Below are 288358 nucleotides of genomic sequence, written 5' to 3' on the forward strand. Positions count from 1 at the left end.
AAACAATAGTACGCAAGTATAAACACCATGGGACCACGCAGCCGTCATACTGCTCAGGAAGGAGACGCATTCTGTCTCCTAGACTTTGGTGCGAAAAGTGCAAATCAATCCCAGAACAACAGCAAAGGACCTTGTGAAGATGCTGGAGGAAACAGGTACAAAAGTATCTATATCCACAGTAAAACAAGTCCTATATCAACATAACCTGAAAGGCCGGTCAGCAAGGAAAAAGCCACTGCTCCAAAACCGCCATAAAAAAGCCAGACTACAGTTTGCAACTGCACATGGGGACAAAGATCGTACTTTCTGGAGAAATGTCCTCTGGTCTGATGAAACAAAAATAGAACTGTTTGGCCAGTTCTATATTATAGGAAAAGGGGGAGGCTTGCAAGCCGAAGAACACCATCCCAACCGTGAAGCACGGGGGTGGCAGCATCATGTTGTGGGGGTGCTTTGATGCCGGAGGGACTGGTGCACTTCACAAAATAGATGGCATGATGAGGCAGGAAAGTTATGTGGATATGTTGAAGCAACATCTCAAGACATCAGTCAGGAAGTTAAAGCTTGGTCGCAAATGGGTCTTCGAAATGGACAATGACCCCAAGCATACTTCCATAGTTGTTGCAAAATGGCTTAAGGACAACAAAGTCAAGGTATTGGAGTGGCCATCACAAAGCCCTGACCTCAATCCTATAGATATTTGTGGACAGAACTGAAAAAGCGTATGCGAGCAAGGAGGCCTAGAAATCTGACTCAGTTACACCAGCTCTGTCAGGAGGAATGGGCCAAAATTCACCCAACTTATTGTGAGAAGCTTGTGGAAGGCCACCCGATACATTTGACCCAAGTTCAACAATTTAAAGGCAATGCTACCAAATACTAATTGAGTGTATGTAAACTTCTGACCCACTGGGAATGTGATGAAAGTAATAATAGCTGAAATAAATCATTCTCTCTACTATTATTCTGACATTTCCCATTCTTAAAATGAAGTGGTGATCCTAACTGACCTAAAACAGGGAATTTTTACTAGGATTAAATGGCAGGAATTGTGAAAAACTGAGTTTACATTTATTTGACTAAGGTGTATGTAAACTTCCGACTTTAACTGTATAGCCCCGCTATTGTTATTTACTGCTGCTCTTTAATTATTTGTTATTCTTATGTCTTACTTTTTTGGGGGTATTTTCTTAAAATTACATTGTTGGTTAAGGGCTTGTAAGTAAGCATTTCACTGTAAGGTCTACATGTGACAAATACAATTTGATTTGATTTGAATGTGCCTCGGAGCCCCAAATGCCGTAGTCCGGCCCTTCCTTGCCCTTTGCTCTCTGTTCTTGTCTATTCCTTTTGACAGTTGGAGTTGGAGTGCCACAACCTCAAACACCCAGCAGTCTTCAGTGGTATCCAGTCTCTGCTCCCTCATCAGAACTGCAGCAGAAAGCCATGTAAATATTTGTCCGCTGTCTCCCCCCCTCTCACTTTTCATTTCTGTGTCACAGTCCCCATCTCCCTCTTTTCCTCTATTCCCTCTCAGCTCTTTCTGTCTTTCTTCGCTCTCCCACACACTCTCTGAATCCCTCTTCCCCCTCTCCCTTTCCCTCCCTCTTTCTCTCACTATCTCTCTCTGTCCCTCTTCCCATCCTGTTCTCTCTGCCCGCTCTCTCTCTCTCTCTCGCTCTCCCTCTCCCGCTTTTTGTATCCCTCTCCCTATCATGTTCTCTCTGCCCCCCTTTCTCTTCCCTTTGATCTCTCTCTCCCTCGCCTCTCTCCCCCTCCTCTCCCTTACTTTCTCCCATCCTCCCTCTCTGTCAATTCCCTTCTCCCCCTCCCCCCCGCTCTCTCTCTCTCGCTCTCTCTCTCTCTCTCTCTCTCTCTCGCTCTCTCGCTCTCTCTCTCTCTCTCCTTCTCTCCTCTGTCTCAGGACAGATCTCCTCTCATTACGTTGATGGTGGTGATGATTCAGTTCACTGGCGCTCTGCTCTCTCTCTCTCTCTCTCTCTCATCAGTACCTCTCCAAGGCCTTTTTCAGCAGTCTGCTCATGCAGCCCTTTTCACTTCAAGGGCATAGGGGCAGCATTGCGCCTGGTCCTCTGCCCCTCTGTCCTGTGGATCCAACATAGGCACCACATAGCACTTGACCATTAACCATGGTAAGCAATGCTCCCTAACCACTTAGAACCACATTCAATCCATTTAAATGAAATGCTTTTTACTTTATTCTCTGTGAACTATAACAAATGCAATATGTGCTGTGTCTTACCTGTGATCCTCATGGCTGCTCATTACCAATGTTCCCTTGATCTAACGGCTCTGTACGGCTGATCCTTATGTGAGCGTTATTATGGTCCCTTGTTTCTGATCTTTACTGAGTAGGGTACTGCCTCTCTGCCTCTGGCTGGCTGCTGTCCCTCTCTCTCTCTGTTGTTCTTAAGCACTGCCTTGTAAAGATGCTCTGCGGCTCTTCGTTGTCAGTCCTTCACCAGCGTCGTCCCCTAACATGAAACATTAAAGGCTTTTTCTCACCTCCAAGCAGAATTGCTCCTCCTGTTCTTTTTGACTCGTTTGCTGCTTTCATCTGTTTATCTGTTTACTGCAATCACAACGACCCTTACTACTCCCACAACGACCCTTAGACACAGACACTATGCACACAGACCTTCATCCTCTTTCACTGTGTGTGTGTCGCTTACTCACACACACACACACACACACACACACACACACACACACACACACACACACACACACACACACACACACACACACACACACACACACACACACACACACACACACACACACACACACGTCTGGTTGATTGTTGGGATTCATTTGTTTGTTTGTTTCACCTGAGTCTTGTAATGCCTGGCTCTGATCCGGCTGATGCAGCCTTGGCTTTTATCTCACTAATTGGCAGATCTGAGCTCAGCTGGGATCCCACCAGAGGGCTGTGTGAGGCAGGCAGGGCTCAGCCAGCGAGGGGTTAAACACTGAGTGGGTTTAATGAAGGGTTAAAACAGGAGATGAGAGGACGGGGCTGGAGGTCCTCGGCTCTACGCTGCTCCTCGTCCGTCTGCTCTGAAACAGGGCGCCCATGGCGATTTGGGCAAGGTGGTGTGTGGGGTGTGACAGGCTGCTCTTGGTTGCAAGGATATTGTTTTATTTGATTAAGTCACAGACACACAGGGTTTTGGATGGTTTTGTTTATTCCACATGAATACAGCCGACCCTGTACACACGTTGACCCCTCCATCCTTCCTCTGGAAACAGCTTTAGTCACACCTGAGATCTCAGGTCACACACTGCTCTGTCCAGGTGTGTCCCTGGTAGCAGCTGTGACACATGGACACACGCGAATGGACACACGGACACACATACGCTTACACGCACGCACGCACACACAGACACAGACACACACACCGTCAGTGTATTTTATTTTTCTGCAGAAGCAGTACACCGCCTTTCTCTTTGTTCAATGTTTCAAGAACAACCGTGGCATCGGAGAAGCATTCCTGTCAGAGATTTCAATTTTCTCCGTCTCTCCTTGTAATTCTCTTCTCAAGAGTAGGCTGCACTTCTGCAAAACTTCTCAATCCTTTCAAATCTCTCTCACTGAGGCTATGCTATTAACTGGTGTGAGAGTGTGTGGGTGTGTGTGCTGAGTGGTTTTATAATTATGTGTCTGTCTGGTTGTGTATTGATGTCTGTGTTTGGGAGTATTTATATGTTCTCTGCGTGCCTGTCTGTCTGTCTGTCTGTCTGTCTGTCTGTCTGTCTGTCTGTCTGTCTGTCTGTCTGTCTGTCTGTCTGTCTGTCTGTCTGTCTGTCTGTCTGTCTGTCTGTCTGTCTGTCTGTCTGTCTGTCTGTGTCCTCGTTGACTCTCACTGCGTGTGTCGGAATTGATCAGTATCCTGTACCTCCCTTCACCTCGGGCTAATTGTGTGTGTATGTCTGTATCTGAGTGTCTCTCTCTCTCTCTCTCTCTCTCTCTCTCTGTGTGTGTGTACTTGCTCATCTCTGTAAGTGTATCTGGTGTCGTCTTCTCACCTGTCAGTCAGAAGCCTCTCTCAGCAGGGCTTTAGCTATCTATAAAAGGAAGGTCACAGAGCCTCAAAGACAGAGACGAGCTAGGACTCCACTGCCTTATGATTACAGCACAATACCCCTGCACTCGCTCTGGGAAACATCTGAGCACATGGCAAGGATGAAGAGATGGGGTGAACCAGGGGATAGCCGGACACAGGCGCGCACACACACAAACACATGCGCACACACACTGGTTTAAGCTAAGCCAAGGTGATGCTAGGTTTGATAGTAAGAAGAGTAAATTACTCCCCACATACAGCGATGGAGGATCTTGTGTACAGGAGAGCTTGGATTTCTACCATATGAAACATGGAGTTATGGGAAAAAGAGATTGAGGTGGAGAGAGAGGGAAAGAGAGAGGGAGCAGATGGGTCAGCCATCTGGTGGATGGCGAAAAAGCGAGGGAGATGAAAAGAAGAGGGAGGGAGCACTGGAGAGAGGGAGATAAGGGAGAGATGCATGGGAAATATCCATGTGTACAAGTTTGAGTGTGTCGGTGTGCGCGTGTGTGTGTGTCTGTATTTATTTAGTCAGAGGAGATTCAGGTGTGAGCATGCAGCTGAGTTCATAGCGCACACTGTTGAGCGCACTAACATACACATATTAACTACAACACTCTACAGCAGGGTTTCCCAAACTCGGTCCTCGGGACCCCAAGGGCTGTACGTTTTGGTTTTGATCTGATTCAAATGATCAAAGCTTGATGATTAGTTGATTATTTGAATCAGCTGTGCAGTGACAGGGCAAAAACCAAAACGTGCGCCCCTTTGGGTCCCTAAGGACCGAGTTTGGGAAACCCTGCGCTGAAGGCAGGAGGACACACCCCACACACATGGGCACACATACAGGTAACTGCCAAAATAATGGAGTAAATGAGGGATACAAAGTATATTGAAAGCAGGTGCTGCCACACAGGTGTGGTTCCTGAGTTAATTAAGCAATTAACATCCCATCATGCAAATTCTGGGCAGGCCATTATTTTGGCTACCATGGCTACGTCCCGATAGGATGAAAATGCCCCCATCCACAGTGCACGAGTGGTCCCTGAATGGTTTGATGAGCATGAAAATTATGTTAACCATATGCCACGGCCATCTCAGTCACCAAATCTCAACCCAATTGAACACTTATGGGAGATTCTGGAGTGGCGCCTGAGACAGCGTTCTCCCACCACCATCAACAAAACACCAGATGATGGAATTTCTTGTGGAAGAATGGTGTTACATCCATCCAATGGAGTTTGAGGCACTTGTAGAATCAATGCCAGGATGCATTGAAGCTGTTCTGGCTCGTGGTGGCCCAATGCCCAATTTCTTTTACTTTGGCAGCTACCTGTGCGTCCACACTAAAACAGACATGGGCAAACCACACAGTCAGAAACCGTACATGCACAGCAACAAGGACAGCCATGTTAGCCATGCTTTATGCACTGTCTATATGGAACTCAGAGACTTAGCCCAGGGCTGAGACAAGCTACGTTACAGAAAAGCACAGCTAATTCACTGAGACAAGGAAAGAGAGGGGGAGAGGGAAAGAGAAGAGACCAGCAGATAAAAATAAAAGAAAGGGGGACAGGCAGAGAAAGAGAGATGATGAAAGAGTAAGAGAGGGGGAGAGACGGGGAAGAAAATGGGGAGAGATACGAAGATGAGGATGGATGAGCAGACAGACTAAAATAGCTAAGTAATGGTAAACCTGAAACAGATCAAAGAAATTATCTTTGTAAAAAAACAGATGTCAGGAAAACAGATATCAATGTATTTGCGGTGGCAGGAGCCTTGAATACCCCTTAAATTGCACCATCCCTGTGGTGATGTGAGAGAGCATTAGTGAACTGATGCCACTGACAGGAGAATGCAGCTCTGGGAGATACAAATCGCTTACATGGTGGCAAAATAAAGGGATGGGGACATGAAGGTTATAAATGTTCTTTCACACCACACTTACTGTAAATACATTACGCCATGACTTAATTATCTATAATATAGTACAACAGAGTGACGATAATATGTGAACAGCCATGTTAGTCATAAAATGGTGAACGTAGATCATGAAATTCACATTCACTGCAAATATAATGATACAATTATTTTGAATTCAATTACAGGTACAAAACATTTTATCGGTGTAAATACACGCACAGCATCGCCAACTCAGTGCTCTGCAATGTGGCGGACACAAAAAAGCCACCATATAATTTGCAAAACTTTGTTATTTTCTCTCTGCTTGGATGATAATGATGATTATCGTCATTACTGTCCTGGTAATAATCATCAATTTGGCTGTTGTTTCTGTCGTCAGCACTTTGTTTTTCGCTTGGCACACATCTGCGTCCCAAGTGACCTACATTGTGTGAATTTTCCTGTACATATTATTTATTTGTGCAAAGGATAATGTGCCTGCGTATATATTTATCCTTTTGTTGTCTAAGCAATTCCGCTGCAGTGGAGTACCTTTGGGGCAAAGCAGCGCAGTCTCTTTACCAGAGGGAAGTGGGCTAAAAACCGTACACTTTAAAGTCACATAAGATCTGGTCGCAGGTGAGTGAGGCAAAACCAGGTATATCTGTGTTTTCTGAGTGACATGAGTGGTTGAGGAGTAATTTCATGCCTAAAGAGACATGAGGCAGGTCGGGGCTCAGCAATAGCTTAGCTGAGCTGTGCAGGATGCAGGCAGCTTTCTCATCCGCTCCTATCATCTTCCTCCCTCCATCCATTCTCTGACCACGCAGGAGCAAAAGGCTGAAAGAGATTAGCAAAAGGAGCTATGACATTGGAATGACTGTCGGAGTGAGGGATGCAGAAAAGGAAAAACAAAAGGAAGGACCCATATATGGATATATTTAAATCCAGACAATCGCACACACTCATGCTAACACACCACACACATTGTCCTTGTCACATTTTTCCCACTTTTGCCAAAATGCACATACACACACACATATACACACACACACCCTGTCACATTTCCCCCACTCTCCATCACATACTCTTGATCTCACACATATGCAGACACACACAAACCCCGCTCTCCTCCCTCTCTCCCCCCTCGACGGCATGCGCATACAACACACACCTACTGTACTCTCCTGTACACACGTCCAAGTATTTGTGCTGCTGTCTGCCATCCTGTGAAAGGGAAGTCCGAACAGGACTGCAAATGAGCAGACAGGTGGAGAGGGGGAGACACACCCACCAGGTGGAAGAGAGGACATCGGTCCGTCTGTCTGTCTGAGTGTTTGTCTCTGTGTATCATACATCACAAGTCTATGTCTGTCTGTTTCTGCCTGAGTCAGTACTGTACTGTATGTCTGTCTGTGTATCATATTACCTGTTTATGCCTGACTGTCTGTGTCTTGCTGTTTCTTTGTCTGCCCCCTGTTGCTCCTTGTCCTTGCTATTTAGGAGAGGAAGAGATACAGTTGAAGTCGGAAGTTTACATACACCTTAGCCAAATACATTTAAACTCAGTTTTTCACAATTCCTGACATTTAATCCTAGTAAAAATTCACTGTCTTAGGTCAGTTAGGATCACCACTTTATTTTAAGAATGTGAAATGTCAGAATAATGGTAGAGAGAATGATTTATTTCAGCTATTATTTCTTTCACCACATTCCCAGTGGGTCAGAGGTTTACATACACTCAATTAGTATTTGGTAGCATTGCCTTTAAATTGTTGAACTTGGGTCAAACGTTTCGGGTGGCCTTCCACAAGCTTCCCACAATAAGTTGGGTGAATTTTGGTCCATTCCTCCTGACAGAGCTGGTGTAACTGAGTCAGGTTTGTAGGCCTCTTTGCTCGCATACGCTTTTTCAGTTCTGTCCACACATTTTCTATAGGATTGAGGTCAGGGCTTTGTGATGGCCACTCCAATACCTTGACTTTGTTGTCCTTAAGCCATTTTGACACAACTTTGGAAGTATGTCCATTTCGAAGACCCATTTGCGACCAAGCTTTAACTTCCTGACTGATGTCTTGAGATGTTGCTTCAATATATCCACATAATTTTCCATCCTCATGATGCCATCTATTTTGTGAAGTGCACCAGTCCCTCCTGCATCAAAGCACCCCCACAACATAATGCTGCCACCCCCATGCTTCACGGTTGGGATGGTGTTCTTCGGCTTGCAAGTCTCCCCCCCTTTTCCTCCAAACATAATGATGGTCATTATGGCCAAATAGTTTTATTTTTGTTTCATCAGAACAGAGGACATTTCTCCAAAAAGTACAATGTGCAGTTGCAAACCGTAGTCTGCCTTTCTAATGGTGGTTTTGGAGCAGTGGCTTCTTCCTTGCTGAGCGGCCTTTCAGGTTATGTCAATATAGGACTCGTTTTTCTGTGGATATAAATACTTTTGTACCTGTTTCCTCCAGCATCTTCACAAGGTCCTTTACTGTTGTTCTGGGATTGATTTGTACTTTTCGCACCAAAGTACGTTCATTTCTAGGAGACAGAACTCGTCTCCTTCCTGAGCGGTATGATGGCTGTGTGGTCCCATGGTGTTTACTTGCGTACTATTGTTTGTACAGATGAATGTGGTACCTTCAGGCATTTGGAAATTGCTCCCAAGGATGAACCAGACTTGTGGAGGTCTACAATTTTTTTCTGAGGTCTTGGCTGATTTCTTTAGATTTTCCCATGATGTCAAGCAAAGAGGCACTGAGTTTGAAGGTAGGCCTTGAAATACATCCACAGGTACACCTCCAATTGACTCAAATTATGTTAATTAGCCTATCAGAATCTTCTAAAGCCATGACATCATTTTCTGGAATTTTCCAAGCTGTTTATAGGCACAGTCAACTTAGTGTATGTATTCCTCTGACCCACTGGAATTGTGATACAGTGAATTATAAGTGAAATAATCTGTCTGTAAACAATTGTTGGAAAAATTAATTGTGTCATGCACAAAGTAGATGTCCTAACCGAGTTGCCAAGACTATAGTTAACAAGACATTTGTGGAGTGGTTGAAAAACAAGTTTTAATGATTCCAACCTAAGTGTATGTAAACTTCCGACTTCAACTGTATATGAGAGCCACACCCTCACTGGAGGAAAGACTCCTCCCACATCCATCTCGCTCGCTGATGCTGTCCTTCAAACACAGACACACACACACACACGGTCTGGAAGGATTGAGATTAGCTAGTGGATAAATCATTTGAAGGTGTTTCAGTGATAAGGAGGTGCATGGGGTGGGTGTGTCTGTATGCGTGTGTCCTTCTGTGTGTGTGTGTGTGCGTGCGTGTGAGCGTGATGTTACACCTCATAAATCCTAGGGCGATAGAAGTGACCTGGGTTATTGGGGAGGAAGGGTAGTAGGGAGGCATTCAATGCCACACTATACCCCTTAGTGCCGGAGGGACTCACACTCTCACACGTCTATAAAGAGAGCAGAGTGAGTACACACACACACACACACACACACACACACACCAGTGGATAAATCAGTCTTTTCATCCTCTGTCATCTGGCTGGCCCTGTTCTGACCGTGTTTATGTAATGGAGGAGGAACAGTCTCTCTTACAATTCTAATGGACATGCAGAACCAGGGCTCTCTCTTCCTTCAACACGAACTGTGGGCTAGTTATTCGATATGAACATTAAAAAAAAGACAACAATGATGAAAATGAAAATAAGTTGATTACGTTTTTATTTGACGATGTCTAGTTGATGGACAGGCTACCACGGTGATGATGATGACCTGAGAAATGGGGGTGAACTGTTAGTAGGCTAAAACGGAGGAGATGGGAAGAGAGAGAGAGCGAGTGTACATGATGAGAGATTAAGACAGTGGTCCTGTTATTGGAGCGCGCGAGAGAGATGCGACAACAGCGTTTGCCCTGTTCACATTTGACTCAGTGTGACTCTTGTCACTAGAGAAGGGCAGATACGACGAGAGGCAAGAAACTTCAGACAATATTCAAAGATCGACCTCAGAAGGTAAATTAATTCTTAATCACCAAAAGGTAATCAAGCATGGCGCGTGGTGAGTCGGAAGAATATGTTTTAACCGCGATGTTTTAGAAGCAAATTAAGATAAATATCGTATTTTTATTTGGTTGACAGTCTATCAAATGCATTATTTCTTTGTCAGGCTGAATGCATTAGACTAAATAGCCTAAACATTGATATTTTTTCTTGAAAACGTTCTTCGAGATGAATTGCATGGTGGTTTTATAGTGAACCTTGTTTGTGCATAATTGCGGTGCTGAAAGAGAGAACAGATTTTCTTACATTTTATGTTGAAATGTCAAAAAGTGTTGGCTACTCCACTAGATTTTGGTCGATTTCATGCTCCAACAGCCAATGTCTACAACGTCTCTTAAACAGACTTGACAAACCCACAAATGTCATCATTGTGACTATGGGATAGGCTACGAGTGCAATGAATTTAGACTTTGAAGCACATATTTGTAGGTATTTTGTACTAATCTATTACAACCGCATAACTCAGTTAAGTGAACAGGGCACGCGCACGTCTCGGGGGTCACTTGGGAGAGATGGACCAGTGCAGATTTCACGTGACTGAACCGAGTCCAAGCAGATGGTGCGCGCACTTCTGTCTGCCACGGTTAAAAGATCCGCGGGGTAGCGGCAGACCAGACACGTAGCCTACCAAAAACCAACAGTGACACCCGAGTGTGTGCGAGGCAAATATTTTACCTGCCGCATGCGCAATGTCTACGAGGATCAGCGCGTCCCTAATGAAGGTGATCTTGTCAGTATCGCTTCATAATACCAGCTTAATTGTATCCATTTATTATTTGTACCAAATCGCTTATAACAAGTGTTTGGCTTGATATTGAGGGGTGTCGGTGTGAGCGCGCGGTGACAAGACTGGGCTGTGTTCGGGGCTGTCTCTCCGATATGGTAATGTGATGAGTGTTCAATCAGCTGTGTGTGTGTGTGTGTGTGTGTGTGTGTGTGTGTGTGTGTGTGTGTGTGTGTTTGAGTGCGCGTTTCACTGTCCTCTGACAAACATTTTCTGAGATTTATGATTGCCCTTTAGCAGTAGGCTGCTATCAACAATTCTGTCCATGTTTGAATGTGAATGTGTTTTATTTGCGGTGTTTTACCATTGTGTGTACAGTAGCCTAAAGTGGGTTGTATACATAATAGTATGCTATGTATTTGATGTTGTAAAGCCATGCCAGCTTTTAATATAAGCCTCTGTAGCTGGCATTTTTCTCTGTGGGAAAATGATACATGTCCCCTGGATTTGTGCACTACCCCCCCCCACCCCCTTTCCAACACACAAACACACACACACGCGTATTTAGAAATCTTTCAATCACTTTTCAGTACCTTTGTGTGGGTTTTAGTGCATCGTTGCGAGCCTCTGGCTCATCCACAATCACTGCAGTATGTATCACACCATGTATTTTACTGATGAATCAGTGTGCTTTATATGGAACACAGATAGGCTATGTTTAATATTTGTAGATAAAGCATATAGGTTTGGCTGATGATCAATGACTATGCATGTGTGGATCTTTTTTTTCTTCTGTGTGTTTCTGTGTTTGTCTGTGTGCACAGTTTTTCCTGTGCTTGCACATTCAATTTCGACCTGGCTTTGCCTTGGCAGCGAAAGGTCTTGTGAGAATACGTCAAGGGAGATCGGACATTAGACAAATGCTCTCCGCTAATTTGGTTAAAACAGAGCAAAACAATCTGTGTCAGCATTAAGCTCATAATTGTTTACACCGAATAGATTTTGTATTTACCCTGAGTGAGACGCGAGAGGGAGAGAGAGAACTGAGAGGAATGGTAGATGTGTGTGTGTGTGTGTGTATAGACAAGACATTGACTCAGTGACTTATGTCAGTTATAAAGCGGCTAGGAGAAGGGAGGCTGAGAAAGAGGTGGTGCTGTTGTGACAGGGAGGACTCACCACTTCCCATTACCGGACATTACTGTTTATTACAACAGACATCGAATGGAGGGAGGAGAGAGAGAGATGGAAGGACACCAATAGTGAGATAGAAGGGCCAAGGCCAGAAAAAGAAGACGAGTGAGGGAAAGAGACAGAGAGAGCAAGTGTTCGAGAGCGGTGATATCATGCAGGCAAATCGGAAACCTCCCTGGCTGTCATTCCAGAGCTTTGCTCTTACGTAACAACACTGCAACCCTTATCTCAAGTGTGGCTAAAGTGTTTTGCTGTCCAGATAAACAAAGTTATTCTCTCTAAGAGAGCCACATCGCCAGTGGCAGCCATAGTAGACAATGGAGGGGCCGGGGACTCTCTCGAATGACGCATCCTCTCCTTGGGCTACTCTCTGTAGACGTTTAAGAGAGCGTTTAAGACACACAGCACCCCCAAGGCTCTTATTCAGCAAGATTACGGTTAGACATGCAGCCGAGTTGGGAATGCACCGTTAACAGGGGGGATGATCAATGGCTTGTTCTCCCTTTCTGATAGCAAACTAATGAGTATTGAAGACCTACAGTCTACCACCCTTGGATTTTGTAGTTCAGGGAAGGGAATTGACTGCTGTTATATAGACATCTACCAATTCAGTAGCGTTCAATTCAGCTAAAGGAATTAGACGCCGAGCCGTTCCGGGGCCCACCGTCAGAATAGCGACTGTTGAAGACTCGGGAGTGTTCCCTGGAGTCATCTCAGAGAGAGAGAGAGAGAGAGAGATTATTTAATTCTCGCATTCCCACTCCAATTGTTGTGGGGGGGAAATGGGGTTTCTGAGTCCCACGTTGCCAGGGATACCCACACTCATGTACTCATGCTGTTCAGTCAGAAAATGTAATCAGCTCCTCCACATTTTACCTCCCTGGTGGCACCTTATAGAACGCTTACTGATAAAGAAACATGGCAGCCTTTGACTCTTCTGCCTTCACAAATGCGATTCAACCAGACAGAGATCTTCCCAATGTCTCTACCTATAGAGGTGATGGTTAAAGACATGCAGTATAACACCCGGGTGACTCCCCTCTCAATCAGACTGGTTAAATCAGGAAGACATATTTCTTCCCTGGGGTCCCCATTTAGAGAAATGGTTATGGAGGAGCCGTGTTCTCCTCATGGATGGATGCTGCTGCTACAGCTTGTCACGGTCTGATTGTACACAGGCGACTGTGGCTGTTCTGCCTTCTCCTGAACACAGTGTGGGAGGATGCAGCTGGCCCACTGTGCCAAGCCCAGGGAGGAGGTCTCTTTTGTGGCTGGAGCGTGTAGGGATGTGGGGCTGGAGTGTGGCAGGCACGTGAGGCGCCAAGCCTCTTCCTGCCTTCAGAGATTGACGTGAACCAACTCTCTCGCTGGCCGCTCGGATGATGGAGGATTTCCTCATGAGAATGTACAGCAGTCCGCTCTGCTGGAGACATTATTGTAAAGGGAGAGAGGGAGCTTTCATTTAAGGAATAGAGGGCACATTCATCGCAGTGGGGGCTCACCCAGGAGTGTGTATGATGCAAGTGTGGGAGTGTGTGTGTGTTCGTATTGGGTAGGCTTGCGGCGGTGTGTGTGGCCGTTCGAAAGCAACTCCAAGCTCTGACATGGGAGTCCAGAAGGAATTTGGGGGAAATCCTATTGTAAATTTGTCTACTCCACAAAGATAATTGGCTTATTCCTGTGTTAAATTGGCCTGTCCTATAGGACATTGAGTGGGCTTAACATGCTCGGTGCAGACACTGCCTGCTCCTCTGCTTCGCAGGGACTTAGACGGGTATTACACACTGAATTACTGTATGACAATGATGAACCGATAGCTGCAGTGCAGAGCCCGAGCCTTTTAAAGTATCGTTCACACACACGTAGACTGACAGGTTTGCTTACACAGAGCTTCTTTCGTGATAATGTAGGCTAACTAACTATCGAAATGAGCCCTTTGACACGTGCGAACACACAGGAGTGCTCATTCTACAGTGGTCCCTGCAGCGTACACTCAAACCGGTGGGATTAGAACGCTTACTGTATTTAGAACGTCCAGTTACGACAGATGCAACAGTCAGCATTTGAGCTGGCCACACTGTTTTTTTCACATAAACATTTTGCACAAACACAGTCCTTTCAACATTATGTCCTCAATGTGAGCAGTTTATTTTCGGATGCAATGTTCAGACATGCACAGAAGTAGCGACACAATAACACAATTCTCATCCAAACCGGAAAATCCAGGCTACATTAGTCCTAGCGCTAACTGAGGAAAGGATGACCTAACACAAGCGGTCATATTTAGCTAACTCTCAGCTGCCAGAAACCATAATATGAATTAGCTAATAGCAATTACTATTTACATTTTATCACGTCACGGGTGTGTCATCTACCATCATTCACTTTCATCATTCACTTTCGGAAGTTTATTCGAAAGACGATTGAACCATCCCTTCATCTCGTTTTTGTTATAACATCTTTGGTCTGACAGACATTTACGTGACAACCATAATGCATTGTATGATGTCAAGAAACATGGCGTCACATTGAGCTGGCAATTAGCTTAGCTCATCATAATCAGTACAACCTTCAAAAAAGTATTTTACACACATATGTGTCCATTACAGTCTATGCAAGATTCGGAATGCATGATTTGTCACCAGAACTTGAAAACATGTGAATTAAACAGTAAATACATACAGCACCATACATACAATACCAGTCAAAAGTTTGGACACACCTACTCATTCAAGCGTTTTTATTTATTTTTTACTATTTTCTTCATTGTAGATTAATAGTGAAAACACCAAAACGATGAAATAACACATATGGAATCATGTAGTAACCAAAAAAGTGCAAAGAAAATCCAAATATATTTTATATTTGAGATTCTTCAAAGTAGCCACCCTTTGCCTTGATGACAGCTTTGCACACTCTTGGCATTCTCTCAACCAGCTTCACCTGGAATGCTTTTCCTACAGTCTTGAAGGAGTTCCCACATATGCTGAGCACTTGTTGGCTGCTTTTCCTTTACTCTGCAGTCTAACTCATCCCAAACCATCTCAATTGGGTTGAGGTCGGTTGATTGTTGAGGCCAGGTCATCTGATGCATCACTCCATCACTCTCCTTCTTGGCCAAATAGCCCTTATACAGCCTGGAGGTGTGTTGGGTCATTGTCCTGTTGAAAAACAAATGATAGTTCCACTAAGCACAAGCCAGATGGGATGGCGTATCGCTGCAGAATGCTGTGGTAGCCATGCTGGTTAAGTGTACCTTGAATTAAAAAAAATTTGAGACAGTGTCACCAGCAAAGCACCCCCACACCATCACACCTCCTCCATGCTTCACGGTGGGAACCACACATGCAGAGAATATCCGCTTTGCATCTCACAAAGACACAGCGGTTAGAACCAAAAAGCTCAGATTTAAACTCATCAGACCAAAGGGCAAATTTTCACGTCTAATGTCCATTGCTCGTGTTTCTTGGCCCGAGCAAGTCTTCTTATTGGTGTCCTTTGCAGCAGTTCGACCACGAAGGCCTGATTCACTCAGTCCCCTCTGAACAGTTGATGTTGAGATGTCTGTTGAACTCTGAAGCATTTATTTGGGCTGCAATTTCTGAGGCTGGTAACTCGAATGAACGTATCCTCTGCAGCAGAGGTAACTCTGGGTCTTCCTTTCCTGTGGCGGTCCTCATGAGAGCCAGTTTCATCACAGCGCTTGATGGTTTTTGAGACTGCACTTGAAGAAACGTTCAAATTCTTGACATTTTCCGGATTGACTGACCTTCATGTCTTAACAGGATTGGTGGGTCCCCCTCGGGAGGGTTGAGCTAACATAGGCTAATGCGATTAGCACGGGGTTGTAAGTAACAAGAACATTTACAGGGACATAGACATATCTGATATTGGCAGAAAGCTTAAATTCATGTTAATCTAACTGCACTGTCCAATTTACAGTAGCTATTACAGTTTAAAGTAATGATGGATTGTCATTTCTCTTTTCTTATTTGAGCTGTTATTACCAAATAGGGCTATCTTCTGTATATCACCCCTACCTTGTCACAACACAACTGATTGGCTCAAATGCATTAAGAAGGAACGAAAGTCCACAAATTAACTTTTAACAAGGCACACCTGTTAATTGAAATGCATTCCAAGTGACTACCTCATGAAGCTGGTTGAGAGAATGCCAACAGTGTGCAAAGCTGTCATCAAGGCAAAGGGTGGCTACTTTGAAGAATCTCAAATACAAAATATATTTGGATTTGTTTAACACCTCTTTGGTTACTACATGATTCCACGTGTGTTATTTCATCGTTTTGATGTCTTCACTATTATTCTACAATGTAGAACATTTTAAAAATAAAGAAAAACCCTGGAATGAGTAGGTGTGTCCAAACTTTTGACTGGTACTGTACATACAGTGTGCTACAGTAGAAATGTTAACAACTAGATATACAGAAACTATAATGATCACGTAATAAGGCACTTACTTTGATAGGAACGCATACATGTCCAAAGTTATTATTAGTAGTGAAGGTAATGCGGGAGCCAGCCGGAAAATATACCGGGGAGGAAAACGTTTGTGTTTGGACTCTTGTAGAAGAAAGAAGTTTTGTCCGGCTCAGTAATGCCTCAAACGTAAATAGGCCGAAACAGTATCATTGGCTACTACTATGTGAATTAATGAGGAGACGGAACACACCTCAATAAAATTTTTGATTTTTTATTGACAAGTTGAAACAGCCTATAGTTAATTAGCAGGCAGCGTGCCTTGGTTTAAGGGCAGCATAGGTTAATTGTCCTGTTGCATAACAACCACATTTTGGAACAGTGAGAGCATTCTGACATCATGCGCATCAAAAATTCTTGCCCTGGGGCGACCGTTAGAGATGTTTGGAACTCACGCGTGAAAAGGTTAAATACCAATCAGTGTTACAAAACTAATAACTAACCTACTGATTTTGCTGCACTCGTTATGTCTAGCGGTCTTAGATCTAGTTAACTGGTCTGTAACCTGATTTAAGATGTGGATCTATGTGAGAAATCAGCGTGGTGTTAAATGTACATGTGTCCAGGCAGAGAGCAACCTTACTATGGTCCAGGGACAGCTTTGTCTCTCTCGACCTCTTGGTTGGCCAGTCCTAGCGGATTATTATGTTAAGATGGTGACGAAAACAAATATATACAAAAAGGAAAACTATATAGAGGCATAAAGATGAAAAAAACAAACAAAAAACAATGAAGGCGTCACGGCCACCAAACAAACCAACAGCCTCACGGCTTGCAAGCTGGGACACTGACTGAAGATCACCTTAATTGGCAGCACCTGTCCTTATCAATGCTTGGCAGCACAGCACTTGGACATGGTTGCTGCTGCCCCCTGGAGGAATGGCGTGTGAAAGTGGTAGTGAGCTGTAGTGTGCTGTCTTAACTACCTAACCTACATACATCAAAACACCAACCAAATGCCATCAGACTTCTCTTTCAGAACTTCCTTGTTCAGACCTTCGAGCAGCAAAACCCATGCTTGTAATATTCATCAGACCCTCCAAATTTCTGGTTTCCAACTCACAGCCCTAAATGAGGGTTTCCAGGCCCCATTCAGGTTGGCATGGAAATGTCTCTTTCTCAGGCAGCAGCATACCTAAATCATTATCCTCACATCAAACACCAGCCTGGCTTCGCTTTGCCACTTTGAAGATTTTTCTCATCAATCCATCCTCTGAAGGAGACACAAGATAAGTGTGTGTGTGAGTGCGTCTGTATGTGTCTTCAAGCTTATTTTAACCCATTAAATGCCTTTAGTGTAACCCTTGATAACAGCTCCAGCCAAGTCCTGGCCCAGGGCAGCTGCTTAGCAGCTAACACAGCTGATCCGGAGGCGCAAGGTTCAGTGGAAATGCTAAAACCAGAAAATGAGAGCAGAAGAGACGGATGAATTGTCAGTGGATGCAGCCGCTCGTGTGGGAAAAACTAGGCAGGCAGCACTCATAATTCTTGGGAAGTGACCGAAAACTGTTTCGTTAGAGTGCATGCATCGGTAAAACGGATAAAAGCAAGAATTCCCAAAACATGACAAATACGCTCAAATGCCTTTAAGTGTCTTGAAGCCTGGTAATGGAACCAAAGAGAACAAAATGAATGAACCAGTTTAACTCCTGTTTCAAACCAGCGTTGTTCTTCATGTGGCATGCTCTGCAGGGAATTGGCTGAAAACATCCTTAGAGGCCGTGCATTTTAAGCTTATATAAAATGGCTGGAATGAGATGGTAAGATTTAGGGTTTCTTGATGCTACTAGACAGTATACAGAGACTGTGTTTATTCATGATTGTTTAAGCATGGCATAGATTTGATTACTACAGTATATTATGATGTATGGCATTGTACTCTATGATAAAGTACTGGATGTTTTGTAATACAGTGCCTCCACTTGTTGTATTTGACAGCATCATGTTCTTTTAAGTGATTGTCCTTGTAAAAATGTGTATAAATTATGTATATATTTGTTTGTTGGAGGTGTGTGTGTGTGTGTGTGTGTGTGTGTGTGTGAGAGAGGTGTGTCAGTGTGTGAAAAACAATTTGTCCACTCCTGTGTGTGTAAAATTAGTTTAATAGTGAGCCAGCTGGAGAGTTTGTGTATGCGAGGTTCATCAGTGCTGTTGTTAATGTAGTGGAGTTCAGTTGGTTCATGGATGATATTTCAGTGCTGGATCTACTTGAGGAACCCTTTTGATGAATGGGCAATTAAAGCCAGCCTCCTCCTGCCTGGTAGTTGACTGATCACTTTTTAATAGTACTCCTGTTTCTTTGATAAAACACAAAATGAATCGTCAATACTTTCGTCCAAGGAGCGCTGAGCTTGTGATTTTAAGTGTATTAGAGTGTAGCTTACAGTACGCACGTGTGTGTGTGTGTGTGTGTGTGTGTGTGTGTGTGTGTGTGTGTGTGTGTGTGTGTGTGTGTGTGTGTGTGTGTGTGTGTGTGTGTGTGTGACTCCTGTTGCTATAGTGGTCAGTCTTTTTCCCCAGCTCCGGTGCACATTACTGTTTTTGCAATTCATCATATAAAAGTGGCTCCTCATTCAAAATGTTTTATCCGTGCCTTAATCCATTCAATGCACCCCATGCAATGGTCCAAAATACGTGGAGTACGTGTGAGTGAATGTGTGTGTTTGTTTCTATTTGTGTTTGTGTTTGGCCGTTTTAAATGTATGTGTGTATGTTTGTGTGTGTGCATGTGTGCGTTTTTTTGTTTTTGTGTGACTGTTTAGCTGTTATCATTAATCGTGCCAAGTGACGAGTCAAAGTATCAGTAACATGAATTGAAAAACTTTTTGTTTCCTTTTTAATCCTATCTCGTCATCTCTCATTTCTTTGTTTGATTTTTATTAAAAGCGTATCGTCTCTCACTTCAATTAGCGAGAAAAGTGTTGCCTCCAGAAGCATGCTCGAATCATGTTGTTGCGTTTTGGATTCTTAAATCAAAAAGTCTAATTTTATACATAATTAATGATACAGCTCAGAAATTGAAAAATATAAAAACATCCTAAACGTTCAAAGAAACAGAAATCTGTTTTGCTTTCCACATTTCCTGTTCCATGGGAGATTGCTGATGTGCTCACTGATTCTTAGAGGGAAAACAAAAGATGCGTTTGAACTGAAATGGTGGAACGAACACGGGATAGCAATCGAACAAGCTGGTACCACCTCGAACTTAAACCGCCCACCAGGAGACATGGACCTCCTGATGTGCATTCCTTAGTCAGAAGTCAGTCCATGTGTCTCTCTTTCATGGTGTCATGTGCTTAACGCCAGATAGGTACTGCATCTAACTAAATGGAACATTTGGAATTAGATGATCCATGTTTTCAAATGCCAATGGAATACCTGCTGGTTGTTTGAATGGATGGTTGATGGCATTTTTTGAATTCCACAGTAACAGCCATAGAGCTTCTGCCATGGAGGTGGTCTGTTGAACTATACGCCCGCGTGGTGAGTGTATGTAACCTTTCGTGAGTCCTGGGTCTTGTGTTAGCGCCTGGAGATGGGCTATCATACTCTTCAGATGCTCCAAATGAACTGGATTGGATTCTTGGTGGGTCTGCCCTGTAAATAATTACAGAGTGGGCTGCTTCGTTGTGTGGATTTGGGGTTTTCATCCTCATTGACCTTGAGATTAGAGCTGCTCAGTTGTGACCACAATCTATCAAGGAGTCTTCGGGGTTTGAAGTAACGTCACGTCTCTCTGTGGCAACGGGCAAATCTGCCCAGCGTTTCTGAATTAATGTGTGCATGGCGGAAGTGTGTTTGTCTGAGTGTGTGTTTGTTGGCATGTTTGTGTGTGTGTGTGTGTTCGAGTGTGTGGGTCTGTCTCAGTATTAGGGGCTTGCTGACTCAGTAATTTTAGCAGCCTGTTAGAAAAGTCAGCATCTTTCTCAAATAAAGTTTCTTGACTGTGCCACTGCCAGAATGAAACTGTGTCAAACATCAATGTAACAGCCCAGGCTGTTAGAATACAGATTGGCTGTTGAATCCGGGCCAAATGGACTGTATGAGACTTTCCCACCACTCACTGCATTCTCTTTAGACTAATTATCTTTGTCACACTTTACACAGTGGCTCATTTATTATGCCATCATGATCGGACATTTGTATTGGCTTCGTGGACATGACAATAGCTTGAGGGTCCCACTAAGTAAATGTCCTACTCAATAGAGGGAAATAGTGGACAAGTATTAAATATTCAATAGCATAGTACACCATCTTCCTGGGCAAAAAAGGTTATATGTTTTGTCCAGTAATCAACGAATCATGATCTTCAGTTTAGAATGCAATTAGTTTAATCAGCTGAGTTCACTAGGGATAGGGGGAAAAGTGTAACAGCTCTCTGGCCCCGAGGACTGTAGTTGCCCATCCCTGTTCTAGAGTAACTGTGGTCATGATTTCATTTCTAGTCTTCTTAGTTTTGGTTTTCTTACTCTAAGTCCGGTTCCTATCTTCTAGACCAGGGTTATTCAACTCTTACCCTACGAGGTCCGGAGCCTGCTGCTTTTCTGTTCCACCTGATCATTTATTGCGCACACACCTGGTGTCCCAGGTCTAAATCAGTCCCTGATTAGAGGGTAACAATGAAAAAAAAATCAGTGGAACTGGCTTCCAGGTCTAGAGTTGAGTTGGAGGGTTTTAGACTGACCCTTGTTCTGGTGTCGTCTCAACACAGACGCTGTTTAGATTCATTTGATATGTTTTCCTATTCCACGACTCACACATACATGGCTGTTTCACAGACAGCACACCATTCACATGCACAGATAGAGCTTGTATACACATAAGGGAATCCGAAGCACACACGCACGCGCACACAAACAATACCCAGGATTGCTGGAGATAAAAGGGGAGGTGTTGGTGACACATCTGGGTAAAGACAGAGGTGTTCCTGACAGATCTGGGTAAAGAGAGAGCTGTTCCTGTCGTGTTCTGTCACTGAGGTTCTTCCACATGCCTGCTGCTACATTTACAGCTGCACTGTTAAAAGCACTAGTGACATATAGCCACGGCTGTCATCACCACGAGATGAGCATGAATCTCAGCCAGAGTCTCCGTAGGGAGAGGGTAAGACATGGAGGGAGAGCAGAGGAGAGGAAGAAGAGAAATGGAGAGTGAGAGAAGGCAAGAGATAGCATACGGTGGGAATGCTGATGAACGGTTTGTGGTTTGTGTGATTTGAGGAGAAAGGGCTGTTGATGAGAGCGTACATGTGTTTGCGTGTTTAGTCTAGAATCTATGGTCATGACACTGAGTGACTGTGTGCTCCTGGGCTTTGCGGTAATGTGTATATGCGGTTTATGACAGTGTGTAGTATGTGTGTATTTCTGTGTGTCGTGCCAAGTGTGTGTGTATGAGTGTATGAGGGATCCCTGTGGGGATTGTATTTCGGTCGGTCAGGCACGTCTGATAACAGCCCACCAGACTCGTCACATCTATTATTGAGGGAGGGGAAATTGATCGGTACTAACAGTGCCTGTTACCCTGTCTCTCATATACCGCTGGGCTTCTCCTGCTCTCTATTCCTCCTCTCACCGCTTCACTCCTTCTCTCATTTGTCCTCCATCCCTCCTTTCTCACTGCCTGTCTCCCCCACTCATTTGTTCCTTCATGCCTCCTGTTTCTTTTGTCTCTGTCTCTTCTTTTCACACGTATGGCAATACTCTCTAATCCCCTTCCCTCACTCTCTCTCCTCCCTCCTGCTGTCATTTACTCTCTAGCTTTCTCTGAGTCTTTTTTCCCCCCACTCTGTTTCTGTCCCTCTCGCGCCCGTACATTGCCGGGTCCTCTGTCCTCGTAATCCTCCCTTTGTATCTCCCCTCATACTGCATTTCTCATCCTAAAACGTATTCTACTTCCATACTGATACGTATTGTGCATTTCTGAGCACGGCCATTTCTATGCTGATGTCTTGTTGTGTGTTTCCTAGTTGTAGTTTGCCATTTGACAATGTTCACATTTTCTAGTCCCCTCAATTCCCTCACTTTTTTTCTCCCTTGTCTTTTAGCACTGCCTCAACCCCCCCCCAATCAATCAGTTAGAGAACCTCTCACTCACTCTGTTCCCCGTGACTTTATTCACCAGTTTAATACTCCCTTCTCTCCCTTCATCAGTCATCGTCAGTGCTCTAGCTCACCTTTGATATCTCATCACATTGAGCGTCTGTTTCATCGTTCGCTGTGGAGTGTTTTATTTTGCGTTGCGTGACGTCTCTGCGCGACAACTCACTCCGACACTGTGCTGCCAACACGTCTTTAGAAGGAGGGGAGAATGAGAAGAAAAGCTCATTTGAGCTCGATTCATCGTGCAAAGATTGCCCTGCATTTATTGAAAATGGCTTTTTCCGTTTTAAAGAGACGCTGTTCAAATGCCAATCGTGTAAAGTCAGAGAAATGCAGCTGTCGTCGCAATTAACTTCTCGCTTTCCCTAATGAAAGACTTAATCCACCAGCAAATCTCCCCGGTCTTTACGCAGATCGATTCAATGTGCTTTCAGTAGAATAAAAGCAACCCGTGTCGGGAAAAATACAACTATCTAAAACCTGAGCCAAAAGTCACATTCATCCGCGCCGCTTGGCACCCCATCAGCCTCGGCCTGCATCATTGTAACGAGAGACCCTTGAACTCTGCTGTTTGATCCCAGCTTCCTTAGAGCTGCTGAGAGGAGAGCTCATCTAAGTGTGTTTTCAACCCGCTTTTCAAAACATCCTTGTCTTGCCTTCCTGCTCGCCTTTTGTCCCTCGCTGTGGTGGCATCTTATTTTGGGGATAAGAAATAAATAAACGGTGCAAATCTCAAATACCACTCTATTCCCTGTGGTGCGCTACTTTAGGCCAAAGCTGCAGCGTCATTGTTCTGGCCAAATGTACTGCACTATACAGGGTAGGGCTGCACGATTAATCGAATTCAGATCGAAATTGTGATACTGACGTGCAATGTCAATATCGCAAGAGGCTGCAATTTTCCCCTTTTCTTTGACACTCTGTTAATCAAACAAAAAAAAGACTTACGGTACCTCCTCCAATGAGACGCCCTAGATTCAGTTCATTCACTCTCTACATGCACAGAGGATGCCTACCAATCACCAGTGGATCTTATGGCGTATGGCAGTATTTCAGCTACGGGGAAACAGATGTCAGTCAACCAGATGCAAGTGTTGTCTAAAAAGTGCCTCAGAGTTGTGGCGACAACACAACAAATACATTCAACTATTTGAAGAAGAACCATCCCCTACTTCATGACGATTGCACGGTGCAGAAAGCGCCCGGAAGCAGCAAAGCCCCCCCAGGCACTAATGTTAAACAGGGATTGGTTGCCGAAGCCTTTTCAAATGTAACGCCCTATAAAAAAAACAAAAAACGTCTGCAGACAGGACAGGAGATACCACACGCCATCTCGCATATATTTCTCCCCAAGTCACCATAACAACACTGTGTAACATAATTCTGGGAGAAGTTGAAACGGAGCTCACACGTGTGGATTGTTACACGGCTGCAACATACCGTTGTTCTAGTAGATTCTGTTAGCACGGCATGTGTTCAGTCATATGATCTCGTTTAGAAGTGATGTTCTCTACCCTGACACTTGTTTTAACCATGTCTGATGGAAACCAAGTGTTTCAAAAATCCCAATTCATCATCCCAATTGCAATATCTAGCCCCTGAAATTCACAATGAGATATTTTGTCAAAATCTTGCAGCCCTAATACATGGAATAGGGTATCAAAGGGTAGACAAATCCATTCTCTCTCTCATCCTTCAAAATGGCTGCCCAGTCAGACCACTGACAGACAGTTCTTCTCATGGTGAATGTTTTGGCCCGTGTGTGGAGAGTGAATGGCTGTCTTCTGTCCTGAGTAAGATGTGCTCTCTTGGCCTATCATGAATGTTACACCACTGAGAGGTGAAGAGAGCTTACTCTAAATCACTAGTGGCCTCGATCCCGGTATTGATTGGCAGGTTTTTACCATGAGGAGATGGAAGGAGAAAGACAGAGGGGGGTTGACCAGATAGATTAGACAGTTGGAAAAATGCCAATCCATTTATGGTTTTCACTCTACCCATCAATCAGCAGTATGGGGACTGACTGCACTTGTAAGACAGGTACATAGTGTTGCTCTAGTTCAACTTGGCTTTAGTGTTGGGTAGGCTTTGTGGGTCAGTCAAGACTAATACTGTAGAGGCTCTACCTTGATTGGGGTTTTCTTTTTGGGGCGCTGGGTCTGGAGGAGATTAGACAGATGAGGACCAAAATACCTAGGTTGGTTTTTAAAGAGTTTGGTCGGTCATTGCCTTGTCATTTAGAATTGGATATAGGCCTATGTTGAGATCAGTGTGTTCCTGACTCTATGAAACAGGATGCAGGATATGTTCTAAGTCCACCCTTGTTTTCTAGGTCTTCTCCTCCCGGACCATTATAATTCCCTTTATCTCACTGTCGTCTTTCCAATCTCTCTGTCCCTGCTCCCATCACACACCCAGACCCTAACCCCCACCTCGGCAGTGACCATCTCATCTAGAGCCCAGATTATATAACTGTTCCTCTCTATATATTTTATTCTTCTTCATCTCTATCTCTCTTTTTCTCTCTTGTAATCCCTACGTCTCTTATCTTTCACCCTTGACTGTCTCCTGTCTACCAAATTCTCTATCTGTCTCTCTTGATCTCTCTCCCTCTCTGCCTTTGCTGTTGTGGTAGCGGCTCTCCTGTCTTCGTTCAGATTTGTGTTAAGATTGACTTTATTGGCATGACAGGAAATGATCAATGTTAGCTACAAAGTGTGACGGGCACACATACACACACACACGCTGAGAGAGAGAGAGAGAGAGAGAGAGAGAGAGAGAGAGAGAGAGAGAGAGAGATTCAGAACCTTTCTCACAGTTGAATGAACATTTTGCTTCTCCGTAGTATGTGCCTTTAGTAGAAACCCAGACCTCCTTAGCAGTAGATATAAACGAATGACTGGTTGATTCATTTATCAGCCCAACACTTTCATCCCTGGTGGAGTCACAAGTGTTTACTTTTTTATGTGGGCAAACCCACTTACCCGTTTCTGCTTTCTATAAGCAAGTTCTCTGGAGAAAAAAACTTTGTCCGGTGTTCAGAAGCATATGATATCGAGGCGAGAAGGGTCCTGGACTGTTCTTCGCGCCGTTGTTTCCTGATTTGATCTCTCATTTTGAAAGAATCCTATTTGCTGACAACTGCAGGTCTCTGCAGACCTGTTATGAGGAGACTCATTGGGATTTCATGTGTTATTTATTTTGTCTGAGCGCTGAGAGTTAGGCGGGCTGCTGGGTGGTCTTTTCAACTTCATTCTTCTATTCTGCTGCATGCAGTGTCTTTCCCAAAAACTCCCTCAATGCAATCAGATTGATCAGCCTGCTGATTGGGGATTATAGCTGCTCCTCTACTTATTTATTGGTTAGACCAGTGAGGCAGTTCTCTTCCTCTACTCCCATAGGCTGAGGGGTTGCAGAGGAAGATGAAAGAGCGCAGACCTGTCACTCAGACTTTTCTACACATGGTTAACTTTTTGAACATCATTTGATGAGACCTTAGCACATGCCTTTGAGGACAGAGACCCGAGAGAAAGAGGGAGGGAGGGATGCACAGAGAGAGAGAAGGGAGTGCGTTAGATAAAGAGAGATGGAGAGAAAGCCAGAGAACCAGAGCAGAGCAGCCCCTAAATGAGAACACTAACCTGTAGGGGGAGATAAGAACAGGCGGATGGGGTAGATAGATCGAGAGACCGATGGGTAGTCAGATAGAGCAGGGGGCTGACTGAGAGATGGAGGAAGAGGAAGGTAAGAGAGGTAGATGGATGTGGAGATAGAGAGGAATGCTTCTTCCGGGTAGGGTAGAGTCTATGACTTGGAGTTGTTTAGTCTTAGGGGCTGCTTCCCTGCATGTTTCTTCCTCCGCCTGACTGACTGTGCCTTTGTCTCTGCCACCACTGCACTTACAGGCTATTTTTAATAGAATTAGGCTGGTCTCGTTATCAGTGGAGCGGGCAACCAGAGAGTGAGGCGAGATTGAAACAGCGATTTCCAATTTGAGATTGTGTCACACACACCTCCCTGCACTGAGATAACATCAGCAAATCACCACCACCACCACCATCTCTCTCTCTCCTTCTGTCTTTTACCCCCCTTCCTTCTCATCTTCTACTCTCCTCTCTCTCCCTCTCTCTTTGGACACCCTCAAACACCCTTACATGTTCTCATTCCCTCTTGTTGGACTGTCTTCTGACAATATGGTGCTTCGATATTTCTCTCTCGCTCATCTTGGCTCTTTCTCTTGCCAACTCTGCTCATAGTGTTGCGAAGTATCTCTAAATGCTTGCTTTCCCATCTATCCCTCCATCCATCCTCTCTCCTTCTTCTGTCTTTGCGATGTTTCTCTCCCACTCCTCCTCCCACTCTTGTTTGTTACTCTTTGCTCCATCTCCAACCCATGTTTCTCTCCTATCACTCCTCGGTTATTTCACATATCTTTCTTCCCACATCCCTTTTCCCCATCTCACCTTCCTCCTTCCCCACTTTTTTTTCTAATCTTATCATCCTTTACTCTCTCTGTTATTTCCATCCCCTTCTTCCCCTCCTCATCCTCTCCTCTCCATCTCTGCTACCTCTAGGCAGTGGTTCCTTTCACTTTTCTTGACAGCCCTTCTCTCTGCTTCTTGATGTTTTCCACCTTTGTTTGTGCGTACATAGCCTAGTGTGTGGGGGAGTGTTTGTCAGGGCCTTGCTGGTTTTCCTTCACCCTTATGCTCCAGAGCTTTATTCTTGAGCACAATGCCATGCCTCCGCATTGAGGTGCTTTGAAAGACTTCAGAGAAGCATAGCCTTGCCACGACGGCCTTTCTAATAGCCACCATTAGCCTAGCGCCAAAGTGCCTTGAAGCCTTGTAGTCCTGCAACCTTGAAGCCTTGTCGCCTTGAATCTCAGCACACACTCCTTTATTGGACATTCCCTTTGCATGGCTGAGATTTCTCCTGTTTCATAATATGCAATGAATGCCTTTCTTGTCATGGGCTCTTCTATTCCAGAGTGTCTCTAAGTGTTTATTTTTATTTATTTTATTTCACCTTTATTTAACTAGGCAAGTCAGTTAAGGACAAATTCTTATTTACAGTGACGGCCTACACCAGCCAAACCTGGATGACGCTGGGCCGGTTGTGCACCGCCATATGGGACTCCCAATCACGGCCAGTTGTGATACAGCCTGGATTTGAACCAGGGTGTCTGTAGTGATGCTTACAACACTGAGATGCAGTGCCTTAGACCGCTGCGCCACTCGGGAGCCCAGGGCTCTCAGGTAAAAAACACACATCTGCACATCTATCACTCCAGTGTTTAATTGCTAAATTGTAATTATTTCGCAACTATGGCCTATTTATAGCCTTACCTCCCTTATCTTACCTCATTTGCACACACTGTATATAGACTTTTTTTTCTCTCTCTCTATTGTGTTATTGACTGTATGTTTGTTTATTCCATGTGTAACTCTGTGTTGCTGTTTGTGTCGCACTGCTTTGCTTTATCTTGGCCAGGTCGCAGTTGTAAATAAGAACTTGTTCTCAACTGGCCTACCTGGTTAAATAAAGGTGAAATAAATAAAAAATATCCCACCTCTTCAGGATGACATCCTTTGTCTGAGAGCAGAACTTCCTCCTTTTCTTCAACCTCAGTTTCCTTCTCGTGGTGTATGAATGGAGGCGGCCATAGAGTCGTGTAGATTACATCTTTATTGTCTCCGACATACACCTGAAGACAATGGGGTTTGTTGTGATGCAACGCTGGATGGAAGGATCTCTAACCAACTCATGTACAGTATATAGCATAAGGACTTGGAAGGATGATGAGGCTATGAATACTTACAGCTTTCACGTTTCTAGTGTGACGTAGCTGTTCAAATGCATATCCACATTCCATCACATGCACATTTGCATGCACACACACACACACACACACACGCGCGCACCCGCACACGCACACGCACACCCACACACACACACACGCACGCACGCACGCACACACGTGTAAGATTTGATTCTGATATAACTGATTTGATTACATTGACAGAGCCAGAGGGTGGAAGGATATAGTACCTCTCTCACATTGGCAATCTATTCCCCAAGTGAAAGTGCATTGTGAGCAGGTTTATGTCTGGGTAGCATGGCTTGGATCGATGGATACCAGAATGGCGGAAAACGATAATTTACATCGTGATGTAAGATGAACACTCCAAGTGAACACGCTGCTTGATTTATTGCCACGGTATGAGACCCAGTCACTTTAGGTGTGGAGCTGAAACCTTTTTTTCAGTTTTTCACTTGGTGATCCTTAACTTATTGCCAATGCCGTTTGGAGAGTGAAGTTGGAATAAAAACTGGGGAATTCAATACACACTGTGGGGGGAAAAAAGCACAGTGAAAATGTTTGCGGTAATCTTCGATAATTAGTTGTACAATGTTTACGGATGAAACAGAGCGAAACCTCATTTAGATTTGAAGTGAAAAAACATGAATTGTTCTGGCCCACTTTTTTTCCCATCATCTTTTATGGCTTTCTTATGGTTTGATTGAATTCTTCCCAGAGCCATTACTGTACAGTCAGCTCACTCAGGCTTTTAGAATTAGTCTCCACCCATATTCAGTCTGCTGCCCCTGAACATAGTGAACAGCAAACGAAGCATGTTCTTTTCTTTGACAATGGTGGAGGTGTATGGAGGCGCTGAAACAGAAGAACCACCATGGGGCTGTGGCTGTGCTCAGTGAGCAGCCCTGACCCTCTATCTCTGTGCCTGCGGTGCTCAGTGATCTATCCACACCAGCTGGCACCCGCTCAGCAGAGCTCCAGCAGAACCCAAGTGGAGGCCTATCCCAGCCCGCAGCCACCCTCCCGCCCCAGAGCAGCCCTGATCTGGCCACTGAGCCAGCCCACCAAGGGGGATAGCCGTGGAGGATGGATTATCTTCCGGGGAGGGGCTCAAATCGGCCCTGGAGGTGTGGAGGAGTAGAGCCAGCATTGGCGAGTCAAGCCCATTTCCTCCCAGCAATGCTCTGTCACACAATCACACCACAGGATCAGGAACACACACATTTCACCTAACACACCTGAGAACATCCACACGCAGCGCGCACACAGAGACACACAAACCTCAGTCAGAAAAACCCACCACGCACTCATGCAAACAGACACCGAATTTGCACATCTCCTCTCTCGCACACGCTCACACATACTGTAACACAAACAATGTAATGTGACATCCCGGGGACTGGGATGTGTGCGAGTGTGGATATCATGAATATGCCACAGTCAGAGGGAAGTGTTAGAAACAGTGGAGAATTGTTGTGAGCAGTGGGATAGAAATGTTATCAGAGCCGTCACCCGCAACTGTAGGTGAGGGCTTCTCCCTCTCTCTTGTCGCTGTGGTGTTAGAGCCAAAATGTCAGCTCAAATGAGCAGATCCAATGACTTTTTGAGCCCTCTGTGTGTCCAGTTTCATATAGGCCCTCAGGCTTAACATAGACCTTCAATCTCCCCATGCTCTGCCAACAACCCCCCACCCCCCCACCCTCACCCCAACCCCTCAGGCTCTGTGTCTAACCAGCATGCACCCCTCTGGCCCTCCTCTCTACCTCCGAGAACGCTTTACTCTATCTCTTCATCTCCTTCCATCTCTCCAACTCTTTATCTCTCACCACAGCACAGTGCATTTTAATCATGCCCCCGAATGGAAGACACTTTTCCAATTAAGAAACCACTGCAAGGGCTGCACCATGACTTTAAAGAGGGTTAGAATTACCGGGGCTTTGTGAACAGGGGAAAGGAGGTGAGCGCTAAATGAAAATGTTTCGATTCTATAACTCCTCTGTATCTTTATTTTGGGAATCTGTGTGCCTGTGTGTATTTTTAACTTTGGTTTCTTTCCAGCTTAGACAAGGAGCTATCACTTTCCCAGAAACTAGCTCGGCAAAACGACGGCAATTTGAGAACCCTGTCGCGTGTGTGTCTTTGTGTGTGTGTTTGTTTGTGTGTGTTTGCATGTGTGTGTGTGTGTGTGTGTGTGTGTGTGTGTGTGTGTGTGTGTGTGTGTGTGTGTGTGTGTGTGTGTGTGTGTGTGTGTGTGTGTGTGTGAGGAAGCACATTATGATAAGGTGTGGATTTGTGACCGACCGTGTGCAATATATTTTTGGGATGTAATCAGATGTGTCTGTTTCCGATGTGAGGAAGCTTATATTCGAATTTCCTCAGGAGAATATGAATGAGTAATGAGGGAATTGGTCATTTCAGGAGCGTTCATTTCAATAAAATGAGGTGTGTGTGCTTCCGATGACGTGTATGTCTTTCTATGAGTCCATGAGTGTGTGTTTGTGTGTGTGTTTGCATGTGTGTGTGTGTGTGTGTGTGAGAGAGAGTTAGAAACCCCACTGTTGTGTGCTCTGCCGTTATTTGGCCTGTTTGTGGCCCCGCCTGTTAGCTTGCACGATTCTTGCCATTATCCTTCGACATCTCTCATGAGCAGTTTTTGCCCACAGGACTGGAGCTGACTGGATGTTTGTCGTACCATTCTCGTTAAACCCTAGTACATGTTATATAAACTGAATATATGAATTGCTATTAATATTGTACCTGTAAAACCCCCCCATCCCCCATTCCCCCCGAATAGAAATTTGGCACCAAAAAAGAACTAATAAATAGTAGGCTGCTGAGGTGTGCCCCACGTCCCTATATGGATCTTTGTGTTGAAGGCTCCCCACATAGATGTGGTAAAGGAGTCAATGGAATGCAGACGTGCCATTGACCAGATTGGCGCACATTCGACAAATCTGATCTAATAATGTGGATACTCGTCAAATCCGGCATGATTTATGTATTGCAACAGGCCCACAATGTGGTTACTTAAGTCCGATTTGGATACATCTGGCTGATTTCGCTGCATAACATGTAGAAGCTGGTTAGCATAGCTAGCATACAGAAATCGGCGGTGGTAGTCAAAGTCGTTTTTAACTGTAATACAGTTGATTGGTGACGATGACATGAACATGTGTTGGGGTTGACATCCATACAAGCATTATACACAGATGTTTACCTCAACATAGTGTGAAATACACAAATAAACAATAGCCTAAATGTAGGCACATTTTGCTGGGGGGCCAATGAGGCGACTGGGGATCTTTCCCCCACGGTCCATTCCCCCACGTGTTTCCATGGCAATTCCACTGTTTTGGTCGAGTTCCATTGACCTTTTTACTGCATCCATACAATATTCTTATTGAGGGATTTGCTTTGCTTTCCTATGCAGGGATTTTCTTAGTTGTTTTATAAAGAAATCACATGTCCCTTGTGATTTCCTGTACTACATTGCCCTTCCACCAATCAACATGAGCCTCTGTACGTGACATGCACGCTGTTTGAAAATAACTCGACAGATAGATGGCTTCCCCTTTATATATTGTAACAATCGCAGCTATACATTCTGTACTTTATCCTTCCTCTTTTGTGTCAAGACATACTCTTTCTAGCAGTATTAGTGGGGAGATCTGTGCGGTTGGAGAGGTTGGTGGGGGGTATTAGGCAGAGGTAATTGAATGTAAAAGTGACAGTGCTGCACAGTTTAACACTTTAATTAACCCTCTCACCTCTGTGCTTTGAGCCATGCGTTTCTAGAGAAATACAATAAGGCCTTGGTGGAATGAGACTTGAGCTCTGCCTGTGTTCCAATTCTCTCCCCTTCTCCCGAAGTGTGCACTCGATCACTCCCGTCATGCACTTAGTCTTTTCCTGCGGTGGCCTAAAATGGAGTGATTGCATTCGTTTTTTTCTCCTCACATACATCTGAAAAGGAATTGTACTGGTGTCAGAAATATAGTGCAAACTCCTTCCAGCCCTAACACTCATCCAATACGTTCAAGTCTATGAGGAGGAGTGATCAAGTGCATACACCATGGAGAAGGGTTTAGGGAATCATAGCATAGCCATGGTACATGTAGAAGGTTAGAACATTGGAACACACAGCCTTGGTAGTGTGGGTCCATTGGGATCAGTGTGGTTCAACTCAGCCTGTTCCCACCAGTCACTGGCTGTGCTGAGCCAACTACCAGGCTTTGATCCGCAGCACTCCCTGTCTCTGCAGAGAGATATGTTTGGCTTTTCCCCAAGGAGACGTCAGAGAGCACTATCCATCCTGCAGATAACTGGTTTTAAAGAATAATGAACAAGAGGCCAAGACTATGTTATAACAGGTTAACACAGAGAGGGAGGGAGAGGGGAAAAGAGAGAGGACTAACTGTCAAGCAAGGAATAGAGAGGGAAGAGAGAGAGAGAGAGAGAGACAGAAACCAAGAGAAGGTTGAGGAATAGAGAAGAACAGAGATGAGATGGGAAAGGAGAACGAAGGGTGAGGAGTGTCAGAATAGGGAAAGAAAGAAATGCTGAGAGAATGACCCTGTTTTCTCCATTACACCGAACTGGTCATTTCCTCCTCACAAGCTAGTTTTCCACCAATTACGTTCATCAGTGTGCATGGTCCTGAATTCAAAATGCAACAACAGCCTTCAGGGGTCTGCAGCAGTCTACCCTTACCCATTCTCGGCTCTGTCTCTCTCCCTGCCGCTCTCATTCTCCTGACACACACACACACACACACACACACACACACACACACACACACACACACACACACACACACACACACACACACACACACACACACACACACACACACACACACACACACACACACACACACACACACACACAAACACCACGCAGGCATGCTCACAAATCCACCTCCTCTATCTATCCCTCTCCTCCAACGACTTCCTCTCCATCTCTCTCCCTGTCTTTACCTCAGGCACTCCATCCATCCACCCACCCCCACTCCAACCATCTCCCTGTATCTTTGGGCCTGCGTGCATCCTCCTCTTCCCTCCTAGTGATGATAGTAATAAAAGGGCTGATTGCAGAGATGGAGATAAGGGACAGTGGCTGCGATGAGTGAAGAGGTGACAGGCCACCATGTAAAACGGAGGGGCTCTATTATTAGCCATAACAATAACAACACTGGGCCTAATTGAATGGAAGGCGCCGGCAGCCTGTCAACCTGATGGCGAGAGAAAGATCAGAGACGTGTGAAAGCTACTGGCCCCAGACCAGACTACTCTTCTAGCTACTGACTGTGTGGGAGACTGCTGGGGTGAGAGGTAGACCCGCATGGACAATTACGGGGGGAAAAAATGATTGAGTTGGGAGAATAATAAATAATTTAGAAATGTTGCTGGTGAGGAAGCAAGGTTATGAAGGAGAAAAATGCTCTGGGGGTAAGAGGAAAGGAGAATCCTCTGTGGATGTTTTTCTTAGTGGAGAGCTTTTATGGGAGAAAATGGAGGACCCTGTACTGCCACTATAGCTCAATTTCCACCTTACAAAGTTTGCATGTATTTAACCACCTTCTCATCTAACTTCTCAAAGTATTGCCGTACAGGATTTCGCTGCTGTCACTTACCCGCTTCATTCCCTGCCATTTTTCCAACTGTTTAACAACGGTGACGTGCGGAGTGCTTTATATCCAAGGCAAATCATTTGAAAGATGCTCATTTCCTCCTACTAACGTTACACCATTGTTGCATTAGGTATATGTAAAACAAATATTTTTCCCTTTATGATCATGATTGGGAGCTGTTAGTGGTAGTTTTGCGATAACTACACTGTGATTTCTCATTTTCGAAACGTTAACGATCCCAATGTCATTTAAACATTCACACCCCTACTGGAAATCCGATAAAACAATCCGCTCTACAAACTACCTGGCTCTAGAGTGCGAGTAGAGGTGGATTCTCACAGCCCATCGTTTAGTGTGTGTATGTACGTGGCTTTGTGTGTGTGTTTGTACTTCTTTTTGTCGGTCAATAAATCCATGGCTTTCCCATTTTGACAGACCTGATTTAACAGGGGAAGGGCTGCATGTGCAAAGCCGCTAATCAGATTGTTACAGCACGGCACAGAACATGCTAACGACGTCCTCAAACTCGCTAAGGGCCATGCTAACCACATCATCAGTCACATTTGCGCCACGCTTGGCTTCAGATGCCCTTTCTCAGCAAAAAAAAATGCATTTATTTTTTGTTGTTGCATCTACGGCTCCTTGTGTGAAGAGAGAAGCCAGGCATACAGATACCAATCCCCCTTGATCAAAAGAGAGGAGCCGGAGCGATGAAGGGGAGAAGAGAGACGGTGGGGGGGGGGCAGAGGATAAAGGGTAAAGGGCACCAGGGAAATGGAAAGCTTTAAAGGGAAGGGAGAAATGGGGAGAAATTATGGATACACAATTAGGAATGTTTATCTTTCCCTTTCAAGACGATTCGATATATATCTGTACTGCACAAACGTATAAATGCAACAGTTTCAATGATTTTACTGAGTTACTATTGTTACAGTATGAGGAAATCAGTCAATTGAAATAAATGTATTAGGTCCTAAAAGGGCTTTATTACAGACAGAAATACTCCTCAGTTTCATCAGATGTCCGGGTGGCTGGTCTCAGACGATCCCGCAGGTGAAGGAGCCAGATGTGGAGGTTCCTGGGCTGGCATGGTTACACCTGGTCTACAGTTGTGAGGCTAGTTGGATGTACTGCCAAATTCTCTAAAACGACGTTGGAGGCAGCTTATGGTAGAGAAATTAACATTAAAATCTCTGGCAACAGCTCTGGTGGACATTCCTACAGTCGGCATGCCAATTGCACGCTCCCTCAAAACTTGAGACATCTGTGGCGTTGTGTGACAAAACTGCACATTTTAGAATGCCCTTTTATTGTCCCCAGCACAAGGTGCACCTGTGTAATGACCATGCTGTGCACCTGTGTAATGAAAACCTTTTCACGTGTGATGTCAGAATGCGCTCACTGTTCCAAAATGTGATCGTTACGCAACAGGACAGTTAACCCATGCTGCCCTCAAACCAAGGCACGCTGCCTGCTAACTATCTATAGGCTATGTTTCAAGTTGTCAATTTCAAATTATTTTCAAACAAGTTTTTTTCTTCTAACAACAGTTTGAATTGAGGTGTGTTCCGCCTCCTCATTAATTCACATAGAGGTAGCCCATTTCTCTTTTGAGGACAATTTACGTTTGAGGCTTTACTGAACCGGACAAAACTTCTCTCTTCGATGAGAGCCCAAGCACAAACTTTTTCCTCCTTGGCGCATTTTCTGGCTGGCTCCCGCATTACCTTCACTACTAATAATAACTTTGGACATGTATGCGTTCCTATCAAAGTAAGTGCCTTAATACGTTATCATTATAGTTTCTGTATATCTAGTTGTTAACATTTCTACTGTAGCACATGTTTTCAAGTACAAATAATGCATTCCGATTCTTGCATAGATTGTAATGGACACATATTTGTAAAATACTTTTTTGAAGGTTGTACTGATTATGATGAGATAATGCTAAGCTAATTGCCCGCTATGTGTGGCGCCATGTTTGTTGACATCATCAAATGCATTCTGGTTGTCACATAAACGTCTGTCAGATCAAACATGTTATAACAAAACGAGGTGAAGGAAGCGAATAATGGAAGTGAATGATGGTAGACAACACACACCCTTTGTAACGGATTGGCAGTCGTGGTGAAGGAATGAGGCACAGGAAGCAGCGAGCACAGGGTAGTGGCGTATTTAATGTACACTCACTCATTAAACAAAATATTCCCACACACAGGGGAGAAAATACACACGGCGTAAAATAGCGCCGACACGAACATGAACCATCACTTTAGAAATAATCCCGCACAACACGGAAGCGGACCAGCTAACATAAATAGCTCCGCTAATTAACCAAACTAAACACAGGTGCACAAAACCAAAAGGAAGGGAAAACCAAAAAAGGGAATCAGTGGCAGTTAATAGGCCGGTGACGACGACCGCCGAGCGCCACCCGAGCAGGAGGGGGCGCCACCGTCGGTGGGAATCGTGACAGTACCCCCCTCCTGACGCGTGGCTCCCGCAGCGCGCCGACACCGGCCTCGAGGACGACCCGGAGGGCGAGGCGCAGGGCGATCCGGACGGAGGCGATGGAAATCCTTCAACATGGATGGGTCCAAGACGTCCTCCGCCGGCACCCAGCACCTCTCCTCCAGGTCGTACCCCTCCCAGTCCACGAGGTACTGCAGGCCCCTCGCCTCGAGTCCAGAATGGCCCGTATGCTGTACGCCGGGGACCCCCCGATGTCCAGAGGGGTGGAGGGACCTCCGGTACCTCACCTTCCTGCAGGGGACCAGCTACCACCGGCCTGAGGAGAGACACATGAAACGAGGGGTTAATACGGTAATAGGAAGGGAGTTGTAACCGATAACACACCTCGTTTATCCTCCTCAGGACTTTAAAGGGCCCCACACACTGCGGCCCCAGCTTCCGGCAGGGCACGCGGAGGGGCAGGTTCCGGGTCGAGAGCCAGACCCTGTCTCCTGGTACGAACACGGGTGCCTCACTGCGGTGGCGGTCAGCACTCCTCTTCTGCCGTCCACTGGCCTCCTTCAGGGAGTCCTGGACGGCTCTCCAGGTCTCCTTGGAGTGCTGTACCCAGTCCTCCACCGCAGGAGCCTCGGTCTGGCTCCGGTGCCATGGTGCCAGGACCGGCTGGTAACCCAAAACACACTGAAAGGGTGACATGTTAGTAGAGGAGTGGCGAAGTGAGTTCTGGGCTAACTCAGCCCAGGGAATGTACCTCGCCCACTCCCCTGGCCGGTCCTGGCAATACGACCTCAGAAACCTGCCCAGCTCCTGGTTCACCCTCTCCGCCTGCCCATTGCTCTCGGGGTGAAAACCGGAGGTCAAACTGACCGAGACCCCCAGCTGCTCCATAAACGCCCTCCAGACCCTGGATGTGAACTGGGAACCTCGATCAGAGACAATGTCCTCCGGCACCCCGTAGTGCCGGAAGACGTGGGTAAATAGGGCCTCCGCAGTCTGCAGGGCCGTAGGGAGACCGGGCAATGGGAGGAGACGGCAGGACTTAGAGAACCGATCCACAACCACCAGAATCGCAGTGTTCCCCTGAGAGGGGGGAAGATCTGTCAAGAAATCTATAGACAGGTGCGACCATGGCCGTTGTGGAACGGGGAGGGGCTGTAACTTCCCTCTCGGTAGATGCCTAGGAGCCTTACTCTGAGCGCACACCGAACAGGAAGAGACATAGGACCTCACGTCCTTAGCCAAGGTGGGCCACCAGTACTTCCCCCTGAGACTCCGCACTGTCCTCGCCACACCAGGATGACCCGCAGTAGGTAGCGTGTGCGCCCATCGAATCAAACGATCACGAACACCGAGCGGCATATACATGCGACCCACGGGAACCTGCGCAGGCGCAGGTTCCAACACTAATGCCCGCTCGATGTCCGCGTCCACCTCCCATACCACCGGTGCCACCAGCCTAGACGCTGGAATGATGGGAGTTGGATCGATGGGCCGGTCCTCCGTGTCATAGAGACGGGACAGCGCGTCGGCTCTAGTGTTAAGGGAACCCGGTCTATAGGAGATAGTGAACCTAAACCGGGCGAAGAACATGGCCCACCTTGCCTGACGCGGATTCAGTCTCCTCGCTGCCCGGATGTACTCCAGGTTTCGGTGGTCGGTCCAGATGAGAAAGGGGTGTTTAGCCCCCTCAAGCCAGTGCCGCCACACCCTCAAAGCTTTTACCACCGCTAGCAACTCCCTGTTCCCCACATCATAGTTACGCTCCGGCGAACTGAGCTTCTTCGAAAAGAAAGCGCAGGGGCGGAGTTTCGATGGCGTACCCGAGCGCTGTGATAGCACGGCACCCACCCCAGCCTCGGATGCGTCCACCTCCACTATGAATGCTAGAGACGGGTCCGGGTGCGCCAACACGGGTGCGTCGGTGAACAGGGTCTTCAACTTCTTGAAGGCTCCGTCCGCCTCCGTCGACCATCGCAAACGCACCGGCCCCCCCTTCTGCAGTGAGGTAATGGGAGCCGCTACCTGGCCAAAACCCCGGATAAACCTCCGGTAGTAATTGGCAAAGCCTAAGAACCGCTGCACTTCCTTCACCGTGGTTGGAGTCGGCCAATTACGCACGGCCTTAACGCGGTCACACTCCATCACCACCCCCGTGGTGGAAATGCGATAACCCAGAAAGGAAACGGCTCGTTTGGAAAACACACATTTCTCAGCCTTAACGTATAGGTCATGCTCCAGCAGTCTACCAAGTACCTTGCGCACCAGGGACACATGCGCGGAGCGGGTGGCGGAATATATCAGAATGTCATCGATATAGACAATCGCCCTGCCCGTGCAGGTCCCTGAGAATCTCGTCAACAAAGGATTGAAAGACGGCTGGAGCATTTTTAAACCCATACGGCATGACGAGGTACTCATAATGGCCCGATGTGGTACTAAAGGCGGTTTTCCACTCGTCTCCCTTCTTGATACGCACCAGGTTATACGCGCTCCTGAGATCCAGTTTCGTGAAGAACTTTGCTCCGTGAAATGATTCCACCGCCGTAGCGATGAGAGGTAGTGGGTAACTAAACCCCACCGTGATAGCGTTTAGACCTCTGTAATCAATGCACGGACGCAGACCTCCCTCCTTTTTCTTCACAAAAAAGAAACTCGAGGAGGCGGGTGAGATGGAGGGCCGAATGTACCCCTGTCCCAGGGATTCAGTGACATATGTCTCCATAGCCGCTGTCTCCTCCTGTGACAAGGGGTACACGTGACTCTTGGGAAGCGCAGCGTTAGCCTGGAGGTCTATCACACAATCCCCCTGTCGATGGGGTGGTAATTTAGTCGCCCTCTTTTTACAGAAGGCGATCGCCAAATCGGCGTACTCAGGGGGAATGCGCACGGGGGGACACCTGGTCTGGACTCTCCACCGACGTGGCACCTATGGAAACTCCTAGACACCTCCCTGAACACTCCTCTGACCACCCCTGGAGAACCCCCTGTTTCCACGAAATACGGGGATTGTGACCAGCCAGCCAGGGGACCCCCAGCACCACCGGAAACGCAGGCGAATCAATAAGGAAAAAACTAATGCGTTCCTTATGATTCCCCTGCGTTACCATGTCCAGTGGCACCGTAGACTCCCTGACTAGCCCTTACCCTTATGGTCGTCTATCTAGGGAGTGCACGGGGAAGGGGGGGTCTATCGGCACCCGCGGAATGCCCAGCTTAATGGCAAGTCCACGATCCATAAAGTTCCCAGCTGCGCCTGAATCGACTAGCGCCCTATGCTGGGAAGAGGGAAACAATTTAGAAAACAAAACAGGTAAGAACACGTGACCAACAGGGGGTTCTGGGTGAATCTGGTGCTGACTCACCTGGGGTGACCGAGAAGTTTTCTGCCTGCCCTCTCGACTCCCAGACTGGCTCCTCCAGCACCGGTCGGCCGTGTGTCCTCTCCGACCACAGCTGGTGCAGGAGGAGCCAGCTCCTCCGGTGCCCCTTGGCACGGCCCCCCCTACCTCCATAGGGGTAGGGGCGGGGGTGCACGGAGGTGGAATGGGCAGGACCCTCTCCGAACGCCCGCGGGCAGCCAGCAGATTGTCCAAACTAATGGACATGTCGATGAGCTCGTCCAGGGATAGAGCGGCATCTCGACAGGCCAGCTCCCTGCGGACGTCCGCCCGGAGACTGCATCTATAGTGGTCTATGAGGGCCCTGTCGTTCCACCCCGCCCCAGCAGCCAAGGTCCTGAACTCCAACGCGAAGTCCTGAGCGCTCCTCGTCTCCTGCCTGAGGTGGAACAGCTGTTCACCCGCCGCTCTTCCTTCCGGAGGGTGGTCGAACACGGCCCGAAAGCGGCGGGTGAACTCTGGATAATGGTCCCTCGCCGAGTCTGGGCCATTCCAGACCGCATTAGCCCACTCCAGAGCTCGGCCCGTCAGGCAGGAAACGAGGGCACTCACGCTCTCCTCTCCTGAGGGAGCAGGTCTGACGGTGGCCAGGTACAGCTCGAGCTGGAGCAGAACTCCCTGGCACCCAGCCGCCGTCCCATCATACTCCCTTGGGAGCGCCAAACGAAGCGCGCCTGAGCCAGACGTAGTGGGAGGAGGAGGTGGCTGCATCGGAGGAGCCGGAGGTGGAGAGAGGAGACCACTTCTCTCCCATCGGTCCATCCTCTCCATCATCTGGTCCATCGCGGATCCTATGCGGTGGAGGACCGTAGTGTGGTGGAGGACGCGTTCCTCCATCGAGGGGACAGGGGTGGCCGCTGCTCCTGCTGATTCCATGCCTTTTCGTGGTGCGGGATTCTGTAACGGATTGGCAGTCGTGGTGAAGGAATGAGGCACAGGAAGCAGCGAGCACAGGGTAGTGGCGTATTTAATGTACACTCACTCATTAAACAAAATACTCCCACACACAGGGGAGAAAATACACACGGCGTAAAATAGCACCGACACGAACATGAACCGTCACTTTAGAAATAATCCCGCACAACACGGAAGCGGACCAGCTAACATAAATATCTCCGCTAATTAACCAAACTAAACACAGGTGCACAAAACCAAAAGGAAGGGAAAACCAAAAAAGGGAATCAGTGGCAGCTAATAGGCCGGTGACGACGACCGCCGAGCGCCACCCGAGCAGGAGGGGGCGCCACCGTCGGTGGGAATCGTGACACCCTTCAACATGCATACTGCAAACAGACGCAACTCATCTTGTAACATCTTATCTTTGGTTGAAGCCAAAAAACAATCATGGCAGCACGCACAAACTACCCATCGTTGGATTACTTTAGATTTTTTTAAACTGTATTACTCCATTATCTTGATCACTGGTCACCAGTTATGTGATGAATTGTAATTAGTAATTGCTATTAGATAATTAATATTAGGATTTCTGTCAGCTAAGAGTTAGCTAAATATGACCGCTTGTGTTAGGTCATCCTTAGCGCTACGACTAATGTAGCCTACATTTTCCAGTTTGGATGAGAATTGTTTCATGCGGTCGCTACTTCTGTGAATGTCTGTTGCGCCAGTCGTAACTGGACGTTCTAAATAAGTGTTCTAATTCCACCGGTTTGAGTGTACGCTGCAGGGACCACTGTAGAATGAGCACTCCTGTGTGTTCGTACTTGTCAAAGGTCTAACCAGCTTCTTGATACACCACACCAGTCAGGTGGAGGAATTATCTTGGCAAAGGAGAAATGCTCATTAACAGGGGTGTACACAAATGTGTGCACAACCTTTGAGAGAAATAAGCTCTTTGTGTGTGTGGAACATTTCCGGGATCGTTTATTTCAGCTCACAAAACATGGGACCAACACTTTACATGTTGCGTTTATAGTTTTGTTCAGTATAGATACTGAATACCGATCCGATCCGATACAGGAATGATACATTTGAGTTTGAAACGATTCGGTGCGATTCAGTTTGATCAGAGGAATTAATCAATGCGATGTGATAAGATTTGTTGCATTAACACATTCATTTTCCATTCTAAATTCAAATATGCTGGTATTGGACCTCATGAGTTTGGCCTCTGTGCTGGATTTGTCTGAGTTGACTTCTCTCTGTTTGCGTGTGTGTGTGTGTGTTTGTGTGTGTGTGTGTGTGTGTAAATGATGTGCATGTACACTCAGTAGCCAGTTTATTAGGTACCCCACCCGTTCACGGAAATGGATCGCTTCAACAGACAGTGAGTCACGTGGCCATGGCTTGCTATATAAAGCAGGCAGACAGGCATCTAGGCATTCAGTTACTGTTCGATTGAACATTAGAATGGGCAAAACAACCTAAGCGACTTTTAGCGTGGTATGATTGTCGGTTCCAGTATCTCAGAAATGGCTTTTCACGCACGACAGTGTCTAGGGTTTACCAAGAATGGTGTGACAAAAAAAAAACATCCAGTCAGTGGGTCCTTTGGGCAAAAACAAAAACAGTTTGTTGATGAGAGAGGTTGAAGAAGGATGGAAAGAATCGGGCAGGCTAACAGGCGGTGTCACGCGGAGCGGAACAGGTGAACCCAAGAGCAGACTCAGATGAGGAGACTGGGATGAGGTAAACAAGGTATTTATTGAAACACAGGGGAAGATTGAGTGCAGGCCAGGGGAAGCTCGGGCGGGTTGCCGGCAACCAGGTGTGGAGGCTGAGGCTGGAGCGAGAGGTGTTGGGACAGGGTAAGCAGGTCCGGAGGGGAATCCAAGGGAGCGTAGAGTGGGGAATCCAGGACAGAGTAGCAGGACTGATGAGAAGTCGGACTGGAGACAGGGACCAGAGTCAGAGCGGGCAGATCTGTAGGAAAACAGTGTCAGGAAAGGGAAAACAGGCACAACAGGAACAAATGGCTAGAAACATGGACTGACTGAGCAGAGATTACGATCTGGCAGCGTGGAAGAGGCAGGACTGAGTATATGTAGAGGTCATGATTATGGAACAGGTTGCAGCTGGTGGGGATCTGCTCTGACTCCAGCACACCTGTTTCCGCCCACACACACACACACACACACACACACACACACACACACACACACACACACATACACAGACGGAGAGGAAGAGAGCACTGGGGGAGTGGCGGCAGGTCAAGGAGACACAGGATGAGCACTAGAGGACGTGGAAGGAGCAGATGTGACAGGGCGGGTCACAAACAGACAAATAACGGCGCAGTACAACTGGTGTGCAGAACGGCATCTTGGAATGCAGAATTTGTTGATCCTTATCATGGATGAGCTATTGCAGCAGACGACCACACCGGTCTCCACTCCTATCAGCTAAAAAATAAAAAGAAGCGGCTCCAGTGGGCACACCATCACCAACACTGACAAATAAGGAGTGGAAAAACATTGCCTGGTCCGACTAATCACGGTTCCTTTTGCGTCATGCTAATGGCAGAGTCAGGATTTGGCGTAAGCAGCATCAGTCCATAGATCCATCCTGCTTGGTGTCAACGGTACAGGCTGGTGGCAGTGGTGTACTGGTGTGGGGAATGTTTTCCTGGCACACGTTAGGTCCTTTGATACCAATTGAGCAACAATTCAACGCTACAGTGTCTCTGAACATTGTTGCTGACCAGGTGCATCCATTCATGGCAAAGGGGGGTCCGACCTGATACTAGATGGGTGTACCTAATAAACGGGCCTTTGAGTGTATGTGTGTATGTAGGCACCTGAACCATAAGGGAAACTGGCATCTACCACCCCACTATCAGATAAGGGGGGGCAATGTTTGCTTTTTGTTCCCACACTTTTGATCTGAAATCAACATCACCCACTAATTAATTTGACATTTTTGCAGATTCAAAGTGTTTGAGCTAGTAATGTATCAATATGTATCTTAAAAAATGTGCTATAACATAGCTAATGAATATGTATTAAAAAAAAGTGGGGGAACAAAAAGCAAACATTTTGGATGTTTTCTTTTTCTTCTGCTTTGAGTGCTTTGACTGTACAGTGCGGGTAGAAAAAGCAATTGTTGTCCTCGTTAAGAAATGATCAACTTTACCCTCTAAAAATGACCACATACAGTGCATTCGGAAAGTATTCAGACCCCTTGACTTTTTCCACATTGTTACGTTACAGCCTTATTCTAAAATGGATTAAATATTTTTTCCCCCCTCATCAATCTACACACAATACCCCATAATGACAAAGCAAAAACTGTTTTTTTGTTGTTGAAAATATATATATATATAAAAATAAATTGAAATATTACATTTTACATAAGTATTCAGACCCTTTAGTCAGTACGTTGTTGAAGCACCTTTGGCAACGATAACATTCTCGAGTCTTCTTGGGCATGACGCTACAAGCTTGGCACACCTGTATTTGGGGAACTTCTCCCATTCTTCTCTGCAAATTCTATAAAGCTCTGTTCAGGTTGGATGGGGAGCATTGCTGCACAGCTATTTTCAGGTCTCTCTGGAGATGTTCGATCGGGTTGAAGTCCATGCACGTGCTGGGCCACTCAAGGACATTCAGAGACTTGTCTGGAAGCCACTCCAGTGTTGTCTTGGCTGTGTGCTTAGGTTCGTTGTCCTGTTGGAAGGTGAACCTTCACCCCAGTCCTCCAGATGTGACGCTTGGCATTCAGGCCAAATAGTTCAATCTTGGTTTCATCACACCAGAGAATTTTGTTTCTCATGGTCTGAGAGTCCTTTAGGTGCCTTTAGGAAAACTCCAAGTGGGCTGTCGTGCCTTTTACTGAGGAGTGGCTTCTATCTGGCCATTCTACTATAAAGACCTGATTAGTGGAGTGCCGCGGAGATGGTTGTCCTTCAGGAAGGTTCTCCCATCTCCACAGAGGAACTCTGGATCTCTGTCGGGATCTTGGTCACCTCCCTGACCAAGGCCCTTCTCCCCCGATTGCTCAGCTTGGTCTAGGAAGAGTCTTGGTGGTTCCAAACTTCTTCCATTTAAGAATTATGGAGGCCACTGTGTTCTTGGGGACCTTGAATGCTGCAGAAATGTTTTGGTATCCTTCCCCAGATCTGTGCCTCTACACAATCCTGTCTCTGACAATTCCTTCAACCTCATGGCTTGGTTTTTGCTCTGACATGCACTGTCAACTGTGGGACCTTATGTAGAAAGGTGTGTGCCTTTCCAAATCATGTCCAATCAGTTGAATTTACCACAGGTGGACTCCAATTAAGTTGTAGAAACATCTCAAGGATGATCAATGGAAACAGGATACACCTGAGCTCAATTTCAAGTCTCATATCAAAGGTTCTGAATACATATGTAAATAAGGTAATTCTGTTTTTTATTTTTATAAATTTACATTTGCAAAAATGTCTAAAAACCTGTTTTCGCTTTGTCATTCTGGGGCATAGTGTGTAGATTGATTAGTGGAATAAAACAAGGCTGTAACGTAACAACATGTGGAAAAGGTGAAGGGGTCTGAATACTTTCCAAATGCACTGATTGTTGATGTTGATATTGCCTGGTTTGTTCGGCATGCAAAATAACTTGTTGATCAATGACTGGATGATCAACACAGTTGCAGGCTTCGTTTGATACTGAAGGAGAGGACGCATCAGTTGTCAGAAAACATGAGGTATTTTCGGAAGGTAGAAAGAAGGTAATATGAGTAAAAACATGTAATGAACCTGCGACTCATAAGGTCTAAATCAATTTAATTTAATCAATTTTATGACTGATGCATGCTACTTTTGGATCTGTTTGGGGTCCCGTAGACTGATGCACTCGCATCTTAACGCTAGAATGGCTGGGCCTCGATGGACCTCCCTTCAAATCAAATGTTATTGGTCACATACACATGGTTAGAGAATGTTATTGCGAATGTAGCGAAATGCTTATGCTTCTAGATACGACAGTGCAGCAGTATCTAACAGGTAATATCTAACAATTCCACAACAAAATCTAATATCTAACAAATTCCACAACAAAACCTAATACACACAATCTAGTAAAGGAATGGAATAAGAATATATAACTATAAAATATATGGATGAGCAGTGACAGAGCGGCTAAGATGCAATAGATAGTATAGAATAGATAGTGTAGGATACAGTATATACATATGAAATAAGTAATGCGAGATATGTAAACATTCTTAAAGTGGCATTATTAAAGTGACTAGTGTTCCATTTATTAAGTGGCCAATGATGTCAAGTCTGTAGGTAGGCAGCAGCCTCTCTGTGTTAGTGATGGCTGTTTAACAGTCTGATGGCCTTGAGATAGAAGCTGTTTTTCAATCTCTCTGTCCCAGCTTTGATGCACCTGTACTGACCTCACCTTCTGGATGGAAGCGGGGTGAACTGGCAGTGGCTCGGGTGGTTATTGTCCTTGATGATATTTTTTGCTTTCCTGTGTCATCGGGTGTTGTAGGTGTCCTGGAGGGCAGGTAGTTTGCCCCCGGTGATGTGTTGTTTAGACCACACGACCCTCTGGAGAGCCCTGCGGTTGTGGGCGGTGCAGTTTCCGTACCAGGCAGTGATACCCTCCGACAGGATGCTCTCGTTTGTGTACCTGTAAAAGTCTGTGAGGGTTTTTGGTGACAAGCCACATTTCTTCAGCCTCCTGAGGTTTCTTCACTACACTGTCTGTGTGCGTTTTGTTTTGTTTTGCTGACATTGAGTGAGAGGTTATTTTCCTGACACCACACTCCGATGGCCCTCACCTCCTCCCTGTAGGCTGTCTCATCGTTATTGGTAATCAAGCCTACCACTGTTGTGTCGTCTGCAAACTTGATGATTGAGTTGGAGGCGTGCATGGCCATGCAGTTGTGGGTGAACAGGGATTACAGGAGGAGACTGAGAACGCACCTTTGTGGGGCCCCAGTGATGAGGATCAGCGGAGTGGAGATGTTGTTTCCTACTTTCACCACCTGGGCGCGGCCCGTCAGGAAGTCCAGGACCCAGTTGCACAGGGCGGGGTCAAGACCCAGGGACTCAAACTTAATGATTAGTTTGGAGGGTACTATGGTGTTGAATGCTGAGCTGTAGTCAATGAACTACGTAGGTATTCCTCTTGTCCAGACGGGATAGGGCATTGCGCAGTGTGATGGCGATGGCATCATCTGTGGACCTATTGGGGCGGTAAGCAAATTGAAGTGGGTCTAGCTTGTCAGGTAGGGTAGAGGTGATATGATCCTTAACTAGCCTCTCAAAGCACTTCATGATGACAGAAGTGAGTGCTACAGGGCGATAGTCATTTAGTTCAGTTACCTTGGCTTTATTGGGAACAGGAACATTGGTGGCCATCTTGAAGCATGTGGGGACAGCAGACTGGGATAGGGAGAGATTGAACATGTCTGTAAACACACAGCAGGCTGGTCTGCGCATGCTCTGAGGACACGGCTACGGATGCCGTCTGGGCCGGCAGCCTTGCGAGGGTTAACACGTTTAAATGTTTTACTCAAGTCGGCCACGGAGAAGGAGAGCCCGGTGGGACTGTATTGTCCTCAAAGCGCGCAAAGAAGTTGTTTAATTTGTAATCACGGCCGGTTGTGATACAGCCCAGGATCACTTTTTTCATGGTGCCGGCCAGACTCGTTTTTTTTGCAAACAACTTGCTCGCCACTAACCCCGTTTCCATCCAGTTTCTTTATACGGATTCTAGAATATTCGCATGAAAATCTGTCGCCAATTGGATGGAAACCTAACTAATGACAGTGAAGTGAAGAAATTGTCCATGGTGATGTTTCTCCTCTTGCCAACGTAAGGTTCCACGATGTTGGGCGTGGCATGACTTGAAAAAGTAAAAAAATTGTCAAAAATGTAATATAATCACAAGCAGTCAAAATGACCGCTTTAACGGTTCTAGTGTTAAACATTTGAACCAGGAAACGATGCGTTTTGGTGAATTGTTACATTCCTATAGGTAATATAATAATATGTGCCATTTAGCAGACGCTTTTATCCAAAGCGACAGTCATGCGTGCAAACATTTTACTTGTGTGTGGTCCTGGGAATCAAACCCACTACCCTGGTGTTACAAGCACCATGCTTTACCAACTGAGCAACAAAGGACCATAAATACATACACGTGAGCAGACCTGGAGAAGAGGGGCCAGGATGAATATTGATGAGAGATGTGATAATGTGTGTTGTTGAAGGGCTGCAGAGAAAGGAAGAAAAGACAGGCTGGGCTACTTTGGTCTGGACCTGTGGGCATGGTGAGTGACAGCATAGGCAGGAGTTCTCTGCTGGCTGCAACACCGGCCCTGAATTTTTCATAGGGACTCTATGGCGAGATCTCCCAGGGACGTTGCGCTTGTTAAACAATTTAAAGGCAATGCTACCCAACACTAATTCAGTGTATGTAAACTTATGACCCACTGGGAATGTGATGAAAGAAATAAAAGCTGAAATAAACTTACACCTTAGCCAAATACATTTAAACTCAGTTTTTCACAAGTCCTGACATTTAATCCTAGTAAAAATTCCCTGTTTTAGGTCAGTTAGGATCACAGCTTTCTTTTAAGATTGAAATGTCAGAATAATAGTAGAGATAATGATTTATTTAAGCTTTTATTTCTTTCATCACATTCCCAGTGGTTCAGAAGTTTACATACACTCAATTAGTATTTGGTAGCATTGCCTTTAAATTGTTTAACTTGGGTCAAACGATTTGGGTAGCCTTCCACAAGCTTCCCACAATAAGATGGGTGAATTTTGGCCCATTCCTCCTGACAGAGCTGGTGTAACCGAGTCAGGTTTGTAGGCCTCCTTGCTCGTACACACTTTTGCCCACAAATTTTCTATGAGATTAAGGTCAGGGCTTTGTGATGGCCACTCCAATACCTTGACTGTGTTGTCCTTAAGCCATTTTGCCACAACTTTGGAAGTATGCTTCAGTCATTGTCCATTTGGAAGACCCATTTGCGACCAAGCTTTAACTTCCTGACTGATATCTTGAGATGTTGCTTCAATATATCCACATAATTTTCCATCCTCATCACGCCATCTATTTTGTGAAGTGCCCTCCTGCAGCAAAGCACCCCCACAACATGATGCTGCCACCCCTGTGCTTCACGGTTGGGATGGTGTTCTTCGGCTTGCAAGCTTCCCACTTTTTCCTCCAAACATAACGATGGTCATTATGGCCAAAGAGTTCTATTTTTGTTTCATCAGAACAGAGGACATTTCTCCAAAAAGTACGATCTTTGTCCCCATGTGCAGTTGCAAACCGTAGTTTTTATTTTTTATGGCGGTTTTGAAGCATTGACTTCTTCCTTTCTGAGCGGCCTTTCAGGTTATGTCAATATAGGACTCGTTTTACTGTGGATACAGATACTTTTGTACCTATTTTCCTCCAGCATCTTCACAAGGTCCTTTGCTGTTGATCTGGGATTGATTTGCACTTTTCGCACCAAAGTACGTTCATCTCTAGGAGACAGAACGTATCTCCTTCCTGAGCGGTATGACGGCTGTGTGGTCCCATGGTGTTTATACTTGCGTACTATTGTTTGTACAGATGAATGTGGTACCTTCAGGCATTTGGAAATTGTTCCCAAGGATGAACCAGACTTGTGGAGGTCTACAATTATTTTCTGAGGTCTTGGCTGATTTATTTTTATTTTCCCATGATGTCAAGCAAAGAGGCACTGAGTTTGAAGGTAGGCCTTGAAATACATCCACAGGTACACCTCCAATTGACTCAAATTATGTAAATTAGCCTATCAGAAGCTTCTAAAGCTATGACATAATTTTCTGGAATTTTACAAGCTGTTTAAAGGCACAGTCAATTTAGTGTATGTAAACTTACGACCCACTGGAATTGTGATACAGTGAATTATAATTGAAATAATGTGTCTGTAATCAATTGTTGGAAAAATTACTTGTGTCATGCACAAAGTAGATGTCATAACCGACTTGCCAAAACAATAGTTTGTTTGAAAAATGACTTTTAATGACTCCAACCTAAGTGTTTGTAAACTGCCGACGTCAATTGTATATATATATTTGACTTGTATTCATCCACAATCTGCATTCAGAATAACTCCCAGGGTTAGAAAGATTAATACGTGAGACTACCTAAACCATCTAAACTGGAACAACCATTTCAATAAAAGGATGCAATAATTCCAACTAACAGATTGGATTATTTCAGAAAAATGTATGCTATTTATCTTTGTTTAGCATGAAAGGTGGAATAAATACAATTGTGTAAATACAATTGTCAATAGAATGAGGAAGGGAGGTCACGATCACCAGTGTAAAGGCCACTAACCAACAGATCTGCTGGCTTCACCTAGTTGTACCAATACCTTTCAGGGCATATTAATGCACAAACCTGAAGGACTCCAATAATAAAATCAAAGTAATACAATTTATGCCTCACAAATAATAAAACCATAACAACAAAAAAATACAAAACACATCAAATAAACACAAAACTGTGACCATACATTTGGTAAGCGTCACATATTCATATGGTATCTGGGGGACCTGACCTCCGGGGGGACCACAACCCCTTTTTTGGGGCGAGGTTGGGGGGAGGCCTTGATGGAGGGTGTGCTACGCCAGTAACCGAGAGGTTGTGAGTTGAAATCCTATGTGAGGTTAACTCCCAAATAATCAGAATTTTGCTGGTCTGCAAAACCATGCCCCAAATTATCATATTTCCCAGCATGCTCTATTGCAGTTAGAGTTCTTTCTTTCAATATCTGTGTTTTTGCATGTTCATCGATTGACAGTGGTGTACCGCAGGTCTGAGTAAGGTATAGCTTGCAAGGTATAGATAGACCTGAGCAAGGTATAGAGTACCACAGTATGAGTCATAATACCCATAAAACCTAGCGGTCAAACAGGGAAATGGTTCCAGATGTTTTTCTACCATTCATTAAAATCAAATCAAATGTATTTATATAGCCCTTCTTACATCAGCTGATATCTCAAAGTGCTGTACAGAAACCCAGCCTAAAACCCCAAACAGCAAGTAATGCAGGTGTAGAGGGATTTCATTTTTCATTTTTGTGTTTTGTAAAGGCTTACCCTGGCGTGACATTCTGTGACAATACCTGCTAGCAAAGGTGTCCACTAGAGATGACGTGCAGGAGCTTGCAGGGATTTGTAGATGTCTACTTTGTTGCTAATTAGAATTTAAAAATCTGAGAATAAATAGAGACAAATATATTGATAAAAGTCACCTTGTCCAAAAGAGATTTACATGATCATCAAAACGTCTTGCCAGGCTTAGCCTACATGAAACACAGCCCATATTTTAAGTGTTTCTAAAATCCCCTATGCGAAAAATGAATGGTGGAAAAACAATTGGAACCGTTTCCCTGTTTGACCGCTAGGTTTTAAGGGTGTTATGACACCTCCACTGTGGTGTCATAATAGCTAATCTTATACTATTCAACACATTTTGCCATGAGGCTGAGAGAAAATGTTGCTGTTTTAAAGCAAAATTCCTGCATTTCTACACATTCCTTTGGGGCGGAGAGAAAAATGTGCAGTTTTATAGCTAATCTCATGCTATTCTACACATTTTGCTATGAGGCTGAGAAAATGTAACATTTTTTAAGCTAATTTCCTGCTATTTTACACATTTTGCCATGAGGATGAGAGAAAAAAAACCATGGGCCCCTCTGCCTTGCGGGGGCTGCGGGTGTGTGTGGTATGACAGTGTTGATTGATTAATTAAGCAATTAATGTATCTTACGCTACAGAAAGATAAATAACACATATTTTTCTAAACTAATACAATCTAGTTAGTTGGATTTACTGCACCTGTTACTGAAATGGTTGTTCCAGTTTAGGTAGTCTTATTTATTCATCTTTCTAACCCTGGCAGTCATTCTGAATGCAGATTGTGGGACTATAAAACATCATAAAGCTATAAAACATCATAGCTTATACTGGTCATCAGTGTCCAAAACACAGTGAAGGCTAGTCACCAGCAAAAACACAGAAAATGCTGATCACCAGCAAAAACGCAACGAAGTCTGGTCACCTTCGAAAACACAACGAGACTGGTATGCCAGCAGAACCAATTAGACTATGCTGGTCGGACCAGCTTGACCAGCATCAGACCAGCACTGACCAGCAAGGATCGCTATAGACCAGCTTGAAATGTATTCTGGTCTATGCTGTTTTCAGGATGGGAGGAATAAAAAGAAGTGAAATGTTTGGGAAAATACAGAGTACGTTGAGAGTGGTTTAGCTCTAGTACCAGACAAGTTAGCAGTGTGCTGATGCTGCAGTGATGGATTATGGGTTATGGAGTTATGATGGATGAGCCATGTCTGGCCTATGCTGTGGAATGGAGGGCAAGCATGAGTTCTTGACTGGATGACATTGACACTTGACCATCAGCAATTTCAGCACAGTCTCTGACATAAACAGTACCATTCAAAAGTTTGGACACACCTACTCATTCAAGGGTTTGTCACCTAAAACCCTCACAAACTTCTACAGATGCACAATTGAGAGCATCCTGTCGGGCTGTATCACCGCCTGGTATGGCAACTGCACCGCCCTCAACTGCAGGGCTCTCCGGAGGGTGGTGCGGTCTGCACAACGCATCACCGGGGGCAAACTACCTGCCCTCCAGGACACCTACAGCACTCAGGAAGGCCAAAAAGATAATCAAGGACAACAACCACCCGAGCCACTGCCTGTTCACCCCACTAACATCCAGAAGGCGAGGTCAGTACAGTTGCATCAAAGCTAGGTCCGAGGGACTGAAAAACAACTTCAGACTGTTAAATAGCCATCACTAGCACAGAGAGGCTGCTGCCTACATACAGACTTGAAATCATTGGCCACTTTAATAAATGGAACACTAGTCACTTTAATAATGTTTACATGTCTTGCATTACTCATCTCATATGTTTATACTGTACTCTATTCTATGCTATCTATTGCATCTTAGCCTATGCCGCTCTAAATAGCATATATCCATATATGTATATATTCTTATTCTATTCCTTTACTTAGATTTGTGTGTATTAGGTATTTGTTATGAAGATATGTTGTTAGATATTACTTGTTAGATATTATTGGACTGTCGGAACTAGAAGCACAAGCATTTTTCTACACTCGCAATAACATTGCTAAACACGTCTATGTGACCAATAAAATTCGATTTCGATTTGATAATAGCGAAGACACCAAAACTATGAAATAACACATATGAAATCATGTAATAACCAAAAAAGTGATAAACAAATCGAAATATAATTTATATTTGAGATCCTTCAAAGTAGCCACCCTTTGCCTTGATGACAGCTTTGCACACTGTTGGCATTCTCTCAACCAGCTTCACCTGGAATACTTTACCAACAGTCTTGAAGGAGTTCCCATATATGCTGAGCACTTGTTGGCTGCGTTTCCTTCACTCTGTGTTCCAACTCATCCCAAACCTTCTCAATTGGGTTGTCAGGTGATTGTGGAGGCCAGGTCATCTGAAGCAGCACTCCATAACTCTCTTCTTGGTCAAATAGACTTTACACAGGCTGGAGGTGTGTTTTGTGTCATTGTCCTGTTGAAAAACAAATGCTAGTCCCACTAAGCGCAAACCAGATGGGATGGCGTGTCACTGCAGAATGCTGTGGTAGCTATGCTGGTTAAGTGTGCCTTGAATTCTAAATAATTCACTGACAGTGTCACCAGCAAAGCAAACTCACACCATCACACCTCCTCCTCCATGCTTCATGGTGGGAACTACACATGCGGAGATCATCCGTTCACCTACTCTGCGTCTCACAACGACACGGCGGTTAGAACCAAAAATCTCAGACCAAAGGAAACATTTTCACCAGTCTAATGTCCATTGCTAGTGTTTCTTGGCCCAAGCAAGTCTTCTTATTGGTGTCCTTTAGTAGTGGTTTCTTTGCAGCAATTAGACTGTGAAGGCCTGATTCCTGCAGTCTCCTCTGAACAGTTGATGTTGGGATGTGTCTGTTCCTAGCATTATGTGAAGCATTTATTTGGGATACATTTTCTGAGGCTGGTAACTCGAATGAACTTATCCTCTGCAGCAGAGATAACTCTGGGTCTTCCTTTCCTGTGGCAGTTCTCATAAGAGCCAGTTTCATCAAAGCGCTTAATGGTTTTTGCGACTGCACTTGAAGAGACTTTCAAAGTTCTTGAAATGTTCCGGATTGCCTGACCTTCATGTCTTAAAGTAAGGATGGACTTTCATTTCTCTTTGCTTATTTGAGCTGTTCTTGCCATAGTATGGATTGGTCTTTTACCAAATAGGGCTATCTTCTGTATACCACCCCTACCTTGTCACAACACAACAGATTGGCTCAAACGCATTAAGAAGGAAAGAAATTCCACAAAGTAACTTTTAACAAGGCACACCTGTTAATGAAATGCATTCCAGGTGACTACCTCATGAAGCCGGTTGAGAGAAGGCCAACAGTGTGCAAAGCTGTCATCAAGGAAAAGAGTAACTACTTTAAAGAATCTCAGATATAAAATATATTTTGATTTGTTTAATACTTTTTTGGCTACTACATGATTCCATATGTGTTATTTCATCGTTTTGATGTCTTCACTATAATTCTACAATGTAGAAAATAGTAAAAAATACAGAAAATCCCTGGAATGAGTATGTGTGTCCAAACTTTTGGCTGGTACTGTATATATATATTTTTATATATATTTTTATATATTGAGTTGCTTCCAGAAGGGATACCTCAAAAAACGGTTCACCAGTCCACCATTACAATGAGAGCGCAAGTAGTACAGTTCCTGTATTGATGTTTATGGCAGAAACACATGGGTTATTGGTGGTTGGATCCTATGGTCTCCTAATGATCACTTCTAAAAGACTGTAATTCTATACAGTGAAAAGAGAGACCCAGAGAGAATGTATAAGCTTTAAAAAACCACGTTCCTATGATCTTGAAAGTCAAACCATTCCCTTTCGTCCACAATCTTTAAAGAGGTGCAATTAAGGAGGTAAAATTTTGATATTTTTGTCTTTAGTGTCCCTCTGGTAAACATAGCAGTTTGGAGCAATTAACCAACAGCTAATGAGCAAAGTGGGGGTCTGCCTCAATATCACACCATTGTTCATTTGCGTTTTTTAATTAATGGGGTTTGAAGTAAAAATCGCAAAAGTTTTTAATTGTTTTTCTTTAGGGGGGGGGGGGGATCAGAGCGTTAATTATAAGAAGGGCTTTAAAGTGTGGAGGATTTAGGGTTTTAATTAAAGAAGAATTTGTCAGGACTGATGAGACCAATAGACTTGAGTTCAAATACGACACAGTCCTCTGTTATTCCCCCCTTTCCCACCCATCTTTCTTTTACTCCACCTCTCTCTCTCTGTTTCCCTTGTCACCTTTCTTCCCCCTCTCCTTCTCTCCCATACTTGTATCTTTCCACCATCTCCTGACATCTCTCTCTCTCTCTCTCTCTCTCTCTCTCTCTCTCTCTCTCTCTGGTGTTGTTGTATCTCTCTGTGCTTTGCAGGGTGTGGGTATCAGAAGGAGGATTAGGAGTTTCTCTGAGCTCTATTCTGAAATGGGAACGATGAGGGGTGGATGGGGGGGGATCAGTCACTCAACTGGATTCCCCCAGATTGAATTAGTGAGGTTTTAGAAAAGTAAGAGTTTTTGGAGATGTACACAATGTTCCTCCATTTTTCCTTTTCTCATTTATTTCCTTCCCCTGCTGCTGTTTTCTCTCTCACTCTTGCTCTCTCTCTCTCAAGTCATTACTTTCCTGCTCTCCCTTGCATTCACTCTTCTCGTCCCTATTTTGTTTTCCTCTCCCTCCCTCCCTCTCCGTTAATAGAGTATAAGATTGTTTTCATACCAATGATACATTAAGCTGAAGTGATTAACACAGTGTGAAACGTGATTACATTGCGTTGCTGATTGGCTGAGCAGATGCCCTTTACCAGAGAGACATTGCTGGGTTACATCTTTACACGTAGCTAACCACACAGCTGGGATCTCACCAGAGGAATCCAGGTTAATTGCCTTGATTGCTTGATTGGGGATATAGACGAGTTATTCCAGAGGGAATTGAACCTTGAATCGCCTTATTATAGCTGACACCATCTCTCTCTCTCTCTCTCTCTCTCTCTCTCTCTCTCTCTCTGCCTGCAGCCTGCTTGCAAAGTCAATTTCAGACATAAACAAAACAAGTTGCTGCTGGGAAGGTGTCTAGGATGGTCTGTCTAGGTTTCCGTGGCGACAGAGGACAGGGTCGTCCCTTTACAATGTTTGCCAATCATTGGGATTAATGGGCCGATATTACCGCACCCATCAGCGTCAGGAACAGTGGCACCGCACCTCTCCCTTTCTCACTCTGGCTTATCAGCAGGGGAGGAATAATATTAAAGGATAATAACAAGAAAAATTGCTGACCTCCTGTTGTTTTCGTGCCCATGCCAGTGTTATTACTCCAATCAATGTCATTACACATTCCAGTAGATGAATGTGGTTTCCTAAGGTTTGTTGTATGCATGATAATGTTGCCTATGCCAGTTCATTCCAGCACAATCTAATCTAGCAGCCATTTAAAACACACACAACCACATTGGAGAGACATGCCCCCTTCAAGATATACTGTATTTCTACTGAAAACAAACTGCAGAGCAAATCCAATCATGATTAAACAACCTGACCCAGCATTCATCCACTACCTAATCAGCAGCAATAGGTTAAGCTCTACGTTGATCCCCCCCCTCTCTCCCTCTCCTCCTAGCCATCTCCCTCCTTCTCATTTGCTGTCCCTCCTTTTTCCCGGGAATGGTAGGGAATGGGGAGGATTAACCCATGTCAACCTCTTCCCTCATCCCTCTATCGTTTTAACTTTGTCGCCCATCACGTACTAGCGCTCCTTATCTGTTTATCCCCCTCCCTCCATTCTTCATTTATTTCACTACATCTTTTGCTCTCTGCGTTAATGTGTTTTCTTGCCTTCATCGGGATCTTTCTCTCTCATGTCTCTTTATGACTCTCTTCAAGGGGCCTATTTTAACAAACCTAACGCAGGCGGTAGCTCTATAGGTTCAGGGGCGTGTCAAATATTTGAGCTATTTTCACTGTCGCAGTTATCATCGCACTTGCTGGCGGCAGCACGAAAGGGCTGGGTTTTGATGAATGAACACGTTGTGGGCGTGTCGAGTCTCGGGCCCCTCACCGGCCAATCAGAACGTGCTCCATGGAGAAATATGTAGTTGCTTCAGGTTGTGTATTTACTGTCTTTTATGTGTTACCTTGGAATCAAATCCAATTCCAATGTTGGTCCGTTATAGTTTGGCTTACAGAACATAAATAACAAAAATGTAGACCTATCCCATCTTTGCTAAATAGGTTAACTTGAAACCATTTGCAGTCCTCATTGTTCTAAGTAATTGCATGCCAAACATTGTCAATAAGCAAGATTCAATTCATTATTGAAAAGGCCTAAAAAGAGAACGAATAATTCGAATCAAATTCTAAACTAAACAAAATAACAACTTATTTTAAATAGGCTATGTCACACTTACAGGCACCTTACTTTCTCCCCGTGGGCATATAATATTACAACAATGAAGACTATGGAGGGTTTTTACACACATCCAAACTTTTAACAGGAGCTGGACAAAGATCCATTATAAGAGAAGGGAGAATGTCGACCCACCGTCTGTATACTGCTCCTAAATAGGCCTATGTTTTATGAACATAATCGGAACCATTTACAGATCAGATGGTAGTCACACATCTCCATCAGTTGCACTGCAAGCGTGCCACGGACGGACGTTGTCAACGTAAAACCAGGAAGGTGAATCATTCTATTAAGTTTGGTTGTAATACAATGTTACGAAAAACAAGCAATCAGTTTAGCAAAAAACAACAACAATAAATAAATGTCAAATGTAATGATATCATCAAATCCCCAGGATAAAAAAAGACACGCATTTCTGTCGAACTAGCCTTCGTTATAGTAGACCTAAAGGAGGGCTTGGGTTTTGAACATATGAAACAGAAAAAAAGCCATTTTTACAGATTACAAATAACTTCTTAATATAAGGTTTCATCGGTATTCACTGAGGTTCTCATCTCTCCTTTCATGATGGGCATGGACACATAGCCTACATAATGGTGGGGTTTTACGCAAGTCCAATACGGGACCTGCGTGGCAAAAATAATGTGGGCCTGCCTACAATGCATCGATCAAAAGGGAACGTCAGCTCGCTGTTTTACTAGATGTTTTAATAAAGCTTTGGTGATTAAGATTTATTTCCAATCGGTCTTAGGAGCCAAACCCTTCATCGAAGGTCTTGACTACTTTGCGATTTCATTGGGCAGACAAAAAAAAAGCCTTAATTGAGAGGAAGGGAGGCTATGCTTGGTTTTTAATCAAATAAAACAAAGTGGATTAAAAAAAATATATATATATGTTTGTAAATACGTATACAGGCACCAAAAGCACATTGGCCTACTCTTGTTCCATGCTCATATCGGCAGTGTGTGTCCCGGGTGTATAGGCTGTGTTTCCACTGTCAAAATTCATGTTGCCATAACCAACTGTGTTACCGCTTTTGGTTGGCCTTAAATATCTCTATCAGCGCTAACTAAAATTAGCACTTTGGATCATGTTTTTAAGGACACACTGATATAAGACAGTAAATTGCCCGAGCCTGGTGTTAGGGCCGGGTAAATGCCAGTGCGCCAGTTTTTACACGGCGCAATTGCTAACTAATGTGCGTTTGACGTTAGCGCCGCCTTAACGCCAGCCTAAAATAGAGCCCCAAGGCTGCTAGTACAGCAGATACTGTACATTCCTTACAGTAGCTATATATTCTACAACAATAGCAGATGTGATTGAGGCCTCACTTCGGTCAATCTCAGGAACAGGAAAACCATGTTATAGGAGTATTTATGCTGTATAGGATGTGTTAACGGTGTTAAAACTGACACCCGCAAGCTGTTCCTCCTTGGAGACATTGTTAGTGGATAATGACTCAAAAGTACACCTGTCCTTGACATACAGCGTAAACATTCCCAATGTACCTGCAGTGAGGGTGTTTTCTTTTTTGCGCAATTAATTGGGACCAGAATCTTGAAAAACACAGTGCCATGTTACAATTGCCCTATACTGTGACAGGTTTTAGTTGGACAGTCTGTCATATTGTAAACAACAGGAAGTACAGGGTGTATTTCCTGTGTGTGTCTGTGGTCTGAAGGCCTTCTGTAGGGGACATTATCTAATTATGACCTAGTAGCCTGACAACAGAGGTTTTGTTTTGAGGGCAGGATAGCCCTTCCCTGTGCTTTTCTTTCTGTGGAGTGATTCACAATGGTGGATGGATGGAAGTCATCGTGTCTTTACCCTCTGACTGGCTGGGGCCATGCGGCGCATGTGGCAGGGTGACAGAGAAGGACACACTGCAGGGTTAATCGACTCACACTGGTCGACTTTGCAGGGAGGAGAGCGGAAGAGGGATGGAGGGAGATGGGATAGGGAGAGCGAGGTGTTCAGTTAGAATAGCAAAGGAGGAATGAGAAATGGAGACACGGAGAGAGGAATGAAGCAGGAAGAGTGGAGTCCGGGAATGAGTGAGAAAGACGAGGAGAGAGGTGAAAGAATGGGAGAGAGTGAATGAGGGAGGGAGACAAGGAGAGAAAGAGAGAGATGGTGAAAGGGAGGGGGGAAGGTGCAAGAGATTGATGAGAGAGAGTGAGAAACTAATTCTCACTTCACTCTGGGCTGGAAGATTAACGAAGATTAGAGAGATAGAGAAAAGGAAGGGAGAGATGGACTGATAACTTCTACCGCATGCCAGCCAGAGAGAGATCTTTGAATGCCTAATACCCTGAGAGGGAGCGGGAAAGAGAGAGAGGGAAAGAGAGAGGGAGGGAGGGAACGAGAAAGGGAGGGAGAGAGAAAAGGAGGTAGCGGGAGGGAATGAAATGGAAGAGATATATTGTGTGTGTGTGTGAGAGAGAGAGACAGAGAATTGGAGCGATACAGGGATGGATGGATCAGAAGAAAGAGCAAAATGCTGGCTCAGAGGACTCTTAATGGTAGTGGTCCGTGAGAGTGATGTCCTTGTATTAGTGGCCATTTACATGAGTGTGTAGTAATCCTGGCTGGTCTGTGGGGTGGAGATAATAACAGAGGTACAGTATCCAAGTCCTTTATAGCTGCAGAACTCTCTGCCCTCTCAGTCTAATACTATCCTCCAGTCTAGAGGATGCACACTTGTCCGGTCAGTTAGTGGAAATGTCAGCACCTTTGTCCATCTGTTTTTTTTCTACTCCAAGAACCGACCCTTCTCGTCTCTTGTCCCGTTCTCATCCCCTTTTCGCCATGCCCAAACACAGACACCCACTAATGTGTTCCCTCTTATTCTATCGTATGTTCTCCAGCTCCAGGTCCATCCCCAAACATAGGCCTTTGCCCAATATTAGGGAGAATGTTATACTGCATGCACACATCCACACTTGAACTTACACACACACACTCTAACCCTCAACTTAGTCTCAGAGGCCGCCATAGCAGACTCAATCCTTCATGGAGGATTACAGCTTAAGCTTCTCCACGGCTATAGATGCAGTTTTATGGAAAAGCACAGGGCTTTTTAGAAGAGTGGCCCTGTGATCTGTACATTAGCAGAAAGGGGATTCTCCTCATTATCGTCAATACACCCCCCCAGAGCTGACCGTGGTCTACGGTTGGTCTTTGACAGTCTCCCTCTGGGCCCCAGCCACCTGTCCCTTGCCCTCTGCCCTTGCAGAGTGGGATGATTTCAACCGTGCTGAGGAATTGACCTTGTGGTAGGGACGGGATTGGTGGGGTATGTGTGTGTCTGTCTCAGTGTGTGTGTGTGTCTCGACATCTTGAGCTGCTTGTTGGAAGCGAGCCGGAGAACCTGCGCACCATCACCCAGCGCGACAACGCTCAACACAGAAAACGGCCCTGAAATACAACACCCAACCAACTTTGATCTCATGCACCACCGCATGCCACGAGGCTGAGCTGACCAAACTCGGAAACTCGCAGCTCGGAAATCCCTAAGGTTCATCCTCCAACCCAACCGACAACTCTGAACTAAAAACATATATAAAATAAAATAAACTGAACAAAGGTCATTCATCATTGTCGCTTTAGCTACCGCTCCTCGGTCGCCTATCTGTTAGCGCACAGCGCACACGATGCTACCTGGCTAGCTGAGAGCACACAAGAAGACACTTAACCGCTCCCTACGATACAAAAGATAAGAGAAAAATAAACAAACAAACTGACCCAAATAGAAAAAGACAAAAACAAAATGCATTTGAGATTGGGGCAAAGTCATTAGCATTACAAAAATATCTGTCACCGGTGAAATAAAGCTGAAGAGGACCGAGGGAGCATGAAAGTCAGACAGAAGGGGAGATATATGCTAATAAGGCTGGGACTTTGTGACTCCGACGAGGGGGATTAAAAAGTGTGGCAGCAGAGAGAGAGAGAGAGAGAGAGAGAGAGAGAGAGAGGCTCCGAGGCCCAGAGCACAACACATAACTAGCTCAGCTCAACAGTACCATGCAAATATAATAATATAGTGCTACAGTAATATGGCATGACAACATAGCAACTCTCCGGGCTATAGCCTACTGACCAACGCCAAGCTAGTGCAATGGCGCACAACTAAGGTAAATGATTCATCAGTTGTTACGCCGTTAAAACAAGTACCGACATAGGCCCGACACAGACCTCAAAGCTTACTACATGATATAACATTTGTGGCATCATGCTAGTCATGCTCTAGTCTAGATTGATGTAACATCACACAAGACAAGTACAGCGTGGCATCAAACACTACCACTGATCACAAGACTCGTTTGACTCCATTTAAGTATAGCAAAACATTAGTATGTTACTAGGCAACAACCCCCACCACTATTAACAATCAAAAAGAGACATAGCTGAGGGAGTTCTGGAAGAAACGTTCTATTGAACAGCACATGGGGCGGAAGACAATCGATCTGGATCAGGCGTAAGAAAACGGTGCCATTGTGCTCCTTTCGCTGTGCTGCCCCGTGGAGATAGTATTGAAGGGTTTTAATGAAAGTGAGTTCTACTGTAAATGGATTTGAGCGTACTTAAAAATATCAAGTGTCATTATTCGGTCTCTTCTTCACAGCTGTGGCCTTGTCGTCTCTCTTTTTATAGTGTCGTCTCCTATCCATTGGTCTGCGATGTATTCGAATTCCAACCTTGGGCACTTTGGTGTTTATTAATCTCTGAAAAGTTCCCCCCTCGACCAGCTGGGCAGGCAGGCTCCCCGGTAACGCCCTTGAAACGTAAACAGGCGAGAAGGAAGTAGAGACTTTGTCTTTTTAACAATCAACGTACAATATATCGTACCTCCGTTTTCTATGAGGAAGGACAAACTTTAATTTGTTGATGTACGAGGGTTTCAATGTCAACACTTGTGTGTATGTGTGTGTGTGTGTGTGTGTGTGTGTGTGTGTGTGTGTGTGTGTGTGTGTGTGTGTGTGTGTGTGTGTGTGTGTATATGTGTGTGGGTGTGTGTTGTGGATGGTACCGAGTGGGTTGGGAATGCATCAAGGATATTGTTAGACAAAATTTCCTGTGCATTAGCAACATCCTGTTCACACACGCACGCACGCACGCACACACGCACACACACACACACACACTTTGCCTGCAGGGAGAGTGTTCATAGATTACGCAGGATGTTCTCTAAAATGTCAGGCAGTTTTGAGAAGATCAGATAGCTGTTTGATGTGCGAAAACAGCCAGGCAGAAGAGGAAGAAAGGCAGTCTTGATGGGCATCAGGTGTAATTTCTGTAAATGCCTCTGCTGCCCGAGTGACTCACCACTCCTCTGTGTCCATGTGGTGAATTTCTACCCAGGAGACCTTGACACAGACCAACAGAGCTGTCTGCTACAAAAACACCCCTGTGACCTTAGGTTATCATTGTGCGGGTAGACCACTGAAGCTTTGACTTTTGTTATTGAAATGCAGGAGAGGTACGGTGCCCAGGTGTAATGCTTGTTAGTCGGCTTGGTAGCACGTTCCACCGTCCAAATACAGACCTTTCTCTCCTTGTTAAAAACCTAGATCTCTGGTGGTTTCCCATGAGAATGAACTCAGGCAGTGCAGGGAGGGAATCTGTTTATTCATTATCTAACACTTGAATGGATGTGAACGCTGATCATGAGAATTTGCTAAATCACATGGTTAGAGGGGTCATGGTATATCCCTGTACTCAAACACTTAGCGCTAAACGTGTTCAATTCAAAGTAATCCGATTGGTAATGATTTTAGATTATGCCAGTGGGCTGTAGTAGTGTAGGAATGGATTCTGAGTGAATGATCTTTTCCCTGGAGGTTCTTAAAGCAATGTGAGGATGTTGTGAATACTCTGATAATCCTGGTACTGTATACAGTCTCCCGTGAACAGTTTCACTTGATCCAATTGTTAGCTGGAAATGTTCTTTTGCTATAACCTTTAACCCAGCTATAGAACACTTTGACCAATCTGGGACCCTGTGGACCATAAGCCCTTCTTTCCCTTTGTATTACGGAGATGAGTTTGTATTCTAAGCTCAGAGCCGGCCCAGAAGTGGACTTATCTGCACTTATCAAAACGAGGACTTCGTCTGGATGACTGGATTACACTCTTCCGTTCTACTCTCCATTGGTTCCTTTGTTATTTTCCCTCCTTTTCTTTCTTCTCTCTCTGTCCTGACGAACCCACATCTCAGGGGATTTGCCTCTTCAGGCCTGGCAGGGAATGGCCGGTGACCCGTTCCCAATGCCCGTGCAGCTGTGTTGCTCGCCGCTCACGTTTACCGTCTTGTGACAGATTTCACCTGCAGCCCAGACACAATCAGGGCATGGATAGATGAATTCCATCTGCACAGATTTATCCTCAACTTCTTTGTTGAGGAGGAGCGAGGAGGAATGACTCCTCATCCTCCAGATTCACTGTGCTGCTTAATAAAGCTCAACACGTTTTGACAGGTCTGCTTTTATCTGCTGAGGTTCAAGACAAGGCCTGGGCTATGTGTGTTCAATGGCTTTATGCTCTTAAAACGTAGTGCTGGTCTCCCAAGACGGGCCTGTTTTGCTCGTGGCTGCCTCTTCTATCTCCTCTTCTCTCTGTTGTTTGTTTCTCCATGCATAATTCTAAGGGTGACTGTTCTTGGACTACCTTTCTTAGAAAGGCGAGTTCTCCCTTTCTTCTCTGACTTTTGTGGGTCCAGAGGCGGTCCCCTGAGCTTTCTACCCGGAACAGAACAACACACATATTTGTTGTTGTTTGTGTGTGGCCGTGTCTTTCTTGCAGTCTAGCAGTGTGTGTGTTGAGAAGAGACTGTGTTTGTGTTTTATGTATTTGTATGAATATTTGTGTCTGGAATTAGGGGAGAATGGCTATGTTTTATATATATGTGTGCATTTGTGTGAGAGATGGGGCTCCAGAGAGGAAAGGAGTGCTAGACAGCACGGACGGAGGTGAATCGTAATTAAAATGTTCAGTCTCGTTAAGTTGGTGACAGCCTTCACTGCAACTCGGCTTCCTGCGATCGATGGTGGAGATCTGCCTCTAATACTAACGAACCAAACGATCGTTTGAGTTTGGGGCCCAAGGAAGGGAAAAATTAATTAAGATATTTATGGCCCCAATTAATCAGTTCAGCAAGAAACTCTGTGCACCCGAGGGGGTAAATGGAACACGGCAGGAAGCAGCGGAAAGTTAAAAGACAAGAGGGTGTTCCACCGTCTACATACCGCATGCCCCCTACTCACCTTTAACCCACTGTGAGGAGCCGTTAACTCTGGGGTAGCTGCTCTCATCCCAGGGACACAATAGCTCATCAGCGTCTGGATGAGGAAGTAAGGGAGCCAGGGCCTGGTGATCACACAGGTTGGTTGTCACAGTGATTATAACCTGGACAGTGGTCTGAATTGTGTTAAATGTAGAAATGTGTCTATTAGAGATTAGTCTATTGGAGAGCAATGTCGTTCACACATGTCGATATCCCACAACTTTGAAATGAGGAAAATACCCTCCGGAGGCTCCAGATTTGTAGTTATGAGCACAGGGACAACCAGCCTGTGTCTCCCCTGCTGATACCGTGGGGGATATCAAGCGCATCACCTGGAGCAGAATGAGGGTGTATATTGATGGGTATATCGCCATGAGACACGGCATGAGTAACACATTCGACCTATTATCATGAGTAGCACATGCCGTGTTTTCCACCAGTGTATGGTACTGCATGTTACATCATCCACTCGTTAGAACAATGAGTCACGCTCTATAGTCTACCTCTGAGCCACTCTGAGCGGCAGCAGAATACAGTCCAGGTACGTACGTGGATCAGTTGAAGGACTGCACTGACCCCATAAAGTCACTGGGAAAGCACAGTCTGACACAACATCCCAGATAGACACCAGTAATGAACCCTTCTCCCAACCACTAACAACCACGCATCGATATTCTGACCTGCTACCTGCCCTCAGCCCGTTAACAAGGTGCCCATGGCAACGACCGCCTGGCCGACAAGTTCCCTGACAATATGTTCCTCCTGGACAGAGCGGGTGTCATTGAGCCTGGGTGAGAGGTCGTTCTGATTGGATCTTCGAACTGCACTAGCCTACACGTGTAGTAGCGCTCCCGGAAAATACACACAGACGTATTCAATGAATGATACCCTGTTAACTTGTGTCACGGTACTTATAGTCAGTAAATACTGTGATTGTGAATATGAAATGTTCCAGTTGATATATGAGTACTGTATAGGTTTTATAATGGTAAGTTGTGTCATCGGTATGGATGCCAGACACCTGTCAATTCCAATGTCACTGGGCCGTCAAAGGGAGAGGGTTGGCTGATTGATTGAAGTTAGAGAGAGAGAGCACGGAGGGTGAGGGACGCTACGACAGCATCATGATTGACAGGGAATGAGGAAAGGACAGGAAAGACGAGCAGAGGAAGGGATAGCATACTAAAACAAACCTGGGGCAGAGAAAGATGGAGAGACGGCGATGGATAGATAGGCAGAGCTGGAGAGACGGGTGGTGAGTGGGAGAGGTGGTAATAGAAATAGACGAGGTGGAGGAGGAGGAGGATGAGGGAGTGTAAGGTTTTTTCTTAAGAAAAAACGATTTGTTTAAATGGGGAAGGAGGGCAGGAGAGGAAGGGAGAAAGGGTGAAGGAGCAGTCTTTTGGGATTATTTGGACTTCATTCATGCCCCAGTGGATGTACTGACAGGGTCTGTCTGCACAACACTGCACAAGACAGCACATAGTTAAACAAAAACACTACAAAACTCACAAAGCTCCAAACAACAAGAGTGCACAAAATCAAGAGCACAAATCAGTATTGCGCATGGCAACACAGTGCGACCTACCGAACACTTTCCTCACTCAGTGTAACAACAACTATCTGACTATGCCGTGTGACGCACCGCTGCTTGTGTAAATGTGATTTCTGCCCCGTTAGTTGATCTGTCCTGCTTGTTCATCTGTGAGTTATCCTACCTACCTTGCTGTGTCGCTCCACTTTTAATTAACACAGTGGGATGATTAAAGTTTTAACTTAATTATCTTTATCCTTTCTCTTAGGGTGTTCAACCCTCCGTGGGAAACTGAATGAGACATTCTGCAAGAAGGGGAAAAAAACCAGCAGAGAGGAGCTGTGAATAGATCGAGAAAGATATTCAACGCGGCACCTGTCCTCCATCTCAGTGTGAAGGGCACGTAATGGAAGAGTGAAAGGGAGGATACAAGGGAAGAGAAATAGAGGAGAGAATGAAGACAACCGGAAAACAAGTATTTCCTTACATCAAGCATCACTCAAACTAGGACATCTCACCACAGGACAAGATGATTACCAGGAATCTGCTCCTATTGGTCTCACTGTGTCTGTGGGAGGAGATTATGGGAGAAGGTTCAGCCACTAAGATTGTCAGGAGAAGAGGGGTGGGCGGGACTCACATGCTGAAGCTAGGGGAGAACAGAGTAGCGGACCAATGGGATTCAAGCGTGAATTCAAACGTGATGCCCATGGTGACTCTTAGAAACTCAATTGGTCATGACCTGGGGGGTGATAGTGGCTCTATCTCTCACCCCAAAATACCCCAGAATCATGCAGCCATGCCATCTAATAAGGAGAGGCAGGGTTTTAAACCTAATCCAGTTCTGGACTTGGAAGAAAACCCTATCAAAAAAGGAGAATCAACTCTGTCTGTGTCACCCAATAACAGGGAATCCGTCCAGGAGACAGAACTTAAAAAGATCAAGAACGGTACCAATAATGTTGGGACTCCCACCAAAACAGGGAGGATGGAGAAAGTATTCCTAGTTCACCATAGACCAGACCTACACTCCAATAGAACCAGATTCAAACCCATTTCCCGATCCAGAGTGAGACCAGATCTGAGCGTTCACACCACAGGGCTGCAAGGCAAAGGACTCACTATGGATTCAACCAGAAAATTAAATGTGACCGGCAGCTACAGTGTCCTAAAACTGCTGTCAAAAGAGAACCTGGTGATGATTGTGAACTCACAGATGCAGAGTGTTCCGAGTTTGAATCATTTTCAGAGCAAGAGCAGCCGAAGCAGAAAGAGAGATTTGATTGATGTGGATCACAGCCCAATGGAGGCCCTAAAATTACAGAAGCAAGATTTGGCTGTTACTCAAAACCACTTCGCATTGGATAATCCAACTGCACTGCCGCATATAAACCCTGTCACAAATCCTGATCCAAGTCTAGAAAAGGCTGTTCACACTTTAAGTGAAGTCACTCTAGATTCTGGTGTGGGAAAAGACAACTCTGAGACGAGGGGTGTAGGTAGTACAGTCACTTGGAAGAGCAAACACACCTCTCACCCTCTGTCAACACCGATGAATGAGGTCAGTCTCGACACTGACAGGGAGGTGACCATCAGTAAGATCAGTAAGACTGACCCTCCGGCCACGGCCAAGCATCTCCCCTCAAGCATCTCTTCTCAGACAAATGCTGGCCCTCCCTCAGTGTTCACCTCACAGCCCCAGGGAGAGGGGACTGGGAGTGTGGCAGGGGATTCCCATAAGGAGAGTTTTCTTCACACAGCCGCACCAGGACTCAAAATCCTCAGCCCGATTGCCACTCAAGACCCTGAAGGTGGCGCCACAGAGCCAATCGATAGCAGCCATGTCCTCAAACTCCACCCAGACACACACTGGGGCTTCAGCCAGGACAAGGCAGCCGGTGGGGGGATGACAGTCGAGTCCCATCCCGGGAATGGGCGGGGCCTGGTGTTCCAAGAGGCGGATGAGGAGGAGGGCCGTGGTCAAATGGATGGGGAGGGGACTCGGTCACGCAGCAGGAGGAGCTGGATCTGGAACCAGTTCTTTGTGATTGAAGAGTACAGCGGGCCTGAACCGGTGCTCATCGGACGGGTAAGGAACCTTTATTAACTATTCATTAGAGTTATGAATCACTTTGTGTAACTTATTCCAGCCAAGGGTCTCCAACTCTGGCTCAACTAATCGTGGTCCTGACTGAAGACCGTGATTAGTTGAATCAGCTGTGTTCATGCTGGGCAAGTACAAAAGCCTGCACACCAACTCCAGGACCAGAGTTGAAGAGGCCCAAGTTCTGAACTGTCCTAATTCAACCGGTGGTACTATCTCATTGTCCTCAGCAGCTGCAGGGTTCGTTTTGTATGTGTGGTAAACCTTCAATTGGAATTGATTTACAGCAGACCAGTCTATTGTGGTGCCCTCCAATCCTCATGAAGAGTTAGATTAATCAATGAGGCACTGAGGCTCAACAAAACCCCTTCAACCATACGGGCCCCTGGGACCAGTCATGACTAGCACCAATCTACACACACCAATGGGAATTGACATCTTCTTGAGAATTAATGGGCTCAGTTTCTCATGACATAATTGATCCCGAAGGCAGTAGTAAAAGTTTTCTCTCATTACAGTCCAGGTCAGGACCTGTCAATTCTTCTCCCTCGTGGCCAGCAGTCCAGTCGGTCCGGTGGAATGATATTTCAATCAGATTGATTTACATTTACATTTTAGTCATTTAGCAGACACTTTTATCCAGAGCGATTTACAGGAGCAATTCGGGTTAAGTGCCTTGCTCAAGGGCACATCGATAGATTTTTCACCTAGTCGGGTCGGGGATTCGAACCAGTGATCTTTCGGGTTACCGGCCCGACACTCTGAACTGCTAGGCTACTTGCTGCCCTTGATACACCTTACAAACATAGATTTATCACTACTATATGAACCACCTCAAAATACCTACCAGGGGCTGTATTTCTCCCCCTTCGCTCTGGTAATTCATTATAGCAATCGTGTAGCCGACTCATCCTGCTCCATTGGTTTCCAAAGACTACTGTGGATGTGACTTAGGCCATGTTGACTGGACATGAGCATGCACAAGCTCTCGCTGTACTTAACCTTAGAGTTGCACTGTGTTGATACGCTGCGCTGTAGATGGCTAATGTATAAGTCAGTGTGGCCAGTTTGCTGAGTAAATGAATAGTAATGATTCTGTGTGAGTGCTGCGAGCTGTCAGACAGCACTGAGGGGAAAAAGGGAGAGGGGAGAAGAAGCCTCGCTCTGTGGGAAATGTCTCACTGTCTGCAGATCCTATTTTACAAACGCTTAGGCAAAATTGCTTCACGGTTTATATCTAGCTGTACAGGCTGTCAGGCAGGGGCCCTCTCCGACTAAGACCGGAGTCTGTAAGTAGCCTACTGACTATTAGGGAATGGTTAATATGGGCACCTCAATCAGGCCTTCCAGTACATGATGTATGATGGATGACAAATTGCCCAAATTGATACAGAACGGGCAAGGACAAAATGCATGAGCTGAATGTCCAGCGGTACAGATGGCCAGCATTGTAAGTCATTAGTTCCAATATGCTCTGGTGAGCAGGTATTTACGCCTGCAGATTGTATTGAGCTCTATGAGGGAACACAGCCAGACCACACACGTGCCATATGATATCGCTGACACATGGAGTCCTCCCAGAACACCAATTGTGTGTGTGTGTGTGTGTGTGTGTGTGCGTGTGTGTGTGTGTGTGTGTGTGTGTGTGTGTGTGTGTGTGTGTGTGTGTGTGTGTGTGTGTGTGTGTGTGTGTGTGTGTGTGTGTGTGCCTGTGTGTATCAGAGCTGTACATGCATGCATAATGCTTTTATACATCTTAATATGAATGTTTCATCTTCCTGCTCTGGCCCAGTATAGGCTACAGGCTGTACAGGCAGCAGGCTCAGCTGCAACACACTGTAGATCAATGGGGACATGATGCTTTGCGTCTCCTTATTAGAGAGATGATCATGGTTCGATGATGGAGACTGTGATGACGGATATACTGTATAGACTGCCGGTGCTTGTGCCAGATGTGTTGCAGTTCAAGGTTTTAGCCGTCAAAGACACGCACACACACACACGCACGCACGCACACACACACACACACACACACACACACACACACACACACACACACACACACACACACACACACACACACACACACACACACACATATACTGTGCATACACACATACGCACACACACACATACTGTACATACACACACACAACACACACACAAACAGACAGACATGTACACAAACACACACACACACACACACACGTTACTATATATTGCTATATACAGGAGGATCTGAAATGATTGACCCCCTTGATAAACATGAGCAAAAAAGAGACTGTATATAATAAATAATTCAAATACTGAGCTATATTGTATGCTCAAAGAAATTAGCAAATTATATTATTGTATACTAATACAATTGATCTAAGAAAGAGGTTTTGTTCATTTGTTCAACAAGTAATACTTTTTTCTCTCAAAAAGTTAGGGGTCAAAATGATTGTGAAGATAACAGCACTGAGCCTTTTCCTAAAATGTTTTATGAGTTGGAGATCACATTGGGAAGAATCTTAGACTATTTCTCCATACAGAATCCTTCCTAGTCCTTGATATCCTTCGTCTGTGCTTATGGACTGCCCTCTTCAATTCAAACCACAGTTTTTCAATGGTTTTCAAGTCCGGAATGTGAGATAGCCATTGTAAAATGTTTATTTTGTGGCCAATTAACCATTTCTTTGTGGATTTTGAAGTGTGCTTGCTGTCATTGTCTTACTGGAAGATCCACTTAAGGCCATGTTTCAGCCTCCTAGCTGTCACAAACCTCTTCGTCAGAAGATATGTTGAAATCGCTGTCGGACAAAGTGGACCAATATGCAGCGGATTGCGTGCTCATCATCATTTATTTTAAATGTGACCACGAGGAAAAAATTATAAACAAAACTCACGACAGGAACAGTGTAGCAGGATAAACAAAAGCAGTGCTAACATACAACTACCCACAAGTGACAAACAAAACACACACCTACTTATAGGACTCCCAATCAGAGGCAACTAGAAACACCTGTCTCCAATTCGAGAGTCCAGCAACCAAATCTGCACATAGAAAACTTAACCTAGAACCTACTCATACTAAAACATACACCACAAAACCCCGGAACACATAAATAACACACCCCTCTAAGCTATACACAAAAAAACCCACCATACAAAACAAACATACCTCTGCCACACCCTGACCAAATAATACAAATAATCCTCTATACTGGTCAGGATGTGACACTAGCAGAGAAAACCAGGTTTTTGTCCTGTTACTGGGTAAAGTTCATGAGCAAAATGGCCCCATAACATCAACGATCCACCACCATATTTTACAGTAGGTATAGGGTTCTTTTCTGTTCATGCATTGTCATTTCGACGGCAAACCCACCACTGGTGTGCGTGGCCAAAGAGCTCTATTTTCATGTCATCTGACCAAAGCACCTGTTTCAATCCAAGTGCCAATGCCGTTTAGCAAACTCCAGGTGTTTACATTTGTTGGATGACGTGAAAATAGACCTCTTTGGCCTTGCAAACCAGCGGTGGGTTTGGCGTCGAAATGAGATATTTGCTTGTTAAACAAAATATCTTTCTCTGAGCAATTGTATAATATAATTTCCCAATTTTCTTTCGAGCATACAATATTGCTCAGTATTTTAATCATTTTTTTTTTATATACTGTCATATTTGCTCATCTTTATCAAGGGTGTCAATCATTTCAGACCCCACTGTACTGCTATATATAACTCATGCTCTAAACATGGATTGTTGTACATAAAACATGGTTAATGCCACAGTACCTTGATGGCAGAAAGTCTGTACACAGCACAGCGCTGAATGTCTATGTTTATCTGGGGGAGCCAGCATCTCAGCCATGTGATAATTATGAATTTAATTGGCGTTGTCATCACATGTTCTATAATGGGGTTTTAAGATTCTAACGGTGCCAGTGTGAAACAGAATACTGATAGAATACAGAGTCGATGGGCGTGTAGCAAAGGTTTGAGTTTGCCTCAGTAGTGCTCGAGTGAACTCTAACACTGCTCTCCTCTCTCTGTGTGAGCCTCACTAAGCTGAAATGGCATTTTAAAAGTATTTATTTGCCGAGCCCAGTGCGTATTCGATCTACGCTGCGTGAGCTGTCATTCACCTGCATGACTCAAAACCCTCTAGCTGTCTGGAGCGCGTCATTGGTAAACCAGGGGCGAAATAGGAGATCGTCTGGTTAGATTTGATCAGATACGATCCCTGTCCCCCAAAACAACCTACCTAGGTCATAATACTCTCCATGCACACACAACACTCTGAACTGATCTGTCTGTAAAAAAAAATATTATATTAAAAAGGGATCCTTATGAATACACTCTGAATCTTTATCTTATTGGATTTGTATAACACTTCTGCGTTCCATAAGACGAGAACCAATCAGGATTGTGGGAGGCAGTTTTAAGTGCATTATATGTCGACGGCGGTACTAGTGTTTAGTATGTCTTGTGTGGGCAGGGGATAGTAGTCTTTGTTGTGTTGGCGGTGGTATTTGGTGGCTGTCGCGGGGTTTTTTTCAGGGCTGTGTGGAACTCAGTGTTTCACAGCTCTTTGTTCATTGGCTCCTTGGCTGTGAGCGGGGGACCATCTCCTCCTTGTCCCTTAAATGGAGACCAACATGTTGGTTTAACTCAGCAACCGCTGTGCACACAAACGCACGCATGCACTCACACACATGCACACACACACGCATACAAATAGGTCACAAATGCCCCTACAAAGTCACGAAACACAATTATACGCATGCACAAGGAACTCATTATGCGCAAAGAGCGAGGAAAAGAAAGAGAGAAAGCAGGGGAGTTAAACGAGAAGAGGAGCTCGTAGGGGGGCAACAGTTACAGCACACACCTGCTGGCAGGAAGCTCATCAATAATAATCCTAAAATGTCTCATTCCAAACTGCTTTGTGTTTTCTTACGTTTCCTCTCTCCCTGGGAATGTCATTTAGCCTCAGGGCTGAAGCGCAGCAGGGGCGAGAGAGCAATTAGAGACAGAGGAGGAAGATGGAGGGAGGGAGAGAGCGATAGGCGAGAGAGATAAAGGAGGGAGGAAGGGAGCGAGAGAAGGAGAGAGAGAGAGAGAGAGAGAGAGAGAGAGAGAGGAGGGGGATCATGGGACGATGGAATGGGACAGGGGCGAAGGCAGATTTGGAGACCAGAAAGGGTAGAATGGAGGGATGAAGAGAGGGGACAGGAAGGAGGGATGGAAAGAAGGAGGAAACGGGGGAAGCGTTTAAGCAGAGAGGATATGCAGAGAGGGAAAATGAGGGAAGAAAGTGTGTAAAGGTTAATGGCGTACAACTAACAGAGCGGAAGAGCATGTGAGGATAAAAGAAAGAAGCGTGCGCGTTCTAGAGTTGACCTCATAGTCTATCAACCCTACTCAACCAGACAGAGAGAAGGGAGACCAGAGGAGAGAGGCTGTAAAGGAGTAAAAGTAAGGAAAGGGAAGAGGCAGCGTGCATGGAGAGAATAAAGAAAGTAGGCAGGGGAGAGGGAGTGGAGCAAATGAGAGAGAGAGAGTGTGGTTTAATATTAAAAAAACCCCGTGGAGAGCAAATTCAAACAACTTCTGTGCTGAGTGGGAGCTGAGAGAGAGGGGAGCGTGTGAGAGAGAAAGGGAGAGAGCGTGAGGAGAAACTGTAGAGTCTATTAAAGGTGAAATTCAAAGCGTACAAAAGCCTGCCTTTCTCTACCTTTGTTCTGGTTTCCTTTCTCTTTTTATAGCCTGTGTTTAATCTCAGAATAATGTCGAGCAAATTTGCAAAGTGAGTGTATGAATTTAAAGCATTACCATAGCTAAGTCTCTAATGTTGAGAAGGGAGTATTTTACCTGGAGAAACTCACAATGATACCCGTCATGGTGTACCACCATTTTACCCCAAGATGGTATGCCTAGTACATTGTGACACCAGATTGGCTATGTCTGGCTTGCCAGTATTGTTCTTCTCAGACCATATTATACTTCAAAACTCAAAGCTTTGATAAAAAAATGACATGATTACATACATTTCAACCGTGACCAGAATGACGTACCATTAACATGTACAGGATGAAATATACGTAAAGCACATGTATAGAATATAACGTACAGTAAGATATGTATGGAGGTGAAATAGTGACTTTTTTTTTCATTGTATACTTATACAACCATGTGATATGGTTTGTTAGCCAGGTGAGCCATGTTATTATACAGTTGAACCCACATGGGGGTTAATTGTGCTATTATGGAGCTAAAAGCATTATCCAGGTTAAATGATTTGATCAAATTAAACACATCACGTGGGTAAAGTCGTGGTTATATGAAGTGAAGGTCCTAGCTGGGGTGAACTCCTGATTATGCATGGCCCAGTGTGAGTGCAGCTCGTGACCTTGAGCTAATATTTGTTCACTGGCCTCTGAGCTGAGAGTGAGACTGCATGGCCATCCGCTCCACTTCCCCCATTGCCCCTGAAGGAGGCCAGTGAGTCGGGTCGGGTCGGAGGGTAGGGATGCCGATCTCTCTACACACACCACGCACGCGCGCACACACACACACACACACACACACACACACACACACACACACACACACACACACACACACACACACACACACACACACACACACACACACACACACACACACGCATACACAATGCATAACCAACAGACAGATCCACACACTCATTTGCAAAAATACACAAATGCACCCAATGCAGGTTCATGCAAAATGATTGGGAAAACATTTGAACAGTGCTTCCAGACCCATTTTTTTCTATTCCCCTCTTCTCTCTCTAAAATCCCATTGGCAAGAAACAGTCCTCTTGGCAGTGGCACACGGTGGCATATATGTGGGCGATTTGCCCTTTAAATGTACAGACGTGAATTACAGTAGGCCTCCGGTGGCCTTTTCCCACGTTGCCACTTGCCCTCCTGCTAAAAATATGATGTGAAGTATACATCATCAGAATGGGCATTAGTCGATAAAAAAACTATCTGCACTAAGCACCACACGGTTCTCTCTCATATATCAGCTGATTATGATAATCAAAAGCAGGATTTGCGTAGTCTCGAGATAAAAGCTAAAATCAGTTTTGTTGTGAATAATGTATCATGGTGGCAGGGAATAATAATAGTATGTATTAAAGAGGCTTGTGTTGATAAGGTCTGGTAATAATACTGATGAATAATAAATGTTGGCCAAAGTGGTGGGGGAGGGGGGGGGGGGAGTGGGGGGGACATGTTGCTGCAAAACCACTAAGACAGGACTGAATTAGATCACAACAGACCAGGACAAACTATCCATAACACAACCACATTATATAAAGACTCCAATACAGGCCAGACGCAAGGCTTGAATCAATCTTGCTCACTAAGCACACGATTGACCCATATCTGCTGTTCTGTTGACACTTAGAGAGGAAGATCAGAAAGAAACCAGTCCAAAAAAAATCACGGAAGCCAAGTATAACTCCGGTGAGGGGAGTTTCCTTGGTATTTTTACTGAACCCAAATCTATGATGTGATTGTATGAGGCCGTAGGAAAAAGGTAATTTCTCAAATACTTAAACACAGGTTTGATGGAATTGAACCCTCGGAAATACACTTCAAACAAAAAGACACTAACAAACAGGTCTGCCTTGTGAAGTTTTAAGCCACTCTGGTGATAGAGGGTAGTCGAGGTACGGGGGGGTAGCGTGAGGATGGTTGGGGCGAAGTAACAGACCAGAGCCCTACCCCTCTGGGCCAGCTGGTTATCTGGAGTATCCAGCTGGGATAAAGCGTCCGATGATGATCAGACTCTCTGTCACAGCATCTCGTCTCGTAGTGTTGACTTTAATTATGTGTCACTGGGTAGATTAGGCCTCTTCTCTCTAAGCCCCTGTCATGGCTCCAGAGCCCTGGCCCGCGCTCAGCTGTTTCCTCAGGCTGCAGGTGCTGGGGGGGGGGGGGGGGGGGGGTAGAAAGGGTAGAAGGGGGGGGCTCTGGTCACGGACATGGCTCACAGTCCCTGGGCCCTGGGCCCTGCCAGCTGGAGGGTGATCTGGGGTGAAGACCCATCTGACCTTCTGTCATTAGACAAGTGTCTTTAAAATTAGTGCTCTGGCCGGCCAGGCCACGCAACACACTGGAGCAGAAGCACTGTGTTTCATTTCTGGCATAGTTACGCTTTGAAGTGTCCTGCAAGGGTAAGAAAGACACACTGAGAGGCTGTTTAGAACATGGCTCTGAGCACATTCTGTATTTAGCCACAAGGCTAGTTTATAAAGTTGGCTCTGAAGTGAAGTTGTTGTTGACCACATCCCAAATTGATACCCTGCCCTTCTCCCCTATGCCCTTGTTGACTCCCCCTCGAGGACACAAAAGGAGTGGGTTGGTATGAACGGCACGGAAACAGCCCTAGACGTCTAGACACTTGGTATACATTGATCATGGGACCCTGGCTCTTTGAAGTCATGACGTGTACAGTGGTAGTCCACCAAACAGTGCACGAGGAGCAGTTGAAGATCTAGGGATATCCTCCCTCACGCTGTCTCCAAAGCCTTTGATTCTTCTCCCTGGTGTGATGGGGATTGAACCTCCCACTACAGTAATCCCTGTGGGGTGGAACGATGCCTCGAGTCCTCCCGTGTCACTGGAGGCTAGTGCTCTTTTACTTCAGTCAACACCAATTTCCCATAACCAAGCTTTCCCCTTCTACACCATCCCCCCCAGAATGCGTGCCGAGGAAAACATATTCATTAGCCTAATGCGCAGATGCAAAGTGGATTTTCTTACTTCTTCATGTTTTTGTGATTTATTGTGAGGCAGAAATGTGAAATTGAGTATACGGCTATAAGTTATTTAAGTGATTTAGAGGTTGACACGGAGTGCTTTTTCTGTGGTTTATGATGTATGGTTATTGCAAAAATGTGAAATTGAGTATATGAGTATAAGCATATTACCTTATGATAATATAAGTAATTTAAGTGATTTAGGGGTCTGGGAGCCAAGGTTTGCATACACAGTAGCAGGCGCCTCAGTCAGTGCTGCCACTGCTGAAGTCTGAGTCTGATTACTCTGGCAGGTGATACCGTGGTGAGTTTGGTGATTTCTCTGATGTGGTCAGTGGCTGACAGTTTTTTTCTTTCCATGGATTTGATGAAGCATCTGGCTGTTATGGGCTCTTACAGTGGAAGTTAAGGGGTGTTATTGGTTGTGGTAAATGTGAATAGGTACATGTACTTTCATGACAGCGTTCTTGTTGTTGTTGTAGTACTGGGATGTTAGATGAGATCATTCATCGTTGCTGTTATTGGTTAAAGGAAAGGTATGTGAGTTAACGGGAGTCCATATAAAACGAATGGTTAATGTTATGAACATAGGTTAGAAGGTGTTATGGAGGCCCCTAGTGTTGTACCAAATAATACTGTGTGTTGATCAGTGACGGACAGGTTGGAAGGTGTTAGGGAGGCTCCAGTGTTGTACCAAATAATACTGTGTGTTGAACAGTGACGGCCAGATTAGAAGTCTGTTATGGAGGCTCCTGTGTTGTACCATAGTGCTGTGTGTTGATCAGTGACGGCCAGGTTAGAGGCCACATCTTGAGAGGACTCTTCTCCTCACCTCCCGGGCCAGAGATTTGCCGGCCTTTTGTCATCACAGACACCACTCACTGTGGTAATGATGGCAGGAGCTTCATTAAGGGCCTCGTTAAGTCCCCTCGTTAAGCCACGTCGTTAAGGCCGTTAACGACCCCTTCGTTAAGAACCCTGAATGTGTTTAGTTTTGTGAGTGTGAAACCTTCCCTTCTGGTGGTCTTGACCAGCTGAGTGTGCCGCACAGGAGGCTGGTGGCATCTTAATTGGGGAGGACGGGCTCGTGGTAATGGCTGGAGCGGAACGGATGGAACGGTATCAAATACATCAAACACATGGTTTCCATGTGTTTTGACGCCATTCCATTCGCTCCGTTCCAGCCATTATTATGAGCCGTCCTCCCCTCAGCAGCCTCCACTGGTGTGCAGACCAGGCGGGCCAAACCAACACATTCAGGATGAAGATAGAAGTACTCCAAGTTAAGATTCCCAAAATAAATAATACCGGATGTACTGCAAGTGCAGTATCCGTGACAACCTTAAAGGACCCCAAGGCCAGCTGCCATGTGGTGTCTCAGGTCTATTTGGGGGTCTCAATCCGGCACCCTTCCCATAAAATCGCTTCACTGCCTGCCAATTTATTTGTAGACATTGTAATTTACATAGAGTTAATTAGTAATTTCTGGAATAGAGTGGTAATAGTACTTGGAGTGTTACCCTCTGCAGTGAAGTCATGTTGTGGAAGGAGGAATGATAAAATATATGGAAACGTAATGCATAGAGAATTGTTCAGCTCAACTTTGCAGACAGTGGAAACTTAGAAAAAGGTTATATTTGGTTTACAGTCTTGTCAACATCCATGTGAATTGTTTACCTCCTGGGAGGTCATACATCTACACTATTGTTCTCCTTGAAATGGGATTCTGTAAAACCTAATGAATATTTAGAATCAGAGTATCCATTTTCATTTCATTTAGCAAATGTGCTTAGCTGTTGCCGCGCAACGATGCTTTCAAGCGCTCCCCACTCGCACTTTTCTCACAATGTCACACTTTTTTGGAGTAGGGGCTAATTTTGCGCGCTTTTATCAGGGTTCCTATTCCGTCCACGTTTGAGCGGTAATGAGAATGAATGCTGATGTGCGGAGTGCATCCCCTGAGCAGGGCCAGGCAAACCGTTGAGGGGGAGATGGAGGGCCTATTCTGCTATTACCCCGCTCCGCTTGAGTAGAGCCCCAGCCACCAACCAGCCAGGGCTGATCCAATAAACCAGCAGCAGTCAGGATCAATACAGCATGTACCCCTGCCACACCTGGTCTTCCTCAATAGTTGGAGAATAATTGATTAGGCCTCAACTTAATATCTGCTAAATTCCTACTTTCATTCATTGTTGCAGCGGTATAGAACTGCATTTCACAGTTTGATGAGCTTTCAGAGACAACTGTTTGTGAGAATAGCAGGCCTAGCTGAGCTGGTGCATCATTATGGATATTGCGATTATGATGATCCTAGTTCATGGCCATTGCCCCATGGATGGATCGGAATAGATGAGAGGGTGTTTGTTTGGATGTGTTCCAGTGTTCTCGTCCTCAGACAAACTCATGTCCTCAAGCACTGTGTATAATCCCCTTTATTTCTCTTGGATGCGTTCTCGTTTATTTTCTAGCTTGGGTTAACCCCTCTTCCTCTCTCTATGTCATTCTCTCTCTCTCTCTTTCTACCTCTCTCTCTCAGCTGCACACTGACATGGACCGAGGTGATGGACGCACCAAGTACGTGCTGAGGGGCGAGGGGGCGGGGGCGGTGTTTGTGATTGACGAGAAGACGGGCAACATCCATGTCACCAAGCCCCTGGATCGCGAGGAAAAGGACGAGTACCGCCTCATCGCCACAGCAACCGACCGGCAGACCGACCGGGCCCTGGAGCCCTCGTCCACATTCATCATCAGAGTGCAGGACATCAACGACAACCCACCTCTGTTTGAGGATGGGCCCTACAGCGCCACGGTGCCTGAGATGGCCAACATAGGTACTGCAAGGGAGCCGTTGTCTTTTTTGAATCTGCTGCTGCTTGCTTCCTTTAATAATCATTTGAACATTTTGATGTGTGCTTGCTTTTCAAAGCTTGGTCCCAGATTGAGTTGTTCAGTCAATCATGGCTTCAATATTTACCCGGGATTCAATATTTACCAAGTTGTTTTTCAAAATGCACAGTGGGTTGTTGCGAGGCTGGCACATAGTGGCGCCGTGAGAGTCTTATCAAAGAGCTGTTACATACAACTGGTAATATCTTCCACCGTCAATGCCACAGTGGTGATGGAACTGGATAATGATAGTAGTCACACTGACACCACGACAGCCTGCTGAAGAGATTGGTTGAGATATCTTTCATCATCTCCTTTCACTATGAATCGAGATTGAGTTTGCCTCCCCTAATTGCTCCAAACACATTGTGTCATATGAATTTCAGCCCTAAGTCTAGTTTTAAGTGGATACAAGGATTTGATTTCTACCACTACTTTAGCATTACAGGATTTCACATGGAAATAATCCACTATGGTATTCACACAGTAGCCATTCACTGGTAATACATCTCAGTCTGAATGCATCATCACTCCAAATTGTGACTGTTTTTTAGCAGGCTGCATATCAATAGGTTTCTCTCTCTCTTGTGCTTGTTCCTTCAAACCCACCAGTCAAACTTGTTTGATCTGTCTATCTGATCATTCTTGTACTGCCCGCGTGCATCAAAACAATCGCTCCTCTCGCCCTTCCTTTCTCTCTCCATCTTCCATTTGCCTTCCCTATGCCTGTTAACTACCTGTGATAGATCAGTAGTCAGACCCAGTTTCTCCCTCAACTACCTGCCTCCCTCACCTACATCCCTCCCTCCCTCCCTCACCTCCCTTTCTCTCCCTCCCTCACTCACTCTCTCTCTCTCTCCCGGTGACACTGTCAGGGCTTTGATGTCAGAAAACAGCAACAGCTGCTCCCATAAATCCCCTCTACCCTCAGAGCTTGTCAGCCTAGTGTCCCATGGGAAACGTAGTTCTTCTTTCCAAACTGTACATATCTTTTTTTTTTGCTACAATTCAAATTTCTCACATGAAGCTGACGGTCTTTGATTTATTTGGTGGGAAAAAAGTCCATATCTGTCAGGAAAGGCAGGGATTCAGGACATGAGGGAGTCAGTGGGGAGACAAGGGGGGCAACCGACAGACAGAGAGATTGAGAGAGGGAGCAAAAGGGAATTGGAGACGGAGATGAAGAGAAATGAAGTGAGACAGACATAATCGAGAGAGAAAGAAGGTGAGCGGCAGGGGAGAAAGAAAGTGAATAAAGTATTTGTCACGCTGCTGCCGAAAGAGAGTGAGGGGGTAAGAGAGAGCGAGAGGGAGAGAGAGAGAGAAGGAGAGAGAGATGGAGAAAGAGAGAGGTAGGAGTCAGTCAGTCAGTATTTGGCTCTCTGGTTGTTGTGCTGTGCTAATGTACCGCTGTGTCTGGTCAGTGTGTGAGTGTGTGTGCTATGTTGTTTTAACGCTCCTCTGCTTGCTCCCCTCCTCCCTCAGGTACTTCTATAATCCAGGTGACAGCGACAGATGCTGACGACCCAACCTATGGGAACAGTGCCAGACTGGTGTACACGCTGGTGCAGGGACAGCAGTTCTTCTCTGTGGACCCACAGACAGGTGACTGCCTCTCGCTCTCCACTTGGTGTGCACGCGCTCCTTCTCTCTCTGCTCCCAACCATTTTCTCCCTCTTCAAACCTTTTTGCAGTGTGTATCCCCACAGCGCTTTCTTTCTCTCTTTTCTCAATCCCCTTTTCTCCCTCCTTCAATCCCCCTCTCAGGTCCTCACACTCTCTGCCATGCATACCGATCCCTCTGTATCTACCCCCTCCCCATCCCGTATTCCCTCCTCTCACCTCCCTAGCCATCACCCCTCCCCATATTCCCTCCTCTCACTTCCCTCCCATTCGCCCCCATCTCTGTTCCCCTATTCCTTCTCTCTGCGTGTCCCCTCCTGCTCCTTCTCAGTTAATCCAGTTCAAGCTGGCAGAAATGTATTCAGACTGCCAGAGTCTATGTGCATCCAACAAACTGCAGCAACCGCCTTAAATTATACTTTCTGAAGGAGGAAAAACAAAAAGACTTGTATTCAAAGGAGATGTCAGGAAAGGTTTGTGAACTATTAAAGGCGGAGATTAAAAAGGCTCAGAGGACCTGTCTCCTCACTAAAATCTGCTATGTGTTTTGGGTGAGGGGCTTTGGTGTCAACCCCAGGTCCCTGAGGCAGATGGGGAAGTCTTCTATTGAGTCCTCTGTTGCCTCACTACGTGATTGACAGCCTGCAAGCTAGTAAACACTAAGGGCGTTTTCACATATGAGATTCGGTACCCTGGTTCGGTTTCCTGGAGCGTTTGTGAGAATTCTACAGAAAACGTTTTGCTTTCACAAGACTTGAATATAACCGTTTCAGGGTGACAAAATCAAGATGCACGCTCTACACGACGTTAGCAAGGTAGCTTGTTTACAATGGGCAAAAAAGTTCCATGAGACTCGAGCTGCCACATCACAACACCAGGAACTCTGGTCCTGGATCTTGGACCCACTACTCAGACAGGTCCAGTATTCGTTTCAGCCAGGATTCGTTTGCCTTTCAGCCATACTTTATAGAACAGACCAGGGTATCAAACGCTCCAGGATTCGGATCATAAGGGGATATGTGAAAACTCCAAAAGTTTTATACAGTATGTATTACAGTATGCTTAAGGTATGAGTGTGTCACCTACAGTAGGTATACAGCGTCTGCAATGCTGTTATTGAATTCTAATGCATGTTCATTCATTGTGTTGACCGAAAGGGACTGATCTCCTGAGTGAAGATTGCTCTGGTAATTGGTAATTAGTGATATTAGCCTAATTCTGCCCAGTGTGTTAACTACAACTATCATCCATTAGGGATGGATTGGAATGTACAGAATGGGTGGAGGAAAATGTGGGAGGGTCATGCTTATGGCTGTGACAGTAATTGGATATCCGTGACATTGGCGGTTATGGATGAAGACCGTCATGGAAATAAAATAAAGCCAAAACCGTTAAAATATTTTTTATTTTTTTATAAAATGTTTTATCAACTTTTGTTGAACATAAAATACTGTAAAAACACCAGCAAATCAACGCCGCGTGATTTTAATTTAGGAAATCTGTTCCAAAGTATTCCCACGCATAATAGAGAGAGATACAGTGCCTTCAGAAAGTATTCACATCCCTTGACTTGTCACTGGCCTACCCCATAAATGTCAAATTGGAATTAGGTTTTTCAACATTTTTACAAATGAATTATAAATGAAAAGCTGAAATGTCTTGAGTCAATAAGTATTAAATCCCTTTGTTATGGCAAGCCTAAATAAGTTCAAGAGTAAAAATTAGCATGGACTCACTCTGTGTGCAATAATAGTGTTTAACATGATTTATGAATGACTACATCATCTCTGTACCCCCCCACATACAATTGTATGTAAGGTCCCTCAGTCAAGTAGTGAATTTCAAACACCGATTCAACCACAAAGACCAGGAAGGTTTTCCAATGCCTCACAAAGAAGGACACCTATTGATAGATAAATAAAAACAAAACAGACATTGGATATCCCTTTGAGGATGGTGAAGTTATTCATTACACTTTGGTTGGTGTATCAACACACCCAGTCACTGCAAAGATATAGGCATCCTTCCTAACTCAGTTGCCGGAGAGGAAGGAAACTGCTCAGGGATTTCACCATAAGGCCAATGGTGACTTTAAAACAGTTAGTTTGTGATAGGAGAAAACTGAGGATGGATAAACAACATTGTAGGTACTTCACAATACTAACCTAATTGACAGAGTGAAAAGAAGGAAGCCTGTACAGAATAGAAATATTCCAAAACATGCATCCTGATTGCAACAAGGCACTAAATTAATACTGAAAAAAATGTGGCAAAGCAAATTTACTTTTTGTCCTGAATGCAAAGTGTTATGTTTGGGGCAAATCTGAAACAACACATTACTGAGTACCGCACTCCCTATTTTCAAGCAAAGGGGTGGCTGCATCATGTTATGAGTATGCTTGTAACCGTTAAGGACTTTTCAGGATAAAAAAGAAACAGATGGGAGTTAAGCAAAGGCCAAACCCTAGAGGAAAACCTGGTTCAGTCTGCTTTCCAACAGACACTGGGAGATGAATTCACCTTTTAGCAGGATAATAACCTAAAACACAAGGCCAAATCTACACTGGAGCTGCTTCCCAAGAAGACAGTGAATGTTCCTGAGCTTGAAGAATTTTGAAAATAATAAATGTTGCGCAGTCCAGGTGTGGAAATCTCTTAGATATTTACCCAGGAAGACTCACAGCTCTAATTGCTGCCAAAGGTGCTTCTACATTGTATTGACTCAGTGGTGTGAATACTTATGTAAATGACATTTCTGTATTTAATTTTTCTTAAATATGCTAAAATGTCTAAAAGCATGTTTTCACTTTGTCGCTATGGGGTATTCTGTGTAGATGGGTGAGACATCTTTTTTTTTTACCATTTTGAATTCAGGCTGTAACAACAAAATGTGGAATAAGTCAAGGGGTACGAATACTTTCTGAAGGCACTGTATATGTGATTGTGTACAAATGTAAGCAAGGTTTGAAATTATTATTATTTTGTCAAATATTATATATGTTTGGGCTTCTTGTGATCAATTTCCAGTCTACAAATTATTTGTAATTATGTTACGGCCCCCTGACTATCCGCTCAATTATTTTGGGGGGGATGATCCCTGCCATAGGCCTCCCTCCCTTTTTATTAAATAAAATGGCAAAAGGCACAGGCCTACCCCTTGTCAGCTTAAGATTTTTGAAGAAAACATTTATAAATGGTCTGCGATTCTTTATGCTAATAACAAGCTGTAAAATACCCGGGAAAGACGTGACTCTGATCCATACTATATGGGGATATCATTGTTTCGTTTATTTGACATTCAGAGGCTGAGCTACAACCTCTATAACCAAAGAGAAAAAAATGAAAGGCTTTACTTGGGAAGTAGTCTAATTCTGTCACTCTGATTGATTAAGCTATTCACTGTCTGTACAATAGAAGATATTTAAACCCAGACAGCTTTTAGGGAAACACTCGTGACCTCTCGTTGGGTTAAGCCACTTAAGAAGAGTAGCCGGCAGTTAAAGCTTGCATTCTTCTGCGTCGGTAGTCCTACTCAGAATGTACCATGCTCAGATTCCTAATGACGTCTCAGATTTTATTATTTGCAAACAGGAAAAGTTTCGTTGCAAACAAGACACACTGATTTGGTGTTGGAGAAAATGATAAAATGAAAATATGGGCCTATCTCTCTGTCCGTTCTTAGCCTGTAATTTCGGTAACTCGCACACCCCAGAGCCACGTCACATTTGCTCAGATGGCGTCTTGTTAATTCCCTACATACTGTATACAGTACCTCAGCAAAGGCTCATATTTTCACTAGCTTCAAAAGAGTATCCATATTTCAAGGTGATTTAGCTACCTTGGCTCCTGGTTTGGCTGCGTTGGTGAGCGGTGCACAGCTAGAGGCAGCCGCTGTTCAACCAATCGTGTGAAGCAGAATCAGGTCATTCTGCATGGTGGAAATGATTGATCTTGAACTCTTTTTGTCTTTGGTGTGTGTGTTTTTCCCAGGTATACTGCGCACAGCGGTGCCTGATATGGACAGGGAAACCCAGGACCGGTACCTGGTTGTTCTGCAGGCCAAGGACATGGGGGGCCATCTGGGAGGTCTCTCAGGGACCACCACTGTTACCGTGAGGCTGAGTGATGTCAACGACAACCCCCCTCGCTTCACACAGAGTAAGTGACACACACACACATATCACATGCACACATGCTGAACTTACTCCAGTACATGCACAAATACACACACACACACACACACACACACACACACACACACACACACACACACACACACACACACACACACACACACACACACACACACACACACACACACGTGCGCGTGCGCACGCGCACACATGCACACAAACACACACACCTGTCCCTCCCACACACACTTTAACAGGTATACTTCACGCATCGATCAATTCTGAGCTAGAAAGCCAATTTTTCCAACCTGGGGGCAGTTCTGGTGACCCCAGTAAGATTGTGGCAGTGGGCAGGGTTCTGGGAGGGGGAGAAAAGGGGAACCCAGGGAGAAATGCTGCCTTTTAACCAGCCTTATTCCTCCAGCCTGTCCAGGGCTTTTAGTGCCCCTGCTGCTGCAGTGTGTGACAGGAGGGGGTTAGAACGCCATCAAAGCCTGCCTCCCAGCCGCTCTGCTCAATTACATACCAGGAATTAAAAGACACCCACAATCCAGCTCCTTTCTCCCAAATTCAGTGCTACTTACTGAATTTCACATGGCGTTTACTAGCGACGGAGGATTAAATAAGAGGGATTAAACCAGGTGTTTGTGAATATTATTATAGTCCCTAACAAGTTGTAAAGGGATGGTTTGCGGGTCGCAACACTAAATGCTTCTTTAACGTCACAAGACTTTTGAAAGCATCCTGGGTTTTGCCTCCAATCCCACCATTCATGACTTTCTTCAAGGAGCCAAGCAGTACTGTGCCGTATGACAGCTTTGAAAGCTGTCAGGGTATGTCTTAACGCAGGAACCTGACTACCTGTAGAGCTTGTGAGCCCAGCAACATGTGGAGATCCACCTTGTGACGTACACCTCTACAATGTTCTAGGAGCCATACGTGGGTTTCTTCTTAGCCAGGTTGGAACATTGATTCATAGCTCAGTGGCAGTTGGCTATTAGGGTGTTACACATGCGGACTCAGGTGCTCCGTGTCCACTCTGGAGTTTTATGCACTTTTAAAAGCCTTGGCTGCCAAGGGGAGTAGAGACACAGCCTGTGCCAAGGTGATGGATGGATAGGTAGATTGTCTGACGGATGACTACATAGGGTAGGCCTGATAAGATCAGTGTCTTTTTTTATGTGACAACGAGAAGAGAGAGAGCGATACAGAGAGGGATTTCATCATAAATATTGCTAATTTATTTCCCCCAAAAGGGTGCCAGTTACTGAGAAAATGAGACTGGGGAAGAGTTAGAGAGATGGTGGGATGGTGAAAGAGAGAGAAATAGAGACAGAGAGAGAGGGAGAATGAGAGAGGAAGAAGGAGAGAGAAGAAAGAGGGGGGTACAGAAAGACAAAGAAATAGAGAATATTGTCATTGACAAACATTCACAATTTTTCTACTTCATATTCATAAATTCTAGCATCACCCCAACATCAATATATGTGAAAATGGGGGGGAATGTTGTTGACCTTTCCTTTCTTAAAACTACTGTGATAATTTCAGAAAGTAACTAAGCTGTTGCTGCAATTTCAGGTGAAAACTCAATAAAACAAGTTTCAAATATCATGAAAAAGTCCAGCTGTTGTCACGTTCGTCGTAGGAAGGAGACCAAGGCGCAGCGTGGGTATCGTTCCATATCTTTTATTTTAATGTGAAACTTTGCAAGACAAACAATAAACTATAAACAAACCACAAACCGTGACGACAGAGTTGCTACATGCACTAACTCAAAATAATCTCCCACAAACACAGGTGGGAAAAACAACTACTTAAATATGATCCCCAATTAGAGACAACGATGACCAGCTGCCTCTAATTGGGGATCATACAAAAACCCCAACATAGAAAAAAGAAACTAGAACCAAACAACATAGAACTAAATAAACTAGATAACCCCAGTCACGACCTGACCTACTCTACCATAGAAAATAAGAGCTCTCTATGGTCAGGACGTGACAGCTGTTTAAAAAATATTGCTCTGCTATTAGTATTTTTACTGTATGAATTCTGAGCTCAAGGAAACAATTCTGTTTACATTGCCCTGCTTAATTCGGGGCAACTATCGGGCAAGAGTCGTGCGTGACCTCCGGAGGTAGCATTCCAGACTTGAGAAATAGGCAAGTTTACATTGTAATGTCTCTCGAGAATCGATACCGCTCGAGAATCTCGAAATTCTCCCCCTCTGTGGGTCTATTCTCCTTATCGAGAGATAAGGAGAATAGACCCACAGAGGGGGAGAAAGAGAAAAAGAGAGGCCTCCCAAGGGAAAGAAAGACATAAAGACCAGCATGTGGGACTGGATTATTAAAAGGAATGAGGGAACAGGCAGAACAGAAAGAGGGAGGAGGTGAAAGAAAGATTGGAACAGGACACATAAAGACTGCCAGAAGGAGAGAAATACCCACAGTGTGAAATCTCTGAAAAAGGGAGTGAAAGAATGGAGCGGAGGGAGGTGGGATGGTAATCACGGTAGTTGTCCTCTGAAGAAATGAGTGAGAGAAAAAGAAGAGGAGAAATAACATAGAAGCATGAGTGGGTGAAGTGATGAAGTCGCAGGGGAGTGAGACTGGCAATGCATAATAGCTTAACTCTGTGTGTGTGTGTGTGTGTGTGTGTGTGTGTGTGTGTGTGTGTGTGTGTGTGTGTGTGTGTGTGTGTGTGTGTGTGTGTGTGTGTGTGTGTGTGTGTGTGTGTGTGTGTGTGTGTGTGTTAACCTTTATTTAAGCAGGGAGTCAGAAAATCATTCTGTATCTAGTGTGACCACCATTTGCCTCGTGCAGTGCGACACATCTCCTTTGCATAGCGTTGATCAGGCTGTTGATTGTGGCCTGTGGAATGTTGTCCCACTCCTCCTTCAATGGCTTTGCGAAGTTGCTGGATTTTGGCGGGAACTTGAACACGCTGTTGTACACGTTGATCCAGAGCATCCCAAACATGCTCAATGGGTGACATGTCTGCTGAGTATGAAGGCCATGGAAGAACTGGGGCATTTTCAGCTTCCAGGAATTGTGTACAGGTCCTTGCAACATGTTGCCGTGCATCATCATGTTGAACCATGAGGTAATGGCGGCAGATGAATGGACGACAATGGACCTCAGGATCTCGTCACAGTATCTCTGTGCATTCAAATTGACATCGATAAAATGCAATTGTGTTCGTTGTCCGTAGCTTATGCCTGCCCATACAATAACCCCACCGCCACCATGGGGCTCTCTGTTCCCAACGTTGACATCATCAAACTGCTCGCCCACATGACGCCATAAACGAGGCCGGTTGGACGTAGTGCCAAATTCTCTAAAACGATGTTGGAGGCGGCTTATGGTAGAGAAATCAACATTCAATTCTCAAGCAACAGCTCTGGTGGACATTCCTGCAGCCAGCAAGCCAATTGCACGCTCCCTCAAAACACGAGACATCTGTGGCATTGTGTTGTGGTGACAAAACTGCACATTTTACAGTGGCCTTTTATTGTCCCCTGTGTAATGATCATTCTGTTTAATCAGCTTCTTGGTATGCCACACCTGTCAGGTGGATGGATTATGCTTACTAACAGAGATGTAAACACATTTGTGCGTAAAAGTTTAGAAAAATAAGCTTTTTGTGCATATGGAAAATTACTAGGATATTTATTTCAGATCATGAAACATGGAACCAACACTTTACATGTGGCGTTTATAATTTGCATTCGGAAAGTATTCAGACCCCTTGACTTTTTCCACATTTTGTTACGTTACAGCCTTATTCTATTTATTAAATTGATTTTCCCCTCATCAATCTACACACAATATCCCATAAAAAAATTCAAAAAAATAAAGAACTGAAATATCACATTTACATAAGCATTCAGACCATTTACTCAGTACTTTGATAAAGCATTTTTGGCACCGATTACAGCCTCAAGTCTTCTTGGGTATGGCGCTACAAGCTTGGCACACCTGTATTTGGGGAGTTTCTCCCATTCCTCTTTGCAGATCCTCTCAAGCTCTGTCAGGTTGGATGGGGAGCTTTGCTGCACAGCTATTTTCAAGTCTCTCAAGAGACGTTCAATTTTTTAGATTTTTTTATTTATTTCACCTTTATTTAACCAGGTAGGCCAGTTGAGAACAAGTTCTCATTTCCAACTGCGACCTGGCCAAGATAAAGCAAAGCATTGCGACAAAAACAACAACACAGAGTTACACATGGGATCAACAAATGTACAGTCAATAACACAATAGAAAATCTGTATACAGTGTGTGAAAATGAAGTAAGGAAGTAAGGCAATAAATAGGCCATAGTGGCGAATTAATTACAATTCAGTTAACACTGGAGTGATATATGTGCAGATGAGGATGTGCAAGTAGAAATACCGGTGTGGAAAAGAGCAGAAGAAAACATAAAACAAATATGGGGATGAGGTAGGTAGTTGGTTGGATGGACTATTTACAGATGTGCTGTGTACAGCTGCAGCGATCGGTAAGCAGCTCTGACAGCCGATGCTTGAAGTTAGTGAGGGAGATATAAGTCTCCAACTTCAGTGATCTTTGCAATTCGTTCCAGTCATTGGCAGCAGAGAACTGGAAGGAAAGGCGGCCAAAGGAGGTGTTGGCTTTGGGGATGACCAGTGAAATATACCTGCTGGAGCGGGTGCTACGGGTGGGTGTTGCTATGGTGACCAGTGAGCTGAGATAAGGCGGAGCTTTACCGAGCAAGAACTTATAGATGACCTGGAGCCAGTGGGTTTGGTGACGAATATGTAGCGAGGACCAGCCAACGAGAGCATACAGGTCGCAATGGTGGGTAGTATATGGGGCTTTGGTGACAAAACGGATGGCACTGTGATAGACTGCATCCAGTTTGCTGAGTAGTGTTGGAGGCTATTTTGTAAATGACATCGCCAAAGTCAAGGATCGGCAGGATAGTCAGTTTTACGAGGGTATGTTTGGCAGCATGAGTGAAGGAGGCTTGGTTGCGAAATAGGAATCTGATTCTAGATTTAATTTTGGATTGGAGATGCTTAATATGAGTCTGGAAGGAGAGTTTACAGTCTAGCCAGACACCTAGGTATTTATAGTTGTCCACATATTCTAAGTCAGAACCGTCCAGAGTAGTGATGCTAGGCGAGCGAGTGCGGGCAGCGATCGGTTGAAGAGCATGCATTTAGTTTTACTAGCGTTTAAGAGCAGTTGGAGGCCACGAAAGGAGTGTTGTATGGCATTGAAGCTCGTTTTGAGGTGTGTTAACACAGTGTCCAAAGAAGGGCCAGATGTATACAGAAAGGTGTCGTCTGCGTAGAGGTGGATCAAAGAATCACCCGCAGCAAGAATGACATCATTGATATATACAGAGAAAAGAGTCAGCCCGAGAATTGAACCCTGTGGCACCCCCATAGAGACTGCCAGAGGTTCCGGACAACAGGCCCTCCTATTTGACACACTGAACTCTATCTGAGAAGTAGTTTGTGAGCCAGGCGAGGCAGTCATTAGTGAAACCAAGGCTGTTGAGTCTGCCGATAAGAATACGGTTATTGACAGAGTCGAAAGCCTTGGCCAGGTCGATGAAGACGGCTGCACAGTACTGTTTTTTATCGATGGTGGTTATGATATCGTTTGCTGCGGGGGTGCAGAGCTGTTGGCCTGAGTTGGGGTAGAAAGTGTGGCCAGGTGGAAAGCGTGGCCAGCCGTAGAGAAATGCTTGTTGAAATTCTCGATTATCGTGGATTTATCGGTGGTGACAGTGTTTCCTAGCAGTGGGCAGCTGAGAGAAGGTGCTCTTATTCTCCATGGACTTTACAGTGTCCCAAAACGTTTTGAAAAAGCTAGCCTTTGCAATCGGGTTCAAGTCCGAGTTCTGTCCTGAAGCCACTCCTGCGTTGTCCTGGTTGTGTGCTTAGGGTCGTTGTCCTGTTGGAAGGTGAACCTTCGACCCAGTCTGAGGTCCTTAGCGCTCTGGGGCAGGTTGTCATTGAGGATCTCTCTGTAATTTGTTCTGTTCATCTTTCCCTCGATCCTGACTAGTCTCCCAGTCCCTGCCGCTTAAAAAAACATACCTACAGAAATGATGCTGCCACCACCATGCTTCACTGTAAGGATGGTGCCAGGTTTCCTCCAGACGTGACGCTTGGCATTCAGGCCGAAGAGTTCAATCTTGGTTTCATCAGACCAGACAATCTTGTTTCTCATGGTCTGAGAGTCTTTTAGGTGCCTTTTGGCAAACTCCAAGCGGGCTGTCATGTGCCTTTTACTGAGGAGTGGCTTCCGTCTGGCCACTCTACGATAAAGGCCTGATTGGTAGAGTGCTGCAGAGATGGTTGTCCTTCTGTAACGTTCTCCCATCTCCACAGAGAAACTCTGGAGCTCTGTCATTGTGACCATCTGTATTTGGTCACCTCCCTGACCAAGGCCCTTCTCCCCCGATTGCTCAGTTTGGTGGCCAGCTCTAGGAAGAGCCACTGTGTTCTTGGGGACATTCAATGCTGCATACATTTTTAAGGTACCCTTCCCCAGATCTGTGCCTTGACATAATCCTGTCACGGAGCTCTACAGACAATTCCTTCGACCTCATGGCTTGGTTTTTGCTCTGACATGCACTGTCAACTGTGGGACCTTATTTGGACAGGTGTGTGCCTTTCCAAATCATGTCCAATCAATATAATTTCTCACAGGGGGACTCCAATCAAGTTGTAGATACATCTCAAGGATGACCAATGGAAACAGGATGTACCTGAGCAAAATGTTGAGTCTCATAGCGAAGTGTATGAGTACTTATGTAAATGAGGTATTTCAGTTTTTTATTTCCAATAGATTTGCAAAAATTTCTAAAACCTGTTTTTGCTTTGTCATTATGGGGTTTTGTGTGTAGATTGATGCACTCTATATACACATCAATTACAAAGTACATGAAAAGCCAACACAAAACACATTGTTCAGTAAAAAGGCCCTATAACGTTAAGTATAACATCTGTCTTGCTCTGTCTTGATCTCCCTTCTTTCTCCTCTTGACACATTCATGTGCACACACCCTTTATCTAAAATATGATTCACTGGCTAGAATATTTTTATTGTGTAAATCATTAAAGAAGAATATCTACATGTATTGAATCGGCTGTTTACTTTAACACGGTGCATCACACACGGATGTTTGGCAATTTGTCAAGCTGAGAGGAGACAGGGAAAGCGAAAGGTGACAAGCTTTGTCATCTTACTTCATGGCCAACCCCACCTCCTGCTTTCTGTCTCTCTCTTTTCTTCTCTCTCTCCCTTTCACTGCCTCTACCCAATCCTTCCCTTTCTGCATCTCTCCATCTCCCCCTCTCTCTCTCTCCATTAATCCCCCCACTATCTCTCCCTTTGTCGCTCTCCTACACACTCCCGCTGTCCCCAGTCACCCCCTTCACACTGTCCTTTCACACTCCCCATCTGTGCCTGTTTTAGAGCACCACAGAGAGCCAATCACTCTCTCTGATTGTTAAACAGAAGTGTCCATGCGGGATGTCTCCCCTCTGTCCTTAAAATCCTTCACAGTACACTCCAGTCAGACCATAATACTGCATTTATTAACCAACAGTTATTCTCCTATCACACTGTAAATTAAATTTAGTACCCAAGCTTGATGAGGACCACAGAATGCTCCAGAATGGTTTCAGTAACGCTTATGGCTTGTTCGTACAGTCCTGTAAAATGTCTGACCACAGAGATCGTGTGTATAACACTAGTACTGCATTGGGAGCCACTCTTGAGTTTTGAGTGCTGCTATGTCAAACACCATATTCAGGGAACTGTCATTTAGTCATATGGTCAGTAAGCACAGACAAAATGTATCCACATCATTAAACATCACATATAGCAACTCCATTATTGACTAGAGTGGTAGTGGTAACCATTGGTAACATTTCCATCCCATCAGTGCTATACAATAGCAAGTAGCAACTCTATGCTCTATGCAACACTGCATCTAATGTTTTGCTCAATATGACATTGAAAAGGCATTTGTGATTCGACCGCCTCATCATACGCTTGAGCACGCCATGTCTTATGGCATTGAATATGTCATCTGAGCTAAAGAAGCTGATTAATGTATGTTTAGGAAGCCGTAATGATCTGAGGAGATGTGCATCCTTTTCTATGTGACTACCCTCTTCCCATATTCTTCTGCGTCACACAACGCCCATCTTCATTTTCCCAATGTGTCCGACTGCTTACCATCTCTGCGTCTTTCCAATGTGACCACCCACTTTCCGCTTCTCAATGCGTTTTTCCCAGTGGGCGCCTCCCACACTAAGACTTTAGTTATCACTGGTTTCCCCTGTGCATGAGATGCTCGTTTGAATGCATGAAAATGAGTCCGGAGTGCAAGTTCACTGAGCGTGAAGGAGGGATGGGGGGGAAGGATGGGAAGAGGAGAGAAGGAGGGGAATAAGAGTTAAGCCATGAACTGCCTCGTCCCAGCCATAAGGACAGCTGCAATCATGTGAGCCGTAATCATTTCATCTCATTCTGCTTGTGGAAACAGTGCATTGAAACGTCGCTAGTCCTATCTCTGGTTCAGGGCTAGGCTGCAGGGCTCTGGGGCTTTGAAGCGTGGATGGGCCTTGTCATGTGACCATGGAGACTTGGCTGCCTGCTGTACTGTATGTCCTGGGAGGATGATTTATGGACTGATACAGCTGATTGGGTCGGCTGAGAGAATGCAAATAAGCATGCACGCATGCGCACACACACACACACACACACACACACACACACACACACACACACACACACACACACACACACACACACACACACACACACACACACACACACACACACACAGAGTATACACACAGGGCTTCCCTCTGATAGAGAAGCCCTCTGGGTGCTATAGTTAACAGTGGGCCATGAAAACGTCCCTAAAATCGCTCCATCGTATCACAACGCACAATTAGGCCCGGGATGGCATTGCCCCAGAGTTTGTGGTGTGGTATGGTGCTGCCTGGATATGCTCCTCTTGGGCAATGCCTGCCTGCACTACCCTTCCTTCGTGGTTATGCCCACAGGGTTGTGAGGGAGGGAGACGTGGTGTCGGTAGGGTCGCAAGCACCACTGCCTCCTGGGTACAGGCTGTTTATTGTGATTATAGGCCTGGGCGGTGAACACTCAGACTGGGGTACTGGTTAGAGCAACAGCAATCCAGCTCCAGTCCCTTAGAGGAATACACTAACAGCAGTCTCCTAGATTAGCTTTTTCCTTCACAGACCCCATGCAGCAAAAGAGCCTGTGGGGAGATATTCATCTCACAATGTAATCGCTACAACACAAGGTAGAATAGGCATACATGCCACTGTGGCTATGGAAGCCCACGAGTACATTCTGAGACGTCCAAGACTTCTTGAAAATACGAATTAATCGCAAGAGGGGAGAGTTTGAAACATCATTAAAGCCAGCAGCAGCCATTTGTACTAGTTTTCAGGAGGAACAACCTTGGGCCATCATCGTTGTCTCGTCACCAGTGTTGAAATGAAATCCATCAAGAAGCACCTCCGTGTCTATCCATCTTCGAGAGCACGAGCTGAAAGAAAATGGCATCCGTTTTTTTTTTTTGCCTTCCTTGTCATCTAACGTGGCAGTGTGCCCTCACGCAGAATACAAGGAGTTAAAGCCATTCTTTTTGTGCCGAGCCATCAGTGGACGGAAGGCAGAGCGGAAAAGGAGAGAGAAGTGATTTCCATGCTAATGGGAATGTTCGCGGCAGGGCTTTCTCTCTCTCTCTCTCTCTCTTTCTCTCTCTCTCTGTCGGTCTCTGTCGGCACATATGAATGTAGCTGCTGGACTGTGAAAGCCACGGGGGGGCTTACCCATCCACGTCTCGTGTGGGGATGCTGCTGGCTGGCTCACGTGGGCACTGTCACTGGCAGGGGGTAGAGTTAGAGAGGAGTGGGTGGTGGTGGTGGTGGAGGAGGAGGTAGGGTTAAAATAGAACCTAACTCGAAAAATGGAACACCCCAAGGGGACATGTGTAGTTGGCGGAACTTTTGCATTTGCCACTCTTGCCTCTGTGGGGTTTCAGCAGGGGGTTTGAGTGGCTGCCTGACCATGTCCAACCAAAGACGTTCCCTGCGGTCTATGTCCAACCGAGCGCTTCCCTGGGGTCTGCTGCTCAAATAGGAAGACGTGGAAATGTGCCAGTGATGTCAAAGAAAACCTTCTGCCAGCGACAACGGTAGTAGAGGTGAAATCGCCTCAGTCTGTCCTCTCTCATTTCTTATGTATGAGCTTGGCTGGAACCCTGCTTCCACATTTATGCTGGTAATACATAGTGCATGAATCCACATCAACGTCCCCCTCGAATGCTTGCGTTGTTAAACAAATGCTCACCACTTCAAAGTGTATACAGTAGATTATACAGTCAAATATGAAGCTAGCAAATTAATCGGCAAATGAAGGCTGTTCTGCTGTGGCTCTCAATGCCTTCGGTTTGAGTGGCTCCCGTCCAGCTGTTTCAGTGGGTCAAAGATGAGTGATGATGTGAAGTAGTTATTGGTGAATAAACACAGCCATTAGACTGTTAGGATTGGATATGTGGGCAGGGGAGCTGACCTCAGTTGCTACGCAGTCGCTTAGGAGAGGAGAGAAGGCCTGGAACACTATAGCCATGCCAGATCTGTATGTGCCAACTCTGACACTCGTCAGTTGACTAAAGCACATACATTGGACAGGCTATGATGAACACTGCCTCTAAGGCCAAGAAGAAGCCAGTAGAGAGGAGAGAAGGTCTAGGTCATGGCAGGAAAATGTGAGGAAACAATTGTAACTTGACCCTGTATTTGACCTTTGACTCTTTGACTCTTCCTCCAAGGCCTTGAAGAACTCACAGAGCTCATCAGAATATGAGATCGCCCTCTCTCTGCCCTTCATAATCTAGTCTGCACTCTACTGAACACAACTACACTGAGTGTACAAAACATTAAGAACACCTTCCTAATATTGAGTTGTACCCCTTTTGCCCTCAGAACAGCCTCAGTTCGTCGGGGCATGAACTCAACAAGGTGTCGAAAGCATTCCACAGGGATGCTGGCCCATGTTGACTCCAATGCTTCCCACAGTTGTGTCAAGTTGGCAGGATGTCCTTCGGGTGGTGGACCATTCTTGATACACATGGGAAACTGTTGTGTGAAAAATCAAGCAACGTTTAATTTCTTGGCACAAACGGTGCGCCTGGCACCTACTACCATAACCCGTTCAAAGGCACTTCAATCTTTTGTCTTGCCCATTCACCCTCTGAATGGCACACATACACAATCCATGTCTCAATTGTCTCAAGGCTTAAAAGTCCTTCTTTACCCTGTCTCCTTCCCTTCATCTACACTGATTGAAGTGGATTTAAGTGACATCAATAAGGGATCATAGTACCTTTCACCTGGATTCACCTGATCAGTCTGTTAATGTTTTGTACACTCAGGTGTTTCTCAATATGCATACTACCGTGCTCCACACTCTCATGCTCTGACTGCATTCTCCGTCCACGTTCTCTTGAGTACGTTCTTGCGAGGACGAGTGTGGAGAATGCATAAAACAATACATTTGTTGTATTACTGTATTACCTCACGCTTCACTTCCCCATTCACTGAACCTTCTTCCAGCCAGGACAATGGCAACAATAGAGACAAACCAAGATATACACAAACCAAACGTTTTACTTCATAATTATCAGCTAGATATGTGAATTGTAATAATCTAGCTAGAGAGCTAGTTAAACAGGCAAAAATGACCTAAAACTTGTTATATGCAATATAATGTCCATTCTTCGTGGGTAGCTAGCTAACAATTCTTTGTGGCAATTCTTTGTGGCCAAAATTAACACAGCATGTATTTATTAACATAAAATATAAAATATTGTTGTCAGGCAACATATGAAATGTGAATAGGCAACATTTCATTCCGAAGTTGGAGTGTATTTATATAGCTATTTTTTTTATGGCTCCCGAGTGGAGCAGCGGTCTAAGGCACTGCATCTCCGTGCAAGAGACGTCACTACAGTCCCTGGTTCGAATCCAGGCTGCATCACATCCGGCCGTGATTGGGAGTCCCGTAAGGCGCCGTACAATTGGCCCTGTGTTGACCGGGTTAGACCGTCATTGTAAATAAGAATTTGTTCTTAACTGACTTGCCTAGTTAAATAAAGGTTTTTATATAAAAAATATATACACTGCCGTTCAGAAGTGTGGGGTCACTTATAAATATCCTTGTTTTTTTTTTGGTCCATTAAAATAACATCAAATTGATCAGAAACACAGTGTAGACATTGTTAATGTTGTAAATGACTTTTGGAACTGGAAACGGCAGATTTTTTATGGAATATCTACATAGGCGTACAGAGGCCCATTATCAGCAACCATCACTCCTGTGTTCCAATGGCACGTTGTGTTAGTTAATCCAAGTTTAGCATTTTAAAAGGCTAATTGATCATTAGAAAACCCTTTTGCAATTATGTTAGCACAGCTGAAAACGGTTGTTCTGATTAAAAAAGCAATAAAACGGGCCTTCTTTAGACTTGTTGAGTATCTGGAGCATCAGCATTTGTGGGTTCGATTACAAGCTCACAAGGCCAGAAAAAAAGAACTTTCTTCTGAAACTCGTCAGTCTATTCTTGTTCTGAGAAATGAAGGCTATTTCCTGCGAGATATTGCCAAGAAACTGAACATCTCGTACAACGCTGTTTACTACTCCCTTCACAGAACAGCGCAAACTGGCTCTAACCAGAATAGAATAAATTGGGTGTTTGATTTTTAACTAAGTTTGACTAATTTAGTTGGGCATCGTTGCTCAGTTGCAATTACAAAAGTAATAGTGATAGTGACGATAACAAAACAATTAAGTAATTAGCAATAATTCCAATACTTATTATTGCTAATTAAGTTCCTCATCCTCAGAGGAAGTCCTAATTAAAATAGAGGTGATTAATATTGTCCTCCTTTTTATCATTTTATTTTGCTCCCCATTTCTTTTTCCTCTTTATTAATATTTCATCTAAAGTTCAGAGCTTTCTGCTTCAATAGACAGTAAAATCACTATTGGAAACATTACTCTCAGACTCTCTTTCTCTCCATTTTTCTCTCTCTTTCTCTTGCTCACTACCTCCCTCTCTCTGGCTCCCCATACCAACTCTCACTTTTTCTTTATTTCCGTTCAACCTGTGTCACCCTCTCTCTCTCTCTCATCTCTCTCTCATGCATTTCCACTTCCACTCTCCCGCTCTCGTCCTCTCTTTTCCCTATCTGCATCCCTTTCTATGGCCAGTCGTGTGTACTAGTCATACTGATTCTGTCCATTTATAGTGTTCTCTCAGTAATACCCATCATTCAGTCAGTGTCCTCTGTGTCCCTGGGGACTGTTCACTTCCTCCTACTCATTACAGCATTAATGTAGAGGCCCATCCATTTATGAGGTAAATACAGTATGTAATATATATCATGTCTCTCTAAGTGTGGCAGTAATGTAGTGGAGGACTCATTCATCCTGCAGGCATGCCATGTTAACCCTTTGTTGCCTGGTCCTGCAGTATTAGAGTGGTGCCGTGATGTCCAGTTAGCCTGCCGGTCAAATAGCCGAGCCTCTCTCTCTCCCTCCCTCTATCTTGCTGTTTTTCTCTCTATCTCTCTCACTCTCCCCCAATCTATCTCTCTGTATTAGCCTACTAATATTTATGCCTACATTTCTCCCACTCTCCAGCCTTCTCTCCCTCCCTTGCTGTTCTCTTCCCTTAAGCCTCATCCACTAGAAGTGCTTGTGTGATGGACTCTTACTAAACGGATGCAGATTTTATTCAGGCTATTTTCAACCAGTGCGTGCACTTTAGCCAGCTAGACACTTTTTTAATGACTCTCCTTACTCCCACCACTTCGGAGAAACAGAAAGCCTCCTACCCAAATAAGACGGGTCCTACCCCCCCCCCCCCCATCTCTCAGCCCTCTCCTCTCCTAGCGTTATTACTATAGCCTACCCTGCAGTGAGTCTGCAACTCACTGTCCCTGTCCTCTTCTCTCTTTTCATTTTCCTTTTGGTTTCATTTCACAGAATTCATAACCTATGTGCCCCTTTCAGAATCTCTTTTACTAGGACTAGTCACCTCTTCTCTTTTTATCCTTCTTTCACTCCGTACCTCCTCCTCCCTCTATCCTCAGCTCCTTGTCCTCCTGTCTCAGTGTGATGTCACAGATAAACCTGTTTAAACTACAGCCACCCCTAATTAACTCCCACTGGCTGTCACTTCACTTCCCCTTTACACTAATCTCCCATCAGTGTGGCCTGTTTCAACCAATCACCACGCTTTGCCCAGGTGCCCTGACCAATCACGGTGTTCGTAATTTAACCGTTGAACACTAAAAAGCAGTTTAGTAGTCTGGGGGAAAAAAGTATCTTCTGTTATCTCCAGTGAGGTGAGGGGGAAGATGGCGAGTTGAAGGTGTTTCTCTTTGAAGTGCACTTGAGCAGACCACCGTGGAGGGGTTTGAGCAGACCACCGTGGAGGGGTTTGAGCAGAGCACCGTGGAGGGGTTTGAGCAGAGCACCGTGGAGGGGTTTGAGCAGAGCACCGTGGAGGGGTTTGAGCAGAGCACCGTGGAGGGGTTTGAGCAGACCACCGTGGAGGGGTTTGAGCAGAGCACCATGGAGGGGTTTGAGCAGATCACAATGGAGGGGTTTGAGCAGACCACAATGGAGGGGTTTGAGCAGACCACAATGGAGGGGTTTGAGCAGACCACAATGGAGGGGTTTGAGCAGACCACAATGGAGGGGTTTGAGCAGACCACAATGGAGGGGTTTGAGCAGACCACAATGGAGGGGTTTGAGCAGACCACAATGGAGGGGTTTGAGCAGACCACAATGGAGGGCTTTGATTCTCTCTCCTGAGCGCAATTACCAAGGCCTGATGGGGAGCACTGTATCAGAGAGCCACAAAATATTGAGCCTGTGTCCACCCATGGTGCTTCACCACAGCTCTCTAGAAAGGCCAGAGCCAGGAGTTTCAAGTGATGTGTGATTATTGTTGCCTTGGCATCCTGTCCTCATATTATTTGGAGCTGTCGCTCCCTCTTTCTTTCCCTCTCGCCTTCTCCATCGATCTCCAGTGGACATGATGAATGATTTCAGTTGCCCGCTTGACTACATGGTGAGAGGAAAGCTGATAATGACTACTTTACCATCGCCATCACGCCTCCCCCCATTCACTCCTACAGCTGTCTCTCTCTGTTTGTTTGTTTGTGTTGTGTGTGTGTGTGTGTGTGTGTGTGTGTTTGTGTGTGTGTTTGTGTGTGTGTGTGTGTGTGTGTGTGTGTGTGTGTGTGTGTGTGTGTGTGTGTGTGTGTGTGTGTGTGTGTGTGTGTGTGTGTGTGTGTGTGTGTGTGTGGTGCACGCACCTGCATCACTGCTCTTGTGTAACATAGCTCTGAGATTTATGATTGCCTTCAAGCAGTAAATCGACATATAGACAACTGTTACAACGAGTGTTTGTTGTGTATGTTAATGAGAGAGAGAGAGAGTTTCTCTGCATCTGTGTGGGTAGGCTGATAGTTTTTTTGGGGGGGGATCACTTGAATAGAACTTAGCTAATTTTGGGTGTCATTAGTAATATGAATGTTTTGTGGGATGGTCTGAGTCTTTGCCTTCTGGTGCCCAGTGTCCCAGATGGTTGATTCGTCGTCATGGCAAATAAACTGATATGTTATGTTGATTCATTGGCACAGTTTCCCCTTCAGTAGGCAGGCCCAGGCCCCGGAGTCTCTGTGGGCGTAAGCATGCTGAGTTTCATGTTTCGCTGCCTTAGGAGATGGAAATGTACATTTATATCCTGTAATATACACGGTTTGTTCTTTCTTTAACTCATTATTAGAATACAAAGAATATGTATTTATTATTCATAGCCTACGGAGCATAAATGTATATTTTTGCTGACATCGTGCCCAGCCAATCCCTCAGGACACCACACCCACACACGAGGGCACCTAGGGACCGGAGTTGTTCCTGACCACATGCCCTGATGACGAAAACATGAGTTCATGTGGTCAGGAAAACTCCTGGCCCCTACTCAAACATGTCAGTGATAGTACTTGGATCCTAAATCAGGTGTCATAAGCAGATAGCTGCTAGAAGAAGGAGAAGGTTGGTCGTTGGGCCAGAGGATCAAAGAGCAGGTGAACGACCAGGGAGCAGATAACTCTCAAGGGCCCAGCACTTGGATGTTGTACTGTAGAAATGAGCTTGATGACTTAAGCTGTGGACATGATGCCGCTTGATTGATGTCAATTGTGGTGGCTAACGCTACATTCTCCTTATGTTTGAAGAAATATAGGACACAATTCTGGTGTTTGTCCAATGTTAAAAGTGATGGCAAACATTATCTTCCACCGTAATTCATTGATTGGATTAATACATTACAATTTAACATTTGTCCTGTGTTTTGTTGTGAAGGACAAAATCCTTATCTAACATTTTGTCTTACTCTGATGTAGGCGGATACAGACTGTCTTACTCCGTGTTTATTTGATGTAGTCCCGATGTTGTCTGGCTGAAGTGCTGGTTATCATTTTTACTGTCACAAAACACTTCTTACAATGTTATTCCCTCTGAGCCCCAGTGTTTATCAGATTTTCCCGAGCAATAGCAAGGTGTGGATAGCTGCTCTGCTGAATGAGCACGTCAGTTTTGTGTATGTATGGCAAAAATATATATTTCTTTCTCCCCACCTCCCTTGATCTTGTCACTTGAGTTGATGGCCCGTGTGTGGTATACACCAGTTTGCCAAGCGACTGTGAAGTGTAAGAAATGGACTGTGCGTGAGCAATGCAGACCTGCGACTGACTAGCTAGCTACTGTATTGCTCTGTGCTCTCTCCCAGAAAGATTGAGTCACGGGAGCAGTGTATTTGTCTGTAATATAAACTGCAGCTCCAGCAAAAGGGCCTTTTACTGTGGTGATTTAATGTGAAGAGCACTATAAGGTAAAGTCCCCTGCATGTTTAAACATATCTGAGTGGAGAAGAACCAAAGGCCTATTATCTGTCCTTGATTAAAGGCCCAGTGCAATCCAAAACAGGATTTTCCTGTGTTTTATGTATATATTTCAACACTATGAAGTTGGAATAATACTATGAAATAGTGAAAATTATGATAATGCATTTTTAGTGTAAGAGCTGTTTGAAAAGGCTGGCTGAAATTTCGGCCTGTTTTGGAGGAATGGGAGTTTTGGCCTGCCTGGTGACATAACCAGGCGGTAAATGAGTTAATTGACCAATAAAAAAGAGGGTTGCAAACCTCTCTACCAATTACAGCTAGTTTTAAGATGTCCCCTCCCCACTAGGACACTATTGTTGTTTCTTTTTGACCATTTTAATTGAAAACAAAAAAACGCTGCATTGGACCTTTAATAATCAAACTTGTTAGCAGATAAGAAATAACAGCAGGAGACGAACACAGACATTGACATTTATGAGTCCTCTCTATCTCGTCTCACCAAACACAAACAACGTAGGCAAGAAGAAAGGCGTGTCATGTAACCTGTGATATGTCTCTCTCCCCTGCCATGGCCTCTTCCCTCACTCACTCCCCCTCCTCCCTGTTTTTCATCATATCCCTTATCTAAATCTCTCTTTTTCTCTTCCTCCCTCCTCTCTCTCTCTCCCTCCTCTCTCTCTCTCCAGGTATGTGGTCGTTCTCCGTGTCCGAGCTGGCTGTTCCGGGGGCGGAGGTGGGCCGTATCTCGGCAACAGATGCTGACCTGGGCGACAATGCCAAGCTGGAATATACCATCCTGGAGGGAGAGACAGGGAACACCTTCAACATCAGCGGAACGAACCAAGAGGCTGTGATCACACTGAACAAGGTGAGAGGGAAGGTAGATGTGAGAGTAAGCGAGGGAACGTGTTTGATGTTACCCGAGAGAGAGGGTTGGAGGGAACGAGGGAGGGCGGAACAGGGTGGAATAATGGAACAGATGATGAGGAGGAGGAAAGGAGGAGAGAGAGGAAACAGGTGAGCCTGCTATGCTGGATATCTAGGGTTTTCTCTCTGAGCCAGACGGTCATATCTGTGTGTGTGCTTGTTGAATCAGCTCACATTTGCCTTGATGCTGTCTGATTCTAGATGATTCCCCCCAGAGCTGACTGTCACTCTGGGTTATCTACTAATGAAGACGTGTGGTTGGGGATGAGAGCTGACACTGTGTTTGTTGCGTGGAACATGTGTGTGTATGTGTGTCTGTCTCCCGCGTTATTACTCACCTGTGAGTGGGCCTCTCTCACGTGTGATGTTGATGTTGACTGACATCAATAGCAGCAACACCAAAGACCTCTAGTCTGTCTCAGAGACACGCCTGAAATATGCTATTTGAAGCTAAATTAGCCTTTCAAAGAGGCACATACACAGTGTGTGAGTGTTAAAAATATACCCTGCTCTTTAATATAGCCTGTCTCTTAGATCTGAGATATGAGAGACTCTGAGGCGCCTCTGATGGTCATCCAGTGTGTGTGTGTGTGTGTGTGTGTGTGTGTGTGTGTGTGTGTGTGTGTGTGTGTGTGTGTGTGTGTGTGTGTGTGTGTGTGTGTGTGTGTGTGTGTGTGTGTGTGTGTGTGTGAGTGCCTGCGGATGTGTGTGTCACTGTGACAGTACCCCCAGGGTTTGTGAGATGTGTTAAAAAAGCCTTGGCCGGAGGTAGGGTTGAGAAGGATTTCCAGGCCTGGGATGTGTTACTTTGATAAGAGAGAGAGGGGAGGGAGGGAGGGAGGGAGGGGGGAAGAGACAGTGAGAGGGGGAGAGGGAAGGGGAAACAGAGAGAGGTGAGGGAAAGGGGTGGGGGCACTGATGTATAAAAGGACTGGAAACTGCGTCCAAGATGTCCGACCATTGTTTTTCACGTAATCTACTCACGTTTGCACCCGCCGATTCATGGACCGTCTATATCCGGGTTGCGTCCGGTTTACATGACCCAACATCACATGTGCACTAGCACTCAGTGGGCACAGGGAGCACCGCGAGAAGCGACGACGTCGTCACGTCATCCAAAAACATGGCAGACATTGGATGAATATAAAATGTAAAAATCTTCGGTGATAGAAAAAAAATCGGCCTCAGCGACAATTATTGGAATTTTTCAATGGATGCTTTGTGGACAAAGGTCATGACTAAAGTGTCTTATTTGGAATTTTCTAATCTGACTTCTCTATGTGGCTGTCAATGGAAATTGTATTTCTGGTCCGGGCGTCAGTTAAACTGTAGTACAGAAGCAAGACTGTAGGTGCAGTTGAAACCGTGCTTCAAGACCAGAACCCTGGCCCCTTGGGGGGGGGTTGGATGGAAGTCGGGGAGGAAAAAGAGAGTGAAATTAGCGAGACAGCCAGAGCAAAAACAGACGGAAGAGATAGTGATAAAGAGAGGAGAGAGAAAAGAGAGAGAGACACAAATGAAGCGGAAAAACACACCCAAAGGAAGACAGGCAGGCTGAAAAATAGAGGTTTGTTTGAGAAAAAAACGATAGAGTTAGAGAGCGAGAGATAGAGAGAGCAATAACATAGAGAGAATGTCTAAGCAGCATCCGGCAGAGGGAGATAGAAGTGATCAATTCACCGTGTGCTCAGTCACTAGAGAAATGAGAGGGAAAACGACTTGTAAACAAATACACACCTCCTCTCACATCCCTCTCCAATCACCTCCTCTCCTCTCACATCCCTCTCCTATCTCCCCTTGGATTCCGACTCCATTGCACTGAGGACGCCAAAACAACACCTACAATTATTTTTCCAATATGGAACGTTGTCTCCCTCCTTCCCCAAAAAGATATTCTGGAAAGAAATAGAAGAGATGGATATTTTTACGTCCGTCTTCTCTAGTGCTCTTCCATGTTGGCTCAGGGAACACACGGTTGTCGTTGTGACAGAGGGAGGATAAGAATGATAGGTGGGCGCTAGGTAGGTGGGTGTAGCTGAGAAGAAGACTTGAGGAGGTTACAAAGGATTTCGCCTTTCAGAGAATCCACACGCAACTAATGGAAAACATAGAAGATACCACACTAATAGAAAAATAAACAAAACCTAAAAATGGCGCTAAGCTCCCGCCACGATTTACACAACAACAAAAAAAAGCTGTGTGTTTGGGTATGTGTTGTATGTGATAAGTGTGTGTGTGTGTGTGTGTGTTGAGGTTTGTGTGTACTGAATCACTCACTGTCGATTTCTTTCAGTTTGTCTGGAGGGAAGAAATAAAAAAAAGGGAGGGGTTTTGTGGAAAGAGATCTTTTTGCCCTTGAGGAAAATATTTCCGACTGGAACAATCTCTGCTACCACTGAGTCTGCCCTGACCTCGATGTGGGAAGAATCTTTCTACCATTGATCTTAGACTTACAGCCACACACACAGCCGCACGGGGACACACACACAGGCACACTGGAATACATACACAGGCAAACACACAGACACAGGCGCACACACATACACAGGCACAAGTGCGCCCAGGCACAAACACACAAACACTGTTGACCTTGGCTTGCAGCTATCCCTGTTAACTATCAGTGGGATGAGAAAAAGGTGGTGTGAAGGAAGGTGTGAAGGAATACAGTAATTTGTTTAAAAAAGGGGAAAAAATGGTGGCGCCTTCCTAAAAGACTGAGGTTCAGCCCTGTGTGATGTGACAGATGACAGAGGGGGGGCGGGGAGAGAGAGAGAGAGAGAGAGAGAGTGTGTGTGTGTGTGTGTGTGTGTGTGTGTGTGTGTGTGTGTGTGTGTGTGTGTGTGTGTGTGTGTGTATCTGTCAGAGACAGACAGCGACAGGCCCATGGGCAGTGGTAGAGAGTGAAGAGGTGGGGTGAGGTGAGGGTGGTGGAGGGTTAGCCAGGGACGTGCAAGGGAAGCTGGGTCGTTAACACTCCGGCAGTCAGTCTGGGTAAAGACTGGAGACTGCCTGTCTCTTATCACTGCTTATTCACAGTCAGTCTCCCAGGGCCACAGCAAACTCTATCTCCTCTCTCTCCATATCTCTCTCTCTCTGTGTCTCTCTCACTCACTCTCCGCATCCCTCTCTCTTTCTGTTTCCCTTTCTCTCACTCTCTCTCTCTCCCTCTCTCTCTCCCTCTGTCATCCCCTCGCTCATCCTCCTCCTCTCCTTTTCTCTTTTCTCAGGGGCCATTTTGTTGGATACTAGCAGTTTTTGTCTCAGTCTGACTCATTGTTGTGATTCTCCCTCTTAACTGCCTGGGCAGAGGTCACCCTAATTCAACCTCTAAACGGTGGCCGGGGATTTGAAAATAGACAACTATTCATTTATGGGTTATATTTAGCAGTAGGTTTATATGACCAGTAGGTTTTTTGAAATGGGCTTTTCTGAGGGCAGTGGATTGAGATGAGATCTAGTCCCTGTGCACACAGTCCTAAACACAGAGAAAGGGAAGGTTCGAAGCCATTAGAATGTGTTTGGAATTGGGAAATACATTTTGGTATCCAATCTCTCAAGTCTTAAATGACACCACTGCCACTCTCATACCGTTGTGTTGGTGCAAACTACAGGTCTACCAGGTAAACATCTCAATCCCATTGATGTTAAATATATATATATATATATATATATATGCCTGAACCATCAAGTGAACTAAGGTTTACAATAAGGCTTCTTCTCTGTAAATAAGCAAGGAGTTCCTTGTTACTGCTCTGCAAAGCTGCCACCCAGTGGTGGATATAACAGCTGTAATCAGAGACAGTTAATTGACATGGTGCCCTCTACTCACATGTGGTAGTGAAGGGGTGGTAAGAAAACTCCAAACTGACCTTTAGAGGCGTTACCCCCATAGGCACTTTTAGGAATGTGTAACCTACCCTGTCAGTGGTCAAGGTGGAGCTATTACCATATTGCGTATACCTACAGTATCCAATCCTTTCACATCTACATGAAGTCAATAGCTTGGGTCTATAAGGTTCTATCTGCAAAAAGATGATTCGGAGATAAGTGGCTTTCAAGTTCCAAACCCTCATTGGTTTGAATGGCGTCAGACTTTTTTAGATTGTATTCTTTTGAACTTAACAACATGAATCAGGGTATTTAGAGTATATACAGTGCCTTTAGAAAAGTATTCACACCACTTAACGTTTTCCACATTTTTTGTGTTTCAGCCTGAATTTAAAATGGATTTAACACAATACCCCATAATGTCAAAGTGGAATTGTGTTTTTTGAAATGTTTACAAAACAATTAAAAATGAGAAGCTGAAATATTTTGAGTCAGTAAGCATTCAACCCCTTTGTTACGGCAAACCTAAATAAGTTCAGGGGTAAACATTTGCTTAACAAGTCACATAATAAGTTGCATGGACTCTGTGTTCAATAATAGTGTTTAACATGATTTTTGAATGACTTCCTCGTCTCTGTACCCCACACAAACAATTATCTGTAAGGTCCCTCAGTCAAGCAGTGAATTTAAAACACATATTCAACCACAAAGACCAGGGAGGTTTTCAATGCCTTGCAAAGAAAGGCACCTATTGGTAGATGGGTAAAAATAACAAAAAGCAGACTTTGAACATCCCTTTGAGCATGGTGAAGTTATGAATTCAACTTTGAATGGTGTATCAATGCACCCAGTCACTACAAAGATTTCACCATGAGGCCAATGGTCATTTTAAAACAGTTAGAGAGTTTAATGGTTGTAATAGAAGAAAACTGAGGATGGATCAACAACATTGTAGTTACTCAACAATACTAATCTAATTGACAGAGTAAAAAGAAAGAAGTATGTACAGAATTTAAATATTCCAAAACATACATTTTGTTTCCAACAATGCACTAAAGTAATCCTAGAGGAAAACCTGGTTCAGTCTGCTTTCCGTCAGACACTGGGAGATGAATTCACCTTTCAGCAGGACAATAATCTGAAACACAAGGCCAAATCTACACTGGAGTTGCTTACCAAGAAGACAGTGACCGAGTTACAGTTTTGACTTAAATCTACCAGAAAATCTATGGCAAGACCAGAAAATGGTTGTCTAGCAATGATCAACAACCAATTTGACAGATGTTGAAGAATTTTTTAAAGAATAATGGGCAAATGTTGCACAATCCAGGTGTGAAAATCTCTTTGAGCCTTACCCAGAAAGACTCACAGCTGTAATCGCTGCCAAAGGTATCTCTACAATGTATTGACTCAGGGGTGTGAATACTTTTGTAAATGAATATTTCATTTTCAATACATTTGCTAAAATTTCTAAAAACATGTTTTCACTTTGTCATTATGGGGTATTGTGTGTACGTTTTTTAATTCAGGCTGTAGCACGACAAAATGTGGAATAAGTCAAGCGGTAGGAATAATGTATAGGTAGAGAACATTGAACAGAACAAGGCTATGGCAACAACTACATTTGGACAAAAAAATGCAGATAGAACCTTCTAGTCACAAGCTCTGGAAGTGCCTGAGGGTAGTAAGACCTAGCTGAGTCCAGAGTGTGTTGACTACACAGCTGCATGCTACACAGGTCTATGACACTGATCCTCAGCAACATTTGGAGTTCAATGAGAAATTGTCCTCAGTTGGTAGAGCATGGTACTTGCAAAGCCAGGATATGATTTCAAATGTACACACGCATGACTGTAAGTCGCTTTGGATCAAAGTTCCTGCTAAATAATATATGCTACATCATAAAAGATGATCATCTTCCCCCAATATATACATTCTCTGATTTCACTCAAGGTATGTTTTTTGGGGGTATGAGCTGTCTATTCATATATCTGTGTGATTCCACCTAGGGACACTTTAATTCCATTGGTTAGCCATTATTTCCATATGCTCTCACTTTAAACGGTTGGCTGATCCACGGTCACCGGCTAGCAGCGCTCCGAGGGTTATCTGTGTTTGTTTTCTCACTGAGAAGAGAGATTGTACTAATCTCCTCGGAGAGAAGGAGAGAGAGAAAGGAGAGAGAGAGAGAGAGAGAGAGAGAGAGAGAGAGAGAGAGAGAGAGAGAGGATAGAACATGGGACATGGAAGAGAGAGAATGAGAGAGAGAGAGAGAGAGAGAGAGAGAGGAAAAGAGAAATAGAGGGACGAAAAAGAGAGAGGAAAAGGGGCATATACCAAAAATATAGGGATGAGTATACATACAGAGGGCAGAGGGAGAAAAAGAGAGGAAGGAAGGACATGAACAGAGTGAGTGACAGAAAGGAGGGAGAGAGAAAGAGCAAAGTGTGGAGAGATTTAGAGGATACTCTGTTCCATCAGTACTAAAGTTGCATGTCTGTCTGCAAAATTGCTCAGAGCTAAGTCTGCAATCTTAAGTGAGTAGTCAGACAAAGACATAATCTTGATGTAAAATGTTGAGAATTGAGTAAAACCTCACATAGGCTACGCCAGCAGGATAGAGAAGGCTCTTATACAGCATCGTGCAGTTAGAGAGATCATTTTTCACTTGCATATTCCCCTACGGTAAGATGGAAACGCTGGCTACACATATACAATAGCTGCAAAGAAGTCGGATTCAGATCATTTAAAGCCTCACTGATCAGCCTGCCCCCCCCCCCCCCCGACACACACACGTATGAGCATGAGCCATATTTGATGCATGATGTATTTGACTATTGTGCCCTACTGGTTAGTTAATTAATTTCATGCTTAGACCGTAGCAAAAGGCAATTGTTACAGAGAAAGAATTAGAATTTCAAAAAAGAGTGGGAGAGAGAGAGAGTGGGAGAGTGAGAGAGTGGGAGAGAGATTGTGGGAGAGTGGGAGGGAGAGAGTGGGAGGGAGAGAGAGAGTGGGAGAGAGAGAGTGTGAGAGAGAGGGAGGGAGAGAGAGGGAGGGAGAGAGAGAGTGGGAGAGAGAGAGTGTGAGAGAGAGAGTGGGAGAGAGAGACGGAGAGTGGGAGAGAGAGGGAGAGAGACAGAGAGAGACAGAGAGGGAGAGTGAGAGTGGGAGAGTGATGGGCATGATACACTAGCACAGGATGCCGTGTGGTGAAACACCACTTCTCATTCATTTCAATGGAAGGAAAGCGGTGAGAAGCAGAGAGGGCGGTGACCTTTGGGTGGTTCGAAGGTGGCGTCGGAGGCGGTGAAAAACTTTCCCCAACTTTATGCAAATCACCAGTGGTGACCTCTGGGCGATGACCAATCATATCGAGTGGTTCCCATGACAAATTTGATGCTATGCGACCCAAGGCTGGAGACTTTCTTCAGCAAAGATGGCTGACAAAAATACTAGGATGGAAGCAAATGTAAGTGATTATAGCGTCATAACGAATCATGCATAAAATTGTACAGTAAAGAGGAATATTAGTTAATGTAGAGACAAACGATTACGCATATTTTTTTATCATAAAGTTAATTTACAACAATTGCGATTTAGCAAGCTAGCTAGCTAGCTTTATGCGTATGAAATTGTAATTCTGGTTGTTTAATGTTTTAGGGACTCCTGAAACAACCAGCAAACCAGGCTGTCGTCTTGTGAAAGAGCGGATGTAAAGAATCTAGCTAGCTAAAGCATTTACTGCAAATTGAATGTATAATTTTGTAAGCTTGCCTTGCTGATATTTGCCATGCAATGCAGATAGATTAAATAACGTAGCTAGCTATGTTCTTGCTTATTGTGCAGTGGAGGATAAAAATACCTGTATGCCTATGGATGTGTAGCTAGCTATCTAGCCGATCTGTGTATGAACCCTAAAGCATTTGGTATACATATTAGTTCAGACCTAGGTATGAACCTCAGCTATCATATCCAGTTGTATCAAAACAGTCTCAATGACATTAATGAAGCCTATGGATTGAGTAGAATATAATATAACTTTGTGCCAAGGATGCAAGTCGTATATACAGTGAGGGAAAAAAGTATTTGATCCCCTGCTGATTTTGTACGTTTGCCCACTGACAAAGAAATGATCAGTCTATAATTTTAATGGTAGGTTTATTTGAAAAGTGAGAGACAGAATAACAACAAAAAAATCCAGAAAAACACGTCAAAAATGTTATAAAATGATTTGCATTTTAATGAGGGAAATAAGTATTTGATCCCTCTGCAAAACATGACTTAGTACTTGGTGGCAAAACCCTTGTTGGCAATCACAGAGGTCAGACGTTTTTCTTGTAGTTGGCCACCAGGTTTGCACACATCTCAGGAGGGATTTTGTCCCACTCCTCTTTGCAGATCTTCTCCAAGTCATTAAGATTTCGAGGCTGACGTTTGGCAACTCGAACCTTCAGCTCCCTCCACAGATTTTCTATAGGATTAAGGTCTGGAGACTGGCTAGGCCACTCCAGGACCTTAATGTGCTTCTTCTTGAGCCACTCCTTTGTTGCCTTGGCTGTGTGTTTTGGGTCATTGTCATGCTGGAATACCCATCCACGACCCATTTTCAATGCCCTGGCTGAGGGAAGGAGGTTCTCACCCAAGATGTGACGGTACATGGCCCCGTCCATCGTCCCTTTGATGCAGTGAAGTTGTCCTGTCCCCTTAGCAGAAAAACACCCCCAAAGCATAATGTTTCCACCTCCATGTTTGACGGTGGGGATGGTGTTCTTGGGGTCATAGGCAGCATTCCTCCTCCTTCAAACACGGCGAGTTGAGTTGATGTCAAAGAGCTCCATTTTGGTCTCATCTGACCACAACACTTTCACCAGTTGTCCTCTGAATCATTTAGATGTTCATTGGCAAACTTCAGACGGGCATGTATATGTATTCTTGAGCAGGGGGACCTTGCGGGCGATGGAGGATTTCAGTCCTTCAAGGCGTAGTTTCTTGGTTACTATGGTCCCAGCTGCCTTGAGATCATTGACAAGATCCTCCCGTGTAGTTCTGGGCTGATTCCTCACCGTTCTCATGATCATTGCAACTCCACGAGGTGAGATCTTGCATGGAGCCCCAGGCCGAGGGAGATTGACAGTTTTTTTGTGTTTCTTCCATTTGCGAATAATCGCACCAACTGTTGTCACCTTCTCACCAAGCTGCTTGGCGATGGTCTTGTAGCCCATTCCAGCCTTGTGTAGGTCTACAATCTTGTCCCTGACATCCTTGGAGAGCTCTTTGGTCTTGGCCATGGTGGAGAGTTTGGAATCTGATTGATTGATTGCTTCGGTGGACAGGTGTCTTTTATACAGGTAACAAACTGAGATTAGGAGCATTCCCTTTAAGAGTGTGCTTCTAATCTCAGCTCGTTACCTGTATAAAAGACACCTGGGAGCCAGAAATCTTTCTGATTGAGAGGGGGTCAAATACTTATTTCCCTCATTAAAATGCAAATCAATTTATAACACTTTTGACATGCGTTTTTCTGGATTTTTTTGTTGTTGTTCTGTCTCTCACTGTTCAAATAAACCTACCATTAAAATTATAGACTGATCATTTCTTTGTCAGTGGGCAAACGTAAAAAATTAGCAGGGGATCAAATACTTTTTTCCCTCACTGTACATGTAGTTATTACCATGCATGAGATCCTCACATCCTCCCGCCTGTACATTTAATATATTCACTGATCATGTAACTCTACCTTGGCAAATAAAGGTGCAGTTCAGTTATGAATGTCTTTGAGATTATTTTTCAGTCATATCCAATACCAGGAGTATCAAATTCCAGTCTTTGAATGATGCTGTGTCTACATGTATGTACTACAATTATACACTTCAACAGTGTTTACCAATCCTGGTCCTGGGACATCAATGGTTTCACATTGTAACTAGTAAACTAGAAACATGATTTAACTAGTTAAAGGGTGATTTATAATTCATATATACCGAAATATATTTTTAAAAACAGTACACTACACTTCCTATGCATCATGTAAATACTCTAAAACCGGTTCATCTCAATATCTAATTTCCTTCATCTGCATTGATCTGAAATACAGGATAGGTGTAGTATTTCATCAAATGAGAGACTTCATTTCAACCAGTAGAGAATGTGAAACATTTTATTGAAAGAAGTTCATTATCCAAGTGTTATAAATACATGCATTATAAATATTATAATTGTAATATTATAAATACAAGTTCAATCTGTACTTTAATGCACATATGTTGTGCATTACAAAAACAGAGGAAGAAAGAGGTGGTGAGAGAGGTGTAAAAGACAGAAAGGGAAAGATGTAAGAACATACGGGCAGGGAAGGCAGCATATGATTAATGAATCACAGTGCTGCCCAAATATTCTCTCAGTTCATCACAATTACATAATAGTGTCTCTAGTGGCGTCTCCTAACCAGTCTTGGGCTCCCAGTCAGCCCGAAGGTTATCTTAAAAGCTGGTGAGGTGGCGATGACGGGTCTGGGGGTTGGCATCCTCTCTCACATCAAAACATACCTGCAGAGTAGGGACAGATGGAGAGAGATGGCATGTTTATGTTTTTATTTTGTATTCTAACATTGTTATTCATCATAATAATCAGGAGGTGAAATGCAAAACTGACCTGGGATCATTAACTCTGGGACTACTGCATCTCTATCTGTATTTCAATGTAAAGCATCTCTTTAATAATACTTCCTGTTGACCTGACCAAGTGACCTCTCACCTCTGATCAGTTCAGATGCGGGAGAGATTCACCGACACAGCTGATATAACCTAGAGGATTTAGGGAGAAGGGGAGAGAGGGATGAAGTGAAGGAGAGAGACATATTGAGAAAATAAGGTAGTTAAAGAGACAGTGTTCAACAGAAATCTGTGTGTGTGGTCTCACCTGGTGTCCACACTAAGTGGCTGCAGAGTACTTTATGCTGAAAAACATGCAGACACACGAGGACAAACAATATAGCGTAGTTATAGAAATAATGAAGTGTCTTACTATTCTCCATGGTTGGCCCTCTTGCCTATTCTTTGAAGGTGGAAGGAGCCACAGTTATACACCTGAGCCTGCTTAGTGCCCAACACAATCCATCAGATTGATACATGAGTGTGTAGGTGTGGGTTATAGGGTGTTTAATTGTTCTACATTTTTTTTCAATATGGGGGATTCAAAATAGCCTGTTTTGTTTTTGTACAGACATCGCACCCTTACCGAAACAGCACCCTCACCTGAGAAGTAGAAATCAAAGGGAGAGAAACGGTGAATTGAATAACTGCAGTTGACATAGCTAAGTAAATGGAAGAATACTCTTATTGCAATGTGAATGGCTCTTAAAAGAGCCTTTGGTTGTGCATAGTGTAGTCTATGGTGTTGCCAGGGAACAGCAACCTCGTCGAAGAAGTAGGAGGTGAAGATCTCCCGCACACAGATTGCCTCTCTTGCTGCGTTGTTGGACCCCATCCTTGGAACATTCTGCAGAGCAGCAGCCTTCTCCTCTAGCACACGGCGGTGAGCTGCAGATCCCCTCCTGGTCCTCGTGTCCATCCTCATGATGTTATGCAGGACACAGGTAGCCTTCACACACCTGAATTCCTCCAGATGGCCCTGGGCACCCAACCTTGCAGTGGTCTACACGTTAACTGTAGGCAATCGTTTTGAAGGAATCTCCAGTTACAAGGTATCTGTAGGAATATGGAAGACAATGTAATTATTAATGACATTTACATCACCAGGTCATTGTAGATTACATTGGATTGATAGATGCATGGACACACATATATACATGTGTAGCATGTGACAATAACAGGATCATATCAAGGATAGCGTCACAAATGAATACATAAATACCACTTGAAGCTTGATGATGAGTTAATCATTTGAATCAGCTGTGCAGTGCTAAGGCAAAAACTAAAATGTGCACCCCTTTGAGTCCCCAGGACCAGGACTGAGAACCACTGCTCTTCATTGGGACCTCTTCGTGTGTAGACAGGCTTTCATAGCTCTCTTTATCTGAGGCCAGAAAACCTCACAAGAAATTACACCGCACTGAATATTATGTTACTATTATCTCCGTCCTCACTTCTAGGGACTGGAACTGCACAAAAGTACCTGCCCTATCCAGAATAGCCTACTCTCTCACTGACAGTTGGGGCTGCTATCCTTTCACCCTCCTCCATGGCTGTTAGCTAGCTACCTACAAACACATTTGGAGTTTGTTTTTTTACAGTGATAAATACATCAAGATAGCTAGCTAATATGAAGTTAGGTAGAAGGTGATATTTTATTCACTTAGCTAGCTATCTATACAGTATGTGAAGTTAGCTAGATAGCTAGCTAGCCAACCAGCTAGCTCATTTAGCAGCTCATCTGAGTTAGCCTGCACTGTAGCTAGTCTAATAATACATCGTGTTTTACATTTTCGACATGTATTTACTTACTTGAATAGGTTCTCCCAGCCATGTGGACAATTGGAAACAGGGAAGCAAAGTTTGTTTGTCACCAGAGCGTTTCAGAGGATATTACTATTGAACTATGTACCCATTTAATAACCAGACGGTCATACAAACTTGCTATGCTGAATTCTTGACACACAATCAAACGTGCTGCTATATGCTGCCATATGCTGCCAGCACGTCCACAAGCAAGTCACAATGTGCGGCCTAAGCGGCACACGGCAATTTATCGCTATCTAGTGTACATGCACCGTGAGAGTGAGAGTGAGAGTGGGAGAGTGAGAGAGTGCGAGTGGAAGAGTGAAAGAGAGAGATGGAGAGAGAAAGCAGCATAGGAAGAGGAAGTGAGACAGAAAAAGGGAGGTGGTGGTTGTGATAAGTGCTTTCTGTAAGCCTGAGCGAGAGAAAGAGATGAGTGTGTGTTCTGGGTGTCAGAGATGGACCTCTACACACTAGGATGGGAGTGGAGACTGTGATGGAGTGCATGGGAGAGAGGGAGGGCGGGAGGGAGGAATGAAGGGAGGGAGGGGGGAAGGGAGGGAGTGGGTGATAAGTGTGTGTTCACAGTGTAAGTGACATCTCTCCTCCTCAGACAGATTGTCTCTCTCTCCCTCTAATGGGATCCTGTTAGAGAACCTTTCTCTCTGTCTACCCCCTCACTCCCTCTCTCTCACTCTCCCTGGCTCTCTCTCTCTCTCTCTCTGACATTTCCCTTTTTCCTGCTTGGAAATCTTCCCGTATTGCCTATATTTCAATATCTGTGCCCTTCAATTCCCCTTTTCTCACTGCCTCGTTTTTAATCAATCTCTGTCCTGTTAAGATTACAGATTTCTTGTAAGAGAATGCAGTTCTTTACAACTGTGAGAAAATGAAAAAAAGAGGGGAGATCAGAAAGAAGAGAAAAAGATCCATATTTTCCTCCTACAGGGACATTCAAAGATAGTTTTTTTTCACTCATGCGTTGAATATTGCTCATACCAAATCACTCTATTTATTCCTAGTCCAGTCCAGTCTGCATATTTCCGCCAATCATACTGACTCCGTCCAATATTGGCATGTAAGAAAACCTTAGAACACTGTTTTTAACCAGACCCAGCCGTGTCGCTCTCCAAAATGTAATCAAAGTAGGGCTTGGCCCCTGCTAGCAATCACCTCTCCTGATCTGATCAGAGACGGGCTCATTCCTAGAGGAACCCTCCTGCTAAGAGAAACCACAATGAGCAGCCAGCCAGAAAGACAGACAGGCAGACAGTCATAACGTCTCAGCAGATGCCAGATTCAGATGAGATTGGAGCTGTATCATGAAACCCTCACAGCTTCCTACATGTCTGACTACATCTGTGAATGTAATAGCATGGGTACATTACGTGCCTGTAGTCAACCAGGTCAGTGCATCATACTTGATGCTGATGTTTAAGTTTCTACCACTGAATAAAACATACGTTTGCGAAATGTCAATGTGATTTTGTTTTCACAGTCAAGGTGAGCTTATTGCGTTTGTATGGAAATGTGTCTGTTTCCACACCATACCCAGGAGCACACATGAGAATGTGAACACATTAACTACCGGTGTTGTAAAGGGAAAGTGTGATACACGATCACTTGGCAATGTTACACTACAGAACCAACATGTAGTTACTGTAACCTCGTTCCCCTCTCTCTCTCTCTCTCTCTCTCTCTCTCTCTCTCTCTCTCTCTCTCTCCCTCTCAATCCATATCAAATTGTATTTGTCACATACACATATTTAGCAGATGTTATTGCGGGTGTATCAATAACTGTCCCTCACTCCCTCTCTGCAGCCTGTGGACTATGAGAGTCGTAGCTCCTACTCTTTCTCCGTGGAGGTGTTGAACCCCATGGTGGACCCTCGTTTCCTCCGTCGTGGGCCCTTTAAGGACCGCGCCTCCATCCGGGTGGCCGTGCTGGACGCAGACGAGCCGCCCCGCTTCTCCCGGGCTCGCTACCGTATGGATGTGTCGGAGAACTGCCCTCCTGCCTGCACCGTGGGACGGGTTAGTGCTGTGGACCCTGATACTGGACTCACCAATAACATCAGGTACTGGACTAGAGTGGATCCTATACAGACCAGGGGAGAACCTCTGTCCCCTCTCATTGAAGCCCTGAAGTTCAAGGCCGACCGGGTTCCTCCATTATAGTGAATGAGAAAACCTCAACGGGAAAAGGGCCATCTTCGTATAAATCAGGGATGGGCAACTTTGATGGGGGTGGGGGCTATCATGAGGAGCCTCAGTGGCTCGCGGGTCTGCATGCCCACATCCATACCCACACATGCAGTCAGAGCCAGCCCTAGCCTTTTGGGGGCTCTAAGTTAAATTTTGGTTTTGGGGCCCCCCATCTTGAAAGCAAAACATTTTAGCGGACCCCTCTTGACAGTAGAGATAAATTGAAGTTTTATAGTTAGCATGCTGCAATTCTATACATTTTGTCATGAGGCGGAGAGAAAATTTGCCGTACAAGTATAGATAGCTGTACAAGTTTAGATAGCTGGCCGCTAGACTAATTTACCAATCTAAAGATTTTTTTGATGATATGGGCTAATTTTGGAACTGTCAGTGACTGACATAACAAGAGAAAAATTGCTGATGCACAACCAAATTTCGAAATTGCACCTTTGCATTCTACCATTCTAACTCTCTACAGTAAGTTGAGACCCCGACCGACCCTGACCGAGGGTCCACCCGGTCGGCCTTCAACTTGAGATCCTCAATGAGAGGGGTCAGCACTGAGCTAGCCTGCAACGTCACTTCCTGGACTAGCTCAAACTGCACATTATATCTTGAAAATATTCCCCATGAGATGCCATCTTAGTCGCTAAAATCAACTTCCTTGAATTCAAATGCGCTGTTCAGGCTTCACATAGAAATGAATGGTGTGACATCATTGATGGGTTTATCCATTTATGTATGCCATCTATGATATAGACAGACAGACTGAAAGACAAACAAGCATGTGCAAACGCATGCATGCACACACTAAGAAAGGTGCAAGGCAAAATTATATATATCCCATATTGACAAAGCGAAAACAGTTTTTAGAAATGTTTGCAAATCTATTAATTTACATAAGTATTCAGACCCTTTGCTATGAGACTCGAAATTGAGCTCAGGTACATCCTGTTTCCATTGATCATCCTTGAGCTGTTTCTACAAGTTGATTGGAGTTCAGCTGTGGTAAGTTCAATTGATTGGTCGTGGTTTGAAAAGGCACACACCTGTCTATTTAAGGTCCCACAGTTGACAGTGCATGTCAGAGAAAAAAACAAGCCACTCCTCAGTAAAAGGCACATGACAGACAGATTGGAGTTTGCCAAAAGGCACCAAAAGACTATCAGACCATGAGAAACAAGATTCTCTGGTCTGATGAAACCACGATTGAACTCTTTGACATGAATGCCAAGCATCACATCTGGAGGAAACCTGGCACCATCCCTACGGTGAAGCATGGTGGTGGCAGCATCATGCTGTGTGGATGTTTTTCAGCGGAAGGGACTGGGAGACTAGTCAGGGTTGAGGCACAGATGAATGGAGTAAAGTACTGAGAGATCCTTGATGAAAACCTGCTCCAAAGCTCTCAGGACCTCAGACTGGGGCAAAGGTTCACCTTCCAACAGGACAACGACCATAAGCACACAGCCAAGACAACAGAAGTAAAGTACTGAGAGATCTTAAGTGGCCCAGCCAGAGCCCGGACTTGAACCCGATCGAACATCTCTGGGGAAACCTTAAAATAGCTGTGCAGAAAAGCTCCCCATCCAATTTTTACCTTTATTTAACTAGGCAAGTTAGTTAAGAACAAATTCTTATTTTCAATGACAGCCTAGGAACAGTGGGTTAACTGCCTTGTTCAGGGGCAGAACGACAGGTTTGTACCTTGTCATCGCAGGGATTTCAACTTGCAACCTTTTGGTTACTAGCCCAACGCTCTAACCACTAGGCTACCCTGCCGCCCTGACAGAGCTTGAGAGGATCTGCAGAGAAGAATGGGAGAAACTACCCAAATACAAGTGTGCCAAGCTTGATGCTGTAATCGCTGCCAAAGGTGCTTTAACAAAGTACTGAGTAAAGGACTGAGTTAAGCTTTAACAAAGTCTGAATACTTATGGAAATGTTATGTTTCCATTTTTCTTTTTTTATAAATTTGCACAAATTTATAAAAAAACGTTTTTGCTTTGTTATTATGGCGTATTGTGTGTAGATTAATGAGGAGAAAAACCCCCAATTTAATCCATTTTCGAATAATGCTGTAACGTAAAACAAAATGTGGAAAAAGTCAAGGGGTCTGAATACTTTCCGAAGGCACTGTTTTTTTTTTAAATTGCTCAAATTTCTAAGAACCTGCTTTTGCTTTGTCATTATGGGATATTGTGTGTAGATTGATGAGGGGGGAAAACGATTTAATCAATTTTAGAATAAGGCTGTAACGTAAAACAAAATGTGGAAAAATTCAAGGGGTCTGAATACTTTCCGAAGGCACTGTATGTTCTCTTCAGAAATGCTTATGTTGCCTCTGTTGCCTCCATGTTGTGCAGTATGTCTTTGCATCTTCTCTGCTGTCACTCTGTATATCTCTGTCTGTCACTCCAAAGTGTTAATTGCTGTTTTCTTCCTATGTCCACTGCACTCACCTCTGAGCTGTCTCTGCATAGCATCCTTTCCCACAGCACTGGTATCAGAAGACCACACTGTCAGTGCTGGGCCCAGCAGCATCCTAGTTGTGAATGAATAAACACATTTATTAGATGAAGAAGAACGATTACTAAATAAATGCCTAATAGATGAGCATTGGCTGATAATACCTTGTGAAAGCCTTACTACTAATATTGCTGTAATACATGTCCCTCCCTATCCTAAGGGTTAATTACTATTACATATATAATATAGAGCCAAAATATCAATTGACTGGTAGTACATGTATCAGTGAGTCTCTCTCTCTCTCGCTCTCTCTTGCGCGCTCTCTCTCTCTCTCTGTTATCTCCCTACGTCCACTACACTTGACTGTTGCAGCTGAGCTGTCTGTGCTGTTAAGCCTAGAATAACTGGGACCAGAAGACCAGGGGAGCCCAGCAATATCCTAGCCGAGGGTAACAGTTTATTTTAAGGGTCCATAGTAAACCATTTATAAGGAATTTAAAACCATTAGCTGATCATTTATTCATTCTTACTCCCACATTTGTAAATGTTAGTAAGCTAGTTATTCACAGTTATTCATGTATATACAGTATATTTCCTGAAACATCCTGTGTTGTGTGCTTGTTCTTTTACCAGGTACTGTGAGAAATTCCACTGGTCACTCAAAACATTGATAAAGTATTTATAAAGTATAAATAGCACTCACTTTAGATTAGGGACTGCAAAAAATACTTTACGAAAGATTAGTAAATGGTTTATTATTTTGGGAGTAATGATTCATACATGGGGAACACACAATTTATAAATACCTTGTAAATGTTTTTTTACGGACCCTTAATGTAAAGTGTTACCCATACTAGTTCTGAATGAATAAACACATACAGTACCAGTCAAAAGTTTGGACACAATGTAGAAAATAGTAAAAATAAAGAAAAACCCTGGAATGAATAGGGGTTTCCAAACTTTTGATTGGTACTGGATATTAGACAAAGAGGAAAATCATGGAATAAATGTCTTGTAGATGACTATTGGCTTATATAATATATTTTAAAGGCCTAATTATCAATTTAAAAGTAGTGCATTTCAAGTGTTCCTCCCTGCCCACATAGCTAAGTGTTTACAGTGCCTTAAGAAAGTATTCATACCCATGAACTTATTCCACATTTTGTTGTGTTACAGCCTGAATTCAAAATGGATTAAATAGATATTTTTATCTCTCACCCATCTGGACACAATACCCTACAACAACAAAGGGAAAACATGTTTTTAGAAATGTTTGCAAATGTATTAAAATGAAATACAGAGCTTTGCACACCTGTATTGTACAATATTTGCCCATTATTCTTTAGAAAATTCTTCAAGCTCAGTCAAGTTGATTGTTGATCATTGCTAGACAGTCATTTTCAGGACTTGCCATTGATCTTCAAGCCGATTTAAGTAAAAACTGTAACTAGGCCACCCAGGAACATCCAACATTCTTTTTATCCCAAAAAACTTCATAGTCCTTGCCGATGACAAGCATACCCATAATATGATACAGCCACCACCATGCATGAAAATATGATGAGTGGTACTCAGTGATGTGTTGATATCCCCCAAACATAATGCTTTGTATTCAGGACAAAAAGTACATTTCTTTGCAACAAACCGGATGCATGTTTTGGAATATTTTAGTTTTGTACAGGCTTTCTTCTTTTCACTCTGTCATTTAGGTTAGTATTGTGGAGTAACTACAATGTTGTTGATCCATCCTCAGTTTTCTCATATCACAACCATTAATCTCTATAACTGTTTTAAAATCACCATTGGCATGGTGAAATCCTTGAGCAGTTTCCTTCTTCTCTGGCAACTGAGTTAGGAAAGACGCCTGTATCTTTGTAGTGACTGGGTGTATTGCCCCAATTTACCTTTATACATGGTGACTTGTGTTTAGCAAAAAGCACTGTATAAATGTCTTAACAGAGGGCTATTGCCTTACCTACATGTTATAAAAGCCAATCTAATGGCTTGTTAGACTATTTTGCAGGGAGCCTAGTATCTAAATGTTCCTCCGAATCCCCCATTCGCTAATTAGCCTACTATAATAGGTATGAAATATATTTCATACAATATACAGACAAAATATGATGCCTAACTGGCAGCAGTAGGCTACATGATCTGTGTTAGTGTACGTAAATGTGTCTTTCTCCTTTTTTTTCCTACCTCGACTGCACCACAGCAGCTTATCTGTCATTTCTCACAGACGGAGCATTCAGACCAGCAGAACCTGAACTTGTAGCAAATTAAGTTGTTTAATTTCACACATTTAGCAGCATCAGCCTCAAGTGCTTTTTTTTTGCTCTCTAACAATTTCTGCAACACCTTTCCGTTTTGACTGAGTGACTGACACAGTGGCGATTTTAGCATATAAATCTTGGTGGGGCAAACCAATTGTTTTTTTTTTAATGCATAAGCCACTACACAACACAACACTAAACAATACATGAATTGGACTATAACGGTGACAAACAGTGCCCACAAACTGTTAGGGCCTACATAAAGCTGTCCCAACAGCAGAGCTTTATTTTCAGCACCATGTAGTGAATCCTTACCACTGCTACACCTGGCTATCAGTGGATCCTTGTCTGGCAGCGAAACAGTTTATTCAGCCTCGTTTACTGCCTTTTTTAAAAACATAGCTGATATGGCTGACTTGCTTAAACAAATGTGTTTTTCTACTGACAATTGAGATGTACAAACTAAGGCATAAGGGGATGACAAGCGGATAAGAGGCAATCCATAATTTTGATTAAGACAATAATGAGCAAGTTAGGACAGACTTAGTCAATATAACTATTTGTTCAGCACTTTTGAAATGTACAGCGACAGAATTCAGAACATGGGCCGTTCTTACAGTATTCTCCCTGTACACCAAGTCAGAACCGTAGGATAAATAAAGGGGGCATATAAGCAGACAATGAAAGCTCTTACAATATTTGATGATGACATTTCTCTAAAACAGGCTATAGGCTACTTGTGCACCACCAAGTCAGAACAGTAGGCTAAGTTATGAGGGGAAAAGGGAGCAAATTATTAGGGTGAGGCACGTGGGCTACTAACAGCTTACTACACAACATACACTTAGTATTACTTTGTATGCATATCTCCATGGCATATTACATAATATATGCAGCAGCATGCAATACCTTTTTGGACTCACCTTGTTGTGCTGTGCTCACTTGAACAGGAAGATGGTGGGGCATTCTTTCTTGTGGACAAATTTTGTCATCAAACTTTGTCATCAAAGTCTGGCATTCTCTGGATTTTATGGCGCTTTCAAGACAACTGGGAACTCGGGGGAAAAAACAAAGGCGAATCATGACGTAAGTGATCTTCAGGTCGGAGCTCTAGAAAGAGCCCTGAGTTCCCAACTTGCAAATCCGAGTTGGATGACCGTTGAAAACGTATTTTCCCAGTCGGAGCTTGTTTTTTTCTGAGTTCCCAGTTGTCTTGAACTCACTGAAGTCTGATATTTCCCAGTTCCTAGTTTCCAGTTGTTTTGAGCGCGGCAGAAGTCATGCTGGATTGACAGCATTGCCAATGTTTAATGTTAATACTTTTTAGCTTGGAAAAGAGACCCATAGACCCAGACTTGGACCACACACCCACTCCACTGTATAGCAGGCTAGTGATTGCTTTGCAACACTTGCAGCTAGCCACTGATTCCATCCAAACCACTCATTGTTGAATTTGCATTTTACAACTTGTGTAATGTTTATGTCCAATGGCCTATGAGCACCGTTAGGTTTTATCTAAAATTTCTCTTCATATGACAACAATTGAGAAGGATTTTCCAATAGATTGTTGACTTGATTCATGATGATGACTTCTAGCTAAGATTTTAAAAGTATGATGTTGACATGATCAGTCCAATCAAAGCTACGGTTGATATAATGTCATTTTATCTGTGGCAATGACCTTGAGCCTTAGTGGGCTTGAATTTTTGAGCTCTCCCTGTAAATTTTGCAGTGACGTAGTGTCCCCATGAGTGACAGAACGCTGAGCCAATCCTGGCACAACTATTTTATTTTATTTATTTAACCGTTATTTAACTAGGCAAGTCAGTTAAGAACAAATTCTTATTTACAATGACAGCCTACCCTGGCCAAACACAGACGCCACTGGGCCAATTGTGCACTGCCCAATCACAGCCAGATGTGATACAGCCTGGATTCAAACCAGGAATTGTAGTGATGCCTCTTGCACTGAGATGCAGTGCCTTAGACCGCTGCGCCACTAGAGAACATTACCAACCCCTACGCTCTGTATTTTCCACTGGCTGCCCCACCACCACAGAAAGCACTGAGCTAGGCTGAAACACCAATCAGAAAACCGGGCCAGCCCATCTTGATAGGGGGGCCGTTGCCCACTGGTTAGCGAAACACTCAATGTGGATGATTATGACAACATGACAATTATGACAAAGTCATTAAAAAAACTGGCTCATGGGCTCCTGGCCTTGTCCATTTTTTTAAGTGTTATATGTAGAAATGTTTTTTGGGGGGGACCAGCCCACCCCAATAAAAGGGTCCGGCCCTTCTGGCATTTGCCAGAATTGCCAGACGGCCAATCCGCCTATGAACAGTAGTTAGAATGTTCATTGAGATATTTAGATAAGTCAGATCCACTTCAAATGAGTTCGTATCGACTACGATAATTTGCGATAGTAATTCCACGGCCATTTATATCCTCTCATCCTTATCTTCCTCTTTCTCTCTCCCTCTCTTCTGCCCCTCTCTCTCTTGGTTTCCTCCCAACTCCCCCCCTCCATCTCTCCCAGGTTCTCTATTGATCCCCAGTCAGATCCAGAGGCTCTGTACCGTATCACCCCGGACAGCGGCCTCATCACCACGGCCATGGAGCTGGACCGCGAGCGCGAACAATGGCACAACATCACCGTCATCGCCACGCAGAGAGGTCAGAGGGCACAACCTTGTCATCATTTAGGGCTAGGAGTTTTCCCCGACCACTTGATCTGACCAGGATTAACTCTACACTAGCTATAGTCTACCTTTTCACCCTAGTCATTACACCTATAAACCCTCATAAAATGAAGTCGTAGAGAGCTGAAATGCAATACACTCCACTAAGCAGCTTTACTTGATATGTCTTGATGGCTTATATTAGCTACACAGTGCCAGTGGTACTAGTGGTAGCAGCAGTGTAGTGCTCCAATGCTTCATTCATGGTGATACTGGCAGGGCTTATAGCATGTTAGCACCGGGTGTGAAATTAGGGGGAATCAATGGAGGGCGACCACCTTGGATGGGAGACAGCAGATCCTAATTAAACTACCATTTCCACCTGCTAAGAAAAATCCCAAATGAACCCCTTAAAGTCATATCAGTTAGTGGTAACACAGTAGGACCAACAGTAGTGGTTAGTGCGGTGACAGTGCTAGTCTTTATTTAGGCAGTGCTACTGGCCGGCGTGGCAGTGGGTCTTCAGTAGTTGTAATGCTGCTGCCAGAGTTGATTAATGAGCTCCATAGAGTAACCAGACCGTTGGAGGCGGTATCAGTATTGCTAACTGTCTCTTCTCTCAGTGGCCAGAGGCAGCCTCTCTCCTCTGCTCTCACTGCCTGCCACTACACTGGGAGCTCATTGCCTGCAATGTGGACCTAAGGCTTCCGTCCATAACATGGTGTTACTGCTCAAAGTGTGTGAACACAGTCCAAAGAGACTACCCAAACAGTGTGTGTGTGTGTGTGTGTGTGTGTGTGCGTGGGCCGAAATGTGTGTGTGGACTCATGTGAGCAGTCCAAACTATGAGTCAGTGCCTTCCAAAGTGTGTGTGGGTGTGTGAATGCAGTGTGGACTCCGTCCCAATCCATTTAAACTGTGCCCTGATGTAACTGCTTTGCATGAATGTCGGCTCACCTATATTGTTATTGTTTGATGCTGGAGCTTTGAAAAGTCAGTTTGATGTGGAAAGAGAGCGATGGAGGCCCTAATTCCATCGCTCAATCTTAAAATATAGCAATAACAAATGCTATGTTCACTTTAGATTCAAACCAAATCTATTGAAGGCAACCATGTAGGCTAGGTCACAAGGACACCCTAGCGGATTGATCAGCAGAGTTGAGATGTGTTGGCCACTCTGCGGTTGTGAAATGCTCTCTGTAGTGACACGGATGTCCCTGGTTCCTCTCCCCCAGACAACCCCAGTCAGGTGTCCAGAGTGGTGGTTACCATAGAAACGCTGGACCTGAATGACAATGCTCCCGAGCTGGACAGAAAGTACACAACAGCCATGTGTGACTCATCAGCCACCGGACAGGTCAGTCAGAGAGAGAGTGGGTGTGTGTGTGTGTGCTGGCGTGCATGTGTAAAAAGTCTTTGAGTGTTCTTGTCGATTCCTTCGATCATTTAGTCCACGCTTCCTCCGTCTTTCTGCCTCTATTTCTGTCTTGCTTTTTCCACATTGCCATGTTGTCTCTGTTCCAGTAATTTGTTGTCTTTGTCCATCTGTTCCTTCTATCTGTGTTTGTGTTTATTCCCTCTTTTGTGTGCCTGTGTCTTTGTTGTTCTGTCTCACGATCTGTGAATCTACAGGAACCGTCTTGCAGGGACGTAATCCATCAGCCAACTATTGTACACTGAACAAAAATATAAGCGCAACATGTAAAGTGTTGGTCCCATGTTTCATGAGCTGAAATAAAAGATCCCAGAAATGTTCCACATGCACAAAAAGCTTATTTCTCTCAAATTTGGGGCACACATTTCTTTACATTCCTGTTAGTGAGCATTTCTCCTTTGCCAAGATAATCCATCCACCTGACAGGTGTGGCATGTCAAGAAACTGATTTAAACAGCACGATCATTACACAGGTGCACCTTGTGCTGGGGACAATAAAATGCCACTCTAATGCCGTTTTGTCAGACAAGACAAGTTTTGAGGGAGAGTGCAATTGGCATGCTGACTGCAAGAATGTCTACCTGTGTTGCCAGATAATGTAATGTTAATTTCTCTACCATAAGCTGCCTCCAACGTCATTTTAGAGAATTTGGCAGTACATCCGACCCGGCCTCACAACCACAGACCACGTGTATGGCGTCGTGTGGGCAAACGGTTTGCTGATGTCAACATTGAGAAGATAGTGCCCCATGGTGGAGGTGGGATTATGGTATGGGCAGGCATAAGCTACGGACAACGAACACAACAATGTCAATTTGATTGCACATGATACTGTGACAAGATCCTGAGGCCCATTCTCGTGATATCTATCCGCTGCCATCAAGTCACGTTTCAGCATGATAGTGCACGGCCCCATGTTGCAAGGATCTGTACACAATTCCTGGGACCTGAAAATGTCCCAGTTCTTCCATGTATCACGCTGCATGGTCACACCAGATACTTACTGGTTTTCTGATCCACGCCACTACCTTTTTTTTAAGGAATCTCTGACCAACAGATGCATATCTGTATTCCCAGTCATGTGAAATCCATAGATTAGGGCCTAATGAATTTATTTCAATTGACTGATTTCCTTATATGAACTGTAACTCAGTAAAATCTTTGAAATTGTTGCATTTATTTTTGTTCACTATATAATGGATCTGAAAATATCTTTTTTTTTTTATAAAGACATTAAAACAGAGAAAATAAAGTTTAGAATGTAGAAACCCTTTCAAAATGAGAGCCATAGCTACTGCATAACTCAGAAACTTCCTAACATCTAATTCCTGGTCTGAATCACTGCGTTAGCACTAATGCACTCTAAAGTCCATTAAAGAGGTATGTTGTATTGCCTGTTCTCCACAGGCAGTATTTTAAGAGAGTCCCAATGGTTTAAACTGAGATAATATTCACTAGATCGAATAAGATCATTTATTTTCTAAGTGCATCTCCACAGTCGGAACCCAGGCTTAGTAGATTGTATACGGAAAGCCAACCCAGTCATTCCCTACTCTGTTATGGCTAGATATACTTTAATTACTTCCTACTTGGTATTAAAGGTTTTATCTAGCAGAGTCTGTTTGTTTTGATTAGGTAAATGCTGAACTCTTGCACAGGGATGTGGGCGGTAGTTAAAGGAATGCGTTGTTACAAAGTACTCTTTCTCGATCTCTATTATTTTTCTCATATTCCCCTTCTATCTCTTCTACCTCTGCTGCTACAGTGAGGGAAAAAAGTATTTGATCCCCTGCTGATTTTGTACGCTTGCCCACTGACAAAGAAATTATAAGTCTAAAATTTTAATGGTAGGTTTATTTGAACAGTGAGAGACAGAATAACAAAAAAAATACAGAAAAATGTCAAAAATGTTATAAATTGATTTGCATTTTAATGAGGGAAATAAGTATTTGACCCTCTCTCAATCAGAAAGATTTCTCGCTCCCAGGTGTCTTTTATACAGGTAACGATCTGAGATTAGGAGCACACTCTTAAAGGGAGTGCTCCTAATCTCAGTTTGTTACCTGTATAAAAGACACCTGTCCACAGAAGCAATCAATCAGATTCCAAACTCTCCACCATGGCCAAGACCAAAGAGCTCTCCAAGGATGTCAGGGACAAGATTGTAGACCTACACAAGGCTGGAATGGGCTACAAGACCATCGCCAAGCAGCTTGGTGAGAAGGTGACAACAGTTGGTGCGATTATTCGCAAATGGAAGAAACACAAAAGAACTGTCAATCTCCCTCGGCTTGGGGCTCCTTGCAAGATCTCACCTTGTGGAGTTGCAATGATCATGGGAACGGTGAGGAATCAGCCCAGAACTACATGGGAGGATCTTGTCAATGATCTCAAGGCAGCTGGGACCATAGTCACCAAGAAAACAATTGGTAACACACTACGCTGTGAAGGACTGAAATCCTGCATCGCCCGCAAGGTCCCCCTGCTCAAGAAAGCACATATTCATGCCCATCTGAAGTTTGCCAATGAACATCGGAATGATTCAGAGGACAACTGAGTGAAGGTGTTGTGGTCAGATGAGACCAAAATGGAGCTCTTTGGCATCAACTCAACTCGCCGTGTTTGGAGGAGGAGGAATGCTGCCTATGACCCCAAGATTACCATCCCCACCGTCAAACATGGAGGTGGAAACATTATGCTTTGGGGGTGTTTTTCTGCTAAGGGGACAGGACAACTTCACTGCATCAAAGGGACGATAGACGGGGCCATGTACCGTCAAATCTTGGTTGAGAACCTCCCCTCAGCCAGGGCATTGAAAATGGGTCATGTATGGGTATTCCTGCATGACAATGACCCAAAACACACGGCCAAGGCAACAAAGGAGTGGCTCAAGAAGAAGCACATTAAGGTCCTGGAGTGGCCTAGCCAGTCTCAAGACCTTAATCCAATAGAAAATCTGTGGAGGGAGCTGAAGGTTCGAGTTGCCAAACGTCAGCCTCGAAACCTTAATGACTTGGAGAAGATCTGCAAAGAGGAGTGGGACAAAATCCCTCCTGAGATGTGTGCAAACCTGGTGGCCAACTACAAGAAACGTCTGACCCCTGTGATTGCCAACAAGGGTTTTGCCACCAAGTACTAAGTCATGTTTTGCAGAGGGGTCAAATACTTATTTCCCTCATTAAAATGCAAATCAATTCATAACATTTTTTATATGCGTTTTTCTGGATTTTTTTGTTGTTATTCTTCAAAAAACCTACCATTAAAATTATAGAGTGATAATTTTTTAGTCAGTGGGCAAACGTACAAAATCAGCAGGGGATCAAATACTTTTTCCCTCACTGTATCTATCTATCTTTCTCTTTCTCTTCTTGTCTGTGTGTCTCTTTCTCCGACCTCCCCCTCCCCCATCCTCCCTCCCCCTCCCAATCGTTCCTCCTCTGTGTCTGGTCTCACCCTCTCTCTTATCTCTTCCTTTCAGGTGGTGCAGGTGTTGCGTGCGATTGATAGAGATGAGGGAGGGAATGACAGCGCTGTCTATTTCAGCATTCCTCCAGAGTCCAGCGTAGCCCTCAACTTCAGCATCAGGGACAGTGGAGGTGTGTATAGACTCTCTCCCTTTCTTTCTCTACGTCTCTCTCTCTCTCACACACATGCCCCATCTCGCTCCCCCCTCTCTGTCTGGCCCCCTCTCTCTCACACACACTCCTCTCCCCCCTCTTCTCTCTCTGTCTCTACCTATCTCCTCTACCATCCATCTCACAGCCTCCGTGCCTTCAAATGTTTACATCTTTTATCCTCCTCCCCTTTTGTTTCCCCTGTTGTTTACCTTTGCCTCTACTCTACATCCATCTTTTCCCAATGCTTTCGGACACATCCTCTGAGGGAAGCTGTGGGAAGCTATGGAAATAACATTATATAGTAGAGATTTCATTCAATTAAATTCAGTTGTGTTACTTGTGTTTTTTTCCCCCCTCTAATGTTGTATTTCCCTCTGTCTCGCTCTCTTCCTCCAGGCCCCACCGGCACCCTGTTGCTCTTGTCGCCCCTACAGCCCCTCTCCCGCTCCTCCTCCTCCTCCCTCACGTTGCACGTCCCCCTGGTACTAAGGGACGGGACATCTGGCCTGACCTCCACCGGGACGGTCACCGTGTCCGTCTGCCCCTGCCTGAGAGGAGGGGCCCGGGCTGGGGAGAAGGAGAGGCAGACGGAGGGAGACTGGGAGTGGGAGAGAGAGACGGTGTGTGTCCCCCAGCAGTCCACCTCTCCTTCCCCTGGGCTTAGCACCGCCGCCCTGCTGGCCATCCTGGCCTGTGTTGCCACTCTGCTGGGTAAATATACTCAATCCTGGTCTCAGAGACCCAGATCCACAGGGTGTGCACTGCAGGCGTTCGTTACAACACACTAGCACACCTTATCCAACCAATCAAGACTTGATGATCAGTTGGTTAGTTATCCTACTGGGAAACACAAACCTAATTTACATCAAATTGGATTGGAATTTTACTGGGAATGACCTCCTGAATGCCTACGTCCATCCAATTCCAATGTGACAGGGGTAGTACAGTACACAGTGTATCTATGTCTGACTGGCTGTGGCTCTAAGTCAATTACTGATTTTAGCATGCAGGGCAGAGATATGCTATACCAACACTCTAATCTGCCCCTTCCAGTGTTTGTTTACTCTCTCTCTCCCTCCCCACCTCCCACCCCCAGCGGTCAGTGCCTTGTCCCTGTCCCTCCGCCGTCAGAAGCGGGACTCTCTGTCCCCCCTGGAGGAGGACGATGTGCGGGAGAACATCATCACCTACGACGACGAGGGTGGGGGTGAGGCCGACACGGCCGCCTTCGACATTGCAGCGCTCCAGAGCGCCCCCCCACAGCTCACGCAGGGTATACCGCACCCTGGACAGCAGGAACATGTGAGTGTGTGTTTAATTGAAAGCTGTACTGGGAAAAAACACAGGCACATACAACTCCAGTCCTCAAGAGTTCTCAGGAGTCTCTCTAAGACTGTATTGATCCACTTAGATCATGTGTTGCCTCAAAACTAATCAGCCTCTTATCTAAAAAATAAAGAGGAAAACTATGACACTTTATTCTACACTTTGTTGGGCACCACTAACTTCCACTTTCCCTCAAACATGGTCAATTGTTCTGAGTGATATATGTCTATGTTATCTTATCCCTCAATGGTATTTGTTTCTGTGTAAAGCTACTGTAACATGCTATAACATGTAGTCTAGCCTTGTCACACCCTATCTTCTATCCCCCAGACGCTACTCCCAGCACGTCCAGGACAAAGCCCAGTCTTACAGCTGGGCCCAGAACCCGACCCTGGACCCGGCCTACTCCGGTCCTGGAGGGCCCATGTACGGCCGCCTCTGCTATAGCAGCCATACCCTACCTGTTCTCCGACGTACTCCAGGGAGCCAGTTTGAGCCGGGCCTGTCTGAGCTGGCCTACCGCTTCCCTGGGAGCCAGCCGGACCACTCGTTGGTCATCCAGAATCAGGGGGCCATGGTGGGGGCCCTGGAGCCAGGGGCCGTGTACCTAGGCCCAGCTGAAATCAGCAGCAGAGAGAGCAGAGACGGAACAGGCCCACAGAGCGGGGTTAGCACCTCAGATGGAGGGACACCGCGGACCAATGACAGCCAGGAGAGAGGCGGAGGGGGAGCTATGAGCAACTGTACAGAGAACAGCAGTGAGCAGCAGAGCCAAAGTCAGGACTCAGTGGACTTGGTAAGAGACAGACACCGTATATCACAATCAGTGAATAAATGTTATCATTTGGTACTCTTATTGCACTGCTGATTGAACAGGATTCTGAGGAGAGATTATGATGCATATTTTTTTTAAATTTTGATTTTGATTTAAGAAGCTTTCTGTCCTTCTTTCCTTTTTTAACGTTTTGTCTCTTGATTTTCTCCTCCTTCTTCATCCTCCTCTCACAGTGCACTATTAGTTCTTTCTAGTGCTCAATTAACCTCTGCTGCTTCTCTTACCTTCTCAACTCTGTTTCTCTTTCACTCTGTATCTTGCGCGCTGTCTGTCTATTCTTCTTCTGTCTCTCTGCCTTTTGCTTTCTTCCTCACGGCATCTCCTTTCTCTCCCTCATCTTCCTTATCTCCGTTTCTTTCTTTTGGCCTTTTACTTACGCTCCGGCTATCTGCTTTAATTATTTCTCCAATTCATCTCTCCGTTCGTTCCCTTACAATTCTCTCTCCTCTCAACCGCAATATCACATCTTGTTATCCTTTATCTTCTACTTCCACTTAACAGCGCCGTTCCCTTGCCCTGCCCCTGTCCCTAACTGACCCTCCTCCTCCCCGTCCCCTGCAGGTCCAGTCTGAGACCCTCCCCCGGGAGAGGGAGCACAGCCTAGTCCTGACCCGCTCTGGCTCTGTGGTTGGCCAGGGAGGTGCCTGGGTGTGTGACTCGGCCACCCTGCCCATGGCGGGCCGCAGAGCCTCCCGCGCAGGCCTCTCCCCCAAACGCACCGGCTCCAGCTTAGCTGAAGGAGGTTCCTCTGGTGGTGGAGGCCCTGGGGCGAACGGCCCAGACAGCAAGTCTCAGCAGTCAGCCGCCCGCAACTACACCAGTGTCCTGCAGGGGGAGGCAGCGGGACTAAGGCAGGACTACCCTGGGAGCCTGGGGAGGGGAGGGCTGGAGATTGGCAGCAACTTTGTGGTGGCCAGGCCAGACAGGGAAGGCGGAGGGATATCTCTGACTGGCACTTCTTGCGGGGGGATGTACCCAGACGGGTTCATGGCTGACTGGCGGGACAGGGTGGGTATTGGGGCATACATTTTAGGGAGAAGGGATATGACACCCCAGATGCTGCCCTTCCCAGGGCAGGCCAGGGGCGCATATGGGGGCATCATGGGGTATGGGGCAGGGTGGGTCCCAGGGATAGAGGCGGGGAGAGGGGGTCCAGTACCAGGTGGTCACTCCTTGGCCCTCAGGGTGGGTGAGTTCCTCCGCCTTCGTCTGGCTCAGGTCACCTTTGACCCCTCGCAGCCTCCCTATGATTCAGTGCAGGTGTACGGGCTGGAGGGCACAGGGTCACGTGCAGGCTCCCTCAGTTCGCTGGAGAGTGAGGGAGAGAAGGATGCAGAGAAGGAGGAGTGGGGAGGAGGACTGGAGGAGTGGGGTCCGCAATTTCAGGAGCTAGCCAAGCTGTTCCAAGATAGGGAGAAAGAAAAACAAGAGGACAAGGAGAAGGATGGGGAGGGAGGGGTAGAGAACAACAAAAAAGAGGCTGAAAAAGAGGAGGGGCAGAAAGAGGAGCAGTCTGGAGATGAGGGGAAAGACAGAGAGGGAGAAGAAAAAAAGGAGAGAGAATGAGGGAGGGGTGGAAGAATGATTAAAAGGCAAGCAGAGTTAGAATAATGGGAAGAGAAGTTAAAGGAGAGCGAGATGAAGAGGGAGAGTAATAAAAAGAGACAGATAGAAATGAGCCCAGGGAAGCAAGGGCAGGGGAGGGAGTGATTGATGTAATTTAAAGCAATAAGTGGTGAAAGGCTGATATGTGTGAGCAAAGATACTGAGACAATGTGCATGATGTTTCTCCACTAAGCAGCAACAATTTGTTAAGTGGTCTGGACAAAGAGAAACAACCTAAACATCCAAGACAGGATTTTCATTCAGCTCTACATCAATAGAAATAGAAAGAGGAGAGTGGGAGTGAGCGAATGTGTTTCTTTGTTTGCGTGTGTGTGGGATGAGGGTGTGCATCTGAGAGAGAGAAATTGGAAACAAATACTTTTTTGGAGGGGGATGATGTGCAAGCAAGACAATACATTCAACAAGGAAGTATGGAAAATTAGGGTACCACACGGAAGAGAAAGGGATATAAGATGAACAAGACAGAGGGATAGAGAAGAAAGACAAAGAGAGAGAGAGAGAGGAAGAGAGATGATTGTGCAGAAACTGTTGCATTTACACCATCCGCAGAGGCACAGAAGTGAATAATTCAACTCACTACTTCATTCCAAATAAAAACGATTAATCATTTAAATCGCTGAAAAAGTCGTATCACCGGAAAATACACATTGTGAGAAGAAAAAAAGGGATATGATATTCCCAGGCTTAGCTGAGTGTCGTTGTGTTTACAAACACAGGCTAGACATTTTTTAACATGTTTATTTTTTTTGTGAACCTTGCGTTCAATTGCCACACTCTATTGCACAGAAAAGCTACCATTCCCCTGAATTAAGATGAAATTGTCAACCCTGTTACAGTCAACTCTGTTACAGTCAACCCTGTTACGGTCAAACCTGTTACTTTATTTGGAACTTAATAGGCACTTACTATAGTATTTTTTTAGTTAACCTCTTGAGATGGGAAAACATGTTTTTTATTAAGATGAAAAAAATTCTCTAATTAGGTGGAATCCAAGTTTATTACACTTCTCAAAAGGCAACGGATTGATGGAACGACCCACACACACTAAAGACTAATTTGTGTTATCAGGCATTGATTGTATAAAAATCACTAAAGCAAAAGTATTGACAAGATGCATTGAATCTATGTATGAATCTAATAAATCTCTTCTAAATCGATTATTTTACTGTATGTAGGGAGGAGAGGAGAGACATGACTATTTTTGATGCAAAATCTCCATCTATTCAATCAACATGTCTTGAGGACCAAGTCTGCATGATTTGAGAACAATCTCAACCAATCTCAACCACCCATTCCCACTCTGGAAACTCTTAACCGTCCAATCCATAACTTCCATTTATCAGTGAAGAGTGTCAGAATGAAAACCAGCAGACCCAGCGAACAGAAATGACTGGGCCCCGTAATGGTCAAAGGTTAGAGGTCAGTTTAAGAATGAGCTGGGTTTTCAGCTGGAATGCACTTTTATACTGTGTGGCATTCAATACTAGACTATGAATAATGTCAGATAAAGTTTTTTTTTTGTTTTTTTTTTAAAGAAGATGTCTTTGGACAATAACTACTGTTCTACTGTATGTACATGCATTTGTAAATATCAGTGAATACCATTGTTAAAAGAGAAGATAATTGTCAAAAAAATAAAAGTGGAAAAACTGTCACGTTTGAACAGAGCACTGTTGGGACAACTTAGACCTGGCATAGATTAATATTTCAACCAGACTGAACTTGATTTACCTGACCTGAACTAAACTGGCACAATGTACTTTACGTTAGGACAGACCAGAATATTGTGTGCCTAACACAACATTCTTGTGGAAAAGCCGAGTATTCAAATATGTCTTTAACCTGGCAAAAAGTGTTGTATAGAACATGCGCACTCGATTACTTGTGAGGTACTCTTCTTCATCAGCCATGTATCTGACTAGAACTAGAAGCCTGGCATGCAAGGTTATGTGAGGTAGCTTTCTAAGCCAGCATTTCAATTAATTCAGTTTCCATTGAAAACCATTTAACTGGACCATGAAAACTGCCCGATGCTGTGTTCTATTCTCCAATGCAATTGTCACAACCCATTCGCTGAATTGACTGGAGCTGTAATGGAAGAATACATATATAGCTATTGCTCAGTGTCCCCGTAAAATGTGGAACATTGTACAGGGACACGAGGCAGCATATAGAGACTCCTGCCAGCTTAGACTTTATGTGCCATGCCCAAAAGTTGTGCACTGTTAACTTAACATTGGCTCAGATTGTGACAAACCCCCTAGTGAAAAGAGAAAGTCTACACAATCACCATAAGAGTCCACAATCACACTGTGTCACTGTGTAAGGTCCTGTTGAAATACTTTTAAAAACTCACCCTTCCTCTCTCCATTCCTTGGAGTTATCACTGATTTGACAAGTCAAAGCTATGAAAGGGAACCCTTCCTTCCACCTATCAAATTGTGTTAGATCAGTGACTATTACTTCGAGAATGGGCGGAAGCAGGGATGCGTTTTGAATGTATTCAAATCGGGCCAAAGACTTGACTGGACCCTGCCAGGACTACTGTAGTAGTGCATAATCTCTGGGTGGGGGGGGGGGGGGAGTGGGACCCTGGAGAAGGCAGGGTCTGACCAGGCTTGGCCGGTCAGACTCCAGCCCTGATATGGCTAGCCTCCATAGTATTGTATAGTCTAGACACCATAGTGGAGGCTATAGAGGATTATTCAACTCTTACCCTACGAGGTCCGGAACCTGCTGGTTTTCTGTTCTATCTAATAATTAATTGCCCAGGTCTACATTAGTCCCTGATTAGAGGGGAACAATGAAAAACACAGTGGAACTGGCTTAGAGGTCCAGAGTTGAGTTTGAGGACTATAGAGGTTAGCCATATCAGGGCTTGTCAAGCCCCTATTCACAGGGAATAACCACATACACCTGTAAAACACTCACATACACTGTGGAATATGCTATGTAGTTCACACCTATAAATATAGATAGTGTAATATATGTGTGTGTTGTAATTATAAACTGATTGGTGCCTCATCTACTGTGGAATAATGACTTATGTCACCCGAAACATGGTTAGCCAGTGCCGATTGGCTCCTGGTGTTTTGCTTGTGCTGATTGGTCTAAATCAGAGTGATGCTCCAGCTGATTGATCTGTAGATGGCGAGGCCTTGGCTTGTAGTGCCGCCGTCACTTAACTACTTGATTGAACTGATTATGTCACCTCCGGAGGAAAGGAATCGAAACACCAAATTGGTCCAATCAAAGGCATGATTAGTTGAATCAGTCACCTCCTGTTGCAGGGGCACTCCAGGACCGGGGTTTCCCATTCCTAGTCAACACCCCACACATACACACACACACACTTTGGTCAGAGAGGAAAGTGAGATTGTCAGGAGATTTATCAAACCATTTACCCACGCAATTAAATGCAAATGACAATACACTGCATTTAATGGCAGGTCCTGACATGCTATACATGTAGTTTTTCAGGGGTGTGTGGTTATATTCTGTGTGTGTGTTCTGGAGGGTAGAAGGTCATGAACTTTGAACGCCACCAGACGACCCCAGGTTCAGTCTCCCTTTGGGACTTCATCACTCCTGCACGATGTTGATCAAATTCCAAGATGGCGTGCTGAATAAAGTAAATGTATTTATTATGTTGTATTTTTCCTTTTATTTTTTGTAAATTTGAATAAAAAATAATATGTTTTAAAGAGATGTCACACTTGACAGGTGGTCTTTTCTTATTGGTCTCTCCAATGAAACAACCTTTGAATGTTGTGTGTGTGTGTGTGTGTGTGTGTGTGTGTGTGTGTGTGTGTGTGTGTGTGTGTGTGTGTGTGTGTGTGTGTGTGTGTGTGTAACTGACTGTGTGTGTGTGTGTGTGTATGCATACACGTAGGTGTGTGGGTGGGTTACCCACGTAAAACAAATACTACAGCTTGCTATAGAATACTATAGTACTTACTATAGAATTCTATATAATTATGTAGTAAACTGTAGTATACTGTAGAATCTTATACTCCACACTAGTATCGCTTGATCATGTAGTGCTTAAAATAGAATTTTGCACACTACTATCCCTTGAGAATTTTGTAGTATACTGGAGAATACTACACACTGTAGTAGTATCCCTCGATTGTGTAGTGCTTACTATAGAATTTTGTAGTATACTATACACTGTAATTTATTTTAGTTAACCTTTATTTTAACAGGGGAGACATATTGTAACGTATACGCTAGGAGTCAGGAAGCAGGTGCAGAAGGTGAGTTTAATAATGAGAATAAGCAGATAAACAAAACGGAAGAAGCGTACCGAACGTGAACAAAACCAATACTGCCTGAAGACTGAAGCTACAGGGATAAATAAAGGGGAAGTAATCAAGGTAATGATGAAGTCCAGTTGTGCATAACGATGGGGAGCAGGTGTGTGTAATGATGGTTGCCAGGTGTGCGTTATCTGGGTTGCCAGGACCGGTGGTTAGTAGACTGGCGATGTCGAGCGCCAGAGAGGGAACGGGAGTAGGTGTGACAGTACCCCCCTCACGCGCAGCTCCAGCCACAGCTCCACCAGGTACTGAAGCCGACCCTCACGACGTCGGGAGTCCAGTAGAGACCTGATGGCATAGGCAGGGGACCCATCGATGTCCAGGGGAGGCGGAGGGTTATAACGGGGGACGGCATCAGCAAGGGGGCCAGGAACCACCGCCCTAAGAAGGGAAACATTAAAAGAGTGTGAGATCCGGTTGTTGGTGGGGAGTTGTAAATGGTAAGTTTTTTTGGTACCCTTCCATGACTGTAGTATACTATAGCATTTGTTGCGGATTATTCCATGTTTAATGCATTTACATTTACATTTTAGTCATTTAGCAGACGCTCTTATCCAGAGCGACTTACAGTAGTGAATGCATACATTTCATTTCATAAATTTTTTTCTGTGCTGTAATGCCCAGTTCACTATCAAACTCACTATCACAGTGGCAACCTGCCTCTCCAAAAGGGCCGCCAAGTCACCTGACTTGTGTGTCTGTAATGTTCTCACTCATCAATATTCATGAACCATTCAGGATTATCCATAATCATGGTATCGTCTATATTCATATAGAAGTTTTTAGAAACATATTATATTCTTATTTACAACAAAGGTGACTCCAAAATGACACAATACATTATTTACCATTCACTTCTATTGGGAACAAAATGATCTCAAACACAACCAAAACAAACAGAAAATACATCCAACAAATTTGTAGAGTCACAAGCTTGATGTAGTCATTGCGTGCTATGAATATGGGACCAAATACTTTAATTCACATATAAGTGATTTTGTACTAATACTTTTGTCCCCTAAAATGGGGGGACTATGTACAAAATGTGCTGTAATTTCTAAACAGTTCACCCGATAAGTATGAAAATACCCTCAAATTAACAGTTTGCACTTTAACCTCATAGTCATTGTTTGATTTCAAATCCAAACTAGTGAAGTATTGAGTCAAAAGAAGAAGAAATGCTTTACTGTCACAATAATTACGCTGGGCACTGTACTGCATTCTATTACTTCAATGTCCTCTGATGATTGACCTGCTTAAATAAAACAAATCAAAGTGATCAAAGAGAAGTTGTGATTTCGAGTCTCTCTGACAGAATCAATTTGGTGGTCGTCACCATCCACTAAAACCAGCCATACAGTCCTTTCAAAATTAGACAATTTCTTACAGTATTCACTGTAGAGTTTTAGCGGGCATGTCTGTAGTATACTGTAGTAATTACTGTTTTGTTTTTGCAGACATGACTCTAGTATTCACTGTAGTATTTCTTGCGGACATGACTGTAGTGTTTTTGCAGACTTTACTGTAGCATTCACCAGGGGTGTCATGAACAACATTTGGAGAAAGTAGCTTTACCAATTCGTATGCTTATTGCATTTGCTTATCGTTGATTATTGCCAATAACAGCCAATTTAATGATGTATGTTCATTGCTGTTATTACCCATTATTTGCACCTTTCTGTGTCTCCTTTTAGATAAATAACATTCCCTACAAAGCCAACCAAGTCTCAAGTAATAACAGAGTCATGTCAACAACTGTCAATAATTCCCTGCCGTGCATCATCTCCATTACCCACATCTATATAGACTCTTAAACTGAACTGCACCTCTGCCTCCGCCTGCTCTTTAACTGGAGTCCCACAGTAGATGGGCATCATCAACATAACCTCACCTTCACCTCAATCATTTACAACCTTCTAACTGAAGAATATTGTGACAGGCTACAAACCAACGTTTTGGTCAGTGTTTCCCTGGGCACCCATATTAGAGGAGGACATGCAGGAAATGTAGAAAAGCACCCCTTTGTCATGTTGAGGTGAGCGCTTTGGAAGGCTGTACGGCGTTGTTGCTGTTGGTTAATTTCTGTGAGCAACCACTTTGTGACTATGCTGTCCCGAAGAAATGTTTGGGGTGTGGTTGATTGTTCTGATTTGTATGTGTTGAGCTTGACCATCAGTGGGTTTATTAAATGTGACAATATTCAAGAGGTTTATCATGTAAAGCCACTGCAATAATGTCCTTTTATTTTCAGTTTGTTTGGAGAGGATTTTCTGGTTTGAGGTCCAGGTGGGCTACTGGCAGTGCCCTCCAATAAGGTGTCAGTCTTTAAGTAAAGTCATTTTGCAATTCTAAAATATATATTGTTTATGTAAATGCAGTAGTTAACCGTTGATTTTCTACTATCAGATGTACATTGTTGTTTGTTACTGTTTTTGGTCATCTTGTGTTATTGGCCAGCTGAATCTCTGTGAAACCACTGTTGTATTTCAGAAAGCTGGAAGTAACAGATCTGAGAAGTCATTTTGGTTTACTCTTGTTAATGTTATCTGTCAAACAAGCAAACCTGGTTCGTAGCGTTGCTTAGAACTGTTGACCCAACTCAGTAGGTGGTTGAGTGAGGTGTTCCCCTTATTAAACAGTATTTGGCATAGTCATTTTATCTAACCCTAGTCGGCAGGTGTTACTACAATATACTACAGTCATGTCCACAAAACACAACAGTAAATACTACAGTAAAGTCCACAAAAACACTACAGTGAATACTATAGTATGCAGTAGTCATGTCTGTAAAAACACTACAGTGAATACTATAGTATACTATAGTCATGTCCGCAAAAAAAAAAAAATGTGTAGTGTTTTTGCAGACTACTGTAGTATTCACTGTAGTGTTTTTGTGGACTCTTTTGTATTTACTATAATGGACATGGATGAGTCAGCGAGGTAAAAAGTATTTGAAATTGTTTCAGAACGGAGCATGTGTTCTGACTCCCAGATGTGGAAACACCTTGTGTGTTCTGATCCGCGCTACTCTAGACACGGGATCTAAGTGCAATAATGAAAATCAGAGAGTTTTGGACCTATTACACACTTTCAGAGGACAGACTTTTCTGTTTTCCGGGTGAGACATGGACATTCATTGGGAGCTCAAGAGAAGGCAGAGAACCTGACAGGGAGCACTGAACATAATGTTTAGAGAACCGACAGCACTCTAGCAGACTGATAGTGATTCATCTGTGTTGACAAACACAATGTGGAGATGTATTTCTAAAAAGTAAAGACTAATGCAATGGATTTATTTAGTTTTTCCTGAATTATTTCTATGACAGATCTTGCTAAATTAGCTCGTTTCAATAAGTATATATGCCCCAAGTCAGGAGGAATAAAGTAAGGCCTGGATTCAATCAGATCAAGTGATAGCTGAGGTTTTGGCAGCGTCGGTTGAGTAACTACAAGATGAGGTGTAAACACACACACACTACAAGATATACAAGATGGTGCCGACAGACACGGTCGCGCTGTTTCTAGCTCCTAGACAACTTTGCAGTATTTCTTTTTTTTTTTTTAGAGCCACTGAACACGGCGATTGGCATGTGTTTTTCTGTTGCTCATTAGTAAAACAAGATTTCGGTCTTGGAGGTTTGTTTTTTGACCAATTCCGCATTTTAATGATGTTTGGCCCCATGAGAGACTGTAGACGTGGAAGCCTAATTTCACTTCTTCAAAATCCCCATAATGAATCTAAGATAACTCAAGAAATCTGTCATTAATTTTGACATTTTTGGACGAGGATGTTTTAGTTGCGCAATTTTACATTAACTAAGGTGTGTGGTGCAATATTTCTCAAGTAAAAAAAATGTGCAACGTGTTGTCTTATGTAAACAGTCAGAGTTACTGGGCAGGTCTGTCTCACTGTCTATGCTATTGGATAGAGAACAATCAACATAGCTGTTCACCCCATGTTAATGGACATTGTCAAATCAAAACCAAAAACTTAATTTACCTGGTGTGATGCACATCTGATCCAAACCCCATTTTAGACGAGATTGACCTAATGACAAAAAAAATGTAAAGTCCCTTTGTAGTCAATTTTGACACTAGAATAACTGTTTCTGACTCATATCGGTGCCACATAGCCCACTTTCAAAGGGATTTGTTGCTTTTTAAAGGTAGTCGCTCTTTAAGTGTTATTTCTTACATTATTTTCTCAGAATGTTTCTGGTATTATAACCTACTGCCGGAAATAACTTTTGGACATTAGATCAGAGGTCACTCACCAGAAATCCGACTTCCTTTACCTGGATCCTTTGTTTGGACTTCGAGGCAGCCCCAGCCACCGGGGACACCACCAAAACGTTGAAGCCGGAAAAGAAGGAAGAGAAGTGGGGTCCTAGTCAGACTCAGGTGGCGAGAAAACCATCCACTACTTCCTAGTATATTACTCGCTAATGTTCAGTCCCTGGACCTCAAAATAGATGAGCTCTGGGCGAGGATCTCATTTCAGAGGGACATAAGGGACTGTAACAAACAATTTTTTATGGAATCATGGCTCTCTCTGGATATATTGCCAGTGAGGCTCTCCCTTCATCACATGGACAAGAAGAAAGAACTCTCCAGGAAAAACAGAGATGGAGAGGTATGTCTCATGATTAACAACTCATGGTGTGATTATTGTAACGTACAGGAACTTAAGTCATTTTGTTCTCCTGACCTGGAATACCTCCCCATCAAATGCTTACCCAAATACCTCCCGAGATAATTTTCTTCGGTTATAGACGGGTCAGCTGACAACGTCACAAAAACAATGCACACGCTTCATTGAGGCAAAAGTCTGTGTATTGCTGTGATTCTGGTTGGTCAGAAAGCTAGCAACAATGAAAAGAAGCTGCTATGAGGGGAATCGTACGTGGCTAGTTTCTGCTATTTTTATTTTGTTCTTGATACGATGTTGTTTTAAGGTGTTTGGACTGACACATCTATGCTAATATGGCTAAAATTCCCTAGCTAGCGCTAGCAAACCAGCAGTTGTAACTATGTTTTTGAGAGACAACACAAGCTTATTGTGCAAATGTATTTATGTTTTCAATAAACATTGGTGACAAAATATACTTGACACGTTGTCAACAATCTAAGCCAACCCCGTCTGTTTTGCCCCATAGTTGCGCACACGTCGGTTTTGTTGCTAAACAACCAACCTGTCTATTGTCATTGCCGTGTATTTTCTGCCCCAAACCGACACTGCGATGGCTCTCAAGGAACTATACTGGACTTTGTGCAAACTGGAAACTGCATATCCTGAGGCCACATTCATTGTAGCTGGGGACTTTAATAAAGGAAATCTGAGGAAAACTCTCCTGAAATTCTATCAACACATCTCATGTGCTACACACGGAGAGAACATGGTTGACCATTGTTACTTTCCCTTCCGGGAGAGCTACAAGGCCCTCCCCACCCTTCCTTCAGCAAATCAGACAACGCCTCCATTGTCTGCTCCTCCCCGCCAATAAGCAGAAACGTAAGCACGAAGCAATTGTGGTAAGGACAGTTCAACGTTGGTCTGACCAATTGGAATTTATGCTTCAAGACTGCTTTGATCATGCTGGCTGGGAAATGTTCCAGGTTGCCTCTGGAAATAGTGTTGACGTGTACACTGGCTCGGTGACTGGTTTCATCAGGAAGTGCATAGAGGATGTTGTTCCTACTGTGACGATTAGAACTTATCTATAACTGTTACATTCCCCAGTTTCTGTCTTGTTGTGGGTTTGTATGTGTGTGTGTATTTCAGGATGGGTTCCTGGATTCGGCCCCATTGCAGATTGGAGCTCTGACAAAAAACATGGATAGATGGCAGCATTCTCGTAAAACTGAAAGCGCAAACCACCGCATTTAACCACGGCAAGGTGACTGGGAACATGGACGTGCACAAACAGACCAGCTATGACCTCTGTAAGGCAATCAAAGGGCAAAACAACAGTACAGGAACAAAGTGGACTCGCAATTCAACGGCTCAGACATGAGACGCATGTGGCAGGGATGACAGAAAATCATGGATTATAAAGGGAAAACTAACCACGCTGTGGACACCGACACCTTACTCCCAGTCAAGCTAAACACCTTCACCTGCTTCGAGGAAAACAATAAGGAGCAGCCAACATGGGCCTCCGCCGCTCACTAGCACTGTGTGCTCCCGATCTCTGTGGCCGCCATAAGACATTCAAGCGTGTTAACCCTCTCAAGGCTGCCGGCCCAGATCGCATCGCAAGCTGTGTCCTCAGAACATGTGCAGATTAGCTGGCTGGAGTGTTTATTGACACATTCAATCTATCTCTATCCCAGTCAAGATGTCCTCCATTGTTCCTGTATCCAAGAAAGCAAAGGTATTTAAACTAAATTACTATCACCACGTAGCACTCACTTCTGTCATCATAAAGTGCTTTGAGAGGCTAGTTAAGGATCATATCACCTCCACATTACCCGATACCCTAGACCCACTACAAGTTGCATGCTGCCCCAACAGATCCACGGGCGACGCAAACGCCATTGCACTGCGCACTGGCCTATCCCACCTGGACAGGAGGAATACCTATTTAAGAATGGTGTTCATCGACTACAGCTCAACCTGCAAAACCATAGTGCCCTCGAAGCTCATCACTAAGCTCAGGCCCCTGGGTCTGAATCCCTCCCTGTGCAATTGGGTCCTAGACTTCCTGACGGGCCGACCGCAGGTGGTGAAGGTAGGCAACAACACCTCCGCCATGCTCAACACGGGGCCCCCCAGGGGTGCATGCTCAGCCCCCGCACGTCTCCAACTCAATCCTCAAGTTTGCTAATGACACAACAGTGGTAGCCCTGATTACCAACAACGACAAGACAGCCTACAACTGTGGTCACCAACTGGTTGATTGCGATTGACTATTTAATCTTCAGGGCATTTCTAGTCAATCATCAAACATTTCTGTAGAAAAGACAACAAAAGCATAAAGGCTGGTATTGCTTTTTTGTCTTTTTTTGTGTTGCGCTATTGGCAATAGGTGCACTTAATTCAGAAGCCCTGGGCAACGGGTAGGCAAAGTCTTTCCAATTTGAACCATTTCATTTGTCTGAAAAGACAAACTATGTCTGGGCCTACGCGCTGGCCAATCGGATAGCTCAAATCCCCGTGCCTACAGCTTTCATGACCCCGGCCACAGTAAAGTTTGATACTAGCCTGCGTGAGATTTCAGAACTTTTAAAACCATAACCAGAGAGAGACTGTCAAAGAATACAGCAAAGAGCTGCTGTTTTTATGAGTGGGTTCATGTTTTTATTCAGCACTGTCAACACTGTTTTTAATTCAACATTATTACAAAACATAAAATGTGCTTCTTCCTACTTCCATTCGCGCTGCAATGTTGTCAAGTGTATCAATAGCCCTGCATTTTATTATTATTAGCAGCTTGCCATGTCTATTTTAATATCAAGGAACATTTAACTTTCTCTTGTCATCAGAACAACATTCATTTGTGCATGAGGTAGATGCAGTGCGACTCAAGTTTTGCCTTCAGGTGGAAGATGGTGTTCCTTCTCTCTGGTCTGTCTCACCGGAGGAAAGGAAGGAGAGAGCAGGGATTGTGAGAGGCTAATGTAATCTAACTAATGTATAAAATAACTGGGAACCCGGAACTCGGAAATCTCGGACTTCCGACTTCAATGCGGTCAAGACAACTGGGAACTTGAAAAAAAGCGTGATGAGACTGAGAAAAATATTTTCGAACGGTCTTCCAACTCAGAATTCCAAGTCAGCATCTTTCTAGAGCTCTGACTTTTCTACCTGATGATCACTCCCATCATGATTTGACCAAGTTTTGAAAGCACCATGACCATCAGATGCAGGTACAATCAGTCCAGTAAAATTAAAAAACGATTTATTTGCTAATTATTTCAATGTATGCTCTGCTGTGCTTTGCAAGTGCTACACCAACTGATTTATTGCAAAATATAATATAGTCTGAGAAAAATATTTGCAGGCCAGGCATATAGCCAATATGCTCTGACACTGTATTAGACCTACTGCACAAACCTCATTCCTACAGAACTGTTTTTATTAGGTTAATGTTAGATTTAAAAAAAAACATGGCTTAAAAAATGTGAGGTAGATCTCTGCTTGCTTTTTGACTGCGAAAATTATCTTGATTGTAAGGTTCTGGGTGTAGCTGGTGCAGAGGAGTCAGGCGCAGGACAGCAGAGATGAGTAACACAATGAACTTTACTCAAAATTTCCAAATACATGAAGTAATACCAAGCCCAAAAACATCGGACCGAACTTACAATAAAACAATCACTCACAAAAAACCATGGGGAAAACAGAGGGTTAAATAATGAACAGGTAATTGGGGAATTGAAACCAGGTGTGTAAAACAAAGACAAAACAAATGGAAAATGAAAAGTGGATCGCGATGGCTAGAAGGCCGGTGACGTCGACCGCCGAACGTCGCCCGAACAAGAAGAGGGACCGACTTTGGCGGAAGTCGTGACATTGACTCAGAAAAGTTTGGTGACCACTGGTCTACAGGGAGGAGGTAAGAGCCTTGTTGGAGTTGTGCCAGGAAAATAACCTCTCCCTCAACGTCACCAAAATGAAGGAGCTGATCATGGGCTACAAGAGATAGCAGAGAGTGCACGCCCTCATCCACATCAATGGGGAGAGTGTCAAAAGCTTCAAGTTCCTCAAGGTGCACATCACTGATGACCTGAAAGGGTCCCTTCACACCACAGTGTGGTGAGGAAGGCACAACAGCACTTACTCAACCTCAGGAGCCTGAAGAAATTGGGCTTGGCCCCCCAAGCCATGGCCTGTTCACCCCGCTACCATCTAGAAGGCAGAGACAGTATAAGTGCACCAAAGCTGAGACAGAGAGACTGATAAACAGCTTCTATCTCCAGGCAATCAGACTGTTAAACAGCCGGCTTCCGCCCAGTACCCTGCCCTGAACCTTAGACTGCTGCTCTATGTACATAGTCATTAAACACTGTTCACTTTAATAATGTTTTATATTATTTTATGTTCATTTTATATTTGAGATTCTTCAAAGTAGCCACTCTTTGCCTTGATGACAGCTTTGCACACACTTGTCATTCTCTCAACCAGCTCATGAGGTAGTCACTTGGAATACATTTCAATTAACAGGTGTCCCTTGTTAAAAGTTAATTTGTGGAATTTCTTTCCTTCTTAATGCATTTGAGCCAATCAGTTGTGTTGTGACAAGGTAGGGGTAAAATACCAAGTCCATATAATGGCAAGAATAGCTCAAATAACCAAAGAGAAACAACAGTCCATCGTTACTTAAAGACATGAAGGTCAGTCAATACGGAAAATGGCTATAACTTTGAAAATGTCTTCAAGTGTAGTCGCAAAAACCATCAAGCGCTATGATGAAACTGGCTCTCATGAGGACTGCTACAGGAAAGGAAGACCCAGAGTTACCTCTGCTGCAAAGGATAAGATCATTAGAGTTACCAGTCCCAGAAATCAGCAATTAACTGCACCTCAGATTGCAGCCAAAATAAATGCTTCAAAGCGTTCAATTAACATACACATCTCAACATGAACTTTTCAGAGGAGACTGGCCTTCATGGTCAAATTGCTGCAAAGAAACCACTACTAAAGGACACCAATAAGAACAAGAGACATGCTTGGGCCAAGAAACACGAGAAATGGACAGTAGACCGGTGGAAATCTGTTCTTTGGTTTGATGAGTTAAAATGTGAGATTTTTGGTTGCAACCGCCGTGTCTTTGTGAGACGCAGAGTAGTTGAACGGATGATCTCCGCATGTGTGGTTCCCACCGTGAAGCATGGAGGAGGAGGTGTGATGGTGTGGGGTGCTTTGCTGGTGACACTGTTTGTGATTTATTTAGAATTCAAGGCACACTTAACCAGCATGGCTACCACAGCATTCTTCAGTGATACGCCATCCCATCTGGTTTATGCTAAGTGGGACTATCATTTGTTTTACAACAGGACAATGAACCAAAACACATCTCCACGGCTGTGTAAGGGCTATTTGACCAAGGAGAGTGATGGAGTGCTGCATCAGATGACCTGGCCTCCACAATCACCTGACCTCAACCCAATTTTGATGGTTTGGGATGAGTTGGACCGGAGAGTGAAGGAAAAGCAGCCAACAGTGCTCAGCATATGTGGGAACTCCTTCAAGAATGTTGGAAAAGCATTCCTCGTGTGCAAAGCTTTCATCAAGGAAAAGGGTGGCTACTTTGAAGAATATAAAATCTAAAATATATTTTGATTTGTTTAACTTCTCTAGGGTAGGTGAGACGCTACCGTCCCACCTGGCCAACATCTGGTGAAATTGCAGAGCGCTAAAATTCTAAATACACCATTCGTTATATTAAACATTCTTGTAAATACATGTATCTTACATAATTTAAAAGCTTAACTTCTTGTTAATCCAGCCGCTGTGACAGATTTCAAAAAGGCTTTACGGCGAAAGCATACCATGCGATTATCTGAGGATAGCGCCCAGCACACAATAGTATTACTAGCATTTTCCAACCATGCATTAGCATCCCGAAAGTCAGAAATAACAATAAAATAAATCGCTTACCTTTGAAGATCTTCCTTTGGTGGCAATGCCAAGTGTATAAGCTACATAGTGAATGTTCATTTTGTTTGATAAAATCCATTTTTATAGCCTAACACGAAACATTTGTAAACCGCTTGCGTCATGATTTCAGTCTCATTCAACTTCGGACGAAACATTTGTGGTAATTACACACACTAAACAAATGTTTATCCAGTCATGGTTGGTTTCATTGCGATCCTCTGGGTGTTAGTAACACAACCAAACATCATGGTTCTTTTCCGGGGACGTATTGACCGAAACAAACCGATTTGAAGACACCAATCAATGACCTCATTGGGCACCAATGGTAGGACCGGTCTATCATTGATTGACTGTATTTTGTCCCAATGACCACTGATCATCTTTAAATCTAGCTTGGAAGATAGCCAATGAGCTGAGGTAAACGGCAATATGTAATAGTTATACGTTCGAAGACCAGCCTTTGTCGTAAACTCTGGCATAAAAGAGGTTCATTTGCCATTGCAAATCCTACTTGACGGAGCCACGAGTGTTACGCATATCAGTACATAGTCAATAGCATTTTCAGCATTTTTATATGTTTCAATTATGGCGAATAAATCAGGAAAAGCAAAAACAAAGTGTAGGTATACAGATTTAACCCAAATTATAGAGGAAATTGATAGAGAAAGCGAGACCGAGTTGCTTCAGGAAGAGGAATCTTTCAGTGAGGCTAGTTTTGACTCACAGGCGGAAGACATGTTTCTCCACGGAGAAGATCCTATTTTGGACTGGTAAGAGTTCTTGTCATGCTAATGTCGTTGTTTGAAATTAACTTCTATGGGCTAGGTGGGACGTTAGCATCCCACTCTATTCAACAGCCAGTGGAATCGCGTGGCGCGAAATACAAATACCTCAAAAATGCTATGACTTCAATTTCTCAAACATATGACTATTTTACACCATTTGAAAGATAAGACTCTCGTTAATCCAACCACATTGTCCGATTTCAAAAAGGCTTTACAGCGAAAGCAAAACATTAGATTATGTCAGGAGAGTACCCAGCCAAAAAGAATCACACAGCCATTTTCAAAGCAAGCATTTTTGTCACAAAAACCCAATCCACAGCTAAATGCAGCACTAACCTTTGATTATCTTCATCAGATGACACTCCTAGGACATTACGTTATACAATACATGCTTGTTTTGTTCAATCAAGTTCATATTTATATCAAAAAAATGTTTTTTACATTAGCATGTGATGTTCAGAACCAGCATACCCACCGAAAACTTCCGGTGAATTTACTAAATTACTCATGATAAACATTCACAAAATACATAACAATTATATTAAGAATTATAGGTACAGAACTCCTTTATGCAATCGCAGTGTCAGATTTTAAAATAGCTTTTCGGCGAAAGCACATTTTGCAATATTCTGAGTACATAGCGCAGCCATCACAGGCTAGCTATTCAGACACCCGCCAGACACCCGCCAGACACCCGCCAACGTCGGGGCAACCTAAACTCAGAATTACTATTAGAAAAATTGGATTACCTTTGCTGTTCTTCATCAGAATGCAATCCCAGGACTTCTACTTCAACTTCAACAACAAATGTTGTTTTGGTACCAAATAGTCCATAGTTATAACCAAATACCCCTGTTTTGTTCGTGCGTTCAGGTCACTATCCAAAGGGTAATGCGCGAGCTCATTTCGTGACAAAAAAATTCAAAATATCCCATTACCGTACTCAGAAGCATGTCAAACACTGTTTAAAATCAATTTTAATGCTAGTTTTCTCGTAAAATAGCGATAATATTCCAACCGGACAACGTTGTATTCATTCAAAGAGGGAAAGAAAAAAATGGCGGTCTCGTGAATGCGCATCTCCAGTCTCTCTGTCCCCAGGCTGACCACTGACAAACTCTGCTCCTGTTATCTGCCCAGAGACAGGAGACGCGTCAATCCGTTTTCTGAAGGCTTTAGAGAGCCAATGGAAGCCTTAGAAAGTGTCACATAACAGCTCAGATGCTGTAATTTCGATAGAGATGCAACAGAAGGACTACAAATTGTCAGACAGGGCACTTCCTGTATGGAATCTTCTCAGGTTTCGGCCTGCCATATGAGTTCTGTTATACTCACAGACACCATTCAAACTTTAGAGTGTTTTCTATCCAAATCTACTAATTATATGCATATTCTCATTTCTGGGCAAGAGTAGTAACCAGTTTAAATCGGGTACGTTTTTTATCCGGCCGTGCAAATACTGCCCCCTAGCCCCAACAGGTTAAACATATGGACATCAGTCCTCACGTCACCGGGAACACAATGTTAATTTCATTAGGTTGTAGTCGTTCAACTATTCACAACCAGAGCTCACGCTGAGGTTGGCTTAGTTCTGTAGTTGATATTAGCCCTTTTAAACGTATAGACAGCAGTCCTCACGTCATCGGGAACACAAGGTTGAGTTTCGTCAATGGGCTTTTGTAGTGGTGGAGAGAAGGGTGTGTTTCATAGTTCACAACCAATGTCTGTTCACTTGGGCGGAACCACTGAGTGAACATTGTTCACTTATGAAAACAATTCTCTCATTTAGAAGCTGAAATTACATTTAATATTTTCACAAATAGTTTCATATTTAAACATTTAAATTGCACAACAATTCCATGTGAATCTGATAACTAGGATGTGTAGACTTTCCAAAATGCAGTTTATGTCATCCTATCATCAGTATTAATGTCTCAGACGACAACTGATCTGACATCATATTCTTTAAGTACCAATGGATATTTTCAACTGGTTGGAACACCGAAATATGGTTCCGTTCCCAACCTTTTGATGTTACCAGACTCTCTTTATCTAGTCAAATCTGTAGAGTTGAGAGAGAAAAGGGGAAATGTATTTATGGGGGTCATAAACTTCACCAACAGGGCAACATCATGACATGGTAGAGTTGCCAGACGGAAGTCACTCCTCAGTAAAAGGCACAACAGCCCGCTTTGAGTTTGCCAAAAGGCACATAAAGGACTGTCAGACCATGAGAAACAAGATTCTCTGGGCTGATGAAACCTAGATTGAACTCTTTGGCCTGAATGCCAAGCGTCATATCTGGAGGAAACCTGGTACGGTGAAGCATGATATGGTGGTGATGTTTTTTAGCGGCAAGGACTGTGAGACTCGTTCTGATGGAGGGAAAGATGAACAGCACAAAGTACAGAGAGATCCTTGATGACAACCTGCTCCAGAGCGAAAAGTTCACCTTCCAAAGAGACAACAACCCTAAGCACACAGCCAAGACAACACAGGAGTGTTGAATGTCCCTTAATAAGTGTCCCAGCCAAAGCCCGGACGTGAATCTCTGGAGAGACCTGAAAATCGCTGTGCAGTGACACTCCCCATCCAACCTGACCGAGCTTGAGAGGATCTGCAGAGAAGAATGAGAGAAACTCACCAAATACAAGTGCGTCATACCCAAGAAGACTCGAGTCTGTAATCGCTGCCAAAGATGCTTCAACAAAGTACTGAGTAAAGGGTTTGAATACTTATGTAAATGTGATATTTCAGTTTTTTAAATTGTAATAAATGTGCAAACATTTCTAAACCTGTTTTTGCTTTGTCATTATGGGGTATTATGTGTCGATTGATGAGGGGAAAAAACAATTTCATCAATTGTAGAATGAGGCTGGAACGTAACAAAATGTGGAAAAAGTCAAAGTGTCTGAATACTTTCAGAATGCACTGTATGCACAGGATACAGTGGGATGTATACGGGAATATGACATTGCATTGCATTCTGCACTATTGAAGTCACAATTTGTTTCATGTTTTCCCAATGTCAATCTATAATGCACAGGACAGTTTGGACCTTTTGCATGAGAGACTGAGGGATAGCATAAGCATAAAAAACTATATATTTATGACATCACTATTGCATCATGACGTCGTCTCGCGACAAATGTAACAACCAACAGCTACTTTCCTTGAAAAATTGTTGGCAACACTGCAATGGGTTGCTCACGACCTGCAAATTCCTGCTTTAAGAAACAACGTTCTTTTGTGGGAATTTCAGTACTTCAGCATAACGCTTTTCCTACAGGTTTCCTCATGGATCTATTTAAAGTAATTTTCTCAAGTTTTTACGAGAACGTTAAGAAAACTTTCCATAAAAAACACAAAACTTTAGTAGCATTCAGAGAACGTTCTATGAATGTTATTTAAAAACATATACATTCCGTTCTCAGCATCAGCTAGACTCTATCCTCTATCTTGTTAAGTGTGTTCAGGTCAGTGGCGGTCAGTGCCGTTGAAAATGAGGGAGGGTGAAAAAAAATGTATGAGCATGGCCTTATTTCTATTACAGTATATTGGATGACTGTCATTCATATTCCATTTACCCAACATTGACAGGTTTACATGATACTCAAAATTTCCCTAAACCCAAGATGAGGTTGCTACAACCTAGGGGCACAAAGGCCGAGATAAATATTTGAGGTGACAGACAGTGACACATGGACAGACAGTGACACATTCAATAGTGCCTTACACACTCTTGCCTGCATCTAGCTGATCTAGCGTGTAATCATTAGTCTAACAGTTGCAAACAAGAGATTCTATTGCTTCTATTTAAGAAACGTTTTCCAACAGAATCGCCGGAATGAATACACCACTGATCACACGCAAACAGTTTACTTTCATAGCCACATACAAACAGCTTGTTGTATTCCTTCTTGCATCTACTCACAATCCTCCTCTCACCTTTTCCCTTTGCTTGTGGACTTCAATGCACAACACAGCTGTCTGTGACCAGGTGAAAAATCCTTTCCGAGCCAAACCATCATATCATAACCGCTACACACAGCCTACATCATTGTCACCATATTAAGTAAAGTAACGTCATAGTCAACATAGCTGGTAGAACTAATGTGTTAGTAAACCCGCTACAATCATGCATTACAGTGTACCGCCAGTAAGCAGTTTAGCAGTTACACTGGCGGGCCTAGTGGCAATAAATTAGTAAAACGAAAAGCTTTCTTGGTAGGGTTCCTGTGTTGGAGAGTCATAGCCAGCTAGCTAACATAGCATCCCTCTGTTTGAGCAAGGTGTTTGAGTAGGCTAAGCTATCTAGCTGCATTTTCTAGCTAAATAAATAAATATGGAGCTAGCTCTCTCTCTTTCTCGCTCACGCTCTTGCTCCTCCTTCAATTTTGAAGAAATTAATTTGTTAAAAAGTGTTCAACTATTGTCTTTCTCTTTGAGTTTTTCATGTGCCTCATCTGTATTCGGAGTTCAAAACAGCTAACACAAATTTAGCTAGCAGTGTTATTGAAACATGTTACACTCAATAATTTCCGTACTCAGAATGTTAATAAAACCTCCCAGGAAAACTTTCAAGGAATAGTAAAACGTTATCAGACCCTCTCTGCAACCTAAACATGTACAGTGGCTTGCGAAAGTATCCACCACCTTTAGCATTTTTCCTATTTTGTTGCCTTACAACCTGGAATTAAAATGGATTTTTGGGGGTTTGTATCATTTGATTTACACAACATGCCTACCAATTTGAAGATTCTAAATATTTTTTATTGTGAAACAAACAAGAAATAACAACAACAAAAAACAGAACTTGAGTGTGCATAACTATTCACCCCTCCAAAGTCAATACTTTGTAGAGCCACCTTTTGCAGCAATTACAGCTGCAAGTCTCTTGGGGTATGTCTCTATAAGCTTGGCACATCTAGACACTGGGATTTTTGGCCATTCTTCAAGTCAAAACTGCTCCAGCTCGTTCAAGTTGGATGGGTTCCGCTGGTGTGCAGCAATCTTTAAGTCATACCACAGATTCTCAATTGGATTGAGGTCTGGGCTTTGACTAGACCATTCCAAGACCATTCCAAGACTTTTAAATGTTTCCCGGTGAACCTCCGTCCCAGTCTCAAATCTCTGGAAGACTGAAACAGGTTTCCCTCAAGAATTTCCCTGTATTTAGCGCCATCCATTATTCCTTAAATTCTGACCAGTTTCCCAGTCCCTGCTGATGAAAAACATCCCCACAGCATGATGCTGCCACCACCATGCTTCACTGTGGAGATGGTGTTCTCGGGGGGATGAGAGGTGTTGGGTTTGCGCCAGACAAAGCATTTTCCTTGATGGCCAAAAAGCAACATTTTAGTCTCATCTGACCAGAGTACCTTCTTCCATATGTTTGGGGAGTCACTCACATGCCTTTTGGCGAACACCAAACGTGTTTGCTTATTTTTTTTCTTTAAGCAATGACTTTTTTCTGGCCACTCTTCCATAAATCCCAGCTCTGTGGAGTGTACGGCTTAAAGATGGTAGCCAATCAATCTGTCCGTTTGTATGTGGGATCCTTGAGATCAGAGTTTTAAGAGTTTTTATGTTTTAATGACCCTGATTCTGTTTACAGAAGCAAATACTTTTTATGTGAAGGTGGATGCTGTATATACCAACTATTATTTTTAGATCTCAGTCTCTATTTTACGAAATTTACTTGTACAAAGATTTTGGATTGAGAAGGCCTTTATTTTTTTCTACACCTTTCTGGAGTTGGAGCTCGCCGTGTCAGGAGCGTCTGTCTGTGCGCAAGGCCTGCTACGCGAGCGCAGGTGCGAACTGAAAACTAGGATCGGAGAAGCAGTTATCGGATTGGAAAACCTGATGCACCTTGGGCGGTGGGAAAATCTACCTTGTTTTACACAACGTCTACTGGTCGTTGCACACTTGTGCTGAAATATCTCTAAAAACCAGCATTATGTATCTGTTACTGTGCCTGCTCTTTACTCAATGCCATCCTGGATTAAAAAGGCTAAATGATCAATGGGTGAGTGAATTATCTTCGCATTTTGCCCTACAATTTGCAAACACTCCAACGAGACCATCATGTCAATACCACCAGGAACTTGGTCTCTCTCTGCAATTACATTTGTACCACTCTCAAATGCAACTGGACCTACACTTGATGGCATACTTCCAAAATCTCAAACTATTGAATTACTTTTTTTCTGTGTCGAAAGCCTCAGTTCGTTTTATTGACAATGGTGCTGGCTCCACAAAATCCTCATGCATTGGGCAACTGAGATATATTGTTATGCTTTTATTGTTGATCTCTGGTTATGTGCGACCAAACCCTGGGCCGGTAGATACCATGCAATCTCTACCGACTCCCTATGATTTTAAAAACAGAGCAGGTTTTGGCCTCTTGCATGTTAATGTCAGAAGTCTATTTCCAAAAATAGACACGATTAGAATATGGGCCAAAATGACAAATGCAGATGTAATGGTTTTATCAGAAACTTGGCAAAAGAAGTCTGTGTCAAATAACTCGATTTCTATTGATGGGTACACGGTTTTTAGATCGGATCGGATGAGTAAAGGAGGAAGGGTTGCAATTTATGTGAAATCCGAGTACCAAAGCCAAACATTTTGAATTGCTTGCGGTTAAAGTGAACATATATAAGGACTCCTACATCACTGAAGTTGTAACGATTGTCGTCTAATGGGGACCAAGACGCGGCGTGTGACGTGCTCATATTTACTTTTATTTAACTCAAAATCAAACAAACAACAAAACGACCGTAAACAGTCCCGTCAGGTGCAACATACACAAAACAGGAAACAACCACCCACAAAACACAGGAAAAAACACCCCTACTAAATAGGACCTTCAATTAGAGGCAACGAGGAACAGCTGCCTCCAATTGAAGGTCAACCCAAGAAACGTAAACATAGAAATAGACACACTAGAACAAACATAGAAATATACTAACATAGAACATAAACCAAAACCCCCGAAACACATAAAACAAACACCCCCTGCCACGCCCTGACCAAACTACAATAACAAATAACCCCCTTTACTGGTCAGGACGTGACAGTAGTCGGCTGCTACAGACCACCCTCAGCTTCGGGAGACGCACTTAACTCTCTTTCTGATGTCCGGCATAAGCTAAATGACTCATAATTCATTATTTTAGAAGATTTGAACTGGGACATGCTTACATCTGTATCGGACTCTTTTAAAGAACTGTGTGACTCTCTGAATCTCACTCATTTAATTAATGCGCCTACAAGACCGAATCCCAGAGCACCTAACAAATCAACGCTATTGGACATTATTCTAATAAATACCTCTCACAAATACACATTGACAGGGATATTCTGTAATGATCTCAGTGATCACTGTGCAATTGCTTGTGTTGGAAATACAAAAATAACCAAAGCCAAACCCCGTTAGATTTTTTTAAAGCCATTTTAGACAGTTTGATGAGCAAGCGTTCTTATATGATTTGTACCATAATATTGACAGAGTAAGTCTGATTCCCAATGTTGACACTGCCTGGGACAATTTTTATATAACATTTGTGTTGATTTGTGATAAGCATGCCCTTGTGAAGAAGGGACAATCCCTGGTTTTCAGATTTAACTCAGAATGAATTACAAAGAGAAATATCTCTTGGGCTCAAGCTAGACATACAAATGTTGACTGGGCCTACCAAGTTCTGGAAGCTAATCAAATCAGTGTCAGGTTGTAATGTATCCCCTAGCCTTCCTGACCATTTAATGATGGATTCTAATGAAGTGAAGGATAAAGCCGATATTGTAGGGGTTTTTAACAAGCACTTCATATCTGCTACTTCCGTTTTTGATAATGGTGAGGCCCAGGCCTCTAATGTAAGCTCTGTTACAGTCAACTATGATATAGGACCTCACGTGAACCATTTTAACCTTGAGCCTGTTTCTTATGCTGAGGTCTATAAAGCACTAAATGCAATAGACACTTAAAAGTCTGCAGGTCCAGACAACCTGGACCCCCTACCTCTTAAAGATAGTAGCTGGTATTATTACTGTGGCTCACATTTTCAACTTGAGTCTCTTGACCAATTCCATACCCAGCATTTGGAAATCAGCTTATGTCTTCTCACTGCTAAAGGGTGGAGATCCCTCAGATGCTAATAACTATCATCCTATCTCTAAACTCCCTATCCTGGTGTAACGCCCTGGCCATAGAGAGGGGATTTTGTTCTTTATTTTGGTTAGGCCAGGGTGTTACATTGGGTGGGCGTTCTATGTGCATTTTTCTATGTTGGTTTGTTTCGTTGATTTTGGCCGTGTGGCTTCCAATCAGGCACAGCTGTAGAGTGTTGTTGCTGATTGAGAGTCACACATAAGGGCCTGTTTTCCGTTGGGGTTTTGTGGGTAATTGTTTCTGTTTAGTGTTTTGCACCTGACAGGACTGTTTGGCTGTCGGTTTTCTTGTTTTGTTTTGTGTAGTGTTCTTTAGTAAATTAAACTTCAATGATGAACACTAACTCCGCTGCGTATTGGTCCACTTTCTCAGACGATGACTTCTCTGTTTCGTCTGACGACGAAGACAGCCGTTACACCTGGCCAAAGTCTCTGAATCCCAATTGAACTCACAGTTACAAAACTTCTTATTTGAAAAGAACATACTGAGCGGCATTCAGTCTGACTTCAGATCAGGGCACAGCACCACAACTGCAGCTATAGCAGTGGCAAATGACATCATTAATGCACTTGATAAAAAGCAACGTGCTGCTCTGTTTGTGGATTTATCAAAGGCCTTTGATTCAGTTGACCATGAATTGTTGCTAGCTAGACTCAGAAACATTGGTCTCAGTGAAGGGGCAGTAAATTGGTTTAGGAACTATCTTTCTGACAGAACACAATGTGTATATACTGACAATCACAAGTCTAGCTTTCTTGAGATTAATAGAGGTGTGCCCCAGGGTTCCATTTTAGCTGTTGTTCTCAATTTTGATTAATGATTTGGGAAATAGGATGCAACCAGCAAAGTTACATCTATATGCAGATGATACAGTTATATATTCATGTGCTCCTTCTCTGGTTCAGGCTGTTGAAGAGCTCCAGACTGCTTCTCAGTCACTGCAGGCCTCCCTTTATGGTCTCAAACTGGTCTTGAATCTAAAAACTAAATTCATGACCTTTACCAGAGCTAGAACTTTGTCAGAGAATGTTAGCATTGTCACATCTGGTGGCTTATCCATTTAAAAAGTGTCATCCTACAAATACCTAGGTATTTGGTTGGATGACAAGTTGTCCTTTAAAGTTCATGTGGATAATCTTGTGACAAAGCTTAAATTGAAATTGGGTTTTTATTTTCGTAATAAGGCTTGCTTCCCGCTTATGGCTAGAAAGAAGCTTGTTCAGGCCACTTTTCTCTCTGTAATTGATTATGGTGACTTGTTGTACATGCATGCAGCCTCCTCCGTCTTACAGAGACCCGGACTCTGTTTAACATGCATCCTTGTGCTTTATTACAAATGCCAAGTCACTCACCCACCATTGCACATTGTACCAAATGGTAGGTTGGACCTCACTTTATATGCGCTGAAAGATACATTTGTATGTGTTCATCTACAAAGCCCTTTTGGGTAAACTCCCTCCTTACCTCTGTCGTCTGGTCTCCTTCACCACCAGCAGTTACCATACCCGGTCTGCTAGGTGGTTGCTACTTAAAGTCCCCAGGACATTCATAGTATTAGGCAAGACTGCCTTCTCTTCTTGTGCACCAGACGCATGGAATAATCTACAATCCATGCTTCATCTAGATATGTTAGTGCTACTGAATGAATATAAAATATTGCTGGGAGACTCTGTTACAGATGAGAGTAAATGCTTTTTTTAGGCTGGTTCATGTTGTTGTATTGTATTGTTGTAGGTTTTAATTCTGTAATGTATTGATTGTTGCTGCCTTCTTGGCCAGGTCTCCCTTGAACAAGAGACTCTGGGTCTCAATGGGCTTTTCCTGGTTAAATAAAGGTTAAATAAAAATAATAAAGTGGTCCTATGGACAGATACTCCAATCTCCGCTGTGGAGCTTTGCAGCTCCTTCAGGGTTATCTTTGGTCTCTTTGCTGCCTCTAATTAATGCCCTCCTTGCCTGGTCCGTTAGTTTTGGTGGGCAGCCCTCTGTTGGCAGGTTTGTTGTGGTGCCATATTCTTTCAATTTTTTATAATGGATTTAATGGTGCTCTGTGGGATGTTCAAAGTTTGGGATATTTTTTTATAACCCAACCCTGATCTGTACTTCTCCACAACTTTGTCCCTGACCTGTTTGAAATGCTCCTTGGTCTTCATGTGTCATGGGTGTCGTAGGGATTGGACCAAAACGCAGCGGGAACGTGGAAACTCATCTTCTTATTTTATTAAAAAAGGAAAACAAAAGAAACACGTATACAAAAATAACAAATGACACTAAACAATCCCGTCAGGTGCACGAACACAAAACAGGAAATAACTACCCACAAATCCCATAGAAAAAACACCCCTCTTAAATAGGACCTTCAATTAGAAGCAACGAGGAGCAGCTGCTTCCAATTGAAGGTCAACCCAATAAACGCCACATAGAAATAGACATACTAGAACTAACATAGAAATAGACTAACAAGAACATAGCCCAACAAACACCCTCTGCCACTCCCTGACCAAACTACAATAACAAACAACCTCTTTTACTGGTTAGGACCCCAAAAGGTGCAGACCCCGGAAGCACCTCACACAACAAAAAAAACACAAAAAAATAAACCCCAAAACCAAAAATTATCCTAAACTAAAGGGAGGGAAGGGAGGGTGGCCACCGTCACTGACGGTTCTTGTGCTACACCCCCAACCTCCTACTACAGAGGTGGCTCAGGCTCCGGCCTTACTTCCCAACCTAACCCCCGCTAAATGCTTATTATATTTTACCCCTCCCGAAGTCTCTGGGCTATGGTGCATCGCTGAAGACCTCGGGTCGATGCGCGTCGCTGGAGACCTCGGGCTGATGCGAGTCGCTGGAGACCTCGGGCTGATGCGAGTCGCTGGAGACCTCGGGCTGATGCGCATCGCTGGAGACCTCGGACTGGAGGGCGACTCTGGGAGCTCCGGACTGGAGGGCGACTCTGGGAGCTCCGGACTGGAGAGCGACTCTGGGAGCTCCGGACTGGAGGGCGACTCTGGGAGCTCCGGACTGGAGGGCGACTCTGGGAGCTCCGGACTGGAGGGCGACTCTGGGAGCTCCGGACTTGAGGGCGACTCTGGGAGCTCCGGACTTGAGGGCGACTCTGGGAGCTCCGGACTTGAGGGCGACTCTGGGAGCTCCGGACTTGAGGGCGACTCTGGGAGCTCCGGACTTGAGGGTGACTCTGGGAGCTCCGGACTTGAGGGCGACTCTGGGAGCTCCGGTTCTGGACTTGAGGGTGACTCTGGCTGCGCCGGTTCCAGACTTTGGGCCGTCTCTGCTGGCTCCGGACTGTGGGCCGTCTCTGCTGGCTCCGGACTGTGGGCCGTCTCTGCTGGCTCCGGACTGTGGGCCGTCTCTGCTGGCTCCGGACTGTGGGCCGTCTCTGCTGGCTCCGGACTGTGGGCCGTCTCTGGGTTCTGGACTGTGGGCCGTCTCTGCTGGCTCCGGACTGTGGGCCGTCTCTGCTGGTTCTGGACTGTGGGCCGTCTCTGCTGGCTCCGGACTGTGGGCCGTCTCTGCTGGCTCCGGACTGTGGGCCGTCTCTGCTGGTTCTGGACTGTGGGCTGTCTCTGCTGGTTATGGACTGTGGGCCGTCTCTGCTGGCTCCGGACTGTGGGCCGTCTCCGCTGGCTCCGGACTGTGGGCCGTCTCCGCTGGCTCCGGACTGTGGGCCGTCTCCGCTGGTTCTGGACTGTGGGCCGTCTCTGCAGGCTCCGGACTGTGGGCCGTCTCTGCTGGCTCCGGACTGTGGGCCGTCTCAGCTGGCTCCGGACTGTGGGCCGTCTCTGCTGGTTCTGGACTGTAGGCCGTCTCTGCAGGCTCCGAACTGTGGGCCATCTCTAGACGGGGCACTGTTGCCGGACACTCTGGACGGAGCACTGTTGCCGGACCCTCTGGACGGGGCACTGTTGCCGGACACTCTGGACGGGGCACTGTTGCCGGACAGTCTGGACGGGGACTGCGCACTGAAGGCCTGATGCGTGGGGCTGGCTTAGGAGGCACCAGACTAGGGACACGCACCACAGGGCTAGTGCGAGGAGCAGGAGCAGGACGAGCTGGACTGGACTGACGTACTGGAGGCCTGGTGCGTGGGGCTGGTACTGGAGGTACCAGACTGGAGACACACACCCCAAGGCTAGTGCGAGGAGCGGGAACAGGACGTACTGGACTGGGCTGACGCACTGGAGGCCTGGTGCGTGGTGCTGGCTTTGGAGGCGCCAGACTAGAGACACGCACCTCAGGGCTAGTGCGAGGAACAGGAACTGGATACACCTGGCCATGAGTAGGCACTGGAGGTCTGGAGCGCACCTCCTGCACAACCCGTCCTGGCTGGATGGTAATAGTAGCCCTGCACGAGCGGAGTGCTGGCACAGGGCGAACTGGGCTGTGCAGAGGCCTGATGGCTGCCGTGCGTAGAGCAGAAGTAGGGTAGCCTGGGCCTAGGAGGCGCACTGGTGGCCAGATGTGCTGCGCAGGCATCCTCCTTCCAGGCTGGATGCCCACTCTAGCACGGCACTTGCGAGGGGCTGGGATCTCTTGCACCGGACTGTGCGTGCGCTTGGGCGAGATCGTGCGCACTTCCGCATACACCGGCGCTCTCCTCTCCACATGCTCCCCATAATAAGCACGGGGGCCCAGCCAAACTACCCGTGTGCCCCCCCAAAAAATATTATTGGGGGTGCCTCTCAGGCTTCCTTGCCAGCCGTGTCCCCGGTCCTCTTCAGCCTTCCTCCATGGTCCTTCTCCCGCTAGTATCTGCTCCCAAGTCCAAAACTCCTTATAGCTCTGCTGCTGCTCCTTCCTCCGCTGCTTGGTCCGTTGGTGGTGGGTAGTTCTGTCACGGGTGTCGTAGGGATTGGACCAAAATGCAGCAGGAACGTGTAAACTCATCTTCTTATTTTATTAAAGGAGGAAAACAAAAAAAACACGTATACAAAAACAACAAACGACACTAAACAGTCCCGTCAGGTGCACGAACACAAAACAGGAAATAACTACTCACAAATCCCATAGAAAAAACACCCCTCTTAAATAGAACCTTCAATTAGAAGCAACGAGGAGCAGCTGCTTCCAATTGAAAGTCAACCCAATAAATGAATTCTTTTGCAAGGCACTGTACGTTCCCAAAACAGGTACATTTTTAAAATTCCTTTCTCAGAACATAAAAAAAAAATCTGTTTTACCGGTCAAGAAACTTACAGTATGGCTTCGTTCCCAAAACCAAAGGGAAACAAAAAACGTATGTTCCCATAACTTCCGACGAACCAAAATGTGCAAGCTGGGAATTTACAAAAATTGCTTTAATTCTTGGGTTATTACACTATATACCAGTGTAGCAATTGTACTAAACCCCTAAGGCATTAAAATTACAATTGAACAGGTAAAGAGGTGGATTTTTTGGATTTTTTTGTTGTTATTCTGTCTCTCACTGTTCAAATAAACCTACCATTAAAATTATAGACTGAGCAAACGTACAAAATCAGCAGGGGATCAAATACTTTTTTCCCTCACTGTATGCTTAGAAAGCCTATGTCGAAAAATATACATATTATTTACATAGAATTATGCATAATAATTATGGCTCTACATTGCAGAAAAAAAGCTGTTTCAGGTGTTTGAAAAATGCCAAATTTTCCAACTTCCGGAGAGGAGTGCAACCCTGCTACGCCCCTGCTAAAGTGAGCATTCAGCCAAGACAGGTTGTGCCAGCTCTACGCTCCAGACCTCCAGTGCGCCTCCACAGTCCAGTATATCCTGTGCCTCCTCCTCACACTCTCCCTGAAGTGCGTGTCCTCAGTCCAGTATGTCCTGTGCCTGCTCCCCGCACTTGCCCTAAGGTGCGTGTTACCAGTCTGGCGCCACCTGTGCCGGCCCCACGCATCAAGCCTCCAGTGCGCCTTCCCGTTCAAGAGCTTCCGGCGACAGTTCCCAGTCCAGAGCTTCCGGCGACAGTTCCCAGTCCAGAGCTTCCCGCGACAGTTCCCAGTCCAGAGCTTCCCGCGACAGTTCCCAGTCCAGAGCTTCTGGCGACGTTTCACAGTCCAGAGCTTCTGGCGACGTTTCACAGTCCAGAGCTTCTGGCGACGTTTCACAGTCCAGAGCTTCTGGCGACGTTTCACAGTCCAGAGCTTCCGGCGACGTTTCACAGTCCAGAGTTTCCGGCGACGTTTCACTGTCCAGAGCTTCCGGCGACGTTTCACAGTCTGGAACCTCCAACGACAGTTCACAGTCCGGAACCTCCAACGACGGTCCGCAGTCCGGAGCCTACTGAGACGGTCTGCAGTCCAGAGTCTCCGGCGACGGTCCGCAGTCCAGAGTCTCTGGCGACGGTCCGCAGTCCAGAGTCTCCGGCGACGGTCCGCAGTCCAGAGTCTCCGGCAACGGTCCGCAGTCCAGAGTCTCCGGCGACGGTCCGCAGTCCAGAGTCTCCGGCGACGGTCTGCAGTCCAGAGCCTCCGGTGAAGGTCGGCAGTCTAGAGCCTCCGCCGATGCTGGCGGGTTTGCAGGATGAGAGGGTTCTTTGTCCCACACCAGAACCGCCTCCGATGCGGGAGGATCCGCGGGATGAGAAGGTTCTTCGTCCTGCACCAGAGCCGCCACCAACACTAGACACCCCCCCCTAACCCTCCCTTTTGGTTTGAGGTATTACGTCCGGAGTCCGCACTTTTGGGGGGGGGGGGGTTACTGTCACGTCCTGACCATAGAGAGCTCTTATTTTCTATGGTAGAGTAGGTCAGGGCGTGACTGGGGGGGTTATCTAGTTTATTTAGTTCTATGTTGTTTTTGTTCTAGTTTCTTTTTTCTATGTGGGGATTTTTGTATGATCCCCAATTAGAGGCAGCTGGTCATCATTGTCTCTAATTGGAGATCATGCTTAAGTAGTTTTTCCCACCTGTGTTTGTGGGAGATTATTTTGAGTTAGTGCATGTTGCACCTCTTTCGTCAGGGTTTGTGTTTTGTTTTGTAGTTTATTGTTTGTTTTGCAAAGTTTCACATTAAAATAATAGATGTGGAATGATACCCACGCTGCGCTTTGGTCTCATCCTTCGGACGAACGTGACAATATGAGATGAGTAAAGCAGTATGTAAACATTATTAAAGTGACTAGTGTTCAATTATTAAAGTGGCCAGTGATTCCAAGTCTATTTATATAGGGCAGCAGCCTCTACGGTGCAGGGTTGCATAACCGGGCAGAAGCCGGCAAGTGATTGCTATTTAACAGTCTGATGGCCTTGAGATAGAAGCTGTTTTTCAGTCTCTCGGTCCTAGCTCTAGGTGTCCTGGAAAGCAGGTAGTTTGAGAAGACAAGGAAGCAAACAAAACACTAATATGCTACATCTGTAATGAAATTATCTAAATCTAACTGTCTTTTTCAGTAAGTAGTCTATTGATAATGTCAAGTGATGTCAAGAGTTCCAATCTGAATTTCCAGTGCTGTTCATTCAGATGAAACCCTGACTGCAGCAGAATGACAGTAATTATAGCCTGAATAATAGATAATAGTGTACTAATAAGAGAGCTGGGCTAGAATGGGTATGCCTGGGAAGCAGTGCTGCAGGGCCAAGGAAGGCTATTACGCTACACACTTCACACAGTGTGCAGCAGGATTACATCAGAGCACAGGGCTGGTGTGTGTACAGAGGGAAGCCACGACATGATGGAGATTCTTCATTCTGTTTGATCCTAACTGACACACTAAATCCCACATATCTACAGTACTGCAAGTGTGTGTGTGTGTGTGTGTGTTTCTTTGATTACAGCATCTGATGTTATCTGTGTAAACAAATAAACATTAAAATATGGGGTGGAAAAACATGGTGGAAACTTAGGGTGGAAAGTCACTCGTGGACACAGGAACTTCCTGCCCTTAAGACAAGTACAGCATTTCTCTCTCTCTCTCTCTCTCTCTCTCTCTCTCTCTCTCTCTCTCTCTCTGCTTGGGAAACATATGTTAACATTGCCAAAGCAAGTGAAGTAGATAATAAACAATAACAATTAACAGTAAATATTAAAAAACATTTCAAATGTAATGTTACGTGCAAATAGTTAAAGTACAAAAGGGAAAATAAATACACATAAATATGGGTTGTATTTACAATGGTGTTTGTTCTTCACTGGTTGCCCTTTTCTTGATCACAAATCTTGCTGCTGTGATGGCACACTGATATTTCACCCAGTAGTTCATCAAAATTGGGTTTGTTTTCAAATTCTTTTTGGATCTGTGTAATCTGAGGGAAATATGCGTCTAATATAATCATACATTTGGTAGGAGGTTAGGAAGTGCAGCTCAGTTTCCACCTCATTCTGTTTGTTCTTTGAAATAGGGCAAAAAAGATTGAAGAAGTGGTTCACCCATACATCTCTGTTTTGGATAGATAACTCTTTGAGTTGTTGTTTGTTTAGTGTTTTCCAATTTTCCCAGAAGTGGTTAGAGTCTATGGATTCTTCAATTACATTGAGCTGATTTCTAACGTGCTGTTCCTTCTTTTTCCGTAGTGTATTTCTGTATTGTTTTAGTGATTCACCATAGTGAAGTTGTAGGCTCAGGTTTTCTGGGTCTCTATGTTTTTGGTTGGATAGGTTTCTCAATTTCTTTGTTAGGTTTTTGCATTCTTCATCAAATCATTTGTCATTGTTGCTCATTTTCTTCTGTTTTCTGTTTGAATTTTTTGGGATTTGATAGGGAAGCTGAGAAGTCAAATATACTGTTTTGGTTTTCTACTGCCAAGTTACCACACATGAGATTCCCACATTGTAGCCTGTACATTGAATATATTCACTGATCATATACTCTTCCTTGGCCAATAAATGTGCGGTTCAGGTATGCATCTCTGAGACATTCTTTTCAGTCATGTCAAACTCCATTATTTGAATGATGCTGTGACTGCATGTATGTATTACAACTATACCCTTCAACAGTGTTTACCACTGCTGCTCCTGGGACATCAATGATTGCATATTGTAATTATGCAATAGACTAGAAACATGATTGATTTGTAATTCATATATACAGAAAAAAAACAATGCATATCTAACTCCCTTCATCTGCATTAATCTGAGGACACATTATAGTATTTCAATAAGATACACATTCTCCACTACAACCAGTGGAGAATGTGAAATGCTTTATTGAAAGAAGTTCATTATCCAGGTGTTATAAATACATAATAAATGCATTAATATTATGATAATTATAATATAAATACAAGTTCAATCTGTACTTCAATGCACATATGGTGTGCATTATTAAACAAGGAAGAAAGACCAGGTGGGGAGAGAGGTGTAGAAGACATAAAGGGAAAGAGGTAAGAACAGAGGCAGACAGCATATGATTAATGAATTACAGTGCTACCCTAATATTCTCTCAGTTCATCACAATTGCGGTGTCTCCTAAACAGCCTTGGGCCCCCAGTTGGCCCGAAGGTTATCTTAAGAGCTGGTGAGGTGGCGATGACGGGACTGGCTTCCTCTCTCACATCAAAACATACTTGTAGACGAGTGACAGATGGATAGAGAAAGAGCATGATTAAGCCTTGTTTTTTTTATTTTAATACAGTCAGTCACTCTGGGACTACAACATCTCTGTCTGTATTTCAATGTAAAGCATCTCTTTAATAATACCTCCTGTTGACCCGACCAAGTGACCCCTCACCTATGATCATGCTGTGCCCTCTGTGTCAGCCAGTTCAGATGCAGGAGGGGTTCACAAAAACAGCTGATATAACCTAGAATATTTAGGGAGAAGGGGGAGAGGGATAAAGTGAAGAAGAGAGACTGTTATTGTGTGTGTGGTCTCACCTGGTATCCACACTAAGTGGCTACAGAGTACTTCATGCTGAAAAAAAGACACATGAGGACAAACAATTGAAGATAATGTCAATAGAAGATAATGTATGTGACGCAGACACCTATCGGAGTGTACCTGAAACATTTAAATATAGAGTACAGTTGAAGTCGGAAGTTTACATACACCTTAGCCAAATACATTTAAACTCAGATTTTCCTGACATTCCTGACATTTAATCCTAGTAAAAATTCCCTGTATTAGGTCAGTTAGGATCACCACTTTATTTTAAGAATGTGAAATGTCAGAATAATGGTAGAGAGAATGATTTATTTCAGTTTTTATTTCTTTCAACACATTTCCAGTGGGTCAGAAGTTTACATACACTCAATTAGTATTTGGTAACATTGCCTTTAAATTGTTTAACTTGGGTCAAACGTTTCGGCTAGCCTTCCACAAGCTTCCCACAATAAGTTGGGTGAATTTTGGCCCATTCCTCCTGACAGAGCTGGTGAAACTGAGTTAGGTTTGCAGGCCTCCTTGCTCGCTCACACTTTTTCAGTTCTGCCCACAAATGTTCTATAGGATTGAGGTCAGGGCTTTGTGATGGCCACTCCAATACCTTGACTTTGTTGTCCTTAAGCCATTTTGCCACAACTTTGGAGGTATGCTTGGGGTCATTGTCCATTTGGAAGACCCATTTGTGACCAAGCTTTAACTTCCTGACTGATGTCTTGAGACATATCCACATAGTTTTCCTGACTCATGAAGCCATCTATTCTGTGAAGTGCACCAGTCCCTCCTGCAGCAAAGCACCCCCACAACATGATGCTGCCACCCCTGTGCTTCACAGTTGGGATGGTGATCTTCGGCTTGCAAGCCTCCCCCTTTTTCCTCCAAACATAACGATGGTCATTATGGCTAAACAGTTCTATTTTTGTTTCATCAGTCCAAAGGACATTTCTCCATGTGCAGTTGCAAACCGTAGTCTGGCTTTTTTATGGCGGTTTTGGAGCAGTGGCTTCTTCCTTGCTGAGTGACCTTTCAAGTTATGTTGATATAGGACTCATTTTACTGTGAATATAGATACTTTTGTACCTGTTTCCCCCAGCATCTTCACAAGGTCCTTTGCTGTTGTTCTGGGAATGATTTGCACTTTTCGCACCAAAGTACGTTCGTCTCTAGGAGACAGAACGCGTCTCCTTCCTGAGCGGTATAACAGCTGCGTGGTCCCATGGTGTTTATACTTGCGTACTATTGTTTGTACAGATGAATGTGGTAGGCATTTGGAAATTGCTCCCAAGGATGAATCAGACTTGTGGAAGTCTTCAATTCTTTTTCTGAGGTCTTGGCTGATTTCTTTTGATTTACCCATGATGTCAAGCAAAGAGGCACTGAGTTTGAGCCTTAAAATACATCCACAGGTACATCTCCAATTGACTCAAATGATGTCAATTAGCCTATCAGAAGCTTCTAAAGCCATGACATTATTTTCTGGAATTTTCCAAGCTGTTTAAAGGCACAGTCAACTCAGTGTATGTGAACTTCTGACCCACTGGAATTGTGATACAGTGAATTATAAGTGAAATAATCTTTCTGTAAACAATTGTTGGAAAAATTAATTGTGTCATGCACAAAGTAGATGTTAAACGAGTTTTAATGACTCCAACCTAAGTGTGTGTAAACTTCCGACTTCAACTGTATGTGTCTCATCACTTGGTTATTGCAAGGCAAACCCCCAGGGAAATCATGACTTGGCAGCAACAGATAGTCCAATGAAAATGGCTGTGTTTATGTGGTGTAAATCTGAAAATTAGCAGCTGACATCTTAAGGGTTTTTTAATTAATGCATGTGAGACAGGTTCCATGTACAACAAGACAGGCAAAGATGAAAAGACAAAAAGAACACAGAACAGTTTAATTACATCTGGTTATGGACACTTTTGCCAGCAATAAATCTTCTATGGCCTGTTCCTCGGACAGTGAACATCTGGCAATATCTACATTTTCGAACCCTTGATCAGCTCGCTCTCTGGAAGTAGCACATGTCATTTTCAGGATACGTCAATACAGCTCAGTGCTGCTTACCTGAGATGCCATCCTCACACAGTGCTTCTTCGTAGGTGTCCGCTATGACTTTTTTGTGTTGAAAAAAAAGTTACTTTCAGAACAATTATTTTTGATTGAAAATAAAAAACGGTTTTGCTCTCGACAAAAAGACACAAATGTACCTCCACAGAATATAACAATTTGCCAGTGAATAACCATACCTTCATACAAACATGCTACTGTATGCAGAATTGTTGAATAACAACCGAAGATGCTGCCATATCCTGCCAGCATGCCCACAAGCGAGCCTCTCAGGCGCAGAATGATGACGCGTAGAAGAGGGAAAGGAATGAGATGGGTACAACAATGTGTTGCAAGTTGGGGATTGGGGCTAATTGCTGAACAATAAACTATTCAACCTTTATTAAAGAATAGTCTATTAGCCGAGCTAGGTGTGAAACCCCCCCCCCTCCTATCACAGACCAGATTTGCTCTAACGACCAAGGGGTAGCTTGCTACTCAATGTAATAAAGTAATGACTTTTCAAATAAGTTACCTTACACGTTATGTTGGCTGACAATTTATTAGCTACACTGTCCTTACGAACCACATAGCATATCATTACAGCAGTATGTACCAGTATATTAGCTAGCTACCTAACGTTAGTAGTTATACATCAAACTTGCCAGTATAATAACTATAGGCTATCTAACTACCCAACGTTTATTGACTTTATTATTCCCGTCATTCTTAGCTGAGCTAAATGGTATAGTCATTGTGCGTTCTCAATGGAAATTCGGGTGCTTTCGTAAATTCCCTTTGGCTATCTATAGGCTGGACAATAGAACGAGTCAAAATTCACCCAAGACTGAAAAACGGCTTAAGAACGTTGGCTAAACTGGAACACTAGTGCGAACCCATAGCAAATGAATGGAATCAAACGTTCGCAGTGCCTGTTTTGACTGTAGTGATGCTTAGAATTCCATTTTGCCTAAATGGCACAAAGAAATGTATCCATTTTTATTTTACCACTACAATCTGTTCGTCGGACGAAACTGGAAAAAAAAACTACTTGTGTAGAAAGTAAACATCCGCACCTCGATGGTGTCAACTGTGCTTATGTCTGCGTAATGAGAAAGTAGGGAAAAAATTAACACTTCTGACTATTTCTGGTCTAGCCACCGATGACAAACGAGCTCGCTGCCCAGGCTTACATAATTACAAAGAGGAGATTCTCCTGATTAAAATGGTGCCCGACTTGAAAAAAATAAATATATACACAGTGAGATATTTGGCGAAATAGACCGGCATGCATCTCCATAGGAAAACAATGGGGGGAGCTCAGCGTTCCAAGGGCATAAAGAATTTTTGGGGCTAGCATTTGATGACAACCGAGCTAGCTGCCCAGCCTTACATAATTAGAAAGAGGAGATTCTCATAATTAAAATGACGTCCGGCTTCATGTTATCTCACCACAGTCCAGATTGAAGATATGTCACTCTCCACCTCCAGCTCTCCTGGTCTGGTTGAGGTTTTTCTTTTGAGCTGAACAATTTTTTGTGCTGACTGGAGTGTATTCATCTGCTGTTCCAGCTCCACCTGCCTTACCTCCAGTTGGGTGAATTTCAATGAGGGAGTAGTACTCTGTGCTGGGAGGTTGACTTTCCACTTGGGGTTTCTTGTCTGTGAGGTTGTATAATGAAAAGGTCTGGTCTGACATGCTCGGGGTGGGGGTATCTAGTCCAGCTGAAACTGTTTGGGGTTGGCCTGTACCATTACTGTTCCAGACTTGTCCAGGTTCACATTGTCTGACTCAGACTCCTCGTTGTCTAGTATACTGAGTTTCCACCCATCGCTAACACCACCCCCCCCCATAACAGAAGAGTTTAATATAGCACTGTGCCATGCCAGGGGATGGTCTGTGTGGAAGATTAAGTTGCTTATGTTCCCATTTTTATAAAAGTCTCCTGATTTTCCATAATTAGCTTGTACTCTTTTCGTGCTTTATCCTTTTATACATCCAGAGGGTACTGTATTGTAATTACCTCTGAACAGCAGGAGTGGGCTTCAAAGGCCTCTGCATTTGGGTAGGGTAGGCTGTGAGACACTCCTGCCATTGTTGGGCTCAAGGGCTTTGACACATCTCACTTCACACCTCAGTGCTAATTGAAGTAGCATCTGTTCTGTCCTAGCAAGCTTGGTAGCCTTTTCTTAGCATTCAGTCCTTATAAAGTAAAGTATATCATTGTAATGTATTTTTCTTCTTGGCTTTGAAAATAGCTTCAGACTAAACATTACTCACTCAGTTTCAGGTTTCTGTTGTTTATTTGCCAGACCATTTGCTGTACAGCTTGGAAAGAAGAATCTTTGGTAGTATGAATCCTTCCAGGTAATTCTGTCCAAAATCAGGTTGTAGGTTTGGAGTTTTGATTTGGAGTGAAGGTTATGTTGTGGAGGGTAGTATCCTGTATATGTCCTTGCAGAAAAATGCTGGAAAATGCGGGAGCTCACATGCAGCTGTGTCTCTCTACCTCTCCTCTCTCTCCCTCTCTCTCTCTCTGCTCTGTGTTCAGTGGTTTGAAGTAGAAAATTAAATCTTCATTAGCAATCTTAATTAGACTTCGATCTCCCCACTGTAAGTTGACAGAGAATCTATAGTGTAACAGGGGAAGACAGGGTTAGGGGTAATCATAGAATGGAAGCTTTAGGGTTAGTAAGTTATACAGGAATAACTAGACCTACTCTCCAAAGGAAATTAGATGACTGAAAAAGGAGAGAATTAGATTTATAAGCATACAGACTGCTATGTTGCCAAATGTATTTTATTTTTATTTAACTAGGCAAGTCAGCTAAGAACAAATTCTTATTTTCAATGCTGGCCTAGGAACTGTGGGTTAACTGCCTTGTTCAGGGGCAGAACAACAGATTTGTACCTTGTCAGCTCAGGGATTTGATCTTGCAACCTTTTAGTTACTAGTTCAACACTCTAACCACTAGGCTACCCTGCCACATTGCTAATGTGTGATACTGTCTGAACTCAATTATAGGATTGTTTGCTACGTTCTGTTTATTCTGTATTCAAAATAAAAGAAAGCATTGTTTTGCAAATGTTTAAAAAAAAATAATCAAATGACTGCTCGTCTTGCTTTTCAGAGATGTGATGTTAGCCGAGGGGACATAATCTTTTATCATGCTTACATAAGCGTAAAGCAATTGTCCAATACTAGACAACTTAAAGAAACTTCTCATGTCCTCAGACAAAAAAAAAATCTAAAAGCAAAACTTATGATTCTGATATACAACAACGCACAGCACATACTGTGTATGGTACTTCCTAAAGGTCCTTTACATTCAGAGCAAAATTAATGGTTGCATGCATTCTTATTGTCATTATCTGACTCACCAATCAGATATCATCAAGATCTTCGTGAATACCTCTTATAGTTATTAGTTCATGCATAGACGATAAAAAGACACACAAAAAAACTGTGTAGAGCTGACTGGGATTTGCCTAGGGGATACCTGTGAGGTACAATGATACAAAGACATTGCCTGTGCTCTCAATATGACAGGTACCAAGTACAGACAGCATCTGTAAAGAATTCCTATGGGAGAGCGTATGGCAGAAATCTATATTTATAGATTCCTGATGTTGTCTACATTGTCGAGAACATAAATAAGTATGACCACAGAACGTTTCGAAACGCTAAGAGCAGTAGATCATGTCAGGGGCTTTTATTTCTCAGAGTAGCTGCCTGGGAGGGGTGCTGCACTGTGCTGTGTGATCATATCTGTGGTTAAATTTAAATTTTGTGTGTGTGTGTGTGTGTCTTTGTTTCTGCCTCTATTTGCACAGCTGATCAGAGAGAAAACAATGACAGGGAAATGATAAATGGCCACGCACACACACACACACACACACACACACACACACACACACACACACACACACACACACACACACACACACACACACACACACACACACACACACACTCAGGGCCTATTGTCAAATTGGTTTATTAACAAAATAAATGACTGGAATAATAACTAATAAAATGATATTGCATCCTCTCTATTCAAAGGTTTCTGGACTTTCTCTTTCTCTGCAGTGGTTCTTATGACACAGAGCATGAAATAATTATAACGGTCAATGTCCTTAGGAAGACACAGAAACACATGCATTGTAATTCCTTGTGTAATGTGAACGTCCATTGTTTGAACACATAAACAATAGATTGAATACAATAAGGCAGATGAAGGAGCTCTGAATCGGTTTCTTCATACAATAACGGAATGGGTAAGCATTCATGTTGTGCATCACTAATTGTAAAAAACCAAACAGTTTTAATGTGCTCAGAGAGGATAACACTTTGGAACCTTACGCACCACCACAGTAAATCACATCTGCCACTTACCCATTGTAAGGAGCAGGCAGTCTATCTATGCATCTTAGTCATTTAGTCCTTTAGCAGACAATTTTATCCAGAGTGACATAGTGAGTATGTACATTTTTCATACTTTTATCCTGTGGCAATCAAAACCACAACCCTGCCGTTGCAAAAGCCATGCTCTACCAACTGCGCCACATGGGACCCGGCAGCGTTGGTAAATTCATTCAAACAGATTACAAGCACCAAGTCCATGAGTTGCTACTGCCACCTGGTGGAAATTAGATGAAGACCTGATGAAGCATTCAGTTAACGACAGGTGTGTGTACCCCATATAATGCATTTCCATCAATATTTTTGTGTGATTGGGGTGTGACAACTTTGTCTTCTGTTACCATCAATTATTTACACTAGATGACTGACAGGGGCCGCTGTTTAATGCCACCGTGCCTCCATCTTGGCACTCCCCCACCTTAGTAAAAAATATTTTGGAAGCTATAGAAATGCATTTATTCATGTCTACAGTTTTCGCCACATGTACTCTATTAGACACCTTAATGCACACTTTTACATTACAATATTTAAGCTGAACATAAAAAGAAAGATAAAAAATCTAAAGAATACATAAAATCATTTTCCTTAAAGTATCATTTTTATGAACGTTTTAATTTTACTGTTCTCAGTACAATTAAAAACAAAATGAAATGTATTTAATTTTGTCCTTGAAACATTTAGTTGAAATACTGTAGAATTCCATTCATTCCTATGGAGGACAGCTTCTTCTGCAGAGTGCCAATAAGGTTGACCAGTGGCTTCAAATCCTCTCATTGGCCAATACATAGCATAAGAAATCCAGGATTTATATACATCATTGGAAATTTGCTTTGGAAACATGATGCAAACATAATTTGACATAATTTTTGTATGTTTAATCAATTAGATCTGAACAACATATTTTTTTCAATCAAAATCCTACAAACAAACTCAAAATTACAATTTTATGATGCTTCTAATTTTTCATCCTGTCCTGAGTTTTATGTTTGAAAGTAGGGGCTCCCAGTTATTACAGTAGCAATCTCTTATAAATACATCCAATGAAAAGCTCGCTAAGGTTTCTAACCACACCCAGAGTACTAGGCGGGAAGCGGAATCACTCTCACTATTCGAACAAAGTGAGGCAGGCAGGCAGCTAACCTGCCAAACATCTCTGAGGTCACTTTGCTAGCTAGCTAGTTAGCTAACCAAACATTTTACCAAAGATACTGGTAACAAACCCCTTTTCCCCACAGGTTTACCCTTTTTGTCTGTGATTTTGCCTAATGAGAATGGCTGAAGGAGGTGTATACCTTGGTCTGGAAAACTTTAAATGCTCGATATGTCTCAATTTACTGAAAAATCCAACAACCACTCCGTGTGGGCATAATCTTCGCATGCAACGCATTGCTGGCTTCTGGGAAATTGAGGGTGACGTCTAACTATGTCCTCAGTGTAGAAAGATTTTTAGCCCCTACCCCATTAATAGATACTAACTACCCATCTAGCACAGCGGATCTGGGCCAATTCCGACTGAGAGTCGGGGCACTCGGCCGACGTCATGTGGCCCGAGCCTGGGCCGCATCCGGCAGTATTACTTATGGCTAGGATGCGAGGATTGAGCTTGGGCCGATTCCAGTGCGAGTTATCTGGCCCAAATGTATTACTTGGGGCTCGGGCCGATTCCAGTGTGAGTTATCTGGCCCAAATGTATTACTTGGGGCTCGGGACGATTAGGGCTACTCTGGCAGATGATAACACTGGCTGCTTTATATAATGAACATTTCATTATTTATTTTTCCATATTTTCTCATTGTTTCTGTGATCCAAAAACACAATTAACATTTAAATGAAATTCTTTAAGAGTCCTGTGTAGTATTTTAATATTTTGATACTTTGTGCAAGGCAATCAATCAATCAAATTTATTTATAAAGCCCTTTTTACATCAGCCGATGTCACAAAGTGCTATACAGAAACCCAGCCTAATACCACAAACAGCAAGCAATGCAGATGTAGAAGGTCGGTGGCTAGGAAGAACTCCCTAGAAAGGCAGGAACCTAGGAAGAAACCTAGAGAGGAACCAGGCTCTAAGGTGTGGCCAGTCCTCTTCTGCCTGTGCCGGGTGGAGAATATAACAGTACATGGCCAAGATGTTCAAACGTTCATAGATGACCAGCAGGGTCAAATAATAATAATCACAGTGGTTGTAGAGGGTGCAACAGGTCAGCACCTCAGGAGTAAATGTCAGTTGGCTTTTCATAGCCAATCATTCAGAGGCAATTGATAAGTATTAAAAACTTTGTGGATGGAGCCTCTCGAGTGGAGCAGCGGTCTAAGACACTGCATCGCAGTGCAAACTGCGTTGCTGCAGATGCTGGTTTGAGACCCATGCCGGCTGCGACTGGGAGACCCACAATTGGGTTTGGCCGGCCGGGATGTCCTTGTCCCATCGCGCTGTACGACTTCTGTGCTGGGCCAGGCGATTGCACACTGACACGGTCACCAGGTGTATGGTGTTTCCATCAACACAAAAAAAATTTTGTGGATGGGTAGAATTTGTATGTATAAAATGTAAATAATATAAAAAATTACTAAATCGGGTTATTTTGTAAACGTTTATTTAAATTTGTATCGGGCCGCTTCTGGAGGGATTCCGGTAAGATGCCAGCGTAGTCGGCTGAATTCCGGTAGACGGAAACGGCCTGATGTACTTGGGCCGATTCTGGGCAGTCATTCATTTTGATTCCGGGCCGAGTCCGACGACCGATTACGGGCCGATACAATCAGTTCCGGCCTCCCGGAAGAGGGCCGCTTCTGGGCCGATTCATCATTGCTAGCTGGGTATCTTTAGTGCCTATTGATGAAGGTATCTTCTTCCCTGAAAACTTTTGATAGGAGTCCCGACGCTTGTTCTAAGTGTGAACGCATCACTTGTGGTACGGCTTTGGAAACATAAGGAACGTATCTTTCATATTAGTTAGAATTCTTCTAAAAATAAAAATAATAATATGCTACACACCTTTTATAGGGTTAGGGTTAGTGTTCCCACACAGCCACACGTTACAAAGCGTGTTTACGGAAGACAGACGGAAGACAGAGGCGGCCACCTGTTCTAATTAGCCATCTAGCATACTCCAAACACCTGTGTGTAATGTTCGAAGGCCACACCGGCTGATGCTGATGCTGAGGCTGGTCATTATTAGCCTACCAAACTTGCTAACTGCCTGGTACTCAGCACTCTATTGTCCCTCTAATCACTCTGACATCAATGCAAATGTAATCAAAAATCTAATCAAAAAACTTCATGAGAGCCCATGAGATCATGTTGCGCAACATTTCTATAGGCCATGCAATTGTTGTAGAAAACAGAGTGATGGCCGCTAATAAAAAGAGGAGGATCCCATCAGCTTTCTATAGGCTAGGCCTACTATAGTTATTTCTCAACTTTCCAAATATTAAGCACATTGCTTATACACTGCTCAAAAAAATAAAGGGAACACTAAAATAACACATCCTAGATCTGAATGAAATAATCTTATTAAATACTTTTTTCTTTACATACTTGAATGTGCTGACAACAAAATCACACAAAAATAATCAATGGAAATCCAATTTATCAACCCATGGAGGTCTGAATTTGGAGTCACACTCAAAATTAAAGTGGAAAACGACACTACAGGCTGATCCAACTTTGATGTAATGTCCTTAAAACAAGTCAAAATGGGCATGCTCCTGATGAGGTGGCAGATGGTCTCCTGAGGGATCTCCTCCCAGACCTGGACTAAAGCATCCGCCAACTCCTGGACAGTCTGTGGTGCAACGTGGCGTTGGTGGATGGAGCGAGACATGATGTCCCAGATGTGCTCAATTGGATTCAGGTCTGGGGAACGGGCGGGCCAGTCCATATCATCAATGCCTTCCTCTTGCAGGAACTGCTGACACACTCCAGCCACATGAGGTCTAGCATTGTCTTGCATTAGGAGGAACCCAGGGCCAACCGCACCAGCATATGGTCTCACAAGGGGTCTGAGGATATCATCTCGGTACCTAATGGCAGTCAGGCTACCTCTAGCGAGCACATGGAGGGCTGTGCGGCCCCCCAAAGAAATGCCACCCCACACCATGACTGACCCACCGCCAAACCGGTCATGCTGGAGGATGTTGCAGGCAGCAGAACGTTCTCCACGGCGTCTCCAGACTGTCACGTCTGTCACATGTGCTCAGTGTGAACCTGCTTTAATCTGTGAAGAGCACAGGGTGCCAGTGGCGAATTTGCCAATCTTGGTGTTCTCTGGCAAATGCCAAACGTCCTGCACGGTGTTGGGCTGTAAACACAACCCCCACCTGTGGACGTCGGGTCCTCATACCACCCTCATGGAGTCTGTTTCTGACCGTTTGAGCAGACACATGCACATTTGTGGCCTGCTGGAGGTCATTTTGCAGGGCTCTGGCAGTGCTCCTCCTGCTCCTCCTTGCACAAAGGCGGAGGTAGCGGTCCTGCTGCTGGGTTGTTGCCCTCCTACGGCCTCCTCCACGTCTCCTGATGTACTGGCCTGTCTCCTGATAGCGCCTCCATGCTCTGGACACTACGTTGACAGACACAGCAAACCTTCTTGCCACAGCTCGCATTGATGTGCCATCCTGGATGAGCTGCACTACCTGAGCCACTTGTGTGGGTTGTAGACTCCGTCTTATGCTACCACTAGAGTGAAAGCGCCGCCAGCATTCAAAAGTGACCAAAACATCAGCCAGGAAGCATAGGAACTGAGAAGTGGTCTGTGGTCACCACCTGCAGAACCACTCCCTTATTGGGGGTGTCTTGCTAATTGCCTATAATTTCCACCTGTTGTCTATTCCATTTGCACAACAGCATGTGAAATTTATTGTCAATCAGTGTTGCTTCCTAAGTGGACAGTTTGATTTCACAGAAGTGTGATTGACTTGGAGTTACATTGTGTTGTTTAAGTGTTCCCTTTATTTTTTGAGCAGTATATTTACAACAGGAGTATAGCCTACCTGGCTGGCATGAAAATAAACCACTGGGAAAAGCGTCCTCTATTCGCTATTTAAGTGCATAGATGAAATGTATTTTTTCCTGCTGCCCCTGTTTCGATACAGGTGCATGATAATGGTCCATTCTAAATCAAAACAAATTTCAGACATATATTATTCAGTATATGTAAAGACAAGATTAAATCAAGAATATTCTGATGGGTGACAGTATTAGTCTAACACTTGTGAATTATATATTATCACTTGTGAATGATGCCCAACATAAGAAACAATGTCTTTCCGACTTTTTCGAGTCATAGTCGCACGCCTCATGTAGCCTAGCCCATAGGCCTATATGTTTTGATAAGGTTAGTATCACAACTAAAGTGGCCAAATAACTTCTTAAAATTAAGCACATTAATCTGCTTTACAAGCCTAACTGGCATAGATATCAGCACGTGAGTTTCAAGTTTAGGGAAGATAATTTTCACCACAAAAATGCACCTTTATAATAAAAGCATTACATGCATAATTGAATTTGCGGTCACTTTTCATAATGGTGTTTTCCCGCTAATGGAACACCAATAGAACATTCGCGCTTATAGCCTACTACCATGTGCACAATAATGCGCTTCTAATGTGAAGAAATATCCTAAAAGTTCACCAATACTTTAAGCTAAACGTTCTGACCTGTTGTGTCAGGTACATTGAGTAAAAAAGTTTTTTTGATGCTAGTGGTTGTATTAATTTGGGATCTATCACATCCCACAACTGTCCCAGACTATATGTTTGGAATATTTATTTCTCGCAAAGAATAGAATAGGTCGACTTTTGTACTATGGGGGATAGTAGATTGACATAGGCTAGTGCTTTTCCTGTTCGTTAGGCCTACTCATCTTGTTGGCTGACGAAAAGTAAATGTGGACAGTTTTTCCAATATCTTCAATATGCAGCGCAGTTGCGTCCCCGATGTGTCTGTCCTCACTTGTAGCTTGTGAGAAAGACCCAATCGAGTGACGGAGAGCCATGTGAGTGAGAGAGGTGCTTCCGAGCAAGCAGCACTCAGGGAGAAGGGCACAACGGCCACTGGCCGCAAAAGACAAGGATTTTTTTAGGGTGCATTACGGCCACACAAAGGGTATGCCGCCATGAAATTCGAGGCATTATCAAGTGTTTGTCAAATTGTGAATGAGTGACTGATGAAGTGTATACAGCCTGCACAAAAAACAAAGCATAGCTCATGCCTTTCAAGCAACTTTTCTCAAATCAGTCGCATCATGCAGCCTTACAATGTATTAAAACTAAAAACATATAGCCCAACGTTTGTAGAACAACTAAAGTTACATTAACTACTCTAAATGAAGTATATAGGAGTACCAATTTCTTTGTTAACCACTCAACAAACAATATCCGCATGTGCGCACTCCCTCAAATCGCTTGGAGAAATATCCTTCGTATTTTATTCAGCTTTGTTCAATTTTATTCTTCATACTATAAAATAATGCCACAGAATTCTAAGCAAATCTTGTCTGCTAAATGAACTAGTGTAGCCCCCAGCCATTTGGCATAGCCAGATCAGGACCTAACATAAGGACAACTCAGAGTATGCTATTCTGTTCTTCTGAAATAGACTACATTTTCTTCATATCATGCTTCTTTAGACCTGTGTAAAATAAATAAAGGTTATATTGAGAAGGTGTAGGCTATATTACATACATTTATTCTACTTTTTAAAATGTAGATGTTCCTAAGGTCGGCATCAGTGGAAGCCAGGAGATGCTAAATGTGTTTATGTTAATTAACGGTCAATTACCGTGAGACCGACAGTTATTTGCTTGACAATCATCGGCTGACGAAATTTCGTGACCCCCACAGCCTTAGGTGCAACCAAACTAGTTTTTGAGAGGCGTGGCTGATGAGGCTCTGTAGACTGCAGCTAGGAAACCACTGTAACTGACAAGTAAATCACCTGTTGCAGCCTGCGTGGGGGTTACTTTGTAAAATCCCAGGGACAGGGTTGTATTCACCAGACAAAACAGAGGCAAATGGCCTGAAATTGGGGTAGGTACTATGTCAACTTGTCCAACAAGAAAAGCCTGCTTTCTTTTCTGTTGCAAAGCATTTTTCTTTGTTTTCTATGATGTGAACTAATGAGTATGTCTGGTAAATGCATTCACTGCTGCTGCTTTGAAAGTGGTTTTCCGCTGGCTCTGCCTCCTACATAAACTGTCTGGAGATTAGGTCAGTTCTCACAAGTCCAAGCGTCTAGGTGCCCACCTGTCTCTCATAGGGTAAAAGCGGTCAACCTGACTCTCAACAACAATGTCTTTGGACTAAGGTTTTGACACAGGTGTAGGCATGTGAGTAGCCTGTGTCACTATCTCTTCACAACTTGTGTGGATGCGGCTGAGTCAATGCCCTGACAACGTGACTGTGAGCCCATAGATGATGACTGCTGAGTCAGGGTGTCAACCAGTAACAGTTCTGGACCATATCAAATCAAATCAAATGTTATTGGTCACATATTTAGCAGGCGAAATGCTTGTGTTCCTAGCTTCAACAGTGCAGTAGTATCTAAAAATGATTCACAACAATACACACAAATGTAAAAGTAAAATAATGGAATTAAGAAATATATAAATATTAGATCGAGGAATGTCGGAGTGGCGTTGACTAAAATACAGTAGAATAGTGTACAGTGTATATATATATGAGATGAGTAAAGCAGTATGTAAACATTATTTAAAGATTATTAAAGTGACTAGTGTTCGAATTATTAAAGTGGCCAGTGATTCCAAGTTTATGTATATAGGGCAACAGCCTCTAAGGTGCAGGGTTGCGTAACCGGGTGGAAGCTGGCTAGTGAAGGCTATTTAACAGTCTGATGGCCTTAAGACCTCGCCTTCTGGATGATAGCGGGGTGAACAGGCCGTGGCTCGGGTGGTTGATGTCCTTGATGATCTTTTTGTCCTTCCTGTGACATTGGGTGCTGTAGGTGTCCTGGAGGGCAGGTAGTTTGCCCCTGGTGATGTGTTGGGCAGACTGCATCACTCTCTGGAGAGCCCTGCGGTTACTGGCGTTGCAGTTATCGTGCCAGGGGGTGATATAGCCTGACAGGATGCTCTCAATTGTGCATCTAGAAAAGTTTGTGTGGGTTTTAGGGGCCAAGCCAAATTTCTTCAGCTTTCTGAGTTTGAAGAGGCACTGTTGCGCCTTCTTCACCACACTGTCTGTGTGGGTGTACCATTTCAGATCGTCAGTGATGTGTACGCCAAAGAACTTGAAGCTTCCCACCTTCTCCGCTGCGGTCCCGTCGATGTGGATAGGGGTGTGCTCCCACTGCTGTTTCCTGAAGTCCACGATCAGCTCCTTTGTTTTGTTGACATAGATACGTAGGTTGTGTTCCTGGCACCACTCCCTGGGCCCTCACCTCCCTGTTGGCTGTCTCGTCATTGTTGTTAATCAGGCCTACTACTGTTGTGTCATCTGCAAACTTGATGATAGAGTTGGTGGTTTTGTTTCCTACCTTCACCACCTGGGGGCGGCCCGTCAGAAAGTCCAGGACACAGTTGCACAGGGCGGGGTTCAAACCCAGGGCCCAAGCTTAATGATGAACTTGGAGAGTACTATGGTGTTGAGTGCTGAACTATAGTCAATGAACAGCATTCTTATATAGGTATTCCTCTTGTCCAGATGGGATAGGGCAGTGTGCAGTGCAATGCCGGTTGTATCATCTGTGGATCTATTGGGGCGTAAGCAAATTGAAGTGTGTTTAGGGTGTCAGGTAAGGTAGAGGTGATATGATCCTTAACTAGCCTCTAAAAGCACTTCATAATGACAGAAGTGAGTGCTACAGGGCGATAGTCATTTAGTTCAGTTGCCTTTGCTTTCTTCAGTACAGGAACAATGATGGACATCTTGAAGAAAGTGGGGACAGCAGACTGGGATAGGGAGAGATTGAATATGTCTGTAAGCACTCCAGCCAGCTAATCTGCGCATGCACTGAGGACGCACGCGGCTAGGGATGCCGTCTGGGCCGGCAGCCTTGCGAGGGTTAACATGCTTAAATGTCTTACTCACGTCCGCCACAAAGAAGGAGAGCCCACATGTTGCATCAGTGGCACTGTGGTATCCTCAAAGCGGGCGAAGAAGGTGTTTAGCTTGTCCGGAAGGAAGACGTCGGTGTCCGCGATGTGGCTGGTTTTCCCTTTGTTGTCCGTGATTGTCTGTAGACCCTGCTACATACGTCTTGTGTCTGAGCCGTTGGACTCCACTTTATCTCTGTACTGACGTTTTGCCTGTTTGATTGGCTTACAGAGGGAACAGCTATACTGTTTGTATTCGGCCATATTCCCAGTCACCTTGCCATGGTTAAATGTGGTGGTTCACACTTTCAGTTTTTCGCAAATGCTGCCATCTATCCACGGTTTCTGGTTTGGGTAAGTTTTAATAGTCACAGTGGGTACAACATCTCCTATACACTTCCTGATGAACTCAGTCACCATATCCGTGTATTTGTCGATGTTATTCTCAGAGGCTACCTGGAACATATCCCAGTCAGCGTGATCAAAACAATTTTGAAGCATGGATTCCAATTGGTCAGACCAGCGTTGAATAGACCTTAGCATGGGTTCTTTGAGTTTCTGCCTATAGGAAGGGAGGACCAAAATGCAGGTGTGATCCAATTTGCCGAAGGGAGGGCATTTAAAAAAAATAGAGTTGCAATGGTCCAATGTTTTACCATCGTGAATACTACAGTCAATGTGTAGGTAGAACTTCCGTAGCTTTTTCCTCTAATTTGCTTAGTTAAAGTCCTCAGCTACAATAAATGCAGCCTCAGGATATGTGGTTTCCAGTTTGCATAAAGTCCAGTGTAGTTCTTTGAGTGCCGTAGTGGTATCAGCTTGAGAGGAAATATACACAGCTGTGACTATAACTGAAGAGAATTCTCTTGGGAGGTAATACAGTCAGAATTTGATTGTGAGGTTTTCTAGGTCGGATGAACAAAAGGACCTGAGTTTCTGTATGTTATCACAATCACACAGTGAAACATGAAACATACACCCCCGCCTTTCTTCTTCCCGGAGAGTTCTTTATTCCTGTCTGCAAGATGTACTGAGAACCCAGATGGCTGAATGGATGGGAACAGTATATCCCGAGAGAGCCATGTTTCCATGAAACAGAGTATCTTACAATCCCTGACGTCTCTCTGGAAGCAGATCCTCGTCCTGAGCTTGTCTACTTTATTATCCAGAGGCTGAACATTTGCAAGTAATATACTCGGAAGCGGTGGATGGTGTACATGCCTCCTGAGTTGGACTAGAAGTCCACACCGATTACCTCTTCTCTGCTGGCGGTGTTTTGGAGTAGCCTCTGGAATAAGTTAAATTGCCCTGGGGGGTACGAACAAAGGTTCCAATTTCGAAAAGTCTTACTCCTGGTTGTAATGCTGGTGAGTTACCATCGCTCTGATATCCAAAAGTTATTTCCAGCTGTATGTAATAACACAAGAAAAATTCTGGGCTAATAATATAAGAAATGACATACAAAAAAAACTAAACACTGCAAAGTTGCTTAGGAGCTAGACGCAGAGCTGCCATATCTGTCGGCGCCATCTTACTTATCATGCCTTCCAGTGAAGAAAAGCCGATCTCTTTCACATCGGGGACTGTGAACAAGGCAGAAAGTAACTACACACAGATAGAACGCAAAGGGCTAGGCATTGCTTTTGGAGTGAGTAAGTTTAACCAGTAACTGAACGGGAAGAACTTCACCCTTCTTACAAATCATCCTCCGCTGAAGAGCATCTTTGGACTGCATACTGTGTGCAAGCAGAATGCAAAGATGGGCTTTGTTGTTGTCAGCACACACCTACAAAATCAAGTGCCGCAAGTCAGAACTTCACTGCAACGCAGATGGTCTTTCCAGGTTACCACTACCTTTGGTCAAACCAGAGTCACGCGAAGTGGACGTCTTCTGCTTCAGACAACAAGTGCGGAGAAACAGTAGAAACGACCATTGTTATCTGAAGTGATGAACATCATCATCAAAGGTAAAGCAGCAGGAAGTGATCCGGATCTGAAACCTTACCTCTCCAAGAGAACTGAGTTGTCAGTATCATTTCTCCTTCACTGAGGAAACCAGTGTTGCAACAGCTACACTCAGGTCGTTATGGAATGGAAATTCCACTAAGCTACTTCTGGTGGCCTGGACTGGATGGAAGAATTGAGGGAATAGCAAAAACATGATCGCAATGTACCTCAACTTGCACCTTTTCATCTATAGGATTGGCTGGACGCATACACGTTGACTTCGCAGGTCCATTCGAACACAGAGTGTTTCTCGTAGTTGTGGATGCTCATAGCAAGTGTCCAGAGGTAGCCATTTGATTAGCTATTTAGCAGCATTTTTTAGCAGTCTTATGGCTTGGGGCAGATGCTGTTCAGGGTCCTGTTGGTTCCAGATCTGTTGGTTCCAGACTCGTATATCTAGGCTGTACTCACCACTTTCTCTAGCGCTTTACAGTCGGGTGCCTTGCTGTTGCTATACCAAGTGATGATGCAGCCAGTCAAAATGCTCTCAATGGTGCAGCTGTAAAACTTTTTGAGGATCTGAGGGATGTAAATCTTTTAAGCCTCCTGGGGGGGAAAGAGGCGCAGTCGTGCCCTCCTCACAACTGTGTAGGTGTGTGTGGACAATGTTAATTCCTAAGTGGACACTGAGGAACTGGAAGCTCTTGACCCGCGCCACTACAGCCCCATCGATGCTTGCTGTTTGGGGTTTTAGGCTGGGTTTCTGTACAGCACTTTGTGACATCAGCTGATGTAAAAAGGGCTTTATAAATACATTTGATTGATTGATTGATTGATTGATTGATTGATTGGTTGATGGGATCGTGTTCATCTTCTGTTTCCTGTAGTCCACGAACAGCTACTTTTTCTTGCTGGCATTGAGGGAGGAGTTATTGTCCTGGCACCACACTTCCAGGTATCTGACCTCCTCCCTATAGGCTGTATAGGCTGCCTCATCGGTGATCAGTCTTACCACCTTCGTGTCGTCAGCAAACTTGATGATGGTGTTGGAGTCGTATGCGACTATGCAATTGTGGTTAAACAGGGAGTACAGGAGGAGACGAAGCCCACACCCCTGAGGGGCTCCCGTTTTGATGGTCAGCAAGGCGGATGTGTTGTTGCCTACCCTCACCGCCTGGGTGTGGCCCATCAGGAAGTCCAGAATCCAGTTGCTGAGGGAAGTGTTCAGTTCCAGGGTCCTGAGCTTGGTGATTATCTTGGAGGGGACTATCGTATTGAATTCTGAGCTATAGTCAACGAACAGCTTTCTTACATAGGTATTCCTTTTGTCCAGGTGGGTGAGTGCAGTGTGGAGTGCAATAGAGATTCTGTCAGTAGTGCTGAGCAAGTAGTGCTTTTTGAGGTTGTTTTGGTTAGATTATTAAAAAATAATCAAAGTTTTCGATTTCGGTTTAGATTATTTGAGTTGAATGCTGTTACAACACAGAATAAAACAATTAATAAAAGTCACATGATAGTAGTGACTGCCCATTACTAACCATAATTTATTCGCATTACTTTACTGTAATAAAATATTTCAGTTGTTGTGTATATAATATTTGTTTTATTTGATGACTTTATTATTTCATTCCGTGTCATCATCTCATTTCTATAGAGCTGCTGCCTAGGCTGTCAGACAAAATCTCTATTTTGTAGTTCTTCAACGTAAATATGGCATACTTGTATGACTGCTGAATACCAACTATCAACAGGTAGAGATACCTCACGAAGCAACAGCTGCTGTCTACTGTATATCCATTCATAATCGTGTGCAGTCTTGTCTCTTCCATAGCAGGCAAAAATAAACACCACAGCATTTCATACTGTCTTTGGAAACACACTAGACAAGTAGATGCACAATGGATTATGGTCATTGTAGCTAATTACCACGTTTTATGCGCTAAACTATGTAGAATAATGTCCTGCTGGAAACTGCAACTCCCTACTACATTGCACAGTTTAGGCAGGATCTGATTTATCTCTAGAGAAACTGTGCAATGTGCACCTTGAAATGGAGTTCAATTTAACTGAACCGACACCGGTCAATTAGTTGTTTAAAAACCGAAAAATAACTGACATTTCTGTTAATCACTTAGCACTAGTAATAAGGCAGCTGAAATCTTATAGCATGTCAATTGTAAAGTTGGTGAATATATGTCGATTTTTTTTTTTTTTTAAGTAAGCTCTATTCCGCCATTCTTCATTAATAGGTTGTTCTGAAGAACTTGTTCATAACATATGACATTTTAAAATGAAATCTACAATGTACTATTTTTCATGCTATTTACTATAGCAGTGCATACTGGTGCAAAAAAGTGCGTACAAATCATAGATTAAAAAAAATATCTGAGCTTCCTAACAGTATAAGGCATTACTAGTTACTGTTCATGGCCCTCATGAAAATATGTTTTATACTGCCATCCACTTAAATAATATAACTTAGAAATCAACTGTCACACCACATAAGAATCCAAAGTATTAGCTTGCTTTACTCCAATGTTTGTAAACATTGTACATGTAAACAAACACTGTATAAATCTCAAAACATGCTCACAACTATTATTTTTGATATATTGGATGGTCAGTCCTTGCATCCATAGCTCTGCCTATTAATCTGAGAGTGGTTACATTTCTCAAGGCCCATCCCTCAGCTTTTTACCAAAACAGAGGCAGTTATAAACAGAGCCACTTTGTTATTGTTTCAACTAAAGATTGACGTTTTAATGTTTTTTTGTTTATTATGCAGTCTCTTATTGGGCCGCAAGCAACAATGAAATGTACATTTTCACAGAAGAATCTAAGCCACCTCAAATCAATCTGAAGACTAAAAAAGACTGCTTTTATGCAGAGCGATAGGTATTGTAACAATAACTTCAAATTCTTCTTTGACATGGTGTTTAATTGACAAGATCTGCAATGACAATGTGTTAGTAAAATTGCATCAGAGTATGTGTGCAAACTCATGACCTGACCGGGTATATAAAAGCTTTCTGTAACTTCAGTTGTAATTGATAGATTGCAATCCTAAGTGTGAACCAGCCTGATCTCTCCATTCACCATTCTATTTAATTCCAAACAATGCTGAATGTATCACGTTTCAGGTTTGACCCAGATGCAGACAATGTCGAAGAAAGAAAAGTTTATTTCTAACACAGGGGCAGGGAAACGACAGGTCAAACGCAGGCTGGGGTCAGTAATCCAGAGGAGGTGCAAAGGGTCCAGAACATCAGGCAGTCTCAGGGTCAGGGCAGGCAGAGGTCAATAATCCAGTGAGGTGGGGCAAGGTATAGAATGGCAGGCAGGCTCAGGGTCAGGGCAGGCAGAAGGGTTAAAACCAGGAAGGACTAGGAAACAGGAGCAAGAAACAGACTGGAGTAGGGGAACAAACGCTGGTAGGGTTCACAAACAAAACGAACTGGCAACAGACAAACAGAGAACACAGGTATAAATACACAGGGGATAATGGGGAAGATGGGCAACACCTGGAGAGGGGTGGAGACTAGCACAAAGACAGGTGGAACAGATCAGGGTGTGACAGTACCCCCCACCGCCGGCATTGTCCCTGTACAGGATGTCCCCGGCGGAGACACAGAACCTCTCCTCCGGGCTGTAATCCTCCCAGTCAACCAGGTACTGGAACCCCCTGCCCCGAGGTCAAACCCTTTGGCAGAGGGTAGCTTGGGGAGAGGAATGAAGTGGGAGGCTTTGGAAAACCGATCCACAACGGTCGGGATGGTGGTGCTGCCATCAGATGGGGGAGACAGGTGACAAAGTCCAGGGAGATGTGAGAACAGGGACGGTGAGGGACAGGCAGAGATTGAAGGAGACCAGCCGGAGCTTGCCGAGGAGTCTTGTTCTGTGCACAGACCGTCCAAGCGGTGAAAAATGCAGAGACATCAGGAACCATGGTAGGCCACCAAAAGCGTTGTCGCACAAAAGCCAGGATCCAACAGGAGCCCGGGTGGCATGTAAGCCTGGAGGTGTGGGCCAAATCCAGGACTGCGGAGCGGACCGAGTCAGGCACGAACATCCGGTTATCTGGGCACCCCCGGCGTAGTAGTCGGGGGGCTATAGTGGCGTGACGGCGCATCCGGCTTGACATTCTTGGATCCCGGCCAGTAGGAGAGGGAGAAGTTGAACCGGGTGAACAGTAGGGCCCACCTAGCCTACCTGGAATTGAAGCGCTTGGCGGTACGGAGATATTCCGGGTTCTTGTGGTCGGTCCACACAACGAATGGATGTTCCGCCCTCTCCAGGCCCTGTCTCAACTCCTCCAACTACATCTTCACCGCGAGAAGCTCATGATTCCCCACATCTTAGTTCCTCTCCGTGGCATTTAGGCGGTGGGAGAAGAAGGTGCAGGAATGCAGCTTGATGTCCAGGACAGACCACTGGGACAGGACAGCCCCCACTCTGACATCTGAAGCATCGGCCTCTTTCACGAACTGGCGGGACGGGTCAGGATGAATCAAGATGGGAGCTGTGGTGAAGCCGTGTTTGAGATCCCGAAACGCCCGGTCAGCAGCTGGGGACCACGTGAACGGAACCCTGGGAGAGGTGAGTACAGACAGGGGGGAAACCAAGGTGCTGTAGCGTCGATAAAAGTTGCCAAAACCCAGGAAACGCTGCAGCTGTGACACTATTCTATGAGTACACTATTCTTTGTTCCCTTGCATAGAGTGTTAAGGCTAGGCTACACATGCATCTAATTCTCTGTGGGCTTGTATGACTGACAGGCTGCATATTCTGCTTTACATCTGTCTGCTCAGTCATAACACAAGCTGTAAAGGTCACCCATGTAGTCCCATCAGCCAGATGAAGAGAGTTTGGACCCTAGCTGCATGCTGCCTTGGGCCAGGGGTGGAGTGCTTATAATAGTGGTATGCCCCCCCCACCCCCCACTCCCCCTTAAAAAAGCAAACATAATTACCGTTATATCATTTACTATATGCAGCACTCATTTCATGCCTGCATTAGCCAATGGTCATTCATGTGAAATGGAATAGAGGAGAAATGGGAACAGGATTTTACCCTGTCTCACCAGATGAGGGCAGCACACCATAAGCACTGGTAGGCCCAAGCACTGTTAGTATATATATGAAGCGTAACTGCCTTATCCTACTTGCACACATCCTGGTGTAGACAGTCAGGAAAAGACCAAGACCTAAAATGATGAAGTGGATACAGTCCGTAAATCTTCTTTAGCAAAGCACCACTTTGTATTTGAAAATGCACAGATTCTGAGGTTCTTGTAAAAAAAATGCACAGATCAGAGGTTCTTGTATGATCTATTCCATAGGACCATGCATGATGGTCCAAAGGACAGTCAACTGTAAATGTTTTAGTGGAAATAACATGTCTGAATCATTTTACTGGGAGCGTTCATACATACATCCTTACAGACAGAGAAGTAAGTGAAAGTAGACTGAGGACATCCCTGCTCCGATCTTTGAGATGATGTATTCATTAATAAAGGATGAGATCATACTTTCAAGCATGTCTGTGTGAACAGCTGAAGTCTTTCACCCTGTGAAACCTGGACCCCATGCTGGCTTGTTTATAATCTCACCTTAGCTAACCTCTTAAGCGGAGGTTCAATCTCAATAGACTGCAATGACTGCTGCCTCTTTTCCATCTGCACTAGTGTTGAAGAACTGGACAGGGAAAGCAAATTCAAGGAGAGGAGACCCTAAACCTGCCAGTTTTCACTGTCTTCTCTCCTCCTCCACTCACCCTTCCCTCCCTCCCCTTCTCTCCCTGCTGTTATGCCCCCCACTGGGGTCTTTCACTCCAGTGACATCATTTGAGAGAGACAGACACAAAGGTCTCCTCTCACACACAAACCGACAGAAACATGTTTATGTGGCCATGGGGCCCCTTTAGGGCCAGTGTTAGGGATGACACCAGAGCCAGCTGCTCCTGTGCCTTCTATACCCCCTCACACACACATACACTCACCCCTCACAAATGCAAGCTAACCCTGAACTGTTTGTGTGTGTAGTGCATGGTGCATGCTCACACACATGGGTTCATCCTCCACTTCACTGCAGAGCGAAAGGGAAAAAGGAGGCTGTAAAACAATAGCAGATATTACATTTGTGAAATGACTTAGGGTTGGGTTCGACAAGCAATGGTTCAGATCGGTGAAATAATCACACTAGACTCTTTCTGCTTTCTGCTTGATTTTCTGCTTGATCCAATCAGGCCTCTCAAGCCCTTTGTGCTCTGTACCAATCCTTTCAAGGATACAAAGGGAAATGATTCATTTTGCTAAATCTGTCTGCCATGCCCCTCTCTCGTTTGTCTCATAACTCTACCAGTTTTGTTTCCTGTTGTTTTCGTGTGTGTGTGTGTGTGTGTGTGTGTGTGTGTGTGTGTGTGTGTGTGTGTGTGTGTGTGTGTGTGTGTGTGTGTGTGTGTGTGTGTGTGTGTGTGTGTGTAATGATGTGTGTAATAGAGTGTTTTTGTGAGAGGGTAATTTACTTGCAATATGAACTTTTCAACACTTGTTATCAAGAATACGAAGGAATAGTGCCTGAAAACTGTACGAATTTGTACTGAATAAAACCTCATGGCTCTCCCGTACTGTGCAGATTGATGGGTTGAAATATGTTATATTTCAACCCACATATTCAAAAATATTGATTCCTATAAAGATAACCAAATGGCAAAACCTGGCTTGCCCTTCAAACAGACTCAACATATTTCCTCCAATAACTAGGTTTACATCCAATTGGCGATACATTTTCATGTGAATACTCTAAAATCTGCATAAAGAAAATATACTCATTTTCCCATCAGTGGCGTTTCCACCAAACGGACAATATAGATAACCAAATGGCCAAACCTGGCTTGCCCTTCAAACCGACCCAACATATTTGCTTCAGTAGCTAGGTATCCATCTAATTGGCGACAGATATTCATGTGAATATTCTAAAATCTGCATCTTCCCACCCGTGGTGTGTTTCCACAAAATGGACATGTTGTGGATATAAGTCAGTGCGTGATGATTTAGTGCACACAAAATGTCCTACGTCAGTGGTCACCAACAGGTCGATCTCCAAGCCTTTCCTAATCAATCACCAAACATTTCTGTAAAAAACCCAAAGATAAAGCCTTGCGTTCCTATTTATTTATTTTTCTGCTGTTGGCGGTAGTTGCACTTGATTCAGTAGCCCTAGCGCCGGGAAGGCAAAGTGTTCCCATTTTGAACCATTTCATGTGTCTGAAGGTAGAACTCCGCCTACCAGGCAGGCTCAGAGAGCAAATGAAGTGCACCTATAGGCCTACCGCTGTCCAATCAGATAGCCCAGATCACCGTGTCTGCACAGAAGCCTTGAACGCACAGCAAAGTTGATAATGTGAGATTTCAATACTTTTAAAACCATGACCAGAGCGATAGCTGCTGTTTTTATGAGTGAGTTCTTGTTTAAGTTGTTATTCAGCACCGTCAACACTTTGTTCAACAGTTTTATAAGCCATACATGTGCGATCTCCCTACTTCCACTCACGCTACAACCAGCACTGCAGCTGCAATGAATGAATATAGCAAAGTGTTTCGATAAGCTTGCGTTGTTATTATTTGCAGCTTGTGTCTTTTTTTTATATCAAGGAATATTTCAGTTTCTCTGGTCATAAGTCACACTGCATTATTTCTGCCTTATTCACCAATTCATGTTGTTACTCCTAAGTTTCGCCATCAGCTGGAAGACTGTAACCCCTTTTCTCAGGGAAGGGAGGGAGAGAGGAGGGACGGTGAGTCAGGTGAGAGGCAGCCTCAAGGCTGCTCCCTCCCTCCCTCCCTCCCTCCCTCCCTCCCTCCCTCCCTCCCTCCCTCCCTCCCTCCCTCCCTCCCTCCCTCCCTCCCTCCCCTCAGACTGACCATCAGATGCAGGCCATCAGTCCAGTAAAAGCTATGCATCACAAGTAATACAACAATGCCCTAATCTATTATCAGTGGGATCATGCACCTAAAATGTTGAAATATAATTTCAAAAGGGTCTGAGAAGAACCTCATTGGCAGGGCAATTCAAGTGTAGCCAATATGCGGTGGTAATGTTTTGGGCCTATAGGCTACTTCATAAACCTCATTGCTACATAACTGTTTTTAATTGGTTAATGTTGCATAGGCTTACGTTTTTTAAGCCATGTTTAAAAAAAAAATCTGAGCGGTAGATCTCAGCTTGCATTTTGACTCAGAAAGTGATCTTGACTCAGAAAGTGATCTTGACTCAGAAAAGGTTGGTGACCAGTGGTCTACATGATGAGATTATGATGGATGAGAATATTTGTATTTGTCAAACAGCAGTCAAGCATTAATCATCATGTCTCCAGAATAAGACCCTTGATATTTATTGGAAAGAAGCATCAAGATCACAGTGCGCTTTCACCACCCTGTGAAGTTCATCATAACGTCTTCCATCTGTAGCCTAATAAACAACATGGTTTCCCTAGTCATAGTGGGCTATACCCACACTGTATCTGCGAGCTGTTAGTTAGAGCGCATGTGCCAATACCATAGCGGGCACACTTCCTATATAACGCAAAAAAAATTGTGAGAAAACCATCAGTTGAGTTGAAAATGCGATGGAAACCCATTTAACTTTATTCGGTACATGGCAATTAAACCACAAATGGTATATTTATGTGCCAAGGCACAGCCTTTGATCTGCAACAAGTCAATTTGATGGAAACCCATCTCTGTTGGGGAATAGTGCATATTGTTTTTATGTGGATTTTTGAATATTGTATTTGTCCTCCCTATCCTAAGGGTTAATTACTATTACATATATAATATAGAGCCAAAATATCCATAAACTGGCAGTACATGTGTCAGTGTGTCTCGCTCTCTCTCTTCATCCTACGTCCACTACACTTGACTGCTGCTGCAGCAGCTGATCCGTCTGTGCCGCTAAGCCTAGCATAACTGGGCTGGGCCCAGCAATATCCTTGCCTAGGGTAACACTTCATTATAAGGGTCCATAATAAACCATTTATAAGTAATTTACAAACCGGCTACTCACCATTTATTAATCATTACTCCCACATTTGTAAATGTTAGTAAGCTAGTTATTCACAGTTATTCATGTATATACAGTATATTTCCTGAAACATGCTGTGTTGTGTGCTTGTTCTTTTACCAGGTACTGCAGGAATTCCTACCAATGACACGCCCATCTTTATGTGAGAAATTACACTGGTCACTCAAAACATTTCTAAGGTATTCATAATGTATGAATAGCACTCAATTTAGATTAGGGACTGCAAAAATACTTTACTAATGATTAGTAAATGGTTTATTAACATGGGTTTAATTATTAATATATGGTGAACACACAATTTATAAATGCTTGCCTCCCGAGTGGCGCAGTGGTCTAAGGCTAATTTCTCACATAAAGCTGTGTCACTAGAGATTCTGGGTTCAAGTCCAGGCTCTGTCGCAGCCGGTCGCGACCGGGAGACCCATGAGGCGGCGCACAATTGTCCCAGCGTCGTCCGGGTTAGGGGAGGGTTTGGCCGGCAGGGATGTCCTTGTCCCATCGCGCACTAGCGACTCCTGTGGCGGGCCGGGTGCAGTGCACACTGACATGGTTGCCAGGTGTACAGTGTTTCCTCCAACACGTTGTTGCGGCTGGCTTCCGGATTAAGTGGGCATTGTGTCAAGAAGCAGTGCGGCTTGGTTGGGTTGTGTTTCGGAGGACGACCTTCGCCTCTCCTGAGTCCATATGGGAGTTGCAGCGGTGAGACAAGACTGTAACTACCAATTGGATACCACAAAATTGGGGAGAAAAAGGGGTAAAATGGTTTATTATGGACCCTTAAAATAAAGTGTTACCTATCCGGTAGTGAATGAATAGACACACAGTGCATTCGGAAAGTATTCAGACGCCTTGACTTATTCCACATTTTGTTACGTTACAGCCTTATTCTAAAATGGAGCAAATAAAACATTTTCCTCATCAATCTAAACACAATACCCCATAATGACAAAGCGAAAACAGGTTTTTAGACATTTCTGCAAATGTATTAAAAATAGAGAACAGAAATACCTTATTTACATACGTTTTCAGACCCTTTGCTATGAGACTCGAAATTGAGCTCAGGTTTATCCTGTTTCCATTGATCATCCTTGAGATGTTTCTACAACTTGATTGGATTCCACCTGTGGTAAATTCAATTGATTGGACATGTTTTGGAAAGGCACACACCTGTCTATATAAGGTCCCACAGTTGACAGTGCATGTCAGAGCAAAAAAGCAAGCCATGATGTCGAAGGAACAGTCCATAGAGCTTCGAGACAGAATTGTGTCGAGGCACAGATCTGGGGAGGCACAGATCTGGGAAACATTTTTGCAGCATTGAAGGTCCCCAAGAACACAGTGGCCTCCATCATTCTTAAATGGAAGTCTTGGTGGTTTGATACCACCAAGACTCTTCTTAGAGCTGGTTACCCGGCCTAACTGAGCAATCGGGTAGAAGGGCCTTGGTCAGGGAGGTGACCAAGAATCCAATGGTCACTCTGACAGAGCTCTAGTGTTCCTCTATGGAGATGGGAGAACCTTCCAGAATGACAACCATCTCTGCAGCACTCCACCAATCAGGCCTTTATGGTAGAGTAGCCAGACGGGAGCCACTCCTCAATAAAAGGCACATGACAGCCCGCATGGAGTTTTCCAAAAGGCATCTAAAGACTCTCAGACCATGAAAAACAAGATTGTCTGGTCTGATGAAACCTGAATGTCAGCTTCACGTCTGGAGGAAACCTCGCACCATCCCTAGGGTGAAGCATGGTGGAGGCGGCATCATACTGTGGGAATGTTTTTCAATGGCAGGAACTGGGAGACTAGTCAGGATCGAGGGAAAGAGTATGGAGCAAAGTATAGAGAGATCTTTGATGAAAACCTGCTCCAGAAGGTCCTCAGACTGGGATGAAGGTTCATCTTCCAACAGGATAACGACCCTAAGCACACAGCCAAGACAATGCAGGAGTGGCTTCGGGACGAGTCTCCGAGTCTCCAAGTCTCCGTGTCCTTGAGTTGCCCAGCCAGAGCCCGGACTTGAACCCCATTGAACATCTCTGGAGAGAACTGAAAATAGCTATGCAGCAACGCTCCCCATCCAACCTGACAGAGCTTGAGATTAACTGCAGAGAAGAATGGGAGAAACTCCCCAAATACAGCTGTGCCAAGCTTGTAGCGTCACACCCAAGAAGACTTGAAAGTTAATCGTACCAAGCAGTGATGCAACCAGTCAGGATGCTCTCAATGTTGCAGCTGTAGACCCTTTTGATTATCTGAGGACCCATGCCAAATCTTTTTAGTTTCCTGAGGGGGGAATAGGCTTTGTCGTACCCTCTTTTACGACTGTCTTGATGTGTTTAGACCATTCTAGTTTGTTGGTGATGTGCTCCACTACAGATGAGAATGAGGGCGTGCTGGGTCGTCCTTTTCCTCTAGTCCACAATCATCTCCTTAGTCTTAGTTACGTTGAGGGAAAGGTTATTATTCTGGCACTACCCGGTCAGGTCTCTGACCTCCTCCCTATAGGCTGTCTCGTCGTTGTCAGTGATCAGGCCTACCACTGTTGTGTCGTCGGCAAACTTAATGATGGTGTTGGAGTCATACCTGGCCACGCAGTCATGGGTGAACAGGGGGTACAGGAGGGGATTGAGCACGCACCACTGAGGGGCTCCAGTGTTGAGGATCAGCATGGCAGATGTGTTGCTACCTACCCTCACCACCTGAGAGCGGCCCGCCAGGAAGTCCAGGATCCAGTTGCAGAGGGAGGTGTTTAGTCCCAGGATCCTTAGCTTAGTGATGAGCTTTGAGGGCACTATGGTGTTGAACGCTGAGCTGTAGTTGATAAATAGCATTCTCACACAGGGGTTCCTTTTGGCCAGATGGGAAAGGGCAGTGAGGAGTGCAATAGAGATTGCATCATCTGTGAATCTGTTTGGGCGGTATGCAAATTGGAGTGAGTCTAGGGTTTCTGGGATAATGGTGTCGATGTGAGCCATTACTAGCCTTTCAAGCACTTCATGGCTACAGACGTGAGTGCTACGGGTCTGTAGTCATTTAGGCAGGTTGCCTTAGTGTCCTTGGGCACATGGACTATGGTGGTCTGCTTGAAACATGTTGGTTTTACAGACTCAATCAGGGACATGTTGAAAATGTCAGTGAAGACACATGCCAGTTGGTCAGCACATACCCGGAGCACACGTCTTGGTAATCCATTTGGCCCCGCGACCTTGTGAATGTTGACCTGTAAGGTCTTACTCACGTCGTCCGGAACAGCTCGTGCTCTCATGCATGCCTCAGTGTTGCTTGCCTCGAAGCGAGCATAGAAGTGATTTAGCTCATCTGGTAGGCTCGTGTGCTCATGTCACTGGGCAGCTTGTGGCTGTGCTTCCCTTTGTAGTCTGTAATGGTTTACAAGCCCTGCCACATAAGATGAGCATTGGAGCCGGTGTAATACGATTCGATCTTAGCCCTGTATTGGCACTTTGCCTGTTTGATAGTTCGTCAGAGGGCATTGCAGGATTTCTTATAAGCTTCCGGGTTAGAGTCCCATACCTTGAAAGCGGCAGCTCTACCCTTTAGCTCAGTGCGAATGTTGCCTGTAATCCATGGCTTCTGGTTGGGGTATGTACGTACAGTCACTGTGGGGACGATGTCCTCGATGCAGTCATTGATAAAGCCTGTGACTGATGTGGTGAACTCCTGAATGCAATCAGAAGAATCCCGGACCGTGTTCCAGTCTATGATAGCAAAACAGTCCTGTAGTTTAGCATCTGCTTCATCTGACCACTTTTTTATAGACCGAGTCATTGGTGCTTCCTGCTTTAATTTTTGCTTGTAAGCAGGAATTAGGTGGATAGAATTGTGGTCAGATTTACCAAATGGAGGGCGAGGGAGAGCTTTATACGCATCTCTGTGTGTGGAGTACAGGTGAACTAGAATTTTTTTTCCCTCTGGTTGCACATTTAACATGTTGATAGAAATTAGTTAAAACCGATTTATGTTTCCCTGCATTAAGCAACCCACCACCTGCCAACCCCTCTTTTACGCTACTGCTACTCTCTGTTCACCATATATGCATAGTCACTTTAACCATACCTACATGTACATACTACCTCAATTAGGCTGACTAACCGGTGCCTGTATTTAGCCTCGCTACTGTTATAGCCTCGCTACTGTATATAGCCTCGCTACTGTTATTATTCACTGGCTTTTTACTGTTGTTTTTTATTTTGTTACTTGTTCACCTAATACCTATTTTTTACTTAACAATTGCACTGTTGGTTAGGGCCTGTAAGTAAACATTTCACTGTAAGGTCTACACCTGTTGTATTCGGCGCGCGTGACAAATAAACTTTGATTTGATTTGACTCAAGGCTGTAATCACTGTCAAAGGTGCTTCAACAAAGTACTGAGTAAAGGGTCTGAATACTTATGTAAATGTGATATTTCTGTTTTTTTTTGCTTTGTCATTATGGGGATTGTGTGTAGATTGATCAGGGGGGAAAAAAGCAATGTAATCAATTTTAGAATAGGGCTGTAACTTAACAAAATGTGGAAAAGGTCAAGGAGGCTGAATACTTTCCGAATGCACTGTATACTTTAAAAAAAATGTAGGAATAATTTTGTGAGAAAACTAGTGTGTGCAACATGACTGTTTATATAAGTAATAATGGACAGTTGAAACTAGGTTGCTAAATCATGTGGTTGAAGAGCTATTTAAATTGTACATGTTCAAATATTGATATAAAATTGTGTAAGTGCTTACTGGGGAAACCAAAGGGTGTGCTATGTGTGTCCCTACCCTATGAACATTCCAAAGTTGGTTCGAGGCACCTAGGTCACATGGTCAAGAAGCTATTGCATTTTAGTTGATTTTTGTATAAATATGTATATTTAAAAAAACATAGGAATAATTTTACGAGAAAACTAAAGCGTCTGTAACCTGCCTCTCTGTGTAAAGACTCATGTACAGTTGAAATAAGGTTGCTAAGTCACATGGTGTAAGAGCTATTCACATTTTAATATTGTAATCATGCACTTTGTTGGTAGTTCCTAACTAGCTGCATTGACTGTGGCCAGGCTGCCTACACAATTGCCGTGTGATTATGAAACTGTGCTTTGTTGAACATATTTTTTCTTCATAAAACTCAAAATCGATCGCAAGCTATTGATGTTCGAAGGTCCGAATGTTTGGCAAATATCGAATCTCAAAGGAACTTTACCACGGTACCCGAACCGTTCTCTTTCCATTCCATCACAGCTGTTGTGATTTTTTTTTAATACGGTATGACTTTAGTCGCATAATAACAGTGGATGGAAACGTGGATACTGCTTCTCCAGTTTTTACTGCAGCAGTCCATACTGTGGAATAATTGTTGGCAACCACCCAGCTCACAAAAACTGTCTCAATGGCCATATATTGACAATGGGTGGTACTCTAGGCTATTTCTTGATGTGGATGAAATGAGCCAAAAGTTATTGGTCTAATGAAGCAAAATGGAATCATTTATTAATTATGATATTAAAGATAACGATTATCATTAGAATATTTTCATCAACTTAATACGTTTATTCAATGTTCTTTTACACTTATTAGACTTTTAATAAATCGTGTTATTAGAATTAGATTATTTGAGATTCGAGATTATAGTGTTATTATTTTATTTTCCCTCAAATATTAAAAGTAATATCTGAAGCACTTGGGTCTATGCTTCGTGCGTTAACCAATGCATCTCTCTCTGTGTGTCTCTGTGTCTCTCTCTCTCTCTCTCTCTCTCTCTCTCTCGCTCACTTTCGCTCTCTCTCTCTCTCTCTCTCTCTCTCTCTCTCTCTCTCTCTCTCTCTCTCTCTCTCTCTCTGTCTCTCTCCCCGATATGATATGTTGATAGGAACTGGAGTCGCCCGCGCTACTTTCCGATTGCCAGTTGAAACGCATTAGCGGCTCTCTCCCTTGATTATAAGAAGCGCAGACGGGGAGTCAGGGCGCGCTATGGCCTCTAAAGAGAACACCGCTGAAGGTTTCTTTCACGTCAGCAAGGAAAATACAGGTAAGCGCAAAACTGCTCTTTTAAAATCACTGTCATGCTCAACACCTGCTGTAGCCGACATACTATATTTCCTGGGCAGAATGCAGAGCCTATCGCTGTTATGAATTCCAATGGTTATTTTATTGAACATGTCACTCTCTTTGACGTTCCATGTTCTCCCTGCGCAGGCTAAAGGCTGTGTAAGCCCACGTCAGGAATGATAACCTGTTATTCCTATCGATCCGAATCGAAATATTTAGGCTACGTTGAGATTGCTTTGGTTCCCGCTGCCTGCTCTGTATTTACCACAATCATACTGTAAACGGTTATTAAACCACACTTCTGTCAGTAGCGAGTTGGTTATATGTGTGTTATTGCAAATACGTGCCTGCCTGTGCGTGCCTCTGGGTGCTTTGACTTGGCTTTAATAGTTTTCATTTGAGTGTGGTTGTGTGTAGGGGTGTTATGCGCGAACAATCATTTTGTTTGAAGCTTGCAGTCATGAGTTTCTGCATTGAGAGGCCCTCTACACTGAAGAGATGGGCTATAGTGCCCTTAGGGTGTGCAGCGCTCAGCATACCACTGTTTAGTACACACACACACACACACACACACACACACACACACACACACACACACACACACACACACACACACACACACACACACACACACACACACACACACACACACACTGAGAGTTATATTTATACATGTGACAAGCACATCACACTCACGTTGGTCACACATGCCAACACAATGGTAGTGTCTGACATATACACACACACACAAACACATTACACACACACACCGACTGACACCATTGGACAGAAGGGTGTTAAAAGGGTGTCTCTCACTGTTAATTATCGTGACGGCAAATTAAACCCTTGTTTGTTTCTGGATTTGGCTGTGGTAATGACCAGTCAGAGCTAAAGGTACAGAGAGTCCAGGAAGGAAGGGATGTGTGGTGGGCACTCATGGAGAAAGAGCAGGTCCATTAGACAATCAAGGCAGGTTTTTAACTTCGCCAGCAGATCCGACCCGCGTGCTTAAAGCTACACTAGGGTCAGACAGGCTTCCTCTGTGTAGATTAAGACACGGCGGAGCCGGCACCAGAAATGTCTCAGAAGACGTCCCTCAATCCAGGGATGAGAAATGCATTGTACTCCGAATTGTCCCCTTATTACAACTGTTACCCTGAGAAGATTGAACGACTGTTACAACAAGCAGTCGTTCAATCTTGTCAGTGTAACATTTGGGAGTACAATGCATTTTTCATTCCTGGATTGAGGTAGGGTGAATTCAGAAAGAGTGGGACATCATATAAACTGGGACAGCTTAATCCTGACACATTTATTTATTGGTCTGATGAGAGAAAGTCAACACTATTGTGACTAAGCCCTTGCAGAGAAACCACATGATCAAAAGTACATAACTTCGTTGGTGTGACATCTTGGTGTGACATCGTAGAGCAAGCGTCAAGGGGGAAGCTCACCCTGCGAAGCACACAGTAAGATAAGTGACAGATTTTTTTCTGTTTTGATGTTAAGGTTATAAAACTGTCATAAATAATGCATTGTGCCAAATTGTGATGTAAATGTGCATACTATTTACATGTACTATTGCATCAATATACATTAAAAAGTTGCCAACATTTTGTTTACCTTTTGTATTTCAATCATTTTTGTTGTTGTCCCGCTTAACTAACTATAGCTAGCTAAAGTAGGACGGCTTGTAGTAATATATCCTGTAAACATGTTTTTTTGTAGTACTGTTATTGCTACTGTTATTTTAGTGAATTCAGAAAAAGTGGGTTTCTAACTGGTTCAGACATCTATCCAATATATTATCCCATCACATGTTTCCTAATCACACATAATTGAATTGAATTGTCATTGGAGTACAATTAGGATTATAATCATCGTGTCTCGGTTCATCTAACCTGCTGTCGTAGTCTACCAAATGCAAACAGAAAATATGGTTTGGATTCAGCGTACACAAATGAGTGTGTCATGCCTCTGTGAATATGATATCAACATTAGTTTTTTTGTGTGATTAGGAACATCTTGAGGATTTTAGAAATGTGTTGGGCTAATGTGTTGGATAGATGTTGAAAGAGGTTACAGAAGACGGAAATGCAAAATGTGTCCCACTTATTCAAAATTCATGCTACGTTTTGCGAAAAATATCTTGCGCTGGCTCCACTGTGTTTTCATCTACGCAGGAAGCCTGTCCGACCCAAATGAAGCTGTAAGCAAGCGGGTCGGATTTGCTGCCAAGGTTTTAACTCATCCTCTCCTTTCCCATCTCTCTCTTTCATTCCTTACTTCTCTCTCTAATGGTAGTTCAGCATATGCTGTGGCCGGGCCTTCTGTGGGAATGCCCAGTGTTAAGGGCTTTAATTGAGTGGTTTTTAAGCATGAAACACAACGACAATCTCACTGCCGATAGACTGCCGATAGGTACTTATCATAGTGGCAGGCCGTTCCTTTTCTTGCTAGAACAAAAGCGTTATCTGCTGCTTGCCGACCCGGTAGCGACGAACCTACCAATTCTACTTGTGGAATCGCAATGCTCGTCAGTGGCCAACAACTTGACTTTGAGCCAATCAGAGAGAACGAACCCCGACGTGGGGCTGCCAACAAAAAAAGGGAAAAAGAGGGTATTTTCATCTACAGATGAACCAGTCACACTTCATATGCAATGTAGACTTTGGGATGGTAGAAAAAATACAATACAAAATATTTGTAAAAATGTGGACAACCCTTCAAATTAGTGGATTCGGCTATTTCAGCCATAAAATCGAGCACAAAGCCATGCTATCTCCACAGAACAAATTGGCAGTAGAATGGCCTTACTGAAGAGCTCAGTGACTTTCAACGTGGCACCATCATAGGTTCCAAATTGCCTCTGGAAGCTACGCCAGAACAATAACTATTTGTTGGTAGCTTCATGAAATGGGTTTCCATGGCCGAGCAGCTGCACACAAGCCTAAGATCTCAATGCGCAATGCCAAGAGTCGGCTGGAGTGGTGTAAAGCTTGCTTGCCACTGGACTCTGGAGCAGTGGAAACGCCTTCTCTGGAGTGATGAATCCCGCTTCACCCTCTGGCAGTCCGACGGACTAATCTGGGTTTGACGGATGCTAGGAGAACGCTACCTGCCCCAATGCATAGTGCTAACTGTAAAGTTTGGGGGAGGAGGAATAATGGTCTGGGGCTGTTTTTCATGGTTCGCGCTCCTTAGTTTCAGTGAAGGGAAATCTTAACGCTACAGCATACAATAACATTCTAGACGATTCTGTGCTTCCAATTTTGTGGCAACAGTTTGGGGAAGGCCCTTTCCTGTTTCAGCATGACAATGCCCGCATGCACAAAGCGAGGTCCATACAGAAATGGTTTGTCGAGATCGGTGTGGAAGAACTTGACTGGCCTGCACAGAGCCCTGACCTCAACCCCACAAACATATTTGGGATGAATTAGAACACCGACTGCGAGCCAGGCCTAATCGCCAAATATCAGTGGCCGACCTCACTAATGCTAAGTCCCCGCAGCAATGTTCCAACATCTAGTGGAAAGCCTTCCCAGAAGAGTGGAGTCTGTCATAGCAGCAAAGGGGGGACCAACTCCATATTAATGCCCATGATTTTGGAATGAGATGTTCAAGGAGCAGGTGTCCACATACTTTGGTCATGTAGTGTAGCTAGCCAAGTGCACAGGCACGATGCACACAACACTAAATACTTCCAACTAGCTAACCACTATAGCTAGTATTGATATTATAATACAATTGCAATGGATTAGCTAGTTTCCATGAATCAGCTGCCTGTGTTAGCTGCTGAATTAGTGCAGTGTCCATAGCAAGCTAGCTATGTTTTGCTAGTTAGCAAATGCGCTAATGTTAGCTAGCTAGCTAAACATTTGGCTATGGGCTGGCACTGGCATAATGGGAATTTTAAATGTTATTTTTTATTTTTTATTTCACCTTTATTTAACCAGGTAGGCCAGTTGAGAATAAGTTCTCATTTACAACTGAGACCTGGCCAAGATAAAGCAAAGCAATGCGACGAAAACAACATAGAGTTACACATGGGATAAAGAAATGTACAGTCAATAACACAATAGAAAAATCTGTATACAGTGTGTGCAAATGAAGTAAGGAGGTAAGGCAATGAATAGGCCAATAGTGGTGAAGTAATTACAATTTAGCAATTTACACTGGAGTGATATATGTGCAGATGAGGATGTGCAAGTAGAAATACTGGTGTGCAAAAGAGCAGAAAAACCAAAACAAATATGGGGATGAGGTAGGTAGTTGGTTGGATGGGCTATTTACAGATGGGCTGTGTACAGCTGCAGTGATTGGTAAGCTGCTCTGACATCTGATGCTTAAAGTTAGTGAGGGAGATATAAGTCTCCAACTTCAGTGATTTTTGCAATTCGTTCCAGTCATTGGCAGCAGAGAACTGGAAGGAAAGGCGTCCAGAGGAGGTGGTGGCTTTGGGGATGACCAGTAAAATATACCTGCTGGAGCGTGTGCTACGGGTGGGTGTTGCTATGGTGACCAGTGAGCTGAGATAAGGCGGAGCTTTACCCAGCAAAGACTTATAGATGCCCTGGGTTGGCCAGTGGGTTTGGCGATGAATATGTAGCGAGTACCAGCCAATGAGAGCATACAGGTCGCAGTGGTGGGTAGTATATGGGGCTTGGGTGACAAAACGGATGGCACTGTGATAGACTGCATCCAATTTGCTGTGTAGAGTGTTGGAGGCTATTTTGAGTGAAGGAGGCTTTGTTGCGAAATAGGAAGCTGATTCTAGATTTAACATTGGATTGGAGATGCTTAATGTGATTCTGGAAGGAGAGTTTACAGTCTAGCCAGACACCTAGGTATTTATAGTTGTCCACATATTCTAAGTCAGAACCGTCCAGAGTAGTGATGCTAGTCGAGCGGGCAGGTGCAGGCAGCGATCGGTTGAAGAGCATGCATTTCGTTTTACTAGAATTTAAGAGTAGTTGGAGGCCATGGAAGGAGAGTTGTATGACGTTGAAGCTTGTTTGGAGGTTTGTTAACACAGTGTCCAAAGAAGGGCCAGATATATAGGTGCCATCTGTTTAGAGGTGGATCAAAGAATCACCCGCAGCAAGAGCGACATCATTGATATATACAGAGAAAAGAGTCGGCCCAAGAATTGAACCCTGTGGCAGCCCCATAGAGACTGCCAGAGGTCCGGACAACAGGCCCTCCGATTATGGAGAGTGAATTCTTGCTGGGCAGTTAATGTAGTTGTGGCCATAGTATCAACAAGGGCTTTCTACAAAATAGCAACATTAGCGCAGATAGCTTTGAATCTAGACCATAAGCAATATGCTCGGATATGCATTGCCAAATAACGCTACTGCCACCTTCTGTTTTGGAGAATTTTAACAAGACGTAGTGGCTGACGAGTTCCAAGGTCTTTGCTATTTGAACACAAAAAAGATTGACTGTTCACGGGTGCTAAATACTGTCGGCAGGCAAATGTTTGACAATCCTATCGCTGTGTCTGAGCTTTTACAGAGATTAAAGTTGATTACAGCTGCATTAACTCTCTGTCTTTCTCTGATCCTTCCCTCCTCTGTCCCCATCCCCCTCTTCCGTCTTTTGACCAATCACATCAGCTCTTTTCACATCAGATCTTTTTCAGAGATGATCAGATTAGTCAAGAGACCAATTAGTGAAAAAAAGATCAGAATTGGGCTGCCTGTGTAAACGCAGCCTTAGTATTTGAAAGCTTATGGTGTCTTTTGGATATGGAAGCTTAAGAAATAGTGTGATGTGTATCAACTATTTGGTAAAACTTTGATAAAACTTCCTTTAACATAACATTTTACTAAAGCTGTTTGCCATGCCCCTCTGTCTCTTTTGTCTCATAGTGTGACTGTACCTCCATATCAGTTCCACCTCTGGGGCTAAATATAAAAACAGTTTCATTTCCTCTTGTTTTCTCGTGTATATGTGTCTGTGCCGTGGTGTTTGTAATGTTGCATGTAAGAGAGCGTTTTTGTGAGAGAGGAATTTACTTGCAGTATTGACTTTTGTTTCATGCCTTCTTTCCACAGAGAGCATCAGGAGGCTCATTGATAAACAATCTATCAAGTTTGTGCGAGCTGTAAAGCAGGACACCAAGCACGGCAAATCAGAGGACAGGATACTGGTGAGGCCCCTTCACAATACACTCTACTGTCAGAAATCTGGATTCTATATCTCAAGTCAATGTAGTGTATTTTGAACTTTAAATTAGAGTACAATCCATTTTAATCGGGCATTCAAGCTTGGTGGTCCACACACTCCCCGAGGAGCAAACGGGATACCATGGGGCATTGAGTCCATCCTTTCAACCTTTATTAGAAGTGGCAGTGTGCCTCTAATGCCAGAGGCGTGGGGATGGTGTGTATGTGTGTGCGCGCGTGTGTGCGTGCGTGCGCGTGTGCTCATGCCAGTATGTGTGTGCCTGAGGGTGTGTAAGCGGACTGAGAGGTGTCCTAGCAGCTTGTGCCAGCCATCACACACACTTCCGGACATTGCTGCTTTTGAGACATCCTCAATTAGTCACCCGTATCAGTTACTAATGACACACACACACACACACACACACACACACACACACACACACACACACACACACACACACACACACACACACACACACACACACACACACACACACACACACACACACACACACACACACACGACACAAAGGTCGTAGAGGAGTAAGAGCACAAGCTCATTTCCTCTTCCTGCTGAGTGTAAACTGGTGCTGGGTAGAGAGAAGACTAGCTGTCATTACCACTCACCCCCTCTATTTTTGCCCCTGTCTAGTCTTTGTTTCCTTTTCTTCTCCTCTGTATCTGTCCATCTATATTACTCTCCCATCTCCCTTCCCCCTCCCTGCTCTCTCGCTTTTCTCCCTGCTCATCATCTCTCATCTTGCCCTTCTCTCCTCCCTTCCTCCATCTTTATCTCAACACATAGAGCTGTGTTGAACCACTCTGCTCCCTCCTTTATCCGACAGAACTCAATTAGGCCTCAGGAGAATGTTAGTCTAAATGGGTTTTGCTGATGCAACTTCTCAAAACACTTATGGCGTAACATGGCATGATGACAAGTAAAACATAGCATAGAGGCCTACATGTGTATTGTGCATATGTAAATGTTTGTAAATGGACAGAGCTTTTGGAACAAAGTGTAGGGTATCTAAAACACACACAGGCATGCATGCAGTGAGCTCGCTGTTGAATACGTAGCCTACTACACTTCATCTACTCTTTGTTTGTCCCTCTCTCCCTGTCTCTCTCTCTCTATGTCCTTTCTCCCTCTGGGGTTGTGCTGGTATTCAGCTGTCTATGTGCGTCTACTGTTCCAGCTGTCACGCTGTGCCTCACAGACACATGCACACACACATAGCCACACACATACACACAGACACAGACAGTCTCACCCTCCTAGTGCCTTTCATTCAGACAGACACATAGTATGCTCAGCAAGACATCCACCACCGTGCTGAGGGCAACGTTATGAAGAGTAACAACATACGCCCAGATACACAAACAACCACATAAACACACCCTGTCATGCACACACAAACTGGAACACACACAGAGGGCATGCATTTCGGAGCACTCATTTGAAGATTAGCGCCAACTCCAAAACAAAACATCTTCAAAGACAGCGAGGAGGGAAGGAGGGAGGGGCAGAGGAAAAGGAGGGGTGGTGCGAGTCGAGGGGGGCATCAGGGAAAGGGGTGATGGGAGCTCAGAGCAGCGGAGGAGAGGGGGAAAGGAAGTAAGAAATCTGATGTGTTTTGATGACCCAATTGCTGCCTTTTCTACCCTCGTCCATTATTTATCTCGATCCGTTTCTCGATTTGGCCCGTCATCGGTTCCCAGCTCCCTTTCTCCTCGCTAATAAAGGCCCTATTACTGGGATGGGATCGCTACAGTGTGACACTCCAAACACAGTCGGATGTCTCAAACCTTTTCTCCGCTTAGATCTCCACATTCTCTGTTAGTCTCCTGTAACTACAAGGTACAAGGAGGGATCTGTCAACAGGGTAGGCTACTTGTAGAGACGTCCAACGGCAGGAGAGAAGGAGAGCTGTTTATCTTAAACGCAACAGAGTACCTCACTCGGATTTGTATTAGCGCCACATAATGAAGACTGAAAATACTTGAATTGAATCAAGATTGCTTTTTTTGTCATGTGAGTTCTGGTAGTCAACTAAAGAGGTTGACACATGCACATCATCGTTGGATACAACAGAGTACCTGTTGGGGAATGCCGTAATGGTTGGATGTCTGTAGATGGCAGGCTTCTAATGGTGGTTTGATTGATCTGTTGATCTGATGATAGATGTCTTACTACAGGGATATTGCTCTGTCTATAAACAGGGATGTGTTAGTCTCCGTACCCTCCCCCCCTCTCGCCCCACTCTCTCCCTCCCCTCTCCCAGATCCCTTTAATGTTCCACAGGGCTCGGTTGTAAGTCTCTTTGAGTTAGGGTTGTGCAGACTTTTATGTGAGCAAAATCTGCAACAAGATGTGTTTTTAAGCCAGCATTTTCTCCCTCATTTGCCTCCTCCCTCCATCTATCACTCTCTATCCATCTCTCCCTCTTTCTCTCCGTCTCTTTTTAAAGGCTGCTTATAGAGCAGGACCTGGGGCAGCTGTGCTTTCAAACGCGACCTTACTCTCTGCCAGACTGTCTGCCAGGGAAGATGGAAAGGTTGTGTCCTTTTGATGCTGGGTTCACCTGGGTGAAAGCAGACTGTCCCGAGTCTCTTGGGGATTTTGTGTGTTTGCGCACCAGTGTGTGTGCGTGTGTGTGTGTGTATGTGTGTGTGTGTGTGTGCGCATGTGTGTGTGTGTGTGTGTGTGTGTGTGTATGTGTGTGCACGTCTCCGTGAGTATGTGTGTGCGCACAAGTGCGTGTGTTTGGGTGGCCGGTATGCGCACACACATACTCAAGGGGACGTGCACACACATGCACACACATGCGCGCGCACGCACATACACACGCACACACACTGGTGCGCATACACACAAAATTCCCAAGAGACACTGGGGATTTTGTGTGAATGCAGGCACACACACCCGTTCTTCAAAACTGTCTTAGGCAGAGCCAGAGAGACGGGATCCTAGATTAGAGCGGCCAGGGCCCGGTTTCTCAAAAGCATCTTAAGTCTAAATTGATCGTTAGGACTTCATAGGAGCATAGTTAAATCTCAGAGCTGGTTCACAAAAACCATCTTTACTAGTTCAGGTTTTATTAGTAGTATGTACGGGACACACATGGTATACACTGTCCAACAAAATACTTAATTGCAGGTTCCTGCTCGACAATGCAACAACAATAAGAAAGAATAAAATAATAGAATATGAACATAAAGTAAATGGTTCAGTAGAATAAAATAAACATTTTTGCATAAGTGTAATACAGGAAGGCACATTTTATAGTCCAATATTTACACGTGTTTTAGGAAAGGGGTGGTTTGGGGGCAAGTGTTTAAATTCTGAAGTATTTTTTTCAGTCATAATAAGCATATGGTAGCAGCAGTTGTGATGTGTGTGTAGCATGAATGTATATATGTGTGTCTGTGTCTGTGTGGTGTGTGTGTGTGTGTGTGTGTGTGTGTGTGTGTGTGTGTGTGTGTGTGTGTGTGTGTGTGTGTGTGTGTGTGTGTGTGTGTGTGGATGAGTGCCAAGGTGCGGAGAGTCAGTGCAGGTGGTCAGTTCATTTCAAGTGTTCAGTAGTCTGATGGCTTGTAGATAGAAACTGTCTCTGAGTCTGACGGTAAGTAAGTGAACAGCTCGTGGCTGGGGTGTGTGGGGTCCTTGATGATGCGGAGGGCCTTCCTTCACCACCCGCTGGAGGGTCTTGTGGTTGTGTATGGAGAAATTCCTGTGTCTTGAGGGGTACTTACTTGTAATTAATGTGTACTTATATAGTACATTATCCATCCTGACAACTTGGCCCTCGTTTTAAGGCTTCTGGAAGTGACATCCAAGTGGGAGGATAAATACACTAGTACACCACAGAGTACATGTAATATCTGCGTATGTACAATGTAATTACTAGGTGTTACACAGGATTTAGCTAGTTCAAATGAAGTGTGTCTTGAGGGGTTCTTACTTGTAATTATTGTGTACCTACATAGTACGTTACCTAGATATATATAGTTACCTATGAGCAATTACCATATAATGACTTAATACTCATTAGCAAGTGAAAACAAAATATGAGCTTCTACTTTAGTCAACTTTATTGCAAAGTAAAAATACCTTACATTTCTTGCAAAATAATAAGTATTTTTATTGTTGGATTCATAATGGGATTAATTAGAATAAAGAAAGATATAGGCCAATGCAGTAACATAAAATAAATATTTGAATAGTGGTGACTCAAATCAAATCAGAAGCCTATAGTACGTTGAGTAGCCTTTTTAACATTACAAGAAACAATGGAAATTGACAATGTCTGTGTCTTCATCTGTTTTTTGTTTTTTGTAAGCATTTCCCCATCCAGGAGTCTGATACCTTGTGTGAATCTATGGTAGAGAAGAAGAATGTATGACAATTTAGCAAAGACACTCTACAATTAGCCTACTAGCGCTGGCTAGCTATCATCAGAGACAGTATAGAAACCTTCTTCCAATATCTATGCTATCATCATTATCATGATTTCTATAATTTAGGATTTAGGCTTAGCCTAGCTACCTAGCTAGATGGCTATCCAGCTAACATCATACTAATAATAGTGCTTGCTATAACTTATAAGCTAGCTAGTGTTGACATTGAAAAATAACTACGCATACTTGTGTGTTGACACAAGTAGCTAGCTAGCTAACGTTAACATGTTGGGTGTGTCTCGCGTAATACCATTGCATACCGTACAGATACCCTGAGAACAAGGTTCAGGGAAGTTAAGACCATCAAGCCCAGCTAGCTAGCTATTTGCCAGCTTTAGGTAGCTAGCTAGGTAATGTTAGCTGTCAAGGCATGGAAAGTCTATTCTGTAGATATGAACTAAGTTAACTAGCTAGCTAACACAGTTGCAGTGTTGGAGTAGTGAACTACATATAGTTCAACTTGTAATTTAACAAAATTTTGCAATAGCTTGGTTGAACTAAATTCAAATCTAGGTAGTGTTTTCAGTACTTAATTAATTGTTTTGCCATGTAGTGTTGTCAGACCTGCCTAATTCTCACTTGAAACAGTTTTTGTGTTTAAATTACACATTCTGTTAACATATGACCCCAAAGTGATCGATTCTTGCAATGTATAGGCTATGACATTTCAGATTTACATATGATAATTTTTCACAAAGTAGTTTGTTTGTAGTGAACACATTTTTTTGAAGTAACTTTATTTAAGTCAACTATGTTTTTTGAAGGGGTAGCTTTAGTGTAGCATAATCAACATTTTACTGCAGTCTCAGCACAAATTGTTGGCACATTCGAGGTCGTCGTTATTTTGAGTGCATTGCGTAGATCTTGACGTGATGCCAAAATTCCTGGGATAAATAAATAAGAGCACCAATGCATCCCATCCAAAAGTGAGAATGTTCTTCAACCGTGAAACCCTTGCAAAGTTACAAGGTGAAATAAGAAGTTATCTTATGACAATTTTAAGTTAATTTATAAACCATTATTCAACCAAGCTTAATAGGCTCACAATTTGGTAAACACTGAATTAATATCTCACAATTATGCCATAGGCTAACTATTTATGAATGTGTAAAAAATGTTGATTGATGGTTAGTAAAGTAATTCCCCCATTGTCAAGCCCTGCCCTGCTTTTATTTTTTTATGGGTTAGATCAACTTTAATATTGAAGATAGATTGTGGCTTCTGTCAATGTAATTGGCTGCATCATTTCCAATTCCCCATATCTTTTGGTAAATATACTGTACCAGTCAAAAGTTTGGACACCTACTCATTCCAGGGTTTTTCTTATTTTTACTATTTTCTACATTGTAGAATAATAGTGAAGACATCAAAACTATGAAATAACACATATTGAATCATGTAGTAACCAAAAAAGTGTTAAACAAATCAAATGATATGTTATATCTGAGATTCTTTAAAATAGCCAGCCTTTGCCTTGATGACAGCTTTGCACACTCTTTTGTTTTGCTAACAGTATTCATTATATTATTGATCAATTGACTATGACTTTTCAAATAACCCAGCAGTGCTATTTGCAGAGTTATCTCCAGGTAAATGGTGTAATTCTTCAGCCATTCTTGAACCTGAGACCAAAAACCAGCTACATACAGTGCATTTGGAAAGTATTCAGACCCCTTGACTTTTTCCAAATGTATTTTTTTTTTTTTATAATAACAGTTTATTTTTTCATATGTATTAAAAATAAAAAAGAGAAAGACCTTATTTACATAAGTATTCAGACCCTTTGCTTTGATACTCTAAATTGAGCTCAGGTGCATCCTATTTCCATTGATCATCCTTGAGATGTTTCTACAACTTGATTGGAGTCCACCTGTGGTAAATTCAATTGATTGGAAATGGCGTAGCCAAGATTGGGTAGCAGTCGGATGTCTGTTTTGTCTTGTCCTGTCCCGTCTCGTGTATATATCGTTTTCTTCGTATATATTTCATTGATATTTTTGATATTTTTAATCTCAATTTCCATCTCCTGCAACCCGCCTCTCCCAATGTGGTAAGGATCCGCTATTTTTTATACTTTAGAACCGGAACCCCCCTCAGAAGCTAGCCAGTTAACTAGTTACTAGCTAGTCGTCAGTTAGCCACTGCTAGCGGTCATCACCGTTAACTCGGACATGAGCCAGCCTGAGCCCGGTCAATTCCTGCCAGTCTGCACAGAGCTATATCAACCCAGAGCATATCGGACTGCTTTTTCTCTACCACAACTCCGGATTCCTACCGCAAGCTCTGAACCTTTACACCGGATCATCGCAGCTAGCTAGCTGCTATCCGAGTGGCTACTGCTGGCTAACGTCTCTGTCCCGAAGCAGGCACCAGTTAGCCTGGAGCTAGCCTCGAGCTAGGCTCATCTCCCGGCTAGCTGCAGAGGTCCATCATGGATGGATCGGCGGGGCTACAATACCTCTTTTGCCAATTGGCCTGGAGCCGTTACTGCCGACATGGAGCCCTGCCGATCCATCAGACTGGTCTGCCGACGTAACCGTACGAGGTGGTTTCAACAGGCTCTGTTGGTGTACTAGTGGTGTACTAGTGGGTTTATCCTCCCACATGGATGGCAAGGAGGTAGAGCTTGTCATAATGGGCAAAAATCACTGAAGTTGGAGTCTTATATCTCCCTCTCTAACTTTAAGCATCAGATGTCAGAGCAGCTTACCGATCACTGAACCTGTACACAGTCAATCTGTAAATAGCACACCCAACTACATCATCCCCATATTGTTACTTATCTTCTTGCTATCTTCTTGCTATTTTGCACCCCGGTATCTCTACTTGCACTTCATCATCTGCACATCTATCACTCCAGTGTTAATGCTAAACTGCTAAACTATTATTTCTCCTCTATGGCCTATTTATTGCCTTACCTCCCTACTCTTCTACATTTGCACACACTGTACATAGATCTTTCTATCGTGTTATTGACTGTACGTTTGTTTTTGTTACACTGCTTTGCTTTATCTTGGCCAGGTCGCAGTTCTAAATGAGAACTTGTTCTCAACTGGCCTACCTGGTTAAATAAAGGTGAAATATATATATATTTTTTAATTAAAAAACATTTGGAAAGGCACACACCTGTCTATATAAGGTCCCACAGTTGACAGTGCATGTCAGAGCAAAAACCAAGCCATGAGGTCGAAGGAATTATCCGTAAAGCTCCGAGACTGGATTGTATCGTGGCACAGATCTGGGGAAGGGTACCAAAAAATGTCTGCAGCATTGAAGGTCCCCAAGAACACAGTGACCATTCTTAAATGGAAGAAGTTTAGAACCACCAAGACTCTTCCTAGAGCTGGTTGCCCGGCCAAACTGAGCAATCGGGGGAGAAGGGCCTTGGTCAGGGAAGTGACCAAGAACCCGATGGTCACTCTGACAGAGCTCCAGAGTTCCCCCAGAAGGACAACCGTCTCTGCAGCACTCCACCAATCTGGCCTTTATGGTAGAGTGGCCAGATGGAAAACCCCTCCTCAGTAAAATACACGACAGCCCACTTGGAGTTTCCTTAAGTGCACCTAAAGGACTCTCAGACCATGAGAAACAAGATTCTCAGGTCTGATGAAACCAAGATTCAGCTATTTGGCCTGAATGCCAAGCGTCACGTCTGGAGGAAATCAGTGCCATCCCTACGGTGAAGCATGGTAGTGGGAGCATCATGCTGTGGGGATGTCTTTCATCGGCAGGGACTGGGAGACAAGTTAGGATCGAGGAAAAGATTAACGGAGTAAAGTACAGAGATCCTAATTTTTTATTTATTTAACTTTTTAACACTTTTTTTCTCCCCAATTTCGTGATATCCAATTGGTAGTTACATCCTTGTTCCATCGCTGCATCTCCCGTACGGACTCGGAAGACGCAAAGGTCGGGTGCCATGCGTCCTCTGAAACGCAATCCTGCCAATCCACACAGCTTCTTGACACACTGCCCACTTAACCCGGAAGCCAGCTGCACCAATGTGTCGGAGGAAACACCGTACAGCTGGCAACCGAAGTCAGCGTGCATGCGCCCGACTTCCACAAGGAGTCGCTAGAGTGTGATGGGACAAGGACATCCCAGCCAGCCAAACCCACCCCCCTAACCCGGACGACGCTGGGCCAATTTTGCGCCGTCTCATGGGTTTCTTGGTCACGGCCGGCTTCGACACAGCCGGAATTGAAACCGGATCTGCAGTGGCGCCTGACTGCTGTGTCACTCGGGAGGCCCCACAGAGAGATCGAGATGAAAACCTGCTCCAGAGCGCTCAGGACCTCAGACTGGGGTGAAGGTTTAACCTTCCAATAGGACAATGACCCTAAGCATACAGCCATGACAACGCAGGAGTGACTTCGGGACAAGTCTCTGAATGTCCTTGAGGGGCCCAGCCAGAGCGCGGACTTGAACCCGATTAAACATCTCTGGAGAGATGGGAAAATAGCTGTGCAGCGACACTCCCCATCTAACCTGACAGAGCTTGAGAGGATCTGCAGAGAAGAATGGGAGAAACTCCCAAAATACAGGTGTGCCAAGCTTGTAGCGTCATACCCAAGACTCTAGGCTGTAATCGCTACCAAAGGTGCTTCAACAAAGTACTGAGTAAAGGGTCTGAATACTTATGTAAATGTAATATTTCCATTTGTCTATGTCTAAAAAACAGTTTTTGTTTTGTCATTATGGGGTATTGTGTGTAAATTGATGAGAAAAAAAATATTTTATCCATTTTAGAATAAGGCTGTAAGGTGACAAAATGTGAAAAATTCAAGGGGTCTGAATACTTTCTGAATGCACTGTTTGGGCAGTAGTAAAACAAGTGATCTAATTATTCTATCTCGTCTCAGCCCTGCCTTCCTGAGATACTGTTGTTTCCCAAGTCAAATGCACCATTCAATGATTTAACAATAAATAAATACAAATGATTTAAACCCTCCGTTTTTTGCCATAGCGCTCATCAGCTTTCATGCATTTTAAACGAAAGCTGTCATGGCTCCACCTGTCACCCGAGGGCGGCAAAGATCGTCCCAGAGACTGTGATGTCACTGGTGCTTTCTGTTACTAATTATGATTTCTTTATAGAGAGGTGTGTTTTCTGTCAGCCTTTGTAGAAACTCGATTTCATTGCCATGTGTGTTTGTCTCCTGAGTGAGTTATCGAATCCTAATGTTTGTTGTTTTCCCATGTTTTACTTGTATCTACTGGTTTGACTTTTTCCCAGTAAAGTGTTTACGTGTATCCTAACAACTGGTTCCTCATCTGGTTCTCTCTGCTCCTGGGTCCTACCTCACCATGTCACAAAAGCTAGACCTGGGCCTGGGCATCAGACTCCAGATCCCTTTATAGCAGAGTTCTCTCAATGAGGTGCTTGGTTTTTAATTGGCTAACACTTATAAGGTGGTTTGTGAAAGGCTGACAAATAGTTTGTTTGGAAACTTGAGCATTTGTAACAAGCATGGTAACAAGCATTCGTGGTTACGCCTCTATAATTACGGACTGAAATGATCACCAGTTGCATGTTATTAGTACAGTAATTACATATGTAACTACACTGTAATGAGGACCCTTTCAAATGAATGGTTACCAAGATGTGTTTTAAAGGTGCTTGGTTAAAATCACCGGCGACAATAAAGACTGCTTCTGGGTGAGAAACTGCTGATTCGTAATAAAGTCGCACTTGAAATTGCTACGTTTTTTGCCCTTTCGCGTCTCTTTATACGCAGAAGATCCCCGCTAAACACACAATCTCTGTGGCCTCCGATAACTTCAGAATGAAGTTGACCCCAAATACAAAGTTGCCAATGTCTTTGCAATTGGAGGATAAAAGATGCTTCAAATGAAAAAACGAGATGAATGCATTAAAAGATAAATACAGTATTAAAAGATAAATACTATTATATTTCAATCATATTGAAATCAATTTCATGTTCATTTAATTGAGCTCTATTTTGCTAGTTCTTTTCGTAAAAGCGCCTGTAAGCCAAAGTTCCATCGCTATCGGGAAACCGGGGCCAAGTCTGGCAAACTCTGTGGCTTCGTCTCCCAGAGGCAGCGATGTGACGCGTTGCAGGTCTCGTTTGAAGTGCTGACCCAGAGCTTGATAGCTTATGATTAATATAAGCCAAACCATCCCTCCCTCCCAGCCTGCCTACCCACACTCCCTCCACACAGACCCACTCTGACTCTGCCTGGCTCTTTGAACTGTGAGTGTTTCACTCTGTGCCATCATGGCTGGAAGGGCACCTCTGCAGCCCCCCATCACAGACACTCCCGTCTCTAAAGATTCTCTTTAAGACTCGACTCCTCTGCCTCTTTAAGATTCTCCCTGTATGTCTCAGACGGCCAGGTTAAAGTCCCCCTATCTCATCACCCAGGTATCACATTGACTGTCTGATCCGGCTCGGCCAAAGTCATCTCCCCTCAGATATTAGGATTCTGATTGGTCATCTCAGAGCAGCTTGGAGAACGGTCTACTGTATATGTAGGAGGAGTCTGATGAGATTTCACAGACGGGCAAAGTTCTATGTTTTCTCTCTTCAAGGTTGTGATTGGATAGTTCAAATCAGTCAAGTGTATTTTTACATTAGCAGATGTCACAAAGTGTTTATACAGAAACCCAGCCTAAAACCCCAAACAGCAAGCAACGCAGATGTAGAAGCACAGTGGCTAGGAAAAACTCCCAAGAAAGGAAGGAACCTAGGAAGAAACCTAGGAAAGATCCAGGCTCTAAGGGGTGGCCAGTCCTCTTCTGGCTGTGCCGGGTGGAGATTATAAGATTACATGGCCATTAAGGCCAGATTGTTCTTCAAGATGTTCAAACGTTGGTGGATGACCTGCAGGGTTAAATAATAACGACAGGGGTTATAGAGGGTGTAACAGGTCAGCACCTCAGGAGTAAAGTTGGATTGGCTTTTCAAAGTCAGTTGGCTTTTCATAGCCGAGCATTCAGAGGTCGAGACAGCAGGTGAGGTAGAGAGGGAGAGAGAGAGGGAGGGAGAAGGAGTGGGAGAGAGAGGGTCATAAACAGCAGTTTCGGGACAAGGTAGCATGTCTGGTGAACTGTTCATGGTTCCATAGCCGCAGGCTCAGACACCTGTCTCTGATTAGGTCCGCCAAACTACGTTTTCCGTTCGGCACACAGTACCTTGAATGTACCAAACAAGTGGGAGTATTACAGTACCAGCCACCAGTCAAAAATACAAAAGTGTATTTAAAAAAAAGTGTATATATAAAAATAAAAAAAATCTAGATCTATTGCTTTCTCCAGTGTTCGTATTCAATTCTAATATCCAACATGTTAACCTTAATTTTGATTGGCACTTATTTTCGAACAAACTCTTAACCAAAATAAGAAATCCATTGATTGGTATTAATAATGATATCTGAACAGATGATGAATTATATTTGAAGATGCGAAACCCATGTCAGGTTGTGTTCAACCTCTCGCTCAATCAAATCAAAGCCCACCATAAGACCTACATTATTGATGCCCGTGTTTACGCGCATATCTCTTGTGTCTGATGACAAACGCTTTGCATCTCTGTCTCCTTTCTCTCTCTCTCTCTCTCTCTCTTCTCTCTTCTCTCTTTCTCTCTCTCTCTTCTCTCTCTCTCTTCTCTCTTCTCTCTTTCTCTTCTCTCTCTCTCTTTTTCTCGCTCTCTCACTCTCTCTCTCTTTCTCGCTCCAAGCCTCTCAGCTATCATAAAAAGTGTTCTCTCCACTGCTGTTCTCTGATCAGGTTTATATAACTGAGTTTAACAACATGTCAGGGCATTCTGATGTGAATAACAATCTCTGTAATAGGGGCTCTCAAAAGGCCTTGTTTCAAAGGGGGTTTCTTGAGGCTGCCTGTCTTTCCTCTGTCATACCGCAGGGTCAACTCCCTGGCTGCCTGGCTTTCCTGGCAGTCTCATCTGATACAGCTTGATCCACCGTCGATGTGCTAACTTAGCTAAGAATAGCGTGGAGAGATGTCCAATATGAGGACTTTATTCATGGGAAATCTGTTGTCTCCATCTCTCCCTCTCTCGCTGTCTTTCTCCTTAGCCTCTCTGTTTCTTTCTCGCTGTCTCTCTCTCTCTCTCTCTCTGCCGCACGGTGGGTTGCCATTAACGATTCAGCACAGAGAGGCCTTGAGGGATTGAAAGTGACAGAGCAGAAACAGAAAAGAAACCTCCAAGCGAATAAGAAAGGCAAGAGTGACGGGGAGGAGAGAGAGAAGAGGGGGGCGGGAGCGGCGGGGGTAGGGATGGAGGGAGGGTACACAATGCACAGAGAGGTGGATGGTGAGATGGGAGGCTTAAGAAGATAGTTTGTTGGAATAAAGAACAGATTTCCATAGAGAAAGAAATGGAAGGATGGCAGGGGGTGAGAGAAGAGAGGTGTTAAAGAAAAGGAGAACCAACTGGAATTTGGTTAAGATTTGGGAAGGAGAGGGCAAATAATAGACTTAGGGATGGAGGGATGCAGGGTGTGTGTAATAAAGGCGTGGACGGAGTATGCTAATTAGGACATTTGAATTATGAATGAGATTAATTACTTCTGCAGACTCGACTTTGAATATATGCCCACTTTCCCTCCTGCCAACCACTTAATGTTAATCCCCTGGTCTGGATAAAACTGGATTTTTTTGTTGCTTTTTTCTCCTGTTTCCCCCTGTGTTTCCTCAACTCCTTACTCCTAAATCAATTCAAGCTATGACACATTGACACTAGAATCGATTGAAAATAACTACCTTAAGTAATGAAATGTCAGCATCACAATGTCTCAAAAATGCTAGGAAGTAACATCTAGGCAAGACTGAGTAATGTGATGTTTGAGTAAACAGATATGGTGGCTGGTCCCCTATATTGGTGTTTGTGCTGTGTTATTTGTTGCGATGATGATTAGCATTTTTTATTTCCTTCTGTCTGACAGCAAAATTCATCTTTTCACTTTTTAGGTTCTGGCAACATGGCGAATGTATCTATTTGCTGTCAAAGTCCCCACCAAGGTATTTCACGATCTTTTTAAAATTGAATTGACTAATAGTGTTGGTTTTGATGATGATGAGGATGATTCTGAAGATTATTATCATCATTTTTCAGTAAAGGGATAACTTGGTCATATTGATTGCAATGCACTATATCAACATCATTTCAGGTGGAGGTTACTTTCAACTTCCTGGAAATTCGAGCAATGAACACTTATCCAGATCATCAGGTGAGCAACTGTTTTATTCCCACAACCAACCATCTGCCTCATTTCACATTTTCGATAAATGTTTGTTTACCAAAACTTCTTGACGGGACTGAGTTTCATTGGCATTAAATATTCCTAAGATTGTTTATCGGGCAAAATTAGTTTTAGCTTTGCCGATTTTTGTCAACTGAGAAGCAACTCTCTGAAATTATAATTTCCATTAAGCTCTGTTTAATCTCAGTGATGTCAACTCACACCTTTCAGGTTGTCATAGACACAGACAAATCGACCCACTCCTTGAGACTGCAGTCACAAGACAACCTTGATCACATGATGAACCATATCAACTTTGCCCTCTCACGAATATTCAATAACTCCATGTATGCGTAAGTCTCGTTTGTGGAATCACCTACTGCTACGCACCGTGCTATGTAGTCTGTAAGAAGGGAGAGTTTGGCTGCAGACTGTAACATCATCAGGATTGACTGCACTGGGTATTGACCATTGAGACTCATCTACAGTATATCATATACCAAAATATCTGTTTCCCAACATATCATTTAACAGGATACAGGGAGAATGTAGTTAAAGGCGCTACAGAAGGTTGAAGTAAAGACTAGTTAGGGCTATTGAGCTAAAGTAAGGATTAGGGTCAGAGATTAAGTCAGACAGGTTCAGAGATTAAGTGGGGTAGTAGTAGGATTGGGTTTACTATACAACTTGATTAAGGATACTGTGTATTTAATGTAGTGGTAAAGTCATGTCACCAACATGTATAATATGCAGTATACTGTATTCATATTGCTTGTTCACTGACTGAGATGTTAATATCTTTCTATTTATTTCTCGTTCTTCCTTCTTTCCCTCCCTCCATCTCTCGCAGTCCGACCATCTGCCGAGCAGAGGGGGACGTCTCTGATGGAGTCCTCCAGTTTTCACCAAACTCTGAATCGTCTGTAGAGACTCAGAGAACCTGTGGTGAACCGCCTACTTACTCTCTCTCAAACTCACGCTCTTTGTCGAGTCGGTGACACATATTGAATTCACCTGGAGCATATGTTATTATGTATAGAACCGACTAATCTATGACTGTATGTGATCAGGGATCCTTTTAATATCTCTAGCTCAAGTTCTTTCATGCTCTTGTCTTCCATCTCAACTCAATATGAACTGTCCCCCCCCCTTGCTCTGTTTCTCTTTCTTCTCTTGCCCTCTCTCCTCATCCTCTCTCTCTTTCTCTTGCTCTCAGGCGGTTTCTCTGAGACCTACGCAGCTCTGTGCGACTATAACGGCATCGGCTGTAAGGAGGAAGTGCAGTGGGTAAGAAAACCACATATGCATTACGTCAACCAACTGTAGTGCTCAATCAATGGAGTTCTACTGTTAGTATCGCCGGTACCATCATATTTGTAACCTGACTCTTTCTATCGCTCTCTCTCTCTCTTCCCCCCCTCCCGCCCTCCCAACTTCCCCTCTCTCTTAGGATGTGGACACTATCTATCACTCTCAGGACAACAGGGAGTTCAACCTGCTGGACTTCAGCCACCTGGACAGCAGGTACACCACCTGTTCTGTATGCAAAAATGGTGTTGCAGAATACTGCTGTTCTACGCCCTTTCTCTTCCCCCGTCATCCTGTCCACATACATTTCAGCCCTACTCTGCTCTCGGATGGGACTATGTCAGTAAGTGAGTGTCAGGGGTACAGTGTAAAGCTTTCATGGGACTTCACCCGTGTGAGGTGCTGTAGTTTAAGCCAAGTTCCACCACCTCCTGTGGGCTGGCCCTCCCGAACTCTCCGCCTCTCCTGTCTCCCTGCCAGGAGGCAATTGTGGTGCATCCCTCTGAGCCGTGTCCTTCCCCCCCCTCAAATCCTTTCTGATTTCTGCCTTCTACAGTTACAGCCTCCGACACGGCCATGCTTTTTCTGCTGACTGTCGTCCTCTTCTATTTCATTTCATTCTTTGAGCTATGAAAGTGGATACATTTCTCTCTCTCTCTGCTGCCTGTGTGGCCCTGCAGCAATAGCCCAACAGGTTCAGACATCGCTCCCACACTGGGCACGCTGCAGCAGCTAAACCTGGTGTGTGTGTGTGTGTGTGTGTGTGTGTGTGTGTGTGTGTGTGTGTGTGTGTGTGTGTGTGTGTGTGTGTGTGTGTGTGTGTGTGTGTGTGTGTGTGTGTGTGTGTGTGCTTGTGTGACAGCATACATGCTTGGGTGTCTGTGTGTGTGTGTCTCTCTCTGGAGTATAGCTGGCAGACTGTCATGCTCTAGTGCCCTACAGGCCCCAAGGGGACCAATAGTGGTAGTAAACAGTTCTCTTCTACACATGGGCTGGAAGTGCAGCTCACACTTTTAATGGAATTGTTGATTCAGGGAAATCGTGCCAGTAGTTTGGTGTATGAGGGCGCTACTGTTGGCTGGTGAGGAACACTGGGAGAGGTTGTGGAGTGTACACACGCATACTGTACACACGCATGCACAAGTACGCACGCACACCATCACACACACACACACACACACACACACACACACACACACACACACACACACACACACACACACACACACACACACACACACACACACACACACACACACACACACACCCTTTAGCCAGCCAGAGTGAAGTCCCTTCCACAATGGCATGAGAAATGAGAACACAGCCCTCAGCCATGCTACACTGGACTGGGTGCTAATGATTCGCTGTAATGGAGGGAGGGAGTTCCCCTTTAAGAGCGCACTCTCCCTCTCTGTTGGTCTCTCTGTCTGTTGCCTCATCTCTCTCTCTGCCTCTCTCTCTCTCTCTCCCTTCCTCTCTCTCTTTCGCTCTCTCTCTCTCTCTCGCTCTCTGCCTCTCTTCCTTTCTCCCTCCATCCCTCTCTCCCTCCCCTCTACTAGACAAATGGTGTGTTGGGCAGGATAAAACGGTTTTAGGCCGTTGGCCAGGATCGAAACGTAGCTCTGTTGTACCTCACACTGAGTAATCCACTGACCTGGCCTCTCTCAGTCAGCCAAATTGATCCTTCTCTCTGCCCTCTCTCCTTCCTCGGGCCCTCTCTCTCCAACAAGGAGAGTGTGCTGCAGAATCATACATCATTTCTGAAGCCATCCATATGGCTCTCTCAGATTAATTTGTTTTGCTGGAGAAAAACATATTTTTTTTTGGGGGGGTTTGGCTGTGGGAATGTAATGAGTTTTTGATGAGTATTTCAAGTTGATACGACTCTATTGTATAAATCTAAGCCTGAAATTGTGTGTGTCTATTTCAGGGATCTGGCGGTAATTGTGGCTTCCATGGCGTACAACACTTGGTTCACCAAACTCTACTGCACAGACATGCGCATTGTAACTATCCATTGTACATTACTGATTGCATGTGATATCTGGTTATGTTTGATAAACCTGTCTGTCTGTCAGCCTGAGAACATCCATTTGTGTTGAGACTGGACTAGCAGGGTTTATTTCTTTTTTTAGTTGGTTAGAACTGTGTTTTATCCAGTTATGTAACAATGTCTCTGTTTGATGACCTCAGGGGTCAGAGGTGGTGGAGCAGGTCCTTCACACCGTCAGTAAGTCCAGCAGTCTGGAGGAACTCACTCTGGAGAACGTTGGCCTCAAATCGTGAGTCTCCTCCCCTCCTCCCCTCCTCCCCTCCTCCCCTCCTCCTGTTCTGCCACTTCTCTCCCTTTCATCTCCTCTCTTTTTATCCGTCTAATTCTTGTCTAACCATGCCCGACTTCAGTGCTGAGTTGAGCTTTTTTATCTTCCATGACTCAGATATACACAGATGTATAATGGATCACTGGAATCATCGAAACCATCTTTAATCCTTCTCTCTACATTTTGCTATTTTAGAGATTTCCCTCAGAAAATGGCGACGGCTCTGTCAGAGAATCCTGCCTCTGCGATCCACTCTCTCAACCTGGCCCACAACAACTTGGACAACCAAGGTGCTGGACCCTCATTGGCACACTGTCTCTCACTCTTTTGCTGCATCAGTCATGTGTTTGAATACCAGTCTGGGTGCATCTTTCTCAGTGTTTGCTGTTTGCTTTTAAGGCTGATGGTGCCGGAGGGGAGGGCTGCTGTCTTATCGGCTCTTAACCAACTATGCTATTTTTGTATATTTTTTTTGGCGTTGTTCGTAACTTGTTTTGTGCATACTGTTGCTGCTACCGTCTCTTATGGCCGAAAAGAGCTTATTATTTGTTATTCCTATCTCTTACTTTTTTGGGGGGCTTTTCTTAAAACTGCATTGTTGGTTAAGGGCTTGTAAGTAAGCATTTCACTGCAAGGTCTACACCTGTTGTATTCGGGCGCATGTGACAAATAAAATTGGATTTGATTTGACCTGGCAGATGTGTGTGTTTGCGCGCGTGTCCTCTATTAATGTGTGTGTGTCAGGGTTGCATGCGTGCCAGGAACTCTCGTTAGTACATCAGAATCTGCCTCTTTCACCTGTCACTTCCACTCACGTCACTGTGTGTTTGTGCCTGTGTGCCTATAGACGCCGTGTACTAGATTCGCTGTTTTTGTCTGCGTGGATTATACCTGTGCGTATGTGTTGATTTTGCTCATCATGTGTGGGGATGTCAAGGGTGTGTGATTGTGTGTGTTTTCTCTGATCTATGCATGTTCATGTGTGTGACTGTTTGCTTGTGGACGTGTGTGAGCTGTGTGTGTGTGTGTGTGTGTGTGTGTGTGTGTGTGTGTGTGTGTGTGTGTGTGTGTGTGTGTGTGTGTGTGTGCGTGTGTGTTTCATTCTGACACTCTCATGTGTGTTTATTTTATTCCAGGAGTGTCCAACCTCATCCAGCTGGTGTGTCGTCTCAACAAAGGCCTTCGTCTGCTCAACCTCTCCAAGACGTCCCTCTCCTCCAAGGGTGTGTTCATCCCTCTGTCCCCTGGGCCACAGTGCCCCCCTGTGGTGGTCACCTCTCCTCCATGAACTCATATAGATTGGTCGGTTGTTTAGCAACAAAACCGACACGTGCTCAACCACAGGGCAAAACAGACGGGGTTGTCTTAGATGTAAACTATATTTCATCTCCAATGTTGATTTAAAACATAAAGTTGCACAATGAGCACTTGCGGTCTCTCAAATACATCATTACAGTTGTTGGTTAGCTAGCTAGCGGATTTTTGCCATATTAGCATAGACATGACATCAGTCAAAACACCTCAAAACAAGACATGGTAGCAAGAACAAGATAAAACTAACTGAAACGAGCCACTCATGATTCCCCACATTGAAGTTTCTTGTCATTGTTGCAAGCTATATGGCCATCCAGAATCACAACAACACACAACCTTCTGCCCCATTGAAGCGTGCGCATTGTTTTCCTGACGTTCTCAGCTAACCCGTCTATAGGGCCTGGGGTTTTCAAGAGAATTTTATTCTTGGTCATACAGGGTCCTAAGGTTTATGTTCTCTTATATTTCTCAAGAGCACATTTATGATCAAAGTCTATTTATAGATTGATAGATCTACAGATGATTCATCAAAAAGACAGTCATAATATGCGAATGTGAGGATTCACATTGATGGGCGGAGAATTGCCTACCTGCTCCCTCTCAGAGTATGTGCCACATGCCTGTCTGTTGTCTGCTCTGCTGTCTGCTGTGTGCTAATTTCCTCTTTAATCTGGGCGAATTAGGGATGAGATTAATCTACTGTAGTAGGGTAGAGCACAGGGCTAGCTATTCCACAGTCTTTGCCTCATTGCTCTAATTGTAACCTTTTGTTGCAGGCTTCAAAGTAAACATGCGAGTACAAGGTCTGGCCCTGCAAGTCTGCCGTTTGTGGGCTTTATTGAGTTCACTGCTCACTGAGCATGCTCTTGTTACTGTTTTCTCTCTCTAAATCTCTGCAGTGAAGAGATTTGAAAGAGATTTGAATGGGCTGCTCTAATGTAATGGACCAAGGGCCATATTTCTCTTTTTGGTTTCAGATGGAGCGTTTTATGTGATTAGTAGTTAGCTCTGATAGTTGGCCAGTTAATAGCGGTGCTCTGAAACTCTTTCCCTCCTCCGCTGCAGTTACTTTATTTCTCTACGTCAACAGACTATTTCTACTGATGCATATTTCTTCATTCATTCATCCCCCTCTCCCTTCCTCTATCTTAGGAGTAGTGTCTCTCTCCCAGGCCCTCTGCTCCAGTGATGACTACTCCAACTCTCTCCTTCACCTGGACCTGAGCAAAAACCCTGGGATTCTGTCTGGGGAGGACGCCACGGTGAGACCGACACACAAACGCCACATGCACACATGCACACACACACACACACACACACACACGCACGCACGCACGCACGCACGCACGCACGCGCACGCACACCTCTCTTTAAAGGCTCTCTCTCTGTCTATCTCTCTGCAGAACATGTACCTGTTCCTAGCCCAGCCAAACTGCCTGGTTCATTTGGACCTCTCTGGGACCGACTGCACTGTGGACTCGGTTAGTACTGTCTCCATTCTAGAGTGCTTCATGCTTTGACCATACAGTTAAAAGTGATACATGCTTTGTCTGGTCAAGGGTCAGCATAGTCTTAACTAACATACTTATTGAAGTGGACTTTATAATAATTAAAGTGGAAGTGTGGACGCCCTAATCGGGATATACAGTATAACAGTTCTGGGATTCTACAAACGTATAAGCATGACATTTCATCTGTATAACTTGGGAAGGAACATTCTGCCCCAATAGCAGGAATAATAAGCCTTTTATGTTGAGCATGAATTTTGTATAGAATATTAGTGTGTTCTGAGACAGGAAGTTTCTGGTCTGCCATTGCTCGTTCCCAACTCATTCCTCTGATGTGTCTTTGGGATGAAAGGAGGCCACTTTTTTTATGTATTTTTTTTCTGACGATATTGTTGTGTTCATATTGTCACGGTCGTCGTAAGGAGAAGCGGACCAAAGTGCAGCGTGATTATCGTTCCACATTTTTATTGAACTGAGAAACTATGCAATACATACACAATAAACTGAACGAACAAAAACAACAAACCGTGAAGCAGAGTTGAAACATGCACTACTCAAAAACAATCTCCCACAAACCCAGGTGGAAAAAACATCTAAGTATGATCTCCTCCAACGAGGACCAGCTGCCTCTAATTGGAGATCATCCCAAACAATACTCAACATAGAAATACAAAACTAGAACATACCAACATAGAAAAACTAAACTAGAAAACCCCCCTGTCACTCCCTGACCTACTCTTTCATAGAAAATAACAGCTTTCTATGGTCAGGACGTGACAGTACCCCCCCCCCAAAGGTGCGGACTCCGAACGCACCAACACAAAAACAAACAAAAAGAAAAAACATGGAGGGTGACAAATGTCTATGGCGGCTCTGGTGCAGTAAGCAGAACCTTCTCATCCTACGGATCCTCCAACAGAGGAGGCGGCTCCGGTTCAGGGCATAACCCCCGCTCCGCCCGCTGATCCCTCTGCTTTTGTGCCACCGGACTGTAGATCATCGCCGGAGGCTCTGGACTGCAGGCCGCCACTGGAGACTCTGGACTGTGGGCCGCCGCTGGAGACTCTGGACTGCGGGCCGCCGCTGAAGACTCTGGACTGCGGGCCGTCTCAGGAGGTTCCGGACTGCGGGCCGTCTCAGGAGGTTCCGGACTGCGGGCCGTCTCAGGAGGTTCCGGACTGCGGGCCGTCTCAGGAGGTTCCGGACTGCGGGCCGTCTCAGGAGGTTCCGGACTGCGGGCCGTCTCAGGAGGTTCCGGACTGCGGGCCGTCTCAGGAGGTTCCGGACTGCGGGCCGTCTCAGGAGGTTCCGGAATGCGGGCCGTCTCAGGAGGTTCCGGACTGCGGGCCGTCTCAGGAGGTTCCGGACTGCGGGCCGTCTCAGGAGGTTCCGGACTGGGGACCGTCGCTGCAGGCTCCATGCCATGGATCAACACTGCAGGCTCCACGCCATGGATCATCACTGGAGGCTTCGTGCCATTACATTTACATTTACGTCATTTAGCAGACGCTCTTATCCAGAGCGACTTACAATTGGTGCATTCACCTTAAGATATCCAGTGGAACAACCACTTTACAATAGTACATCTATATCTTTTTTTGGGGGGGGGGATTAGGATTACTATATCCTATCCCAGGTATTCCTTAAAGAGGTGGGGTTTCAGGTGTCTACGGAAGGTGGTGATTGACTCCGCTGTCCTGGCGTCGTGAGGGAGCTTGTTCCACCATTGGGGTGCCAGAGCAGCGAACAGTTTTGACTGGGCTGAGCGGGAACTGTGCTTCCGCAGAGGTAGGGGGGCCAGCAGGCCAGATGTGGATGAACGCAGTGCCCTTGTTTGGGTGTAGGGCCTGATCAGAGCCTGAAGGTACGGAGGTGCCGTTCCCCTCACAGCTCCGTAGGCAAGCACCATGGTCTTGTAGCAGATGCGAGCTTCAACTGGAAGCCAGTGGAGTGTGCGGAGGAGCGGGGTGACGTGAGAGAACTTGGGAAGGTTGAACACCAGACGGGCTGTGGCGTTCTGGATGAGTTGTAGGGGTTTAATGGCACAGGCAGGGAGCCCCGCCAACAGGGAGTTGCAGTAATCCAGACGGGAGATGACAAGTGCCTGGATTAGGACCTGCGCCGCTTCCTGTGTAAGGCAGGGTCGTACTCTGCGAATGTTGTATAGCATGAACCTACAGGATCGGGTCACCGCCTTGATGTTAGCGGAGAACGACAGGGTGTTGTCCAGGGTCACGCCGAGGCTCTTAGCACTCTGGGAGGAGGACACAATGGAGTTGTCCACCGTGATGGCGAGATCATGGAAAGGGCAGTCCTTCCCCGGGAGGAAGAGCAGCTCCGTCTTGCCGAGGTTCAGCTTGAGGTGGTGATCCGTCATCCACACTGATATGTCTGCCAGACATGCAGAGATGCGATTCGCCACCTGGTTATCAGAAGGGGGAAAGGAGAAGATTAATTTTGTGTCGTCTGCGTAGCAATGATAGGAGAGACCATGTGAGGATATGACAGAGCCAAGTGACTTGGTGTATAGCGAGAATAGGAGAGGGCCTAGAACTGAGCCCTGGGGGACACCAGTGGTGAGAGCACGTGGTGCGGAGACGGATTCTCGCCATGCCACCTGGTAGGAGCGACCTGTCAGGTAGGACGCAATCCAAGAGTGAGCCGCGCCGGCGATACCCAACTCGGAGAGGGTGGAGAGGAGGATCTGATGGTTCACAGTATCAAAGGCAGCAGATAGGTCTAGAAGGATGAGAGCAGAGGAGAGAGAGTTAGCTTTAGCAGTGCGGAGAGCCTCCGTGACACAGAGAAGAGCAGTCTCAGTTGAATAACCAGCCTTGAAACCTGACTGATTTGGATCGAGAAGGTCATTCTGAGAGAGATAGCAGGAGAGCTGGCCAAGGACAGCACGTTCAAGAGTTTTGGAGAGAAAAGAAAGAAGGGATACTGGTCTGTAGTTGTTGACATCGGAGGGATCGAGTGTAGGTTTTTTGAGAAGGGGTGCAACTCTCGCTCTCTTGAAGACGGAAGGGACGTAGCCAGCGGTCAAGGATGAGTTGATGAGCGAGGTGAGGTAAGGGAGAAGGTCTCCGGAAATGGTCTGGAGAAGAGAGGAGGGGATAGGCCGGCCGTCACAAGACGCAATATTTCATCTGGAGAGAGAGGGGAGAAAGAGGTCAAAGCATAGGGTAGGGCAGTGTGAGCAGGACCAGCGGTGTCGTTTGACTTAACAAACGAGGATCGGATGTCGTCGACCTTCTTTTCAAAATGGTTGACGAAGTCATCCGCAGAGAGGGAGGGGGGGAGGATTCAGGAGGGAGGAGAAGGTGGCAAAGAGCTTCCTAGGGTTAGAGGCAGATGCTTGGAAGTTAGAGTGGTAGAAAGTGGCTTTAGCAGCAGAAACAGAGGAGGAAAATGTAGAGAGGAGGGAGTGAAAAGATGCCAGGTCCGCAGGGAGGCTAGTTTTCCTCCATTTCCGCTCGGCTGCCCGGAGCCCTGTTCTGTGAGCTCGCAATGAGTCGTCAAGCCACGGAGCAGGAGGGGAGGACCGAGCCGGTCGGGAGGATAGGGGACATAGAGAGTCAAAGGATGCAGAAAGGGAGGAGAGGAGGGTTGAGGAGGCAGAATCAGGAGATTGGTTAGAGAAGGATTGAGCAGAGGGAAGAGATGATAGGATGGAAGAGGAGAGAGTAGCAGGAGAGAGAGAGCGAAGGTTGCGACGGCGCAATATCATCTGAGTAGGGGCAGAGTGAGTAGTGTTGGAGGAGAGCGAGAGGGAAAAAGATGCAAGGTAGTGATCGGAGACTTGGAGGGGAGTTGCAGTGAGATTAGTAGAAGAACAGCATCTGGTGAAGATGAGGTCAAGCGTATTGCCTGCCTTGTGAGTAGGGGGGGACGGTGAGAGGGTGAGGTCAAAAGAGGAGAGGAGTGAAAAGAAGGAGGCAGAGAGAAATGAGTCAAAGGTAGACGTAGGGAGGTTAAAGTCACCCAGAACTGTGAGGGGTTAGCCATCCTCAGGAAAGGAACTTATCAAGGCGTCAAGCTCATTGATGAACTCTCCAAGGGAACCTGGAGGGCGATAAATGGTAAGGATGTTAAGCTTGAATGGGCTACTGATTGTGACAGCATGGAATTCAAAGGAGGAGATGGACAGATGGGTCAGGGGAGAAAGAGAGAAAGTCCACTTGGGAGAGATGAGGATTCCAGTGCCACCACCCCGCTGACCAGATGCTCTCGTGGGTGTGCGAGAACACGTGGTCAGATGAGGAGAGAGCAGTAGGAGTAGCAGTGTTTTCTGTGGTAATCCATGTTTCTGTCAGCGCCAAGAAGTCGAGGGACTGGAGGGTATCATAGGCTGAGATGAACTCTGCCTTGTTGGCCGCAGACCGGCAGTTCCAGAGGCTGCCGGAGACCTGGAACTCCACGTGGGTCGTGCGCGCTGGGACCACCAGGTTAGAGTGGCAGCGGCCACGCGATGTGAAGCGTTTGTATGGCCTGTGCAGAGAGGAGAGAACAGGGATAGACCGACACATAGTTGATAGGCTACAGGAGAGGCTACGCTAATGCAAAGGAGATTGGCATGAAAAATTAACTAAACAACTGGGGAAGCGAGAGAGCAGGGCCACCCTCACTAACAATTCACTGAAACACTAAAACGCTAAAATATAACTTTTCTAGCTACCACTAGAAATTAAAATTTATGTAAATTACAGTGGTTCAATGTTTCCAGGAATAGACTCAAACTTAGTTTATTCCGCTAGATAACTTGGTACAGTATTCTTCCGTGAAAACCCACCTAGTGCACCGTGTCCTATGACGCCGTAGCTAACTAGCTAACTAGCATGCTAGCATCCTATAACACACGGTTAGCACAAATACTTGGTAACAACAAGCTACCAATGGATTATTCATGTCCGTGTCTAGTTCATAACGCAGAAGTAATTAAACATTGGCTAGCTAACACAAAGTCAGTCCTGCTAGCTACACAAGTGGACTACACATCTCGAATGTTCAGAAAGTTAAGCTTACGTTGCGAAAATCTTATTGACTAAAAATGATACAGCTAGCTGGTAGGGTTAGCTAGCTAGCAGTGGGCGCATTGTAGACTATGTTAAAAAATGTAGCTGGCTAGCTAACCTCGATAGTTACTCTGTACTACGCCTTTATCTTGATACAAAGACAACTATGTAGCTAGCTAACATTACACTAGTCAAATCGTTCCATTGTAATGTATATAGTTTCTACAGTACTGCTAATTGGTAAAGTTGGCTAGCTAGCTGTGGTGTTATGGTGTTGACGGCGTTTCGAAAACGGCGCGAACGAACGAATACAGCTGGCTAGCTAACCTTGTTAGTTCCTCAGAGCTACACCTTTATCCTTGATACAAAGACAGCAGATACAACTATGTAGCTAGCTAACAATACACTAATTAAATCGTTGTAATGTAATGTAATGTAATGTAATGAAATGAAATGTAATATTACCCGCGGAGCGAGGTGCGCACGACCACTCACTTCAGCATCCGGAAGCAAAAAAACCTCCTGGCTGTCTCCAGTGCCATGGATCATCACTGGAGGCGTCGTGCCATGGATCATCACTGGAGGCTTCTTACGTGGAGCCGGAACAGGTCTCACCGGACTAGGGAACGCCACTGGAGGCTCCGGACTGGGGGACGTCACCGGAAGCTCTGAACTGGGAACTGTCGCCGGAAGCTCTGGACTGGGAAGGCGCACTGTAGGCCTGATGCGTGGGGCTGGCACAGGTGGCGCCAGATTGGACACATATCTTGTTTTCTCCATATAATCTCCCCTGTAGAGAGTCTGGTTGACTTTGTTAGAATGTCACTTTACTGGCACATGAGCATTTTTGCAAAAGTACTTTCTGACGGTGTTAGCGAAACGATCATGAAACTGCCAAGCTTATTCACATGATTGATCTTTGTATGCATTTGTTGTTGTATTAACATAATATGTGATTTAATAATGCTAACTAACTGCTTTCTATCCATAACAGTTATTTGGGGCTCTGTTGAGGGGATGTTGTGTTGATCTCTCTTACCTGAATCTCTCCAAGAACTGCTTCTCTCACAGGTGAGGTGACTGTCTATCCCCTTGAATGGACCTTAATCCATTTCTATTTAACTTAACTTTCTTGATCCCTGACAGGCAACCAGCAGTATCCTCTCTCAGGGAAGTGTCCATGTAGAGCACAACACATTCTGTCAGAGATGGGCATTTACCCCTGTACCACGTAGACAGAATTAGATAGAAATGTGTCCAACTGTACAAGACGCCCCCTCATCCATCTATTCTGTCTCTGAGCCAGTGTTTACCTACCTTGCGGAGCAGAGCAGGCTGGAGCAGATCAGACATGATCCATCTCTCATCTGCTCTCGTCTGGCCTCCCTCAGGACTGGCAAAGCAGCAACCCCATCTCCGCTCCACAGATTAATCCATTATAGAAAAGTTTGTGAAAAATTAGACTAATTTTGGAAGGGAATTATTGTTAAAATCCCCAGGCTCTCTACGCGCCAGCACATTCTCGGTTTCCCTCACCTCCCCCGCTCCTGCTCTCTTCTCTCTACTATCTCTCTCTCTCTCTCTCTGCTATTATTATAGAGCAGGTTGGCATTTATTGTCATGAATCTTGCCCTGAAGGCACCTCTGTAGAGTGGTCAATAGCTGGCACAGCCACAAAGTCATAAAATCTGATTTTAACCCTAACCTTAACCACATCTGCTAACCCTAATGCCTAACCCGAACCTTAAATTAACCCTTTACAGGGATGGGAATTGGCCTATATGGATAGGACTAAATTGAAATGTTTCTTACAAAATAAATATGAAATGCATAATCATGGTAGTAATTGAAATGGAACAGTTTGGAGATTATGCGAAAATGATTCGACCAAAGTTGAAGAACAGTTCACCTGACACAAGACTGAATCCAAACATTACACTGTTGATTTTATGTGCCTTTTACTGTACTTTTCGCTGCATTTGTTGATAACGAAATCTGAAAATACTCTGGATACATTCAGTAACATGATAAGAATGTTCCTGGGAAACGTGGGGTAGGTGCAACATATGACGAAACAATTACAAGTGCTTGATTGAGAGGACTAACTAGTGTCTCCAAGTTCAACTATAAGGTGCTTTGAGCTCTCCTAGCTGTGCAGTGAAGGAACTAGAGCAAGCACACTTGTGGTTGTTTTGTTTGGAACACAACCCTGCAATCCTGTTAACACAATCTAAAAGGGGCCCATTTTAAATTGCAATCTGGGTCAGTTGGGCATTATTTGAACGCTTGTTCTATTGCCAACATGACTAACTAGGTTATAAAAGAGGATCTTACGGTGTTAGGCTTGCACAAAGCAATTCAGCGAAACAGACCGTCGTTCTGAAGCGCATAGAAAGGAGTCATGAGTGCATTCAGGTGCGGGTTCCGTGGCCGTTCAGAACAACCCAGGCTATGACGCCATGTCATCTTGTAACTGTACAGTGCCTTCAGGGAGTATTCACCCCCCTTTACTTTTTCCACATTTGGTTGTGTTACAGCCTGAATACAAAGTTTTTTCAATTGAGATTTTGTGTCACTGATCTGCACACAACACCCCATCATGTCAAACTGCAATTATGTTTCTAGAAATGTTTACAAATGAAACGCTTTTGTTATGGCGAGCCTAAATGAGTTCAGGAGTACAAATGTGCTAACAAGTCACATAATAAGCTGCGTGGACTCAATCTGCGTGCAATAATAGTGTTTGACATGAGTTTTAAATGACTACCCCATTGCTGTACCCCACACATACTGTACAATTACATACAAGCACAGATTCAACCACAAAGGCCAGAGACTTTTTCCAATGGCTCGCAAAGAAGGCCACCTATTGGTAGATGGGTAAAAAAAAAAGCAGACATTGAATATCCGTTTGAACATGGTGCAGTTATTAAATACACTTTGGTTGGTGTATCAATATCCCCAGTCACTACAAAGATACAGGCGCCCTTACTAACTCAGTTGCCGGAGAGGAAAGAAACTGTTCAGGGATTTCACCATGAGGCCAATGTTGATTTTAAAAACAGTGATCGGAGATAACTGAGGATGGATCAACAACATTACTCCAAAATACTAACATAAATGACAGAGTGAAAAGAAGGAAGCCTGTAAAGAAAAAAATATTCTTCAAAATGTATCCTGTTTGCAGTAAGGCACTAAAGTAATACTGCAAAAATGTGTCAAAGAATGTAAATACAAAGCGTTATGTTTGGGGCAAATCCAACACATCACTGAGTTCACTCTTCATTTCTGGTGGTGGCTGCATCATGTTATGGGTATGCTTGTCATCGGCAAGGACTAGGGAGTTTTAAGGATAAAAAAAACGGAATAGAGCTAAGCACAAGCAAAATCCTAGTGAAAACTTGGTTAAGTCTGCTTTCCAACAGACACTGAAATTCACCTTTCAGCAGGACAATAACCTGAAACACAAGGCCAAATATACACTGGAGTTGCTTACCAAGACGACATAGAATGTTCCTGAGTGGCCTAGTTACAGTTTCTACTTAAATCATCTTAAAAATCTATGGCAAGACTTAAAAATGGCTGTCTAGCAATGATCAACAACCAACTTGACAGAGCTTGAATAATTAGGAAAAAATATTTGGCAAATATTGTACAATCCAGGTGTGCAAAGCTCTTAGAGACAAACCCAGAAAGACTCACAGCTGTAATCGCTGCCAGTGATTCTAACACTTATTGACTCAGGGGGTTGAAAACTTATCTAATCAAGATATGTTAGTGCTTTATTTTCCATACATTTCTTAAAACTTGTCATTAGTGTTTTGTGTAGATCATTGACAAAAAATGGCAATTATATCAATTTTAATCCCACTTTGTAACACATAAAGTCAAGGGGTGTGAGTAGATAGTGATTATCAACGTTGACACTGTACTGTATATGACATGAGTTTTATTATATGGAAATGTGAAGTGATTCATGACAATTAACGTCACCCTGCTACGTCACCCTGCTACGTCACCCTCTCATCCTCTTTTTCTCCATTCTTCTCATGCCTCTCTTTCTCTGTCTTTTCTCTCTTCTCTTCGACATGTCCCTCCCATCCCTCCCTCTCTGTGTGTCTGTCCTTCACTAGCAGCAGTCAGTGGAGCCTTGGTTGCTCTGCCTGAGCTCTGATCCCGCCACATGTAATAGAACATAAATCGGTTTGAACTGATAAGAATGAAAGACTATATATTAAACAGCCAGCGCTATCCTTTCTCTCTCGCTCTCTCGCTCTCTCACTCTCACTCTTTCTCCTCTCTCTTGCCTCCAAATCATTGACTGTAACAGTGTTCAATGTTTGCACGGGCCCCTCTGTGCTGTGTGTATCTGCTGCCCATCTCTGTGTGACTGAAGCCAGTCTTAAGTTCCCTGCAGCCACGCAAAGACAGGATTTATGCTGATGAGGGCATAGGTTGCCGAGCACATGTTGGGAACACGGACCTGTTATCATTATGCCATTCTCTGACATGAGCCCCCATTAACCCCTTACCCACTATCTCTCTCTCTCTCTCTCTCTCTCTCTCTCTCACACACACACACACTCTTTCTTTCTTTTTCTCTCTGTCTCTCTCCAATTCCTTTCTTCCTCTCTCTCTCTCTTTCTCCATCTTTCCCTTGTTTTCTATCTCTACCCACTACGTCTCTCTCTTTCTGTCACGATATGCTGAATTATTTGTATGGTCAGGCTAAAATGAGTGTTAGTTATGCTCTTCTACAATTTAGGAATATACTGTCCCCTGTATTCCAATGACATGCCTGGATGCTTCTGTTACCTGGTATGGCTCAGAGGGCTTTTACTGACATGCTCAGAATGAGTTTATTCTTGAGCTGGTGTACAACTGCTATGGGCTCTGAAGTGTGTGTATGTGTCCACAAGGAAAATATTTTATGCCCAGTTGTGTTAACAGATGGTTTAATAAAAAAACATTTTTGTAACTTAAACTTGTTTCGTGTTGTTCACATTGTCTGATGTTATAGTCTTGTTTTTTTGAAGGCCATTTACTGCCTATCTCTATCTCTCTCTGTCTCTCACGCTCTCGTTCTCTCTATCTTACATTCTCTCTCTCTCTCCCTCCGGTTCTCTCCCACTCTGTCTCTATCTCTGTCTGTCTCTCACGCTCTCGTTCTATCTTACATTCTCTCTCTCTCCCTCCGGTTCTCTCCCACTCTGTCTCTATCTCTGTCTCTCACGCTCTCGTTCTCTCTATCTTACATTCTCTCTATTTCTCCCTCCGGTTCTCTTCCACTCTTTCTCTCATTCTCGCTCGCTCTCGCTCTCTCCCTCTCGTGCTCTCTCTCGCTCTCTCCCTCTCGCTCTCTCTCTCTTTCAGGAAAGTGAGGGAGACTCTCCCTGTCTTCAGGCAGTTCTTCAGTTCAGCCTTCAGTCTTACGCACGTCAACCTGTCTTCTATGAAGCTCCCTCCGGACACTCTGAGGTGAGATAGGGACTCCGCTCTGGCCACTTCCCAAAATGTCGGACTCACGCTCGACTACCTCAGTTGACGTCAGTCCATCCTTTATTTACCTGCACTTAATGAATTCTTTAACATGTGTGTATTGTCAAAGGTGTTTTGTTGGTAAATCCAATCTCCCTATCAAGGTGTCTTTTTTTGTGTGTAGCACTTTACCATGCTTCCTGTGTTTCAGTTGAAGCACTTACTGGTCCTTGGCCAAGTAGTTCTAGGAATCTCTAAACTACTTTTCTCCCACATCTTTTAAGATTGCTGTAACACCCCTCAGTGTGTGTGAATAGAAATCCACATGGTTTCCTGTTAGGGAAGTTGATGGAAAAAATCCGTCACGGTAATTAAGAAAACAATTTGAAATGAGTTTGGTATGCATTGACCTTTCTTGACCTCCTCTCTCGCTCCATCTCTCCATCTCTGCCTCTCTCAGAGCTCTCTTCCTTGGCCTGTCTTCCAACCCTCACATCAGTGACCTACACCTGGACCTCAGCTGCTGTGAGGTACGGCGCCTGTCTGTCTGAATTGCCTTGCCTTCCTGTCTCTCCGTTTGACTGATTTAGTCTTCTCTCTCTCGCTCTCTCTTCTCTCTCTCTCTCTCAGTTGAGGTCTGCTGGTGCTGGGGTGCTCCAGGAGCTGTTTCCCAGAGTGGCCTGTATTGGTAGTCTGGACATCTCAGACAACGGTGAGTGACCCTTGTACCTTTCGCTTCCCTACGCATGCCACAGTCTTATGAATAATTTCAGGGCTAACATAAACGCCAGTTTATATGTATTAGCTGATATACTGTGCATATGTGTCTCTCAGGGTTGGATGCTGATCTGCTAGGGGTCATCCCAGCCTTCTCCAGACACCCCTCCCTCAAACACTTGCTGCTGGGCAAGAACTTCAACATCAAGGGCCGGTAGGGACAGTAATCCGTCCTCCACAGGCACGTAAAGAAATACGCACTGGGAAGATGTGTCTTTTGTCTAACAGTGGCAATTATGTGTCTGCAGGGTGCTGGATGAAATTCTGCAGAAACTAGTGCAGTTAGTGCAGGAGGAAGAGTGTGTGAGTTTCATAATGCACGTGAACACACACTGAGACACGCGCGCACACACACACAAACTCATACACGTACGATCCAGGTATGTTTATGTACTCCCATCTCTCACCCACTCACTGCCATACTCTACGCAGTGAGTATGTTCTCTCCAGCCCTAGTGAATGATTCATTGGGACGTGCTTTATTCTCTCGGCTCTGGGCTTCTCTCTCAGCGCAGATGCACCATCACCATGACGAGCTCGCTCAATTATTTACCGCTGTTGACGCTGATCACTCACAAACATAACACAAACATACAGCACTCAAAGACACATGCACACGCATACACACGCACGCACATATACCCACACTTTACAAATTCACTTCAGTTTTGAGAGCCCTTATCCTCTCTTGCCCCTTTCTCCCTCTCACCCCCTCTCTCCGTCTCTCCATCCTCAGGCCCTGCAGTCCCTCTCTCTGGCGGACTCGCGCCTACGCTCTCGGGGCACAGTGCTGGTGAACGCTCTGGGCAGCAACACCTGCCTGCGCAAGGTGGACCTGAGTGGGAACAGCCTGGAGGATGCGGGGGCTAAGATGCTCAGCAAAGCCCTGCAGATCAACACTACACTCAGGTAAGAGAGAGGGAGCTAGGGAAAGTAGGAGCGAAAGGGGGAGGGGGGGGAGGGAGGGAGGGAGGGAGGGAGGGAGGGAGGGAGGGAGGGAGGGAGGGAGGGAGGGAGGGAGGGAGGGAGGGAGGGAGGGAGGGAGGGGGGGGAAAAGAGAGACTGAGAGATGTGGGAAAGTTCATTATACAGTTGCTTTGCTGTAGTTAATGCAGTGATAATGTAATTATAGGGGTTGTGTTACATCTCTCAATACACTCTGTAATGAACACAGTGCAACTTGGAATGTACAAGCACTTCTTTGCTTATTCATGCTGTGCAATTCTGAATTTGCAATTTGACAGGTGTCATGAATGTGAGCTTTAGTTTTCAAGTCAATTATTATTCAAATGATCTCTCCCTTTCTCCTTTTATCTATCTCTCTCTTTCTCCTTCTTCCTTCCTCCAATTTGATCCTTCTAAGGAGTGTGACGTGGGATCGCAATAACACCACGGCTACAGGATTCCAAGATGTGGCTCGGGCCCTGGAACAGTGAGACACACACACCCCAACACACACACCCACTCACTCAAACAAACTTGAACACGAGGGACATGAATAAAAGTCAAAAGACAAGAGACGTATATCTCTGAGCTTGCCTTGCAGTCGTTGCACAGTGTTTCATCAGCACCCTGACCTGTTTGTGAGGCAGGGCTGCCTGTTTTAAGTTCTAGTGGCAAGGATTCGCATAAAGAGGAGAAGACATTAGAGTGATAGCCACTACTGCATCAAGCATTTCCATTCCTTACTAGTTAAAGGCAATTACTCATAACTATAATCGAAAAGGTATCGATTTGTAATGATTTCTTGTTTTTTCCTCTCTTCTTTTTCTCTTGACAGTAACTTCACCCTGCATTACATGTCCATCCCCCTCAATGATGTCACACAGGCTTACCGGAGTGCCCCTGAGAAGATTGACCAAGCGCTGACCAGGGTGGGTCACCTGGGGTGTGATGTCACACCATGACATCATGACTGTTGTCAGCAGCTTATCTCATATCCATCTCTCGTGTGTTCATATTTCTGCCCTGTTCACTTTGCTTCGTCAAACCCTCTCTTCTCTCTGTTGCGCGTCTTCTTTCACCTCCAACATTCCTCCTTTCCCATCCCTCTGACTTTGTTCATCAGATCCAGCGTGCTCTGTTGAGGAACAACCAGACCCAGAGGTTCTCTCAGAAACAGGCTCTTCGTCTGCACCAAGGCCTGGTCACCAGCACTGCTGAACAGGTACAAATACTGTGTGCTTATGTAAACTGTGTAATTTTGGCGAGAAAGACAGTCTTCGAGTCAAAACCCCACGGACTGACGGCTGTGTGTGTGTGTGTGTGTGTGTGTGTGTGTGTGTGTGTGTGTGTGTGTGTGTGTGTGTGTGTGTGTGTGTGTGTGTGTGTGTGTGTGTGTGTGTGTGTGTGTGTGTGTGTGTGTGTGTGTGTGTCAGGTGATGGAGCGGCTGTGTGTGCGTGTGCAGCAGCAGGTGTGTGCTCTCCGAGGCTCAGAGGAAGGAGAGGAGCTGCAGGCTGCCAGACAGGTCCTGAAGGAGGCCAGAAACTCCCGTGCGGTAAGTTGGCGTGTGCGTAAGCATGCGTGTTTATATATTCTAAACCACTCTCTCTGTCTCTCTCAGCTATACTGTGTGCGTGTGTGTGTGTGTGTGTGCGTTGAATATGCATATGTATGTGTGTTGAAATATTCTAAGCTCCTCTCTCTCCCTCTCTCCCTCTCAGCTCTATCCATCTCTGTGTGAGCTGGCCCATGTTCTCTCAGTGGACGGGCCTGTCAGACAGAAACTGGACTCTCTAGCAGGAGAGCTGGCCAAGGCTGCTGACAAGGAGCTACAGGTAGGCCACTCAACACTCCTCTCCCCCTGCATGGTTAGAGTTAGACTATGATGGATTAATTAAAAGATAGATAGATGGATGGATATATATATATACTGCTCAAAAAAATAAAGGGAACACTTAAACAACACATCCTAGATCTGAATGAAAGAAATAATCTTATTAAATACTTTTTTCTTTACATAGTTGAATGTGCTGACAACAAAATCACACAAAAATAATCAATGGAAATCCAATTTATCAACCCATGGAGGTCTGGATTTGGAGTCACACTCAAAATTAAAGTGGAAAACCACACTACAGGCTGATCCAACTTTGATGTAATGTCCTTAAAACAAGTCAATTTGAGGCTCATTAGTGTGTGTGGCCTCCACGTGCCTGTATGACCTCCCTACAACGCCTGGGCATGCTCCTGATGAGGTGGCGGATGGTCTCCTGAGGGATCTCCTCCCAGACCTGGACTAAAGCATCTGCCAACTCCTGGACAGTCTGTGGTGCAACGTGGCGTTGGTGGATGGAACGAGACATGATGTCCCAGATGTGCTCAATTGGATTCAGGTCTGGGGAACGGGCGGGCCAGTCCATAGCATCAATGCCTTCCTCTTGCAGGAACTGCTGACACACTCCAGCCACACGAGGTCTAGCATTGTCTTGCATTAGGAGGAACCCAGGGCCAACCGCACCAGCATATGGTCTCACAAGAGGTCTGAGGATCTCATCTCGGTACCTAATGGCAGTCAGGCTACCTCTGGCGAGCACATGGAGGGCTGTGCGGCCCCCCAAAGAAATGCCACCCCACACCATGACTGACCCACCGCCAAACCGGTCATGCTGGAGGATGTTGCAGGCAGCAGAACGTTCTCCACGGCGTCTCCAGACTGTCACGTCTGTCACATGTGCTCAGTGTGAACCTGCTTTCATCTGTGAAGAGCACAGGGCGCCAGTGGCGAATTTGCCAATCTTGGTGTTCTCTGGCGAATGCCAAACGTCCTGCACGGTGTTGGGCTGTAAGCACAACCCCCACCTGTGGACGTCGGGCCCTCATACCACCCTCATGGAGTCTGTTTCTGACCGTTTGAGCAGACACATGCACATTTGTGGCCTGCTGGAGGTCATTTTGCAGGGCTCTGGCAGTGCTTCTCCTGCTCCTCCTTGCACAAAGGCGGAGGTAGCGGTCCTGCTGCTGGGTTTTTGCCCTCCTTCGGCCTCCTCCACATCTCCTGATGTACTGGCCTGTCTCCTGGTAGCGCCTCCATGCTCTGGACACTACGCTGACAGACACAGCAAACCTTCTTGCCACAGCTCGCATTGATGTGCCATCCTGGATGAGCTGCACTACCGGAGCCACTTGTGTGGGTTGTAGACTCCGTCTCATGCTACCACTAGAGTGAAAGCACCGCCAGCATTCAAAAGTGACCAAAACATCAGCCAGGAAGCATAGGAACTGAGAAGTGGTCTGTGGTCCCCACCTGTAGAACCACTCCTTTATTGGGGGTGTCTTGCTAATTGCCTATAATTTCCACCTGTTGTTTATTCCATTTGCACAACAGCATGTGAAATGTATTGTCAATCAGTGTTGCTTCCTAAGTGGACAGTTTGATTTCACAGAAGTGTGATTGACTTGGAGTTACATTGTGTTGTTTAAGTGTTCCCTTTATTTTTTTGAGCAGTGTATATATATATACATTCTTTGGCAGGAGACCTGGCCAAGGTTGCTGATAAGGAAATATGGGTACTGTGATTCTTATTGTAGACAGGACTTATTGAATGAGGGAATAACACATTGATGGCTTTATTGACTGATCATTCCCAGGTGATAGTGGACTCCATGGTGTCTCTGTGTCGGGAGCTGTGTCCCATGTCCTCCTCCTCAGCTGAGCGACTCAACCCTCCGCTCTCCTCCATCTCAGAACGCGTCTCCATCCCTCGCTCCACCATCCGCACCGCCCTGATGGAGAGAGCGGCACAGGACATCAACAGAGCCCTGGAGTAAGAGGGGGAGGAAAAAAAGAGGGAGGGGATGAGAAGGGTCTAGACTAAAGAGAAGGTTGTGAATAGAGAATTTGAAGGAAGTATTCACTCCCCCCCTTCTCTCTCTCTCTCTCTCTCGCTCTCTCTCTCTCTCTCTCTCTCTCTCTCGTTCTCGTTCTCGTTCTCTGTTTTTATCTTTCACCCTCAGGGACGTGAAGCTGTCGGTGGTCTCCTATCTGACCAACTCCATAGTGGATCAGATCCTTCAGGAGCTCTACACCACTCACAAAACCCTAGTACTAACACACACACTACTCTCTCTGTGCTCGATGTGTCTTTACCTCTATGCACTGTGTACCTCTGTGACCTCTGTGTACCTCTGTGTACCTCTGTGATCTCTGTGTACCTCTAGAACAGAACTTGTTCAATCTCAGTTTCATCTCCCCACCATCTCACACCAGTGAGCATAGTCTCAGACCAGGCCAGTTCCCATTGTGTCAGACCAGTAATATAGTATTGTAAATGTCTCTCTGTTGTCTTAGCTGTGTCAGGTGTCCCAGGTGAAGCGTTTGGATGACGCAGGGACAGGCAGACGCACCATCAGACAATCCAGAATCACAGACTCACTGGACTTCCCCGACGAGGAAGGCCTGGGCATGAACATCGTAAGTGTGTGGGCAGGTGTATATGTGTGCGTGTACGAGTGCATTTTTCCATTGCTCTATCACGTTGCCTTTCCTCTCCCTTGTGTCTTACTAGGACACCATCGCCATCAAGAAACGTAGCTCCAGAACCAGAAGGATTCGTCCAGTGTCAACCAGATTGAGTGAGCTTACCTTAAGTTCAGACGAAAAGTCAAAAAAGTTATATTACAGTTCGTAGAAACATGTCAAACGATGTATAGAATCAATCTTTAGGATGTTTTTATCATAAATCTTCCATAATATTCCAACCGGACGATTACTTTGTCTTCAAAAAAGAAAAGGAACACAGCTAACTCTCATGTAAGCGCGCGCCACTGAGCTCATGTCATTTTCTCTGTCATCTACTTCCAGGAGCTCTTATTCCCCCCCTATTCACAGTAGAAGCATGAAACAACGTTCTAAAGACTGTTGACATCTAGTGGAAGCCTTAGGAAGTGCAAAATGAACCCTAAGTCACTGTATACTGTATAGGCAATCACTTGAAAAACTACAAACCTCAGATTTCCACACTTCCTGGTTGGATTTTTCTCAGGTTTTTGCCTGCCATATGAGTTCTGTTATACTCACAGATGTCATTCAAACAGTTTTACAAACTTCAGAGTGTTTTCTATCCAAATCTACTAATAATATGCATATCCTACCTTCTGAGCCCGAGTAGCAGGCAGTTTACTACAGGCACGCCTTTCATCCGGACGTCAAAATACTGCCCCCTACTCTAGAGAAGTTAATAATAAGGTTTTCATGCAGGGCATTTTATGTCGATTAACATGAATTTGACCCAACTTTTATCTTCTCTCCCTCCCTTTTAGGTCTTGGTGATGATCCCACCTCCTCCCCGCTTCACTCTGGCCCCCTATCCCGCTCAGCATCATGGGAGGATCTGTACACCCTGCCTACCCAGGGTGCACCACTGCGCCACGTGACACAGGTCAGGCCACGGCCCCCGCGAAGGCACTGTCGAGGTCAAGTCCCCGTGGAAACAGTGAGTCAACTCTGACCTGTAAAAGAAGAGCCAGACCCAATCCCAAATCAACCCTTAGCCCCCTAAGCACTTCATACAGATCTGAAAGCTGGTCAAGTTGAAAGTTCAAACTTACCCACTAGGCTGGGTGAAATGTGATAAATACAATACTTATCCAATCATTTTGGTTAAACTTCAGTACATAGGGGGTAGGGGTTGACCAGGCCTCTGAGCCAAACAAATCTATTCACCTCTCAGTTTTAGTCATCCTGGTTTTTCATGCCAGAGGCATTCCAAAAATAGGTTTCTTTATGACTGTGAATCTGTCGCATTATCTCATGACTCACTCGTTTATCACGTTCTCCAATCCACAATGCCCCAAGGCATCTCTCTGTTGGCAGCATATCAGATTCCTCAGCTGCGTCCCAAATGGCACACTTTTCCCTATATGGTGCGCTTCTTTTTGACCAGAGCCCTATGGGCCCTGGTCAAAAGCAGTGCACTGTATAGGGAGTAGGGTGTATGTACATGATACATGATAATTGCACATGATAGAACGGCAGTAGTTTCAGTGTGACAGCAGAATTTGTGTTGGTGGCTGTAGTGTAAACCTATTATCTCCGTCCTCTCAGCACTGTTCAGAGAACGGAGGAGTCAACATGCTGGAGGATGGACTGCCTGATTTCTTTACCAAGAGAGTCCTGCCTGACAGGTAGGCTACGCACAATTTCACACACACACACTCACCCACACACACACACTCACACACACACATGCACTCTCAGTGACCCAGCTACCCATATCTTTATCTCTCCCCACCAGTCAGCTGTCACTACTCCATCAAGCTCAGTCCCTGAGGAGGAAGAAGAGACGCAGTGTGCTGTCGATCTTCTCCGGGTTCCGCAAGAATCGCAACTCCACCATCTCCAATCAGGAAACAGAGTACGGAGGGAGTCCTGAAAAGTCATGCACACATTTAGTTGATTTATTGACGAATATATGATTACAGGTCCTTGTTATAAATTGTTAACAACAACTATTTAATAATTGTTTATTGTCAGTTTATCAGTTTATAATATGTCTCTGTCTCGTTCTCTGTCTCTCTCTGTCTCTCAGTAGTGGCTCAGAGAACGTGTACTCTATGATTCAGCACCCTAAGGATCATGGGAAGGGGGAGGCCATCATTGAGGTAGGAGCCAATGGGAGGATGATGCCGTCCCCTAGGCCCATTCAGGGCACACCACTGCATGGGATGAGGGGGGCCAGGCCCAGCCCCCACTGCCTCACACAGCGACAGGTAGGAACGTACCACTGTAGGTCTGTCCCTAGTTCATGAATAGGGCCAGGAGTTTTACCTGACTAGTCATCTCCTTGTCTATCCCACTCATTACAAAATGCATCACAGTACAGCATACATGCTTTTACATTCTATGTAATCTATTACATAGAATGTAATGCGGTTCTTCAGAGACTCCCCTACTACTCCCCTACTCAGCTCATGTATTAATTGGAGATCCAGCAATTTTCAGACCCACTCTCTGGACTGGATGGTTCTGGAGGTCCTGCGGGTCTCCACTGACCTAGGAAAAAATGCTGTGATGGAACATTTTATGTTTGTGCTTTTCTAATAACCAATTGCTGTGTTCATGTAAGAGACTGAACGAATCCTCACTGTCAGTATCTGTAATTTGGCAGTACGCCCAGAACCTTGTTTTGAGAACAAAAGGATATCTCAGTTTTAAGGTCTCAGCTTGGAGAGAAGAAGCCCCCTGAGGTATTGGTCTGTCACATGTTATGAACCAGTATTGGTCGGTCACATGAATGAAGCAAACGTTAATGATGAATTAATTATATATGATGAATAAGCTAAATCTTGTAAATATAACTTGCCAGCAGTATATAAGAGGACTAACGGGACTGCCTCGGTAGAGCTCCTGACAGATGTGTACTATGGCATCCAGTTTGTTGAAACCTCTCCTGTTAACTGTTAATGAACAATGATTAATTTAAGATTGACTTCGAGTGTCCCATGTGTAGAATTTCCATGAGAATGCTTTTAGTTTTTATACCCCCAGCTCATGGAATAGCCTTCAGGCCACCTTGACATTAGACTTGCTGGTCTCCATTGGACAGTTTAGACTGAGTTTAAGCAAGGTGATATGTGAGAGTTGTGTTTGTTTTGATTAATCTTGTATTTATATTATTATCTTACATTATTTGTATTAAATTGTGTATGTTCATGTTCGCAGGGCTCCTTTGTAAATGAGACCCTGGTGTCAATGGTGACCCACCATGTAAAATTAAAATGAAATAGTAAAAATTGCATATATGACACAATGTAAGCCTTACAATCTACTCTCTTCACTCTGTCTCTCTCCTACCTTCCAGCCTTCAGATCTGATCGGGATGGTATACAATTGTATCGGAGCAGAAGACGAGGACTCAGACAGTAGCTTTGAGATCAGACCAGTGGACAGAGACACAGACAGACAGAAGGACCCACAGATTGCATCAGACACCCAGACAGAGTCCCGTGCCAATGGACATGCAATGTCCTCCGCTTCTCTGACAGACAAACAGGCTGACATACAGACTGACATACAGACTGACAGACAGACTGACAGACAGACTGACAGACAGACTGACAGACAGACTGACAGACAGACTGACAGACAGACTGACAGACAGACAGAGCCAGTCAGTCAGGACCTGCCGATGCCCAGCACTCAGACAGACACACAGACGGAGGTGGAGAGACGGACAAAGGAGACAGAGGGGACGGAGTCCATGGAGAACAGGAAGGAGGGTGCCCCCTGTGGACAGAAACCAGAACCCCCTTCTCAAAGCAGCAAGCCCAACCTGGCCAGCATTAAACAGAGACACCTGCAGGGAAGCTCCGGTACTGCAACATAAATAACAAGAGGTGTATTAACTAGAAGTGTATTAAGTAGCTCTGAGTCTCTACTTTTATCCAATGTAAAAAACACAATTTCAAATTTTGCTACATAAGACCAATTTGAGCCGGTCGGTCGCATTTGGCTCCGGCTACTGCATGTGCTAGAATATGGATATAGAGTTGTTACAGAATTACAATTTCACTTTTGTTTCACACTTTTTTTCTTTGTAGAGAAATCAACTGATGGCATCAGATGGATAGAGGGAGACAGGGTAGAAGAGGAGAATAATGAAAAGAGACGTGAGGGTGTGCAGAAAGACAGAGGGGCAGAGGGGCAGCGTCCCCCATTCCTGAAAAGGTGTGTCTGTTTGTCCGTTTGTGTCTCCTCGTTTTTTGTATCGCTGTTTGTTGCTTGTATGTATTGTTAAGTCATTGAGACAGACACAATCTATCTCCACAGCCTGGTAAAGATAAGACCTCTCCAAAGACACAGCCTGCTGTCACCCCGCCTGAGGAAACCACCAATGAGAAGAAAACCACACCTCCTGTTCCACCTGCCTCTGCCAAGCCCTCTTTTGATTTGTCTAAAGCTCCTGTCAGTCAAGAAGAAGGGACTAATGAGAAGAAAAGCCTTCCTCCTGTGCCTCCTGCTTCTACCAAGCCTGTGTTTGAATCTCCTGATCATGCTGGTTGTCAAGGTACCACTATGATGGAATTTCACTGAAGGTGGTTTTATTAAGAAATGATTGTAGTGATAATTGATAACGCTCTGGAAAAGAACGTCTGCTAAATGACTCAAATGTAAATAAAAATGCGCATGCAGTCCCAAAAATGATCAATGGCTATGAATATTGTATTGTTATTGTTGATGAGGATGATGATGATGATGATGGCGGCAGGTTGAAATTTTGACTATTTAATCAGATGAGGAGGGAGGAAGAAATGGTTATCCACTGAAGCCGCATCGCAACAGGAAGGCAGACTCATGTGACATGGGTATGTGTGAGGGTGAGCGTGAGTGGGCTCACTGCATGTGTGAATGTGTGCTGTACGTCTGTACATACATGTTTGTCTCTACAGATCCTTGCATGCATACGCTTGTTTTACACTATCGTTTGAATTCCGCTGTTTCAATTCCAATTTGTGATTTGATGCATTTATTTGCTTGCTACTTCAGTCATTGAATGCTGACTCATTGTGTCTGTTAGGTATGCTGACCATTCCTCTGTCCATCCCTCTGCCAGGGACTATCCAATAGATCTCTGCTTATCATGACTTACATTACTGCAACTACCCCCTGTCACCAGTCACCGTCTGTGTGGCCCTGTGTGTATGTCTCATATCATTTCCCTTCAGGCATGGAACGGAATAGCCCCAACGATCTGGATACGGGGTCCTCAGATCGCAAACCCCCTGTGAAAAGACCCAGACTCCCAGAGAAAAGAAACATATCTCTGGACTTCCCCAGGATTGTCTGTATGTATCTGCTTCTCTGGACCCCTCTCTGTGTCATACTGTATGAGTATGTGCAAGCATGGTAATGTTCATAAGCTACTATACTGTAAGCCTCCTTTTCATGACTCAGTGGTGAAAGAGAGAATTGACATGGTATTGACAGTCTACCCAATGTGTCACATGATCAGAGAAAACACTGGGCCATGCTGGGCCATTAAAATCCTGTTGACTGCGGCCTAGGTATTGTTTGGGGATATGAGGGAGAGTCACCTTTCTAATACTTAATGGTAGAGGCCAAACAAGGACTCTGACTTTCAAATCTCTCTCTGTCTAGGTCCTGAGAGTCCAGAGCCCGCCAACGACAATGGTAAGATGTCATCATAACAACAACAGACAGGAGGCGAAGACAACATTCTAGACAACTAGAGGGAGAGGAGGGTGAAGAGATGGAGAGAAAAGGGACATTATGAACTTGATCACCATAGACCCAACTGTGGTTTTCCTCGTATACAGTATTAATTTCCTTCATATTTACGAAACATGCATGTACTCTGCTTTTTTCCTCCCTCATACTTAGTTGCACTTGCTTTCATTCCTTTGCAGAGAACACACACACACACATTTTTACCTTTATATTTTAGTCATTTAGCCAACGCTCTTCTCCACACAGACACACACACACACACACAGAGAGGTCTCTGAGGGCCCTCTGGTATTCTCATGCCACTGTTATTTCTTGCACTTCTTGTTGTACAAAAAGCTTTTATCATACTTCTTATTCTCCCTAGTCTCTCTTTTATTGACAATCTGTGACACTGTTACTGTAAGAATGAGTTGGTATGTATTCTAAACCAGTATTATGTAATTATTGAATATAAGTGAACAAACTGCACTAACCATTGTTATTGCCAAGTCATTACATGGTAACAGGTAACATTCATGTTTTTATTTACAATAAGGATAAGATGAATGTGAGTGTGTTGCAAGGATGTTTTTCCCATTGAGAAGATGTTAATGACGTGTATTGTTTATCATTATTATTATTATTATTATTATTACAGTAATCTAGTAGTTGGTCAATAGAACAATGGCTTTTATTGGTCAATAGAACAATGGTTTTATTCATATTTTACCGGACTGAAATTAGTATATTTTCTAAAAATGCTAATATAATTCATCAATCAATAAAATTGACTTAACTAAATGAACCAAACTGATGATGCACTATCTCAGGTGAAAACAACCCTAACCTGACATCTGCATTAAGGACTCATATTTCTGTTGTGCAAGATTAGGATTTGACCCTCTGAAAATGACATTGATGGATTTTGGAGCAATACTATGGAGGGGGCAGCAGAGGGCGGTAAGTACGTAGAGCTGAGTGATGAAACAGACTTGGATGAAACACAAGTTAGAGGCACAGACTGTGCCTGAGCAATGTCTGTAAAAAATGTATTTAATAGAATTGGTAGCGTCCATTTGTTTGAAGTAGGCTTTAAAGGGATTTCAACTGACAGACGGGCCAAGAATACATTAATCAATGAATTAGGCAAATATTAAATTGGCTGTGTTAAAAGTCCACATTCATTAATCATGTCATGAATAATGTCACAAAATACACACACACACACACACACACACACACACACACACACACACACACACACACACACACACACACACACACACACACACACACACACACACACATACACCATTTGGATTTAAAAGACCAGAAAGCACCTCTGACGCCAAAAGCTCCTCTTTCACGCCTGAGTTTGACAGAGTGAAAGATCACACCTCTATAGCAGAGGACAGTGCAAATTCAGGAGCTTTGCTAATTACATTCATTAGTCAGTATGGGGGATAAGCTAGTTTAAATCTGGAATCCTGAATGGTGAAACTGCCACGTCCGTTTGTGATCATTGCAAGCGTGTTGTTTTTTTTACCATGATGCGCGAACAAAAACCATAACAATGCCTGTGGGGTGGACAGTGTCGCTGTTTCCCCTTACTGCGGATTCCATCTTTAAATATACAAAGATCTGTACCTTTTTTGTAAGGGAAAACCAAGTCTGAGATTTCTAAGTGGAAATTACAAACTTCAGAAGGCTTTTAAAACCTCAAGTATATACGTTTTATATTTCCTGCATTGCAGGAAAGTTATGCAACAGTGTGATCAAATTAAGGTCCTACATCTGTAGATGATGATACGAGACGAACACTTAACTCTTAAAACATGTTATTTGGAGTGTCTGCTAAGTATGTTCATGGATGAATGGATATATTTATTGATCCCAAGAGGCTGACATCATCATTGTAAAAGTTAGAGACCGCTGTGTCAAATGATAGACAGCATGTTTCCCCTCATTCTTCTTTAAATATTGCAGGCTACATGTGAAAGGATGGCTGTCATCTAACTAAGTTTCAAATCGGCTGGTATTTGACCCTTGTTGCTTTGACCTTGTAGAGGATCATTCCGCACAACATGGCAACGGTTGTTAGGAGACACCCAGCCATAAACACCATGTTCATGTTGTCACTGGAAAGACAAGAAAACAAGTCAACACCCTTTTCACCAAAACTCTTTACGAAACACAAAAACACCTTTCCATTCAGACTGAAATGTAGGTTGAGATGCTAATGCCTGTTAGGACTAGACTTGCAGATAAGAACTGTTGTAACTTCAACCATTCAAAGTACAACATTTGACTTCTAGCTTGTCCTGAGCTATATTTAACGTCAGCTATAGTTACCTAAGCTTTTGGAAGTCTCAGGCACAAAGGACCCTGGGACACTGGCAGTTTGCATAAGGGCCTCTCTCTTGCGGTGGTGGTGACCAGCAGACTGGGGGAGGTTGAGATGACGCAGCCCTGGGCACACCGGGTGCTGAGGTTCCCAGCCTCACACAGGATTACTGAACAGCTAATGTACATCTACAGCCAGAGAGGTGAAAGGTCACTGAACTGAGGGGGTATCACCCAGATAGGACCCTTGAATCATCCAGCAGTCTGTCCCCATTTACGTGCATTCCAATGAATTTGAAAGCTTCCATTCCGAACCGGAAATGTCTCTTGTGAAGGGGTAAGAAGATTTGAACAGTTTCGTCCACATTGCATCTGGTAAAAAAAACTACTAATACTCTTTCATTCAGACAATCTGTTAATGGCATATCTCGTACTCATAAAAAGAGAATTTGGCGAGCTCTGCTCAAGTGTTTATACTAAAATAAATACAAACGTTGGTTTCCACAAGCCTTTCAAAATAAAAATAAACAAAGAAAAGTGCACCTGTTACTTACAGGAAGTGACCTAACAGAAGTTCTTCCTTAACCTCTAAAGGTCTAAGCCGTTGGGTGGGGGGGTGTACTAAGTTAACATAGGCACAGTTTCTCTGTCCAGTGTCTGTGTTCTTTTGCCCATCTTAATCTTTTCTTTTTATTTACCAATCTGAGTTATTTTTCTTTGCAACTCTGCCTAGAAGGCCACCCTGGAGTTGCCTCTTCACTGTTGACGTTGAGACTGGTGTTTTGCAAATACTATTTAATGAAGCTGCCTGTTGAGGACTTGTGAGGCGTTTGTTTCTCAAACTAGACACTCTAATGTACTTGTCCTCTTGCTCAGTTGTGCACCGGGGCCTCCCACTCCTCTATTCTGGTTAGAGCCAGTTTGAGCTGTTCTGTGAAGGGAGTAGTACACAGCGTTGTACAAGATCTTCATTTTCTTGCAATTTCTCACATGGAATAGCCTTAATTTCTCAAAACAAGAATAGACTGCTGAGTTTCAGAAGAAAGTTATTTGTTTCTGGCCATTTTGAGCCTGTAATCGAACCCACAAATGCTGATGCTCCAGATTCTAAAGAAGGACAGGTTTATTGATTCTTTAATCAGAGAAACAGTTTTCAGCTGTGCTAACATAATTGCAAAAGGGTTTTCTAATGATCAATTAGCCTTTTAAAATTATAAACTTGGATTAGCTAACACAATGTGCTGTTGGAACACAGGAGTGATGGTAGCTGATAATGGGCCTCTGTAGACATTCCATAAATATTCCATAGATATTCCAGCTACAATAGTAATTTACAACATTAACAATGTCTACACTGTACTTCTGATCAATTTGATGTTCTTTTAACATGTGCTTTTCTTTCAAAAACAAGGACATTTCTAAGTGACCACAAACTTTTGAACGATAGTGTATATACACGCACATACATATATATTTTTTTGGACACATACTTAACCCCTTATTTTTGTTGGCACAAAACTACCTCCATACTTTCATTCCATTTGTACGTGTTACCTTACGAGTCCTGTGACACTTGAGGGTCGTAGAGAAAAAAGGAGAACACCATCGCGTTCGTGAGCGTCTCATCATTCCGTAGAGTGGTCATATAAGTTCAGACGCTACAGATGTTTTTGTGAGATGACCAATTTTTAGGATGTATCCTGGTCTGACAAACAGCTATGTAGCTCTTCCACTTTCCAGCGCGGAGGCAGAAGGGAGACATAGGCAGATGCGGTTGAATGAGACAACCCATGCAAAAACAGATTTCTCTAGTTAACCTGTTGAGGACAGACGTTCCACTAGCGGAACCCCGTACCGCCAGCGGAACCCCTAGCCAACAGCCAATGGCATCGCACGGCGCGAAATACAAAACCAACTAAAATACCACAATTCCATTTTCTCAAACAATCAACTATTTTACACCATTTTAAAGATAAGACTCTTGTTAACCTGTTATGGTATAGGGGGCAGTATTTTCACGGCCGGATAAAAAACGTACCCGATTTAACCTCTATGGGCAAGGCGGGACGAATTCGTCCCACCTACGTAACAGCCACCTGAATTCAGTGGCGCGATTTTTGAATCGTTTGAAATACTATTACTTCAATTTCTCAAACATATGACTATTTTACAGCTATTTAAAGACAAGACTCTCCTTAATCTAACCACACTGTCCGATTTCAAAAAGGCTTTACAACGAAAGCAAAACATTAGATTATGTCAGGAGAGTGCCCAGCCAGAAATAATCAGACACCCATTTTTCAAGCTAGCATATAATGTCACAAAAACCCAAACCACAGCTAAATGCAGCACTAACCTTTTATGATCTTCATCAGATGACACACCTAGGACATTATGTTATACAATACATGCATGTCTGTTCAATCAAGTTCATATTTATATCAAAAAACAGCTTTTTACATTAGCATGTGACGTTCAGAAAAAGCAAACTTCCGGGGAATTTACTAACAGTTTGCTAAATTACTCACGATAAACGTTCACAAAAAGGATAACAATTATTTTAAGAATTATAGATACATTACTCCTCTATGCACTCGATATGTCCGATTTTAAAATAGCTTTTCGGATGAAGCACATTTTGCAATATTCTAAGTACATAGCCCAGCCATCACGGCTAGCTATTTAGACACCCGGCAAGATTAGCCTTCACCAAAATCCTATTTCCTATAAGAAAAATGTTCTTACCTTTCCTGTTCTTCGTCAGAATGCACTCCCAGGACTTCTACTTCAATAACAAATGTAGGTTTGGTCCCAAATAATCCATCGTTATATCCAAATATCCTCTGTTTTGTTCGTGCGTTCTAGACACTATACGAATGGTAAATAACGGTCGCGCGCATGGCGCATGGCGTGACAAAAAATTTCTAAATATTCCATTGCCGTACTTCGAAGCATGTCAACTGCTGTTTAAAACCAATTTTTATGCCATTTATCTCGTAGAAAAGCGATAATATTCCGACCGGGAATCTGCAATAAGCTAAACAGCCGAATGAAATTTCTCCACGGGGGCGAATCGTGCACGCGCCTCATTCAATGGTCCTCTGATCGGCCACTTGGATAAGGCGATAATCTGTTTCAGCCAGAGGCTGCCTCGTCATCGTTCAGGTTTTTCCCGGGTTCTGAGAGCCTATTGGAGCCCTGGGAATTGTCACGTTACACCTAAGATCCTTACTCTTCAATAAACAGATGCAAGACGCACGACTCCTTGTCAGACAGGCCACTTCCTGCATGAAACCTTGTCAGGTTTTTGCCTGCCATAGGAGTTCTGTTATACTCACAGACACCATTCAAACAGTTTTAGAAACTTTAGGGTGTTTTCTATCCAAACCTGAACAATAATATGCATATTCTAGCTTCTGAGTTGGTGTAGGAGGCAGTTAACAATGGGCACATATTTTTTCCAAAATTCTCAATACTGCCCTCTAGCCCAAACAGGTTAATCTGGTTACTACTCCTGCCCAGAAACTAGAATATGCATATAACATATAAATGCGCCGGCGCGTCACCCTTCAGATAGTGACTTGAACGCACGAACAAAACGGAGCTATTTGGATATAACTATGGATTATTTCGAACCAAAACAACATTTGTTGTAGAAGTCCTGGGAGTGCATTCTGACGAAGAACAGCAAAGGTTCTCTCTATCACCTCCTCTCTTAAATGGCTGTACAACTTCTAAGCCATTGAAGGTCATTTGGCACACGTCCTGTCTGACCACATTAAAATGTTTGGCTACTGGGGACTTCTCGTCACCAGTTCTGATGTCGGTTTTGTGCTCTGTAATAAAAACGTCCCAATTAAAACTTAAAGAATATTTCAGTAAATGCAGGTTTGTCTTTTCTTCCAGTACGTCACGTATTCAATCATATTCCAACGCTACTGATGAGCGACCATTATGCGGTCAGATGGATAGATGCCTTTGTGTGCTCAGTCTCACCCGTATTCTACGATGGGGTGGTAGTTGGGGTTGTCATACGGCGCCGCTCAGCGGGATTCCACAAAGAACTCAGTGCTGTTGACGGAGGATGTGGCCTCGATGTCCATGTAGATTATTTACTTCACCGCCACGTCTGGCGGGTAGTCAGGGGAAACACACTGGCTCGTCTGGTAGAACTCATACTGGTTTAGTGAACATGCCGAAGCCTGTGACGTTGTCCCTGTATGCGCTGAAGCCCAGGGTCACATTGCCATGTTTCTGCGTACTGGCTGTAGAAATGGATCTCCATGTCGTTGGGGTTATTGAAGGTGTGGATTTCGTTCTTGGAGATGAGGTTCTCGTAGTCAAATCAAACATGATTTATCACATACGCCGAGTACAACCGGTGTAGACTTTTCAGTGAAATGCTTGCTTACAAACCTTTTCCAATGATGCAGAGTTTAAAAGTAATAACAACAAATAAAATTGTAACTAACACAAAAGGAATAAAATACATACACAAGAATGGAGCTATATACAGAAAGTGACAGTACCAGAACAATGTGCAGAGGTACTAGGTACTTGAGGTAAATATGTACATGAAGGCAGGGTAAAGTGACTCGGTATTCGGAAAGATTACAATAAGAGTAAAATAAATAAGAGAGTAGCAGCAGCATATGATGAGTGTAAAAGTGTGTGTGTGTGTGTGTGTGTGTGTGTGTGTGTGTGTGTGTGTGTGTGTGTGTGTGTGTGTGTGTGTGTGTGTGTGTGTGTGTGTGTGTGTGTGTGTGTGTGTGTGTGTGTGTGTGTGTGTGTGTGTGTGAGTGCGTGTGCATGTGTGTTTGTGTTGTGTCGGCATGCGTGTGTGTGTTTAATGCGTGTGCGTATGTAGTGTTTGTGAATGTGTGAGGGTATTGTGTCGTTGTAACACAGGGCAGCAGGAACTACTGGCCCACTCCTCACCAAAACCTTACGTATTGACCCTTTCTCTGAGGGAACAAAATCAGTCAGGCTAGTTTGTCCTTTTGGGGCTAATATTTCATTAGACCAGGTTCAATATTAATAACGCAGACAAACACCCAGGAGTGAATAAGTCTCACCCAAAGAGATATCCATATAGCTATCATCCCCATATAATATTTTACACAAGACGCTACCCACCCTACGGCCGGAAAATCAAAGGATCTAATGATTGTGATTCAATGCAATTTAATCTTGTGGACTGCAACCATAAGATAATTGTTCATTCAATAACCTTCATTCATGCTGCTAATCAGCTATTTGCTACTTCCAGTTCAGTTAAAACTCACCTCTATCTGAGTGTCACAGGCATTGGGGAGGGGGGGGGGAGGGGTGACACCCATGACATGGCTGCTGTTAGAGATGCTTTGCAGGTTGCGGGCAGAGTTGCTGGGGTTGTTGAGGCGGAGATGGTCCTCATGAATTCCAGTGATAGAGAACTTCTCCACTGTGGTGGATCATTTCTGCATTACCAAATGAGGAGAGTTACAAACTTCACACACCAGTCAGAGTTATACTTAAACTACATCTTTAATAATAAGAGCTTTGCAAAATCCCTTGACTTTCAATGATGCGCTATCTCTAATGAACCATTGAAAGTGTCTACACAAAAGTACAAAGATCTTTTATAGCCAAGATACACCCCTCTCAACGTACATGACGAACCACAGATACATAGAATGGGTCACAAGGTTAAGTTTTGTATGAAAGATATCTATAAAACATAGCAGACAGCAACTGCTGTGTCAACAGTCTTCATTGTATAGACCAGTGTCTGGTCCTCCTACTCCAAACTGGAACTGTCTCTCCCTGGTACGGTATAGAACAGAACCATTAGCTCATGTTCTCTGGAATGCTCTTTAGGCTTTATTACCCAAAGACATCGTAAATCTCCTCTGTCAGTGTTATCTCATAGAGGCCCATCCTCAGTAAGACACACACACATATGTAGACAATGTTCCATTCTGTCCTCCTCCCTTCCTGATATTCTGCATAGCACCAGGGATATGTGAAAGACAAGCCTGACCTCTCCCCTCTCTGGGCCCCAAGTGACTGAGCCCCAGCTAAGGGAAAAGTGCAACTGCCAACATTCATTATCCAAATGGATACATTCTAATGACAAGTATCTCACATAAGCATATTATGCAAATAAAACATCTTAATTATCTATGTTACCCAACTAATTCTGATTCATCCGCCACACCACTTCCACTGTCATCTTCGTCTCGTGGCAAACCACTTTCGGCTGTGACTATCTAGGAAATACTGTATCTTGTTATTGTAAAATCTATCAGTCTTATTCAAAACAATGGGATTGTAAAACCATGGTTTGGGTTTGGGCCATTTCTACTTTCCTTCTTAATGATGGGCACTATGTGAAAAGTCAATCGATATCATGATAAATAGGATTTTGATAAATATTTGAATTACTAGTATTCATGTAAACAGGTTTGTCTGTTATTAAGATGCCTATTTACACTGCAACATAGATCATCCTCGATCATAAAATAATTACCCATTTCTGCGTCCACCAGGACACAGCTCATCTCTGATTGATAAATGCCAGACATGAAAGAGAAGATCAGGGTAAAAAACACAGAATAGGTCATATAGAATATAGAATATAGAATAGGTCATACTCCACATCAAATAATAACTTCTCTCAAGCTGCGTTGGGAAATTATAATTTCATAAAAGAGATGACGCTCCAGAGGAATGTAGCCTACCGGAAAGTAGCAGGAAGTGGCAGAAAGTATCGAAGTACCAGAGCAGTTCTGGTGATGCTGCAGGACCAGTTGTCGTGCCCTCCTCACAACTGTCTTGGTGCGTTTGGACCATGATAGTTTGTTGGTGATGTGGACACCAAGGAACTAGAAACTCTCGAACTGCCCACTTCAGTCCCGTCGATGTTTCCTATAGTCCACGATCAGCTCCTTTGTCTTGCTGACAGTGGTTTCCCCCTTGTTCTCCTATAGTCCCGATAGAGAAGGGGTTTCCTGGTATAGTGTCAGTAAAGTCTCTCAAGGGTCCCTCCACAAAGGCGCTCCTCAGGATCTTTGAGTTCCTCTACTGCCTCATTGAACCCACCTTCCAGATGCCAACTTCCGAAGTGGAGGTCCCCAGGATTCTCAAAGACTCTGGGTAAATCAAACATCAACTGACAATTTCTACATGTTTGCATGATAGCAGCTTCATGTCTACTGGCAACTAACTCTCTGCAGGCAAGAATCCATTTGCACTCTTTAAAAGTTCCATGTTCGATGTGGGAGCTCCACATACCTGGCCACAGGTTTTAGGGGCTCTGACCTGGCTCATTGATACTGTGAAGCTAGGTATTAGACAGCCCAGTAGGAGATTACTGACTCTTTCTACAAGTACTACATGTCACAATTCCACCTGCAATTAGTGTGAAATGTCAATCACCTACCAGTAGTAATGACTGAGTAAACAAAGTAGGTAAAAAACGTATTTACATTTGAATGCCGTGCGACTGCCCTTTATTTTTTGTGGACAGTTTAAACAACTTTCTGTATTTGACTTGAGACTGACTTGACATTATCTGGCCAGGTTTTGTAGTTTGCCACACGTGGATTACTCTACACTCATCCAGAGACAGTTGCAACAGATTAACTGTGGGGCAACAATTACCAGCATAGGAGTACTGGTCTTTTGGTGTGTAACAATTACTTGAAATGTATGATTTACTTATGAAGCTACATTTGGAATTTGTTATAATGAATTATCAGCCTATTGCGGGAAGACTCTCAACTCCTGCCAATGGAGTGCTTTCTTTTCTTGTTGAAATGTTTGCTTTCACATGTTGAAATGCACAGGCCCTACGTGTTAAATCTATATGACATTTAATACTGAAATAATTGCTAGCGTTTCATCATTCCATCCCATACATTTATTGCTTCAGGTTTGATATGTTTATGATACATTTTAATTTAGCCAACCATTACATAGCCTGCTCGGAGTGGACGCAATGTTTATAGTGCACATCAATGTTTGCAAGACTCATGAGGTAAACTTTCTGTTTATGTAATTCAATGTATGGTTCATATTTTCTGTGTTCGGACACACAGAACTCTGACATATGTTAATTGTTTTGTGGGTAATAGGAGCGCACGCCTCGGTGAGCATAGAACGCTTTGGCGTCAGAATGTTTAATGAGAGAATCATTGTCATGTATGCGTGGTGATGAAATGGCATTCAAAATAATTATGTCTGATTTAAGAGATGGAGCAATGGATGTGAAAATTGCCTTTTACATTGTAGAACCAGTTTATCGGTTGTAATTGTATGTTCCTTGGGGCCAAGTGCTTAGATTATGTAGGCCTAGTGGTTTGAGCTCATGTTAGACAGATTCAATTTTGTTTCTCACAGGGAAGCTGTAGTCCTGCCCTTTAACTTTTTCCGATCAGATAGCCTCTCATGCTTAACCTGTCCTAAACAAATAAACTGAACAAGTTCCACAGACATGTGATTAACAGAAATAGAATAATGTGTCCCTGAACAAAGGGGGGATCAAAATCAAAAGTAAGTCAGTATCTGGTGTGGCCACCAGCTGCATTAAGTACTGCAGTGCATCTTCTCCTCATGGACTGCACCAGGGATATGGAATATTTTTAGGAATTTAGTGAAGTATGTTGTCAAATATAAATCATTAAGTACAGACACCCAAAAATAACTGCTTTAGTTTTACTTTAAATTATTTGTACTTAAGTACTTTACACCCCTGTGAAATCCCCTGGTGAAATGGTGTTCCTTGTAACATGTTAAATCATGTTAAATCAGCAGTACTGATATAGGATCAGTTTTGCCTTAGATATTTTTTTTAATACGAGCCATGGTCCTGTAACTGGGTGTTGGAAGACTTTTGGCAATTGCTATTCTTTAAATGCTGAACAGTTGTCATCTGTTTCAGGAGACCCTGAAACAGGAGCAGTCGATGCTCTAACACATCCTCTCCACCCAGAAGTTCACCCCTGCAGACATTGAGTTGGTTAACTGAGACAAGGGAGCTGCATCAGACCAAGAGCCTGGAGCTGGCTCAGCAGTTCATGTGGAAAGAGATTGCTCTGACCAAGGTCAAAGAGACGATAAGTGAAGAGAAGGTTAGAGGGCTACTTAACTGGGGTGCAACAGGAAATTCACTACTTTTTTCTCATCCCGTTTAGTCTGTTTTTCTGCCATTTGGTGCCTAATGAAAATGACCCTGGTGTTGCCCAATGCTTATACAAAATACGTAATAAGTATGATTTAATATTCTCCCATCTCGTTTAGGCTGAAGCGATGGTAACCGCGTACAACAAGCTGGTCTAAAAACTGAAGCTCATAACTGACTTTGAGATCAGGACCACGACAGAATACAAGCCATCGACTATGGTCCAATACAGAACACAGATTCAAGTGTGATTATTTTGCTCACTTTTTTACATCCCTTTTGGGCACTGGGTAGTACCAGAAGCTGTTTTATTTATTTTACAGAATCCACTGTAGAAAACGATCACTGACCTGGAAGAAGAGTGTAGTTGGCTGACACTGACACTGTTCCGGAAAAGTCTATGGAACAGGTATGAGAACAGTCTGTACATTTTTAGGTTTAAGATGGAACATGCATGTTTTGCTTCGAGGTTCTAATATGGTCTTGTTCTCTTTCAGGTTGATTCAAATATTTCCGAAAAGGCAACAGACTTGAAACAACTGAGCCCACATTCATAAGGTGGACAAGCAGCTTGAACACAACATGCAGGCATGCTGTCATCACAAATGTTTACTTTTACGCTTGGATAATGTCTTCATCCATGGGTGTGTAGAACAGGGACCTTGTGCCCGGTCCCTTTATGCTGATGATATTGCTGCCCTGCAGCCACTGGATCCCACCACTGCCACCAAATGTAGAAAACAGACTTGTGGCCTAGGGCTGTCTTTGTGTCATAATGGGAACCGACGTGCTGTCATGTTTAATGGTGTAGCAAATGTTTTGCAGAAAGGTGAGTAGGTTTTTCTCCTTCCTTTTTCCATGGTGTGTAGGAGATGGACAGTGAGGAACATAAGTGGGCTGCTGAGATGGAGAATGTGGAGAACCACAGGACGCTACTGTAGAAGGTGACCTTAGGATATGATGATGCCACGGAAGAGCTGAAAGGCGCCAAGCAACAGTGCGCACTCTCTTGACCATTATCACATGAAGTCGGCAATATATCTTTTTTTTTAATCCGTTGCGCATAGTCATTTTACAGGGAAAGCCTAACATGGAAATGCACATGTTTTTCCTGCAATTTTTACGTTTTCTTAACAGGTACCAGACTGTGCTGCAAGAAACCAGAGGCACAGCGGACTGTTGAACAACCTAGCCAGCGTGTTCACCACGGCTTTCGAACACCTGTCCATTGTAGAAGTCAGTCCTATATGGGGATCTGTCTGTAGCATGCTATATTGTCAAATATTAATTCTGTGCCACAAAATGCAAACGTTCTCATCCCTAACATTAATTCGAGGCCTCATTCCTTCATACAGTATCTTGTTTCACCACTGATCCTGAATACTACTTTTGACCTTTTTCCAGAAATGTATGGATGACCGACTGAATAGTTACAGAGGGAAGCCCTTCAGGAGGATGAGTCGGATCTCCTAAAGCTCAAGGAAATCGTGGCGAGCTTTATTGCTAAAGCCAAATGCTGTGCAGAAGACTGATTGTAACCTTACCCTGTGTTAATATTCATGCTGTGCAAAGAAAAAAATAATAAAAACCTGTAGCATTAATTTAATTTGTTACTATTTTGTTTTTGTGAACATACATTGTCTGCAACAATTTATATTGAAATGAGATTCCTATTCTGAGTCAAGGATGTAATCGCAACTGCGCAGCACCCTTTCCCATCAACGCTGTCAATCTAGACTCTGTGAGTGCCCGTATCTAATGGCTGTTGGTGACATGGCCTTGGAGTTACAGAACTGTACTTTTATTTCTCATCCCATGACAACAGTCTTTGTTAGACAGATAAGGAAATGAACTAAGGTCCTGAATAAAATTCAATTTCAGGTAGTGATTAATAGTGGTCTTGTGCAAATGTATTAAAATGAAACACTTCAGACCCTTTACTTAGTACTTTAAACCACCTTTGGTAGCGATTACAGCCTCGTGTCTTGGGTATGACGCTAAAAGCTTGGCACACCTGTATTTGGGGAGTTTCTCCCATTCTTCTCTGCAGATTCCCTCAAGCTCTGTCAGGTTGGATGGGGAGCATCACTGTACAGCTATTTTCAGGTTGCTCCAGAGATGTTAATTGGGGTTCAAGTCCAGGCTCAGAGACATGTCCCAATGCCACTCCTGCGTTGTCTTGGCTGTGTACTTAGGGTTGTTGTGCTAGGAGCTCTGGAGCAGGTTTTCATCAAGGATCTCTCTACTTTGCTCCATTCATCTTTCCCTCAATCCTGACTAGTCTCCCAGTCCCTGTCGCTGAAAAACATCCCCAGAGAATGATGCTGCCACCACCATGCTTCACCGTAGGGATGGTGCCAGGTTTTCTCCAGACGTGAGGCTAGGCATTCAGGCCAAAGAGTTCAATCATGGTTTCATCAGACCAAAGAATCTTGTTTCTCATGATCAGAGTCCTTTAGGTGCCTTTTGGCGAACTCCAAGGTCGCTGTCATGTGCCTCTGAGCTCTACGGACAATTCCTTTGACCTCATGGCTTAGTTTTTGCTCTGACATGCACTGTCAACTGCCGGACCTTATTTAAACAGGTGTGTGCCTTTCCAAATCATGTCCAATCAATTGAATTTATCACAGGTGGACTCCAAGTTGTAGAAACATCTCAAGGATGGTCAATGGGAACAAGATGCACCTGAGCTCAGTTTAGAGTCTCATAGCAAAGGGTCTGAATACTTATGCAAATAAGGTATTTCTGTTCTATTTCTTTGAAATGTGGTAAATTTTATAAACCTGTTTTTGCTTTGTCATTATGGGGTACTGTATGTAGATTGAGGAATACAATTAATGTAATCTAATTTAGAATAAGGCTGTAACGTAACAAAATGTGGAAACAGTGAAGGAGTCCGAATACTTTCCGAATGCACTGTTTTTGCATAATTTCAAGACCAAAATCAAAGGTCATTCACAACATGCATATCTGGTCAACATGACCAATTGAATGCGGCATATAGACTAGATTCTATATCTATACAAAGAACTCAAATGAACAGTATGTGTTACTTTTAATATTTGCAAATGGCAAATAAACTACTTGAACTACATTATAAAGTATAGCCAACATTCCAGCGTTCTGTCTGTAAACGGTGAGTTTTCATTCTAGTAAAGCCTGATATGATGGTACCCTCATGCAAGATGCACAGCTATGAATTCTCTCTTGTGGGCCCTTGCAATAATACCTTAGATGCTACTAAAAAATCAAAGCTCCATCTCTGTGTGACCTTGACAGACTTCATATCAAAATGTCAGTGTTCATCAGGGCAGAACATATCACATCCATAATCACTTTATCTAATCGTTATCGGTTGAAACAGTGCCTGATAGGCTTCTATTGGTCTGCTTTCAATGAATCTCTTTCTCAGTGCATCACTATCTGGTTATTGTTACTGGCACGAAGTCTCTTTGTTTTGGTTTTGTGTCTACTGATAGGTAAGGTTTTGACTGACGGATTGAAGGTGTGTGGAGATGGAATACTGTAAAAATACAACATATGAGATATACTTACATAGGTTGCTTGTCATTTATACCTCAAAATATTGCAACAATTCAGAATAAGAGATGAGCTGCTGCATACACTTCGAGCTGGTTTTCCAGACCCAGATTAAGCCTAGACTAGTACTTGACTAAAAATCCTTATTTAAAAAAAAAGGAGAATCAGTATTTATCAGTGTTTATAGACCAGGGGGAGACCAGTGAATATATGAGGTGTGTGTATGTTCAGTGTAGACTTTTGTGAAGAACAGTAGCTATAATTCTAAAGCATTAGACCCAGGCCCGGCTCCAGGATGATGTGCTTGAAGGGGCACAACCAGTATTGCTTTAGAGCCCTAATAACACAAGGTAGATTAGTCCTACTGTTCAAATGTACAAAAATGTATCTGAAATGTAGCCGTACATATCAACAACCGTCGTTTTATATAACACAAAGATTTGTGCCTGCTGGGATATACAAGTGTATCCGAAATGTATCCGAAGCTGCACATAATTTCCACGTACCAACACGCAGAGATCAGCTCGACAGTATGAGCACCACTAGGCTATTAAAGATTCTTACAGGCTTCATAACTTCAACTTCAATCATTAGAACTAGGCTACATTGCTGTCGAATTTGTGATACTATGCAATGAGCGTAACCAAGCCGCAACGTCTCCAAGTGGGAAATATTTTCTGTGTGGGAGAGTTTAACACACACGTGCACACACTTTCTATAGCAAGAGAACAGGGAGGGAGTGAAAAAGTAGGCTATGTGGAGTTTTACAGTATTCACATCACTTTTACAGTAGCCTATCACTCAACAACTGTGTAATGCAAATGAATGATTATAGAGTGAATGTTTGCCTACTTCTTTTAGTAGGCTACACACGGTATTGGTCCTACTACAGCGACATACAAAATGTATCTGAAATGCAGCCATATACACAACAGCTGTCATTTTGCACACATGATGTTGAAGAGAAGCCTCGCAAAGACTAGTAGACCAAGATGCGCTCATTAAGCACACACCTTAACCATCAATTCAGGACCATGGACAGAAGGTTACCGCCAGTCAACGAGCTGAAAGGGCTAGGCCACTTCTTAGGGATAGGCCCCTTTTTTCTCAATTTCCAATTTCCCAAAGTAAACTGCCTGTTACTCAGGCCCTGAAGCCAGGATATGCGTGTAATTGGTACCATTTGAAAGAAAACAAGTTTAAGTTTGTAGAAATGTTAAAATAATGTAGGAGAGTATAACACAATAGATATGGTAGGAGAAAATCCAAAGAAAAACCAACCAGAATAATTTTTTTGAGAGAGACCACGCTCTTCCAATGGCAAGTATAAGGGCATACTCAATTCTAGCTCCCAGGATGCAATTCCTATGGCTTCCACTGGGTGTCAGCAGTCTATGTTCAAGGTTTCAGACTTGTAACTTCCAAAACAAATAAGAAAAAACTGTTTTAGTACAGGGACACAGTCTTGGAAATTCATGTTTCCACGCGCCATGAAGACAAGACGCACCTGCTAAAATCGGTTTCCTATTGAACATACAAATTTCCGTAAGAAATACTAGTTTGATTACATTTTAGGGTATCTGAGGAATAAATAGAAATGTATTTTGACTTGTTTTAACAAAGTTTAGGAGTAGATTTTCGGATTCCTTTCTCTGTATGTTGAACAAGTGGATTACTCAAAACTAAACAGACTTTTTGGGATATAAAGATGGATTTTATCTAACAAAATGACATTACATGTTATAGCTGGGACCCTTTGGATGACAAATCAGAGGAGCATTTTCCAAAAGTAAATGAATTTTCAATCGCTATTTATGAATTTATGAAACCTTTGCCGGTGGAAAAATATTTGATGTGGGGTGCCGTCCTCAAACAATTGCATGGCATGCTTTCGCTGTAATAGCTACTGTAAGTCGAACAGTGCAGTTAGATTAACAAGAATTTAAGCTTTCAACCGATATAAGACACTTGTATGTACCTGAATGTTTAATATCCAAAATTTCAGTTTCACCGGACGTTGTCCCGCTAGCGGGACACCTATCCCTGAGAGGATGTATTAAGAGGCGCTTCCAATTTCAGCACCACTGGAGTGGATAGCAGGACAACAGGAGCACTGCGCCAAGGCTCACTTCAGAGCACAACCAATTAGGCTACATTGGTAATTGTCCCTATACCCATCAAATAACGCAAAGCTGTATATCTATCAATAGCAGTTAAACCTGCAAAGCAAGCAATGACATTAAGAATCACAGATAAAAAGATGCATTGAAGTAAATAGCAAAGGCCGAAACTTTACATTACATACAAATAATTGGCAAACAACCTGTAGGCTTACATGAGGGGAAACCAATGAATAAATAATTATGTCATGGTGGCCAGGTCCAAAAAGGTTGTAGCTTACTATTTAGAAGAGTTGCATCCTCCTTGATGCAGCCTCATGTGAAGTTTCTGATTCCATTCTCCTTCCTGGTGAAATGTACTTGTCAGGTCCCTCTCAAATGTCAGCTGGACAAGCTGGGCATTTCGTTGATGTAACAGAGTCTGTATTCACTGAATACGTTCTTCAGGGTGGATAAATGTTTTGCACATTGCTGTAGATTCCACAAAAATGTTAATCATGTTTCAGTGCCAACAGCACAGTCGGCATTGCTGACAAAGGCCCGTCGGCGTATCTTTTAGACCACTGAGCGGGGTCCATTTGTTGTTGCTGACTGTGGTTGTGATTTCACTTTCCAAGAATGTGCGAGCCACAATAAACTCTGCTTCCACTGGTTCAGTTTTGGTTAGATTCAACAGGTTGTCAGGTGCTAGTGGCTGGGTTAACAGAGGTTCAGGTGCTTGTTGTGATGTTACCCTCGTGCTGTTGGTGCTACTGTAGGCCCTGGCTCTTCTCGAGCTTGTTGGTCAGCAGGCGGCGTGGGGAATGGGCAGGTATTACAATCAGTGGTTGGGCCTGCATGCTGGTCGGGGAGCATGGTGGTCCTCCAGTTTTTTTGCTCTTTGCAGTGCCCAGCCATTTTTGGATATCCATGCTGGTCAATTCTTAGCCAGCTAGCATTACGTATTCAGTGTGCTGCTACCAAAACGTAATACAGCTAGTAGCTACTAGCTAGCCTATTATTATCTGTAGCTGTCTGCAACATTGTGAAAGAAAAAAAACAGCAATCAGCTTCCTAAACAAGGTAATGAAGGTGGTACCTTATGAAATTATATGGCTAGATGACCAATCAGAAGGCATTTTATTTTAATGAGTCAATATGATATTATTACATTCCCCTTCCCCCACCCCTCCTCAGATCATGAGTTAACACCTGTAATATAGCCTCTGTCCTGGTCTGCTCTACTGGCAGGCCCGGTAGAGCTACGTTGGCAAAACCGGGCAGGGTGATTCATATACCATTGTGTTATGTTTATGGGAAACAAAACTGTGGGGACACAAACTCAATCTGGGGGGGGGGGTCCAGGCCTGGCTTTGCCACCCCGTAAAGCCAGCTCTGATTAGACCTACTTCCTTTCAACACTAGAGTGGAAGCATGTAATATACACACACACCCACACATGCCATGTTGGAAGCTTTACACATGCATGAGCCCATATAAACATGTGCGCGCATGCACACTCACAGACACACACCGCTGACATAAGGCTATTGACATAAAGTAGATACCTCGTGCGCACTACACACACACACTCTAACGCACAAGCATGCATGCATGTGCACACACACAAAGAGAGAGTGGTGGGGGGTGACAGTGGCAGATGGGTTATATTGGCGAGGCACTTGACATGGTTGTGTAAACACCAGAAGGCTCATAATGAGTTTATATGACCCTGTGTACCACAGAGTACCATAGTGCTCTCTCTCTCTCTCTCTCTCTCTCTCTCTCTCTCTCTCTCTCTCTCTCTCTCTCTCTCTCTCTCTCTCTCTCTCTCTCTCTCTCTCTCTCTCTCTCTCTCTCTCTCTCTCTCTCTCCCCTCCACATATTGTTTGTGTTCTTAAGGGTTTCCTTAACAACAGGTGAATCTCATGATCCCAGACTGCCACTGGATTAGAGGATCAAACAGAGGATAGAGAGAGGGAGTGATGGGGAGATACAGAAAGGTCAGAGGCAGGAGGGGGGGATGAAGGGTGAAAATCAAGTGAAACATAATCTGGGAAGGTGAGGGGAGATAGACAGAGAGATAGAAAGGTCAGTGTGTGGGGGGATGCAGGAGGGAATGGGGAAAAAGTAGAAGGGATGGAGAAAGAACAGAGAAAAAGAGGTTATCACAGTGGGTAAGATAGAGAGTAGAGAGAGGTGGACAACATGAAAATAGGAGATGGAGGACTATCCTCTCTCTCAGTAACTGTCAATGAAACTGTTAATATAATGTTTTTATTGAGAGGTCAGACAGTGAAATATTGTACGTCAGATTCAGACCACTGCCTTCCCAACTAGCACGTAACGTTCTGAGAGCTTGGTGAGAGCGTGGTTTTCCTATGATTATTTTGCGTACGACCTTCCCACAAATTTCTGGGAATGGTGCAGGATAGCTGCTTTGCTTTGGAACATTCTCTGCACTTTTAACGAACTTGACAAAAAAAGTTGTTAATTACTTTCACAGAATGTTTCCTAAAAGGTCAAGCATGGTTCGATTTCATTTACACTTTGGTAATGTTCTAGGCAGTGGTGTAAAGTACTTAATAAGTAAAAATACTTTAAAGTACTACTTAGCAATGTGCACATCGAGCTCACAGAACAAAACCGAACGAAATGGAATTCAAATAATTGAACCGACGTTGGTCAAATAGCTGGAAACATAACAGACATTTTGGTTAATCGCTCAGCGCTAAGAAACATATACGTTCCGTTCTCATCATCATCAAATCTCACTCTATCTTGTTCAGTGTTGTCCGGTGTGTATGACATGAGCCGTCCCCAGCTCGGATAGAAAGTTGTTGTGTGTAAAACCAGTCTATTAATGCCAAATAATACAGTCAGTCCACCCTCAAAACACTATCTTACTAGGGATTGTTTTGTTGTGCAGTGTACTATTTATAGCTATATACGGTATTTAGCTGCTATTTATACACTTTTTATAAAAATTACACATCAAATAGCCTAACAATGAGAAAAAAAAGCAGTCAGCCTGAGGATCAATTCAGCCAGTACTTATTGTTGAACTCAGCGGGTTTTGTCTGGCTAATAGCATCCACTAATGGCCTGAAATATTCAAGGTCAATTCAATTAAATCAAATTCAATACAAATTGAGAGACTCCCCTGGTCTCCCGAAGGCCTCCTTTTTTGTGTGCAAATGATTCACCCCGGACTGTTTTCTACACTGAGTATTGCCAACCCAGACAGTCTTTCCTGAGACATTGTGCATTATACTGTATGCCCATTGCTCTGCACACATTTAAACTTAGTCATGAAGGATGCATGCCAAGATATACAAGAGATAAAGGACTGTTGGAATTGCGACCGCACAACTCAAACGCCGGTTCACCAGCATGAATGAAATCGCAAACCGCTTTTTTTTGTGGTTCAAGCCTTCAAGAACTGTTGTCCACTGAAGATGATCAACTGTTTGCATCAGTATCCAGACGACCTGTCCCCAGAGCTTCCTATACAGTTCATCTCTTTCCGTAACGTGTTGAGGCCGGCAATTAAGAAGAACGAGTGGTTTAATTAAAGATGTTACGGAACTGCTGTATTTGAAGCATCATTCCCTTCTATCCAGTTTCCCTGAAGTTGCTACAGCATCATGCTGTTTTTACCATCCCTGTAACGGTCGCTTCTGTGGAGAGTTTTCTAAACTAAAACTCATGAAGAACTACCTAAGAAGCATTAGGCTCTCGTCTGACATGCACTTTTGAACATCTGAGTGAGCTCCACTTATTGCACATGCGCCGTCGTACTTATTGCACATGCTCCATGTGTAACTCTGTGTTGTTGTCTGTGTCACACTGCTTTGCTTTATCTTGGCCAGGTCGCAGTTGTAAATGAGAACTTGTTCTCAACTAGCCTACCTGGTTAAATAAAGGTGAAATACATTTTTTTTTTAAGTACCCTTGACCGATATTTGTTCACCGATATCCCCTTATACTTTCAATCAATAAAAAAGGTCTACGGCACTTTTTCAGTCACATTCCTGACACCCAAGAAACAAACACTTAGCTTCCTAGTACATATTGACATAAAAAAGGTATATTAATTACTTTTTAGAGTGTTACTGTCAAAATGATTTATTAAATAAATAAAAAAATAGACATGGATTACAGGCACATGGGCCCCCAGAGCTCGTGTGGCCCCCTCCCCCCCACCCCCTTTGGTGGGGAGTGTGTGTGTGTGTGTGTGTGTGTGTGTGTGTGTGTGTGTGTGTGTGTGTGTGTGTGTGTGTGTGTGTGTGTGTGTGTGTGTGTGTGAGAGAGATGGTGGGAAGCGAGTGAGGGAGGATGTAGGGCAGGACGCAGGTGTGTGCCCTCTTCTCTCTCTCTCTCTCTCTCTCTCTCTGTCTCTTTATGCAGCAAAGCCACTGATGGTGAAAGGATGACTTCTCCCTGGAGCAGGACCCTGGCCACAGTGAGTGTGACACACATCTTTAAAGAAAGGTTTTCTCTGCTTACCACTGCTGTCCTTCACTGACCCCTTTTCTGTTCAGCAATCTTCCTACTGTCATTTCAGTACGCAGACTCTTGTCTTTATATTCAGTTAAGTTTCCAGCTAGGGCGTTATAGTGATTGAAGACATAATTATATAATGTCATGTAATGGTTAGGGAATTTAATAAGAGCCAATTCCCCTTGGATTATTGGTGCAAAGTGTTAAAGAAACAATCCTGGATAAATGTATGACATTATGAACGTGGATAGTAAGAGGATTTAATTGTAGGCCATAAATTGCTGTAATTCGGTTCAGCTGGAGGTCAATGTGTCTAAAATAATGCACAATTAGTTTATCCTTCTGTTTCCCATTAGCTACGTTTATATTGCTCGTAAATTCTCATGTGCTGCTGTCTTCGTCCCTCTTTTCACCTCATCCCATGTCTTCTCTCTCCTCTATCCTATATTTGGCCACTTCTGTCTCTCTTTCCTTCACTCTCTCTTTAATATTTGCAGTGTGTTTCACACATTGGTTGAATGGGGAAAGGTACATATTAAATATGATATAAACACATTCAGATTGAGGCGCTGTAATGATTATTTTCTCTCAGATGGTTCAGCATCATTTACTAGCATCTCTTTAATGTACATTTATTCAAGCAGAGATATAATGTATCTGTATGTATGGATCTGCCTATAGAGTATCATCATTATTGAATGTACATGGAGGTTGAATTTGGATTTCATTGTGCCAACATACGGAACAAATACATTTAGGCCTAATATTTTAACACATCATATCTACAGAAGGGTGATGATAAGGTGTATTTACAATAGATAAGAATAAAGGTGTGGGGCCACTAAAAGTACTTGTATATATGACTGGTGTGGATGGAAAGATCTGTATGAGCTATTTACTTTGGGCTAGTTTTTTTTCATTTAGCAGACACTCGTATCTAGAGCATTTAGGGTTAAATGTCTTCCTCAATGGCACATGGATAGACCTTTTATCCAGTCGGCTTGGAGATTCGAACCAGCGACCTGTCGGTTACTGGCCCAACCGCTCTTAATCGCTAGGCTACCTGCCACCCATCAAACAACAACTTTCCAAATGTCAAGCCCTAGATAGAGTAGTTCACTTCACCCATCAAGCTGACAAGGTAGTGTACCACAGTCACAGTCTGTTCCCAGTGGTCAGCTCGTTCCTGTTCCCTTTCCTCACCTTGCATCTCATTCAGACAGACAACGCTGTGATGCTGATGAGTGGTCTGAACCCTGTGTGTCAGTGCTGTTGCTGCACTGCTGCTTCCCCTGAGAGCAGATGCGATGCCTTTTTCAGTTTGTGTGACGACGTGTGCTGGCCTGTGTTGAATCTATGCTCTTAAGGTGTGCTCTCCCTAGAGAGAAAGAGAGAGAGAGAGAGAGAGAGAGAGAGAGAGACAGAGTGCACGTCGCCACACAAAAAGACATCATGTCTGCTCTCGGGGGAAGCGGCACAGGACTGACACAGACTGTTCAGACTACCCATCAGCGTTGTGTGTCTGAATGAGAGGACTTGGCCTGCCAGGCTGGTTCTGAGTCATCCCAGCCTGGTTCTGAGTCATCACAGCTGCCAGTTTAAGGGAAGGCCCAGTGAATTCTGCAGGCAGGTGATTCACCAACTCAGCACCAGACAAACAGAAACTATGAATAGATGAATAATAAAAGGGATACAATAACATCAATTATTAAAACATCTTATTCATGCCTCAAATCAATTTGTGTGTGCCTTTCTAATTATGTGCATCCCTCTTTCCCACCTTCCTCTCTCAGTCCATCCCCAACGGGAGCAGCTAGATCATACTTTTGTTCCTTCCATCCCTCGTTCCATCCCTCTCCCACCACCATGCCGGCCATAGTGAACCTGCTCTTTAATACGGTGTCTACCAACACCACCATCTCCTTCTCCCTGGTGCTGCCTCTGGTCAGCGTCCTCTCCCTCCTGGTGGGGGTCGGAGGTCACCTACTCATGTGGCTGGTGCTGATGCGTAACCCTCGGCGACGCTCCAAACCTAGCTCCGTGCTGCTCCTCAACTTGAGCCTGGCTGACATGGGCGCCCTGCTCACCCTGCCCTGCGTCCTACTCAGCGCCAGCTCCCAGGACTGGCAGCTCGGGGGCGGTATCTGTGTGCTGCTGGGCTTCATGACCTCCCTGACGGCCGGAGTGGATATATTTAGTCTGGCCGCCTTGTCGGTGCTCAGGTACCGTATAGTGGCCCCACCTGCTAGACCGCCTGCCAGTCCCACACAAGTGTGAGTACGAAATTAAACCATTCATCTGCACACGTTTAGGTCCACCTCAGCTATGTAACCTCCTCTCTCCCCCCTCTCTCAGAGCCGGCATCGTGGCAGTGATCTGGTTAGTCTCTGTCACCATGGCCCTTCCCAAGGTCACATACATCCAGTTTGACAGTGGCTGTACATGGTCTGTGGGGCGTGGCCAGTGGCTGGGCTTCCTGGTGCCAGCCTTCCTGGTCTACTACGTGGCTCCGCTCCTCTGCATTGCCCTCAACTGTGGCCTCATCATCACCCATCTCCACCGCTGCCGGGGTACGCTGGCCGCAGACCGCCGCAACAAGAAGGCCACGGCGCTCCTGATTGGCTCCACACTGGTCTTCGCCATCAGCTGGCTGCCCTACTACGCCCTGGAGTTTGTCAATGTCATGTCCCCCTATGTCAGCTTCGTTGCCTCGCCTATCAGTCAACAACCCTCCTCCTCCCTCAACTCGTCCGCGTCCCTGTCCCCACCCACGGAGGGGGACACGGAGGTGTCTCTCCTCTGGGAGGTGGCATCCCTGTCGGCCATCTTGTTGGTGTGTTTGGCGCCCTGCTGGAACCCGCCGCTCTACTTCCTGTTATCTCGCCCGGCGGTGCGTCAGCTCCGTGCCCTCCTACTGTCGCTGAGGAAATGCTTGGGAAGCCTGCGACCACCTATCACCCCCGCGCCACCACCCCGTTTTCCTCACCTCCGCCCTCTTCCTACTTTGTAACTACACACCACGCCTTGCCACTCAGGCTGATCCAGTGAGATGAACACGCACGCACAAACGCACACACGCAATTATTCAACAGATTGTGATTACATACACTGAGAGTACAAAACATTAGGAACACCTGCTCTTTCCATGACATAGACTGACCAGGTGAATCGAGGTGAACGTTATGGTCCCTTAATGACGTCACTTGTCAAATCCACTTCAGTCAGTGTAGAAGGGGAATGGGAGGAGACAGGTTAAAGCTTCATAAATGTGAAGGTGTGTCACAAAAGTAGAGGCTTAAAATCGTACAATCTTAGGTTTCGCCTTGCAAGTGTCACTTAGCAACTCATACTCCTCACACATAGAGGAATCAAATCAAATTGTATTTGTCACATGCGCATGGTTAGCAGATGTTTAATGCGAGTGTAGAGAAATGCTGGTGCGTCTAGTTCCGACAGTGCAGTAATATCTAACAAGTAATCTAACAAGGAGAGACTAGGTGGGGGGCTGGCAGAGAGACGGAGAGGGTAAGAAAAGGAAGAGAGCATAACCAAGACACAGATTCAAGGGGTTGATCAAGCAGTGTGTGTGTGTGTGTGTGTGTGTGTGTGGGGGGGGGGGAATAAAAATTACATTAGGCAAAAGGGGGTGAAATATTGTTTGTGTTTCTCCCACAGAGAAAACAACAACATGATTGACAGGTGTGACCCATTTATGCCATCAGTAATTGAACAACATGGAAATGTAGTATTCCTTCCAAAAAAAAAGATCTAGATATATTTCAGAATGTTGTCTATCCCTGGAAGTCTATCCCTGTCAATATAACAGTTTTAAACACATAGCTTGCCCCAAAAATAGTGACAGGGTAAGCCTTGGGGTAAGTGGGTGATGTTGAGGGTGTGGTATATTGTATATCTTAAATGTACGCCTACATTCAGATATAGATACCTCTGTTCAATATCACTTACTCTTCCATATCTTTCCCAGTTGTCTGCGACAGGTATGATGTTTCGATGTGCCAATTCGTAGGCATGTTCTCTGCATTTGAGACCACTAAACCCATGAAACTGGTCTGCAAAATACTTGATACGTTTAAGCAATCTCAGACTCCATGTCATCAGATAAGACCTTGTGTGCTACTCTATTGTAGCCTCTCTTTCGGACAGGTACATGTTTGTTTTCTTTCTACGGTACCTCTTCAGTGTGTGCAATGATGTCCGAACAGTGTTTGGGTTTTTTTTGCAGTAACTTCTTTGTGGTTGTAATGTTGCAAACGGCCGCGGCAGTTTCAGAACGAAGGACGTGGTCTTCAATTGCGTGCTGTGCATAATCTTAAGGGATAAATATTGTGTTTTAAATGTACACTATAAGAGTGAAGAGCTATGAATTCAGTGTTCATGTGACTGTTCAATATGTAAACAAAAGGGAAAATAAATGTGCCTTTGAATGTATTATTGACTAAATAAATTCTTCTAAATGTGTTTGAAATGTTACTTTCGAGAACCGGCTGCACATAACACATTTTTGTCATGCTTTATACATTGGAGTTCTCCCTAAACCAATCCAGGCCAGTAAGCTTTTGGCCATTCCATTAGAACAGTGTTCTCTCTGGGGATTTGAACTAGCAACCCACTGTAACAGCTCATTTCCCCTCTACTCCATCTCACTTCAGGGACCTACACTGCCCAATATATAGGCATGACCTAGCCAAGTACTGCATATAGAATAAACTGAAATCCCTGTGGAGCTTTCATTGAACACAGAACAAAATGGCAGTAAAGTGAGCAGTGGATAAGGAAGATATACAGCATATAGCACAGGAGGCCCCTTCATTAGGGAGGACGGGCTAGTTGTAATGGCCGGAGCGGAATCAGTGGAATGGTATCAAGTACATTAAACACACGGTTTCCATGGTTTCCAGCTGTTTGATGCCATTCCATTCACTCCATTCCATACATTATTATGAGCCATCCTCCCCTCAGCAGCCTGCTGTGGTATACAGAATGAGGTTGGTGTTCAGAATGAAATAAGAACTCCCCTCCTCTAGTAGCTAGGTTCTGTATTACATAATATCCACTGGTTTACTGCAGGAAATATAGACCCATAACCCCATTACTAAGCCCTATGACAGACAGGCAACACACAGAGGACACACACACACACACACACACACACACACACACACACACACACACTCACATAAGCACTTACACGCACACGAGCAAGAACGCGCATGCACACACAAACAGCATGTCATATAGGCTATTTGAGGGCTTTCAGTCGGCATAGTAACCTTGACTTATGAGTGCTGATAGAAAGTGTCTTGTTTTTATCTGGAGGTTGAACAAAATCACTTGTTAAATGTACAGGGACAGGAGGAGCAATCAGATCAACACACTTGGGTCTGGTCTAATAACACAGCGCAAAGGGCATCGCATGTATTTAAAGTGGCTTGGTTTGACAAACAGAGGTAATTGGATTTGAATGTTAGGCAATTCATATTGAGAGACAGCAAAAGTCTGTTAAAATTCATTGGGAAGTTAAAATTCATTGGGAAGATTGGAATCACTTGAACTCAAGGCTGATTAGATAGGCTAATCAGTTGTTATGCATCAGGCTGAGAGAGTGCGTGTGTGTGTGTGTGTGCATCAGTGTATGCGTGTGTGCGCTTGGCGCGCGGGTTTCAGTTGCACTGAAATTCAGTCTGAGAGAACGTTCAAATCCCAGTGTAATCTAACAGCGCAATGACATGGAAAACGTACTTACAAACAGGGCCAGCTCCAGGCATAAGTGACATAAGCTCAGTCGGAGTCTTACTGTTGCGAGTTAGAATAGTAGAATACACAAGGTGCAAGTTCAAAGTTCGGTCGTGTATTAGCAGTTTTTCAGCAGTCACTCAATTAGCCATGTCAGCTAACAATTTTTAGATTGGTAAATTAGTCTAGCCAGTTATCTAAACTTGTTGTAATCATGGACGAATACCGACCGGGCCCAGGGGCCCTGACCTCCAGGGGTCCCCTGTTGATTTTGTTAGTTACTCTCACTCAGATAACATTCAATCAATCAATCAATCAATCAAATGTATTTCTAAAGCCCTTTTTACATCAGCAGATGTCACAAAGTGCTTATACAGAAACCCAGCCTAAAACCCCAAACAGCAAGTAATGCAAATGTAGAAGCATGGTGGCTAGGAAAAACTCCCAAGAAAGGCAGGAACCTAGGTTGAAACCTAGAGAGGAACCAGGCTCTGAGGGGTGGCCAGTCCTCTTCTGGCTGTGCCGGGTGGAGATTATAAGAGTACACGGCCATTAAGACCAGATTGTTCTTCAAGATGTTCAAATGTTCATAGATGACCAGCAGGGTCAAATAATAGTCAAAGTGGTTATAGAGGGTGCAACAGGTCAGCACCTCAGGAGTAAATGTCAGTTGGCTTTTCATAGCCGAGCATTCAGAGGTCGAGACAGCAGGTGCGGTGAGAGAGAGAGAGAGAGAGAGAGAGAGAGAGGGAGTCGAAAACAGCAGGTCAGGGACAAGGTAGCACGTCTGTTGAACAGGTCAGGTTTCCATAGCCGCAGGCAAAACAGTTGAAATTGGAGCAGCAGCACGACCAGGTGACCTGCGGACAGCCAGGAGTCATCAGGCCAGGTAGTCCTGATGCATGGTCCTAGGGCCCAGGTCCTCCAGGAGGAGAGGGAGAGAGGGAGAGAGGGAGAGATAGAGAATTAGAGGGAGGATACTTAAATTCACACAGGACACCAGATAAGACAGGAGAATTATACCAGATATAACAGACTGACCCTAGCCTCCGACACATAGACTATTACAGCATAGATACAGGAGGCTGAGGCTGAGATGGGAGGGGGGGGGATGTGGCCTAATCCAACGATACCCCCAGGCAGGGCAGGATATAACCCCACCCACTTTGCCAAAGCACAGCCCCCACACCACTAGAGGGTTATGAACAGACCACCAACTTATTACCCTGTGACAAGGCTGAGTATAGTCCACAAATATCTCCTCCAACACACGAGCCCGGGGGGGGGTGCAAAACCAGACAGGAAGATCACGACTGTGACTCAACCCACTCAAGTGACGCACCCCTCCTAGGGACGGCATGGAAGAGCACTAGTAAGCCAGTGACTCAGCCCCCGTAATAGGGTCAGAGGCAGAGAATCCCAGTGGAGAGAGGGAGGCCGGCCAGGCAAAGACAGCCAAGGCGGTTCGCCGCTCCAGTGCCTTGCCGTTCACCTTCCTACCCCGGGGCCAGACTACACTCAATCATAGTACATACTGAAGAGATGAGTGTTCAGTAAAGACTTAAAGGTCGAAACCGAGTCTGTGTCTCTCACATGGATAGGCAGACCATTCCCCAAAAATGGAGCTCTATAGGAGAAAGCCCTGCCTCCAGCTGTTTGCTTAGAAGTTCTAGGAACAGTAGGGAGGCCTGCGTCTTGTGACCGTAGCGTACGTGTAGGTATGTACGGCAGGACCAAATCGGAGAGATAGGAAGGAGCAAGTCCATGTAATGCTTTGTAGGTTAGCAGTAAAACCTTGAAATCAGCCGTATCCTTAACAGGAAACTGTTGCAGAGAGGCTAGCACTGGGGTAATATGATCAAATTTGTTGGTTCTTGTCAAGATTTTAGCAGCCATGTTTTGCACTAAATGAAGTTTATTTTGTGCTTTATCCGGGTAGCAGGAGAGTAGAGCATTGCAGTAGTCTAATCTAGAAGCGACAAAAGCATGGATTCACTTTTCTGCATAATTTTTGGACAAAGAGTTTCTGATTTTTGCAATGTTACGAAGATGGTAAAAAGCTGTCCTTGAAATATTCTTGATAAGTCCGTCTAAACAGAGATCAGGGTCCAGAGTAACGCCAAGGTCCTTCACAGTTTTATTTGAGACAACTGTATAACCATCAAGATGAATTGTCAGATCCAACAGCAGATCTCTTTGTTTCTTGGGACCTAGAACTAGCATCTCTGTTTTAAAAGTAAAACATTTGTATCGATCCACTTCCTTATTAATGTTCAATCACCAATCTGAATTGTGACCACCATCCAACAAACTCACCATGAGAAAAATAGATTGGCGAGCTGGGATGAACATAGAAAATTGCAGTCATTTCAGTTTAGTCACAAATCTTCCCAATTTGTCACTTGACCCCTCTAACCTATTTCAGCTGGAAACATGCTGTACGCTATTGATAATCCTAGCAGCCCATTAATATGGAGCAGGCAGAATTTTGTCAGGCTGAGCTTGCCGTTAATGAGTGCAGTTATCTCAGTGATCTGTCAGCACTGTGATTCTCTCACACACACGGCTCTCGCTCCGGTGGCTTGATGAGACTTAATTAAAGTCTGCAGATTAAAGCTCAGCTCCACAGGCCCATTGAGGAGTCCTAGCTCGTCTCCCAGTCCCCATTCAGTCCTCATTCAGTCCGCATCAGTCTTCCTCTAACCAGTACATGCTACTGAGCTGCCACTGAGGTTGGGGCCCAGACGGAGAGATAGACAGACACAGGAAGTTGCTTCATCAGCAACGTGAGTACGTAACAATCAACCATAAGGAGCGACTAGGGCTCTTGTTCATTATCCCCCGGGGTGTAGTGAGTGGGTTGGAGGTGGTTCAGTGAAACGTTGTTCACGTGATGAGTAACTTAACGTCACCTGAGACCTATATACAGACCTGTGTTAGCTCCCAGAGAAAATGCCTGCAGGCTTTAGCTTAGTGGGCTAATACAGTCTTAAGGTGCATAGACAACCCGGTCTAATAACCAGCCAGATACAGGATCATCACAGATACAGGGTGAGTCATTGGGAGTACAAACCACTATAAGGTTATAAGGTCATGGACAGACCATTGTAGTTAAGCCCCTGAATGACACAGTCATAAATAATATGATTGTAAACTGAAGCAGCTTCTCACATCCAACGGATGAGAACCAATAGGTTCATATGATTTCACAGTCACCATATCAGAGCAACTCACTAAATTCAGATGTTGCTTGGAGAATGAAAACACTATCCCATTTCCGTCACAAACATTCTTCATAAAAGTGTTCTTTGCTTCCCTCTAGCGGCTCGAGCAATCAACGGCGGCAGATTGTTTTGGGAGAGCGGTCAGGTTGTGCCTGCTTTTTTACGCATGAGTAATGCAGGCAGTGACAGCCAAGACTGTATTCAAGGACGCGGCCCTGATGCATATTAATTATAGTAAAATAGAGAAAGAGGAGAGAGAGAGAGAGAGAGAGAGAGCAACTCAGGTACACACTGGAGCGCATTCTTGGGCGTGGGACAAGAGGAGGGGATGAGGAGGGGGCGTTTTTTTTGGTGCACAAGAAAAGCCGCTTATTCACAACACTCCCAGAAGTAGGTGTAGGGCAGGCCACCTAGACACATGCGTTGCATTGTTCTTCAATTAAAATATACACATCGAGACTAAGGGGCTTCCGGAGGAATTCATTTGCACCGGAAAATGGTTTCGCAATGTTAATTGACATTAGATGCGCTTCTTTTGTTCACCCGCATCTATACTTCCCGTTGTGACTGTCGAGGCACACTAGTTAGGTGCGATCGCAAATGACTTGACATAGATAGTGGTGGTCGCAGTGAAACACTTTCTTTCTGAAAAATAGAGGAAGAATTGAACACGATGACTGACCAGGTAAGGTGACATACCTTTTTTTCCCCCCCAGCATCACCTCGCTGTTTGTGTGCCAAACGTTTTCTTTAAGTTCAGAAGGCTATATTGAATTATTACACACAATTGCGCAGTAGGCTGCACATCCTCTTCAGTGGAAAGACTCGCAATAAGTAGGCTAGCATTCTAGAAGCACGCTGACAACGCTGACACTTTGTTAATGTTCACAACTCACTCTATCCCCCTTGCCCGTCGTCTTCAAAAGATGCGGACACTCAGTTGTGAAGTGTACAGTATGCAGGACCTACATCCAATTAGTATTTTTTTCTTCTCTTTTAGAATAAATTAATCTAATTAGTGTTATTATTATGTTGCAGTATAATTAGTCTAAATGTGGAATTCCAACACTGCAATTGAAATGTGAGCACCGCTGGGTGAAATAATAGTGCGCCTAATTATTGCACTAGGGGAAACGCCATAGTAGCCTAGAAGCAAGAGTACGCTAATTGACGTTCTACAGTGATAATATTAATATAGAAATATAGCAACACAGCATTGCCTGTACTGTAATATTTGTTATTGCCTCGTTTTCTGTGTCTTACTGTTTACCCTAGTTATCACCAGTCAGTCAGGGTGAGATTAACTGATGACACGCTCCCCTCACCCTTGTCACAGAATCTTCTGTGTCTTTCTTTATCCCTCCCCTGCGTCTCCTTGACCATGATTAATTAATTAGACCCTTTCAATTAGTCTAATTGGTTATGTGGCTGAGTCCAGCAGTACACCCTCTCCCTGTGTGTCACTGAGAGGAGTGGCGCTTCTAGCTCAGCCACAGGCACACCTGCTCCTGGCTGGTTGCTGGCTCGCAGCGTGAGTGCTCCACCTAGACTAATTGCTGTGTTAATATTGATGGAGGTCATCTGACTGACCTGGTGCTCTATACACACACACACACACACACACACACAGAACGCTCCCGGCAATGCTTTTGTTTAAGGCGGACTGTTGGCAGTGTTATCCTAAGCGGCCTTTGGAGTTGTTGAAATCAGAGAGCAGTGAAGTCTCGTGTGTGTGTGTGTGTGTGTGTGTGTGCCCGCATGTTTGTATATGCACACACACAAAGGTGTACGTACATAGAGCCCACACAGGAAGCACAGTTTACTGTTTGTGTGCGTGACATGCAAGGATGGGAGGGAGGAGGGATCATGGACATTCATGTTTTGACCTATTTTCTGCTAATGCATCCGAGTCCCATCAGCCACAGTACTAAGCTGTACGGCAGGGTTTCCTAGCACTACACAGCTGACTCAGATAATTAAAGGTGGGTTATTTGAATCAGCTGTGAAGACATAGGGGATCGAGTATGGGAAGTCCTGCTGTACAGTACCACCCCTTTAACATAGTATATTAACTCTCGCTCTCTCTGATCTCTGTCTCTTGCTTCATCTCTCTCCCTGCCTCTCTCACACACACACTCACTCACTCACTCGCTCTTCCTCTCTCTTCCCATCCTTGTCTCCATAGTAGGCCTACTGTATCAACTCTTTTTGTCACATGTAACACTTCCGCTCCTGTGTTAACACGCTCTCCGCTTCATTCGCATGAGGGTCATGTCCATTGGGGTGTGCACGCACTACCTTTCCTGTCTTTTACTCACTACCATTCCTGTCTCTCTCAGTACAGTATGTTTCTCACCACCGCTCCCCCTATGAGAAGAGGAAGCACCCCTCTACCAATCAAGCACCAGCTGAAGCGGGAGGAGGCCGTATCAGAGGACCATGACTGGACACCAGGGATTGACGAACCTGCCACGCTGCCAATCAGTGACGCCCTTTGCCGGGATGAATCATTTAGTCAAGCGTCGGAGGGGTATCATGGGAGTGCTATAAGGATCGTACTACTTGGGCAGAATGGGGTTGGAAAATCAGCACTCTCTCTGGCCCTGGCCGGACTGTCAGACAGCTCACTGTCTGTGGACTCTGAAACAGCCTGTGGTAAAGTTATTCTCTCTGTGTGTGTGTGTGTGTGTGTGTGTCGTGCGTGCTTGCTTGCTTGCGCGTTGGAGTGTGTGTGCAGTGTGCACATTGTATCTACTTTATGTCAATTACCTAACGTCAGCTGCCACAAAAGAGCGACGCCAATCTGAGTCGTGATATTGAAAGTTACTTTTCCCGTTTTTATTTTCTGAGTGCACTCAAGGCTGAGGGGTAACAAGACCAACCACCATTCGTCAGCACTGTGTGTCATTACGCTGTCTTGAAGGTCAGGGTAATAATAACACCAGTCTTGGGCCAAATACTCAATCAATCAATGCACCAGAAAAGTGATGGGCACACTGCTCTGTAGGAGGTGCTGCCAGAGACATGTCATGAAGAGGCAGTCCACACAGGATGTAGATCCCAGGCTGCTTGGAGAGTCGAGTTGTTCTCTAGTATGTAGCTCTTTCTGTAACCTCAGCGTTTTTATGTAGGGCACCCTACTGTAGTCTACAATAACCTTGTTCCAGATCTGGGACAACTCCTCAGGCTGTCATTGTGTAATACCAGGTATGAGCCCAGGTTAACTGGACCAGTCCAAACGGGCTGAATGACTCCCTGTACTGTGTATTCGCGTCAAAGCATTCATGAGCTTGTGTTCCTATGCGTTTCCAGTGTCACTATGTTGACGTGTGTGTTTGTGACAAGCATGTCTGTTTCCAGGAGAAGGCTACGAGCGCACGGTGTCCGTTGACGATGAGGAGAGTTCAGTCATCATTTATGACAACTGGAAACAGGTGAGCTATTTCTGGCACACCACACGGACATTCTGTTAATGTGTATGTGTTGTACCACCTCTCCATACGGTCTCGTTCTCTCTGAATGCAATTCACTTTGCCTGTATTCCTGTTTACGCTGCTGCATTTTAAATGGGAAGTTTTTTTTTTTTTTTATCTTTCAAATGTCAGGAAGAGTGTGTGGGTGCGTGCGTAGGGTTGCAGAATTCCGGGAACTTTAAATAAAATGGTCTTCCAGAAATGCTGGTTGGAGGGTACCGGATTTCCAATTTATTCCCTCCTTATTCTGGAAATCATCCAGCTGGGATTTCGGGGAAACCAGGGAATCTATTGAAAATTTTCAACACTGTGTGTGTGACCACCTTGAGGCAGTGCCAGACAGGTTTTTATATTATCCCTTTTTATAAAAAAGGTAACTTACAACAACAAAAAATGATTTGCTGCACATATTTGTAGGGCGGTCATGCCAGTTCTTCTCTTCATTACCTATTACAAACAGCATGAATGCGTGCAATCCTCAATATAGGCACAATTTGAATGCGCTTTGAATTAGATGTTTTGTCGTATTCAGTGAATTATAATGAGGCTGGAGGAGCACAGCTGCTCTAAGGCTCATCTGTGGTGTGTGTGTGTCACTGAGGATTTCATTATGATAAAGTACACTGTAATAGTTTAATATTAACCTTGTAATGGCCTTCTGTGATGATGGTACGTGCAGTGCTATGTATACAGCCACGTAACCTAGGGCTCAATTCAATCCGTATCGGGGAAGTTCAGCGCTATAGCACGATTGGAATTTGAAGGTAATTTCCGATTGAGTCGTCATATGTAGCGTTTACCGTGAATGCAGTCTCTGCGAACGCGGGAACATTGCCTTTAAATTTCAATTGCGCTATAACACTGAACTCCTGCGATACGGATTGAATCGAGCCCCTAGTCCAGAGTCCTTTGGTTTGAGGAGTTAGCGAAGTAACTTTCGTCACCTCGGAATAGCAGGTCTAGCTCAGGGCTGACTCTGTTTATCCTGAATGAAGTTGTCTGAGCCTGCGAGTTGAGCGCCAATAAAATCAGATTCTCTCACAAAGATTGTGCCATCTTCCCATTCATTTGAGGAAGACGAGCGATTTACATATTTTATTAATCAAACGTTGTTTTACTTTTAGATTTAAAAAAAATATTTTGTTGTTAAAATACCTATCACATTACACATTTAGTAAAGACCGAATGCGTTTGAAACTTCCCGCACAGTGAAACTTTTGTATGACTTAATACAATTATTGTATCGATGGGAAGAAAGGGAGGAAAAGGTGCATTGATAAACACACAAGACAGCATGAACCTTTTACTGCAGTGGGCTAAATCAGGGTCACACAGAGTGATTCTTGGTAGTCTTAAACAAATCTACTTTGAAACAGAAGTATACATCTCACTCAGGTGGTTATGGGCTTTAAGAAGACACCTGTACCATGTCAGATCTACAATATTACATTTTGAGTTTGCATCCTAATATGACACGTTATATACATCACAGAAGACTGAAATATAACAAAACTGTTTGACATAGAAACACTAGATTTTATTAACGATGCAATTAGTTGAAAAATAAATTGTGAAGCTAACTGAAGCTGGCTACCTTTACAAAAACCCTCAGTAGATCTAGCTTGCGTTGTAGGATACCCCTCAGGAGTCCTCCTTGGTTTACTGAGTCTGAATTATTTAAACATAGCTCAGGGGAACTCCATTTAAAGGCATTTTTCAATATCTTTCACTACTTTATAACTGTCTGATCTCCCTTTCTCCAGTGCCTCTCTCTCTCTTTCTCCTCACTATCTCTTCCCAAGTTGACCTCTTTCCTACAGCTGTGTCGTTATCTCAAAATACATCTCCCCCTCTCCTCTCACGCCCCCCTCTTTCGTGTTCTCCCGTGTCATACTCAGAACTGACCCCTTTTTTTGTTCAAGTTAACTCTCTCTGAAAGTCAATTACATTTGTTATTCTCTGCGTGCTAATGCAAGTGCTGGTATTAAGCCATGGCAACATAAGCAGGCCAGTGGGATTTGGAGCCTCTCCAGCCCAGCAGCAGCAAAGAGAGAAGGGGACTGACCAGCTCCTTCTCCCCCAACACACACACACACACATAGACAGCGCACTGTCACTCAAACACACCCACCCACACCCTCCTTTCACTGCTTATGCTTGCGCCACGACAAGCTGCCCATCAAATCAAATGACCCTTGACACTGACTGGAGCAGCAGAGTAGAGCTGTGTGTGTGTGTGTGTGCAATGACCCCAGAGGATTTTGACTAGCTCCCGAGTCCCTAGCTAGTCCCCTATTCCATGGGTGCCCCACCCTCCCCAGGTTACCATGGTGACCAGTGGACTGAACCAGTCCCCCCTCATGGGTCAAATCATGTAGAAGTATTGGGCTACAAAGCTTCTGGCTCCCCGGGGAAAACACTGGTTTTATTCTAGCTTCATGTACAGTACCTCTTCATAACCCAGCTAATTATAGTTGGGTGTTTTATCGGATACAAAAAGAATCAACAAATAGATAACTACTGTATATGGTTCCTTGATTCCCAGCTGATTCACACCAGCTGCTACTCAAGTTGCAGCTTCCATGTCAAAGCAACCGAGTCTCACACTAGGCAGCCCTCACAGCCATCCTGCCACATCATCACAGAAGATTTCACTGAGTACACACACACACACAGCGGCTCTCCGACTTTCTCTTCAGCTAGCCATGGGACTTGGAGTGCTCTTGACGTCAGGCAGAAGAATGGCTTAAATAAGTCATCCAGCTTCCTAAAATAGCCGGTGCATGCTTGGCTGTGACCTGACAGGCCGAGGATTTCCTCTGTACATGTTACATTTACTGTACCATTGGTCGTTCTCTGTGGACACCACAGCCAATCAGACACCATCTATCATGGTCAATGGGAGGAGCCAAGGTGTTTTGATGGCTGTGGGTTGGCTCTCTAGTACTTCCTCTCTCTCTAATAACAGGCTAGTTTCACCTGTATTCACCACCAGGCTTTCTCCATGCTGGAGGTCTGAGCCAGCTGTGTGTGAATGGATCTTAGTGTGGAGCCATTAATTACTACACCAGTCAGCCTCTCAAAATACACTGTCTGTCTGCTGGAGGTGTCCATAATTATTTAATAACTATTAAATATTTATACTAGAAAATCCTGGATGGAGTCTAAGGTCAGTTGTAGTAAGCCAGTATATACACTACATTATCCCCCCCCCTTTGTAACAGCTTCCACTCTTCTGGGAAGATTTTCCACTAGAAGTTGGAACGCTGCGTAGACTTGCTTCCATTCAGCCACGAGCATTAGTGAGGTCGGGCGCTGATGTTGGACGATTAGGCCTGGCTCGCAGTCGGCGTTCCAATTCATCCCAAAGGTGTTTGATGGGGTTGAGGTCAGAGCTCTGTGCAGGCCAGTCAAGTTCTTCCACACCGATTTCGACAAACCATTTCTGTTTGGACCTCGCTTTGTGCACGGGGGCATTGTCATGCTGAAACAGGAAAGGAAGTTGGGAGCACAGAATCGTCTACAATGTCGTTGTATGCTGTAGCGTTAAGATTTCCCTTCGCTGGAACTAAGGGGCCTAGCCCAGACCATGAAAAACATCCCCAGACCATTATTCCTCTTCCACCAAACTTTACAGTTGGCACTATGCATTGGGGCAGGTAGCATTCTACTGGCATCCTCCAAAACCAGATGGTGAAGCGTGATTCATCACTCCGGAGAACGCGTTTCCACTGCTCCAGAGTCCAATGGTGGCGAGCTTTACAACACTCCAGCCGACGCTTCGCATTGTGATCTTATGCTTGTGTGCGGCTGCTCGGCAATGGAAACCCATTTTATAAAGCTCCTGACAAACATTTATTGTGCTGACGATGCTTCCAGAGGCAGTTTGGAACTCGGTAGTGAGTGTTGCAACCGAGGCCGTAAAATGTGTTCAGCACTCGGCGGTCCCATTCTGCGAGCTTGTGCGGCCTACCTCTTCACGGCTGTGACGTTGTTGCTCCTAGACGTTTCCACTTCACAATCACAGCACTTACAGTTGACCGGGACAGCTCTAGCAGGGCAGAAATTTGACAAACTGACTTGTTGGAAAGGTGGCATCCTATGACGGCGCCACGTTGAAAGTCACTGAGCTCTTCAGTAAGGCCAATGTTTCTCTATGGAGATTGCATGGCGGTGTGCTCGATTGTATACGTCTGTCAGCAATAGGTGTGGCTGAAATGGCCAAATCCACTAATTTGAAGGGGTCTCCACATACTTTTGTGTATATATAGTGTATTAGCCATTTTGTACGGAGCCGAGGATGTGTAGTTTTTAGATGGTGTGTTTATTTGTGTAGAGTTTTTTGGTGTGTGAAAGAGTATTTTCTAGTAAGACCTTTGGGATGTGTTTTGTGTCTATATAGAGAGGTCAGTATACACTGGTGTGTACAGTTATTTGTGTGGAGATATGTGTCTTTACAGTGATGTGTATATTTGTTAGACTGCACTGTCGTGTATTTATGTAGACGGGTCATTCTGTTCATTGTGTGTGTGTGTGTAGACTGGTTCTTGTGACCGGCTGTTGTGCGTGTCTGTAGACTGGTCATTCTGCATTTTGTTTTTGTTTGTGTAGAGAAGTCAGTCTGCATCGTTGTGTATATTTATCAGTCTCTTGTTGTGCGTATTTGTGTAGTGAAAGATCAGTCGATATCGTTGTGTATTTGTGAAGGGAGGCGGCAGTTCTGCGGTGCTGTGTACCGAGGTCAGCTT

At 44.3% G+C, this 288358-nt stretch overlaps 4 protein-coding genes and 1 pseudogene across 6 annotated transcripts in view; all 5 read left to right on the forward strand.

Moving 5' to 3' along the window:
* Positions 1–9570: 9570 nt before the first annotated feature.
* On the forward strand, positions 9571–132733 carry LOC106600236 (cadherin-24). Of its 2 annotated transcripts, none has more exons than XM_014191556.2 (13): positions 9571–10031; positions 66506–68326; positions 79659–79953; positions 81494–81613; positions 85622–85789; positions 103462–103643; positions 117811–118067; positions 125480–125616; positions 126857–126978; positions 130535–130652; positions 131070–131384; positions 131770–131975; positions 132300–132733. In XM_014191556.2, the coding sequence occupies exons 2-13, from the start codon at positions 66767–66769 to the stop codon at positions 132444–132446; spliced, it is 3627 nt and encodes a 1208-aa protein (XP_014047031.2). In that variant the 5' UTR covers positions 9571–10031; positions 66506–66766; the 3' UTR covers positions 132447–132733. The 2 variants fall into 2 exon arrangements, with proteins under 2 accessions (XP_014047031.2, XP_014047037.2); XM_014191562.2 differs by having other exon boundaries at positions 9572–10031; positions 132330–132733.
* Positions 132734–200555: 67822 nt separating this feature from the next.
* Positions 200556–250689, forward strand: LOC106600234 (capping protein, Arp2/3 and myosin-I linker protein 3). Of its 2 annotated transcripts, none has more exons than XM_045714798.1 (40): positions 200556–200746; positions 206826–206920; positions 220351–220401; positions 220551–220610; positions 220854–220975; positions 221473–221567; positions 221839–221909; positions 222073–222146; positions 223861–223936; positions 224124–224212; positions 224447–224541; positions 225388–225474; positions 226718–226827; positions 226969–227046; positions 233083–233159; positions 237462–237566; positions 238027–238096; positions 238197–238278; positions 238401–238497; positions 238592–238646; positions 239080–239252; positions 239707–239775; positions 240124–240217; positions 240412–240510; positions 240722–240841; positions 241008–241121; positions 242935–243110; positions 243301–243388; positions 243635–243757; positions 243852–243918; positions 244606–244778; positions 245390–245469; positions 245580–245699; positions 245874–246054; positions 247146–247656; positions 247885–248011; positions 248114–248351; positions 248578–248649; positions 249010–249129; positions 249443–250689. In XM_045714798.1, the coding sequence occupies exons 1-38, from the start codon at positions 200689–200691 to the stop codon at positions 248608–248610; spliced, it is 4233 nt and encodes a 1410-aa protein (XP_045570754.1). In that variant the 5' UTR covers positions 200556–200688; the 3' UTR covers positions 248611–248649; positions 249010–249129; positions 249443–250689. The 2 variants fall into 2 exon arrangements, with proteins under 2 accessions (XP_045570754.1, XP_045570755.1); XM_045714799.1 differs by having other exon boundaries at positions 245877–246054.
* LOC106599941 (kinetochore protein NDC80 homolog) lies at positions 248646–272976 on the forward strand (annotated as a pseudogene).
* Positions 271042–275638, forward strand: si:ch211-119o8.4 (somatostatin receptor type 3). The gene is made up of 3 exons (XM_014191809.2): positions 271042–271121; positions 272953–273432; positions 273515–275638. Exons 2-3 carry the CDS (start codon positions 273026–273028, stop codon positions 274167–274169), a joined length of 1062 nt encoding a protein of 353 aa, XP_014047284.1. The 5' UTR covers positions 271042–271121; positions 272953–273025; the 3' UTR covers positions 274170–275638.
* A 4632-nt stretch (positions 275639–280270) lies between these two features.
* Positions 280271–288358, forward strand: part of rem2 (RAS (RAD and GEM)-like GTP binding 2) — a 20052-nt gene continuing 11964 nt past the window's right edge. The window contains exons 1-3 of the mRNA XM_014191548.2: positions 280271–280822; positions 282477–282792; positions 283498–283571. Of these exons, the coding sequence (XP_014047023.1) occupies positions 280811–280822; positions 282477–282792; positions 283498–283571 (402 nt within the window). The 5' untranslated portion in view covers positions 280271–280810. The remainder of the gene's footprint in view (positions 280823–282476; positions 282793–283497; positions 283572–288358) is intronic.

The sequence above is a fragment of the Salmo salar genome, chromosome ssa03, assembly GCF_905237065.1.
Source record: "Salmo salar chromosome ssa03, Ssal_v3.1, whole genome shotgun sequence".
In the NCBI taxonomy this organism is placed as follows: domain Eukaryota; kingdom Metazoa; phylum Chordata; class Actinopteri; order Salmoniformes; family Salmonidae; genus Salmo; species Salmo salar.

Bases quoted from the DNA above. Each gene is read 5' to 3' on its own strand.
- si:ch211-119o8.4 (XM_014191809.2), top strand. From the start codon at position 273,026: ATGCCGGCCATAGTGAACCTGCTCTTTAATACGGTGTCTACCAACACC. The intron at 273,433-273,514 runs GTGAGTACGAAA...CCCCTCTCTCAG, and splicing joins CCTGCCAGTCCCACACAAGT to AGCCGGCATCGTGGCAGTGA.
- LOC106600236 (XM_014191556.2), top strand. From the start codon at position 66,767: ATGATTACCAGGAATCTGCTCCTATTGGTCTCACTGTGTCTGTGGGAG. The intron at 118,068-125,479 runs GTACTGGACTAG...CATCTCTCCCAG, and splicing joins GGACTCACCAATAACATCAG to GTTCTCTATTGATCCCCAGT. The intron at 131,385-131,769 runs GTAAATATACTC...TCCCACCCCCAG, and splicing joins CTGTGTTGCCACTCTGCTGG to CGGTCAGTGCCTTGTCCCTG.
- LOC106600234 (XM_045714798.1), top strand. From the start codon at position 200,689: ATGGCCTCTAAAGAGAACACCGCTGAAGGTTTCTTTCACGTCAGCAAG. The intron at 206,921-220,350 runs GTGAGGCCCCTT...TTCACTTTTTAG, and splicing joins AATCAGAGGACAGGATACTG to GTTCTGGCAACATGGCGAAT. The intron at 241,122-242,934 runs GTAGGCCACTCA...GATCATTCCCAG, and splicing joins CTGCTGACAAGGAGCTACAG to GTGATAGTGGACTCCATGGT.